Below are 273,967 nucleotides of genomic sequence, written 5' to 3' on the forward strand. Positions count from 1 at the left end.
GAATCAAAACTGATTTTCTCCTAATGAGAGAAATCTAAACCATACCTCTAAAGGAGCTGAGTGTCAGTTCTCATCTCCATAGCTGTGCCCCAGACAAAAACATATATGCTTCTACTGTGGAAATGTAGAGAGTACTGTGGAAACACTCTCTGCAAATGAAGACAGTTGCCCCACTCAGGTTTCCCGTAGCTTTTCTTCTTGTTCCTCTTTCCCCTGCTGAAGTGTTTGTATTTGTTTTTCCAGCTGACTTACTTTGGTTTAATGAAGACATGGCCAGGCCTCCTTCTCAGCATATGCCTGCACTGTCCTCCCTTCCAACACTGAACTCTGGCTACAGTGACCCCTGTGCCCAGTTGGTACCTACTGAACACCAGCTAATAACATGCCACACATCTAAGAAGGGCAGAAAGGAAAAGTGAAAAAAACAGCTGATTTTATTTTTAATGAAATACTTGGTTTCAGTAGTGGAGCCTATGTAAATTTCTGTTAAATATTCGCTTCCCAACTATAGAAAACTTGCTCCTGGAAAATACTCTCTTGGTAGACATGGTTTCTTTCACAATTTTCCCTTCCTTGATCAACAACTGTGAAATAGGGAATAATTGAATAATGTGTGAAGCAAACAAGGGACCACGCTGTGGTCCTCCTCTTGCTTTAACCCCCAGCAACCAGAAAGGCAAGTCCACAGAACCAGTTGGAGGGGTGAAGCCCTGCAGACATCTTTAGAGCCTACTGCCTCAAAATGTTGCCTTCAGAAGGCAAACTATTTGAATGTTGGATAAAAGCATGCTTGCTCTCTTATCCCTGTAGTGAGGCCAAACTCTTATGAGCTAAATTTGACTAGAAAACACATTTGTAAACATTTTCTTTGTTCTTCAAGGACAATGAACCTGCTTTAACTGCAATTAAGGGGTTGGGGGGGGGGGGGCGGTGGAGACCAGTAGGACTAGTTGGCATCTATCGCCACCTTGTGGCAGGACATCCAAATCCTGAGCCTTTCAAAGGCCCTCAGATTGAATAGGGTGATCTTTCTGAAGAGGAGCATGGGTTAAAAATCACGGGAGAAGTTATTTTCTTGGGGAACACAGGCTCTAGCACCTGCATGTAGCTCTTAAGTAAACAGAGCGCTTGTTTAACCCTGGCATCAGCCCTGTGCTGCAGGTAGCAGGATCTCAGCCCTAGAGATGTGAAGACTGGAGCTCCGAGAAGAAGGGTATTAGCATGGGGCAAGTCCTAGAGTTGAACCCGGATGATCATGTTCCAAATAGCACAACATAATTAGTATTATTGTATGTAGTATACATCAAAAGAAATACATAGTACCATATAGTATCATTTGCTATACTTTGTGGTATAATATATATTCTATACCATATTTTGGTATATACCATACCATAGAGCACTGCAGTACTTATGCTATTTTCTATAGTACTGTAAACTCTCCATCTTGCTGGGCTGTGCTTTCCTGGATCCCCTGGGCACCCAACATGCAGAAGACCTGCTCCTCTGTCTTAAGGTACACTGAGGCAGTAGGACTGAAGTCGTTTATTTCATACCCCAATCTACTGGCCCAAACCATGATGGACTATGTCACCTCATTCACTGAACTACAAGTATATTTTACAACCAATATATTTTAAAGTGAGGTCATTGAGGGGTTACCTGGTTCAACGCCAGAGATGCACATGTCATTAGGCCAGCCTTAAATATTCGGAGTGAAAACTTGGCAGCCCTTCCTTGATGGGGCAGTAATTGGGGACTGTCATTGCTCCTGAGGATGGAGACAACTCCAAGCTGTGTCTGGAGGAAACTGTGGGCCTTGTTCACAGGCATCCTCTCAGCCAACCACTGGCAAAGGTAGAGGGGCCGGACTTTTCTCATGGAAGGGTCCTCGTCAGCCTGTCCAGCTCGCTTTAGAGTCACTCCTGTCTCCAGGACACATGGTTAGCTTGGGTCAGCGACTTCTGGCAGGTACATGTCTCAGGACAGTTATCCCTGTCTTATAAGTAAGGAATCTCAGGTTCAAACAGAGTAAGGGGTGAGGCCACAAATGACTTTTTTTATTTTTACGGCTATACCTGTGGCATATGGAAGCTCCCAGGCTAGGGGTAGAATCAGAGCTGCAGCTGCAGGCCTGAACCACAGCCATGACAACACCAGATCTGAGTTACATCTGTGACCTATGCCACAGCTTGCACCAGTGCCAGATCCTTAACCCACCAAGGCCAAGACTCAAACCCGCATCCTCACAGATACTATGTTGGGTTCTTAACCCACTGAACCACAACAGAAACTCCTTTTTTTTAAGGCACAATTGACTTCTGATGACAAACATCCATATTTATACTACTCTGCCACACTGCTCCCTACTTTCTACTTTAGTCCCTTTTGGGGGATGGGAGGCACGCCACAGCATGTGGAAGTTCCGGGAATGGGTGAAAGGACTTCTGAGGAGAGGCATTAAGGAGTGTTCTGGCTGAAGCTGAGGGTAGGACTCACCTACTGGAAGGGGCTTAGAGGAAAGAGTCCTGGACTGGAGATGAGGAGCCTGGTCAAGGCTCTTCCCTAACAAACTGCTCTGGGGCTGGGCTTGCCCCTCACTCAATGAGGCCTGTGAGCCCCACCCCCAAGGGCCACCTTCTTTACAGGTTGTTGCAAAGGACAATACTGTACTAATCCTCATTATTTGCTCTCATCTAGGATAGCCATCTTCCAGCCTTCAAAAGAAGGGGAAACAATACAGAAAACAACAGGGTAGCAAGAAACAGGGGCCCCTCCCAAGCAGTCAGGGAGAGATGGCAGAGTGAGGACCTCCAGTGAACATGCTGAGCCCCACTGCTTGTCCCTCTTCTCTCCAGGAGCTAGGATGGTTTACTCCAATTGTACAGAACAGCTATGACTCTTATCGAGCCCCCTCCCCACTGAGACTGCTCCCCTTCAGATGAGGTGGGGATTGAAGGGCTCTAGCTGGCCATGTATACAGTATGGGCAACACACTCAAGACATATAGTCTCATAAACAGCTTCTGCAAAAAGGGAAACGTAAAGGCTTACAGGATCAACTTTTGTTAGCCGGCCAAAAGAACTCTGACTTTATTTTGGAGTCATTACGTGCAAACGCTTGGGAAGCGGGTCAGCAGACCAATCTAAGGATTTTCCCATATGCCCACCTGGATACCAGCCTATGGCTGTCTTTCTGGCTGCCACCCCCTCATTTCCCAGTGGGGAGCTGAGACAGGTGATGGCCTCCTGCTCCCTTCCTCGGGGCAGTGTGGCTGGGACTGGCCCAATTATAGAAGGTCTCAAGAATGAGGCAGGAAGCCATGAGGTATCCTTGAGATGTAGCAAAAGCGGCGTTCGTGGACACTGGTCTTGAGAAGGCACATAAATGAACTGAGGCACAGGAAAATGGGCAAATATCAGAGACTGGAAAAAGAAGAAAAGAGAACAAGCCTTCAGACTAAAAACACATAGAGATGTGTTATTTTTGTCTGTGTGGCCTCATTTTTCCACAGGATTGTCTGACATGCTGCCTGGAGGCACATACCCCAACTTGCAGGAGTAAAGAAGCTTTCTAAGTGCCGTAGGGCCCTTGTGCTTTCCTTCGTGGAACCTTAAACAACATGGCTAAATCATGCTGTATCATAAAACTTTCCTTCTCAGGCCTTGCAATTTTATTTACATTCCTATAACATAACACAGACTTGATACTTTTCAATATGAATATTACACATACTCATTTTAAAAAGTTAAAATACAAAAATATACAAAAAATAAAACTTTGCTTTTCAAGGGGAGGCACAGATGTCAACCTTGTGAAAGGTCAGGACTCGTGGTCCAGGCCCAGGGTCATGGGAGCTGGGTTCTTGGGAGACTTTCGGAACTTGCTCTGGAGGAAAACCCTCTGCACGCACAGGCCTTCTTTTTTATTCACTGTTGCACGAAACACGTACTCGTTCACCTGTTCTTCGTAACCTGTATCCAGAAAGAGTCGCGCCAGGAATTCTAGAAGGCAAGCAGATGACAGTGCTCGCAGCTTGGACACCACTGCACAACTGTGCAGCAGGGAGGGGCAGGAGGCTGAGCCAGAGCGTCTTTAGTGAAAGGAGAACCTCAAGGCTCCAAGGTAAAGGCTGTTTTTGTTCTGGAAAAATAACACTCCTACTTCTTACTGTCAAAGAGAAACCTCCAATTAAACAATGTAACCAAAAAAGTAAAGAGAAACACAATGCAAACTGGCTATACCACTTCATCCATCTTAACATAAAAGAAAATCTGTGACCAGAGTGGGAAAAAAATTACCTGATGGTGACATACCCTGAGGAGAAGTTAATTTAAACAATACATCACCACATGTTAAGTCAAACAAATAGAACAGCTGTGTAGCAAAGATAAAAGCTCTTAAAGAATGTGCTCTGAAGCACTTTATAGACATAATTGCATCTTAATTATTTATAACTGGTTTAATCAGATTTCATGAATCCAAAACATTAAAACCAACTTATAATTTTTACCTGAGATTTTGATGGTTTTGTAGTTTTCATGGTAATCACTTTTGGGGGGGGGGGGCGGAAGCTTATAGCATGCAGAAGTTCCTGGGCCAGGGATCGAATCTGCACCACAGCTGTAACCAGAGCCACAGCAGTGACAAGGCTGGATCCTTAACCTGCTGAGCCATGAGGGAACTCTAATAATCACTTACTTTTAGTGTTATTTTTAGAATCTAAGAAAAATTTCATTTTAGGAAATAAAAACATTGTTAAAAAAAAAACCCAGGGATTAAGAAGGTAATAATTATTTTATGATCCAGATTACAGGCATACCTCTGAGATATTGTGGGTTTGGTTCCAGACCACCACAATAAAGGCAAATGTTTCAACAGAGTGGGCCACATGAATTTTCTGGTTTCTCAGTGCATATAAAAGTTATGTTTACACATACTACATTTGTACTATAGTTTATTAAGTATGCAATAGCACTGTATTTAAAAAAAATACACACCTTAATTAAAAAAAACTTTATTACTAAAAAAATGCTAACCATCATAAGAGCCTGCAGCAAGTCATAATCTTTTTGCAACAGTAACATCAAAGCTTGCTAACACAGATCACCACAGCAAATATAATAATGATGCCATACTTCATGCAAAATGATGAAATACTGTGAGAATTACCAAAATGTGACACAGAGACATGAAGTGAACAAATACTGTTGGGAAAATGGTGCCAAATAGACTTTCCCAACATAGGGTTGTCGCAGACCTCCCATTTGTAAAAAATGCAGTACCTGCAAAGCTAATAAAACGAGGTCTGCCTGTATCATATACACAAAACTAAAACTCATGTTCAAAATACCTAAAAGACTAAAATAACATTCAGCATTTGGTTTTCTCATCAAAAGTGACCTTTTAAAGATTCCTCTATAGCAAGTCTGTGTTATTTAAAAATAGATACAATCACTTTTATAGAAAAAGGTTTCTCACCTTTGTGAGACTCAGGTAATCTTAAGGTAATCTTAAGGCATCCGAACTCTTTGCCTCATTTCTGAATGAACGAAGTGAAGGTTCTGACTTGCCCTTCCCTGTTTCCAGCATGGATCCTGGCGGGTCATCCACAAAGCATGTCGGAGCCTGTCCACTAACATGGCTCACTAACTGGACACTGTCACCATAGGCGGCTTGTGAGCTCAAGGCTGGTGCAGGTAAGCCGTGTGCATGGACAGGCTTGTTCCAGGACCCTGTGCCTCTGGGTGGAGTACAGCCGACCCACCCAATCGGTACCACAGTGACGATATGCAATCAGAAATAAAGACAGATTCCAGCAATCTTACCATCGGTGAAAAAATATGATCTGGTTCCATCTTGTCTAACATAAAAGTTTTCTGCCAGTTTGCTGCCGGCTTTAAACCTAAGCATGGCATGATCATAAAGCCCATAGTCGCGAAACAAGACACTTTTGCCTGGTTTTAAGACCTGCGAAACAAAAGAGGCTGCACATAACTCTGGGGAACTCAGTCAAATAACCTACTACAGAATAAAATCTAATTAATTTACAGATTAAAATAACTCACATTTGTTAAAGTTATGAAAGAGGCCAGACTGAAATACTCATACTATGAAGGAAAAGGGCCTGCTTGTCAGGGGTGGTAAGACGTGGCATCCCATTCACTGGAGGGGTACTTAGGGGCGCTGAGCACTGAAAGCACTCTGGAAGGTCCAGCGTCATACAATCTAAATGTTAGAGCCATTAAATAAATCAGTCATATCCTTGCTAAAGTGTGTTCTCCCACCATTTTATGAGCCATCTCCCAATCCATGACCTGTAGTCAAACTGCATCTTTAAAAAAATATGATTTTGGAGTTCCCATCGTGGTTCAGCAGGTTAAGAACCCGACTAGTACCCATGAAGACGCTGGTTCAATTCCTGGCCTCAGTCAGCAGATTAAGGATCTGGCATTGCCACAAGCTGCAGCATAGGCTGCAGATGCAGCTCAGATCTAGTGTTCCTGTGGCTGTGGTGTAGGCCAGCAGCTGCAGCTCCGACTTGACCCCAGACGGGGAACTTCCATATGCTGCAGGCGCAGCCTTAAAAACAAAACAAAACAAAAAACGAGATTTCATTTTCCCTTTCCACTGATTCCAGCTAGCTTTCCTCATCCTGAGTCTCGGCTCTGGTCTCGCTGTACTACATTTCTGTACAGCTCAACCACCACACTGACAGGGACAGCACTGTATGGCTTACCAGATGTTTTCTCATGAGTCTTTATACAATTCTGGAAGGAAGTACAGAGTGTGATTATTATTCTTTGTGAGATGAGGAAACTGACAGCAGAAGAGGGAAGCCATCTGTCCATGATCATACAACAATACCAGTAGGGGAGAAAGGACTCGAACTTGGGTCAAAGGGCATCACACTGCAGATCAGGGATGTTTGTTAGCCCTGGGTGGGGGGAGGGGGGGGTTGTTCCAGTTCCATTCACACTACTGATAAGAGAGGCTGTGAGGGAAGGGGTGACTTCAGGTATCCTTCCCAACTGCTGCACCTCTGGATTGGAGGTGGAGTGCATCCTCAGGCCAGTGTTGCAAGCAGAGAAGAGACCTGTGTCAGGCCCCAGTGGGATTCCCTCTCTAAAGACTTTCATAAATAGCCGGCAGAGCAGGCATTTCAAAAACTGGACGGTAAGGTCTGCAAGTTTGATATAACTGCCCCTCTCTTACAAAGCAAACAGCCATATGCTTTTCAGAATGAAAAGAAAGTGGTACTTACCATGACACTTGATTTTTACATGGGAATTTTTTCAAACTGAGTAACATTACCAAGTAAGAGTGAACTTCAAAAGGAGCACTGATTTTATTAAATATATTCAGGGTCATCACATCAACAAGATGATTTTTAAGACAGATGATATAATAATAGATTTTTGATACGGCTTGATGTGTTTCCTCTTCCTGAATAGAATATGAAAGGCTGTCTATATTTCCAAGTATGCTGTAGATTTTCTCTTTTAGAAAATTTATTTATTTATATTTATCTTTTGGCTCTGGAGTTGGGTGGCTTGATGTGAGATCTCAGTTTCCAGACTAGGGATTGAATGAGGTCCCAGTGATAAAAGTGCCAAATCCTAAACACTAGACCACCAGGGAACCCCTTCATTTAGCAAATTCTTATTAACACTAGCATGCATTTAAAATATTGTCAGTAAAGAGCCTCTTGAATAAAAAATTCTTACCTTAGTCAGAAATGCTAAATTTTAAAATGTAAATAAATGAGAAGGAAAAAAATCTGAAAACTTTAGCTTGTATGAGAAAGACTTAATCTTTTTTTCCCCCTGGGCCAGGGATTGAACTGACCCAAGCCACAGCAGTGATAATGCTGGATCCTTAACCTGCTGGACCACAGGAGAACTCTGAGAAAGACTTATTCTTAATTTCAGATGTAAGGAAGGGCTGCATGGGACACTTGCTCAGGAATTAGGAAAGCCCGCTTTTCTGCTGACTGGCTGAATGACCTTGGATAAGTCATTTCATCCCTTTCAACGTGTTTTCTCGTCCATACAATAGCAATTACAGTATTAATGTCTCCTTTGGTGTACTGTCTGCTCACCAGGTTTTCTCTCCCTCCCAATAGCTCTAGGAAGTGCGTGGACGAAGTCGACCAGACCCACTCCGTGGTGAGTGATGTTCAGGATACCTGTGACTCTCCTGGGCTTTCGAGGCAAGTAATGGCATAGGGAGGAACCAAATCTTGTCTTCCAAAAACAAATTTGGTCTATACTTACTTTACTGTCCTATTCCAAAAATGAGGGAATTCTACAGTAGGGCTGCTTTTCAGTTTAAAATTATGCGCTTTTAAAATTTCTCTGGTGTCGGAGTTCCTGTTGTGGCGCAGCAGAAATGAATCTGACTAGCAACCATGAGGTTTCGGATTCGATCCCCGGCCTTGCTCAGTGGGTTGAGGATCCAGCGTTGCCATGAGCTATGGTGTAGGTCGCAGATGAGCCTTGGATCTGGCATTGCTGTGGCTGCAGTGTAGGCTGGTGGCTACAGCTCCAATTTGACCCCTAGCCTGGGAACTGCCATATGCTCTGTGGAGTGGCCCTAAAAAGACCAAAAAAAAAAAAAACAAAAAAAAAAAACCAAAAAAAACTTCTCTGGTGTCAACATCCTAGAATAATTACAGCTACCTGACAACAACTTATTCCTGTGGTTATTCAAGCAAGACTTCAGAGCCGCCCAAAAGGAGGCTGAGAGATTGCTTCTTCTGGTAATTTCCTGATAAAGCACAGGATCTCCAATTAACAAACCAGTCACCACATATGGCAGCATCATACTGTTGCTGTGAACTCATTCCAAATCAGCTGCAAAGAGATTTCTATTGGGGGGAAGGGTTAAAAACAGGAGGACTGCTGAAATGGAATTTGTCGCTGTTAGAAAGGTTACAAGGTGTGGACTGAGTCAGCTCAACAGGTTTCCAGTGCCTTGAAATTTCTACCTCACTAGTCTTTTAAAGCGAGAACCAGGGTTAAAATTTTAATGTACAGCTCTACATACAAAGAGGCCGGTGCCTACTGTCCACTTTCTCAGCTTGGATGCTCCCTGCTCCCTCTGTACACAGATTGCCTAAAGTCATGACTCATTGAGCAGGTGAGGCTCCCAGGCTTTTCTAGACCGTGTGGCCTTGCACTTCAGTGCCTCCCAGGGAGCACGTGCCCAGCAGTTCTTGCGCTTGTTCCCAAAGTCTGCTCATCCTGCTGCACTCAGACTTATAACTGTAAACGAGTTCGTAAACAATTCAATATGGATGTGAACAGAAAGCACTTTTGTTTTCTACGAAAAGTACACTGAATACTTTGGAAAGACCTTTAAACAAGCACTGAAAAAACTGCTATATAATTAGGTGTGAGAAAATCAATTGTGAAAGTCTGGGTAAAAATATAAAAGAATCTGCCCTCATATTACTTTTCAATTGTTCTTAAGTTCTTGTTCTACTTTTCAAGAAACCAAAACCTATTACCTGTGTGATTCATATAAGATAGATGATAAATGGCCCCACACTTAAAGGCCTTAGCTCTACATGAAAAGAATGATAAGTGAGTTTTAACATATTTTAAGTAATGATGAAATGTTTACAGTAAGAATGTGCCATTTTTAATCATTTCTTGGCTTAGCTTATTTTGAATGAATCAACATGGTTCCCCACTGTTTGCATGGCTGAAAGCCTCTACTGTAGTTTACAAAGCACCTCATACCTGATCTTACCTGCATCTCACAATAACCCCATGAGTGAAAGACACTCCATTTTATAGTTAAGAAAACTGAGGCCCAGGGGAGGACAATAAAGTGGTCTGTCTTGAGACACAGGATTGATGAGTGACACTTTACTTCCTGAGGTCTGCAGAGCCTCCTGGAGGCCACGGCAGCTGGGGTTCTCCCCAATCCGTCTCCCCATTCTAACAATTGGAGCAACAACAACAACAACCGCAGCTGACTTTTAAAGAGAACTCACTATTTCTAGGCATTGTGCTAACCACTCGGTACATATCTCATATAATCTCCCCCAAACCCAAAGATATAGGAACTATTATCTCAACATTCTACAGGTAATGACAAGGAGGCTCAGAGAGGAGGAACTTGCCTGTAAGGGAAGTTGGGTTTGACTCTGGGCACCTGCACTCTGGACTGTGTGTTCTTCCCTGAGCCTCGCTTCTTCTCACTTTATGGTAGGGCCCCACAGATCCCAGGGAGCTGCAGAATCATTCCTGCTCCAGGGCTGGCCAAGCTCTCAAGGGCAGCCATGGCCCCTGGGCAAACCAGAATGTAGGGTGGATGTTTAGACCGGAGAACCCCTTTCCACACTTGACCACAAAGCCCACCTAGTGAGAAGAGGGAGGCTCTGAGATCCAGACGGCACAATTGCTTCAGGGAAGGTGAGTGAAAAGCTCAGGACATCTAACCCTCAAGTGCAGGCTCCCAATCACTAACCTTGTAAATGTTTTGTAAGACCAAGTGCATCTTATCAGGATGAACCGCAGAGAGCACAAATATCAATGTGACAACATCCACGGACTCTGGGGGCACATGTTCCAGAAGGTCATCTTTAGTCAGATCACACTGGAATGCCTTGCATCTTTCTGTGTCATACAGAGGATTTTGCTAGAGAGGAAAAAAACACAAAATAATTTTAATGCAACATCTGTGTTGATATATATAGAAAAACACATCAAAAGGAGACCCTACTTCCACACTGTACTGCTGCACAGAAATCAGTGATCACTTTGCTCCTGGGGAAGACTGATTAATGAATCATTTGTACATGAAAGCATGTAACAGTCAATACTGCTGCAAGGGAAAGATTTTATTTTACCAAATCGTTTTTAACTGAGTACATAGTCTATCACACATTCAAAACTGAGCATTTTAGATGCTTGTATCTCCAGAGGAATGCTAATCCAAGACCAGCCTCTGCTTCCTTAACCCTTCTCTGAATCATTCACTATAATCCTAAATCCTACAAAAAGTCCTTCCAACTCCCCTCACTGAGATGCTCCCACAGTTCTTCTAGGTATATCATCCCTTGATGCACCACATTAAATAAACCTAACTTTTTTTTTTTTTTTAAATAAAAGTGTGTCCCTGGTACACTCTGGTTTCAATATATGTAAAAGACTGTTAAGAAAAAGAAATGTTAGGCATTCCTGTCGTGGTGCAGCAGAAGCAAATTCGATTAGGAACCATGAGGTTGCAGGTTTGATCCCTGGCCTCGCTCAGTGGGTTAGGGATCTGGCATTGCCATGAGCTGTGATGCAGGTTGCAGACGTGGCTTGGATCCTGCGTTGTTGTGGCTGTCGTGTAGGCGGGCAGCTATAGCTCTGATTTGACCCCTAGCCTGGGAACATCCACATGCCACGAGTGTGGCCCTAAAAAGCCAAAAAAAAAAAGGAAAAAGAAAAAGAAATGTTAAACTTTAATGTAAATAAAGACCCTAATAAATAGAGAGAGACGCAAAGTTATTAGATAAGAAGATTCAATATTGAAAAGATAGCAATTGTAACTATAACTCATATAAATTCAATGCAATCTCAACTGGTTCCTTACAGATTTCTAGAAACTCAACAAAGTGAATCGTACTTACCTGGAAGTGAAAATCTTTAATAGACAAGTCAATTTTTAAATGAGGAACCAGGGAGGAGGAGGTACACTATTGGACATCAAAACATATTATAGGGGAGTTCCCGTCGTGGCTCAGTGGAAATGAATCTGACTAGCATCCAGAGGACCCACTGATCCTTGATCAGTCGGTTAAGGATCTGGCGGTGCCGTGAGCTGTGGTGTGGGTGGCAGACATGGCTCGGATCCCGCCTTGCTGTGGCTGTGGTGTAGGCAGTCGGTTACAGCTCCTGATTTGACCCCTAGCCTGGGAACCTCCATATGCTGCAGGTGCAGCCCTAAAAAGACAAAACAACAACAACAAAAACCAAAAAAAGAGAACATATTACAAAATGTAGTACTAAAACATGTGGCGACAGATAGATCACTGAGGTAAAAGAGTTTCCCAAACAGACCTAGTAGTGTACAATATAGAAGATGGATGACAAAAATGACAATTAGATTTCAGAAAAGGTAGATTAAAATGGTAACAATGATTAGGAATGGGAAATGAATTTCTCACTCAATTCACTGCTGAAACAGTAGCTGTGTCCACTTGTGTCAGAGGACAAGTTGCCATCGGGAGGAATGAAAAGGCTTCCAGCTCCAGAGCAGAAACAGAGAGGTGGAGAGATGTAGCTCCATCCTTACAGGAAACAAGCTGGACAGACAGCAACTTTGATGTGAACCCATGAAAGAACAGAGGTCACAGAACCACAAGCATTTCCCAAACCAGGAGAGCGACAAGTGCCTTCAGGGAGATGCAGGATCCAAGCATTTGCTTACCTGAGGCAGTAGCCTCCAGCCTGGAAAAGTGACAAACTGCTAGAGACTGTGTGCCTGTTACAGTATGACGCTCCCAAGGGCTGAAGCCATCAGGATGTTCTCACTCTCTGCAGGTGTTTCCACCAGGGACATCCCTAGGCTCTCACAAGGAGAATGGTGCTTTTTCTGGTGCTGGACTTTCCAGCACCAGAAAAACCTTTACTCCCTCCTTTAAGGGAGTAAAGGTTTAATCTGCACAGGAAAAGTCACACAAGGCTTGTAGATTTAGGGCATGGGGCAATACCACTGCCACTAGGGGTGGGTACTACTCCACCCAGACCTGGTTATCATCTGCAGATAGAAAGGCCTCAAGACTACAGACGATGACATGGGTGGATACCACCTATAGCTGGGGAAGAGATGGAGAGAAAAGCTCTGTTTCTGCAGAAGCAGAAATACTTGTGGAGGCCATACCCTTAAGAAACAGGCCCACCATGCAGCTCAAAAACTGAGAATCAGAACATTAGGGGACAACCCTTTTCCCACACCCTACCAACAAGTCTCCAGTCATAACAACAGTGGAATATTGGAAAAGCTGCAAGACACAGCCTCTCCATGGGGAACAGCACAGAGGGAAGACCCAAAGCCAAGAGGAGAGACAAAAACAGTTACCAGAGGAGTTTGAAAGCTCTGGGGCCCATAGCAACAACAAACCTCATAGGTAACTACAGCAATGAGACTTCAAGTACAGCCCAACTCTTGTCTAGATTATTACAAATCCTTATTACCTCAGTACCCATTGCCCTATGTGATATATACAACTTTCAACAAAAAAGTATAAGGCATACCAAAAGGCAGGAAAAAACATGGTCTGAAAAGACAAAGCAATCATGAGACTCAGACTCAAATATAACACAGATGTTGCCACTAAAGGTTCGGACATTTAAAGTAACTATGATTAACATATTACAGGCTCTACTGAAAAAGGTAGATTACATGCGAGATCAAATAGGTAATTTGACAGAGGGATAGAAACTACAAAATGAATCAATTGGAAATGCTAAAAAGAAAAAACATAGTAACAGAAATGAAGAATGCTTTTGAAAGGCTCATTAACAGGAATTTCCACTACCTAAAATGGAATTAGTGGACTTGATGATAGGAAAATAGAAATTATACAAACTGAAAATGCAAAAGGAAAAAAGTTAAAGATAAACAAACACTGGAGTTCCCTGGTGGCTCAGTGGGTTAAGAACCCCAAGTTGGGTCACTGCTGTGGTGTAGGTTCAGTTCCCCTGGCCTTGAACCTTCTTCATGCCACAGGCATGGCCAAGGAAAAAACAACCAAAAAACCAAAAAAAAACCCCAACATAAAACCATCATCCAAGAGTTGTGAGACAATAGTAAATGATAAAAACATACAAATAATTTGAATCCAAGAAGAAGAGAAAACAGAGCTAGAGAAATACGTGAAGAAATAATGGCCAAACTCATTTCAGATTAATTAAAAGCCGTAATAACCAAGATTCTAAAAAGAATAAAAAGTTTCTGCACAGCAAAGGAAACCCTAAACAAAATGAAAAGACAACACACAGAATGGGAGAAAATCTTTGCAAGTGGATCAGCTGACAAGGGATTAATCTCCAAAATTTATAAACACCTTCTGCAGCTCCATACCAAAAAAACGAACAACCCCATTAAAAAATGGGCAGAAGATCTAAACAGACAATTCTTCAAAGAAGACATACAGATGGCCAAAAAAACACATGAAAAGATGTTCAACATCACTAATTATTAGAGAAATGCAAATCAAAACCACTATGAGATACCACCTTACACCAGCCAGAATGGCCATCATCAAAAAGTCTACAAACAAGAAGTGCTGGAGAGGGTGTGAAGAAAAAGGAACCCTGTTACACTGTTGGTGGGGTTGTAAATTGGTGCAACCACTGTGGAAAACAGTATGGAGAGTCCCCGGAAAACTAAAAATAGAACACACATTTCGATCCAGCAATCCCATTCCTGGGCATCTATCCAGATAAAACCACAACTCGCAAAGACACATGTACTCTGATGTTCATTGCAGCACTATGCAATAGCCAAGACATGGAAACAACCTAAATGTCCATTGACAGAGGAGTGGATCAAGAAGAAGTGGTACATACACACAATGGAATATTACTTAGCCATTAAAAGGAACGAAATACCAGCATTTTTAGCAACATGGATGGACCTAGAAATTATGCTAAGTGAAGTCAGCCATACAATGAGACACCAACATTAAATGCTTTCACTGACATGTGGAATCTGAAAAAAGGACAGACGGAACTTCTTTGCAGAACAGATGCTGACTCACAGACATTGAAAAACTTATGGTCTCTGGAGGAGACAGTTTGGGGGGTGGGGGGATGTGCTTGGGTTGTGGAATGGAAATCCTGTGAAATTGGATTGTGATGATCATTATACAACTATAGATGTGATAAATTCATTGAGTAATAAAAAAACAAATAAAAATAAAAAGAATATCAACATGATTATAGAACTCCTAATTAAGACATAAAACATTAGTATCTAAAAAGGAAAAGATTAATAAATTTGACATGACCATTTAAATTGTCATAATACCATAAAACAATGCTAAATAAACTGGAAGAAACATTTGCAACAAATATAACAGAATATCCAGAATATATCCTAAAAATAAGAAAGAAAATGAAAGAAAAATGAGCAAAGGTATGAACAGACGATTCATACTATAAGAACCATGTGGGTGGGGTTTTCATTTGTTTTATTTACTGCTTAATCCCAGTGACTGGCACATGAGGTTCTTAATAAATATATGCGGAATAAAGGAACTCACAAAAGAAAAACTAATGCTTATCTATATAGCACAAAGTCTTAAATCTCACTGGTTATAAGGAATAAACAATTTAAAATGTGGACACATTACTTTTTTGCCCATAAGACTGGGAGATATAAAGAAGACCAATGGCAAACGTTGAAAGCATAGAGGAAAACATTTTTTATCCTATTGGTGAAATTATAAATTGGTATAATTTTCTGGATGGAAACTTGGTATTATCTATTTAAATTTTAACATGTATGCTTTCTCCATGGAGTTCCATTTCTTCTACTGTTCACCACAGAGACAAGTACACATGTGTTTTGGGGTATGTGCTTAATTCTGATTATATTAACCCTACTTATAAAAACAAAAAATTAGAAACAATTTAAACAATTATCAACAAGGCAATAAATAAAGTATGGTATATGCATTCTACGGAAGACTACAACAGGTAAATAAAATGTGGTGACCTACATGCACTAGGATGAAAAACTTGGCAGGGCATTATATAGACCGAAGAAAGCAAGTTACAGGACAATGTGATTCCACTATTTAAAAGGACTAATGGATGCTAAAACTAGGAAAGGTTTTGTTTGTTTGTTTGTTTGTTTGTTTTTTAGGGCTACGCCCATGGCATATGGAAGTTCCCAGGCTAGGGGTCGACTTGGCAACGCCAGAACCTGCATCCTCATGGATGCTAGTCAGATTTGTTCCCACTGAGCCATGATGGAAACTCCCTAAAACTAGGAAAGGTTGATGGAAAACTAGATATCTGCATGTTGCCAAATTATTCCCCACAGTACTTGTTAATGACAGAAAGAAAGTATCTGTGAACAGAGGAACTAGGTAGTTACCACCATAACCCCAGTGACCAAAACTAGCATTTTTTACAGTGAGATTACATTATTGCTTCCTGACAGGATGCAATATAAAAGATACAACATCACCTATTACAGTGTTTTTGCCAAAATATTTTACCAGATTTAAATCTACCTTCTAGTTTATAGGAAATACAGGGGATAAAGGAACAAATTAAACAATGATAAAAAGAAACAGACCAATTTGGCATGTGGGACTTCATTACAGATGACTTGCTCTTCAAAAATGCAATGTCAGAGGGGAAAAGGTCAAGGGGAAGTGTAGGAATGTTTCAGGCTAAGGAGATTTAAGGTACATAATAAAGTGTCAGATGTAGTCCTTAATTAATACAGCTATAAAAGACATCTGGGACTACTGGGGAAAATCTGAATCTGGACTGGGTTTTGTTTTTGTGTTTATTTTGCTTTTTAGGGCGCATATGGTGCAGCATATGGAAGATCCCAGGCTAGGGTTGAATCTGAGCTGCAGCTGCCAGCCTACGCCAGAGCCACAGCAATGCCAGACCCGAGCTGCATCCGAGACCTACACCACAGCTCAAGGCAACACTGGATACTTAACCAACCAAGCAGAGTCAGAGATCGAACTCACATCCTCATGGATACTGGTTTGGTTTGTTACCACTGAGCCACAAGGGGAACTCCCTGGACTGGGTTTTAATGACATCAGGGAATTAATAATTTTCATCAGCTGTGATAGTATATTGTAGTCACGTAAAAAAAAGTCCTAATTTTTTGGGATGATGTAGGCCAACTTATTTAGAACTAAAGTGTGTCCATATTTGTAACTTTAAAAAAGTCTGGAAAAAAAAGTCTATAGTGCAAATGTAGCAAAATATCAACAATTATTAAACCTGGCTATAAGTATATGGACGTTGTTTTGGTATTTCTTTGGTATACTCTTCTGAATAATGCTGTGTTTCTACATGTATTATATATGCATGTAAACAGGAAAACTATATTCATAGGGATCAGAGGTGATTAACTACGGGGAGAGGACTGGAACTGGGCAAGTGGGTGTAGAAGGCAGGTCCAACAAATCTAAGAAAACAGAAATATAACAGAATACATAGATGCTGCACCAACCTTGACATATTCAACTGCTCTTGGAGAAAAATCACAGGCATAGGCAAAGATATTCGGATCTTCTTCTAAAAGTGGGAACAAACAATTGCCAACCCCACAGCCAGCTTCAAGCATAGTCAATTTTTGATCTTCAAACTGAGGAAAGAGAATCCAGATTTACAGTACACTACACCTGCACACTGAAGAAACAAACTAAAAGGTCTAAAACACAGACAAAGTTTCCGTCGTCGTGGAGTCGTGATAAGTGAAAGCTAATACCGATACCTCATTTGTTGTCCAATATTAGGCAGTTTGGTATGGAGAAAACACATTATATTAGTAACAGAACAGGCTCTGAAATTAAACCACCCACACTCAGATCTGGCCTCCTCCCCTTGCCTGGTGTTCTACTGCTGGACAAATCACTTAAATAGCTCTGTGCCTCAAAATCATCAGCAAGAGGGGATAATACTAATAACAAACTTCACAGTGTTATCACCAGCTTTCAATTACAGAACACAGGTAAAGTTCTAGAAAAGGGCTGTGGCAAAATGTTCATCATCATTATTATTTTGAAGCTATCATTGAAACCATTTGGTATGAATTTAATATTTACAACTTTGGGATTAACTTTAAAGAAACAGAAAATGCCCATTAAAGCCCAGGAACTGCTAAAACTCCTTGAGATAAACGGTGTACTTCTTTTTCTTTTTTGTCTTTTTGCCATTTCTTGGGCTGCTCCCGCGGCATATGGAGGTTCCCAGGCTAGGGATCTAATTGGAGCTGTAGCCACCAGCCTACGCCAGAGCCACAGCAACGCAGGATCCGAGCCGCGTCTGCGACCTACACCACAGCTCATGGCAACGCCGGATCGTTAACCCACTGAGCAAGGGCAGGGATCGAACCCGCAACCTCATGGTTCCTAGTCGGATTCGTTAACCACTGCGCCACGACGGGAACTCCAACAGTGTATTTCTAAGGTACAAAAACTTATGAAGCGTTTTGACAGGCTTCATATATTCTCTACCTCACACTGCCCGTAAGAATGCAATAAAACACCCCTCTTCCACACATTCTTAATGAAAGACGGTTCAAATAAGGTGTAATATTAGTTTACCTCTCTACAAGATCTGAGCTCCTCAAACTCTCTGGTGGTCCAGTGTCTATCTTTGAAGAAATTAGTGCTATTTCTTTTGTAAAAAAGATCCCAGTTCTTCTGAGCCTCTTTTTCCAGTTTTTGCTGTTTAAAATCAGACACTAAAGCCTGGTCTCTTTTCAGTTTTTCCTCTTCTTCAGAGCTGAGAACCCTTGCTTGCAGCCCTTTCCTTTGCAAAGAAGCCATCTCCTAAGTTGATGATAATATATTTAACACTGCTGGATATTCTCCCTTCGCGAATAACCCGAGAAATTCAAGCAGATACTACACAGGCAGAGTTTTCTCAGATGCGGCCCCTCTCTTTGGGTTCAGGCCTCAGGCAACGTCGGGTGTTTTGCAGGAAAAAAGAATGAGATTCTGGTTGGGGGTTCTGGAACAGTTTTAAAGATGCTGAGTTAGTGGTTCTAAAACAGTTTTTTCACCAAACAGTTCAATTCACCAAATGTTTACTAGTGGCCGACCCAACACAAAACCCTGCCCCGCTATAAGAAAAGAGGTCATAAAGAAGACCAAGACACTGCCCTTGCCTACAGAGGGCTGACATTCAGCTGCCAGGGCGCTGTCACGCATAGAACTCTAATTCAAACCTGAATAAGTCAACTATTATAATAAATCGCTTTAGTTTAGAAAAGAGTCACTCCCAAGAACTAAGAAACCTTTGGGAGAAGATACTCGTCAATGTTCGGTGCCCGTGCAAGGGGCGACTTAACAGCTGCCCGTGCTGGAGGAGGGTGGTCAATTCACAGACAGAAGTAGTGTCACCGTTTCCAAGGAACACGGAGCTAAGCCTGGGAGGCCTCAGTCTCAGAGTTTCACGAAGCAGAGGGGCGTCGCTTTCCAGGAACTGAGGCCCTCGCGCAATCGTCCGGGCAAAGGGAAGGAAGAGACCCAGGGACGCGTGGTGTGGGGTTCCAGGACACCGGGGATAACCTGGCCGCCCGGCCACGAGCACCTGTGAGCGCTTGTGAGGAGCCCTGTTCACCTAGACCGCCGCGCGCCAGCGCCCAGTCTTCAGTTCCTAGGTTCCCCTGGAGGTTGGCGCCGGGCGCGCTAAGCCCTCACCCAGGCCCAACCGCGTGAGTAGAATTTGGGAGCCACCGCGGTAAAACCCAGCGCCTGGACAAACCAGTCTGCACCACCTCGCATTGGGCTTCTCCCTGCGGAGTCTTTTTGCCATGGCACCGCCCCCGCCACTTCCGCTTCGAGACCGGAAGTCCCTCGCCGGCGCCGGAAGTTCCGCGGCCCCGCTTCCTCACAGTTGTCCCCCGCCCCGACGCGCACGCCAGGACTTATTTCTCGCCGCAGGTGGGCGCCCGCTCGGTTCTCCGCTCGCCCCGGGGTGCTGTCCCGGGAGCGCTGCTCCCCTGAACTCAGGCGCCGGCAGCTCCGGCCGCGGGCGCGCCAGGAGGGCGCCGGGGCGGGCGCGCGGCCCGTGCGGGGCCATGAACGGGACGGCCAACCCTCTTCTGGACCGCGAGGAGCACCGCCTGCGGCTTGGGGAGAGCTTCGAGAATCGGCCGCGGGCCTCCTTCCACACCATCCGCTGTGAGTCCGCATCCCACAGCCGCCACAGGCCGACCTCGATCCCGTAGCCCGGGGAGCCTGCCAGCATCAGTTCCCTTCCTCTCTCCCCGGATCCGCAGGGACATTTTGCTTTTTCCCGGTTCACTCTTCCCAAACAAGACTTTTCGTCCCTCCCTACTGTTCCTCTGCCTCGTGGTCCCAAACACGTCTTCCAAAGACCATTGGCCCCCTTTCCTGCCAGGTCCAGCCCTCCCGCGTGCCGAACCTACCCCTCTTGCTGCCTAAAGGTTGCCGAGCCCACATCAGGGTTCAGCTCGTTTCCCTAGGCCCCCCACTCCACCACGACCCACTAGGGGATCTCCACGATTCAAAGATTTTTCCCGTTTGCTTGGGAGCTGCCTCCACTCTCTCCTATTCCATTTTCTTCTGTTGTCCCCACTTTTCTCGTGTGTTTTGGTTCTGGCCGCCCTAACGCCGCGCTTCATCCCCACTGCAAACATCAGAATCCGCATTCCCCTCTGCGCCGCATCAGTCTTCCTCCTCCATCTCTTCGTGCCAGCTTTTCGTCACCTTTTGAGGTTACTTGGACTACCCCGACTTTTCCTCGGGACCATGTCCCTTGTGGGTGAGGAATAAAATTGGAATTTGTGAGCCAAGAATAAGTTACAGCTTGATCTATGTTTGGAAGCAGAAGCAGCAGACATAAGGAATGTGAAAATAGTCATTATGCTGGGCCTCCTTTTTCTCCTTGATTACAGACTCTGTTGAGGGAGGGCCCTTCTACTCTGTGTCCTGAATAAAGATTTGGCTGACTGAGCATCTCTCTGATTCACAAACTCCTGGTTTCCCATCCTGGTAGCCCTAATGCTGGTTAAGACTTGTTTTTCTGAGAGGAACTCTCAGAGGTGACTCAACACCTTGGAAGAGGGTGTGTTAGATAATGATGTTCTGTCTTCATGTGGTCACTTGCACCGTCATTACTCTTCTTCCTACTGACAGCAGATCATCCCTTTCTGAGGGAGGATATTGAGTATGTGAGGGAGCGTCATTTCCTGAGGAGGTTATTTGTTGGTATTTTAGTAGTGTGAAGGGAAGTGAGGAGCTTAAGAAAGATACTTCAAAGAGGCACCTGGCCTGCAGTTTGAGGCAAATGTGTGTTAAAAGTAAGAGTGCTGTTCATGTTGTGCTTTAACTGCAATCCAGAGACACAGGCAGGATTAACCTTTGGAAATACAGTTCAGCGGTCATCCCCAAACATCTATAGGCGTGTCCTTATTAAAGCTATGGAACTTGAGTGTGGCAAATCCTAATGTTGACAGTTCCTATGCAAAATGAAATCAGCGTATATGATGCTGTAGCTTTTCATTTTTCACATTGGGTTTTACAATCACAGGATTTAAAAACTGTGCTCTGTTTCTTTTGATCCTTGTAATTACCCTAATAAAACATTCATTATGAATAAGGCATTAATTTTCATCTGTCACTTGAGAGAGGGGAATATCTTTGCTTAATAAAATAGTATATACATTCTAGCTTTTTTTTTTTCTTCAAAATAATCCAGTGGAGATGGGAGGAAAAGTATGTGGAGGTATAGCTGAAACAAGATTATCTTGGAGCTGGTAATTATTGAAGCTGGGTGGTGGTACACAGGAGCTCGTTGTATTGTTCTCTCTGCTTTTGTGTATGAGAAGTTTTCCACAATGAAATACTTTTTTAGAAACTCCTAACTGGTTTGTATTTTCCATTTATCTGAGTCATAAAAAATTTCAATTCTTAAGTGAAAATGCCCCAGAAGCCCTTGCTTAGTATTAGTAACCTGGTAGATAAATGTTTTTTTCCCTTTCCCTTTAGATGACTTTAAGCCAGCATCTATAGACACTTCCTGTGAAGGAGAGCTCCAGGTCGGCAAAGGAGATGAAGTCACAATTACGCTGCCGCATATCCCTGTGGGTTTTATTCCATCGTTGTTGTTTCTAATGTGGAATCACAGTGGATCTTCATATTCTACATTATTGCAATTTGATTTTCCTCCTGTTTAAGAATGTGTAGATTCCTAAAATGCCAGTTTGGGGGATGGAGTGGGATGGAATTCACATTTCCCATGTACTTGAGTAAAAATAATTCTTTGCCATTTTCCCCAAGCTCCCTTTTTCTCCATTTATTCCAGATGTCCTATGTGGACAACTAACCCCTCCTTTAGATGTTGTTTAACTGCCCCCCCAACCCCTGCCCTGCCCCCCAGCAGCTATAGAGAGAAAGACCCAGGCACCTAGAGGATGTAAAGTGGCAACAGCTTAGGAGCATGGGGAGGTAGGGCGGGGTCAGCCTGGTTCCTGTATATGGCAAGGGGTAATGTGCATTCTGGTAGCTTTTGGCCAGAACCAGAGGTTCAGAACGTTCAACTTATTTAGGGACAAGAAACCCAGTTAAAAGCTGAAGGGAGAACTTTTGCAGAGAGACTCTTTCGAAGCTTTGCCCAAGGCAGCACTCGAATCACAGAGCCCAAAAGATCAGGCAAAGTACTCTTCATGAATTTGTGTCATTGCATGTCCCAACTCCATTCTGGAACATAATAAGTGCTTGGTAACCAGTGATAGAGTGAAAGGGCCTGGACAGGGAGACCTGGCAAGCTTTGTGCTGAGGAAAGATTGTTGTCTGCCTGTTCAAATCCCTGTCTTATTACCTGTCGCCTTTGGTGAATTACATCATCCCTCTTTGCACCTTAGAGGTTAGATAAATGGTCCCTAAGGTCCTTTCCAACTCTGAATTTTTACGGTATGAATAAGGAGTTAAGGAGCCAGGCAGTTTCTGATTCCATACAGGGAATTAAATGCTATATTTGGCAAATTGATTACCTACTGGGTGCTGACTTATGACTAGGCACTGAGAATACAGTCTTGAACTAAACAAGTAACATTTATTGCCCTTCTGGAGTTTAAGTAAATAGAGGAAAACATTGCCTTTATTTTAGAAAATCAAGGTAAGCCTTCCTAAGGAAGTGACCTTTGAGCAGATTTAAAGGTTGAATAAATGAAAAGAAGGAAGGGGATGGGATGTTGCACGCAGAGGCTTTGTTAAATCCCTCAAGAAAGAGCTTACGGGTCTGAGAGAAGGCCAGTGCCTTCTCTTCCACGGCCTGCAGAGCCCAGGCGAGTGCAGCAGGGTAAGATTTTCTTCTTTGGCCTTAGAGCCATGGGTCAGGGTTGAAGGGCATAGGCAGGTAAGTGACAGGATGTGCTTACTCTGAACCCACCAGGGTAATGAGTTGCCCTTGAAGATGCTCCATAAGTTAACTTGGTGTGTTTCATTAATCATCTCAATGGTACTTTTGTGGTGTCTAGGGATCCACACCACCGATGACTGTATTCAAGGGGAACAAACGACCTTACCAGAAGGACTGTGTGCTTATCATCAACCATGACACTGGTGAATATGTGCTGGAAAAACTCAGCAGCAGCATTCAGGTCAAAAAGACAAGGTATGTGAATAAGCAGGTGCAGATTGGTGGGATGTTTGTATAGCTTTACATCATCTCATTAGTTATTTTATCAGGATGCGAGCATTTGGGTACCTAGTGCCCTGTGGCCATTCTCAGCAACTCCACCTTGGGCAAGTCAGTAAAATGTCTTCTCCTCAAAGGCAATAAAAGGAAATAATGCCTTTAGGATCTGAAACACGGAGGCCATTGGGAAATGGAATATGCTTTATAATTAAGTCAGTTTTGTTAATCTCATGTTTGTTGACATAATACCTCCTAAGGGATAAGATTTAAATTTACACATTTAGAATTATGAAAGAATAATTGAATAATCTTTTTTGAGATGGAAAAGTTTCATATATTCTTTATTAGAATGAAAACATTAATTTTTCACAAGATACATTTGAGATCATTATAAGACCAAAATAAAGCTGTGTCCAATATTTTGGAATAGTGAGCTCTGTTTAGCATTTAATTTAACAGGCACTACACATTTCATATAAAGCCAATTAGATTTTAAAGTCAAAATTCATCCTATAAATAGAAGTAACCCAGTGGTTCTATTGTTATATTTTTTTTCTTTTTCTTTTTTTTTTTTTTGTCTTTTTGCTATTTCTTGGGCCACTCCCACGGCATATGGAGGTTCCCAGGCTAGGGGTCTGATCGGAGCTGTAGCCACCAGCCTACGCCAGAGCCACAGCAACGCAGGATCCGAGCCGCGTCTGCAACCTACACCACAGCTCACGGCAACGCCGGATCGTTAACCCACTGAGCAAGGGCAGGGACCGAACCCGCAACCTCATGGTTCCTAGTCGGATTCGTTAACCACTGCACCACGATGTGAACTCCACTATTGTTATATTTTGATAACAGCAATAATAATTAAATTTTAAGGAGTGTTACAGTCTGATGTTTTTTTCCTTATACTTTCTTGAGCCTTTCTTCTTTACTTATTCCACAAAAAGTAAAAGCAGCTACCATTTATTGAGGGGTTATTACCTGCTGTGCATTATGCTAGGTGGTTTTTTCGTTTGTTTGTTTTGTTCTTTTGCCTTTTTAGGGCTGCAACTACGGCATATGAAAGTTCTCAGGCTAGGGGTTGAATAGGAACTGCAGGCCACAGCCTAAACAACACCAGATCTGAGCTTTGTCTTTGAACTACACCACAGCTTGGCAACGCCAGATCCTTAACCCACTGAGCAAGGCCAAGTCCTCATGGATACCAGTTGGGTTTGTTACCACTGAGCCACAATGGGAACTCCTATGCTAGGTGTTTTACGTGCATTGTTTTACATAATCTTTACAGATAACTTTTAGAAAGGTGGTATTGGGCTTTTAAAAAAAAATTATAATGTGTTTAATGGCATTTAATACACTCAAAATATTGTACACCATCTTTATCTAATTCCAGAACATTTTCAGCCCCCCCAGAAGAAAACCCATACCCATCAAGCAGTCAGTCCTCACTGCTTTCCCTGAAAGGGACTTTCCCTACCTTTTCCTTATTTTTTTTCCCCCAATAAATTTGATTGGAGTATAGTTGGTATACAAAGTTTTGTTAGTTTCAGGTGCACAGCAAAGTAAATCAGTTATACATACACATATATCCATTTCTTTTCAGATTCTTTTCCCGTATAGGTTATTACACAGTATCGAGTAGATTACACTGTGCTATACAGTAGGTAAATGTTATCCTTCTGAAGAGACCAAGGATCAGTGCAGTTGTGAGTTACCCAAGTCCAGGGCCAGAGCTCCATCCCGGGGGACAGTGCACTGTATTGGTCCATTGATCCTCCATGAATCAGGTGGGACACCTCTGAGCGCTGATGGTTGTGTTTCTGTTACTACTCAGTGTCAACTGGAAACTAGCAGTGTTTTATCACTTAGGTGTTTGTTCAAAGTGCAGAATTTCAGGGCCCAGTAAGTCAGCCTGGACTTCAGTGAAATCCCCAGGTGATCTCTGTTCCCAGCAAAGTTTGAAAAGTGCTGAGCTGGCCCAGTAACAAATGGTTAATGAGTAGAATTTCCTTGGCTTGGGGTGGAATGCTCTGCTTGTCTGCCAGCAGGAGCTGGTACGTGACAAAATGAGCAAGCGGTAAATAGATAATAGAAAAATAGTGCAAACAGGCTGGTATTTCAAGAGCAAGTTTCCTTTAACAAGTCACTCATGTGTGACTGTAACTTTATATGGTGTGCACAAGTCACATAGTTCGATTTTCTATTAGTAAAATGGTTTCTCATAGTCACAATATATCCTGCCTGTGTGTCTCATCTGCTGTTTGTAAAACGTGAACTCCTTGGAGGCAGCGAGTCTGTTTTACTCATCTCTGTATCTGGTGCAGGAGGCAGTACTGGAATGCAGTATAAAGAGCCATTCCTGTGATAAAATGACAAATACCAGTATTTGAAGCTGTCTGTATGGAGCCAGGGGTTCTGCAAAGACTCCCATGTGTTTGGTCACCTGGGCACATTTGAGAACCACTATTTTTGCCCCTCCAATTTAATGTCTGTATCTCACTTCAGAGCTGAGGGGAGCAGTAAAATCCAGGCCCGAATGGAACAGCAGCCCCCTCGTCCCCCACAGCCATCACAGCCGCCGCCACCGCCACTGCAGCCGCCACCACCACCACCACCACCACCACCACCTATGCCGTTCAGAGCTCCAACAAAGCCGCCAGCTGGACCCAAAACATCTCCTTTGAAGGACAACCCCTCACCTGAGCCTCAGCTGGATGACATCAAAAGAGGTAGAGAGCATTTTCTAGAGCCATGAAAGCAGCTTGGAGGAGGGTGTTGATGTTTCATGGCGATTATAAGGCTGCCAGTCGTGGTGACATGGGCATTCTCTGCCATTGTCACAGTTTCCGCAGAGCTCAAAATTCTGCACTTTGAGCAAAGGGGCAGGGGCTTTTACCACTTACCTCCCTTAAAACAGTGACTTGAGTTGTGGCTGTCTTTGCAGCTTTCTGTTTAGAGGCCTGGGGTTTAAACAAGCCTGACTACCATCTGAAAGTCCATATGGTGCACCTTTAAGCCTCTGGAAGAAGAAAAGTCCAAGGTGCTGGGGGTGACAACCAAGTGTGCCAGTGTTAGCATACGGTCTAGGTTAAATCCTATAGCTGGCACTTTGTGCTAACACAAGGTGTGTAAGCATGAAAGCACCCTGTGGACCAGTGGGTCTAGACCCTGGCCTAGGAAGACTGAGAGGCCCTCCCCAGTGCAAGCCCAAGACATAGACACTCGCATACCTTGGCTTTCTCCCTCATACAGTACATGGTTTTAATTGTCCAGACTCTTAGGAAATTAGGAGGGTAGGTGTCACATTAGGTTTGTTTTATGAAACAAAATTAAACCCATAATAGTAGTAAACAGGAAAGGATAAAAAGTGGCCCTCGGGAAGTTTGCCTTTTCTACCTTGTGGAAATGCTCTCTTTTAGCAAACACTATCACTCTGCGTGGTGCCAGTTGTTAAGCTCTTGATTTTTTTTTTTTTTTAGGGTTGCACCTGCAGCATGTGGAGGTTCCCAGGCTAGAGGTTGAATCGGAGCCACAGCTGCCGGCTTAAGCCACAGTCATAACAATGCAGGATCCAAGCTGCATCTGCAACCTACAACGGAACTCACAACAATGCCAGATCCTTAACCCACTGAGCAACACCAGGGATTGAACCCTTGTCCTCACGGATGATAGTTGGATTTGTTACTGCTGAGCCACAACAGGAACTCCAAGCCCTGGATTTTTTTGTTCTTCATGGATATTGGAATGCTATGTGTAGAATTTTTCAGTTTAGTTGAACAGGAATTGGACCATGAGTGGTTAGTTGTCACCAGTTATGCTAAAGGAACCATTGTTGTTTGGCCACTGTTATGTTTGAACCAGAAAATCTGGCATCTTCCATGATGTAGCCTATGGTGAATCCTTAATGTGCTTAACAGCATTGAAATGTTAGGGAAAACATGTGTTTCCTTCCCTGCTTTACAGTCATAATAAGGCAGTGCTTGAAGGTGTGGCTGTCAGTTGAATATGTAGAAAGGATGGAGCAGGAATGTTCTCCTACTGTCTTTCTTCAGCTACCATGTCCCCTCCTGCAAGCCTCTGTGTACGTGTGGGATGTGAAAGCCGGGAAGGACCCCAGAGGCTCTGGCCCTTCCTTTTTTTTTTTTTTTTTTTTTTAAATCTTTTTAGGGCTGCACCCACGACATGTGGAAGTTCCCAGCTAGGGGTCAAATTGGAGCTACAGCTGCCAGCCTACACCTCAGCCACAGCAATGTGGGATCTGAGCCGCATCTGTGACCTATACCACAGCTCATGGCAACGTTGGATCCCCAACCCACTGAGCGAGGCCAGGAATCAAGCCCATGTACTAGTTGGGTTCGTTACAGCTGAGGCACTACAGGAACTCCTGGCCCTTCCTTTTTCCAGAGCATTGGAAAATTCATTGCCTTCCACCTAGGTCTCCCTGCTGGTGAAGGTGGATACACAGTAAGGGCTCGGACCTTCCAGTTCCTGGCCAGGTATTTCTCATCCCCTGAGCATGGCATTGCTCTTCTCTTATTTGATGTTTAAATAAAGATTTAATTCACAATCTTTTTTTTTCTTTTTCAAAGTAGATAAAGGCAAAATAAACTTAATTCATTTCTTAGAAGAATCATCCTGAAGCAATTTGACTTTTGGTTATTTGGATGAATTAAATGTTGCCATTGTCTCTCTGGAGACAGGTTAGATGTTTTTGTTTGTTGGTTTGGGTTTTGGTCGTTTTGTTTGTTTGTTTTTTGGCCACGCTCATGGCATGTGGAAATTTCTGGGCTAGGGATCGAACTCATGCCATAGCATTGACAATGCCGGATCCTTAACCTGCTGCACCACCGGGGACTCCATTGTTTGTTTTCAAGGAATTGGGAAACAGGAGTTCATTTTCAGTTATGCCACGTTGCTCTGGGTTTTGCCAATTTACTGTTTATAGAAGGCTTGATGTGCTGACCTTTGTCCTGTCGTTTATTCCAGAGCTGAGGGCTGAGGTGGACATTATCGAGCAGATGAGCAGCAGCAGTGGGAGCAGCTCCTCGGACTCCGAGAGCTCATCAGGAAGTGACGATGACAGCTCCAGCAGTGGCGGTGAGGACAACGGCCCCGCATCCCCTGCTTCACACCATCAGCCGTACAATAGCAGGCCAGCTGTTGCCAATGGAACCGGGAGGCCGCAAGGAAGCACCCAGCTCATGAGCACCCTCAGTAAGTGTGCATCCTTCCTCCAGCTGAAAGCTGGGGTGGGGGCAGGGGCGGGGGTTCAGGAGAGCTATCTGCTCATCTTACACCAGAGTCTGTAAACCTGAAGAGCTTTAAGGCATATGAAAGGACCCTGACAAAGACAGTTTGGAGCAGAAAGGAATAAGTTACCAAACAGTTAAAAAAAAAAAAAGGAGGGGGGAGGCATAGAACTAAAAATCCATTCCTTCGCCTTTCTTTCCCTTATTGGCACAAATCAGGTTTTGTGAATTCTGAAAAGTGCTGAAACACGACCATCTGGGCTCTTCATTTTTGCCTATACCAGGCTTCAGGGCGCTGCCTGTCCCCATCCCATCTCCCGCCTCCAAGGTCTTTTTATAGTCCCAAGAACCCAATGTCATCAGGCTGCGGTGTCCCACAGCCCACAGAGTCGGGAACCTGTGCCATTACGATGTATTTGGAAACCAGTCAGCCTTTAGCAGGAGGGGAAGGAAGGGACATTGTAGTGTCTGGTGGCTTTCAGTGCAGTTGGCAGTAAAGCCAAGCAGAGGAGGATAAGAACAAATGTCTTTGTCTTGGAGATGGAAGAGTGCAGGTTCTCTGCACTGTTCTCTCTCTAGAATCCTGTTGGGTGTTTGCCCTTGGTCTGACTTCTGTGAGGAGGTTGGAGGGTCAGAGGCAGCAGTGGGGAAGCTGACCTAGGTAACCCTGCTCCTGTGGACCAGGCAAAGAGAATTCTTATCCTCAGCACTACAGACATCAGATAAACCTCTGTTGTGGGGGCTGGCCTGCCTTGTAAGATGGTTAAGAGAATCCCTGGTCTCTACCGATAGTTGCTGGAGCACTCCCTGCTTCTCCCCCAGCATGGGATTCCCACAATGTCTCAGGCATTGCCAAATGCCTTCAGGGACTCATCACTGCCCGAGGGGAACCTCTTTGCCAGGCCCTGCCCTGCTACCTGAGTGAGTACAGCACTCCTAGGATGTCAGTTAAGGATATTGTCTGCTATCCTGTTATACATGCCCAGGTTCTGGATATAAGGGTGTGTTTGATGCTCTTCTCAGTTGGCTCAGGGTAGTATGTTTCACTTTGGGAGTTTGGTATTCATAGTGGAAAACTACCAGACAGCTACTGTGGTTTTGACTCAGTTCTTCATTTTGCCTAGTCAGTGCTAAACTATTCCTTCCTCCCAGAAAGCAGGAGCAGAAAATGGCACAGTGGATGTTACCTAATTACCGTGCCTTAAACTCCTTTTAGCTCTTTTTAGCTCCAAGTCCTGGTTTGTAGCTCTTCAAATGGCAAGACCTTAATCTGCATACCTTGTAGTCAATAAACTACTAGAGTTATTTAAATCAGGATCATCAATTGGAACTAACTTAGAAACCCTAAAAATCACAGTAAATAGCACAAATTTGCTAAACCCTAATATAAAAACAAAGTGGTAATAATGTTCATTGTTTTCCTGAATAGTAACCTCTATTATATCTTCTCTCCCAAAAAACAAATAGATCACTTTGAAACTGGGTCAAATTAATTGTCTTAAGAAATGTCGAAACTGGATTTTCAACTCCAGGTACACTGACCCGTTACATGCACAGCACCTTGCTTTGTAAGTGATCATGCTCAGCTTTGCTGATTGATTACCAGCTGTTGCCATGCACATGGTCTTCCCTACTTCTAGAACAGCAGGTATCACCGTTTTTGGTCTCAGACCTCTTTGTGTCATAAATATTATTGAGGACCCCTAAGAGCTTTTATCTGTCAGTAGGTACCATACTAGAATTTAAAACTGAGAAATAGGAGTTGTCGTGGCTCAGCAGAAACAAATCTGACTAGTAACCATGAGGACCCAGGTTTGATCCCTGGCCTCGCTCAGCAGGTTGAGGATCTGGCATTGCCGTGAGCTGTGGTGTAGATTGCAGATGTAGCTTGGATCTCATGTTGCTGTGGCTGTGGTGTAGGCCAGTGGCTACAGCTCAAATTCAACCCCAAGCCTGGGAACCTCCATGTACTGCGGGTGTGGCCCTAAAAAGCAAACAAAAACAAAAACAAAAACAAAAAACCACTGTGAGAAATATTTAAAACATTCAGTAATTTATTTAAAAGTACAATAATAAACCATCACATTTTGACTAAAAATTAATTTTTATAAAAAATAAATTTTCCAAATAAAAAAATATTTAATATTTAATATGAAGAGAAAATTTAAAATTTTGCAAATCTCTTTAATATCTGACTTAGGAGAAAGCTAGCTTCTTTGCTTCTACCTTCAGCCTGTTGCCATAAGCTTTTTAGATTGAAGTATATGAAGGAAGTATGGCCTCACAGAGATAAGTAGTTAGAAAAGGGAGGACCTTGGGAGGGATCCTCTGAAAGGGTCTCAGGGATCTCAGGGTCCTCAGAACAGACTTTGAGGAGAGGTGGCCCGGAGGTTAGCAATCCAGAAGTTCACTTTTATTCTATTCCCAATGGTATCAACTGGGGTTCTGTTCTTGGCTTTCCATTTTATCTAAAATGGAAATACATTCTTCAGTTTGAGGCTTTACAGAGCTCATAAATTCAGATTTGAGGTGTAAAGGTAACAAGAATATCGCAGCCAGAGTGTTGGGGGAGGTAGAGAGTATTATTAGATTAGTATATTACTGGTATAAACAGTATTTAGCTTCTTTAAAGGCAACTTGATATTATTTTCACTTTTACAAAACTAACATGAACAATTTTACTAGATAGTCAGTTACTTACAAATATGTTTTTGCTATTTATTGACACATTTAAAAGCTTTCCAGCCTATTCCTCCCCTGGTCTATCCCCAGTAAACACTATTGCTGTGCTTTGCAGATAGCAGAAATAGCAATTCTTTAAAAATGTCGACTGCACCAGTTTTGTCCCTGAGCCAAATCGATTTTCTTCTGTGATTTAATGGAATTGGCCTGGTTTTACTGTAGAGCAAGAGCCAAGGTAGTTCTCCCAAAGAACTGTGGGGAAGTCATTCTTAGATTGTGTACTTTTGATTTGATTCTGTTTTCTTTTTGTAGGAAATGACTTGCAGTTGAGTGAGTCTGGCAGTGACAGTGATGACTAGAGCCGGATCTTTCGAAATCAACTTTGTGGTGCAGAAATACGGTGCAGGACCAGGCTGCTTTAGCATGGAGGCCACACCGGGAGGAAAATGTTGGGGATCAGTGACTGGAGAAGCTTGAGGCTCTGGAGCGCTCCGATATTCATGTCTTTTAACTTAGTGGTGATGAGTGATTTTCTCGTGTAATTTTTGAACAGTCTCATGTTTTAAAGTTAAGTAGATCTAATAGAAGAACTAACAGAATTATATCTCTATTTGGTTAACACTGTTAACAAAAAACACAAATGTGCCCTGGTCTAGGTGACTCAAAGGCCATTTCTTCACCTGGCCAGTAATTAACGTTTTAAACCTCAGTGGTCACCAGCTTGGCCAAATGGTTTGCACCAGTGAAATGAAAATATAGTCTTTGAGGGTGGGGAGGGAAAGGGAGACCTCAAACTGCAGCATACAAGTGTGTTTAAACCACTTTAAATTATTGACACAAAGTGGCGAGGAAGTTCTGTCGGACCCAGCCTGACAAGCCTGTATGGAAACAGACTTCAGGATGGAGTCCTACAGTGTCAGCTGGAGGGGACCTGGGAGCTCTGCCTTCTCAGCCCCTCATCTGCAGATAAGGATAGGGAAGCACACAGCTGGCTTAGGCCTGTCTCTTGCCTCCAGTCCGGGCTTTTCCCACTGCTCCCTTTCTTGAATCTCACTCTTTGGAACCAGAGATTCTTAGCATGGGCCTTTTGATTGTGCCATGGAGCTTTTATTAGATTCCAGAAGACAAAAGTGTTGGCTACTTCTAGCTCCAATTTCGATCCATACAGTCCCAAAATCCATGAAGCGGGGGGGAGCAGATTAAACCAGCAGCCACTGTGCTAATGCACATGACTTGATTAAATTGAGGCCTTTGGTTCCAAATGGATCCAAGCTGAGTGCTGCTTACACTGGGTTTCAGTGGGGGAGCAGGAGGGCAAGAGCAATGTGGTGAAGAAGCCTTTCTGAGCAGATGAGCCAATAGCCAGTTTCCAAACCAGAATCTGGATAGGAGTTGTGCAGTGTGAAATGAGCACATGTTTTCATAAAGTCTTTCTGTTTATGCTTTTGTACCACTGTTTGTGCCCGACTCCCAGACTGATTTGTATTTTTTATGTGCAACTAGGAGAAAGTCACAAGATTGCCTTCTGCAGTGTGCGGTTCCAGCTGAATCTGCAAGGAAACTGGTCACTAGTAAATGTTCCGTATTCAGCAACTCTGTGATAAATCATCCCTTAATTAGTCTGGAGCAACCCATTTCTGTAATTTGAATGGATATGTCCTGAGAAGTTTCTCTCTGCCTTGGTTCAGTGGATATCAAGAACTTTAAAAGTGATTTTTTCTTGGAGTGGCCTCCCCCTCCCCAGCTAGTGGTGGGAGGCAGTCTAGACCCAGAAGGAAATTAAGATGATCCTTGGTGGGGGCTTTGGTTAGAGTTGAACCTTACACAGTCACCTGTTGCATTTGCACGGTGACCCTGGTGAGCTGGAGGTATGGGCCAGCGGCCCACCCCTGCCCCTTTGCTGGGGTGGGTCAGAGGTACAACTGGGCCCTGTGGTGCATTCTCAGCCCATCATGAAGTGTTAGTGGATTTCATGGCGGATAGGAACTTATTTATGATGAATTGATAATTGCTTTTCAATTACTTGGTAATGAATGCTCAGGGAAGGTGAAGGTCATGGTTGGGAGACTTGTAATTGTTACTGGATGTGGGAATTGTTTCACTGCTCTTGCTCAAGCTGTGGCAGGTTCCAGGAACTTGAACTAAAAACATCTATTTAAGCCTCTGTCTTTTTTTTCCTTCCCAAAGTCTTGCTTATATAGACAAACTGTGGTTTGGGGCATGTTGGCTCAAGATGTTTGTTGCTATAGGAAGTGCTTGCAGGTGACCATGGGTGGGTGAGATAGGCTGGGAGCCTCAGACCCTCTCCCCGTCCATCGTCCCCAGTCCTGCTCGGTAATAGCACCAGCTCGCAGTGCTCCAGCTTTGTTCTCTGCATGGAGCCTTTGGCGTTCCCTCCTGCTTTACCCAAAAGAGTAAGGAATCTTTGAGGAATGAAGAATTTGGCCTCATAAACTCCTTCTCAGGAGTTCCCTCCCCACCGCCAGCCCCACTGGGCTTGTTCTTCCTGCCTTGGTGCCTTCTCAGTCTCCCCTCCCCCAGCCCTCCTGGGGCTCTGTGGTGCCACCTTCATGGATTCCGCCTCTTCTGGCTGCTCCACTGGCCAGAGGGCCGTGAGTGCACACAGCCCTTCCTCTTGCTTGGGCTCTCTCTGGTCGGTGCAAACTTACTCAGAGCAGGCACGTCATCGTCTCTGTCCCTTGGAGTGTGCACAGGAACCGACACGTAGATGCTTTCAGCCTGGTAAGGGTAAGGCAGAGAGCCAGCCTGTGGAGCACAGAGGGTGGGCATGGAGGAAACATTCCCGGCATTTGGAGACAGCTGGAAACTGTCCATGCTGATTGTTGTGGTTCTCAAGCCTCTAACTGAGTTGTGAAAATTGCCTTTTCTTTGCTCTATACAATATCTGCTATACTGTGGGTCATTGGGCGAGGTCTGAAGACCAGGTCCGAAGTGTCTGAGGAGCCGTGGCAAGCAAGCCATACTAAAGATGTGACTTGGGGAGACTTAACAAACTAGAGATTTTTCTTGATGCCACTCATGAGCTGTTTTATTTCTCTAGCAGAATCATTTTTTTTTTTCTATGTGTGGTATTAATATGTATGTGCTTCAGTGATGGGAAAACTTGAAAATTCCAAAATCCTTACTTCCCTATTTGAAAGGCTGGTTAAGTAGGGTGTGTGTGTGGATGTGCACGTGTGCAAGTGATGTATTTATTACATTATTTTGAAGGAGTAACTGTCTGTTATGCAGATATACATTAGGTACAGCCAAATTGAATTGTTTCTGTTTGGCAAGGAAGGTAGGATTCCCGAAACTCAGGCCACAACCAGTAGGTTGGACATGACCAATTGAAGCGTTATGAAATGTCTTTTTGTTGCTCCTGTTATTTCTGTCTTGGATTCATTGTCTCATCCTTTAATGATTATTAAAGTCTGTGCCTGAAAGTTTATTTTGCTTAATTATGAAGTAGACTTGCATGTTTATATTTATGTAAAATATTTGCTATGTAAAGTTTTTTTGGTTTATTCTCTTAAAAGATATTTAAGTAAAAAATGAAGGTCAGCAATACACTTTATGTCTTGTTGCGTTTTATTTTCTTATTAGAAATTGATCTAGGAATCAGTGCAAAATGTAGGGTTTTCTTAAGAATTCTTTGTACTTAAGCCTAATTATCCAAGTTGATTCCCTTTTAATTTGGTGTTTATGATCACTAGGATGTACACTTCAGTTTTAAAAGGTGTGAAGTTCAAAACTAAAAGATGACTTTAGCAAGCCACATGGCATCTGAGGCCATTTTACTTGGTCTGGAAAGGCATGCGTAGCTTTCAGTCTGAGAACCATGCAGGGGTTAAACTGAATCTCTAGACATTTTAGCTCCCACACAAAAGGACACACATATACCTGTAATCCCAGTGGACACTCGCTGGCTGGAAATAATCCTGCCCACTGCTTCCTTCACACCTCTGATACAGCCATGCCCACATCTGCGTGTGGTCTGGGCTCCCAGGTAGGCTATAAACTAGGTAGGAACTGACCGTGTTCCTTTTTAATCCTTTGTGGTGTCTTTGATCTAATGGGTGCTCAGTAAACTTGGATTGAGTGCAATTACATGTTCAGAGCACTAGGCTAGAATCTTCTGCTGCTTATTCTACAGCCAGCTCGAATTTCTCCAGGTGGAAATGGGAGTTAGACCCCAGCCAGGACTCCTAGGGAATCTTGACTATAAAGCACTACAGTGATTCACAACAAACCATCCCAAAGCTTGGTACTTAAAATAATCTGCATTTTTAATTTGTGATTTAGGTCAAGCTTCTTCACATGCCTGGGATTTAACAGGTGTAGCTGATTTAGGATGGCCTCGGTTGTACAACCAGGGCAGCTCAGGCTGATTCCATGTGTCTCATCCTCGAGCAGCCTAAACTGGCATTTTGTCATGGCACAGGCAGAGTGCAGGATGAGAGAGGAAACTGCCTCTGTTACAATTGCTCATGTCTCATTGGCCAAAGCAGCTCACAGGGCCAAGTTCAGAATCAAGGGGTAGGCAAATGCCCTCCCCCAGTCACTGGGAGGAGTGGCAGAGTTCATTGGATCCCAGGAGGGGTGGGAATAAGGGCGATTATCACCATCAGTCTACCACTTCCACCAACACCATGTCTCCACTGTGGTTGAGAGCCCCAGCCACATGATCTCTAAGGCTGCCCCTGCTCTGGTGGTCTGGCCGGTGGAGGAGAACGCGGAGTTGAGACAGATTTCTGTTCATGGTTCCTGCAGAGGGCGCCAAGTCCAAGCCAACAGCTCCAATTGTCCTGTACTTCACTGTTGGATGCTTGTGGTTTGCTGACCTACCCCTTTCCAACCCAGAGCAACCCTCTGATGACCTATGGCTAAATCTCGAACTGCCCCAGAACTTAGGAGCTGAAATCAACAATCATTTTATCTGATGGAATCTTTTGGTTAAGAATTAGGACAGAGCTTGGCTGGGTAATTCCGCTTCCTGTGGCTTCAACTGAGGTCACTCGGAGCAGATAGGCAGACCTGGAGGGTCCAAGCTGACTTCACTCACATGTCTGGCCTGTGGTGGGGGATCCTGGGAGCAGGCTCATTTGGGGCTGTACATGGCTCCTCTGGTGAGGCCATCAGGAAGTCTGACCTCGTACATGATGGCTGCCTCCCCTAGAAAAAGTGTTCTGAGGAGCTGTGTGGCCTTTTATGACCTAGCACATGGCATCACTTCTACAGTGTTCTGTTGGTTAAAGCAGTCAAAAGCTCACCCAGGTGCAAGAGGAAGGGATATAGACCCCACCTCTGTAATGAAAAGAGTATAAAAAAGTCCCTGCCTTTCCTTGTGTTTTTGGCTTTGTCTTCTGCTGTTGTTCTCAGGTGAGACGTCTCTCCAGAGCAGACTCTTAAGTCCCTGGTCTAGTGGCATCAGCATTTCCTGGACCTTGTTAGAAACCCAGATTTTCAGGCTCCACCCCACTCAGACCTGCTGAGTCAGAATAACAGGCCCTTCAGTTCATCCTGATGAACCCTAAAGCTTGAGAACCACTGCCCAGGACACAGCTCCCTTGCTGAGCCTCACATGATGGCCCATGACCACAATAACGGCCTTCAACTTCTTACTCTAGGTGTTGGATGAAGGGGACAGGGTAGGGCACCTGTAGAGTATGGTACTGTTTCTGGGTTGGAACATCACAGACAAAAACCATCATTACCCCTGAAGAAATGTCTGAGGGCAAATTTCATTGTGACATGGGCTCCTTTTCATTCCATGAAGTGGGGTGTAGAGGATGCGGCTCAGGGGAAATAGTTCCTTTGGAGTCTTGTCTAAAAGTCAGTTGCCTAGGGCTGAAAGAAACCCAGATGAACCTCCAGAGAGAAAGTCCCTCTGATGCAGGCAGTGTGAGTTCTCTTCTGCGGTTCCTTGCTGGGGAGTTGGGGGGAGGCGTAACCCTTCACTCTCATGTGATCTGCACCCCCCTCCCAGAATGGTTACAAATGAAGATCCAAGTGGGAGACTAGCCTACCCACCCCCTGGAAACTCTGTGCCCATGGGAGGAACTGGGTTGCTCCAGTGTAATGATCTCCCTGGGGAATTGCCAAGGTCCTCAAGTTGTGAGCTCAGTGTTGCCACACAAATAGAAGAACTGAGTTTCACTGAAAATTTAAATTGGTTCACTCCACTACAAGGGAGGCCGGGGACTGACAACCCAAGGAAAGCCATCATCTGGGTGTAGATTGGCCCATTAATTATAATGAGATTTGGAGAGTCTTAAGTAATTTGACCCAGAGGTGCCCTCCATGCCCCATTAGAGTGACGGATGACCATTGTCTGTCCCAAGATACTTAGCAACTTTGTGCTACCATCTTCCCAAGCACTAGTTACCAAATTTTCTTCAAAGGCCTTGCTTTGCTTACAAATGTGTCATTCAAACACCTTTGTAGGTAGATAGAAAAGTGTCCTGGAGCTATGCCCTGTCCCCATGCATCCATGGTGATGGTAGAAGCTTCTGGGCTGACCTAGAGAATCCCAGTTACAGGTGGACCCTTGGAAATGAGCAGAGCTTGGGCCTCTTGTTTCTGGTGAAAGAGTGAAAACCAGTTCAGACTGGGAGAGTAGAAGATTGCCCTGTGCCCCCCATTCATAGACACCAGAGCAGACACTGGTAACTGCAGAGGTAACAGTAAGCAATCCCTCCTAGGGTTACCACTGCAGCATTAAAGCATCATAATCACTATTGCTTTGACTACTGCTTTCTTTCCAATGACATCTCCAAGCCTTGTTTTGTTTCTCCTGCCATCTGACAAAAATCACTGCAAAAGTGGTTTTTTTTTGGGGGGGTGGGGGCTACTGCTTGATGTGGGATCTCAGTTCTCAGACCAGGAATTGGACCCGAGCCACAACAGTAATAAGCAGTGGGTCCCAACCACTAGGCCACTGGAGAACTCCTAAACTTTGAGACTAAAATCGTGAGCTGTCCAAACTTCGCAGTTCACAAGCCTATCGATAAGTAAGAAGGGAAACCCCACACTTGCCTGGAAGACCTGGGCTGCATGCGTCCCTTTGACACGGAGAAGCAGTTTTAATTTCTGCCCTAGATGGAGAACTGCTGAGAGGAATTTTCAGGAACAACATCCCATGTTTTTCATCTCTTAGAGTTTTCCAAAGAATCAGGAACCCAGGTCCACCTTACAGCCCAGGATCGATGTCAACCCTTTTGTACACAGCCTGCTTTGCTTTGCACCTGTTCCAACCCTGCTTCATTTATATTCTATTTACCTATCCCTCCTCCCAGATCCTGTCATTATCTTGTCTATCGTGGTCAGATGAGATGCCCCCATTGTTCCTCTGGTGTTTGAGCTCCCTACAAGTGGGTAAAGCTGGTTGGCTGACAGGTCCATCCCTGCTGTATTCATTAGGTGAGCTGCATGCAGCAGCGTTTGAGAACCACTGCTCTGTCATGCTTTGCAGTCAAGGCTGTGGTCCAGACTGCTCTTAAAAGTGAACTCATGAGAGTTCCCATTGTGGCCCAGCAGTAACAAGCCCGACTTATATCCATGAGGACTTGGGTTTGATCCCTCGCCTCACTTAGTGGGTTAAGGATTTGGTGTTACCGTGAGCTGTGATGTAGGTCGAAGACGAGGCTTGGGTCTGGCGTTGCTGTGGTTGTGGTGTAGGCTGGCAGCTGTATCTCCAATTTGACCCCTAGCCTGGGAACTTCCAAATGCCACAGGTGCAGTCCTAAAAAAAGACCAAAAAAAAAAAAAAAAGTGAACTCATGTAACCAGCCTCAAAGGGGGAAGAATACTTTGGGTCCCCAAGAGGTGATTGATTCAGCCTAGGCCACCAAACAATAATGACACAGGTGAAATTCAACATGTCCTAAACAGTTTCTAGGTGTTAGAAATTTTAACCACATTATCACTAAAATTCAACACTACCCTGAAATAAGGTATGATTACTCCCAGCACATAGACGCAAAAATAGAGACTCAGAAGTTAAGTGAATTAAGCAAGATAAACAGTGTTTGTGACAGAGCCAGACTTCAAATCTAGATTTGTGAATCCAATCTCTCTGCCTTTTTCAGAAACGACACCACATCTTTAATGACCTGCACCCTATAACAGTCAGCTTCTCTGAGCAGACCCATCAGAATCAATCCAGAGCCTTCAGTGTGGCTGGCCCCAAGTGTTTGCCCCAAGTGGCTCAGCATCTATCCTGCCAAAAGGAAAACCAAAGCCAGAGAGATAGCCACTGTTGATGGCCACTGTATCAACACCAGCTCCCATTTGCCCCATTCCTGGTCACCAATATTTGGTCCAGTAGCCACCCCTTGTTCAAACAGCCTGGGTGCTTTTGGGAATCCCCAAAGACTCATAATCCCCTAAGGACTCATATAATAGGAGAGATGCAAATAGTTAAGAGAAATGGAGTGTGAGCATTGATTGAAACTCTTCACTCCACTACTTGGAACTTTTAAGTTATATGAACTAATACATTCTACCCTGTGGTTTATATCATATTTAAGTTGGATTTTCTGCTACTTGCCAACAATAACATCTGGACTGACACAGCTTCCTTTAGTGATCTTATTCTAAAGGCCCTGTCATATTTTCAGGCACTCCATATGACAGCTTTGAGAGTAGCCAGTGGAATCCATCACCACTCCTAGGGCCCTGTCACAGCTGGTAGGCAGAGTCCACACTCACAAGTGGTTTAGAGTTGGAAGAATATTCAGCCCATCTCAAGACTCTCGGGTGAGGAATTGGGGGCTGTGGGAAGTAGAGAACAGAGTCTGAATCAGGCATGGGGCTCCCTGTTCAGTGGTCTCCCCGCCATGCTGCACACCTCAGCTCCCCTTGGGACCAGCAGATGATTCTACATCTGCCTGGCCTGCTTGCTCCCAGAGAAGCTGCTCACTACGTCGCAGAGTTAGCATTTCAGAGGAGGCCTGGGGCCACCTTCCTGGTCTTTCACCTTTTCCTTTCAGAATGCCAAATGGGTAGAATGACTCTTACTGTATATATTCTTTTTTTTTTTTTTGTCCTTTTAGGGCCACATCCACGGCATATGGAGGTTCCCAGGCTAGGGGTCCAACTGGAGCTGCTGCCGCTGGCCTACATCACAGCCACAGCAACGCCAGATCTGAGCCACGTCCGCAACCTACACCACAGCTCATGGCAACACCGGATCCTTAACCCACTGAGCGAGGCCAGGGGTTGAACCCACAACCTCATGGTTCCTAGTCGGATTTGTTTCTGCTGCGCCATGATGGGAACTCCACGTATATATTCTTAACACATGTGACCTGAGTCCTTTCATTTCCAGAGCCTTGCAGATCCCTCCTTTGAAATAGCTGAAGATGAGCCCACCTCTAACATTGCAGGGTTGGGGGCCCAGAGCCTAGATGGAGGCTCTCACACAAAATGCCTAAGTCTGTACATCATGATCAAACTGACAAACTCTTATGCATTAAATATGTTCAGCTTATGTGACAGACTTTCAAAAAGACCTTGAGAGTTTTGAATTCCTCAAAGTCCTGTGGCAACACAAGAAGAGCTGACCCTCCCCATGAGGAGGCCCCACCTGTATGTCCAAGCTCTGTTTAAAACCCCTGCAAACAGCTTGTCCCTGGCCACCCCTCGTGCTTACAGGTGTGTGTGAACTACACTCAGGAGGATAGACGTGGGGAGAGGGCCATGTGGGCCTGGAAGCAGACTCATGACAGCTTGGATGGGGAGTTAGGTTTTCCTGGTACCCACAGCATGCATGTACAAATGTCACCTTGGCTTTGTGGGGACAGTCATGGCCAGAGGAAGGCAAAAATAGTGTCCTCCAAGGAGAGGGATCCAGGTCAGACCCCTCTTGGCCAGGTACAAGGGCAGTACTGGATCATTCTGTCCTAAACAAGACCCTAAAACCAGGCTTGGGGTGGGGCTGGGTTAGCAAGACTGGGCTTTCTGACCTTGGACAAAGCCGTCCACCTCTCTGGACTCAGTTTCCTCCCTTGTACCTGAGGGAGCAGGACTACTTACCACTGTAGAAACCTCTGCAGAATTTGGGAAGAAGACTTGAAATTCAGACCCCTCATTCCATCTAGTAATTCTGGGACACGAGCCCCAAACCCCCAGGGAAGAGAGAGCCACAGTAGGGAAGTACACTGCCTTTATTTCTCGATTTCCCATCCGGAGATCCCAGGATGAAGGCGGTGGCTTCACATGGACAGATGTGGGCCCTGTTGCATCAGCCCAGGACTTGCGGTAGAGGCTGAGGGAGCCAGGCTGGCCACTGTGCCCACCTCTAAGACACCGCCGATGGGCTGACCCTGCCCCTGAGGGACCACCAGCAGGCCGAGTGCCTGAGAAGCAGGCACATTAAACAGACTTGTCCACAAGCCCAGGAGTATCCCTCCATCTTGTCACCAACGGGCAAGTCCCATTTGAGGTCTGCGGCGGGGGAGATGGCTTTCCCAAACAAAGCTAAGCCCCACTCAGGAAAGCGTGACAAACGGCAGCTCGGAGACACACAGGACTGATACTCCGGTAGAAACGTGGGCTTGTGCACGTGCATGTGGACATGGCCATGCACGTGGAGGCGGGAGGGAGGTCCTGGGGCGCTGGTGGGAGTCAGCAGGCACCCGGGCGCGGGCACTCAGGGTGGATGCCTGCTCTGCCCGGACGGAGCTCGTGCTCAGTCATGGGGCCCAGATGGGAAACCAGATGATGGCCTGGCTGCTAGCGAATGTCCCAAAGGGGAAAGGGACACAGGACAGAGGTCCAAGTGCGCAGAGCCACAAGGTCAGCATGGTGCCGGGGATAGGCAAGCCCCAAGAGCAGTCGCTTGGGGCCACGGCCCCGCTCCTGTCCATAGGGCCAGCACCCCGGTGGGACCTTACCCTCCCGTTCCTCCCAGTCAGGACGCGGGTTTCTCAGTGCTTATTCACAGTTGGGGCTCTTCCTGTGGGAGCCCCATCCACTTGAGGTGGGCTGGGCTGCATCCAGCTTGGGGGTGGGGGTACTTCAGTGGGCCCAGGGCTGGGAGCCACCCCAAAACAGGTCCACTCCCTGCTCTATGGTTCCCCGGGCCCGGGAGCCCTGATGGCCAACTGCCGGGTTGGAACGCCTGCAATTCTGGAAGTCGGGGGGAACTTAGAAGCCAGCACACCTGACGCCCCCTGTGGATATGAGCAGACTCCAGCAGTCTGTGTGTGTCTAACAGTGCGAAGCCAAGTCCATGACATTGGTAAGGGGAGGGCCCTGGAGGCCGACGGTCGCGGTGGGGAGCAGCCCCCAGGCTGGTTGTGTGGAGGAGGGCCGGGGGCTTGGGGAGAAGACAGGATGCAGCGTCTGAAGCTCTTCCAGTTGGACTGAGTGAAAAGCATGTCTTAGCAGCAAGAGTTTGTCCTTGTTTCTGTCGCACAAAGGTGGTGGAAACCGGACCAAGACAGGGCGAGGTCAGTCTGCCCAGGGTGGAGAAGCTGCTGTCAGTTCCGTGGGTGCAGCCGCCGCCTCTTGGTGGCCCTCAGGTGAAGTAGCGGCAGGGCGTGGAGTCGATGTAGCAGTAAGGGGTGCACCGAAGGTCTCCGTAGGACCTAAGGGGGTGGGCAGTGGACCGGAGCCCGGGAGGACAGAGCCACACTCTAAATGGCTGCCTTTCGGGACTCGATCAAACCTCACCAAACAGCTGCCCCTGTGGCCACCTTACTAAGGGCCAGGGCTCCACAGAGGCTGTTCCCATTCTCATTTGGGGTGAGGGGCTTAGGGCAGCTGAGTCCAGGCCTTTGGGGCTGTTTCCCTGGAGTCCAGCTGAGCGATGTGGGGGGAAGGTGTTGGTAGGTAGCCTTGCTCTGAACATAGCATCTTGGAGAGAATCGTCCTTAGGCCCCACCGAAATATTTCTGCATGGTCCAATATGGCAGCCACTGTCCAGATGTGGCAACTGAGCTCACTCTCTATCTCTCTTTTTTTTTTTGGCTGCACCAAGGACACATGACAGTTCCTGTGGCCAGGGACTGAACCTGCCCCACAGCAGTGGGAGGCAGCTTGCTGCAGTGATAATGCTGGATCCTTAACCCACTGTGCCACATCGGGAATTCTGTGATTGAGCTCTTGAAGGAAGGTTAGTGTGACTGAAGAAATGGATTGTTAACTTTATTTAAACCTAAATAGCTGCTGTATTAGAAGCCTCTGTAAGTCCAAGTGCTAATTCCTGGGACTGTGGTATATATTACACCCACGTTCTCAGGGATCTCTTGAGGCTTCTCGGGATTAAGAGTGACCACAGTGAACCAGGGGTAAACCCTGGGCTCCACAAAGTCCTGTACCCCATTTCTGACTGTCTATACTCAGTGGTCTCCACGGGGCCTGTCAGCAGCCCCCACCCCCCACTGCAGGGGGGGCCATGCATGCAGACACGCAGATGCGGTGGGTCCTGGCCTAGTACTTGGAGTTTGGGGGTGGCTGTGGAGTTTGTGGTTCCCCCAGCCTGATTTGGTATGTTGATATGAATTTGGGGGTGGGCATTGAGGTTTTCCCTCCTTGGAGGAGAGAGACAAGCCTGGTATCTGTCCCCTAGCCCTGCTGAGGGCCTGGGTCCCAGCCCACAGAGGAAAGGGGCTTGCAGCAAAGGCTGGGGAAATTGGGTGCCCAAGGGGCCAGAAGTCCACTTGAGTCTAGAAAGGAGCAGAACGCCAGCTAGGGGAGAAGTACTCCCTGCCCCCCTAACTTTCCCTGAAAGTGATCCAACTCTGATCCTGGAAGGCCTGGGGGAAAGGGGGACTGTTTTGCACCTTGAACAGAACCCAGGAGGCCTCATTCTGGGCGTGGAATGATGCCTTACAGGGCAGAGGCCCTCACCTGGCTTGGGTGATGTCCTCGTAGATGCTAGGACCCAAAAATATTTATCCTGAGCCATGCGAATACCCAGAGGGGTCTCAGAAATAACTGCAGGAAGACTACACTCCTGGGGTTTTCCTGGAGGAGCCAGGAGCCAGCAAAATTAGATACTAATGCTGGCGAGACCTCACTTGCACCCACAGGCCTGCCCAGTGGGTCCAGAGGATTCAGGTTACAGATGCTTAGATTCTTTGAAATGCCTAGATATCCTCACCCTCCACTGGGCTCCCCACCCAGGCTACAGCCCAGGAGGCCAGTGTGGTCACAGGAGCCACTGGAGATGGCCATGGTCAGCTCAGAGGCCACTGCTGCCCAGGGCATAGGCTGGAGCTGGGGGCACAGGGCTGCTCTGAGGAGCACATAGGAGTTCAGGGTTTTTTGCTTTGTTTTGTTTTGTTTTTTAGGGCTGAATCCATGGCATATGGAGGTTCCCAGGCTAGGGGTTCAATTGGAGCTGCAGCTGCCAGCCTATGCCACAGCCACAGCAATGCCAGATCTGAGCTGCATCTGTTACCTATACCACAGCTCACTGCAACACCAGATCCCCAACCCACTGAGCAAGGCAAGGGATCGAACCCGCATCCTCATGGATACTAGTCAGATTTGTTTCCACTGAGCCATGACGGGAACTCCCATAGGGGTTCTTTTTTTTATTGCCTGCCCCCCAGTGTGAGCAGGGACCAAGAGTGTGTTCTGTGTCACCATACCTCAGTGTCTAGAAAGCCCCAGGAACATAGGAGCCACTCAGGAATATTTGTGAAGGAAAGAGGAGTAGGCAAGAGGGAGGGAGGTTGGAGTGTGACAACAGCCTTAGAGGCGGTCCCTACCCAGGGAGATAGGTCTCGCAGGTCAGGTGGCCGAAGTCAGAGCCATCACAGTCCTCCACGCCCTTGTGCCGGTGGCCATCTCCGCAGTAGGCCCTGCGACAGCCTGAAAGGACACAAGAAATACAGGCTTGAGAGGGAGTGGGGGGTGAGAGGGGAAAGCCTGGCAGGACCGTGTGGCCTGAAGGACCCCCCAGCCTCCCAGAGCCTGCACCCTCTTGGATGGACCCCCACAAAGCTTCAGTCCCCAATCCCCTGGAAGGAGGCCAGGCCCCACCCAGACCTGTCACCTGTTAGCTGAGAACCTCTCAAAGCTTCCGTGTCCTTGTCCCAAAACTGGGGTGTGGCCACTGCCTCCTGTCATAGGACCACTGCGGGTTCCCGCAAGGCAGGGTCAGGAGATGGCAAGTAGGCACATTGATGGCCTTGGTGGCTCTTGTCTGTCTGCATGGAGCTTCCAGATGAGGACCCTATGTCCCTTGGGAGCCAGACCATCTTGGACAAAATCTCTACTCTCACACCAGGGAGGGGCCTGGAGTATGACCCCACCCTTGGTTTTACAGGACCACAGGACCCCATTAGTTCTTCCTGCTGGATTATCTCCACCAGGGACAGAGGGACTCCAGGCAAAGCCAGCATCCTCAGAGTTACTACACTGAGAACCCTTGTGGGCAGTGAAAACAGCCGCTTCACCCCTGCATTGGCCCCTGTGCACCTGCCATCCTCCCCTAAGCTGCTTGCTGGAAAGGAACCTGCCTTTGCATCTGTACAGCCTCAGCTGTGAGCCAGAGCCTAGCTCCTCACAACAGGGCCTTAAAAATAATTTGGTGAGGAGTTCCCTTCATGGCACAGCGGAAATGAATCCGACTAGTATCCATGGGGATGCAGGTTCAATCCCTGGCCTTGCTCAGTGGGTTGCTGTGAGCTGTGGTGTAGGTCGCAGACATGGCTTGGATCCTGCGTTGCTGTGGCTGGTGGTGTAGGCTGGCAGCTACAGCTCTGATTCGACTCTTAGCCTGGGGACTTCCATATGCTGCTGGTGTGGGCTAAATAGCAAAGAATAATTTGGTGAAGGGACGCTGAGCCCTTACTACACCCAGACAATCCATGTGCATGTCAGCTCACAGAATCTCACAGAATCTAAAGCCTTGAGTAGTCTGTGCTGTCATACCCATTTCCCAATTGGGGAAAGTGAGGCCTTTCATCATCCCACTCACCTCATAGCCTCCTCTCTGAGCCAGGGGGTGATCTGGTGGCTTTCAGAGCCTGCATCCAAACTCTGACTCTAAAGCTCATGCTTTCCAGCTCACCTCCTGCTTTTGTCACTAGATTTTTTTTTTTAAGAAGAAAAGCAGCACTCCCAAGCTATGCTGCCTGTCCTGGTAACATCCACCAGCCTGAAGGCAGCTCTCACTGCCTAATTCATCTAAGCGGGGCTCTGCTACTAGGGCTCTGCCTGCTAAAAGTGAGTCCTGATTCAGAGTCTCAGCTTCCTCTGTTCACCTCTCAGTCCTGCATCACCTTCATCTTTTGGGAAAGAATGAGATCCGAATGTGGGTTGTGCTAAGAAGTAGGATTCAGGGAAAAGGGAAAGCCCAGTGCCTTCTCTGGGGCCAAGATCCTTAACACCAACCCCATAACCATGCTTGGACAGGGTGGATAATTCACATTAGACTGAAGTGGGGAGAGTTGCTCCCCTCCCCCCAGCAGCAGCCCAACTCTGGCTCCAGAATTGTCCAAAACCAGCTGGTGTCCCAGTTCAAGCTTTGGACCCTCTGGGGCCAGGCCCCACTCACGGATGCAGTTGTCACCCACGTCGCTGTTCCCGTCATCACATTCCTCCCCGAGCTGCAGGATCCCATCCCCACAGGAGCCCCGGTGGTCTACAGGGTAGTCCACAGGATAGAAAGGCGTCAGCTGGCCGGAGAAACACAGCACAGTTAGTGGGAACAGCACACCAGGGAGGGCACGGAAGGGCCCTCCTTTCCATCTACCCCAGCTCTGTGGTTGGCAGGAAGGCTGTGTAGGGCTGGAAGCCATCAGGAGTCTTGGTCCAGAGCCGTGGCTTCATGTGGGGGTGAAGGGGGCCCTCAGAGGCAGGCGAGGGAGAGGGCTCAGCCTTCGGCAAGAGAAGACAGCAAAAGCTCTGCATCAGGCCTCTCTGTCCCTTGGAGGTGTGTCCCCTGCCGGCTGGGGCATGTGCGGGGTGCTGGCCTTGGTACCTGGATAGGGAGCCAGCCCAGGCTGTCCTTGAAGTAAAGAGACCTCTGGTCTCTGCGGAAGGCAATGGCATTTTGGGTGTTCAGCCTCTCAAGTTCCTCCTGGTTGTTGACCACAAAAATCTGCCAGAGAACACACTGGTGAGGATTCCAGAAAACACTTCTGCAGGGGGTGGGGAAAGAGCCTGAGGAGGAACAATCTCTGTGTTTGGGCTGGTGTTCAGCGGGAAGGGAGGTCGCATTTATGCTCCCAAGGCTCCCCTGAAGTAGGGACATGTGTCTTGATTCCCACATATTCTTCATCTAGTTTGAAACTCAAATAGCCAAAACAAGGTTGAAAATTTTTGAACCTTTAAAATGTTACCGAGACCTGGAGTTCCCGTCGTGGCTCAATGGTTAAGGAACCTGATTACTATCCATGAGAATGCAGATTTGATCCCTGGCCTTGCTTAGTGGGTTAAGGATCCGGCATTGCTGTGACCTGTGGTGTAGGTCACAGATGAGGCTCCGAACTTGTGTTGCTGTGGCTGTGGCATAGGCTGGCAGCTGTAGCTCCGATTGGACCCCTAGCCTGGGAACCTCCGTATGCCATGAGTGCGGCCCTGAAAAGACCAAAAAAAAAAAAAAAAAGTTACCAAGCCTTAAATAAAAAGGTGATGCCATCTAATCAAGTAATTCTACATCTGGAAATGATTCTTAACAAAATTAATATATACAAAGGTGTCCATGACAGTGTTATTTACACCAGGGGAAAGCCTGGGAGCACCTGATACATATCTGACACTAGGGCTCTGATTAAACAAATCATAGCACAGCCACATGATGGGTGGATTATTATGTATCCATTCAAATGATGAATTGATGTCCAGGGTTTACTTCAAATTAATCCAAGGGAGGGTGGGCTGTCGTAAGTAGGTGTGAAGTGGAATCAAGATTAGCCATGAGTTGATAATTGTTGGACTTGTGTGTAGTCAAGAAGGTTCATCACACTCTTTGTTCTGATATTTTCTATAATTTTTTTTTCTTAAAAAAGACAAAGAATACACTCCAAAATGGACCAACAGCCAGATGGACAATGTGGTTTTCTTCTTATTGATTTCCCCTTATTTTTCCATTTTCTATAACAAGTACACGCCCAGGATAATGGGGTGAACATGTTATATGGAAAGGCTTCTACAAAGCCGGGGTGCATCAGGCGAGAGGTCCTGAGGGATGACCACCCCAGGTTCCCCCCAGAAGAGCCTTACCACAGGAACCCTTGGGGAACTGGGCCCGTACGCGGACTCCCCGTAGGAAGGGTTGTTCATATTCATGGGGGGGCCACAAAGACATCTTCCTGGAGGCCCGGGAAATCCTCTTTCCCCTTTGGGTCCCATTACCAGTTGTCCTAGGAAGCAACAGACTGCTGTGTTACTAGAGCAAAGGAATAGAAAACCAAATAGCCCAGGGAGGTGTTAGAAATCCTCAGGAGAGAAAGACGTTTGAAGTCCACCGTGTTTTAGGGAGGCCTGGAGGAGAGGTCCAGAGAGGCCCTTCTGGGTCCAAGGACTGGGTCCCTTAACCACACCAGGTGTGGCAGGACCTCTCCCGCCCCTCTTCCTCCCTTCCTTCTCTCTATATGCTAGAGATCAGGCACATAGGCATTCTGCTTCCCAGACTCCTTGCCCTAGGAGGTGACTGTGTGCCAATTTTGGCCAATGCAAGCCCAAGGTGGGAAAAGCACGGGGGCACCTGGGAAAGTCTACCCTTTGATAAAGGAGAAGCATAGCTGGTAGGAGACATAGCTTTCTCCTTCTTTCTGCCTAGAAGATAAACAAGACATCTGGTACTGCAGCAGCTGTGATGTAACCATGAAGCAACAAGTATGAGAAGAGAAGCCAGCATGCAGGGAAGACCAGGGCTTTGTGGGGCCTTGGGCTTTGATAGTGATGCTTAGAGGCTAAACCAGCCACTGTTCACCTATGGACTTTGTTGTAAGATGAAAACTATCCCCTCTATGTTTAACAATAGGGATTTCGTGCTGATGAGCACCTTGTTGGCTGATAACATTATTTTTGTTAACTCATTTTATTTTGTTCTTATATATGAGATCTTAACAAAGGGATTTCTGAATGTGGGTTTCTTTGATTTCTTCTAGAAAATGGAATGTTTGAAAATGCTCAGGCTATTTGTTCTTCCCTGATGCTGAGAAGTGTATCCTGAAAAGATATGGTCAGGAAATTTACCCCTACAATGTGGAACACTTGCTAGGGAGACAGTTCTCACATTGGCTTTTTTTTTTTTGGCTGCATCTGTGGCTTATGAAAGTTCCTGGACTGGGGGTGAATCAGAGCTGCAGCTGCCAGCCTATACCACAGCCACAGGATCTGAGCTGCATCTTCGACCTATGCCATAGCTTGGAGCAACACTGGATCCTTCACCCACTGAGCGAGGCCAGGGATTGAACCTGCATCCTCATGAATACTAGTTGGGTTCTTAATCTACTGAGCCACAACGGGAACTTCTCACCTTGGCTTTTAAAGGCCCTGATGCTCAGGCCATGCTCCAGACCAGTTACATCAAGACTTCTGAGCATGAACCCCAGCATTGTGCTTTTCAGAGCTCTCGAATGATTCCCAAAAGCACCAAGCACTGTCTTGGGAAATGCTATTTGCACAAACTAATTGTCCTCCCCTTCACCCTCCATCCTGCCCTCCCCAGGAAGCTCCTAGCTCACTCTTGATCTGGGTTTAAACATCGCTTCCTCAGGAAAGCCTCTCACAATCCTCACACTCCATTTTCTGTTCACATCAGAGTCAGCTTCCTAGCTCCCCATGCCTTTTTTCCCTGGCACTTATCTCTGTAATTCTATACATTGTGAGATTATCCTGTCTAGGTCCATCTCCTCCAGGAGAATTGTCAGCTCACAGTGGCAGGTGAGTGCATGTTTTTATGTGCCAGGGGTTGGCACACAGTAGGAGCACAGTACATGTTTGATGATTGAATGAATGAATGCAGACTAACTGGAAAGAAAAGGTCTTCAGAAAAGACTAGGGGTCTCACACTGATCGGCAGAAAATGCTAGAGCCAGAAACATCCAAAGAGCAAAGAGGAAAAGATGGGCACTGGAAAAGGAAATAAATATCCGCCTCCTGGGAAAAGAAGAGGTGCTAGAAGACCAGCCAGTCATTGGTTTCAGGTTGTATAACTGTATCCAGGGCAGACAGCAACTGGGGACACAGTTTGGAGATCCCACAAGACAGGGGAAAATGAGGCCAGGGGATGGGTCTGGCCAGGACCAGGAGCAAACAGCTGCAGCTGGAGGGGGAGACCCCAGTGGGAATGCTGCCAGTTTGAGGGGAAGGGAGACTTGTCATCATCTTACACCAAGTTATGGTCATTTGTCCTAACAAGAAATGCAAAAGCAATCCTGTGGGGGGAGCACCAGTCTCATGTTCAGAGAGACAGAACCTCCACCAGCCCAGGAATATTCCAGGTAGTTAGGCACCTGGGGACCATGGGAAAACTCTGTAACCAGGGATGTGACTGCAGCATGGAGCCACCTTCCAGCACTGTGTGACCCCCAAGGACCCTTCCAGAACCACAGCGTCAGAGAGACTCAGGAGTCTGGCCTATTATCCAGCTAATTAGTGGGGAGGCTGAGATCTGAATTCATGTTTGACTCGACACTATGCTGCTGTTCAAAAGCCACACGTCCAAGAATATTGATGCTCACAGGAAGCTGGCAATTCCCAGGTACCATGTTGATTCACTTAGACTCTGTCTGGGTGCAGGAAGGACTCAGCCAAATTTGTAATTTGGTTATAGCAAATTACATCCTAAAGGCATTTTGCTGTTGTTCCCTCCCCATCCCCAGCCCCTCTTTCTTGGGTAACTTGGGTAATGAAAACCTCCCGCCACCCTCCACCTCCTCGCACCATCCTGCCCCTCAGGCATGGGGCAGCAAAAGCCGAGGTGGCCTCCGAAAAGGACGACAGGATATGGCAGGGAGCCACATCCCTGCTGCTTCCTCCCAGCTGTCCAAGGGCATCTGTTACCCCTGCCTGCTTCCTGCCACACCGCCCTGAAGGGCACAGCAACTTGAACTGCCCTACCTTGGTCTCTCGGAGCTTGTCCAGGGGGCCCAGCCTCTCCACTGACCCTGGCAGCCAGAGGACCCAGCTCTCCATCTTTGCCCAGGGAGCCTCCCATCTCCACTGGATGCTGCAATGGGAGCAGGTCTGAGAGGGGAATCTGGGAGAAGGCAGAGGAACCACCGAGTCACCTCCACATCACCCCTGAGTCCCACTCTTCCCCTGCAGAAGCTGCATGGCTACATGGGAGGATCCTGAGACTAATAGTTACAGACTGATTCTGGACCAGGAGTGGTCACCTTGGGGACCTCTGTGATTTCTGAGGCTCCAGGGAAGTTTAACCTGGGGTCCAGAGAGCCTGAGGATATCACAAGATGGATCTGGGCAGGGGTTCTAGAACTCTGGGCAGTAGTGTGTGGAGTACTACATGTAGGCAGACACATTTTTTTCCCCCTGGGAGAGGAACTTTATCAGGCTGTCAAAGGTAGCCTCAGAAATGGCTTTGGAGGTCTGTTCCAGTTCCTGATGATGATCCAATTGGTCTTAGACACACAGAGAAGGCCCCTTTTAAACCTCCTTCCCCTTCTTCCCCCCTCCCCCCAAAAAAAACATTTCCAAAGAGCAGCATTATTTCCCCATTTTCTTCAGCCCCCTCACTCTGAGAGGTTCCCCAGAAGGGAAGTGACTCAAAGGAAGGCACAGGGAGGGGAACATCAGTCAAAGAACTGGCCCACATCCTGCTTGGCTGCCGTGCAATAACCCAGGTGGGACAGACTGAGTGCCAAAGTAGCCCAGGCATATGGGCACCTGCAGGAGCCAGGCCTGCCCATCCTACCTGCCAGGTGCCATGGGGATGCCAAACTGACTTGGCTAAGACCCTGCCTCAAGGACCTGCCATCTAGAAGGAAGAGGAAACACATCTGCAGAAAACTGTCACCAGTGAAGGGGCCATAGCAGACATAGCGTGGGACTGGGGCCTTAGGAAGGGCTTATTGAAGAGAGGGCTTTGAAGGAAGGAGAGGAGTTGGCCGGATGGACCAGAGGATGATGGGGACGCTATTTCAGGTCATGTGGACCCAAAGAGACCCTAGGAGTTTTCTCCAGCTCCTGGGAGAGCAGAGTCCACTGGAGGGCCGAGGGCAGTGAGGCTGGGACCTGGCAGAGGATGGGTGGTGGGAGGGGGAGTGAGCATACTAGGCTGGTAGAGAGGTGCTGGAAGAGCAAGAAAGAAAGCAGGATTACACTGGCCTTGCTGCAGGCATAGGACTGCAATCCACCAGAGGCTGACAAGACAAAACAGGGGGCATCTGAGCAAGCTGCTGAGGGTTTTCCTGTCCTGCCCTTCTCACTCACTCCACGGTGCAGGAGGGAACCCAGACTCAAGTCAGACACACACAGTGAGATGAAGACTTAGTTTGCTGAAGACACTCCCCCAACTATTTTCCCCCTGGCTATTTCTCAGTTCTGTGAGCCCCTAAATACCTCAAGGGCCAAGAACATCCCTTCCAAAGGCAAATCCCAGCTTCAGGCTAAGCTCTCAGTCTCTAGGGTTGCCAGCTCATGGTCATGGGGCTCAAGGGGAACCAAGGAGGAAAAGGATTATTTGCAAGAACCTGTATCTGATCATCCAGTCAACACAGAGAAACAGAGTCTGGGCATGAAAATGGAGCCTGGGCTGCATCTCAACCCAGGTCCCCTAACAAATAGAAACAGGTGGGGTGATGGCTTATTGTCATGGTAACTGATGTTCTTCCGTTAATGTTTCCTTTCCTGATTTCAAGGAGGCAGCAAGACTTTGTGCTTTTTTGCCCCTGCTAAGAAACAAATACTACTTGAAGACTTCTGTCTTTCTGCCCTCTTGTTCTCAGAAAAGAAAATCTTATAAGAGGGGCAGCAGTATCTGAGGAGGGTGAGGAGGGAGGGGCTGGAGGTCAGAAGAGGAGGGATGGCCCCAGACACAAGGAGGAGGGGGACCCCGAATCCTAGGGAAGAGACTAGGTCTCAGGAGGAAAGCTATGGGGTGCCCCCGGGGAGGTTGAACCTTGGGGATCAGGATTCTGAGGCTTGGGGATGATCTTGATACCCACAACTGCCACAAAGACGGTGGTCATAGGTCTGACCACGTGGCCTCAGACAATAGGAATTTCAGAGGCAAAGAGGGCAGATCAAAGGCTGGAGGGACTGCCCTGGATGCTTTTCTGCCATAATTCCCCAGGATCTTTGCCCCACTGTTTTTCAGCAGGTAAAGAAGTGGAGAGAACCCCAGTAATGCCTGAGACTGAATTTTCTTCACAACTTGTCAGGTTGGAGTCTTAGAGCCAGTTTTTTCTTTAATTTGTTTGTTTGATTTTGTGTGATTTGGCTTTTTTTTTTTTTTTTTTTTTGGTCATACCTACTGCATGCAGAAGTTCCTGGGCCAGGGGTTGAACTCAAGCCACAGCAGTGACCTGAGCCATAGCAGTGATAACACTGAATCCTTAACCACTGGGCCACCAGGGAACTCCTCCAAGCCAGTTTTGGTTTAAGGGAGCTAACAAAATGACATTTCTTGACCATCTCATGATGGGGTTATAAATATTGGCCCATAAACACAGTGGGGAAAAGTACAATTTGCAATTTCAAAATGCCCTCATTTTCTTAAAAAAAAATTTAGAATTGAAATTCCCATCATGGCACAGTGGAAATAAATCCAACTAGGAACCATGAGGTTGTGGCCTCGCTCCTTGGGTTAAAGGATCTGGCATTGCCATGAGCTGTGGTGTAGGTCGCAGACACCTCTCAGATTTGATGTTGCTGTGGCTGTGGCATAGGCCAGCAGCTGTATCTCCAATTGGACCCCTAGCCTGGGAAACTCCATATGCTGTGGGTATGGCCCTAAAAAAAAAAAAAATTTAGAATAAAAATTTTGATCTCTTTATATAACTGAGGACAAAGAAACAGGCACAGTCAGTAAATAGCATTCTTGGATCTAGAGATACCATGCTATCATAGGCTTTACTTTGAGCTGAAAAACAAAATAAAAGGCTTAGCGCCTGCAAGTAAACAAAATGAAACCAGATAGTAGTGTAGCTATGCCCTCTTCAATGGTAGCCTTTTCATTTCTTTTTAGTGATTTATTTCTATATTTGATACAAATCAGTAAAGACTTTCATAACACTGTGAAAGAGAGAAAAATTAACAATGTCATCTCTACTTCTAGATTTAAGAGAACTGCTCAGAACCTTGAAATGTTTTTCTAGAAAAAGGTGTTAGTTAATTAAATATGTGTCTGTTATTTTTCAAAGTATAAATGACATCACTAATGTAATTTTTCTTCTTTTTCTCTCCTCTATCTGTTCTCCAGAATGTTAAATCTAGGCCAGAATAGTGTTTCTCTCTCTTATGTAAAATTTGATCGAGCCACATTATGGAGAAGTTATGCCTTGGGCTGTTTCTAACTCAGAACACAAGGCAGGCCTCTGCTGACATCTCCTGTGCCCTCCCTGGGAGGCTGGCTGGGAGGGTGACACTGTGTGTTCACGTGAAGCAGTGTTGCTCTTACCTGCAGATGGGGGGCCCGGGGGGCCTGGGGGACCAGGACGACCAGTTTGACCAGAAGGCCCAGGTTTGCCTGGTGGGCCCATCACTCCACTATCTCCCTTCTGCCCCTGACGGAGAGAAAGGCAGAGCCTGTTATAACAGCATGATGTGGCAAACTTCCTTCTCCATTCATCTCTACTAAATTATGGGCCACTTTGCCCTTTGGAGCAAATGCCTTGGGGAGGGTGCAGTTCCAAAGATCCCGGAGGGATCACCAAGCTCCTGAAAAGCTCAGGGCAAGTGACATTTGAGAAAGTGATGGATGCAAGTTTATAGACATGACTTTTTTTTAATTGAAGTATAGTTGATTTATAGTATTATGTTAGTTTCAGACATACATCGTATTGAGTCAGTGGGTTTTTTCTTTTGCAGATTCTTTTCCCTTATAGGTTATTACAAAATATTGAGTATAATTCCTTGTGCTAAAAAGTAAATCCTTGCTGCTTATCTTTTTTTTTCTTCTTTTTTTGGTCTTTTTAGGGCCACACCCATGGCATATGGAGGTTCCCAGGCTAGGGGTCTAATTGGAGCTACAGCTGCCGGCCTATTCCATAGCCACAGCAATGCAGAATCTGAGCCTCGTCTGCAACCTAAACCACAGCTCATGGCAACTCGGGATCCTTAACCCACAGAGCAAGGCCAGGGGTCGAACCAGTGTCCTCATGGATGCTAGTCAGATTCGTTTCTGCTGAGCCACAGCAGGAACTCCTATGTATAGCCATTTGTATCTGTTAATCTCATACCCCTAACTTGCTCCTCCCCCCGGTCATTGTAAGTTTGCTTTCTACAGACATCACTTCTTGCTCTGTCCTAGACACATAGCGCATGATAGTGAACAGGAACCAGTGTAACTCACTCTCCTCAATGGGCAGCAGAGGAAACGGGCTCAGAAAAGAGATTAGGCCATCGTCTGGCATCAGGCCTCTGCCTGCTTGTCAGGACTGTTTCTGTCTCAGCACAAGAGCCATTTCCATCTGATGGCCTCTTGTTGCTCTCAGGATAAGGCCTAGCCCCTAACTTCAGCCTTCACAGCCCTGAAAGCCCAGGCTTTCCAGGATCGTCCTGACTTTTGGCGTTTGGGGTCTTCAACAGCATCCATGCTTTCTACTTCCCTTCTCAAGACTCCTCTCTCTGCCCTAAACGCCTCTCCTCGCCCCTTTGCCTAGGTAACTTCCTCCCAGACTTCAGCTCCCAGCTAAAATACCGTTGTGCAAAGCCTTCCCTAACCTTGCCTGACCCAGCCAGTTCTCCCCATCATAGGCCCTCATCCCCAATCATAACTACCATTGTTTGTGTGCTCATTTCTTTAGTGTCTCTGCATGAGACAGAAGCTCCCAGAATCTGTCTTTTTCACCTCCCTTCCCCAGATCACATAGGGGAGGAAAAGAAGCTGAACACACAAACAGGATATAGTTTGTTGGCTCTAAGCCGAGAGATCTGGGCTTTCATCTTGGCCATGGGACCCTGGGTAAGTCACACCATTACTCTGTGCCTCAGTTTTCTCATATGTAAAATGAGCCAGGCAATATACACACCTGTGTGGGCTTCTTGTGAGGCTGACAAAGATCTCAGAGGTAGAAAAGTGATTTTCACAGAACCAAGGGCTACATGGGGCCCAGCTGATTCTTATAGCCATCAGCTTGGTTTTACCTTTTCCACATGGTTAGAAAAGTCTTGATTTTTTTTTTTTCTTTTTAGGGCCACACCCATGGCATACAGAGGTTCCCAGGCTACAGGTTGAATCAGAGCTACAGCTGCCAGCCTATAGCATAGCTACAGCAATGTGGGATCCAAGCTGCATCTGTGACCTACACCACAGCTCACAGCAACACCGGATCCACTGAGCGAGGCCAGGGATCAAACCTGCATCCTTCTGGTCACTAGTGGGATTCATTTCTGCTGTGCCACAACGGGAACTCCAGAAAAGTCCTGATTCTTAACAAGAGGCACACCTACAGGTATAGGTATCCCACACGGGATGTCCTCTTTGCTGTCTGCTCTGGTAGGGTTGACATCTCCCCCCAGGGCAGCTCTTAGGAATGACCCCAGAAAGTGAGACTGGCTCTCGCTGTAGACCCTTCCCCCAAACCATCTGCTGTCAATTCTTGCCAGGGCCTAACTGGAGTGGTAACAGGTGCCTGATGTCTTGGGCCTGGTCCCTGTCCCTGCACTCTTGTGCCTTGGCAGCCTCGCTCACCTGATGGAATGTAATCTTTCCCATGCTTAGGGAGCAGGCAGGCCAGGCACTTCTTTCAAACATGTGACGTGGGACCTGCCACTTTGTCAACATGGCCCTGGGGGCTCCCTCGGCAATGGGCAAGGAGTTCTTAAACTCAATAAGGGACAGTGAGGTCAGAGTTCGTCTCCAATTCCATCCCCATGGAGGGAATCTTAAGCCTTGCCCAACCCTTAGGATTCCGTGAGGCAACAAAGACAGGTCCCAGAATGGCAAAGGAAGTCACACAGTCTTAATATAGCCATGGTGAAGGCTTGTTTTTCTAGCAGCCATGTCAGCTGGCTCTGAGCACAGGAAGTGCCACAGCTCGAAGGAGCTGGATACACTCCTTGTCCTGACCTCAGTGGTAATGGAATATTCTGCTGATCAATCATCTACTCGGAACAGCCTTGTCTTGAGCAGGACTCACTGGGCAGCACTTTCCAGGAAAAACATTGTCTACTCTTTTATTGCCACAAAGTTTGGAGATTACTGTCAAGGAAGTTGTACTGTCTTCATGACTGAAGATTTGTATGATAAAGGCAAGAGCTACTTTCCTGAAGGCCAGGCCTGACTTGGTGCGATGATGTGCAGGGGGCTGGGGGGAATCTGGTCTCAAGTCTCCAGGTGCTAATGCTGCCTGGAAACTGGTTAGCTGGGGTTCCTGAGTGGTTGTGCTACTGCCCTGGCCCTCGGTTTCATGGTAACTACATGCAAAGAATTGAGTCTATGGTCTCTAAAATCCTTCTGGATATAAGTTCTATTTTTTGTGGTCACACCTGTGGCATGTGGAAGTTCCTGAGCCAGGAACTGAACCTGCTCCACAGCAGCGACCTAAGCCCCTAAGCCACAACAGTGACAACACCAAGTCCTTAACCCACTGAGCCACCAGGGAACTCCTTGATCTGAAGGTCTAATCTCCCAGATCTTCTGGATTTCTGATTCCAGGATTTAAGTTGACTTTACAAGAACCTCCAGAGATTCTTAGCACTACAGCTCAACAAACATTCTGTATGCCTAGCTCCACTAGGCAATGAATTCATGACAAAAAGAGAGTATCATGGTGGGCTTGCAAGGCTGATCATTCAAATCTCAGCTGATTAGACAGGCAGAGGGGGAGGGGCTGGCGTTCAGTCAGCTTGTTTATAGGGTCTCAGAGGAAGATGAGCTCATTTCCCTAACTTCTCTGAGCTCCCAGATATGGTGCTGGCATCGTTTTTAAGACTGCTCCAACAGAATCATTCTCAGCAGTGTCAAGAAATAGCCTTCTTGGGGTGTGCCTGCTGTGGTGCAGTGGAAATGAATCCAACTAGTATCCATCCATGAGGATGCGGGTTTGATCCCTGGCCTCGCTCAGTGGGTTAAGGATCCTCGCTCAGTGGGTTAAGAAAGAAAGAAAGAAATAGCCTCATTGGCTTCAGCTCTGATGAGGACAAGACAAACACTGCCCAAGAAAAGAACTAGATGACGAAACCAACTGGCTTCTTGAACCCCAAGTGTCAAATATGGAATTGCAGCAGTAGGGAAGAAAAAGATTAAAAAGAAAAAAGATTTTTCCTTTTTTCCTTCTTTTTCTGAGCCTAGTTTTTAGGAAATTGGTATCTGTGGCATCACTGTGAAGCCATGGCCATGCTGCCAACTGTAAAGCTTTAAAAATTGAATTGGAATATTGTGATTTCTTTTAATTTTTTTTTTTGGAACATTGTGATTTCAAAAGTCACTGGGGAAGCTGATTTAGCCAGGTGGGAGTCTATGTTTTTCCTAAGTTTACTCTGAAAAGACCAGAATTGGCTTTATAGTGTTATCAAGGTTCTGTGCCCTGGTGCACATGAGAATTACGTGGAGCTTTAAAAACAAGCCATGCCAAAGTCCCAGTTACATCAGCATCTTTGGAAGGTAAGGCCTGGGCATTGGGGACAATGAGGGGCAAGTCTAGAAATACCACCACTGCACGTGGGGCAGTAAATGTGTATTTAATTGGCTCCCAAGACAATTCTGACATAAGCGAGAGTTTGAGGACCACTTAAAGAATGGAAATGTAAGAATGGAAAATGCCTTGTGTCCAAACACATTCACTATTCAGCATTATTATAATTTGGTTAGGCTTCTCTTGCCCAAGCAATCTACTGGTTACTCTTTTACTAAAATCTTGTATTATGTTAAGGCAGGTTCCCTCTATACTCACTTTGGTAAGAGTTTTTATTGTGAATGGATGTTGGACTTTGTCAAATGTTTTTTCTGCATTTATTGAGATAATCATGTGGTATTTGACATTTCTTTGGTTAATGTGGTGTATGACATTGAATGATTTGCATATGTTGAACCATCCTTGTGAATCTGGGATGAATCCCACTTGGCTGTGGTGTATGATCTTTTTTATATGTTGTTGGATTCAGTTGGCTAAAATTTTGTTGAGAATTTTGCGTCTATATTCATCAAAGATATTGGCCTATAATTTTCTTTTTTGGTAGTATCGTCTGTTTTTAAAATTTTTTTAAATTTTTATTTATTTATTTATTTATTTTATCTTTCTGCCTTTTCTAGGGCTGCTACCGCTGCATATGGAGGTTCCCTGGCTAGGGGTCGAATCAGAGATGTAGCCGCTGGCCTACACCAGAACCACAGCAACGCAGGATCCGAGCTGCGTCTGCGACCTACTCCACAGCGCACGGCAACACCGGATCCTTAACCTACTGAGCAAGGCCAGGGATCTGGCCTACACCAGAACCACAGCAATGCAGGATCCAAGCTGCGTCTGCAACCTACTCCACAGCGCACGGCAATGCCGGATCCTTAACCTACTGAGCAAGGGCAGGGATCGAACCCACAACCTCATGGTTCCTAGTCGGATTCGTTAACCTCTGAGCCACGACAGGAACTCCTGTCTGGTTTTGTTATTAGGGTGATGTTGGCTTCATAAATGTCTTTGGGAGTATGCCTTCAACCTTTTGGAAAGGTTTGAGAAGGATGGGTATGAGTTCTTTGTACATTTGGTAGAATTCACCTGTGAAGCCATCTGGCCCTGGACTTTTGTTTGTTGGGAGTGTTTTTACTACATTCAATTTCATTTCTATTGATTAGTCTGTTCAATTAATCAATTTCTTCTAAGTTCAGTTTTAGGCAGGCTGTAAGTCTCTAGAAAGTTGTCCATTTCTTCTAGGTTGTCGAATTTGTTGGCATATAATTGTTCATAGTATTCTCTTATGGTTTTTTGTATTTCTGCAGTAGCTGTTGAGACTTCTCCTTTTTCATTTCTTATTTTGTTTATTTGGTTTTTTTCTCTCCTCTCCTTGTTGAGTCTGGCCAGAGGTTTGTCAATTTTGTTTACCCTTTCAAAGAACCAGCTCTTGGTTTTATTGATTTTTTTCTATTGTTTTTTGAATCTCTATTTTATTGACTTTCTCTCTGATCTTTATGATTTCCTTCCTTCTGAGGACTTTAGGTTTTGTTTGTTCTTTTTCTAATTCTTTCAGGTGGTAGGTTAAGTTGTTGATTTGAGATTTTTCTTCTTTTCTGAAGAAAACCTCTATCTGTATGAACTTCCGCAGCATTCCATAGATTTTGAATGGTCGTGTTTTCATGATCATTTGTCTTGAGGTATTTTTAAATTTCCCTTTTGATTTCCTCAATGACCCATTGTTTTTTAGTAGCATGTTGTTTAGTCTCCATGTAGTCAGTTTTTTCTCATTTCTTTTCCTGTGGTTGACTTTTAGTTTCATGCCATTGTGGTAAGAGAAGACACTTGAAATCATTCCCATACTCTTAAATTTGTTGAGGTTAGCTTCATGCCCCAGTATGTGGTAAATCCCTGAGAATGTTCCACATGTGCTTGAAAAAAATGTATATTCTATTTTTTTTTGGATGTAATGTCCTTAAAATGTCAATTAAGGCTAACTTTGCTATTGTGTCATTTAGGATCTCTGTTGCCTTGTTGATTGTCTGTCTAGAGGCATTGTCCATTGATGTGAGGGGGTGTTAAAGTCTCCTACTATTACTGTATTCCCATCCACTTCTCCTTTATGTCCCTTAGTATTTGTTGTATGTATCTGGGTGCTCCTATATTAGGGGCATATATATTGATGAGTGTCATATCCTCTTCTTGAATGGATCCTTTTATCATTAAATAGTGTCCTTCTTTGTCTTTCTTTATGGGCTTCGTTTTAAAGTCCATATTGTCTGATACAAGTATTGCAACTCCTGCTTTCCTGTCTTTTCCATTTGTATGAAATATCTTTTCCCATCCACTCACTTTCAATTTGTATGTGTCCTTTGCCTAAGGTGAGTCACATGTAGACAGCATATTGTAGGCTCTTGCTTTTTTATCCAGTCTGCCACTCATCTTTTGTGAGCCACACTGTAAGCCCTTGTCTGCCACTCATCTTTTGATTGGAGCATTCAGTCCTTTGACATTTAAGGTAATTATTGATAAATATGTATTTATTGCCATTTTAAACCTTGTTTTCCAGTTAATACTATGTTTCTCCTTTGTTCCTTTCTTTTCTGGTTGGATTATTTCCTTTTATTTTATGCTTGTGTCCTCTTCTTTTAAGTTTTTGTGAATATAATGTTTGGTTTTGATTTGTGGTTGCTCTGTTTTTCAAGTATGTTAACACTTTCCTATATCTGCTTGCTTTAGCCTGGAGAGTCATATTGGCTCAAACACATTTATTAAAAAAGAGTCTAGGTTCTCTTACTTTCCTTCCTCACACTTTATGATTTTGAAGTTCTTTTTTAACATTTTCATGTTTGTCCTTTTGCTGTTCCTTGTGTTTATCGTCACTTTTACAATAGGTTTTTTTTTTCCTTTTAGATCTGTATACTGGCTTATTCAAGTAATTGCTTTCCTATTTCTTCTTACTTCTTTTTTAATTAGAGAAGCCCTTTCAGTATTTCTTTTAGAATGGGTTTAGTATTGCTGTAGTCTTTTAGAATTTGGTTGTTGAAGAAATTCTTTATTTCTCCGTCTAATGATACTCTTGCTGGGCAGAGTATTCTAGGCTGCAAATTTTCCTTTTTTATTTATTTATTTATTTATTTATTTATTTATTTATTTATTGTCTTTTGTCTTTTTAGAGCTGTATGCATGGCATTTGGAGGTTCCCAGGTTAGGGGTCTAATTGGAGCTATTGCTGCCAACCTACATCACAGCCACAGCAATGACAGATCCAAGCTGTGTCTGTGAACTACACCACAGCACATGGCATTGCCAGATCCTTAATCCACTGAGTGAGTCCAGGGAATGAATCCAAAACCTCATGGTTCCTAGTTGGATTTGTTTCCACTGCACCATGACAGGAACTCCCAAATTTTTCCCTTTTAGAACTTTGAGTATATCTTGCCACTCTCTTCTTGCCTGTAGTGTTTCTGTAGAGAAATCAGCTGATAGCCTAATGGGGCTTCCCTTATAATTAACACTTTGTTTTATTTTTATTCTTTCTGAATTTAGAATCCTCTCTTTATCTTTAACTTTTGCCATTTTTATTATAATATGTTTTGCTGTGGCCCTCTTCTGGTTCACCTTCTTTGGGGCCCTCTGTGCTTCCTATATCTTGATATCTGTTTCCTTTAGATTTGGAAAGTTTTCAGACAATATTCTTCAAATATATTTTCAATCCCATTTTCTTTTTCTTCTCCTTCTGGAATCCCTGTTATGCATAGATTAGCCCACTTTATATTATCCCATAGATCTCTTATGTTGTTTTCATGTTTTTTTCATTTGGTTTTCTGTCTGCTGTCCTGATTGGGTGATTTCCATCATTCTATCCTCCAAGTCACGAATTCGTTCCTCTGCATTATTCATTCTGCTATTCAGTGCTCTTAACTCAACTTGTGTCTCTGCAAATTAATTTTCTAATTTTTCTTGTCTCCTCCTTAGATTTTCTAGTTCCTTTCTAAAATAATCTTCATTACTGTTTATATCTACTCTTAATTCCTTCATATTCACCCTTAATTCCTTCAGTATTTTTGCTATTTCCTTTTTGAACTCAGTGTTTTTTAGACTTCAGAGGTCTGTTTTATTGCTGCTTCAGGTGAATTCTCTTGTTCTTTTTCTGGGAATGGCTTTTGAGCATCTTCATTTTGCTTATATTTTTATTATTCTGTGAGTTTAGGGAAACCAAATACTGTAGTCTTGGAGGGCTATTTCTGCAAGAGTGTCCTGTTATATTTGGGGGAGTTACTATTTATTTTTGATGTGGGAATCTGGCTATTTTCTCTTTCCTCAGTGTGAGAAGGCTGTTATCCCCCTAATGGGGTGTTGAGTGTGTTTCCAGGGAGAAGGAGGCAACGGGCAGGGCTAGTAGTCAGTGCCTGGTTGCTGGGCTTTTGACAGTAGCAAGAACCTGCAGGAAGGTGGCGCAGGCTACTCCTAGTTGCATGGCCCTGGGAAGTGGTAATGAGCCTCAGGCAGATTTAGGAGGTGCCTGGAGCATTTCACAGTGCAGCGGCAGGGCATGTGAGTTCCCATGGGAGTAATTTCAACAACAGGTGGTGTTCAGTCACAGTGCCCTCCTCTGTGGTGCCCTCTGAGGTGAATGGTGGTGCCTGTTCATGGATCACTAATGGTGGTGGGCCACAGCCACCTCTGGAGTCAGAGATAACTGGTGGTTTTCTCCCACCACCTGTAAAGCACACAAGAAGCACCCTGTCTCACTTAGCCCATGCAGGAGATACTGCACAGGCTGCTCCCAGTTGCAGGGTCCTGGGAAGTAACAGTAATCAGGCATGTGTGGGCGGTGCCCAGAGCATTTGGCAATGGCAGCCTCAGCGTGGGTGTGTTCCCAGGGAAGTGAGAGCAACAATAGGTGGTGCTTGGTTGCAGTGCCCTATTTTTTGCTGACCTCTGAGGTGACTGGGGCCACAGGTGGAGTCTGTTCACAGACCCCTAGTGGTGTCGGGCCTTTCCTCCCTCTGGTTTCTGAGATGACTGCTGTGGTTTGTCCCCACCACCTGTAGATCACCCAAGATCACGTAAGCATTGTGCTTAGTCCCCTGCTGCCCTTAGCCCACGCAAGGGGTGCCCGGCAACCTGTAGCCTGCACAAGAGGTGCCCAGTCTCCCATAGACCAAGCAAGTGGCCTCTTGCCACCTGTAGCCTGTGCCAGATGTGCTCCACCCTCTGGGAGTCCACACACACGTGTGCAGGGAAAGAGATTCCTATGGTGGTCCACCCCTCCTCCTCTTGCCCTCCCCAGCAATGGTGCCTTGCTTCTCTTGTGGGCCCAGACCTCCTTCTGGGTTCCCTCAGCTTTAGCTTCTGCTCCTCAGTCTGTGGCACACTGCTCCCTAGCCCCTCAGGCTGTCTCCACACAGCCAATCCTAGTCTTCTCCCTGGAACTGACCTCTGGAGCCTGAGTCACAGCACCTAGGCCCTGCATAAGCATCTCAGGCTGTGGTATCAGACGCAGTGGTCTGTGCAGCTCTCACTCTGCTTTGTCCTCCTCAGTCCAGCTGCTGGGCTTTTCTCAGTGACTTTGAGGTCCCTCCATCTCAGCCGATCTCCCTGTTGGTAAGGTGGCTTCCCAGAGTGTGGGTGCCTTTCTTCTTTAACAGCTCCCTCTCAGGAGTGCTGGTCCCATCCTGATACCTTTTCTCTCTCTCTCTCTTTTTCTTTTGTTCTACGTAGTTATGTGGAAGGTTTCTTGCCCCTTTTGGAGGTTTAAGTTCTTCTGGAAAGTTCAGTAGATGTTCTGTACAGATCATTCAACATGTAGATGTTTTTTATTTGATGTGTTTGTGGGAGAAAGTGAGCGTGACGTCTTACTCCTCCGCCATCTTGACCTTCCTTTTACTAAAATCTTATGCAGAGATTTTTTTTTTGGCCACCCTGCAGCATTTGGAGTTCCTAGGCCAGGAATCAGATCTGAGCTGCAGTTGTGACAAAGCAGGATCCTTAACCCACTGTTCTAGACTGGGGATCAAACCTGCATCTTAGCACTCCCAAGACACCACCAATCCCATTGCATCTCAGCATGAACTCCCAGAGATTTTTAAAATATGTTTAAAAATGCTTTTAATTAATTTAGTAACAAGTAAAAATGTGAATATTGTGCTTTTAAAGTTAAACATTTAGGGTACCATAACAATATATTGGCTATAAAAGGAATAAATCACTAGAAAGTCCACAGAAGCAGTAACACTGGGAGGAAGGGTACCATGGCTATGCCTGGGTGTTAGGACTTTAGATGGTTTCTTTCCAAGTATTCTGTTTTCTCTGATGACCATATATTACATTTGTAATGAGAAAAGAGGCAAAAAGCCAATAGACTGGTAACAACAAGAGTAAGGGGCACATGTCTCATTTGAGCAAAGGAGAGAGGTTCTCTGAGGCCCTCAAGACAGCTCATGTCACGTGGTTTGACCCAAGACTCTGCCTTCAAGGGGATTTCAGGACGAAAAATTTCCCTAAACACTGAATAGTGCCAATAAAGGGGTTCAGTTACAAAGGGGAATCCTGGTTAGGGAAAAATCACCCTATTGTTGAGACACAGGAGACCCTTGAACAGTAGGCAAATATTTGGGCTGATCCCAGAACTCCAGCTGTGTCTGGGGCACTGAGGCAGAATGAACAGATCTGGTTTCTGGGCAAATGAACAGATCTGGTTTCTGCCCCCAGCTACTCTGGTTAAGCCAGACCTATTCTTATGAAGCCAAGATCCACTCCTTCCTCTGGCCTTGGACACAGCTGGAAGGTCCTCCCACTCCATCTGCCTCAAACTCTGCCTTTCGTGGAGAGCCAAGATGCACTGGAAGGGGTGCAGCTCTTGCCCACCAGCCTAGAGGGTGCCGGAGACTGTTCCCAGAATGTCCCTGACCCTGCCTGGCCGCCTACCTTTCTACACCCCCAGCCCCACCCCTGATCAGGAGGGTTTGGTGAGCCCTGGGACCCTTACCTGCTTGCCTCGTTTGCCTGGTCTTCCTGTGGGCCCCCGGTGTCCCGCTATCCCAGGCTCACCCTTTGGCCCCATTTCACCCTGGAGAGAAGAGAAGCAACAGAGGAATGAGAGTCTGAAGAATGGGCATGGGCCCAGGTCTATCCAGTCACCAGCCACCCGGGTCATCTCCTCCATCATCCCCAGGATCTTCCAGTGGGCTGCTTGGGAGGGTGGGAGAACACCAAGGCCCTGTGGAAGGGAGAGGTTTTTCATGGAAGACAAAGGGAAGGAGGTTACCCTGGGAAGGGGACTTACTATCTAAGAGAGACAGCTGCCAGGTAGCATGTATTTTGTTGTCCCAAATCCCCATCTGGAATGGCCGAGGCCTGAGGCGACTGCATTTCAGTCACATGTGCCTGGGACACCGTCTGGGGTAAATGCTCTCTCTCTTTTAAAAACTCAGTGAATTTTATTATGTTTATAGTTGTACAACCATCATCACAACCTAATTTTACAACATTTCCATCCCAAATCTCCAGCCCATCCCTCCCCCCAAACCTGTACCCTTCAATAACCATACGTTTTTCAAAGTCTGTGCATCAGTTTCTGTTCTGCAAATAAGATCATTGTATCTAGGAGATCCCGTTGTGGCTCAGTGGTTAACAAATCTGACTAGGAACCATGAGGTTGTGGGTTCTGATCCCTGGCCTCGCTCAGTGGGTTGAGAATCTAGCATTGCCATGAGCAGTGGTGTAGGTCACAGATCCAATTCAACCCCTCACTCGGGAACCTCCATATGCCCTGGGTGAGGCACTAGAAAACACACACACACACGCACGCACACACACAAAAAGATCATTGTATCTTTTTTAGATTCCACATATAAGTGATAGCATATGACATTTTTGTGTGTCTCACTGTCTAACTTCACTTAGCATGATAATTTCTACGTCCATCCATATTGCTGCAAATGCCATTATTTCATTCCTTTTTATGGCTGAGTAATATTCCATTGCATATATGTACCACATCTTCTTTATCGACTCTTCTTTTGATGGACATTTAAGTTGCTTCCATGTCTTGGCTATTGTATATAGCGCTGCAGTGAACATTGGGGTGCATGTATCTTTTTGAGTCATGGATTTTCTCTGGATAGATGCCTGGGAGTGGGATTGTTGGATCAAATAGTAATTCTATTTTTAGGTTTTTGAGGAATCTCCATACTGTTTTCCACAGTGGTTGCACCAATTTACATTCCCACCATCAGTGTAATAGGGTTCTCTTTTCTCCACACCCTCTCCAGCACTTATTGTTTGTAGACTCTTTGATGATGGCCATTCTGGCTGGTGTAAGGTGATGTCTCATAGTAGTTTTGATTTGTATTCATCTAATAATTTGTGATGTTGAACATCTTTTCATGTATTTTTTGGCCATCTGTATGTCTTTTTTAGAGAATTGTCTCTTTAGATTGGCCTGTTTTTTAATGGGGTTGTTTGGGTTTTTTTTTGGTATTGAGCTGCAGGAGGTGTTTATATATTTTGGAGGTTAATCTATTGTCAGTGGCTTCATTTGCAAATATTTTCTCCCAATCTGTGGGTCATCTTTTTGTTTTGTTTAGGGTATTATTGATGTGCAAAACTTCCATCCTTCCATCTATTTGTCTCATCTTTGATTTCTTTCATCAGTGTCTTATAGTTTTCAGAGTACAGGTACTTTGTCTCTGTAGGTAGGTTTATTCCTAGGTATTTTATTCTTTTTTATGCAGTGGTAAATGGGATTATCTCCCTAATTTCTCTCCCTGATTGTTCATTATTAGTATACAGAAACATAGTCAATTTCTTTTTCTTTTTTGGCCTCCCCACAGCATATGGAACTCCTGGGCCAGGGATCAGATCCAAGCAACAATTGTGACCTAAGCTGCAATTGTGGCAATGCTGGATCCTTAACCCACTGTGCCAGGCCAGGGATTTAACCTTTGTCCCAGAGCTCCCAAGATGCTGCTGATCCCCCTGCACAACAGCAGGATTCCTAGAAATGTAGTCAATTTCTGTGTATTAATTCTGTATCCTGCAATTTTACCAAATTCATTGATGAGCTCTAACAGTTTTCTGGTAGCATTTTAAGGATTTTCTAGATATACTACAATGTCATCTGCAAACAGTGATAATTTTATTTCTTCCTTTCCAATTTTGATTCCTTTTATTTCTTTTTCTTCTCTGATTGCTGTCACTAGGACTTCCAAAACTATGTTGAATAGTAGTGGCGAGTGTGGATATCCATGTCTTGTTCCTCAACTTAGTGGGAAATCTTTCAGCTTTTCTCCTTTGAGAATGATGTTAGCTGTGGGTTTGTCATATATGGCCTTTATTATGTTGAGGTAGGTTCCCTCTATGCCCACTTTCTGGAGGGTTTTTATCAGAAATGGGTGTTGGATTTTGTCAAAAGCTTTTTCTGCGTCTATTGAGAGGATCATATGGTTTTTATTCTTCATTTTGTTAATGTGGTGTATCACACTGATTCATATGTGGATATTGAAAAATCTTGCATCCCTGGGATAAATCCCACTTGATCATGGTTTACAACCCTGTTAATATCTTTCTGGCTGAATCAAGAAGAAATAGATCAACTGAACAGACAAATCACTAGAAATGAAATTGAATATGTCATAAAAACACTCCCTACAAATAAAAGTACAGGGCCATATGGCTTCACAGGTGAATTCTACCAAACATACAAAGAGTATCTGGTGTTCATCCTCAAACTTTTTCAAAAGGTTGAAGAAGAAGGAACACTCCCAAAGACATTCTATGAGGCCACCATCACCCTAATTCCAAAACCAGGCAAAGATACCACCAAAAAAGAAAACTATAGGCCAATATCTTTGATGAATAGAGACACAAAAATTCTCAACAAAATTTTAGCCATCCGAATCCAACAACATATAAAAAAGATCATACACCACAACCAGGTGGGATTCATCCCAGGTTCACAAGGATGGTTCAACATATGCAAATCAATCAATGTCATACACCATGTTAACAAAAGAAAAGTCAAAAACCACATGACCATCTCAATAGATGCAGAGAAAGCATTTGACAAAGTCTGACATGCATTCATAATCAAAATTCTTACCACAATGGGTATACAGGGAACATACCTTAACATAATCAAAGCCATTTATGACAAACGCACAGCAAATATAATACACAATGGAGAAAAGCTGAAAGCCTTTCCACTAAAATCTGAAACAAGACAAGGATGTCCACTCTCACCACTGTTATTCAACATAGTACTGGAAGTCCTAGCCACAGCCCAGACAAACAAAAGAAATAACATGTATCCAAATAGGAAGAGAAGAGGTAAAACTGTCACTGTATGCAGATGACATAATACTAGATATAGAACACCCTAAGGACTCAACCCAAAAACTAATTGAACTGATTAACAAATTCAGCAAAGTAGCAGGATGTAAGATTAACATTCAGAAATCAGTCACATTATTGTATACTAAAAATGAAATATTAGAAAAGGAGTGCAAAAATACAATACCTTTTAAAGTTGCACCCCAAAAATCAAATACCTGGGAATACACCTGACCAAGGAGTTGAAAGCCTTATATGCTGAGAACTATAAAACATTAATCAAGGAAATTAAAGAAGATACAAAGAAATGAAAATATATTCCATGCTCCTGGGTTGGAAAAATTAATATTGTAAAAATGGCTATACTACCCAAAGCAATCTACAGATTCATTGCAATTCCTATCAAATTACCCATGACATTTTTTCACAGAACTAGAACAAACAAGCCAAAAATTTATATGGAATCACAAAAGACCCAGAATTGCCAAAGAAATTCTGAGGAACAAAAACCAAGCAGGAGGCCTCTCTCTCCCAGACATCAGGCAATATTACAAAGCCACAGTCATCAAGACAGTGTGGTACTGGTACCAAAACAGACATATAGACCAATGGAAGAGAATAGAGAACCCAGAAAGAAGCACAGACACCTATGGTCAATTAATCTTTGACAAAGGAGGCAAGAACATGGAATGGGAAAAAGACAGTCTTTTCAGCAAGCATTGCTGGGAAACCTGGACAGCTGCCTGCAAATCAATAAAACTAGAACACATCCTCACACCATGCACAAAAATAAACTCAAAATGGCTTAAAGACTTAAATAAAAGATAGGACACCATCAAACTCCTGGAAAAGAATATAGGCAAAACATTCTCTGACATCCACCTTATGAATATTTTCTCAGTCTCCCAAAGCAACCGAAATAAGAGCAAAAATAAACCAATGGGACCTAATCAAACTGACAAGGTTTTGCACAGCAAAGGAAATCAAAAAGAAAACACAAAGACAACTTACAGAATGGGAGAAAATAGTTTCAAATGATGCAACTGACAAGGACCTAATCTCTAGAATATACAAGCAACTTATACAACTCAACAGCAAAAAAGCCAACAACCCAATTGAAAAATGGGCAAAAGACCTGAATAGACATTTTCCCAAGGAAGATGTACAGATGGCCAACAAGCACATGAAAAAAATGCTCAACATCCCTGATTATTAGTGAAATGCAAATCAAAACCACCGTGAGAGGAGTTCCTGTTGTGGCACAGTGGTTAACGAATCTGACTAGGAACCATGAGATTGTGGGTTTGATCCCTGGCCTTGCTCAGTGGGTTAAGGATCCAGTGTTGCCGTGAGCTGTGGTGTAGGTTGCAGATGCTGCTGGGATCCCGCGTTGCTGTGGCTCTAGTGTAGGCCAGTGGCTACAGCTCTGATTTGACCCCTATCCTGGGAACCTCCATATGCCGTGGGAGCAGCCCAAGCAATGGCAAAAAGACAAAAAAAACCCAAAAAAACAAAAAAAAACTACCATGATATACCTCCTCACACCAGTCAGAATGGCCATCATTAATAAGTCCACAAAGAACAAATGCTGGAGGGGGTGTGGAGAAAAGGGAACCCTCCTGCACTGTTGGTGGGAATGTACATTGATACAGTTACTATGGAGATCAATATGGAGGTACCTTAGAAATCTATACATAGAACTACCATATGACTCAGCAACCCAACTCTTGGGCATATATCTGGACAAAACTTTCCTTAAAAAGGATACATGCACCTGCATGTTCATTGCAGCACTATTCACAATAGCCAAGACATGGAAACATCTTAAATGTCAATAGGCAGATGAATGGATTGAGAAGATGTGGTATATATACACGATGGAATACTACTCAGCCGTAAAAAAGAATGAAATAATACCATTTGCAGCAGCATGGATGGAACTAGAGACTTTCATACTGAGTGAAGTAAGTCAGAAAGAGAAAGATAATACCATATGATATCACATATCTGGAATCTAATATAAGGCACAAATGAACCTTTCCACAGAAAAGAAAATCATGGACTTGCAGAATAGACTTGTGGTTGCCAAGGGGGAAGGGGAGGGGGAGGGAGTGGGGTTAATTGGGAGCTTGGAGTTAATAGATACAAACTACTGCTTTTGGAATGGATTAGCAATGAGGTCCTGCTGTGTAGCACTGGGAACTATGCCTAGTCACTTATGATGAAGCTTGATAATATGCGAAAATAGAATGTGTACATGTATGTGTAACTGGGTCACCATGCTGTACAGTAGAAAAAATTGTATTGGGGAAATAACAATTAAAAAATAATAATAATTAATATCTTGCTGGATTTGATTTGCTAGTATTTTGTCAAGGATTTTTGCATCTATGTTTATCAGTGATACTGGCCTGTAATTTTCTCCTTGCGTGTGTGTGATATCAGGGTGATGGTGGCCTCATAGAATGAATTTGAGAGTGCTCCTTCCTCTGAAATGTTTTGGAATAGTTTCAGAAGGATAGGTGTTAGCTCTTAAAATTTTTGATAGGATTCGCCTGTGAATCCATCTAGTCTCAGACGTTTGTATGTTGGAAGTTTTTAAATCAGTTTCAATTTCAGTATTTGTGATTGGTCCACTCATATTTTTTATTTAATTTTGTTTCATTTAGTTTAGGTTTAATCTTGGAAGACTGTACTTTTCTAAGAATTTGTCTGTTTCTTCTGAGGTTGTCCATTTTATTGGCATATAGTTACTTGTAGTAGTCTCTTATGATACTTTGTATTTCTGGGATGTCTGTTGTATAACTTCTCCTTTTTCATTTCTATTTTATTGATTTGAGTCCTCTCTCTTTTTTCCTTGATGGATGGCTAAGGATTTATCAATTTTGTCAATCTTTTCAAAGAACCATCTTTTAGTTTCATTGATCTTTTCTATGGTTCACTTCATTTTTATTTCATTGATTTTTGCTCTGATATTTATGATTTCTTTCCTTCTGCTGACTTTGGGGTTTGTCTGTTCTTCTCTCTCTAGTTGCTTTAGGTGCAAAGTTAGGTTGTTTATTTGAGATTTTTTTGTATTTCCTGAAGTAGGCTTGTGTTGCTATAAACTTCCCTATTAGAACTGCTTTTGCTGCATCCCACAGGTTTTGGATGGTTGTGTCTTTGTTGTCATTTGCTTCTAGGTATTTTTAAATTTCCTCTTTGATTTATTCAGTGATCAATTGTTTGTTTAGTAGCATGTTGTTTAGTCTCCACCTGTTTGTGTTTTTTGCAGTTTTTTCTTGTTGATTTATAGATTCATAGCATTGTGGTCGGAAAAGATGCTTGATTTGATTTCAGTTTTCTTAAATTTATTAAGACTTGATTCATGGCCCAGAATGTGGCCTAGAGAATGTTCAATGTACATTTGAGAAGAATATGTATTCTGCTGCTTTTGGATGAAATGTTCTATAAATATCTATCAAGTCCATCTGGTCTAATGCATCATTTAAGGCTTGTGTTTCTTTGTTGATTTTCTGTCTGGATGATCTGTCCATTGCTATAAGTGGGATGTTAAATTCCCCTGCTATTATTGTGTTATCGTCGATTTCTCCTTTTAAGGATGTTAACAGTTGCCTTATATATTGAGGTGATCCTATGTTGGATGCATATATATTTATAATTGCTATATTTTTTCCTGGGATTTATTTATTTATTTATTCATTTATTTATTTTAGGGCTGCACCAGCAACATATGGAAGTTTCCAGGCTAGGGTTAAATCAGAGCTACAGCTGCTGGCCTACACCACATTCACAGCACAGTGGGATCCATGCCTTGTCTGTGACCTACACCACAGCTCACGGCAATGCCAGGTTCCTGAACTACTGAGCAAGGCCAGGGACTGAACCTGCAACCTCATGGGTACTACTCAGATTCTTTTCTGCTGCGCTATAATGGGAACTCCTTGGATTGATCCTTTGATCATTATGTGATGTCCTTCTTTGTCTCTTAAAATAGTATTTATTTTAAAGTCTATTTTGTCTGATATAAGTATTGCTACTCCAGCTTTCTTTTGATTTCTGTTTGCATGGAATATTTTCTTCCATCCTCTCACTTTAAATTTGTATGTGTCCCTAGAACTGAAGTGGGTCTCTTGAAGACAATATATATATGGGTCTTGTTTTTGTATCCATTCAGCCAGTCTATATCTTTTGGTCAGGGTGTTTAGTCCATTTACATTTAAGGTAATTATTGATACTTATGTTCTTATTGCCATTTTATTAATTGTTTTTGATTTGTTTTTGTTGGTCTTTTTTCTTCCCTTCTTCTCTTGTAGTTTGATGACTAAATTTAATGTTGTATTTGGGTTGTTTTTTCTTATTTGTGTCTGTATCTATTTAGAGTTTTGGTTTGCAGTTACCCTGAAGTTTTGATATAGGAGTCTATACATATACAAGATTGTTTTAAGTCGTTGGCTTCTTAATTGCAAGTGCATGTCCAGTATTCGTACCCTCCTTTTCTCACAGTTTCTGATTTTGGTAGCATATTTGTGTGTGGATGATTTCCTGCCTTTACTGTATGCATGCCTGTACTGGCGAGCCTTGTCATTTGCAGTATTTTTGTTTCTAGTTGTGGCCTTTTCTTTTCCACCTAGAGAAGTTGCTTTAGTATTTGTTGTAAAGCTGGTTTAGTGGTACTGAATTATCTTAGCATTTGCTTGTCTGTAAAGCTTTTGATTTCTCCTTCCTGGGTAGAGTAATCTTGGTTGGAGGTTTTTTCCTTTCATGACATTAAGTATATCATGACACTCCCTTCTGGCCTTCAGAGTTTCTGCTGAAAAATCAGCTAATAACCTTATTGGGGTTTCCTTGTATGTTATGTGTTTCTTTTCTCTAACTGCTTTCAAAATTTTCTCTTTGTCTTTAATTTTGGTCAGTTTGATTAGTATGTGTCTTGGGGTGTTCCTCCTTGGGTTTCTTTTATATGGTATTTGTTGTGCTTCCTGGATTTGAGTGAGTGGTTCCTTTCCCATATTAGGGAAGTTTTCAGCTATTATCTCCTCAAATATTTTCTCTGGCCCTTTCTTTCTTTCTTCTCCTTCTGGCACCCTTATAATATGGATGTTGGCACATTTAATGTTGTCCCAGAGTTCTCTTCGACTGTATTCATTTCTTCTCAATCGTTTTCCTCTTTTCTGTTCCACATCAGTGATTTCCACTAGTCCATCTTCCACCTCATTATTTGTTCTTCTGCCTCCTGTATTCTGCTGTTGGTTCCTTCTAGTGAATTTTTAAAATTTCGGTTATTGTATTTTGCATCTCTGCTTGCTTAAACTTTAAATCTTGTATTTCTTTGCTCCATGTTTGCAGTAATTTGTCAATCTTTGCCTCCAAGTTTATTTCCAAGATTTCAAATCATCTTTACTATCGTTAGTCTAAAGTCTTTTTCATGGAGGTTGGCAATCTCCAGATCACTTACCTGTTTTTGTGTTTGTTTTTTTTTCTTGTTTCCTTATCTTAGTCATAATTTCTGCCTTTTCATTTTGTATAGATTTTTCATGCTGTCTCCTTTTTTGCAGACAATAGAGTTGTAGCCTCTCTTGCTTCTGCCCCCTTTGTGGCTGAAGTTGTTACAGGGGCTTGCTGCAGGCTTCCTGTTGATAAAGACTGGTGCGTGCCCACTGGTAGGTGGAACTGATTCTCACCCCTCTGGTGGGTGGGGCTTTGTTGCAAGGTGTGATCTGAGGCGACTGTGTGCCTGGGAGGTCTTTAGATAGCCTGTTTGCTGATGGGTGGGCCTGTGTTCCAACCTAGTTTGTTGTTTGGCCTGGGGCTTCTCAGCACTTACGGGTGGGGCCAGATTTTTCTAAAACATGGCCACCTCTAGAGGTGATTATTCCAGAGATCTTTGCCTCCAATGTCCTTCCCCCACAAAGATCCACATTTATCCCCTGTTTTCCCGGGAGATTCTCCAAGAACTACAGGCAGGTCTGACCCAAATTCCTATGCAGTCTCTACTTTGCCCTAGGACCCAGTGCACATGAAAGCCTGTGTGTACCTTTCAAGAGTGGAGTCTCTGTTTCCCCAAGTCATGTGGTGCTCCTGCACACAAGCCCAACTGGCCCTCAATGCCAAATGCTCCAGGGGCTCCTCCTCCTGATGCCAGATCCTCAGGCATGAGAACCTATTGTGGGGCTCAGAACACTCACTCCCATGGATGAGCCTCTGCAATATATTTGCTTTCCAGTCTGTGGGCCAACCAACCAGCAGGTATGGGGTTGTTTATATCACATAATCACCTCTCCTACCATCTTAGTGTGGCCTCCTCTTTGTCTTCTGAAGTAGGATATCTTTTTTGATAGTTTGCAGTCTATTTGGTTTAAGGTGTTCAACAGTTGGTTGTAATTTTGTTGCTTTTATAGTTGCTCCAGTCCTTCTACTCCACCATCTTAATCCTGTCTCTCTGCTTTCTCTTTTAGCTGAAATTTTACTTTGTGTTTTGTTTTGAATACAAATTCAAATCTATGGGTTTGGATACAATTTTTGACAACTATCATCTTGGGGAAGCTTCTGCTCATGTTATTTATTTCCCCATGCTTCAGTAAAACACTGGTTTGCGTTCCACCTCATTTCCATTTGATTCAGATAGGAACTTTTTGTGGGAGAAATGTTCCAGACATATATTCAATACTCAACAGAGTTATTGTAAAAGGTGTGGAAAGCAATGCAAGCAATATCCTAATTGAAAAGCTCCTTTTTGTACCATCAGAACCAAATGTATCTACTGCAGAATTCCAGAGTTTGAGGCCAGCCTTTTGTAAAACCCATCTCTCCATTTTGGTTCATCCTCTCCCTCCCCCTGCTCTAGGATTCCAGGCCCGCTTGCAGCTTCTTTGGCTCATGAACCCACATGGCCCCTGGTCATCTCTCCATAGCCCAGAAGTTACCACGACAAGCTAAGTTTAACAATGGCAGCTGTGAGAGTCTCTGTCAGTCACCAGCCAGTGCCCAAGAAAACCTGCCCCAGCCCACTGGAGACAATGATAAACACCCAGACAATTTCTCCCATGGAGGTCAGAGGAGGTACAACACAATGGAAAATTCCAGGGAACACCAACATACAGTAACAAGCAAGCCCAAAGCTTGGAAATTACCTGTCAGCTCAGCCACTGCAATGAATTTGTCAAGCTACCAACATCTGGCCTCACCAAGAACTGTCCTTAAACCTACAGTGTCTTTCCCGTCTGTCCTGTCCTTCAGCCTGCTAGGCAATGAGAGAACATGAGCGGACAGGGTGGATTCTATGGAAATGTTTGCACAATTTTTCTTTGGCTGTTTAGAGAGGGGCTAAGACGTGTCTTGTTTGGCTGGGAGAAAACAGCAGCACAAACAGCCTATTTTTTGGGAAAAGATCCTCTGAAGGAAATGTGGTCCTTTTCTTTACCATCTGGAAGCAGCCAATAATGTCTTGATCTAATTTTTCTCCTAAGACCCAATTATGGTCATCATGTCAGCTCTGTCTTAAACAGGCTGCCATGGGAGGGAAAGAGAACTCTCTACAGCAAATCTAGTAATGGCACAGAGGCCAGGGAAACTGTAATATTTAATTTTACAGGACTGTATTATTCTTTGATGTCCACTACTGCACTGAATGAAAATCTAAACTATTTTAAAATAAAATTATTTTTATCTTTTAATTTTTCATTTGCTTAGATAATGAATCTATTTATTTTCAACCCAACATTCTATGTAGGGTAGCAGAAACAGGTTTTGACAGTTTAAGGCAGTGATAAATTATAATAACATCAGATGATTGAAATTATTTAAAATATCTAGTGACAGGAGAAAGATAAAAATCATTCATTCATGTTTGGAAAATAAAACTTTAAGGTGAACTTGAAAAAAATTTAGAATTCTAAGAAAGCATCCAATTAGTCTATTTGAAGAATATTATGCTCTGAGGCTTAAGCAAAACTAAGTTTCCCATGTCAATATCTTACAATATAAGGATCTACTGCTGTGATGGTGGTTCTGCTAAGTGGCTGTTCATGCACCCTTTCTCTTTACTCTCTGACACTCCTCTCACCCCTCAATTCCTCTTGTCCTAAGAAAGCCTTGTCCCTAGCAAGATATCCATGATATCTCATGAAATATTTAATATTTAAATTAAAAAATTTAGCTATCACATAAAAAAATATTTTAGCTGTTGCCCACTAAAATAACTCTGCATGCTTCTGGCAGTGCCTATGCCCCCTTGAGGGGCACTGGGCAGGGTGCAGTCAGCAGTGGTATTAAACTTTCGCTGGGGCCCTGGACCACTGCAGCTTTGGTCTGAGTCCCTGGGCACAAAGCTATCTGAGAGACAGGACATGCAGGAGAAGGCCTCTCTCCTCTCACATGGGGAATACTTTCTTCCCACTGAGCTGGAGGGAGGTCTCAGCAATGTTTGGCAAATTGCTCCAGTTTCAAACCAGAATCTTCCACAGTGAAATATTCTTTCCCTGCCTGATAGAAGAGGCAGACCTCTTTTTGCTGTGCTTGCAGGATCAAATTTGTTACTAAGGCCTATTTTTACTACTTCTAAGTACTTACTTTCTGCCCCAACATTCCAGGAAATCCTGGGAATCCCTGTGAAGAGAACAACAAACACAGTGACTGCCTCTGAAATAATGCTTGAAAAGGCTGAGGGAGAGCTTGGTCATCCATTTTCAAGATAAAACCGATTCAGCCAGTCAGTCAGTCAGATGGTCTCAGTTAGCCAATCCGCCACTCAGTCAGCCAGTCAGTCAGCCAATCTGTCAGCCAGCCAGCCAGTCAAATAGTCGGATAGTCAGACAGTCAGCCAGCCACAATATTTGGGTGGCCACTTCTATTGTAGTTTATGATTTCTATGAAGTGCCCATTACCTTTTCTCCTTTGGGACCCAAGTCACCTCTTTCACCTCTGGATCCCTAGGTGGAAACCACAGGAGAGAATCAATGAGTTAACTCCATGGGGGAAAACTAGAGCCTTTCAAACTGAAAGCTCCATAGGTCAACGCTCTTACTTCCCAGGCCAAGAAACAGGCTCAGAGGTTAGGAGACTGGGCATGCTTTGTAAAATACCATCTATTTGGACCCTAAAGTCCTCTTACATTAATAAAGGACAACCCCCAGAAATTTCTGGCCAGATTTCCTCTTATCCTCTAGGAAATTTGTCCCCAGTGTCTGGCTGGTTTTTTTTGTTTTGTTTTGTACCATGTTTGGCAGATGACAAGGTTGTATGGTAGAAGCTTGATCTAAGACACACATCTACCATCTTCCTCCAGCACCCCAGGCTAGCTGCATTCATGCTCCACCTGTACAGTCTTCAGTTCTCACTTGCTCCCTTGGGAGCTCCTCCCTAACTTGCTTGCCCTGCCTTGGAGGCCCTTTCTCCCAGCCCACTGATAAAGGACATGCTAGTATCAGTCCAGTCACTGACTAAAGAGACCTGTGGGCCCATCCTTTGCTCATTGCTGACCCCAGGCCCCACGGCCCAGACCAGGCTCTGGGAAGCCATCAGAGACAAGCACCAACCTTCTCCCCTCTGGATCCAGGGTAGCCCTAAAAGAAAGCAGAAGATGCATTGGCAATCAGCCCTTTAGGACCTTTGGCTTTGATGCAAGAATCCCTGGGTATGGTGGTGAGATGTATCCCTACATCAAGCTACAAGTTTTAGGAGGGGCTGCTCAGTAAATACAAAGATGTCCCTGAGGTTGTATTTACACCAGGCTTAAAAAGAACATTGTTTCTCTTCTTCCCCCAAGGGCCTGAATAAAGGTTTCCATCTGCTGTTGCTATCCAGAGGCTTGACCCACACTGCCCAAGAGGACTGCAGGAATGGTGTCCCTCTGCCCCTGCATCCCAGGTCATGATGACCCCCAAAGGGCTGGTAAAGATAAGCATAGTCTGGCACTGGGCTCTCCAACATCTGTGACAATCCCCTGCCTGGGGCAGGCAGCCACCTCATCCCCATCTTTATAGACAGTGGCTGCTCCAGAGCCTTAGTGAGAAGACCTGGGAACACCTATCTGGACCAATACACTGACCTTGGAGCCCATTGGTCCTCTTGACCCTGGCAAGCCCATCATACCCAGGTCACCTTTTTCACCCTGTGGGAATCAGAAGAGAGGAAAAAAAAAAAAGACCTATAGTGACATTTCCTAGAGAAACTGAGCCAGGATAGGCATGGATCAGGATGGAACTGGGGACACTGGGGCTGGTGTGTGAATCTGAGAACACCCAGCGCTTCCTTTCTCACTCCCAGGAGCCCAAGACCGCATACTCCACACTTAATTCTCATATTTGAGATGAAACATAGAATGAAATTGTCCAAGTTTACCAGATCTCCAAACTAAATGCTCACTAACATTGTGAATGAACTGATGTTTGATCTCCTAGAGAGGGTTGGGTAAGGGTGGAGGAGACCTCATGCAGGCTCTGGCATCTCAAAGGACAAGTATTAGCCCCCAAAACTACACCTGCTCTGCTCTTTGCACAGGGAAAGCCTTTCAGATGTTTCCATATATTCTTTTCCTACATTTACAGCCAAGCAGAGTGAACATCAAGCCCCTGTGTACATCCAGAGTGAACTATGGATTCATGGGTGGGATCTGTTACCCCTCAGAGTGGTTTACAGTTGGAACTTTCAGTGTCTCTGTGCTAAAAATCTTTAACCAGCACTAAACAGGAGAAATATAAAGGTGAGCCACATACTTCGTTTTAAATTATTTTACAAGGCACATTAAAAGTAAAACTAAACAGATGGAATTAACTTTAACAACATATGTTATTTACTCTAATTAATTTAATCTATCATTTTAACACTTCGTCAATATAAAAACTATTCATGAGAATTTTACATTCTATTTTTCATAATAAATATTTGAAATCTGTTGTGTAATTTGCATTTAAATCATACCTCAACTCAGATGCTAAATTTTCACCCAAAACATTTGATCTGTATTTAGATTTCATAAAATTTATAGTTAAAAAGTACATTCAGGGAGTTGCCTTGTGGTGCAGCAGGGGGATCCTGTATTGTCACTGCAGTAGCGGGGGTCGCTGCTGTGGTGTGGGTTTAATCCCTAACCCAGAAACTTCCACATGCTGTGGGTGTGGTTAAAAAATAAAAAAAGGAAAAGCTGATTCACATATTCAAGTTGGTCCAAAATACTTATACTGATTTTTCTTTGTTTTTTGTTTTTTTTTGTCTTTTTTTGTCTTTTTAGGGCTGCACCCACAGCATATGGAAGTTCCCAGGCGAGGGGTCTAATCTGAGCTACAGCTGCCGGCCTACACCACAACCACAGCAACACCAGATCCCAGCCCCATCTGCGACCTACATCACAGCTCACGGCAAGGCTGGATCCTCAACCCACTGAGCAAGGCCAGGGATGGAACCCGAAACATCATGGTTCCTAGTCAGAGTCATTTCAGCTGTGCCATGTCGGGAATTCTTGTTTTTGAATAACTGAATTGAGTAAAGGTTTATAAATTCAAATTTAATTAAAATAAAAAAAAATCAGTTCTCCAGTTGCACTAGGCATATTTCAAGGCTCAATAATCATATGTGGTGAATGACTGCCAATTTTTGATGGCTCAGCTCTAAACAGTGGATTTTTAAAGAAATATCCTTAGAACTTTTTCTAAGAGGACTGGGAACGATTGTCTATTCTCTTAATAAATACAGCCAGTAACTGAATCAGAGCAGTGACATTCACCTGCCCACCCTGTATCTTCTACAGGTCAGAGTTCTAAGTCATGGTCTCTGCACCTGATAGGGCATGACCAAAGTGAGAAGAACATAAACAAAGACATGGCTATGGAAGTGTTAGCTTTTATAACCTGTCCGAAAAAGGAGATTTCACCAGCATTTGGCAATCCCTCTCTGAATGTAGGATTTTCATTGTTCTAGCAGCCAACTTTCGTGCCCTCAACCCTCCACCTCCTGCCTGATGAGCAGGACAGGGCAGTTTTCCATATGCAAGCCCCTCTGGGGTCATCTCAGAGGGGCCAAGGAATTGCACGCTAATTCTCAGGATGAAGGAGGACCAGGGCCCCTAGGAAGAGGGTGACAGGCCCTCATTTCTGCCCCCATAAGAGCAGAATTATGGGACTGACCAAGGTCTTGTGGTCCAAGGAAGAAGAAGTGTTTGGGAGCCTCTGGACAGCCCTCCATCTCTTGCTTTCCTCCTCATCTTGAGGAAGTGAGTTTCACTGACTATGTGCCGGGGCCAGGTGAGCCGCCTTCTCCCCTCCAGTTCTGATGCCACATAAGTGAGCCCTGAGAGCAGCCATACTTACCCTAGGGCCTTCAGGGCCAGGCCAGCCAACAGGCCCGGGCATGCCAGGAACCCCTGGGGGGCCAGGTCTGCCCTTCAAAGACAGAGAACAAAAGTCAGGACAGCTGGGTTTGTTTCCCTCCTTTAGAAAACACAGATTTGTCTCTGCAGCCTACAGGAGAGTAGTGGCCTCCAAGCTTGGCCCCAGGACCCTCATCCCACCCTCCAAAGATTGATGGCCCAGAAAGGTGGGCAACCTGGCTATGAGTTAAAGCCCTTGGTATCATATTATTGCCATACCCAAGATTATTCTATTCAAGAAGTGGAAGGTGGTGGGGGAGGGATCTAAATTTCTTGGTTCTTCAAGAATTACCACCTGTACTCACTCACCCCAAATGTCAACTACATTCCAATAGGTTCTCCCCAAGGAGGCAGTGTAAGCTGGAGGGGATTAGGTCTGGGGAGCAGCAGCAGAGGCCACTGGCACTCCCTCAAGGTCTTTCCCACTTGCTCAGCGTGCCCATCTCCCAGGATCTTCCTGCCTATGACAACATTCCTCCCTGCAATCTGCGCCTGGGGAGTTTGCCATGGGGAGCTGAGGCTGCCCAACAATTGATGTGCCTCCCTTCCTGTAGCCACCAGCCCAGCCACCTTACATCAAGGCAAGGCGGGACAAATTCTCTGGGACCATGCACACTCCAGAGCTCCCTTAGGGCTCAGGCTAAAGCTGGATATTATCTGATACCACCTGCCCCATCTGGGCCCCTCTCCCCTAAGTCTCCTCTTGAGAGAACTCCATTAATCATTAATTCACTGGTACATGGCATGAACCATCTCTATCTCTGTGTCTAGGGAACCCAATGTAAGCCAAGGAGCTATGGAAGAATGTGCCCTGCACCTGCAATAGAGCATGGGAGCAGCAACCTGGGTCTGTCTTGATGTCAGCTAGCTAATTCGGCTAATTTCAGCTAGCCCAGCTGGAGGCGTGGCAGGCTCAGTGCCAACTCAGAGATCACAGATGCTGGTATGTGCACTAGTTTCTGTTCCTGCCTCCCTCATCCACAGCAGACATCACTAACCACTCACAGCCCTCATTAGTTCCGAGCATGGAGACCTTGCCAGAATTGTCCTAGCACTGTGCTTCAGATGACTGCTGGGCCTTGCCTGGACTTGCCAGCTGTGCCCTAAAGGGTTGGAACTTTGCCTTATGAAAGTCTGTTTGAGGCTTTTATTGATAGTGAAAGTATTTGAATAAAAGATTAAACTGAGAAAACAGTATTTTATATTTAGAAACTTAGGCATTTTTCTTGGCCAAAGTTTTGCCCCTCCTTCCATATCACTAAGACCTACAAGTTCAGTGCCAGCATCCATTGACCACAGCAAGTGGCGGCTGGTCTACTCCTTCCTGACACTAATGAGAGTCTTAATAACATGTGTTTGGTTCACTCAGAGTCTCTGTGACCTGAAGTTAACTCCCATCTATTTTGGCTGGGCCAAAAAGTAAAGCCATTTGTTTCTGTCCAACACTTTATATTCCAGTTTAATCAAATTGACAGTGAGAGTCATTTTATGCTGCTGGTTGGGGCCTTGGAGGGTTTCTCTGATGGACAGGCAGGATGAGGTGACCTGAGGCTGGGGAGAATCTGGCCAGGCTCGGCAGCCTCTGGCAGAAGTCTGAATGTTTTCCATAGCAGGCTGCAGCTCCTGACTGAAAAATGGTACTGTCATCACCAGGCTGGAAGTGCCGTCATTGGCCACTTGGGTATTGGGGCTGAGGAAGCACAAGGATGGTTCACCGCCTCAGGAATGCACTCACTCACACAGACACAGTTGCCCGCATGATGCTAACAGAACAGCATGAACCATACCTTCCTTCCTGGTCGGCCAAGCTCCCCCTGTGAATGGAGAAGACAGGTGAGCAGAGGCTGCTTTGGAGAAAAAGTTCTGGAAGCAGAGGGCTTAGCAGGGCTGATGAGTGGGCATGCCCAAGTGGCTTTGGTTCCCTGGTGGCCCACAGCACCCCGGCCAGGTCAGGGGGCCCTGCTGAGATACAAAGGTGGGGTCCCACACCTGCAGCAGCCCACCCTCACCACTGAGGTAGGATTAGCATATGCTTGGAAATCTCAACCAGAAGACCCTCAGCAGCTGTCCCAGAAAATGGGCTGGGATGACCAGGGAGAGCTGGGTTGAAAAAAGTGGTGGCTCATACCTTTTCTCCCTTTGGTCCTATCTTGCCAGGAATGCCGGGTGGGCCCTATACAATCAAGAAAAGAAATGCAGCAAGCATACATCAGACATAGGCAGGAGGGGAGAGGAGGGAGGTGGGCCTGGGAGGGCCTCCTGTGCCCTAGCTCCTCAGTGGCCTCCTTCTCTCTGCAGACTCAGGGCTCCAGGCACCGCCAGAAAGCCCCTCTGTACCCTCCATCCCAGGCTCTTCTCACTTCCTCTGAGCTGTTTCCAGTGGCACCATTATGGCAATGCTCACACATTTGCCCTCTGTGATTTTCATTTTCTCCCTGGAATCCTTGGTTTACCTGAAACATCCTGAGTGCTTGGTGAGAGCAACTAAAGAGTTTTTAATAAATACTATTTGCTGGGAGTTCCCGTTGTGGCTCAATGGTTAGCAAATCCAACTAGGAACCATGAGGTTGCAGGTTTGCTCCCTAGCCTTGCTCAGTGGGTTAAGGATCTGGTGTTGCTGTGAGCTATGGTGTAGGTCACAGGCGTGGCTTGGATCCTGCATTGCTGGGCTCTGGCGTAGGCTGGCAGCTGTAACTCCAATTGGACCCCTAGCCTGGGAACCTCCATATGCCACTAGTTCGGCCCTAAAAAAGACAAAAAAAAAAGAAAAAGAAATACTATTTGCTGAAAACAGGATGCTTCACCACTCCTCACATCTTTTCAGCTGCTCTTATGAAGTTTTCCTGGGGCCCTGAGGTAGAAGTTAAGTGTTGCATGGGGCCCTAAAATGGAAGTTAGGTACTGCATGCAGGAGCAGCTGACACAGAAATTCCCGTGGTGGATCTCTGGGTACCAGCTGCCACAAAAGTCTTCTGTTTTAAGATGTTAAGAGTATGGGCAAGTAAAGAGTGTCTTTTTGTTCCATAGCCTGGCCACAGGAGTGGGGCCGAGTCCAGCTCAGGGACTCTAGTGCCGGCCACACTAAAGCCTGGCACACCCATAGCAGGACATAGATGCCTTATGCTCATGCGCCTGTGAAACACTCAGTTGGCCAACGGCTTTCCAAGCTCCCCAGGATGGCAGAGAGGAAATCCATCAACTCCTCAGGCCACCACTTCATCCCCAAGATCTGCAGATGAACACGCCCTACACAAAGCCTGTCTGAAACAGGATTTATGAGACTTATCCAAATGACTTTAGCCAGGGCTTCCCAAGCCCCTCTGCCCATTAGAAGTCCCTGGGAGTATTTTACAATTCCCGAGGGGCTCAGGCATCTCAGGGGATTCTAATGTGGAAAAATGTTTGGGAAACACCATCTTTGGTTTAATTCTTCTTCTGTTTTATGTGTGAGGGGAGGAGGGTTTCAGTTCCTTTTTTTTTTCTTTTTTTTTTCCCAAGCCTCAGTTTTCCCCATTTCTTGAAATGGGCTAGAATTATTTATCAGGCAACTGTGCTTTCCCCAGCTCAAGGCTTCTCTAGCTTTGATGTGGAGGTGATCCCTCTGGGGAGTCTTTTAAAATGCTGATTCTGGAGTTCCCACTGTGGCTCAGCAGTAACAAATCTGACTAGTACCCACGAGGACTCAGGTTCGATCCCTAGTCTGGTTCAGTAGGTTAAGGATCCAGTGTTGCCATGAGCTGTGGTGTAGGTAACAAATGCGGCTCAGATCTGGCGTAGCTATGGCTGTGGCTTAGGCCGGCAGCTACAGCTCTGATTTGACCCCTAGCTTCCTGGGAACTTCCATATGCCCTAGGTGCAGTCCTAAGAAGACAAAATAAATAAATAAATAAATAAATAAATAAATAAATAAATAAGCCAAAAACGCTGCTGTTCCTGATGTGGGGGTTGGAGAGGGGAGGAAGAGATTCTGCATTTCCAGCAAGCTCCCAGGTAAGGACAGTTGTAGCTGGTCCTCAGATCTCCCTCCACGTGGGGACAGTGTTCGCCCTGTGTTCCAGGAGAGCAGCGGTGGCTGTGCGGTCCCCAGAGTCAGCAGCACAGCTCTGAGTGACAAAGGTGGAATTACATGTTTGCCTGATGACAGCTGTAATAACCACGCCCATCTATAGAATAGCAGCTCATGTAGTCCGCCCAGAATCCAGTACTTGGGGGAAGTTATTGTCCCCCTTGTGCAGAGAAGGACATCAAGGCTGGAGGTAGAAGCACCCAGAGAAGAACCAGTGTTCTGTCCCTGTGGCTCTGAGCTAGAACGACCCAGGGCAGGAAAACAAGCCCATGGCAGCTTAAAAGGGATGCCACTGCTCTGAACAGAGGACAGTGGGGGAGGACTGGGGGGGATGCACCTACCTGGGGGCCTGGGGGCCCAGGGGAGCTGAGCGACCCTTGCACACACGGAGGCTGCGTGGTTTCCAGTTCCAGGATGAGATTCTTCACATCTGGAGAGAGAAGCTTCAAGGCAAAGCAACCTAGGTTACAGGGGAGACTTGGGGGACAGAAGATGGGTCACCACTCTGGACACACCACCTATTCCAGAGTCCAGCCCCCTAGGGGGGCAGTCCCCTGACACCCCAGTGGGTATCCCAAGAAGAGGACCTCTGCGCCTCCAGTTTCCATTTTCTCGTGTGCTCTGAGATGAACTGGGCTTGAATGGATTATGGCCAGAGATAATGGCCCCTCTGGATGGAGTTGGGAAGCTCACTTGGAGGCCTTTATCCAATGTCCGGGACAGCACTGTCCGATAGAAACAAAATATGAGCCACCAATATGAGCTACCTATGTAGTTTTAAATTTTCTGGTAGCCACATTAAAAAGGTAGAAGGAAACAAGTGAAATTAATTTCAATAAGTATTTTATTTTGCCCAATATATCCCAAACATTATTATTTCAATGTATAGCCAATGGAAAAAAATTACTAAGATATTCTACATTCTTATAAAATACATGCACTGTGTATTTTATCCTCAGAGCACCTCCCAATTGGAACTGGCCACATTAAAAAAGCTCAGAAACCACATATGGCCAGTGGCTACTGTACAGGACAGGGCAGGTCTAAGTGCTTCTAGAAAGATCTGAGCATCTCTAGTCCCTCGAATGCCCTGACCACTGTCTTCTAGGTCAACTTCCCAAATCCTGCTCTTTCCTCACCTTTCTTCTCTTACCTGATTCTGTTTCCTCTCACAGGACTGTTCCCTGTGTCACTTCATGGATATGATCTAGGTTAGACATTGGCTGTGTAAGGGAATTTCACAAACACTTGGGGAGAAGAAAAAAAGGGGGGAAATTCATGTCTGAGAAGCTAATAGAAGACCACCTCACTGTTTTGGGGAGCATGGGTCACTTTGCCAAGTCCAATTTCCTGCTGAGAAGCATCCCCCTCCATCACTGTTTTAAGACCGTGAGAGAGGTGGCTCCATAGCACAATGGAAAATGCCCTGAACTTCTAAGACTAAAGGAGAATCGACATGCACCAGAAACTGCTCGTGTCCATTCTGGGCTCCACCTGCTGCCTGACGGCCCAAAGCCGCTTCCCTCCGAACAGACTCTGGGGGCACTCCAGCGAGCAGTGGGGGAGCGGATGAGCTGCACAGAGGGGAGGTGTTTCTGCTCTCTCACAAGTCTTAAAGCACTCACCGGACTTCGCCCCCCTCTGAAGAATGGTGGTGGGAAAAGAGGGGGCGGTGGGGGGGTCAGCAGGCAGCATGCTCTGTGGCCACCACGCTTCCTCTGATCCAGACCGGGAAGGGCTGTTCAGAGAAAACCACTGCTGGTTAGTGTGGGGTCAGTGCTTGGGTCTCTTGCTGCCCACCGTGCCTGGGGAGACCACTCCCCCCCACCCCCACCCCCCACCCCCGGCCTGGCGTCCACCTCTGATTTGCAGCCTCTTGGATGTGAGCACACCTCCTGCTTGGACCTGACCTGGCCCTCCCCCTCTTAACTGCATACATGAGCTGATGCTGAGGCCACTGTTGACCATCCTGAGGTCCAGGGCTCCTTCTCCAGATGCTGATGGTCACTTAGGAGATGGGACAGGAAATGCCAAGTTCAAACAGACTGGTGATGGGCCCTCAGCAGTCGGGGAGAAGGCAGTGTCAACAACTCTGATACTGTGCCCAGAAGGAACTCTTCCTGGGGGCTGGTGAGGTGGAGGGGAGCAGGGCTGTAGGGGGTGCTGATCAGCCCCAGAGCCATGATTTCAAACAGGGTTGACTCCAGACCCTGCATACATTTGGTGGCACATGTGCTTACTACTGAGCTACAGTTTAATGTCTCAAGACACAGGTGTGAGACAGCCCTGGATCCTCACAGCATCCCTAACACCTGCCTGTGTTCAGTGTTAGTACACATTCACTGCTACAGCACACCTGGCAGAAAGGACGCAGATCTACTGGGCGTACAGCCCAGTAGATTCCTACAAAGTGGATGTTCCCTAGAAGCCGGCACCAGGGTCAAGACACAGACCTCTCTGGCCTCTAGAAGCCCCTTAAGCTCCTATCCAGTCTGCACTGCTCCCTGTCCTGACTCCTAGACCTGGGGAGTCCTTGTAGCTCTATAGGAACTTTATATACATGAGAAATCCCGTGTTCCTTTTGGGTTCTTCATAGTGGCTCAGCATAGTGTCAGTGAGGGGCTCCTGGTTGTTGTTTGTCATCGTGAGTGTGGCTAAATAGAGTTCTATTGTGTGACTATCCCTCCTGCTGCTGCTAGACATGTGGTTGACACTCCTACACACCCACCAGAATAGCTAAAATGAATAGCCTTGGCAAGGCTATGAAGCAAACAGAACTCTCATACACTGGCTGATGGGAGTAAAAATTGCTTCAAACTTTTTGGAAAACTACTTGGCATTGTCTGCTAAAGCAGAATATAGGCACATACGATATCTCAGCAATTCTCTTGTAGTTGTTAACTGATGGAAAATTGGATACATGTTCATCAAAGCACCGGTGTTAGAACATCCACAACAGTAAGATCCATAATTGCCTAAAGCTGTAATTTTTCAGCTCCCAGCTTTGGCCTTATGGTGGTACCCCCAATGCCACCCCTTCTCCAAACCTCTGACCTCACAGCACATGGGTGGGTTTCCCCCTACATGCCTCTCGGCCCTGAACAGAGTTTTCAGTCTCGTCTCCCAAGGGCCAGTGCTTGCCTTCTCTTTCCACTGTGTCCCAAAAGCTGTCTTAGACATTAGGCAACCAGTGGGTGCTCCCCAGAAGGCACCCAGTGTGGGGCTCCCTGTGTCAGCTCCAGGGCCCAGGGAATTGCCTGCCTGCACAAACCTGCACCCTCACACCTGGCAGAGGAGCATCCCACTGGCTGGGCCAATGGTCCTCAGACCCCTCAGCCCCAGTACCCCTGTTGGTTAAGAAATATTTTTAAAGACCCCTTTGTTATCCTAAAATGAAATTAATCAATAATACACATACCTATGCAACTGAAAAATCAATATAATGCTCTGGATGTAATATAAAAAGAGAGGTCTCAGAAAAGTGATTTATGATATAAAAATTGTGTGGTGTTTTTTTTGTTTGTTTGTTTTTTTGGCTTTTTTGCCTTTTCTAGGGCCACTTCGGCATATGGAGGTTCCCAGGCTAGGGGTCTAATCAGAGCTGTTGCTGCTGGCCACAGCCACAGCCACAGCAACGCGGGATCCGAGCCGTATCTGCAACCTACACCACAGCTCATGGCAACGCTGGATCCTTCACCCACTGAGCAAGGCCAGGGATCGAACTGCAACCTCATGGTTCCCAGTCGGATTTGTTAACCACTGCGCCACGAAGGGAACTCCTAAAAATTGCGTATTTTGACTGTTAGTGGTCAGGCCCAAGCACATCAAAAAAAAAAAAAATGATGATGTTCAACGTTTGTGTGTGAGATTGCAGTGCAGCAGCTGCAAACACAGGTTGCAGTACTGGCAACACAGGTGCTTCAAGGGACGTGTCTGCTGTGAGATATGATTTTCTCAAATGATAAAAAACACGGAGTAAAATCTCATCTAAACCAGACAGTCATTATTCAGAAGTTGTAATCCCAGAAAACGTAGTTTCATATATAGCAGTTCAACAAATGTTGATGCGGAACAGAATTATGTTCAAAGGTGAGATGCTTATAAAAGTTATGTCTCTTCCATGGGACTTTTCAAAGTCATGTGGGACATAGAACCATTCTTTTTTTTTCTTTTTCTTTTTAGGGTTGCACTTGTGGCATATGGAAGTTCTCAGGCTAGGGGTCAAATCAGAGTTGTAGCTGCCAGCCTATACCACAGTCACAGCAATGCTAGATCCAAGCCGAGTCTGCGACCTACACCACAGCTCACGGCAACACCAGATCCTTAACCCACTGAGCAAGGCCAGGGATCAAACTGTAACCTCGTGGTTCCCAGTCAGATTCGTTAACCACTGTGCCACGACAGGAACTCCCTGGAACCTGATGTAGGATCATGTCCCACCCTTTGCATGAAACCTCCTACTCCAGTCATTGTGGCAACTGAAAATGAAATTTTCCCAAGGGGCCCCATGAAACATTCTCTAACATAAATCGTAGCAATGTATTCTTAGACCAGTTTCCCAAGGTAATAGAGATAAAAGCAAAAATAAACAAATGAGACCCAACCAAACTAATCTGCTTTAGCACAGCAAAGGAAACCACCAACAAAATTAAAAAACAATCTATGGGATGGAAGAAGATATTTGCAAATGATGTAATCAACAAAGGCTTACTTTCCAAAATGTACAAACACCTCAATAACAAAAAAACCAAATAATTAAACCGAAAAAATGGGCGGAAGACCTATCAAGACATTTCTCCAAAGAAGTTGTACAGATGGCTAATAGGCACATATAAAGATGCTCATCATCGCTAATTATTAGAGAAAATGCAAATCAAAACTACAGTAAGGTACCACCTCACATGGGTCAGAATGGCCATCATTAAAAAGTTTACAAATAACAAATGCTGGAGAGGATGTAAAAGGGAAACTTTTACATTGGTGGTAGGAATGTAAATTGGTGCAGCCACTATGGAAAACAGCATAGAGTTCCTTAAAAAACTAAAAATAAAGTTGCCAGCAATCCTACCCCTGGGTGTATATATCCAAAGAAAATTCTAATAAAAAAAATGCATGTACCTTAATGTTCATAGAAGCACTATGAATATTTTTTGTAAATACAAAAGCCAAGACATGGAAATAATCTAAATGTCCATCGACAGAGGAATAAAGAAGATGTGTTGTATACACACACACACACACACACACACACACACACACACAATGGAACATTACTCAGCCATAAAAAAAGAATAAAATAATGCCATTTGCAACAACATGGATGGACCTAGTGATGATCATATTAAGTGAAATAAATCAAAGATAAATATCATATGATATCACTTATATGTGGAATCTAAAAAAATTATACAAATGAACTAATTTACAAAACAGAAGCAGATGCACAGACATAGGAAAGAAATATAGTTACCAAAGGAGAAAGGGGAGATAAATTAGGAGTATGGGATTAGCATATACAAACTACTGTATCTAAAATAAACAAAAAGGTCCTACTGTATAGCACAGGGAATTATATTCAATATCTTGTAACAACTTTTAAAGGAAAAGAATCTGAAAAAGAATATGTGTGTGTATAACTGAGTCCTTTGCTGTACACCTGAATCTAACACAACATTGTAAATCAACTATACTTTGATAAAAATAAGAAATAAACTAAAAACAAAGGGAAAAAACCAGCGACCTCATTAGAAGCTGTTGGCTAATTCCGCACTTGGAGACTGGCTTGGCCGTGAACAGTCCACAGAATCTGGTTCCCACACCCGAGCCAGCATCTTCCCAGGCCAGTTAAGTTAAGGAACTGAGGGCATTCAAAGAAGCAAGGAAGAGGTGACAATCAGCTGGGAGGGATATGGGGGGTTTTCTGGAGAAGGTGGCATTCATGCTAGTTCTAGAAGGTCAGGGAAGATTCAGAAAGGAAGGCTTCCAGACTCAGGAAGTGTCTGGGGCATTCATAGGCACTGGAGCTAGGCCTTGAAGGTCTGGGGGGTGTGGGGAGCCATGGCATGTGGCAGTGGTGATGGAAGGAGGAAGGCTCCCCATGGGGAGGGAGGAACTGCAGGGAGAGACAACTTCTGTTCAGGCCACTTTGATGGCAAGAAGTAGAAGTCCACTCACACCAGCTTAGGTGGGAGAAAAGGGAGGTTTCTTGTAAAGCTGATGACTGCTAGGAAGAGCAGGAAGGAAGACATCAATGGGTGGGGCATGATACTCCTGGTATACCTCTCCCTCCCTCTCTGCTCCTCTCTCCCCTTCTATGCTCTCTTCTGTGCATCTGTCCTTTTCTTTTGCATCTTCACTCACCCTTTTACCCCACGATGGGTGACCCAGTCTCACCTCAAAATTTTCACTTCTAGCATTTCTTTTGGCTGGACCATCCCTCTGTGGCTTTTGTTTCAAATACTTAAGATGGGGACTCAGACTGCCCTGGATGTCTTCCCCTGGAGTGACAGGTCAGTGGGACAGCATGTAGCCCCATCCAGCCATCAGCAGAATCTGTGTGCTGCCAGCTCTAATGAGGCTGCAGGAGCTGGCAGTTTCTCTGGATGCAGGCAAGGGCAGGCAGGCCCTCCAAAGAAGTTAAATAGAGCAGAGAAGCCATGAGTTTCAAGGTGTCGGTGTAATGGGAGCAAAGACTCTGGAAAGGAATAGAAGTCATGAAGCCTGAAAGGTTAGTTTGGGGTTAGATTGTGCAGTTTTGGATGGCCCACCAAGGTTTTGGGCTTTATTCAAAATGTAGTAGAGGAGTTCCCGTTGTGGCACGCAGAAACAAATCCAACTAGTATCCATGAGGACGCGGGTTTGATCCCTGGCCTCACTCAATGGGTGAGGGATCCAGTGTTGCCATGAACTGTGGTGTAAGGTCGCAGACGTGGCTCAGATCCCGAGTTGCTGTGGCTGTGGCATAGGCCAGTGGCTACAGCTCTGATTCAACCCCTATGGAAATTTCCATGAACTGCAAGTGTGGCCCTGAAAAGCAGGGAAACAAACAAACAAACAACAACAACATAAAAAGTAGTAGGGAGCTACAGAAGGTGCTGAGTGAAGGTGTATTAGGATCGACATGGTGCCGGAAAAGATGGTGTAGGGGAAAGGTGGGCGGGGAGCATGTGGGTGGCCTGTCGGGGCCTGCACTATTGTGGAAAAAGGGGGGTGGGTCACGCAAACACCCTGAAGAGAAAGAAACTGGGAGCCAGGGGACTGCAGGAGTGAAAGAGGAAGCAGTCTCAGGACAATTTTGATATATATCCAGGAGACCAGGGCAGCAGTGGCCAGAGCTTAAGATAGAGTAGCCAGAGAAGGTCCTGGACTGCAGGGCCAAATTTAATGTTAGACCTTTGTTCATTTGAGCTTGTGTTTTGCCAGGCACTGGGCTAGGCCCTGTGAGGGCAGAGAGATGCCTCAAACATGCCTCTGCCAGTAGTTGGCACAGCCTGTGGAACCCAAGTGGTTTCCATGCCTGCCCTCTGCTCACAGCCCACTCTGCGCTCCCACACCCAGCTCTGTCATAGAGACTTTTCCTCTACAGCAAGAACTGCTTGGGGTTGCTTCCACCAAAAAGCTTTTCTTGATTGATTCCCAGACCATGTTTGAGGGGTCCAGCAATGTTTTCTCTGGGTTTACTCCATGTTACCTCTTACCCACAGGGTGAAACTGTTTGCTTGTATTTGTCTGACTCAGCTGTGCTTCCCAGGAGGGCAGGAGTTCATTTTTAATCCCTAGGGTCTAGCACAGCTTATGGCATACACTAGATATCCTACAAATGTTTGCTGAATTCACTGAAAAAATTCACTACATGCCAGGCACCATATAAGTGTTTCACACATACAAATTCACCTGATCCTCAGAGCAACCCTGAGAGCCACATCCTATTACCACTATTATTATCATCATCCCCATTCTACAGATCAGTGACCTGAGGCAAAGAGGTGAAGCAATTTGCCCAAGGTCATACAACTTGTAAGTGACAGAGCCAGCATTAAAAGCCAGCAGTCTGGTTCCAGAGTCCCTCCTGTTGATCTGGATGCTATGACTGCATGTGTGCAGAAACAAAGGTCAGGTGCTACGAAGGCGAGGGATATAAAATATCGATGTGCTCCAACCAAGATACACCTGCAGCTGAACACAGATGGCTCTGCTTCCTTGTTGTGATGAAGCAGGACACACACCAGGGGCACTGTGGGCCTCAGTAAGAGAAGCTGAAAAAGGCTTTATTCCTTTTTCAGGACTTGGGCTTTTTCTATGTGAGGGTGAAGGGGGGACCAGGGGGAAGCCAAGTCTGGCCCTGCTCTGGACTAGCGAGGGCTAGTCTATGACTGCATCTTCGTTCTCATCTAGAAGAGAAGACAGGAGGGAGGCCCTGTGGGCTGCCGTTCTGTGAGACTTTGGACCGACAGGAGGAGCCACAGCTGGGGCCCCAGCAGAGAGCAAGGGTGGACTGGTAGTTTCACGTGTGGCCTCTCCCAGGCAGAAGAACCCGGAGGGTGCAGGTTCACCAGCGAAGGGACATTGCTCGCCATTTCTGTTTCCAGGCCATACACGGCCCCAGTGCCTCCTGCAGCCGTCACCCAATGCATCCTCCACTGATTAAAGACCCTGCCTCATTTAGAGCCACGCTTTCCCTGCCTGCCTCCTGAAGACTGGAGATCTCTTGGCGAACACACACTATCAGCTGCCCTTGCCACTGAGGCTTCGGAGTTGTTCACCCCTCCCCACCCCTTCATCCCTCCCCCTTGGCCAACTTCATTTTCAGCAGGTGAAGACCATCTATTTCTGCCCCCCACCCCCAGCTCCCTGGAGAGGTTTGTTTTTAGCACTGGCTAGTAGTTTATTTCCAGCTCATTCCAGCTCAGAATATTTCCATCAGGTGGACATGTTTGGGAACAGCTCCCCCCCCTGCCCCTTCCTCCCAGGCACTAAGACAGGACTTCACAAGTCTATTTTGGTGTCATCCGAGTGGCCTGCAAGTCTATGGACTGGGCTGCCTCTGTGGAATCGTGTCTGAGCTTGGGTCTAGCCTGGAAAAGCCCCAGAGGCTCTGTTGTAATGGAAATTGTGTGTGTGTGTGTGTGTGTGTGTGTGTGTGTGTGTGTACAGGGCCTGCAGAAACCTGGGTGCCCTATGTGGCTCAGGTCGAGGCTTGGAAATGCCAACCTCCATGGAATTTTGGGAATGGGTGCCCCAACTTACAGACACCAAAGTCATTTGCACATGGCCACAGCAGTGCCACATCATGGGTAGAAAAAACGCTGAGTCTAATGCAGGCTTTTGGCAAATGTTTGGTGGGTTTTGTTGGTTTATTTGTTTGCTCTTGATGCTGTCTTTGCCTTTTTGGACAAAACACCCACTTGACTCTTGGGCATATCCTTGGAATGTGAAAAGACTCTTGGAACATAAGGACTTGGATTAAAGAGTGTGAGTCCAGGTGAAAGTGACCATGGGCCTCGGCACCACTACTTTCAACCTGAGGCTCAGTTTCCCCATCTGCACCACAAGGCATTTGACCTGAACCATCTTCAAAGTCCTGTTTTACACATATGACCCCAGGATCACCACTGCATCCATCTGGATCTCTCACTTGCTAGACTAGTCCATCAGAAGAGCCCTAGTAACAGCCTTTTCTGTCTCTGCCTCCTCTTTTTTTTTTAAAGATTTTTTTTTCTGTTATACTTGATTTCCAATTTCTGCTGCATAGCAAAGTGACCCAGTCATATATATACATACATTCTTTCTCTCACATTATCCTCCATCAAGTTCCATCATAAGTGATCAGATATAGTTCCCTATGCTATACAGCAAAATCTCATTGCTTACCCACTCCGAATGTAATAGTTTGCATCTATTAACCCCAAACTCCCAGTCCATCCCACTCTCTCTCCATTCCTCTTGGCGACCACACATCTGTTCTCCAAGTCCATGGAGAACTTGTTTCTTTTGTTTCTTTTCTGTAGGTAGTTTCATTTGTGCCATATATTAGATTCCAGATATAAGTGATATCATATGGTATTTGTCTTTCTCTCTCTGACTTACTTCACTTAGTGTGAGACTCTCTAGTTCCACCCATGTTACAGCAAATTCTGACTCCTCTTTTGGCATCAAGTAGTACACTGTCAAGTCAAGCGAATGTGTCATGAGGAGGCACCAAAGGAAAGAAGTGACATCAATATCCTGCCTTCTCAGGAACAGTCATACTAAGGACCCTGCAACTGCTCGTGCTCAACGTCTTACTTCCTCCTTCTCTGCTTTGGGTCACCCCTGCCTGTTGGAACTTGTGCTAGAAGTAGCCCAAGGAGAGCTGAGATGATAGGCACATGCTCAATGCATCACTAAGGGTTCTGACTGTGAGTCAGATGGTTCAGCTACAGCCAAGTTCTCACCTTAACTGGCTACAGTTTGCCCCATTTTTCCTAATTCACATATTTCAGGGAAGGAAGGCTGTACCCCAAACTTTCTTTCAACCCCACTCACACCACACATACCTTGATAAACAAATTCTTTTTTTTTTTTTTTTGCAAATAGCCCTGTATTTATTAAAGAATTCAATTTGTTATCAGAAGTTTCCTTCGAAACTCCAGACCCTGGAATTCCCATCGTGGTGCAGCGGAAAAGAATTGGACTAGGAACCATGAGGTGGGTTCGATCCCTGGCCTCACTCAGTGGGTTAAGGATACGTCATTGCCATGATCTGTGGTGTAGCTTGCAGACACGAGGCTTGATTTTGGCATTGCTGTGGCTCTGGCATAGGCTGACAGCCGTAGCTCTCATTAGACCCCTAGTCTGGGAAACTCCATATGCCTCAGGTGCGGCCCTAAAAAACAAAAAGAAAAAAAAAACAAAAAAAAAAAAAACAAAAAAAACTCCAGACCCAGATGATTTCACTGGTTAATTCTATGAAATGTTTTAAAAAAATAACACCAATCTTAAACAAACTCTTTGGAAAATAGAGGAGAAAGGAATACCTCCTAACATACTTTATGAGAAGAGCATTTACTCTGATACCAAAACTTGATAACAATATTATGAAACAAATAAAAATTACAACTAATTACTAGTATCCCTTATACTTGGAGATACAGAATCTAAGCAACATAGAAAAAAGGATAGTACATCATGACTAAAAAGAGATTATCCCAGGAGTGCAACATTGGTTTAACATTTGAAAATCAACAAATTCTGATCTTAAAGCTTGAAGGTATTTAAACTTCTCTGAAAGACGATGCTAGCAGTTTGCTGTCTTGTGATTTGACTGAGCAGGCCTGAGGGGGCAGGTGAGGACACAGCCTGCAAAGAAGACATTTGCCCCCGCAACTTGGAGCCGCATGACCCCAGCCAGCCACCCTGGAACGTGATGGAGAACGTCTCATCCCCCCGTTGCCAGCAGGGGCCCTAGACCACGGAAACCATGCCGCTTCATGAGCCATGGGAGCAGCAGCTGCCAGCCTGCCACCCCCAAGTGAAGGTCACAAGAGGAGCACACACACACACAGACAGAGGAGCATATGTGCCAAGACCCCCACCAACTCCACCACTGCAATTCCAATACCGGTCAAGATGTAAAGGTTGCTGAAAGCTTCCAGAATGCGTCTGCTTCCCAAGAGATTTTTTTTTCCGCATTCATGTACACACACACACACACACACACACACACACACACAATTATACAACTCACCCAAGCAGCAAGCTGAGTAACAGAGCAGTCCTGAAATGATAAACAGATGAGTGAGGCTGAAGGATGGGCCTGTCATCGTGTGCAAAGCCCAGGCTGACTGGCCCTGGGACACTGGCAGGAGGCAGGCTGAGATCCGTCACACCCCCAGCACTCCCAGCACCTGGCCCGCTGGGCATCTGGGGAGGGGGAGTTGGCCAATCCCTGCTTTGGTGTTGCTTCTGTCCCAGATGCCAGGGGTCCAGAGGCCAGTCCTGAGCTCCCAGGAGCAGGAGCAGAGAGGCGGCACTCTGGCCTCTCAGGAGGATGCACTGGGGGGCATCCTGGGAGTGCCCAGAGGAGGAGATGAGATTGGGACCTGATTGCCCCTGTTGCAGAAAGGGAACAGAGGATAATCATCAACCAGGCTTCTTTTCCTTCTGGCAAACTTCACAGTCAACCCACTGTGATGGAGGTGGGGTGGGGGGAGTCTGCTGGCCTCTGCTCCAGGGAAGGTCTTTGTTGCTTCACCATGTCTGAGCCAAAGTGCTGGCAACAAAGCTAAACTTGATTTAAAAATATATATATATATAATTATAGAAATGTATATATATATATAATTATAGAAATGTACATATGTATACACATTATAACTTATATAGGCATATAACATATGTATTTCTGAAGGGCCCATGGGGCAAACATTTTTAGATGAAGCTTCCCTGTCAGCTGATTAAATCATATATATATCAGATACACATGGAAATCTGTCAGACACTTTATAGGCACCCAATGCACAAGCATTTGCACAAACACACAATATTCCTGGTCATAAAAACAGTAAGCATTGTTGTTTTAACTAATTTAGCAAAGACCACAAGCAAGAGTCATTTATATGAGTAAACCACTTGGCTCTACTTGGTTTCATTATTGTCAAAACGAAGGCAACTGACCGGACGGAGGAGGCTGAGGTCCTGTCCAATACTTCAGGTGTCTGCATCTCTTCTCTGAACCTAATGCCTCATGCTCAGCAGGGTCTCTTTCCATCTCTCTCCTTCTGCTATTCTCATTCCTGCCTCAGTCCCATCATCTGTCTCTCTGTCTCCCTAATGCTAACTTTGTCTCACTCTCCATCTCTGTTTCTCCAAGCACTAACAGTTGAATTTCCCTAAGTCAAATACCTGGCTGGGTGCTCACTCCTTGACGGCCCCTGCAGCCAGGTGTGCCAGCCTGGAATTAGGAATCCTGGTCTCCAGTGCTGGTGTGGCTAGTAACCTCTGTGACCTTGGACAACTCACTTCTGCTCTGGCCCTCAGTTTTCCCAAAGGTGAAATGGGAGCATTGGACCAGATGCACTCTAAGCCCTTTCTAGCTGTGGCTTCTCCCGGGGGCAGTGACTCCTGAGACACAAACTGTCCATCACGAGGACCCTGGACAAGGATAGAGGACCACTCTCCCCTTTTCCCTCTGGAGAGCAGTCCTTGTTCCTGAGGCAGCCAGTCTGCTGAAGTGCCTTTCCTTGGCCCAAGCATCAGTTCACCCAGCAGAGCTGCCTGCAAAATCTAATCCCTAATAAAAGTTTCTGGGGCCTTCCCGCAGATGTCAGCAGGTGTCACATTCACAGGATTTGGTTTTAATTGCAGCTCTGGGATTTATCACCCAGGCCAGGAGACCACTTCTGGAATTCTGCCTCCCTGGGAGCTGGGCCAGCACACATGTCCCCACTGTTGCCACATGCAGGCCTGTTCCCTGCTGAGCCCACCCAAGCTGGGTCTGCTTGGCATCTTCCCCTGCCTGCCTCCAACCTGCTCCTGCCCAGAGAGACTATGTGGCCTGGGGAGCTCAGCACCTGTGGCTCCCTGTGTGAGACAAAGACACCTGCATGTTTTGGGGCAGAGCCCAGGTCCCAGGAGCCCGGGGGCACTTCCAAGCTGCTATCCCAACTCCAAACCGGGGCGGGTGGAGAACTAGGCTGGAGGAGCCGGGTTCTGTCTTTTCAACACCAGACACTCTCTTCTGGACCAAATGTTGGTCAGTTTCTCCACAAGGCCTTGACCTTGTCAGCCTTGCTGAATCCAGTTTTAGCAAGAATCCTACTAGGTCAGTTTAGAAAGAATCCCCACCCTTGATATCTGATCAAATTCTTCACCCCCTACCCTTGATATCTGATCACCTGGCCTGCCCTCAGCAAGAATCCTGTTAAGTGGCTTTTCAGGGTGCCCCCCAACCCTCGATGTCTCCTCTGGATGATTTTCCATCACCAAGCCCCTGAACCTGCTCCTTGACTATAAATCTCCACTTATTCCTATTTAATTCAGATCTGAGCCCAGTCTCTCTCCCCTCTTGAGATAGTCTTGCTGTCTGTGGCAACAGGGTCAAGGTCATTCTTACCCTCTCGACCAGTTAAGAGAATGACTTTTTCTTTGACACAAACCCAACATTTTGCACACAGGAGAGCCCTGCAACAGATTCTATTTTTCTTTTAGTCTTTCTTTTTCTTTTTTTTTTTTAGTCTTCTTAGGGCCACACCCATGGCATATGGAGGTTCCCAGACTAGGGGGTCGAATTGGAGCTGTAGGCACCAGCCTACACCACAGCCACAGCATCACAGGATCTGAGCCATGTCTGCGACCTACACCACAGCTCACGGCAATGATGGATCCTTAAACCCACTGAAGGAGGCCAGGGATCAAACCTGTGTCCTCAGCAGTCAGATTCGTTTCTGAAGTTCCCCGTCGAGGCCCAGCAGTAGCAAACCCAGCTTGTATCTATTAGGACAAGGTTCAATCCCTGGCCTTGCTCAGTGGGTTAAGGATCTGGTGATGCTGTGGCTGTGGTGTAGGTCAGCAGCTGTAGCTCTAATTGACCCCTGGCCTAGGAACTTCCATATGTTGCAGTACAGCCCTAACAAGAAAAAAAAATCCTCATCATGAAACACTGACAACACTGGACTCAGCTCTTCCCCCAAATTATCACATTACTATTGATATATCATTGAGTGTTCAGCATAATTGTCCTCGATTTACAGAAAAGAAGCCAGGTCACTTGGTCTGGGCCATGCAGCTAGAACAGAACCCGGGCCAGAGTTCAACAGGATCCCTGTGCAACCCTGGGAGAAGGTGGATTTGGTGGTGGCTTCCCCAGCCCTGGAGGCAGCTCACATCAAACTGCCCTTCCCCCTCCTGCTCTTCTCACTGCTCTTGTGCATCAGGCTTTCCTCCAACCTGGCCCTTCCCTGGTGGTAGGCTCTCTCCACTCCTAACCCCAGCCCCAGGACCTCCTCAGAGATGACGCTGTACGGAGAAGGCTGGCATGCCCCCCAGATGTATCTTCCACAGGCCAGAGCTGACCCTGAGAAGCAACAGTGCTGCCCAGCTCCCCCCTCACCCCACCCCCCGCCATGGCGAGAGCAGCTGGGGGCACTAGGCTCTATGACTCTTCTCGCCAATGGCTCTGCCCGGATGCAGAGGACTCCAGCCCTAGGTGATGCTGGAGCCAGGATGGAAAGGGCCTGCTTCCCTGGACACCAGCAAGGAGGCCAGCCACACCCAGCAAGGGCACTGAACTCATGGGTGAGCAGGAAATAAATTTTGATTAAACAAAGTTGCTTGTTTGTCACAACAAATAGCATTACCCCAACCCAAGATGAGGTGCCAACCAATCATGGGACAATTGGTGAGCATTTGATACCCTTCTTTGGTTCCCACAACCACATAGTGTGTATCAGCATCATCAGCCTCTTCGGTGATTGAGGGCCAGTAGGTGGTTGGCCAGATGTCTTGAATTGAAGACATCAGTTGAATCCAGATGTCGGACCCTGGAGCCTTCTGGAGATTCAGTGACTCACACAAAGTGGTGACCTTTCCCCCATCCCACCCCCACTGATTGGCAAGGAGGAGCAGAGGATCCCAGAAAAATGGCAGATGTGTCCCAGCCATTGGGGCTTGGAGCATTCCCCACATCCAGCCCCTTGCCTCTAATCAAACCTCACCGTCATTCATCTTTGGGTCTCACTTTCCTGGTTGGTAAACCCACACGAGTAGGGTTGCCGCTCTCCTGGCCACAGAGAGGGTGGGTGTGGTTACCTTCTCTTTTGAAGAGTTTACTCTTCAAAGTGGGCAGGGAATGTGCAAGTCATTTTGAAATCCATCCCCCAAATAAGATGGATACATAGACAGAGGACAGAGTAACTATAGACAAATGATAACAAGTTGCAGAATCTATGTGCTGGGTGTATTTGCTAAGACTGCCATAACAAAACATCTGGGCGGCTGAGACAACAGAAATTCATTTTTCCCCGTTTGGGAAGCTAGACATCCAAAATGAAGTTGTCAGAAGATTTAGTTTCTTCCAAGGCTTCTCTCCTTGGCTTGTCGATGGCTCCCTTCTCTCCTCTTTACGTGCGTTTCCTCCTTTCAAAATCCCTGGTGTCTCTTGTGTGTCCAAATCTCTTCTTATAAGGACACCAGTCAGATCAGACCAGAGCCGCCCATATGTCCTGACATAAGCTTCCTCACATCTTTAAAGGCCTGTCTCCAAATACAGTCACATGCTGAGGTCATGGGAGTTGGGACTTTAACACAGGCATTTTGGGGGTGGGGGCAGGGGAGATGCAAGTTAGCCCATAACACTGGGCACATTGGTATTCCCTGGAAAATTCTCTCCACTTTTTTGCTATTATTATTACTTTTTTTTTGTCTTTTTAGGGCCACACACGTGGCATATGGATGTTTCCAGGCTAGGGGTTCCACTTTTTTGAATGTTTGGGATTTTTCTGTAATAAAAAAGAAGGCAACAGAAAACCAGAAGATAAACTTCCCAGAGTTGGGATTGGGGGTGGGTCACCCAGTGCCCTTGCTGGCAAGTATCTGGGAGCTCGGCAGCTGCACAGAGCTAGGACATCAACACCAGTGTGGCCTGGAAGAGCCTGTAGCCATTCATCAGGAGACCTTAGGCAAGTAATTGAATCCCCAGGAAGGACACAAGATGGACCTTCTCTACTGCAGCACTCCCCCCACCCCACCCCCGCCAGTAAGGATGCCATGAGGAAGAAAAGGCTGCCCCAAGCTACAAGGATGGAGGAAAATCACCTCAAATGGGTCATTATTTTGTAGTAAGTCATATATCAGAAGTGACTGCTTTGATGGTGCATAGATTTGGGGAGACAAACCCTACCCCATTTCCTCCCACAAAGGAATTTTTTGGATCTTATCTAAAGGAAGGCATCTGCTTTTCTGAGTTCAGGTTCTAATTTGACCAAATGGCATATGGTAAATAGAGTGGAAGGAGGAGGCAATGTTATTAGGAGCCAAGGGAACATCAAGAAACCTCCCCAAGGCTGGCTGTGCCTTGGCTCTGAATTTGATTACAGCAGCAAGGATAAATCAGCGAGTCCTATTAAATCTTCTGCTTCAGCTTGAGGGAGGAGGCCAAGTGTCTAGAGTTATTCAGGAGATCTGGCCACAGGTTAGAGATGAAATCCTCCAGCTGCATCAGGCCCACAGGGTGGGTGTTTCCAACCTGCGCTGACAACTGGGGTTGAGTGGAAAGTCCCTGTGTCTCCACCAGCTATATGTTTCCATGCTTTCATGTATCCATGATGACATTTTTAGCTCTATAGACACTTGTGATTCAAAACCACGTGGCTCATCTAGCCCTTTCTCTGGAGCCCCTCCCTGACCCACTGCCTCCAGTGATTGTTATCCAAGGGGCCACAGCAGGTAAGGAGGAGGGAAACAGGGTCCCTGGGAGCCCCTGGCTGCCCACTGGCACAGCCAACACTTTTGCCCTTTGGTCTCACAAGTCCCTGAAATCCCTGGATTCCAGAAAGAAGGGGGGGGGGTGTCTCGGATTGACCTTATTGAACTCAGCTGAGCAACAGAGCAATAGACTGAACAAGTTGACAAGAGGAACTATAATTATAAATACTATAGCAGTACTATAATTATAAATATAGGAGTTCCCATCGTGGCTCAGTTTAACGAACCCAACTAGTATCCATGAAGACACGGGTTTGATCCCTGGCCTTGCTCAGTGGGTTAAGGATCTGGTGTTGCCTTGAGTTGTGGTGTAGGTCACAGACACATCTCAGATCTGCATTGTTGTGGCTGTGCCATAGGCCGGAAGCTACAGCTCCAATTCAACCCTTAGCCTGGAAACCTCCATATGCCACAGGTATGGCCCTAAAAAGACAAAAGACAAAATAATAATAATAATATAATTATTCTACCACTGGAATAATTTTTCTACTGTTATATATGATTATTTTACCACTCTGGAAATTCTCTGAGATCTCCATCCCATTTGTTAATTTGGGTCTAAGAGACAGAAGAATCCCATCCTGTGCTCCAGGTGAGAGATTCTGTCTTATATGTGTATATGAGATTTTGTTTAATTGTTTGAATAGGTAATACATTCATGTGATTTGAAATTCAAAGTATAAACAGGTATACTTGAAAACTCTCCTACCTCCTCCCAGTTCCAATTGTTTATTATCAATTATTCTCCTGTGGATACTTCCATGAACAGTTTAGGCATACAGAAGCAAATATGTGTAATATAATACTATGCTTGTGCCATGATACTTTCTTGGTTTCTTCACATAATTTCCAAGTTTATTTGGTATTACTACATAAAATGCATCTACATTCCTCTCAATGGCTATATGATATTCCTTCATTTGGGAGAAACGTAATTCATTCACCCTGCCCCCAACTGATGTGCATTTGGGTGATATACAAACATTTGTTGATATAAACAATGATACAACAAAATAACATTCTACATGCATCTTTGTGTATGTAGATAAGCTTGTCCATTGGATGAATTCCTATTGTAGGATTGCTGGGTCTAAGAGTGTGTGCATTTATAGTTTTCACACATGTTGCCTAACCCATCTCCACAAAGTCTCCATCAACCCACACTTTGTCCGCAAGCAGAAGATGAGGTATTTGTTTCCACATACCCTCAACTGCACACGCAATGTCAGACCTTTTGAATTTCTCCCATCCGATGGATGAAAAATGGGACTTCAGTGTGGTTTTAATTTGCGTTTCTCTTATGAAGAATGAGGCTGGGGATATTTTCACACATTTTAGAGCCATATGTATTTTTTCCATTTTTCCATTAGGTTGTTGGTCTTTTTTTTTTTTTTTTTTTCTTTTTGGGGCCACACCCTCGGCCTATGGAGGTTCCCAGGGTAAGAGTCGAATTGGAGCTGCAGCTGGTGATCTATACCACAGCTCACAGCAATGCCGGATCCTTAACCCACTGAGCGAGGCCAGGGATTGAACCCACATCCTGATGGATACTAGCCAGGTTTGTTAACCGCTGAGCCACAACAGGAACTCCTATTGGTCTTCTTTTACAATTTTTTTAATATATAAAAAAGTAGCACTTCATGATATGACTTGCAGATATTTTCCCCAGTTTGTTTTGGTCTTTTGATGTTGTTCCCCCAACCCCCACACAAATTTTTTTTTCTTTTTAGGTAGTAGAGTTGATTGTAGAAGCCTTTTTTATGGCTTCTAAATTTTTCCCCCACACTAAAGTTACCCCCTAAATCTCTCAAGGTTTCTTCTAATAATGATTTCATATCTTATGTTTAAATCTTAATTCATTTATGATTTATTCTGTGATTTATTCTTCTCTATGATTTATTCTTATATTTATGATATAAATCCATTTGTTTCCTTGTTTTCCAGGACATTTTATCTGTCACCTCAAAGCAAGAAACAAAATCATTCTTTAAAATATGTAGCCTACAAACATCAACTCTCACAAGACTTGGTAATATGCACTGACTGGGCCAGGACTTGAACCCGGATCAGCTGTGTCCTTATCCTGATTTGTTCACTCAAAGGCCAACCACCTGTACACTATAGACACCACCACGGTCACCTGTTTCACTTATTATTTCATGGTGTTATTTTGATGTCTCAGACTATGGGCTCCTTGTGTTAGTTTGTCTTGTGAGTCTTCTTGTTAACACAATAGTTAAGTATACTGTAGGAGGTGTGATAAAAATTAGTCATTTGATTGATAGGAAGTATATCAAAAGCTATATATATATATATCAAGTAATAGTCATAATTTAGAGACAGAGACAGATTTAAACATGCTGATGATGATGATGATCTGAATCCATTCAAATGGATTTTACTGCCTCATGTAGGAAAGAAAAATCAAACAAAACACAAAGTGGCAGCAGATGCGTGAGTGGCCAGAAAATGATCGTCTTTGTCCAGTCAGCCATTTGCTGGCCTTCTGTTTGAAACATTCATGTGTAGTAACCTGCCTCTGATTTCCTGGGCGGACCCACGCTGGCAGGCCTGTTGACCTGGCGTCACTGTCCATTCTGAAGGGGGCAAGACTGTCATTCCACACAAGGCAGATGCCATGTGGACAGAAGCCTCATTCTCCCGACTCGGATGAATTGGATATGGAAGTGGCTTGTCCACCAGTTGGCTTCGCACAGGGTTGGCTGCATAATTTTCACGCTCAGGCCTGAGTGCCATGGGGGCTCCTGGTGAGCTCAGCCTGTCTGGGGAGATGAGAGCTTTCTCCCTTACAGCCCAGAGAGGAGCCTGTGGGTGGACTTTGCCCATGAGCTGAGGACTCAGTAGCTACAGCATCACCCTCAGTGTGAGTCCTGAGCGCATACTCTACCAGCTCAGAGCCAGGCCCTCCCTTGCTTTCTCCTGTCCTCTTCACCACAACCCCTCCCACTACCCTCTATTATGCCCCCCTTTTCTGGGAGAGGAAAACTAAGGCTCTGACAGTCAAGGTCCTAGGGAGCTGGGCTTTGGAGTCCAGACCTCAGATTCTGAAGCCCATGCACTGTGATGGACTCCTCTCAGCCAGGGATTTCAATGGAGACTGAATTCTTTTTTTTTTTTTTTCTTTTTGGCTGCCCTGCAGCATATGGAGTTTCTGGGCCAGGGATCAGATCTAAGCTGCAACTTATGCTGAAGCTGTGTGGCAATGCCAGATCCTTTAACTCACTTCCAGGCTGGGACTTGAACCTGTGTCCTGGCTCTGCGGAGACGCTGCCAATCCCATTGCACCACAGCAGGAATCCCGATGGAGACTGAATTCTGAGGCTGGACCCTTCAGCACCAGGAGCAAACCTCTCCAGCCACCAAATAAGAGCAGGGGGGATTATAGTAGAAACAAAGCATCTCAGGAGGAGGCAAGCCTGGGTTCCAATACTTTCACTGCCATTTGGAATAATGGTCGCAACCAGAAACTGAGATTAACTACATTCCAGGTACAGTGCAAAGTTCTCTACCTACTACAATGCCATCTGATGATGCGGATACTCTTTTTTGTTTTTTCGCTGCGCCCATGGCATGCAGAAGTTCCCAGGCCAGGGATCAAACCTGCACCACAGCAGCAATAATGCCAGATCCTTAACCCACTAAACCCATCAGGGAACTCTGAGGCAGGTACTCTTATCCGCATTTTACAGAGTTGGAAACTGAGGTGCTGAGAAACCAAGGCCACTTGGCCAAGATCACTCAGCTAGTGGGTCACAGAGATGTCACTTGAGTCCAGAGCTGTCTAAACCTGTGAAGCCCACACCTTTTCTCCCCACATCATGAGTTCTCCAGGTGCCAATGCACCAAAGAGAAACACAGGCTGAGACCCTGTCATGTGGAGGAGCTAATTCTGTAGGTTAGCAAGCAAGCTTTAGCCACAAAGTCAGAGACAGTCTATGCCTAAAAGGATCTTTGGAATCTGGTCCATCCCTTCATTTTACAGAGGAGGAAACGGGGCCTCACAGAGAGCAAAGGGCTTGTCCAACAGCACATGCATGCCCCAGAGTCAGCGGTGGGTCAGAGGGGTAACTCAGGTTTCCCGAGTTCCACCTCATGCCTTAACCCCACGCCACGGCCCCTCTCAGGGAACAAGAGTAAACAGGCACGTGGTCAGCCCCACTGACTAACTGTCCCCATGCCACCTTCTAGTTGGACCTGGACAAGATAAGCTGAGCGGCAAGGCCCATGCCTGTCAGGCAGGTGTCCTCTGGCTTTCAGGGCTGCCCAGCAGAGGAGGTGCAGGCCGGGCAGTTGACTCAAATAATTGAAGAAAAAAAAGAAAAGAAACCATTTACTCAGATAATTTGGGGAAAGCACTTCTAGGGCCTGAATTATCCAGACAGCCCCTCGGCCTCCCAGTGCTCACACTTCATGGGCGGACACGGAGTGTGGAGGAGCGCCCACCACCCAGACCCATGGTTTTCCCTCAGGATGTTCTTCCCTATCATTAACTTTCCCACCACGACCTGCCCAACACAGCTCTCAGGAAGATGGACAGGACAAAAATGGCTGTCCTTACTTGGAGCCCCTCTACATCCTGAACATTAATCTCAACAATGGAGATCTTGATTTCTGGATGACCACAGAGAATTTGGAGGTCTTGTGGCAGGCGGGCAGGGTAGGGGGGCACTCTGTGAGGTCCACTCCCAATACAGATGATCTGAGAAACCAAGCCAGTTTGGTTGGGCACAAAGGGCAGCCTGGTTTCAACTCTCTCTCTCTCTCTTTTTTTTTTTGCCTTTTCTAGGGCTGCACCCGCAGCATATGGAGGTTCCCAGGCCAGGGGTCTAATCAGAGCTATAGCCACTGGCCTACGCCACAGCCACAGCAATGTGGGACCTGAGCCGCGTCTGTGACCTACATCACAGCTCATGGCAACACCGGATCCTTAACCCACTGAGGGAGGCCAGGGATCCAACCTGCAACTTCGTGGTTCCTAGTCGGATTCGTTAACCACTGGGCCACAATGGGAACTCCTCAACTCTCAATAATGACCCACCTGGCAGGCCCCTCAAATAGGGGACAAGTTCAAACACTTGAACAAACCCTGAGTTGCAGTAAAGTAAGAAAGCCCTGTCTGGCAGGTAGGCCGGCCATTGTCAACCCATCCCCTATCCTCCTGGGTCCCTGAGATCCCCATGCCAGGTCTGAGACCTTCAGAAGGTCCTTCCTGGAGCATGTGTCCCAAGAGGGAACTACCAGCCGCAGCAGGAAAGCTCCAGGGCTTTCTCCAGACTTCTCGGAAAGATACCAAGAAGGCCAGGTGAGCGGCAGCAGGATTCGTGGGGGTGGGGAGGCGGGTAGGAATGGGGAGACCCTATCCAACTCTCATTCAAGTTTCCTTTTTCTCCTCTCTTTTTTCAGACCTCAGCTGGTTCACGGTGCAAAGCCCTGGGCAGCCATCAGGCATCCCCTTCAGCTGTCGCAGCTCCCAGCACGTGCCTCTTGCTTATGCTTATGTTGCCATGGAGACCTAAGTGCGGGCTTGAATGGAGCTGACTGCTCTGGGCTGGGAGATGGAATAGGGCCAGGTGTATTTTTAAAGCCATCTGGGAAAACCAGTCACCATGAGAGAAGAGCCTCTTTCCCTGGTCAACGGGTCCCTGCTTTAGGGATCGGTTCGCAAATGGAAAACAGATAAAAGCTGAGCCCCTCTTATGGCCTTAACCCACTGGAAACTTTAAACAAAAAATTATTGTTTGGATTGTATTTGGGACTTTGGCCTTTCAACATAGAGGCACCTTAGGGGAGATCATGACCTCTCAGCATATGTAGAGATACTGGGGTTCTGGAAATAATGAGAAAAAAGGTACATACATCACACACCAGGCACTTTTTAAAGTTCTATTCGTAATTAGCTGACTTAATCTTCACAACTGCTCTGTGAGTGAAATCTTACTTTGAGCCCCATTTTACAGAAAGGGGAACTGAAGTAGACAGGGCAATTTGCATGCCCAATGTCCCAAAGCTAAGAGAAATACAAGATTTGAACTCAGGCAGCATGGCACCAGATGTCCTACTCCTAACCAATAGTCTATTCTGCCTTCGCAATAATTTGGGGCTCAGAACGTTCCGATTTTGAAATTTAGCCCTGGCACTCTGCGACCTCAGGAGAGTGACTGCACCTCCCTGAATGTTAGTTCCCTCTTTGGTAAAGCTGGGGTTACTAATGTCTTGTGAAACTGTTACAAAGATTAGGAGTCAGGTCACATAAAGAGTCTAGCTAGTAAGCAGTGCTCTCTGCAAGGCAGTGTTATTAGTGTTAACGGGGTTCCCTTAGTAACTGGACCCCAGATCCAGTATCAGAGAAGGAAGGGTGCTGAACTGTAATTGCCACTGCCCAGAGGGGGCGGGTGGGCAAGCGACTGTATAAGAGCCATCCGGACCACACCTTCTCTTTTAACACATCCCTGCCATATTCCCAGTACTCACCAGACCCTATGGCTTCCAGCTCCTGACACAAGCACCTGTGGCTATGCAGAGGGCTTCTCCAGCTGCGGAGTTGCCTGGGGCAAGCATATCCCCAGGAGCTGGCGGATCAATAGCTCAGCCCCCTGTCTCTCTGAGGTCCCAGCAGATCTGAGCCCCAGCTGCCCACAGCAGGAATCTGTCCTGAAAGCCTCCAGGACTGATGGACTGCCTTCCCTTCCCTGTCTCTGTTTCCCAAATCCCTACTGGGGTCACCTTCCAAACACACCACTTGTACCCAAATCTTGTCTCATGGTCTGCTCTGGGAAGGGATCCAAGCGATGACATTATACATACCCTGATGTCACTTAGAGAAAGCCCTCAGGGACACTTGACCCAGTGGAAAAGGCGACTGTGGGAGGTTGAATAATGGCCCCCAAAGAGGTCCAGAGCCTGATTCTTGGAACCCGTAAAAGTTACCTTATAGGACAAAAGGAACTTTGCGGTGTGATGGGCCCTTAAGGTAATCACAAGTGTCCTTATAAGAGAGGCAGAGGAAGATTGACACAGAAGAAAGAGGCAATGGGAGAGTGGGCAGCCACAGGAAACTAATACAGGACATAAGAGGCAAACTGAGCAGTGGCCCTCAACCTGTGGCTGGTAGACCAGCAGCATCAGCAGCATCTGGGATCTTACTAGAACTGCAAAGTTCACACCTCCTGAATCGGTTTGTTGGGTGCGCCCAGCAGTGTGTGTTTTAACAAACCTTCCAGTTGATTCTGATGCTGGCTGTGATAGTTAACCACAGCTAGACATTAGAATCACCTGGAGAGCTTTAAACCCTCTCAGTGCCCCCTCCCTGGCCTCAGAGTCAGATGTAATTGGTCTGTCCAGCCTGGATACTGGGCTCGTTGTAAATCATCCCACATGATCCCTATGTCTCTCTGGGCCTGAGAACAAGTGCTGTAGTTTGAGAACTACTGATCTAGAATATTAACTTTCAAAGTGAGCTTTGCAGAGCTTGGGAATTCTAGAAACATGCCCGAGACTGCTAAAGGAGGCAGAGTCCAAAGCAGCAGAGCCACTGGCCAGGCAGGTGACAAGGTGTGAGATGGGTGGTGTGGTGGGGACTTGGAGCTGCTCTGTTCCAAAGTTATTGTGGCACTGAGATGTGGGCCAGGACTGCCAGGTTGCCCTGCTCTCCAAGAGGTCTGGTGTGTTTGCCTGTTTTGTTTTTTAAACTTTATTTTTGGCTATAATCATGGCATGTGGAAGTTCCCAGGCCAGGGATCGAACCTGCGACAGCGACCCAAGCTGCTGTTTTAACAGCACCAGATCCTTAACCCGCTGCACCACAAGGGAATTTCTGAGGCCTGATTCATAGAAATGTTAAATCATTTGATGCTTAAATGTTAGCAACTAAAGCAATTAAAAAAAAATTTCTCTTTCTCTTCGTAGTATTTCCATGTGAAGGCTGAGCATAGCACCACATGAAGACTGATTTGGTCCATGGTTAGCTGGTTTGTGAGCTCCAGCTCTGCTCTAGGGGTCTTTTGTTTACCCTTTGGGCCAACTGGACTAGTCTTCTCAAGGTGATGATGGAGGAACTCCGTGTGTAGGGGATGCTTCTGTCTGCTCACAGCTGCATCTCAGTTCCAGGTCCAGGGCTAGGACTTATTAAGTGTTTGTTGAATGAATAAATGCTCATAGCAATCCTGTGAGACAATTATACCCCTTTTACAGGTGAACTGGGACCCACTGCAACTATGGTGTGAGTGTCCCATGATCACACAGTCAGGATTCAAACCCAAGACCCCCCCACCAACAGTAGGGCCAACTATGAAGAGAAAATACACCATAGCTGTGGAAAAGCCTGGCAAAGTAAGGACTTTGGGGGCACTTGGTATCAATTACAAGAGCAATACAAGCAGTTGTTACAATGTGAACTGCATTTCAAAATGGGACACCAGCCTACTTGGTGATTCATCAAAGTCAGAAGGGTTTCTGTTCCTTCTGGAGCTGTGTTGTTTTTGTATGGTTGTGGGTCTGAGGAAAGCAGGGTTGGGTGGGGTGGGTGACGGTGTCAAGACTTGGCCCATATATCTGGTGAGAAAGCTCTCTCACACCCATCTCTCTCTGAGCCAGAGAGGAGTCCATTGCATCATTAAGAGCCTTGGATGGGGTAAAGTGGGCAAGCTGGGACCCTTGGAGGGCCTTCTAATTTAAGAACCCTCTCTGATCATATTATCCACAGGAAATATGGGGAGCTAAATCGGAGGAGATAGCTGGGAAGTGCATTACAGAACATTAAACAATAGCCAACCAGCATCAGACACAAATAAATGGCCCATAATCTACTGCCAAGAACATGATTGGTTCCCAAGTGGGAGCCTGGCTGGCTTCCAGTCAGGGGAATGCAGAACTGGACACCAGGTTCAACAGGCCACAAAATGCCTGCCCTGGTCATATCCCAGCACCCACAGAAGAAGGTTCCAGCACTCAGACAGAACGCACAAGTTTCCAGGACTGGATGTGGGTCTTCTCTTCATCTGGCCCTGAGACCTGGACTCACACATTGTCTGAAGAGTGCCTGCTTGCCTGAGAAAGCCTGTGTTGGAGAAGGGAAGGCAGTGTGTCTGTGGTCATAGAGTTACTTGGCTCCAACCCTAAAGAGAATGTCTGTGAAATGGTCTTCCCTGACTCGAGGAAGCCTCAGTGCCCCCGCCCCCAATGCCCTGGTTGAAGCCCATCTTCCTAGAGCATGCTTTAGCTTAGATCTTTAAATCCTGTTACAATACAAATACCTTCAAAGAGAGATAAACTGAGAACCCGGAAAGACACGCACACTTGAGTATGAAGTCATCTTCTCAATCATTTGCTAAGAGCTTTAGGCACTGATGTCCTGAGTAAAAGGCAAGAGAGAACAGAGAATAAAGACCTAGAGCTGGGTTTTTGGAGGCTGGGATGAGGGATTTTAAAAGCTAGTATCACGGATTCTCCATGGCTATAGCAGATTTGGTCTACACTGGTAAGAGCCCTGGACTTAGCGTCAGAGGGCAAAGTTACAGTCTCCAGCTCTCCCCATACCACCTATGCAGTCTTAGGCAAATCACTACCTCTCTGAACCTTCATTTTTCCATCTGAGGAGTGAGTGGGAGGCCACATCCTTCCCGGGTACTGTGAGAGTTACACAGATTGAAGTGTGTGGATGGCCTGCCCCTCTATAAATACCACTGTCCTCAGGTTTGTGCCACCACATTCTGAAAACCATACAACAATGGAGCCACATCAGTGGATAGACCCTGGAACTGAGTCAGTTCACAGACCACAGTGAGCCTCGCAGGGCCTGCCAAACCCAGGCCAGATTAGTTGACCCTTAGCTGACTCACAAACACATAAACTTCAATAATAAACAACTGTTGTTGAGCCATTGAGTGCTAGCATAGTTTATCACCCAGCCACAGTACACCAAAGCTGGGGCTCCTGTCCCTCTACATTTTAGGGCCACATTCTGCAGAAACAACCATACCTGATACTTCTCTGCCTTCTCAGACAAAACGAAGTGAACACAATTCTGCCTTTACTAGCTCATTCATGCTCAGCACAGTGCAAACCAGTCAATAAGCTGTAAGTCGTGTCTTCAGGGGCTATGTACAGAATGGAGGCTCTAGAAATAATCCCATCCACTATCCTTTTTGACCTCAGAACCATTCTCTGATCCTTCACCACTTTCCTTGTAATTCGTTTTATCAGCTATCTCTGTTGTTCTTGCTGTCATTGTGTCAGTCTTAAACAGCAGCCCACCCCACCCCTGGCCCCAATCTAATGTGCCATAGCTGACTCACCCCCACCCCGAGAAGCCTGCTCTCTCACCCTGTGAGGGTGGCGTCCCGGTAAAAGTTCCCAGGCGTGGACTGAGGGCCTGGGCTGGTTTTCTGTGCATCTAATAATGCAGGTGCTTTAGTGCTGGGGGTTTCTGCCATCATGTTTGGCCTTTTTGAGGCATTTTGCACCCTTCCTGGTCCTCTCAGGGACTCAGCAATGGAAGCTGCCAGGTAATGAACATTGGATCCAGAGAACTATGCTGTTTCTGGCATGGTTGTACTCCAGTCCTTCCTGATGAGAGTTAAGGAAGGAACCAGCCCACAGGCCTGCAAGGGATTTTCCTCTGTCATGGCCTGTCCAGGGGGGGTGGGGGGTGGGCCCCCAGTGCATGCGGTCCATGGTCCCCTAGGACAGAGCCACATCCTGCCTGTCCCCATGTCCCTTGCACACTCAGCCCAGTGCCAGGAGCACAGTGGGCACTCAGTAAGCTCTGGTGGGTAGAATGAAAATTCCCTGGTGGCACTTTTCACTATGTGCCCAGGGCTTGTCTCTTCAGAAGAATAAGAACCTATGAGCTTCAGAACATAGACTATTTCACATCAGATTGCAGGAAACTATTTTCAAAAGATTAGCGTTCTCCTGTCTTAAGGAACAGTTCCCATTTCAACACATAGTTTCATTTCCAATCTGTGTTATCAGGAAGCCCTGACAAGATGAAGGGGACAAAGCGGTGACTCCACAGGAGAAAGCAGATGTGTTGTGCTCTACTGAGCTGACCCCTCAGTGATTCCCCCTAAATCTACCCCACTGTTTTTTCCAGATGTCTAAAGACTGCATTCCCAGCCAGGAGATCTGGATTTAGCAATTCCCTAGGAACAGCCCGTGGACAGGTGGGCTAACAATTCTAAGTTCCCACCCCTATGAATCCTTCAAGGTTGGGTTTGGCCCATGGGAAGCACTGTTAAGAGGTGGCCAGATTGGAGAAGAGAGCAGTCAGGGTATTTCTTCTGCACTTTCTCTGTTTTGGCCCCTCCTCCAAGGTCCCAGGGATCCTCCTCTTGCCTCCTTTGGCACAGGGTGGGGTGGGGAGATGGGGGTGGTGATAAAAGCTTCCTAACGGTTGCTAACTTCTCAATCTTTCTTTTTTTTTCTTTTTCTTTTGTCTTTTTCGGGCCACACCCACTGCATATGGAAGTTCCAGGGCTAGGGGTCTAATCAGAGCTGTAGCTGCTGGCCTACGCCAGAGCCACAGCAACACCAATTTGGAGCCACGACTGAGACCTACACCACAGCCCATGGTAACACCAGATCCTCAACCCACTGAGCGAGGCCAGGGATCAAACCCAAAACTAATGGTTCCTAGTCAGATTCATTTCCGGTGCACCACAACAGGAACTCCTCAACCTTTCTTTTCTTTTCTTTCTTTTTCTTTTCACTTTTGGTCACCCTGTGGCATATGGAGGTCCTGGGCCAGGGATCAGATCTGAGCTGAAGTCATGACCCAAGCTGCAACATCAGTAGCACTGGATCTTTAAGCCACTGTGCCGGGCCAGGGATTAAACCCGTGTCCCAGTACTCCCAAGACGCCACTGATCCCATTGCACCACAGCAGGAACTCCTCTTTTTATTTTATTTTTTTCAATTATACTTGATTTATAGTGTTGTATCAATTTCTGCTGTACAGCATAGTGACACAGTCATACATATATACATTCTTTTTCTCATATTCCATCATGCTCTATCCCAAGAGACTGGATATAGTTCCCTAGGCTATTAATTTAGATACAGCCAAAATGGCTAATGAATTCTGAAAGCTGGAGAGAAGAGAACCTCCTCTGACATTCAACCTTCCTTCTTGGCTCCCTCAACGCCACCCACACCTCTGAAGGGGATCCACTCATTCCAGTCTTTTCTCAAACCATCTGAGTTACCTCTTCTTCCTGCTGTTACCTTGTCTGGAACAATCTGTACCAAATCTTACGTAAGAGATGGCTAAGCTATGCTGGGCCTCTCTCCAGGGCAAGGAGTTCAAAGAAAATCAGAGGTTCTCATCTTCTCTCTCAGAACTCATTAGCCATTCTGGCCGTATCTAAATTAAGTGGTACAAAATAATGGCAAACTCCCGTCTATAAATGAGAAAAGTTTTCATTCCTTCATTCACTTGTCCATTCGCCAGATATTTCCTGGGCATCTACCCAATATTTCCCTGGGGAAATAGTGGTAATGAACAAGACAGACACAGTCCCCATCCACGTGCTGCTTACAGTCTAACGTCAACTACCTCCCAGCAGCCGGAAAGCCCCCTGGAGGCAGGGCTAGAACCAGAAGACTTGAGTTTCTTTGAGTCTTGAGCAGATTCTAAAGGAATCTATGACCTAAACAAGGTTAAGAACCACCAAGTTAGACCAAATTAACTATCAAGCTTCCCCCTTGAAAAAGGGAATAGTGACCCACTCATTCCCCAAAGCCTGGAAGTCTTGGCTTAAACTGGGGGAGGGGCATGCTGGGACACACCGTGATGGCACAACCACCCCCAATATTCTCCATGAATTCCTGTCCTCTCCTCCAGTTTCTCACACTTTTATAATTAGCCCCGTGCCCTTCTCTGAGTCCTTCCCTCAGGGCCCACACACGTTGGCAGCACAACATGTCAATGAGCAGTTTTATGAATGGAGAGTGTTGGGAACTGGATTCAGAGCTGCACCCTCCCTCCCGTGAGCCTGTTTCTAGCAAAGGCGGTGAGAGTGAAATTCCTGCCTGCAGCAAAGTATTTCTGAGATTCATGTTGGAGGGACTGACTGAAACAGTTTTTCTGGGGAGAGCCGGGGGTGACCGAGGTGAAGTAAGAGGGCTGTGAGGAGGCAGACTGCAAAGCCTGGGGTCTGTCTGCCCCACTCAAGCCCTCTGGAAACTGTCTGAGTTTCTTCAGAAAGGTTTAAACAGGCCCATGCTGGTAACCTAATACTTCCTCTGCCCAGGGTCGGACAGGACAAGGGCAACAGCCTGGTGCTCTCGAAGAGGTTTCCAGGCTGGGGCAGAAAGAGGCCCCCTCCCCACACTCAGTCTTGTGCCCAGCTCAGCAGCCCCCTCCGCCTCACCCCTCCTCCCCTGAGGCTGAAGAGAAGCCCACCCCAGGGAGGAAGCACAGGAGGGCAGCAGCCAGGGCTGCAGGGGATCTTGCCCCCAGGAGAAAGAGGGGGACTCTCTCCCATTCAGCTGGCTGCAAAGCATGCCCTGTGAGGCAAGTCCCCTGGGTGCCAGGGGAGGGGGTCAGGGGTGTATTTATGGAAACGTCTGGACTCACTCCACTTGCATTCCTCTCTGTCTCTGATAAGCTCCCCACAATTCCCAACCAAAAATGCAAGCTGGCCAAAATGCAGCAAGTGAGGAGAAGAAACAATCTGTCTAAGGGTCTCTGGTTCTGAGAAGCCAGGCAGGGCACAAGGACAGAAGGGGTGTCCCGACGCTGACCGGAGGCCACTGGGGGCCGGCTCCCTCCCAACCTCCCTCTGCCCAGAGTGGAAAGGGAAAAACATCAGGAGGGGCTGCAGAGAGAGCGGAGTTGTGGTCCTGCTTTACCTGCTGAAATTGGGAGCACGCTGTTGAGGAAAGTGGGCTGAGACACGATGAAGCGGAAGAAAAGCTGAAGGTAAATTCCCAGAGTCACTGGATGCAGGACAACCATGCTGGCTGCAGTCTGCAAAGTGTCAAGTTCACAAGGCAGGGCTGCGAGGAGCCTCCTTATCTCTGCTTTGTCTTCCTCACGCTGTTTGCCTCTCTCCTCTCTCTCCCTCTCTTCCCCCCACCTCCCTCCCTCCCTTCCTTCCTCTCTCTCTCCTCTCTCTCTCTCCTTCCCCCATGCCTTTCCCAAGAAAGAATGCCAATCATTTCCCACTAAACCTTCTCCTTACTACACAGGGTTATATTTATCTTAAGCACTGGATCAGATGCCCACATTAAAATTACAATGTCTGAATTTTCTTCTTTGGAGACTTGAGGTAAGTGGCCATTGGAGAGGTGATGAAAAAGGCAGGCACATCTTGCATGTCCACTAGAAGCTGTCCTCAAGGGCAGACGGATTTCCTAATTGATTATTCACAGCACCTACCCCCTCACAACCAAGGTGCCCTGTAGCATCACAGAATCAAATCGATTCAAACTCTCTGGATTCAAACTGAATTTCCATGGAGACAAGTCTTTCTGCTGTCAGTCTATGACTTTTTCACTGCACTGGGGGAAAAATGAAAAGGTGACCCTGAATTTTTTTTTCTTTAATAGACCAATAAAAAGTGGGAGCAGGAGTGGGAAGACTTTATATTTTCCAAAACAGCTTTCTCCATAAAAAAGTATTTATCCTCTCTCCAAAAGCTGTGGCCATGCAAAGCAAAATAAATAGAAAGAGTCAATAGACTATGGAGTGATTGATTATTGATCAAACTGCATTCAGGAAATAACATCATTGAACTGACCTTTGACTAAAGAAAATTCTTCAAATGAAAAGTGTCACATACTTCAATGAATCCTCTTATGAGTTTATAAAGCCTGTTATAGAGATCCTTAGATTACTAAAATAAACTAAAATAATAATCCACAGAGTTGTCTATTTTGCTTTTTTTCTTTTTCGGCCACACCTGAGGCATGCAAAAGTTCCTAGGCCAGGGGTTGAACCTATGCCACAGGAGTGACTGGAGCCACAACAACAACAATGCTGGATCCTTAACCACTAGGCCACCAGGGAACTCCCTGTCCATTTTGCTTTAACCTACATAACACTCTCCCAGTGCCTTGTGGGCATTAATTCAGAAGCAGTGTGGTTGTTCCTGACTCTAGGGTCCAGTAGCTGAGCCCCACTCTGGGGGAAGGTGGGGCTGGGTAAGAGCGCAGGAGGAGGCAATACCCCACAGCTCCAGCACCAGAGGAGCTCAACTTCAGCTCTGCTGTGACCATGGACAAACTGACCTTTCTAAGTCTCGGTTTTCTCATACAATGAAGGCATTTCCTTTTAAAGCTGTGTTGGAAAGGTTAAATGAGGTAACATGCATGATGACTCATATACAAATTAAAATTTGTGTATCAAGTTAGCAAAAATGAAACCTGGGGAGCCATGGTAGATGAGCTGCAGAGATGGCAACCGAAAATCTCTTCCACCCCTGTACGTGCATGCCACTCTTCCCAACAAAAGGTGGGTCTCTTTCCCCTCCTGTCAGGTCTGAGCTGCCCTTGTGACCAGCTTTGACAAACAGAATGTGGCTGAAGTGACACTGTGCAACTTCCAGATATAGCTTGTAAACCTCCAGCCCTAGCAGTGGGCTTTGGGTGGCTTGGAGAAGGTGTAGGCTACATAGGGGGAGAGTAACTTTGAGTAACATGATGCCAGAATCTGAACTTTCGCCATCCAGCCCTGATTCCTCCTCTGAAAAGCCAGGGGGATTTCTCTTTCTCTCAGCACACAGATTCCATCACTGACCTTGCACTTGGCACAGATTTTGTCACTACATCCTGCCTGTGACACCTGCTGGCATTGGTTTTGAACTGCTTCTAAACTACTGTGTGTTGCTATTTAACCTGTGTTAACATCCCTGAGGATGGAAGGCTGTTCCAGAGTTCTGTACACCCCCACAGCCCCAGGACAGTCCTTGTCATCTAAAAATCCTCAACAATGTCAGTTAATGTGACTCAATCACACCATTGTAGGAGGAAAGGAAAGTAGGAAAAGTTATGCTTCAGCCGTAAGCAACTGGCACTTCCCTGCAGCCCCATGCTTTGCACCTGCAGCTGTGGACCAGGGCCTGGTCCAGGGCAGGCTGGGGTCGGGGTGGAGAATGTGGACAACAGCCTGTATCCAGGAGGCTTAAAGTACATGCAGGCCATGGGGGGTGGGATGGGGGGTGGGGGTGGTGTTGGGGAATAAGTCACTGCCGATGCAAATTTATTACAGGAACCTCTACCCTCTAGGGAGGCCTCAGCACAGAGGTATTCACAAGCCCTCCATACTTATTAAACCATGTTTTGTAAATTTCCATTTCCCGTGGACCACATATTTTATGAGCCTATTTCATATGAGGTTACCCTAAGTGACTGAGGCAGAAATTATCATCTCTCTTCAAATCCTCCTGGAAGGGCTCTAAATCTTTCAGAATCTAATAACACAGACTATTAGATTTTTCCAGAAGGAAATTATCTGAGATTTGTGAAAGGCCTACACCAATAAAACCAATCAAAGTTAAAGCCTCCCCGCCAGACCCTGCAGGTAGGGGTGTATACTGAGAAAAAAATCTGGGAGTACCTATCGACACTTAACATGTACATGCCATTTCACCCAGAGAATCTGTAGAACTAAATACTCATTTAATTGTCCAGGGATTTAGATGCAAAGATATTTTTCATAGCCTCAGATTTCAAATAGCCTAAATTTCAATGAAACATTATACAGTCATTACAAAGAATAAAGTAGTTAAAGTAGTCTCTGCAGTGAATGATGGTGGGAAACTGGTCATCCATATGCAAAACAAACAAAAATGAACCATGACGCATACATTGCCCCAAACATAGAAATTAGCTCAAAGGAGATCATAGACCTTAATGTGAGGGCTACAGTTAGTAAACTTTTAGAAGAAAACAGGAGAAAATCTTAGTGACCTTGGATTAGGTGATATTTTCTCTTTTTAAGTTCAAGAATTTAATAAAAATTTATAATTTAAGGTATACAACATGATTTTTTGATGTACATATATATTGTGAAATGATTAGTACAGCCAAGCTAATTAACATATTCATTACCTCATATGGTTGTTTTTTTCCTAGTGAGAACACTTAAAAAGCACTTTCAGAAAATTTCAAGTATAAAAAAAAAAGGAAAAAAAAGAGAGAAAATTTCAAGTATGCAATGTAGTATTAACTATAGTCCACCATGCTGTACTTTAGATCTCTAGAACTTATTCATCTTACATAATTCAAATTTTCTACCCTTTGATCAACATCTTCTTGTTCTCCACCACCTCTAGTAACTATCATTTTATTCCCTACTTCTATGAAAAAAAAAAAGCTTTTTTTTTTTTTTGGTCTTTTTGCCTTTTTCTGGGGCTGTGCCCTCAGCATGTGGAGGTTCCCAGCCACAGCAAAGCCAGATCTGAGCCGCATCTTCGAGGTACACCACAGCTCACGGCGATGCTGGATCCTTAACCCATTGAGCAAGGCCAGGGATCAAACCTGCAACCTTATGGTTCCTAGCCAGATTCATTTCCGCTGGACCAAGATGGGAACTCCAAAAAAAGGCCTTTTTAAATAGGACACAAAGAGCATAAACAATGAAAAAAAATTTTTTTTCACTGGAATTATCAAAATCTGAAAACTGCTTTTCAAAAGACAATGTTAAATTGAAAAGACAAGCCAAAGACTAGAAGAAAATACTTGCAAAACACATATATGATAGGGGGCTGGTATTCAAGATATATAAAGAAATTTTGTAACTCAATAATAATGAGTTGTATACCGGAGACCTAATTAAATAAATGGGCAAAAGGTATGAATGGATGCTTTACCAAAGAAGATACAGAAATGGCAAACAAGCACATGAAAATATACTCAACAGCATTGGTTATTAGGAAAATGGAAATCAAAACAATAGTGAAATACCACTACATACTATTAGACTGGCTAAAATTAAAAACACTGACTCTGGAGTTGCTGTCATGGCTCAGCAAGTTACTAACACGACTAGTATCCATTAGGATGTAGGTTCAATCCCTGGCCTTTCTCAGTGGGTTAAGGATCTGGCATTGCTGTGGCTGTGGTGTAGGCCAACAGCTGCAGCTCCTGTTCAGCCCCTAGCCTGGGAATTTCCATACGCCACTGTAGGTATGGCCGTACAAAGAACAACAACAACAAAAAGACTGACACTTCTATGTGTTAGGGAGGATATGGAGCAACTACAACTCTCATACGATGCTAGTGGGAATGCAAAATGGTACAACCCCTTTGGAAAACAGTTTGGCAATTTCTTATAAAGTTAAATATACACTTTCTACACTACCCAACAATTGTTCTCTTTGGTATTTATCTGAAAAAACAAAAAAAGAAACATAATTCTACCCAAAGACTTGTATGTGAATGTTCATAACCACCTTATTTGTAATAACCCAAAGCTAGAAACAACCCAAAGGGCCATTAACTGGTGACTAGATAAACTGCGTACAAGGCAGCAGTACTCAGTAACATATGATGAACTGCTGGGTCAGTTTTACGTTATGTACAATTTCCCTCAATAAACTTGACTTTAAAGACATTAGAAAAAGTTCCCACTTATGCACTGACAGGGAAGTTTGTCCAGGGAATATTGCTATGTGAAATGGGAAAGTTGCAGTATATCTGACCAAACAAGCAAAATCTACTTATCAATTATGTGTGCAAAGAGAAAGATCTAGAATAATGTACATGGCACAATTGGGATGGAAGCATGTGGGCTGAGGAAAGCAAAAAGGAAATTTTCTTTTTCTATTACTTATGCAAATAATACCTCCTTAACCTTCTTAAACATTTTATACATTTTTATACTTCTTAAGTCTTACACAAATAAGATTTGTATAAGTGGAAATTTTTATAGTTAGTATTATTTAATTTGTAATTTAGAAATAAAAGGATTTTTTTCCCCCAAATCAAATTCCCAGCCATCTTGGAAGGACAAAAGAAAGAAGAAAGGAAAAAAGCATCTTTCCTGCACATCCAAGGCATCTTTCCTGCACATCCAACAAGTCCCTACCGATGTGCTGAGCAGAGCAGACAGACCACTGTTGATTGGTCCTGGCAGAGAACAGAGCTCTAAGCCTGGACTTTCTGGCCCAGGAGGAAGGCTGATTCAGTTACACGAGGCCCTAGCCACTTCCGCTGGCAGCTGTGTCAGCAGGCGGAAAACAAAGCAGGGCAGCTGTGAAGCCTGGGAGAGCCCTTCTTCACAGCTACTGTCCCCACAACTCAGGCTAAAGTTAGAGCCAGAATCACAGTGCAGTGAGAAGCTGGCTTGAGAACCAGAAGAACTAATAAGTCTAAGGACCCTAATCAGAGTCCCGAAGGCCTTGAACCTGCTGATCCTTCTCCAGAGCAGGAGATGGCAGTCCTCTCTTTCAGGGAAGAGATTTGCACTGGTCTGGCCTTGAGCCACCTGGAGTGCCGTCACAATAGTGACAATGATCTAACAGAGCCTTTGTTTAGATCTGTTTAGACCAAAAGGTGCACCCATTCTAAACATACTTGGTTTTAAAAAGCAGAGAAGTTCACATAAATTGAGAAATGTGGCCCACTGTACACTCCTCTTGAAAACATGCTCTATATTTTAGCATATCAAGCCTCTGGGAAGATTTTTTTTCCTGCTTTTTAGGGCCACACCTGCGGCATATGGAGGTGCCCAGGCTAGGGGTCAAATGGGAGCTGCAGCTGCCAGCCTACACCACAGCCATAGCAACTCCAGATCCCTCCAGATCTGAGTCGCATCTGAGACCTATACCACAGCTCACAACAATGCCAGATCCCTAACCCACTGAGCGAGGCCAGGGATCAAACCTGCATCCTCATTTCCGCAGAGCCACTCCCCCATGGGAAGATAGGCAGTAAAGAAAGTCATTTGCCTTACCGTTTCTCCTAAAAAGTATTTGGCTTAAAACCCATTTTCATTTCATTCCTATTATTATCCAACCCTTCCCCCCCACCCTTTTTCTGAACTATGTTTCATACAAAAGCATGTTACTGGTGTGCTAGATAAATAATTATTATGAAGGGCTTTACTTTTTATAAAATCCTCTTTAACATTTCATTTGATGTTCACAAGGGAGGCAGGAGGACTGGATTTAACAATTCCCATTTTACAGATGAGAAAACTGAGGTGACGTGAGGCTGCAGGGACAGCAACAGAGATTCAAGTCCCTATCTGGTAGATGGATCGATCACTGGCAAGACTGGCCCTGAACCCCTCATGCTGACACTCCAGCCGGATGCTACCAGTGCTCCCAGGCCTTAGACCAAATGTGCTCCCCAAAGGAGTATCAGCCAACCTCGTCTCTACCTGACATCAGACTAAGAAATGCTGAGCCCAAGAAGCATTCAGCTATGAAGAGGGAAAACCACATTCTTGGCAGGGAAACAGGAAAGTCACAGCTTTCAAACAGAAAGTCAGGGAGGGCTGGAGATGTCAGAGGAATCCCCAAAATGGTTTGTGACAACCAAGGAGCCGTGGTTCTTGAAGTGATCCTCACAGGCAGGGAAAGCGTCCTGTGTCCTGAGCAAAGCCAGCTTCCTGATGTTAGGTATTTCAAGAATCATAGAAACAAAAGAGCTCAAAATAACTCTTAAGCCACCAAAGGGCACAACAGACCTCGGTCCACTCTCGCAGGTGGGGTGGTGGGTCTGCCCCAGGTTTCCCCAAGAATGCACCTCAGAAAACATGGTCGACATTCACTTGCTTCTCTTCTAGCCAAGCAAATACATGTTCCTTGTTTACAGCCTGTACTTACCACATGTTCATTATATACGTAGGAAGGATGTTACCACCTTCAACCCCATCACCTGCTCCTACCTCCCCCGATGGCAAAACTCATCACCACCACCATCCTACCTTGGATCCCAAAAGACTGGATGGGATGGGGAGGAGGGGCCACCTCACAGCGTGATATGGGCCCAAGGTAAAAGCAAAGGGTCAGTCTCAAAGCTTGGAGCTAGTACAGCTGAAGGTGGTGGTCGAGGGCCTGGGGCCATGGTGTTTGCTGAGGCCCTGGAACAGGACTGCACCGAACACAACACTAGGCCAGGGCTGGCCAGGTATCCAAAGGGTGGGAAAGGGGCCCCTGCTTCATATAATCACACACACGCCACTCTTGTTATGGGAAAGGAGATCTTAACCAGTGGGAACAATATTGGGAGCTGCCGAGGGGTGTTTCAGAACTATAGACTTTTAAGTAACCAAAGTGAAGGAGAACACAAAGAGCACGGCAGCCCCATGCTACAGTGGAGTCTGCACTTAATGAGGCCCCATGGCTCCTGCAACCAGGAGGCGCCCTCGTGCTGCAGGCTGTACAGGAACAGACTTCAAATTGAGGTCTCTGTATTTGCAGTATTTAAGCCGGTCTGTAAAGTCTTAAAGTGCTTTTAAAATGCTCAATCCCCAGGAAAGGGCTACCTGCACAGTCAGGGTTAAGAGGAATCAGTGATTTTTTTTTTTTTTTTTTAAGCACTAGAAAGATAAAAAAAATGTTCCATGGTAATGAGATCCTGCTGTATAGTACAGGGAACTATGTCTAGTCACTTATAATGGAACATGATGGAGGATAATGTGAGAAAAAGAATGTGTATATATGTGTGACTGGGTCACTTTGCTGTCCAGTAGAAATTGACAGAACACTGTAAACCAACTATAATGGAAAACATAAAAATAAAATACAAAAAAAATGTTCTGTGAAGTGACCATGGATTATGTAATAACTTGTTTCCTTATATACAAAGTTCCCAAATGTTTTGCAGACATATGTGTGTCCTTAGGAAGTAGATGCATAAGGTTAAACTGGAAAAGGAATGACTCAGGAAGGTAAGAGAGAGGTCAGAGGATTCATTCATTCAGTCAACGAATAATTATATTGTGTCCCATGCAAAGATCTAAGAGTTAGGGATTTAGTGTGAACTGAATATACAAAATTCCTTGCTCTCCGGAAATTGCATTCTAGTGAAGGTATAAACACAGAAAAGAAGTAGCCCAGGCAGAGCCCAAGCATGCAGTGTGATACAGAATGGAGAGATATAATTAGTCAGGGAGTGCCTCCCTGAGGAGGTAACATCTTGGCAGAGACCTGAGGGGAAGTGGTGTGTTTCAGGAGCAGAAAGGAGCCCCCTGTAGCTGGAGTAGAAAGCAGGGCTGGTGAGGAAGACTGGGTGGGAGAAGCCACTGGGGCCAGGTCATGTAGAGTCCAGGCTTAGTTTTAAGATGGAAGCCAGTGGAGAACACTGAACAGAGGAGAGGAAAGCTCAGACTCATATTGCAGAGAAATGGCAAGAAATGGACTTAGAGAAGTGGACTGTGGGGGAAAAAAGAAAGAAAGAAAAGAGAGTTTCCATTGTGGCTCATTGGGTCAAGAATTCAACTAGGATCCATGAGGATGCAGGTTTGATCCCTGGCCTCTCTCAGTGGGTTAAGGATCTAGTGTTGCCATGAGCTGTGGTGTAGGCCGGCAGCTGCAGCTCCAATTCAGCCCCTAGTCTGGGAACTTCCATACTCTCTCTTTTCCTAAAAAGAAAAAAAGAAAGAAAAGAAAGAAAGAAGTGGACTGTGGGCGGATGATGGAGCCCCATTAAGATGATCCTGAAGGTGGAAATGATGGAGGTGGAGAATCACCACCAGAGTAGGTGTATTTCTTTTTTTTCTTTCTTTCTTTTTTTTCTTGTTTTATTATTTTAATTTTTTTCTGCTGTACAGCATGGGGACCAAGTTCCTCTTAGATGTATACATTTTTTCCCCCACCCTTTGTTCTGTTGCAATATAAGTATCAAGACATAGTTCTCCATGCTACTCAGCAGGATCTCCTTGTAAATCCATTCCAAGTTGTATCCAATAACCCCAAGCTCCCAATCCCTCCCACTCCCTCCCTCTTCCCCGGGGCAGCCACAAGTCTATTCTCCAAGTCCATGATTTTCTTTTCTGTGGAAAGGTTCACTTGTGTTATATATTAGATTCCAGTTACAAGTGATATCATATAGTATTTGTCTTTGCCTTTCTGACTAATTTCACTTAGTATGAGAGTCTCTAGTTCCATCCATGTTGCTGCAAATGGCATTATGTCATTCTTTTTTATGGCTGAGTAGTATTCCATTGTGTATATATACCACCTCTTCCGAATCCAATCATCTGTCGATGGACATTTGCATTGTTTCCTTGTCTTGGCTATTGTGAATAGTGCTGCAATGAACATGTGGGTGCATGTGTCTCTTTTAAGTAGAGTTTTGTCTGGATATATGCCCAAGAGTGAGATAGCAGGGTTATATGGAAGTTCTATGTATAGATTTCTAAGGTATCTCCAAACTGTTCTCCATAGCGGCTGTACCAGCTTACATTCCCACCAACACTGCAGGAGGGTTCCCTTTTCTCCACAGCCCCTCCAGCACTTGTTATTTGTGGACTTATTAAAGATGACCATTCTGACTGGTGTGAGGTGGTATCTCATGGTAGTTTTGATTTGCATTTCTCTTATAATCAGCGATGTTAAGCATTTTTTCATGTGCTTGTTGGCCATCTGTATATCTTCCTTGGAGCAATGTCTATTCAGGTCTTTTGCCCACTTTTCCATTGGGTGATTGGCTTTTTTGCTGTTGAGTTGTATAAATTGCTTATGTATTCTAGAGATTAAGCCCTTGTCTATTGCATCACTTGAAAGTATTTTCTCCCATTCTGTAAGTTGTCTTTTTTTTTTTTTTTTTTGGTTTCCTTTGCTGTGCAAAAGCTTTTCAGTTTGATTAGGTCCCACTGGTTTATTTTTGCTCTTATTTCTGTAGCTTTGAGAGAACGACTTGAGAAAGTATTCATGATGTTGATGTCAGAGAGTCTTTTGCCTATGTTCTCTTCAAGGAGTTCGATGGTGTCTTGTCTTATATTTAAGTTTTTCAGCCATTTTGAGTTTATTTTTGTGCATGATGTGAGGGTGTGTTCTAGTTTCATTGATTTGCAAGCAGCTGTCCAGGTTTCCCAGCAATGCTTGCTGAATACACTTTCTTTTTCCCATTTTATGTTCTTGCCTCCCTTGTCAAAGATTAATTGACCATAGGTGTCAGGGTTTATTTCTGAGTTCTCTATTCTGTTCCATTGGTCTGTCTGTCTGTTTTCATACCAGTACCACACTGATTTGATGACTATGGCTTTGTAACATTGCTTGAGGTCTGGGAGGATTATGCCCCCTGCTTGGTTTTTGTTTCTCAGAACTGCTTTGGCAATTCTGGGTCTTTTGTGGTTCCATATAAATTTTTGGATTGTTTATTCTCTTTCTGTGAAAAATGTCATGGGTAATTTGATAGGGATTGCATTGAATCTGTAGATTGCCTTGAGTAGCATGGCCATTTTTACAATATTGATTTTTCAGATTGGATGTATTTCTTTCTTTTTTTTTTTTTTTTGTCTTTTTGCCATTTCTTGGGCCGCTCCCACGGCATATGGAGGTTCCCAGGCTAGGGGTCGAATCGGAGCTGTAGCTGTCGGCCTATGCCAGAGCCACAGCAACGCGGGATCCGAGCCGTGTCTGCAACCTACACCACAGCTCATGGCAACACCGGATCGTTAACCCACTAAGCAAGGGCAGGGACTGAACCCGCAACCTCATGGTTCCTAGTCGGATTTGTTAACCACTGCGCCACGACGGGAACTCCTGTTTCTTAAACGTTCTTATACTGCTACTCTTTACTTCTATTTAAAATTTTTATTTATTTATTTATCTATATGTCTATTTATTTATTTTTAAATTTTGTCCACACTGTCGGCATGTGGAAGTTCCTGGGCCAGGAATCAAACCCACGCCACAGCAGTGACCTGAGCCATAGTAGTGACAATGTTGAATGCTTAACCCACTGCACCAGAAGAAATTTGCTAAGAGGTAAATTTTAACTGTAGTTCTCAGGAAGGGATTCATGGAAGAGTCTGAGGCCTTTCTGACCTCAAGGGAGAAAAACACCAACACCAACCACTGGTCATCAAACACCCATTGTACTTACATGCATGTTATTTTTGGAAAGCCTCACAGCACCTCTGGGAAGTGGCCATCACTCTCTCCATGTTACAGATGCAGAAACAGAGGCCAATGAAGGCAGCTTAGGTAACCTGACCTGGGCCAGACAGCTAGGACACAAATACCCCAAAGCCTGTGTACTCTACAGCACCAGCCCGTCCAGGCACTGCAGGGACTAGGGAGGCATATGAAGGTATCTGCCCAGACACAGGGTGGGTGGTCATGGCTCTTCAGGGCCCAGTGGCAGGACCTCGCGGCCAGAGAGTCCTCATAGGAAAGAGAATGAGCTGAGATGGAGGACGCAGGCAGATCCTGGTGGCCTGGAACACAGAAGGTCAAGGGGAAGATTTTACTCACCTACAGGGCACCTCAGCTCCTGCTCCTGCATTGAGTTGCCAGTGGGGAAGGTTGGCCTTGTGTTTTCCTCCTATTCTAGAATCCCCGTTATTCCCTTCCCCAGGAAAGCCTCACCCTCCCCCTCAGATCCCAGCTCTCCCAGGTCTCCCCTGTGGAAATGTTCTCTCCTCCGGGAAGACCCTGCCAGGAGGGATGTGTTTGCTCCTGGGAACTTCCCCAGGGGTCTCCATGACCTTCATTCTTGCACTTGGAGGGCAGTGTGTGGGACGGCAAGAGCTCTATGGTTTCAAGTTGGAATCTGGGTCAGCCACTCACCAGCTGAGGAACTCCTCAGAGTTTAATGGAGATAACATCCCTTTGAGGCAGCTGGAGTCTCCCTAGACTAGGAACAGCCGGATCTCAGGACTCACTTCTCCCCAGCCAGAACCTTGGGGGCTCCATGCAAGCCTCACACCCAAGTGGGAAATGGGGACACTTTACTTATTGTGGTAACAATCAAGACAGATTCTGGCAAAGGCTAAGCTGGGGTATGTGGGTCAGACCAGGAAGCCACAGAAGGTTGCTGCTTTCTCCCCAAAGAATGGAAACTAGCCCTTCTTTGGGCTTCTGCTAGCTTTCTGAAACTCCAGGACAAGAATGAGGGTAGGGTTGGGGACTAAAACTAGACCTGGGTGAGTGGCCCCTAGGAATTCTCAGGAGGCCACAGAGCTGATTTTTAAGGCAGAGTGACCCCACCCATGAGCCGCATGGCCCTATCAATGTTCCAGGTTCTTATTCATCAGACCCATGACTCCTTTTTTTGGAAGGCATGGGTACATGGCCTTAGAAGGGGTGGCACAGGGTGTAAATGTGAAGAGAGGGATCTCCTCTTCTATTCCATGGATTCAATATACCACATCTAAATGCCTTTTACAATGCCTTACCACCAGATAGGAACCATCTAAACTATTCAAAAAGAATACTTATGTTTGGGTATTTGTTAATATACACTGATTTTTTTTTTCTTTTTATGGCCACACTTGTGGCATATGGAAGTTCCCGGGCTGGGGCTGAATCAGAGCTGCAGCTGCTAGCATACACCACAGCCATAGCAACACTGGATTTAAGCTGCATATGCAATTTATGAGGCAGCTTGTAGCAATGCCGGATGCTTAACCCACTGAGGGCCAGAGATCAAACCTATATCCTCATGGATATTAGTCAGGTGTTTGGTGTTTTGTTTTTTGTTTGTTTTTTTTTTTTTAATTTTTTTAGGGCCACACCTGAGGCATATGGAGGTTCCCAGGCTAGGGGTCAAATTGGAGCTGTAACTGCCAGCCTACACCACAGCCACAGCAATGCCAGATCCCAGCTGCGCCTGTGATGTCCACCATAGCTCACAGCTGGATCTTTAACCCACTGAGCAAGGCCAGGGATTGAACGTGTATCCTCATGGACACTAGTTGGTTTCATTACCACTGAGCCACAATGGGGACTCCATGTTTGTGTATGTATACACATGCTAATGTAAATGGAGCTCTTGTCTGAGCTTTCAGCCTCACAATATAGTTATTCTGGTATATGTCTTATTTCTCTTAGCAAATCACTATTTCCTTGAGCACAAGGCCCATGGCTGTTCTTTCTCTTTATCCCTTCAAGTGTCAAGTCTGATGCACAGGAGACCTTCAGTAAGTGTTCAGTGAATTAATGAGTGGATTTCCACAGTACATTCAAGATAGATAAACTACATTGTCATATATACATGACCCTGCAAGTAATTCAGCCTGGGTTAAGAGTCCCTTTGCAAAGTCTCAGAACAAAGTTGCCTTTTGTCAAAGGAAATGTAAGTTTTCAGCTGTGGAGGCCTTAGCTGAAAATGACATGACACATGTAGGGCACCTTTGACACAGTCTGCCCTATAATGTTAGGTTCCAGAGTCCCCCGTGTAAGGTGGGGCTGGGTGAGGGCCTTCACACCCACCTCCCCTCCCCTCCCTCCCCCAGGCGCTCTCCACCATGTGTAGGGCACCTCCCACATCAGGCATGCACCTGGTCTGGAACAAAACAACTAGCTCTGCCCAGCTCTGGCTTCCATGCCTCAATGCAATGTCAACTAGCCCAGAGAAACAGTCTTCAGAGGTGAAGATATCCTCATTTACAGTATGTGATTCTCCACATGCTCTCTGGACAATGTTTTAATCCAGTATACTCATTTGCTAGAGCTGCCACGACCAAAATACCACACATTGGTATTAAACAACAAAGTATACTCATTTGCTAGAGCTGCCATGACCAAAATACCACACATTGGTTTAAACAACAAATGTATTTTCTCAGAGTTCTTGAAGCTGGAAGTCCAAGATCAAGATGTCTGCAGGTTTGGTGACTTGCATATATGTAGTTGACACCTGATCTGTTGTCTGTGTGTCCAAATTTCTTCATCTTATAAGGACACCAGTCAGATTGAATTAGGGCCCACCCATAAGGCCTCATTTAAACTTAATCACCTCTTTAAAGGTCCTATCTCCAAATGCAGTTACAGTTTGGGTGTAAGTACTGGGTGTTAGAGCTTCAGGATGTAAATTTGGGGGTGGATACAATTCAGAGAACTGGACTCAAGATCATTTCCTGGCTGTGTATTCACGGGTAGGCTCCAAATGAGCTTTCGCTTCCTCACTTGGAAACCAGGCTCCTGGGTTTTGTGATAATCAAAGGAATTACCACGTGGAGAGTGCCTGGCACACAGTGGGTGCTTATGGAAGGCTGGCTTCCCCCTCAACCTGGAGGTGGGAGTGTTTAGACTCTTGGATACTAACGGGCTTACAGACTTGATGGGTGAGAGGAGAGGACTGCTCACAGCTTCTTTTAGCCCTGAGCTAACCAAGGAGAAAGAAGGCTTCTATGGAGTGGATGCATTAAGGATGTTTCTCAGACTTCCATGCAGACTGAAGGTAGGGGCTGCACAGGAAACAGATCAGGTGTCAACTACATATATGGAGTATACAGGGAGTGTCAGTCCCTCTCTTTTGGTGTTGGCACCTAACACCCCTTGGTATTTGAACCAGATATGAGGCTGAAGTTTTAGTATAGATTGAGCTGGACTTTCCTTTTTTTTTCATTTTTGTCTTTATAGGGCTGTACCTATTGCACATGGAAGTTCCCAGGCTAGGCATTGAATAGGAGCTGCAGATGCTGGCCTATACCACAGCCATGGCAACGTGGGGTCTGAACCATGGCTGCAACCTACACCACAGTTCATGGCAACACTGGATCCTTAATCCACTGAGTGAGGCCAGGGATTGAACCCACGTCCTCATGGATACTAGTTGGGTTCATTACTGCTGAGCCACGATGGGAACACCTGAGCTGGACTTACTAAAGCCTGAAAATGAGAGTTGGTTTATACCTGAAACTGACAGCAAAAGCTATGACTCCTATTTGAACTACTGCCTGAGATCTATGAAAGGGGAATGTGATAGAGCTTTAAGAACCTAAAACTTTGAATTAACTGGTTATTAGATTTATTATTTCTTGTCTCTTTGTTGAATTATATCACTTAATATTCCTCAAAGCACAAAAAAATTTAGATCTTTCAACTTTTCCAGCAATACAAGGGTCAATTCAAAGCCTTCTCGTAATGAAATAATGCCATTTGCAGCTACATGGATGGACCTAGAGACTATCATACCAAGTTAAGTAAGTCAAAAGGAGAAAGACAAATATCATATGATATCACTTATATGTGGAATCTAAAATATGGCATAAACGAATTTATCCACAAAACAGTCAAGGGGAAGAGGGAGTGTGAGAGGGAAGGATTGGGAGATTGGGGTTAGCAGATGAAAACATAAATAGAATGGACAAACAACAAGGCCCTATGGTGTAGCACAGGGAACTATATTCAATATCCTGTGATAAACCATAATGGAAGAGAATATGAAAAAGAATGTATATACATGTGTAATTGAATCACTTTGCTGTAACAGCAGAAATTGATACAACATTGTAAGTCAACTGTACTTCAATAAAATAAAAATTTTAAAAAGCATTCTTTTTTTAAAATTTTTATGGCTGCATCTACAGCATATGGAAGTCTCCAGACTAGGGGTCAAATCAGAGCTGCAGCTGCCAGCCTACACCATAGCCACAGCAACACCAGATCCAAGCCGCATCTGTGACTTTAGATATAACCACAAAAAGCACAGGTAACAAAAACAAAGATAGTGAAATGAGATTGCATTAAACTAAAAAGCTTCTGGAGTTCCCGTCGTGGCGCAGTGGTTAACGAATCCGACTAGGAACCATGAGGTTGCGGGTTCGATCCCTGCCCTTGCTCAGTGGGTTAACGATCCGGCGTTGCCATGAGCTGTGGTGTAGGTTGCAGACGCGGCTCGGATCCCGCGTTGCTGTGGCTCAGGCATAGGCCAGTGGCTACAGCTCCGATTCAACCCCTAGCCTGGGAACCTCCATATGCCGAGGGAGCGGCCCAAGAAATAGCAACAACAACAACAATAACAACAACAACAAAAGACAAAAATAAATAAATAAATAAAATAAAAAGCTTCTGTACAACAAAGGAAATAAGAAACAATGAAGAAACAATCTATATAATGGGGAAAATATCTGCAAACCATACATACGATAAATATCTGCAAACCATACATATGATAAAAGGATTAATATTCAAAATATACAAGGAACTCAAACAACTCAAGCAATAATACAAATAAATTGATTTTAAAATGGGCAAGAACCAAAGTTCCCGTTATGGCACAGCAGAAATGAATCTGACTAGGAACCATCAGGTTTTGGTTTCGATCCCCGGCCTTGCTCAATGAATTAAGGATCTGGCATTGCTGTGAGCTGTGGTGTAGGTCACAGAGGCATCTCGGATCCTGCATTGCTGTGGCTGTGGTGTAAGCCGACAGCCGTAGCTTTGATTTGACCCCTAGCCTGGGAACCTCCATATGCCACAGGTATGGCCCTAAAAAGCAAAAAAAGGAAAAAATGGGCAAAACCTGAATAGATATTTTTCCAAAGATACCCAAATGGTCAACAGGTATGTGAAAAAATGCTCAACATTACTAATCATGATGGAAATGCAAATCAAAACCACAATGATATATCACCTCACACCTGTCAGAATGGTTATCATCAAAATAATAAAAGATGAAGTATTGGCAGAAGAGGGAACCCCTGTGTGCTGTTGGTGGGAATATAAATTGGTACAGCCATTATGGAAAATAACAATTAAAATTACTTCCTCAAAAAATGAAAAATAGAACTACTATATAGTTAAGGAATGCCACTTCTGGACACATCCAAAGGAAATGAGATTACTGCCTCAAAGAGCTATCTGCACTCCCATATTTACCACAGAAATATTCACAATAGCCAAAGTATGGAAGTTACCTAAGTGTCTGAAAACAAATGAATAAAGAAAAAATATTTTTTTTCAAATATGAAAAAATGAAACATCATTCAATTTTTAAAAAGAAGGAAATCCTGCCATTTGTGACAGTACGGATGTCGTAGCTCAGCCTGCTCTAACAATGTACCACAGACCGGGCAGCTTATAAAAAACATAAATTTATTTCTCACAGTTCCAGAGGCTGCAAGTCCAAGGTCGGGTGCCTGCATGGTCAGGTTCTGGTGAGAATCTTCTCCCAGGGTGAGGACTGCTGACTGCTTGTTGTGTCCTCACATGGAGGAAAGGGTAAGCAAGCTCTCTGGGGTCTCCTTTATAAGGTCACTAAACCCATTCATGAGGGCTCCTCCCTCTTGACCAAATCACCTGCCAAAGGGACCTTCTAATACCATCACCTTGGAGGATAGAATTTTGGCATGTGACTTGGAGGTTGGGGGAAGCAGAGAAGGCAAATATTCAGATCACAGAAGAACCTGGAGGACATTATGCTAAGTGAAATAAAATGAGCTAGGCACAGGAAGACAAACGCTACATGACCTCACTTATATGTGGAACCTAAAAAAGTCAATTTCAGGGAGCTCCCGTGGTGGCTGAGCGGTAACAAACCCAACCAGTATCTATGAGGATGAGGGTTCAATCCCTGGTCTTGCCCAGTGGGTTAAGGATTCAGCATTGCCATGAGCTGTGGTGTAGGTCGAAGAAGCGGCTTGGATCCTGAGTTGCCGTGAGCTGTGGTGTAGGCTGGTGGCTACAGCTCCCATTCGACTCCTGGCCTGGGAACCTCCATATGCTGCAAGTACAGCCCTAAAAAAAAAAGGAAGGAAGGAAGGAAGGAAGGAAGGAAGGGAAGAAAATAGTTCAGCCCCTCTGTGGGGTGTTCAGGCCCTCTATGCCCTCCCAGTCTCAGAAAGAACTCCTGTTTAAGTCTATATTCAAGTAGCTCTAACGTGTTCATCCTGAGGCATCTTCACACAGGACTGGAGACGTGGTGCTCCTGCTCACCACTGCTCTGCCAGCTCTGAGTACTGGCATTTTGGGGGCCACAGTGCCAGGCAGCAGGGAGAGGTCCCCTGTTGTATCCACCTGTGTATCTACTCCCACTGCTCCTCCCTCTGTTCCTGCAGGGCTTGGCTGAAGGCTAAAGAAGAGATATGCACAGAGCCCAGCAATTTGAGATCCTCCTCTTCTGAGGGCATGAATGCAAGTGTGGTTGATGGGAGGGGTAGAGGGCAGAGCCAGGGCCACTAGGGGGTTGCAGGGCCCAGTCTCTGCAGTCATCTGCAGGCGTGGCTGGGGCTGGAGGCTCTTCAGAGACCTCAGTTTCTTGCTGCACAGACTTCTTCATAGGGCTTCGTGAGTGTCTTCATGATGCGGTCACCAGGCTTCCCAAGAGCAAGTGATCCAAGAGTAAGAAAAGGGAAAGGGCCACAATGCCTTTTGTGACCTAGTCCTGGAAGTGACACACTCTTACTGGAACCAAGTCACTGAGTGCACACCACAAACAAAAGGAAGGAGAACTGAGCTCCACCTCTTGAAGGGAGGAGCACTAAAAAAATCTGTGGCCATTCTTTCACTTGTCTGCTTCTTCTTCTTCTTTTTTTTTTTTGTCTTTTTAGGGCCACACCTGCGGCGTATGGAGGTTCTCAGGCTAGGGGTCGAATCAGAGTTGTAGCCTCTGGCCTAAGCCACAGCCACAGCAATGCCAGAAACGAGCCAAGTCTGTGACCTACACCACAGCTCACGGCAACACTGGATTCTTAACCCATTGAGTGAGGCCAGGGATCGAACCTGCATCCTCACAGATGCTAGTCAGATTTGTTTCCTCTGAGCCACGATAGGAACTCCTTGTCTGCTCTTCTTGAGTCAGTACTGTGCATTCCAGCCTGCTCTCTCCTTCTCAGAAGGCTTCTTGGTTCCTTTTGCATCCTTGCCAGCTCTTTACCCTGCATCTGCAGTGGGCCTGTAGCTGGTCCTCCTCTTGAGCCTAGCACTCTTTCTCCAACTAGGTGACATTGTGGCCCAGAACCAATTCACACCTGACACCCACTTTCCTCTCCAGACACCCTGTGCTTTGGAAATGAGACGTACCTGGACAGGAGAAAAATGGGCCAAGTTTCCTCTCTTAGATGCCTGGAACTAAAAACTTATGAATCTGGGGTAAAGAAGTTTAACTCGAACGTGTATCAGATAACCCAGAGGGCTCGTTAAAACATGGATTTCCTAGTTTCTGACTCAGAAGTCTTGGAAGTTGGTTAGGGATTTGCACATCTTATGTTTCCAGGTGCTGCTGCTGCTGCTGGTCCACAGACCACAATTTGAGAACCAACAGTCTAAGGGTTAAGTAACCAAAATGAGTTTATCTTCAGTGATTGAATTATTGGGGCATCTTGTTCAGATGAGTGTTTTCCACAGGGAAATCTGGACAAACTTACAACTTCCCTGGAAAATTCTGCTTTGTGGCGGTGTTTTCCTTATGTATTCCCCTCCCTTTAAATATCACATAACTCTAAAAGGATATATAACCATATTTTAAGATTTCTGTTTGTAACTATATTTCACTTTATTGGTGCACAAATTCTCAGAATTGAGGCACACTGGAAGAGGCCTGTGGCTTGCAAATTCAAAAACATTTTTTTTCTTTTTCTTTTCTTCTTAGGGCAGCACCTGCAGCACAAGGAAGTTCCCAGGCTAGTGGTCCAATAGGAGGTGCAGTTGCCGGCCTACATCACAGCCATAGCAATGCAGGATATGAGCTGTGGCTGCAACCTACATGACAGCTCACCGCAAAGCGGGATCTTTAACCCACTGATCTAGGCCAGGGATCGAACCTGCATCCTCATGGATACCAGGCGGGTTCGTAAACCTGCTGAGCCACAATGTGAACTCCCCAAAACATTTTTGTATTTGTTTCTTCCTTCCTTCCTCCTTCTTTCTCTCTCTCTCTCTCTCTCTTTCTTTCTTTCTTTCTTTCCTTCTCTCTCTCTCTCTCTTTCTTCCTTTCTTGTCTTTTCTAGGGCTGCACCCGCAGCATATGGAGGTTCCCAGGCTGGGGGTCTAATCGGAGCTGTAGCCACTGGCCTACACCAGAGCCACAGCAACACCAGATCCAAGCCATGTCTGCGACCTACACCACAGCTCATGGCAACGCCAGATCCTTAACCCACTGAGCGAGGCCAAGAATGGCACCCGCAACCTCATGGTTCCTAGTCGGATTCATTAACCACTGAGCCACGATGGGAACTCCTCAAAAACATTTTTTTGAATTGAGGTCAATTTAAAATATGTCTCATGACTGAAAGAGACACCATAAATCACTTATACGTGGAGTCTAAGATATGGCACAAATGAACCTATCTACAAAACAGAAACAGACTTACAGATATAAAGAACAGAGTTGTACTTGCCAAGGGGTGGGGGAGGGAGTGGGACAGATGGGAATTTGGGGTTAGTAGGTGCAAACTATTACTTTTAGAATGGATAAGCAATATGGTCCTACTGTACAGAACAAGGAACTATATCTAATCTCTTGGGCTAGAACATGATGGAAGATAATATGAGAGAAGGATGTATATATGTATGACTGAGTAACTTTACTGCACAGCAGAAATTGGCACAGATTGTAAATCAATTACACTTTAATAAAAAAAGTAAAAAATATATATCATCACTATTTTTTTGCTTTCTTACCTGCCCCAAATTTCTTTGACAACCCCTCCCTTATATATGTTTGCATCCTCTTTATAAAAATGAACAGTTCTTGAATTAGGACCTTCACAAACTCAAGGCAACTGATAAGTGGTAGCAGCATCTAATATTCAAATGACACACTAAAGTAATTTTCCATTTCTATTCCTGTTCTATTTCAGTCAGTCTGGGAGATTCCTGGAAAGAACATGTGCTAAAAGCATTTCCATTTCCATTAGTAGTTGGCTCCATAAATAGCCAATTTGTTTTATTTTTTTGGAGGGGGGTCATGCTTAACCCTATCGGTCCAAGCTAAGTCACACTGTCGAAGAAAGCTAAAATGGTTTATATTCAAACAGCTCAAACTTGTTTGCCTTGGTGTACAATTATAAACACTTTTAGAGAAAAAGGAAAAAGAAGCAACACTAACATATACCATTTTTCTGTCACTGATTTCTTCCTCTCTCCAGTCTCTTTTTATTTAAAATGAAGTCTCGATTTTAAAAAATCATGTTGGGGAGTTCCCGTCGTGGCACAGTGGTTAACGAATCCAACTAGGAACCATGAGGTTGCGGGTTCGATCCCTGGCCTTGCTCAGTGAGTTAAGGATCCGGCGTTGCCGTGAGCTGTGGTGTAAGTCACAGATGCAGCTCAGATCTGGCATTGCTGTGGCTGTGGCATAGGCTGGCAGCAACAGCTCTGATCAAACCCCTAGCCTGGGAACCTCCATATGCCACCGGTGCAGCCCTAAAAAGACAAAAAAGACAAAAAAAAAAAAAAGAAAAGTAATTTTCAAAGTTAAGACCCCAAAGCCAAGTCTTTGGGGAGCCCTTCCTCTCCCACATCCATGGGTCTTGTGAACACCATCTCCTGTTCTGTTAAGTTCCTTCAGCCAGGAATTTGAGGAGCAGCCTCAGTCATACACACTCAAGCACCTGCCACATGTGATTATTGCTGAGAAGCTAGATTTATTCTTAGGTGGCTGTCATTTAGCACCGGGAATCCTACATTTGTCATTCAGCACCAGGAATCCTACATGCCTACAGCCAGCTCCCTCATGCTCTCCTATAATTTGAGAAATATCACTTTGCCTGCATCCTCTTTGTTACCAATCGCATGGAGTCAAAGCTCAGCCCAGAATTGGCCAGGTGGCCCCATTTGCTAATCTTGAATCTTTTTTCAGATGAGGAATCCAGAGGTTCACGTCCTCCATACCCAAGATTAGCAAAGTGAATGGACACGGTAGGGATTCAGTAAATGTTGAATTAAGCAGGAACTGTATGATCTACTTCTTTCTCATTTTATCACTATTGTTCTTCATACTTTGCTACTGTTGTTCATTAGCTAAACCTGAGTTCCCACCCCCCGCCCCAAATTTTAAGCTCAGTGTTTTGCAAGATAATCAAAACAGAAAAATCCAAAAGTTCTCATTTAAAATCACAGGCCCATTTATTCTCTCTCAAATCTTTCTCTTTTAAAATTGTCCCTTCAATATAAAACCATGCAATATGCGAACTTGGAAAAGTCCCTCAATTTCCCAGAGCCTGAAACATGGGGATAATATTAATCCCGGCTTTCAAAAGGTTGCCATGAAGATGAAATAGAATTATGTGTATGAAAGCCTTGAGAGTGATATAAACTTGATGATCATTATCATTACCGCAAATTCAGATCAGAATAATACAGATAATTGACGTTAAGAGCTACCTACACCAGAACAGCCCTCACTGTTGGGCTTTCCTAGAAAAGTTATACTAAAATATTTAGATTTTAGCCATTTTCTCTTCCACATTTGCTTCTTGTTTTCCCAAAGCCCTCTAATGCTTTAGTCAGTGGTATTTGCTACCTCAGATGAGGGGTAGGTCAGCCTGGTTTGGGGAATCCCCAGCACAAGGGGCCTGACTCCCCAGAGTGTGGACCCCAAGGAGAAGCCACATGCAACATGGCACCTGGTGGGAGCATTATAGTATCTGAGGGAAAAGCCCAGTTGGGCCCAAGCCTCCCAGCACAGTGCGGGAATGCGGCCAGAAACCCCCCCATGTCCTCGGAGGGAAGTGGAAGGATGGAGCAGATGGCAAACCGCAAGAGCTCTGGCTGTTTGCAAAGAGTGGATGCCATCTGCAGATCAGCAGGGTCTGAGGCTGCAACCCAAGACAGAAGAAGTCTCAGGAGGGGATGCCATGAGGAGAGAGGACAGTGGTGGTAGCTGCCCTCCAAAGATGGGCCCTCATGAACCTCCTGACAATCTCTTCCTGTGCAGTCCCCTCCCACGCTAAATCCTGGCTGGCCTATTCCTCACATTAACCAACAGAATGCAGCAGCGGTATCACTATGACAGCTCCAGGCCCAAGCCTTAAGGAAAGCCTGGCAGGTTTTACTTTAGTCTTTTCGGCAGTCAGGTGTCATGTGAGAAGCCCAGGTGACTGTCTGGAGAAAGCAGCCCCCAGAGAGGCCCCCTAAGGGGAAGATACAGATACACTAGTAGAGAGAGACCACGTGGAGGAATGCCAAGGCACCAGGGCTGTCCTCCACCAACCAGCTTACGACGTTAGGAACAAACCATAGCCTGACATGGTCAGGTATCCTGGGCCGTTGCAGACAGACCACAAGGCAGAGGAACTATGGTGCATCTCACCAAACAAAGGTGAGACATTCCAGTTCTCTCCATGCCTATCATTTTTTTTTAAATTGAGATGCCATATTTCACAGGCCATAATTCACATACCATAAAATTCACCATTTGAGAGAGCACAATTCAGTGATTTTAATATGGAATCAAAGGTTTGATAGGCTCAAAGCAAAGCAGGCTTTGCATAAAGCATTCCACATCTGCTCAGGACCACAAAGTGGACTTCAAGGTCATGTTTCCTCAGGTACTATAGCATTAGGATCTGTAGAAAATGCCATGTCCAGAAACTCTGCCCCTGAGGAGGTGCAACTGAGTTTTGCCCAGAAACCAACCAAGGCTGTTTCTCTGTGTCCAAGTGACTCAGCTCCTCTGGGTAAAATTAGGGCATGTCATTCTTACTGATGAAAGTTTCTCACAGTCTTATGATTTTAGAAAACAAAGCTACTCAGGAATGAAAATATGGTTGTTAGGCATTTCTCCTTGCAGGGAGTCCTTAGATGGAATATTTCCTTTTGTCAGCTTTGCATATGGCTCGATCTATGTCTCATACTCTAGCCTAATGAATGGTTTGGCAGATTTTTACATTGTGAGCCTGAGTTGATTTTCACTTTCTCAGGAAAAGAAGGCAACTCAGACCACCCAGCCTATTGGGGCCTCCAAAGGACCAGGCTCCAGCTGCCACCTAACTGCAGCTGTGCGAGACCTCAGATGACGTAAGAAGAATACTCTGAGGCCCATCAACCAACCAAACTGAGAGAGGGCGTCTTGTATTTACCCACTACGTGTGGGCTGGTTTGTGACACCTAGATGAGTGAACAACCATGTCTGAAGCAGACCTCTCTCCTGATGGGGTGAGACTTAGCTCATCCTCAGGGAAGAAGGAAACAGGGGAGAGGTGTGAACCTCAATCAGAGGAAGCATTTAGTCAAAGGACACTGAGTGCTACCCTCTGGTGACAGAAGTCAGAGAGTGGTTACCCCCGGGGGATGCAAGATTGAGTGGAAAGGGCAACAGGGAGCCCTCTGGGAGTTCCCATTGTGGCTCAGCAGTAATGAAGCCGACTAGTATCCATGAGGACGCGGGTTTGACCCCTGAGCTCACTCAGTGAGGTAAGGATCTGCATTGCTGTTACTGTGGCAGAGGCCGGCAGCTACAGCTCCAATTCAACCCCTAGCCTGGAAACTTCTATATGCCACAGGTGTGACCCATAAAAGACAAAAAAAAAAAAAAAAAAGAGGGAGCCCTCTGGATTACTGGAAGTGTTTTATATCTCCATCTGGGAGATGGTTACATGGACACACACTGCGTAAGAATTCACTCAGCTGTACAGGTAAGGCAGCAAGCAGAACTGGGGCTCAGGAGCTAACTTCTATTAGAGCAGCAAAGAAAACTCAACCAATTTTATAAAATGTATACCTGCCACAAACAGGCTACATAAGTGAAAACAATATATGGATGCACAAAGTAAATAAAATATTTATGTGGTGACATTATGAGTCTAAATACGAGTGACCAAGACACCAAAGAGGAACATGAGCAGGGAGTTTAAGAAAAAAAAAAATTACAAAATTGCTAGAATATTCACTCACACAACTCCTATCTTACAAATTAGATTAGAAGTAGGCTGTTCCCTCTTCAAGGTCATTGTCCCTGGAATAAGGGATGAGAGAAGCTTTGAAATTGTTTTTTACAGGTTCTCAAACTGGGCTGCACACCAGAATCAGCAGGGGTGCTTTATTTAAAAGACACTAGTCGGAGTTCATGTTGTGGTGCAGAGGAAACGAATCCAACTAGGAACCATGAGGTTGTGGGTTCGGTCACTGGCCTCGCTCAGTGAATTAAGGATCTGTCATTGCTGTGGCTGTGGGGTAGGCCGGCAGCTGTAGCTCCAATTCGACCCCTAGCCTGGGAATCTCCATAGACTATGAGTGCAGCCCTAAAAAGACAAAAATAAGACACTAGTGCCTGTGTCCCCCACCCCCAACCCCACCCTAGAGATTCTGATGTAATTGGGCCAGGGTCTGGTCTGAGAACCAGTATTTCTAAAAGCCCCCCAGGTAATGGCAGGACCCTACAGGGTTGAGAACCAGTGGTCAATTTCAGTCACAACACAAAAGAATACACAGAGGCCCAGTACAGACAAATGGCTGCGAAATATCCATTAATTGGCTGCAGCCAATTTTCTCTGATGTGCCCTAATAGGCGGGAGCTGTGGCATGGAAAATGCCGAAGAGTGAATAATTTAAACATTATTTCTATTTGGTTTGGGAAAGCAGCACGTGACTTCCCGGCCGCCGACTGGCCTGGCTAATTCAGTTTGGCTCAAATGAATGTGTCTTTTCCTGGTTTTTCACTGACAGCCCAGCCCTGTGCTGAGGTGTCAGTACAGGAAGGCGGCCAAATTAAATGCTGGCCATGGCCATGGGCAACAGACAGACTTATCTTACGTCTTATGGACGACTTATCTTACCACTGTGAAACATAGACATACCCTGTGACTCTGTGAGGACTGGGGACCAGAGGCAGAAGAGGGTGAGAAGGGAGAGGGGCCAAAGGTAATCGAAGCACTCTTTTGTGCCAGATTTTGTGCTAAGCATTTCTGTAAACAGCATGTGCTGATGAGGAAATTGAGGCTCAGAGAGGTAGAACCGCCAAAGCAGAGCAGGATGGAAAACTCAGGCTTATCACACTTTGCCCAAGAGGGCAGTCTAGGCCCCACACTAAAAAACAAGCTGCAGATGGACTAGGGTCAGATCCTTGGATTTTAAGTCCTGCGCAATGAACTCCCCCACAACCATGATAACCAAGAAAACTATGCAGAGAGAATGATGTAGGCAGGGTGGTAGGGGGAGGGGACAGCCGGAGTGGCAGGCAAAGGAGGGCAGGAAGCAGGAATGGCACTAAATTATGGAACACAATTAAGAGTGTAGCGGGTATAAATTTCAGTCCACAGCCATTTATTTCTGATAACTCTACTTTTGACCTCCATTGTCCCAAGGTGTAAACTTGGCCCAGTTCTGTCAGGGCCTTGTGGCCCCAACCCCACCCCCACCCCCATAGAGCTCTGAGGACAATGGGGCTTGTCTTCGGTGACCATCCTTGGTGGCTCACCTATCCACCCTGCTCCTTCATTAGAGATATCTGCTATAGCTCTTGTGAGATAAACCCTTCCTGGGTCGCCACCCCCTCAAGAAAATGTCATGATGTTTGTATCGCTATATGATGTATGGGGAGCCCACAGAGGAGTTTGCCAAACTGAGCGAGAGGACCCAGGGCCTAGAAGGGGAGGGGTGGGTGACATCTGGATTCACAGGCACTCAGATGAGGTGGGAAGGGAGATGGAAATTCACTTCACCATGAATACGTGGAGTAGTGAAGGAGGTACACACAGCGTGCTGAAGGAGCACCAGGAGAGAGGCAGCTTCGTGGAGGAGGTGACACTGGAGCTGGACTTAAAGGATATGGCTGATTCCAGAACACATGGCAAAAAGGAGGGTGGGGGTGGGAGTATCATGCAGAGCACTGCAATGGAAATGGCCTGGCAGAGCTCAGGCTAAGGTGGTATCCTAAGCCCTGGGTGGGCTGAGGAGGCTATTCCTGGTAACATGCTGGGAGCAGGGAGTGAGTATTGCGATGAACCATCAAGCTCCACAGAGCTGGCTCCAGTGACCCCTGGAAAGGAGACCACGGATGATGCCATCTCTGGATGGTTCCAGGCCTGAGTCAAAATTTACAGTGTTCCCTTTAACCTTTGAAACTGGAGACCCAGGGTTTCTAGCTGTGCCTTTTCTCTGCTCCCTAAGTGGAAGGAAGGGTAACCACACAACCCAGATTTACCATGGGTTGACTGACCAGTTTAGCTCCTGGAAGGAAAGGCCTTGGAGGGGAGGGAAGATTCAAGATAATTCCGTGAAAACCAGAGGTATAGGCAGCCCTCCCTTTCAGATCTAACCAAGGTGTACTTTAATCTACACCTTATCTTTGGGAGGATTTCATAGGATCTTCAATTTCCTTATCCACATTATTCAGATTAGCAGCAGCAAATGCGACCAGAAAACATCAGACAACTCAAACTTCCTCTGTTTCACTCTTTTTCTTTTTTTTTTCTTTCTTTCTCTCTCTCTCTTTTTTTTTTTTGTCTTTTTGTCTTATTAGGGCTGCACACGAGGCATATGGAGGTTCCCAGGCTAGGGGTCTAATCGGAGCTGTAGCCACCAGCCTACGCCACAGCCACAGCAACGCCAGATCCAAGCCACATCTGCAACCTACACCACAGCTCACGGCAACGCTGGATCCTTAACCCACTGAGCGAGGCCAGGGATCAAACCCGAAACCTCATGGTTCCTCATAGTATTTGTTTCCGCTGTGCCACAACAGGAACTCCTGTTTCACTCCTGTTTCATAGCTGTCAACAAAGTCAGTTTTATCAAGGTCGCTCAGTCATAATTCCCATTTGGAACTTAACTGGTTTCCAACTTTCTTAATACATTCATATGAAATTCCATCCTAGTCACTCTCAGTCTGAACTGACTTTAGTCACGTGCCACTTCTTTACTGCAGTGCACTGCGTCCCCACTGCCTAGAGAAGTTTCTTAAAAATAGTCAAGGAGGGAGTTCCCGTTGTGGTTTGGTGGTAACGAACCTGATTAGTATCCATGAGGATGTGGCCTCGCTCAGTGGGTTAAATATCCAGCATTGCCATGAGCTGTGGTATAGGCCTGCAACTGCAGCTCTGATTTGACCTCTAGCCTGGGAACTTCCATATGCCGCACATGAGGCCCTTCCAAAAAGCAAAACAAACAAAACAGTCAAGGAAATTTGTGTGGCCATTATGGAAAACAGTGTAGAGATTCCTCAAAAAAATAAAAATAGAATTACCATACAATCTAGCGATTCCACTTTTGGGTATTTATCCAAAGAAAATAAAAACATTAATTCAAAAAGATATATGCATCCTTACCTTCATTGCAGCATTATATACATTAGCCAAGATAGGGAACAACCTCTATGTCAATCCATAGATGACTGGATAAAGAAGATGTGGTATAAATATATACGATATAATACTAGTCAGACATACAAAGAATGAAATCTTGCCCTTTGCAGCAACATGGGTAGGCCTGAAGGGTGTATGCTAAGTGAAGTAACTCAAACAGAGAAAAACAAAGATCATGTGATTTTACTTACATGTGGAACCTAAAAAACAAAACAAATGAACAAGGAAGAGTGACTTATTGATAGAGAACAAAACTCGTGGCTGCCAGAGGGAAGTGGGTGGAAGGATAGATGAAATAGGGAACAGGGATTAAGAAGTACAGATTTCCAACTATAAAATAAATAAGTCGAGTGCCCATCGTGGGGCAGCAGAAACGAATCCAACTAGGAACCATGAGGTTGAGGGTTCCATCCCTGGCCTCACTCGGTGGGTTAAGGATCCAGCATTGCTGTGAGCTGTGGTGTAGGGCGCAGACGTGGCTTGGATCTGGCGTTGCTGTGGCTGTGACATAGGCTGGTGGCTACAGCTCTGATTAGACCCCTAGCCTGGGAACCTCCATATGCTGCAGGTGCGGCCCTAAAAGGATAAATAAATAAATAAATAAATAAATAAATAAAATAGAATAAAATAAAAGTCATGGGGATATAAGGTATGGAGAGGGAATGTAGTCAATAATATTGTAACAACTTTGGTGAAAAATGGTCTTATATGGTGACCATTTCATAACGTATAAAAGTACTGAATCACTAAGTAACACAGCTGAAATTAGTATAATATTGCATATTTATTTTTTCATATTTTAGTTTTATTGAAGTATAGTTGATTTACAATGTTGTGATAATTTCTGCTGTACAACAGTGATTCAGTTATACATGTACACATATATTCTCTTTCAGATTCTTTTCCCACATAGATTATCACAGAATACTGGGTAGAGTTCTCTGTGCTATACAGCAGGCATATGTTACTTTATAATTCAATTAAAAATAGTTTTAAAAAAGCCAATATATTTTTGGATGCAACGTTATTTTCATTTTCCTTTAGTGTTCAAAATCCTGTTATTTCTCTATAACAGATTTGAGATTTTTTTTCCCTACAATATACTCAAGTCACATAATAAGCTGAGCCTCTTCAAAGGCTCATATGTGAAATAACCACAGAAAATATCCACAGAGCTATTTCCAACCATCATGAATTCTCATTCAACTATTATCCAGTGACAATAGTTTATACAGCTGAATAAGGAAATAAAAATACACAGCCCCTGTTTTCCAGGAAATGACTCATCTCCTTGGGAAATAAGATCCACTTACTCGAAAAGTGAAACCACGCTGCTAAATAGGACAATTCCAGCCAGTGTTCTCCTCTTCTCTAAAATTCCACTTCCTAAAACACAATGGCATTTATTGAGTGCCTTCTATATGCCAGGCACTGGGCTGGGGGCTTCTTGGATAACTTTTTAACTCCCTAGATAGCCCCATGAAATAATGAAAGGTTTTGGAAAGAATATTAGTAAAGGAACTAACCTGAGAAGTGATTTCTGAGCCTGGATTCTTAGTTTTCCTAAATCAAGAAAACAACCATAATCTTTCAAAGTTCAGTTTTTATGAGGCACTGGAGTATTCAACATACTAGGCTCATACAAGAATGTTCATTATTAAATTAAGGGATACAAAATGTTTTACCAAGTAAACTTGGACTATCAACCAGCAGATTCATTTTACAGGGGCTTATTCGACATCTTACCCTTCTAAGGAAATATTCCGATGAAGAGACAAATCTCAAGATCCCATTTAGAAAACAGGCAGTCAGTGTTCCAGGACCAATCTGATCTTTATTTATTGTTCAGACTGACCCCTGCTGGGTAGTCTATTAACCTGCCAACCTTTTTTCTCTCTTGAGATAACATGGCTAGAGAAGGAGTCTTTTCCCCAAATTACATCTAATATCCAGATTTATACAGTTCGACATACAAATATTCATCAAGTCCTCCGCACTACCTTTCGGCAAAATGCTGTACTGCACTTGGTTGCTATGGGCAGAGTAAGACACTGAGGAGATGACATGAACCATCCACTCTCATCTCCTTGCATATTCCCTAATGCTCTTCCACAGCCCAGCCCAGTCCCTCGAGTGTGTACCTTCAGGACTCTGCAAGAGGACTTGCCAGCTGGGCCAGATTTCTGTGGCCTCCAGGTAAAGCCACAGCTCCCTGCGAGTATCTCCTGGGTTCACACCTCAGAGTTAGAGTCAATCATTCTGTGGAGGTCACTTAGGCCCTTAACTAAGGACACAGGTCTGATGTGTATGGTACAGTCGAACTAGGTGAACTCAGATATAAAGTCCTATACCCCAATTCATATAAAATTGCAGATAATAAATAAGAATGACCCTGAAAGTAAGTGACACCTTTGCATTTCTCATAGTCTCTTAAAACCATGTCTGTTTCTGGTAACACTATCATCTAATTATCTTTATTTTAAAATTTTGTAAAAGGAAAAAAATAAGAGGATATAAAAAATGCTTATAATCCCATCACCAGGTTACATTAAAATTTTGGCTTATTTTCTATCCACCTTTTTTCTCTATGTATGTGTCTAGGTATGAGTAAAGATGACCTGAACCTATGCATTTTTGTAGCTTGCCTCTTTCATATAGTATTACAATGTAATTATTTCTCCATTAACAAATATTAACACAATTTTTATTTTATGATATTGACAGGTTATAATTTACATAACTGATGTCTTCTTAAACCCTGGCATTATTTCTAAATAAAACTATGCTGAATGGCCTTATATATAAATATTTGAACAAATATTTTGTTTTTTTTTTTTAATACATTCTCAAAATAGGCCTGCTGGTTAAAAAAAAAAGCTAATTTGCTTTGGGACTATCTAAGCACTGTTGATGATATGCAGTGTTTCTCAAAGTCATGTGCCTATAGATTTTATCGGAGTTCCCTGGTGGCTCAGTGGATTAAGGATCCAGCATTGTCACTGCTGTGGCTTAGGTCACTGCTGTGACACAGGTTTGATCCCTGGCCCATGAACTTACATATGCCATTGCTGTGGCCAAAAAAAAAAAAAAAAAAGAGAGAGAGAAGAAACAGGCCTACTGGGTCAAAAGTTATATGGTGTGAACATTTTATGATTACAAACACAAGCACTGCTAGAATCACTCCACAGAATGCCCTACCAATTTCATTTTCTGCCACAACGTATCAGTCCCCCGCTTCACTCCATCCTTACCTAATACTGAAAATTATAATTTAAAAACTGCTTTGCTGGAGGTCCCATCATGGTTCAGTGGTAACGAACACGCCTAGTATTCATAAGGATGCGGGTTTGATCCCTGGCCTCACTCAGTGGGTAAAAGGATCCGGCCTTGCTGTGAGATACAGTGTAGGTAATAGATGTGGCTCAGATCCTGTGTTGCTGTGGCTGTGGCATAGGCCAGCAGCTCTAGCTTTGATTGAAAACCTAGCCAGGGAATTTCTATATGCTGCAGATACGGCCCTACAAAGCAAAAAGCAAAAAACAAACAAAAAAACCTGCTTTGCCAAGTGGCTACGGTAAAAAAAATTTTTTCAGTTTAACTTACTCATATGTATTCATACTCTTACTTTTATTGATCACTTGTGTTTTTCTGTTTCCATGCCCTTTGCCCATTTTTCTATTAGTGCATTTTTTCTTATTTATAAGAGTTCCTTATATAGTAAGGCTGTTGATTGTGTTGATCTCAATGTGGTACATACAAACTAAGGCTGCTAATCCAAATATACCCTGAAATTATTAGTTTGGGTATGGTGTGACTTCTCCTTTGGTTTGATAAGTTCTTTCCAGAAAAACGAAACAAAATGAAAAGGCAACTCATAAAGTATAGAACAAGCCCCATTCAATACTAGGTAGACTCAGGTAGTAAACAGTCAATGGATAAACTATGAAGTAAGTCTAAGTACTCCAACTTAATGAACATGCCTCTACATTACATAGTCCTTGAAGTTCTTTCCTTTGGAGAATGCTTTGAGAAGATATGCGACTTTAAGAGTGGATTTACTTAAAAAATACTGATGTGTAACTCAGCCGTTAGGTGACTACAATGCCATTTAATAAAGCCCATCTTTCCTGTGTATATGGTTATTTCTGTGGTAGAATACTGGTAACTTTTTATGTTTTTAATCAATTCCTGCACTATAAAATGTTGTTTAGAATTTTTTATTTTTCTTTGTACATCATTATAGTAATTTTGCTATGGAAAATAAAATTCCATCTCGCAGGAAAGAGAAAATTCTTCAAGTCACTCATTGGCATCTTTATTCATATTTTAGAGCGGGTCAGCCAGTGAAAATCCTGGAAAAAGACAAGACAACAAACATTCAGTCAACAGAAATAACTATACTGTGTTTTGCTTGCTCTAAAATCTAAAAGTCCCATTATAATCACACTAGCCACAGTGGTGGTAAATGAAGTTTGTCTTTGGTCTAGCTTCTCCCAGAAAGAGCTAAAAATCCTTTCGTGAACCCTGTTGTCTTGTCCTACAAAACCACCTAAAATCACTTTCTGGATATTCTCCTATTAATAGAAATCAAGGCACCAAAAAACTCAAGAGTCTGAAAAAACCAGAATCACATGCAAAAAAAGAAAGAAGAGGGAAGCCTAAAGAGGGCCAAGTTCCCATGTCTAAGAAGGACCTGGGTAGAAAGACTAGTACATGGAAATCTTGTCCAGGACGAAAACCATCCTACACATGGGGCCTGGACACAAGCAACTGTGGAGATTAACTCCACAATGAATTATAGCAGAAAGCAGCTAGCTATACCACAAATCAATGACAAATAGTAACCATTAGTTTGTTCTCTATATGTGACTCTATTTCTCTTTTGTTACATTCATTCATTTTATTTTTTAGATTCCACATCTAAGTGATAATACAGGGTATTTTTCTTTTTCTGTCTGACTTCACTAAGCATCATATCCCTAGGTCATCCATGTTGTTGCAGGTGGCAGAATTTCATTTTTTTTATTGCTGAGTAGTATTCCATTGTATAAATGCACCAAATCTTCTTTTCCCATTCATCTGCTGATGGACACTTAGGTTGCTTCCATATCTTGGCTATTGTAAATTATGCTGCTATGAATGCTGAAGCATGTATGTTTTCAGATTTAGAGCTATAGAGAACTAGTGGTTACCAGTGGGGAGAGGGACAGGAGGAGGAGCAAGATAGAGGTATGAGATTAAGAGACACAAATTATTGCGTATAAAAGAAATAAGCTACAAGGATATACTGTACAGTGCAGGGAATATAGGCAATATTTTTATAACTTTAAATGGAGTATAATCTATAAAAATATTGAATCACTATATTGTATACCCAAAACTAACATACTGCAAATCAACTATACTTCAATTTTTAAAAAATGACAAATGGGGAGTTCCCGTCGTGGCGCAGTGGTTAACGAATCCGACTAGGAACCATGAGGTTGCGGGTTCGGTCCCTGCCCTTGCTCAGTGGGTTAACGATCCGGCGTTGCCGTGGGCTGTGGTGTAGGCTGCAGACGCGGCTCGGATCCCGCGTTGCTGTGGCTCAGGCGTAGGCCGGTGGCTACAGCTCCGATTCAACCCCTAGCCTGGGAACCTCCATATGCCGCGGGAGCGGCCCAAGAAATAGCAACAACAACAACAACAACAACAACAAAAGACAAAAAAAAATGACAAATGGCAAAGGACAATCAATGAAAATCAATAGCTTAGAAACTACAATAGGTGTGAAATTCAAAATAAGAATAACATTGAAGTGGAAGATGCAAAAAAACGTATGGATAATCCTCACAGAATTATAAAAGAGGAAATAAGAACTTATATTTTTCCAGCAGTACTCTCCAAATTCATAAGGACTCAGAGAACAGACCATTAGAAGCAGATCCTTTAGAAAGATGAATGCATTTGCAAAGGGACAATCCATTAGAGCCCTCTGTGACTAATACAGTCTTAGAACACAGACTGCCTATTCTGTTTGTGTTCTGAATGTTTACCAAGCCTCCTATGACTTTAGTTTTTCTAGTATTCTGATGCCCTGATGCCAGGAGGAATGTATTCCAGCCATTGCAAAGTATGTACTCAGCTATGGATAAAATGACATGAGATTTTAAAACCTATCTATTGGATATCTAGCTAGCAGAAATCATTTCAATATTTTTAAGATTTTTTTTAAGACAATCAATAAACCTACAAAGGTAGAGTAGATTCTAAAAGTTGCTAATCCTACTTAAAACAGTCTTCCCGCTTGCTCCACATAAATTCCTGCAGATGCCACCTGCACCATCACCTACTGGCCTACTTTTTCTGTGCTCACTACCCCTATCACCATGCTTCCTAAGTATCTCTTCTCTCTGCTATGAGAGGAGCCTATGAAAGGCCGAAGTGCCTCTCTCTCTCTTTCAATTGAAGTATAATTGACATAAAACATTATATTCATTTCAGGTGTACAATATAATGATTCAATATTTATATATATTAAGAAATGATCACTACAATAAATCTAGTTAACATTTATCACTATATATAGCCACAAAAAATTCTGTGATGAGAACTTTTTTTTTTTTTTTTTCTTTTTAGGGCCACATTTGCAGCATATGAAGGTTCCCAGGCTAGGGGACTAATTGGAGCTATGCTGCCAGCCTATGCCACAGCCATAGCAACACCACTTCTGAGCGGCGTCTGTGACCTACACCACAGCTCACAGCAACACTGGATCCTTAACCCACTGAGCGAGGCCAAGGATCAAACCCACAACCTCATGGTTTCCTAGGCGAATTCATTTCCACTGTGCCATGAGGGGAACTCAGATGAGAAATCTTTTTTTTTTTTTTTTTTTTTTTGTCTTTTGAGGACCACACCTGAGGCATATGGAGATTCCCAGGCTAGGGGTCTAACCTGAGCTGCAGCTGCCGGCCTATGCCAGAGCCACAGCAACAGCAGATCCAAGCCTCGTCTGCTAACTATACCACAGCTCACAGCAACACCAGATCCTTAACCCACTGAACAAGGCCAGGGATCGAACCCTCAACCTCATGGTTCCTAGTTGGATTCGTTTCCGCTGGGCCGTGATGGGAACTCCCAGATGAAAACTCTTAGTATCTATTCTCTTAGCAACATTTAAATATGCAACAAAGTATTACTAACTACAGTCACAATGCTGTGTGTTACATTTCCAATGACTTATATTTATCATTTAACTGGAAGTTTGTACCTTTTGACCTGTATTTCTCATTTTACCCGCCCCCCAACTATAGAAACCACCTATCTGTTCTCTGTATCTATGAACTTAGTTTTTTTGTTTGTCTTAGATTCCATAAGTGAGATCATACAATTCTTGTCTAAGTCACTTAGCATAATGCCCTCAAGGCCCAATGAGGCCTTGTTGCCATGTTGTTGCAATGCTAAAATTTCATTTTTTTACAGCTGAATAATAATCCACTGTGTAGACATACCACAATTTCTTTATCCAGTCATCCATCATAGGTTGTTTCATATCTTGACTTGCAAATAATGTGCAATGAACAAGGAAGTGGGTGTGTCTTTTAGTGTTGTCATTTTCTTCAAATAAATACCCAGAAGTGGAATTGCTGGATCACATGATAGTTCTGCATTTAAGTTTTTGAGGAAACTCTATAGTGTTTTTCATAATGGCTACACCAATTTACATTGCCACCAACAGGGCACAAGGCTTCCTTTTTCTCCACATACTTGCCATCACTTATTTCTTGGCTTTTTGATAACAGCCATTCTAACATCTATGTAGTGATAGCCCACTGAGATTTTACTTTGCATTTCCTTGATGATTAGTGATGCTGAGTATCTTTTCTTTTATCTGTTGACCAACTACATGTCTTCTTTAGAAAAATGTCTATTCATATTTTCTGCCCATTTTTAATTGGACTGTTTTTTGCTATTGACTGAATGAGTTCTATTTCTTGGATATTAATCCATTAGCATATTGTATAATTTACAAATTTTTTCCAACTCAATAGGTTCTCTTTTTTGTTTTATTAAGGATTTCCTTTACTGTGCAGAAGCTTTTTAGTTTGATGTAGTTCCACTTGCTTATTTTTGCTTTTGGTGTCAGATTCAAAAAATTACCTCCAAGACCAATGTAAAGGAGCTTACTGTCAGTTTTCCTCCAGGAATCTTACATTTTCAGTTCTTATGTTCAAGCCTTTAATCTATTGTGAGTTAATTTTTGCGTATGGTGTGACACTGTGGTCCAGTTTCATTCTTTTGCATGTGGTGCCTAGTTTTCCCAACAGCATTTATTAAAGTGACTGTCCTTTTCCCATTGTATATTCTTTCCACCTTTCTGCCAAGTAAAGCCTGTACATGCACTGGTTTATTTCTGGGTTCTCTATTCTTTTCCATTGATCTATGCATTTTTGTTTTAATGCCAGTACCATACTGTATTGATTACTAAAGCTTTGTAATATATTTTGAAATCAGGTAATTTAATGCCACTAGCTTTGTTCTTTCTCAAGATTGGTTTGGCTATTTGAGGTTTTTGTGGTTCCAAACAAATGTTAGGATTGTTTGTTCCATTTCTGTGAAAAATGACATTAAAATTCTGATAGAGATTACACTGAATCTGTAGATTGCTTCAGGTAGCCTGGACATCTTAACAACATGAATTCTTTCAATTCATGAGCACAGAGTATCTTTCCATTTCTTTGTGCCCTCTTCAATTGTTCTCACTAATGTCTTATAGTTTTCAGTGTGCAGATCTTTCATCTCTTTGGTTATATTTATTCCAAGATATTTTATTCTTTTTGATGCAATTTTAAATGAGACTGTTTTCTTAATTTCTCTGATAGTTTGATGTTGCTTTATAGAAACACCAATTCTCCAACACCCATTTTGATATAAACCCTTCTGTGCTTCCAAACAAACTTTAAAATATTTCGTTCGAGTTCTATGAAACATGTCCTTGGTAATTTGATAGGAATTGCATTGAATCTGTATATTGCCTTAGGTAGTATAGTCATTTTGATAATATTGACTCTTCCAATCCAAGAGCATGGTATGTCTTTCCATCTGTTTGTGTCCTCTTTGATTTCTTTCATCAGTGGCTTATAGTTTTCAGAGTACAGGTCTTTTGTCTCTTTTGGTAGGTTTACTCCTAGGCATTTTATTCTTTTGGATGTGATGGTAAACGGGATTGCTTCCCTAATTTCTCTTTCTGATCTTTCATTGCTAGTGTATAGAAATGCCATTGATTTCTGTGTATTAATTTTGTATCCTAAGACTTTGCCAAATTCATGGATGAGATCTAACATTTTCCTGGTAGAGTCTTTAGGGTTCTCTAGGTATAGTATCATGTCATCTGCAAATAGTGATAGTTTTACTTCTTCCTTTCTAATTTGGATTCCTTTTATCTCTTTCATTTCTCTGATTGCTGTGGCTAGGACTTCCAGAACTATGCTGAAGAGTAGTTGCAAGGCATCCTTGTCTTGTTCCTGATCTCAGTGGGAATTCTTTCGGCTTTTCCCCACTGAGAATGATGTTTGCTGTGGGTTTGTCACATATGGCCTTTATTATGTTGAGGTAGCTTCTCTCTATGCCCACTTTCCAAAGAGTTTTTATCAGAAATGAATGTTGGATTTTGTTGAAGGCTTTTTCTGCATCTATTGAGAAGATCACATGGTTTTTATCCTTCAGTTTGTTAATGTGGTGTATCACACTGATGGATTTGAGGATACTGAAAAACGCTTGCAAATCCCTGGGATTGTCATGATGTACAATCCTTTTAATGTATTGTTGGATGCGGTCTGCTAGTGTTTTGTTGAGGATTTTTATGTCTACGTTCACCAGTGAAATTGGCCTGCAGTTTTCTTTTTTTGTGGTATCTTTGCCTGGTTTGGGTATCAGGGTGATGGTGGCTTCACAGAATGAGTTTGGGAGTATCCCTTCCTCCGCAATTTTTTGAAATAGTTTCAGGAGAGGTGTTAGCTCTTCGCCTGTGAAGCCATATGGTCCTGGACTTTTGTTTGTTGGAAGTTTTTAAATCACAGTTTCAATTTCAGTTCTTGTGATTGGTCCATTCACCTTTTCTATTTCATCTTGGTTTAGTCTTGGAAGATTGTACTTTTCTAAGAATTTGTCCATTTCTTCTAGGTTTTCTGTTTTATTGGCATATAGTTGCATATAGTAGTCTCTTATGAGCCTTTGTATTTCTGTGATGTCCGTTGTTACTTCTCCTTTTTCATTTCTAATTTTATTGATCAGAGTCTTCTTTTTTTCTTGATAAGTCTGGCTAAAGGCTTATCAATTTTGTTGATCTTTTCAAAGAACCAGCTTTTCATTTCATTGATCATTTCTGTGGTTTTCTTTGTTTCTAGTTCATTGATTTCTGCTCTGATCTTTATCTTTCCTTCTACTAACTTTAGGTCTTGTCTGTTCTCTCTTGAGCTCCTTTAGATGTAAAGTTAGTTTGTTTATTTGAGCATTTTCTTGTTTCCTGAGGTGGGCTTGTATTGCTATAAACTTTCCACTTAGAATGGCTTTTGCTGCATCCCATAGGTTTTGGAGTGTCGTATCTTTGTTGTCACTTGCTTCTAGGTATTTTTTAATTTCCTCTTTGATTTTTTCAGTGATCCATTGGTTGTTTAGTAGCATGTTGTTTAGTCTCCATGTGTTTGTGTTTTTTGCATTTTTTTTTCTTGTTCTGGATTTCCAGTCATATAGCATTGTGGTCGGAAAAGATGCTTGATATGATTTCAATTTTCTTAAAGTTGCCGAGGTTGGATTTGTAGCCCAGGATGTGATCAATCTTAGAGAATGTTCCATGTGCACTTGACAAGAATGTATATTCTGTTGCTTTGGGATGGAATGTCCTATAAATATCTATTAAGTCCATCTGGTTTAATGCTTCATTCAGGGCTTGTGTTTCCTTAATTGATTTTCTGTCTGGATGATCTGTCCATTGCTGTAAGTGGGGTGTTAAAGTCCTCCACTATGATTGTGTTACTGTCAATTTGTCCTTTTAAGGTTGTTAGCAGTCGCATTATATATTGTTCCTGCATAGATATTTAAAATTGTTGTATCTTCTTATTGGATTGATCCTTTGATCATTAGGTCACTTCCTTGTCCCTTAAAATATTCATTTTAAAGTCTATTTTGTCTGATATGAGTATTGCCATTCCAGCTTTCTTTTGATTCCCGTTCGCATGGAATATTTTCTTCCATCCTCTCAGTTTCAATTTGTATGTGTCCCTAGAAGTGAAGTGGGTCTCTTGAAGACAGCATATATATATATATACATGGGTCTTGTTTTTGTGTCCATTCAGCCAGTTTATGTCTTTTGGTTGGAGCTTTTAGTCCATTAACATTTAAGGTCATTCTATTGATACGTATGTTCTTATTGCCATTTTATTAATTGCTTTGCACTTGTTTTTGTTGCTCTTTTTTCTTACCTTCTTCTCTCCTCTTCTGGTTTGATGACTATCTTTAGTGTTGTATTTGAGTTGATTTTTCTTATTTGTTACAGATTTTTGGTTTGCAGTTATTCTGAAGTTTTGATATAAGAATCTGTATGTATATGAGATTAAGTTGTTGTTCTCTTCATTGCAAGTTCATCTCCAGTGTCCTGCATTTGTACCCACCTCTTCTCATGATTTCTGATTTTGATGGCATAATTGTGCATGGATGATTTCGTATTTTTACTGTATATATACCTTTACTGGTGAGCCTTGTCATTTGTGGAATTTTTGTTTCATGTTGCTGTCTTGTCTTTTCTTTTCTGCCTAGAGAAGTTCCTTCAGTATTTATTGTAAGGCTGGTTTAGTGTTGCTGAATTCTCTCAGCTTTTGCTTATCTGTGAAGGTTTTGATTTCTCCTTCAAATCTGAATGAGAGCCTTGCTGGGTAAAGTAATCTTGGTTGAAGGTGTCTTCCTTTCATCACCTTAAGTATATCATGCCACTCCCTTCTGGCCTGCAGAGTTTCTGCTGAAAAATTTGCCAATAACCTTATTGGGGTTCCCTTGTATGTTATTTGTTTCTCTTCCCTAGCTGCTTTCAAGATTTTCTCTTTGTCTTTAATTTTGGTTATTTTGATTAATATGTGTATTTGTGTATTCCTCCTTGGGTTTATTTCATATGGTACTCATTGTGCTTCCTGGATTTGAGTGAGTGGTTCCTTTGCCATGTTAGGGAAGTTTTCGGTTATTATCTCTTGGAATATTTTTCTGTCCCCTTCTCTCTCTCTCTTCTCCTTTTGGCACCCCTATAATACGGATGTTGGTGCATTTAACGTTGTCCCAGAGTTCTCTGAGACTCTCTTCATTTGTTTTCAATCTTTTTTCTCTTTTCTAGTTCACATCCATAATTTCTACTAACTAATCTGTCCTCCACCTCGCTTATTTGTTCTTCTGCCTCCTATATTCTGCTGTTAGCTGCTTCTAGTGAATTTTTTATTTGTTATTGTATTTTGCATCTCTTCTTGCTTAAGAATCTTGTATCTCTTTGCTCAGTGTTTCCTGTAAGTTATCCATCTTTGCCTCCAGTTTATTTCCAATGTCTTGCATCATCTTCAGCATCAACAGTCTAAAGTCTTTTTCCTGGAGGCTGAGAATCTCATTGCTTAGCTGATTTTCAGGAATTTTTTTCTTTCTCCCTCATCTGAGTTATAGTTTTCTGTCTTTTCATTTTTATAGGTTTTTGGTGTGGTGACCTTTTTACAGATAATAGAGTTGTAGCCTCTCTTACTTCTGGTGTCTGCTCCCCTTGTGGCTGAAGTCTGCATGGGGGCTTGCTGTAGGCTTCCTGATGGGAGGGACTGATGCCTGCCCACTGGTAGGTGGAGCTGATTCCTATCCCTCTGGTGGGTGAGGCTTTGTCTTTAGATGAGATTAGAGGTGGTTGTGTGCCTGGTGGGGGGAGGGTCTTTAGGCAGCCTGTTTACTGAGAGGAGGGGCTGTGATCCCACCTGGATTGCTATTTGCCCTGAGGCTTCTCAGCACTGATGGGTAGGGCCAGGTTTTCCCAAAATGGCCACCTCCAGAGAAAGGCAGGCTGCTAAATATTCCTGAGAACTTTGCTTCCAATGTCCTTCCATCACAACAAGCCATATTCACCCCTGTTTTCCCAGGAGGTCCCCCAAGAACTGCAGTCAGGTTTGATCCAGATTCCTATGGAGACTTTGCTTTACCCTGAGACCCAGTGCATGTGAAAGTCTGTGTGTGCCTTTTAAGAATGGGGTCTCCGTTTCCCCCAGTCCCAGGATGCTCCTGCACACAAGCCCCACTGGCCTTCAATACCAGATGCTATGGGGGCTCTTTCTCCCAGTGCCAGATCCCCAGAGCCAGATGTGGGGCTCAGAACTCTCACTCCTGTAGGTGAGTCTCTGTGAACCAGTTACTTTCCAGTCTGTGGGGCTTCCCACCTGGGAGGTATGGCGTTGCTCACATCACCTAATCACCCCTCCTTCCTCTTGATGTGGCCTCCTCTTTGTCTTCCAGAGTAGGATATCTTTTTGGTTTCCGGTCCATTTGGTTGAAGATTGCTCAGCCTTTAGCTGTGAATTTTGTTGTTTTTAGGAGAGAAGTTGAGCTTCAGTCCTTCTATTCTGCCATCTTAATCCCATCTCAACCCACTGGTTTTTTAGTAGCATGTTGTTTAGTCTCCACGTAGTAAGTTTTTTCTCATTTCTTTTCCTGTGGTTGATTTCTAGTTTCATGCCATTGCGGTCAGAGAAGATACTTGAAACAATTTCTATACTCTAAAATTTGTTGAGGTTAGTTTTGTGCCCCAGTATGTGGTCAGTCCTTGAGAATGTTTCAGGTGCACCTGAAAAAAATGTATATCCTGATTTTTTTGGATATAATGTCCTGAAAATGTCGATTAAGTCTAACTTTGCTATTGTGTCATTTAGGATCTCTGTTGCCTTACTGATTTTCTGTCTAGAGGATCTGTCCATTGATGTGAATGGGGTGTTAAAACCTCCTACTATTATTGTATTCCCATCAACTTCTTCTTTTATGTCTGTTAGTATCTGCTGTAGGTATCTGGGTGCTCCAACATTAGGGGCATATATATTGACAATTGTAATATCCTTTTCTTGAATGGATCCTTTAACCATTAAATAGTGCCCTTCTTTGTCTTTCTTTATGGCCTTCATTTTAAAGTCTATTTTGTCTGATATGAGTATTGCAACTCCTGCTTTACTCTCTGGTCCATTGGCATGAATTATCTTTCCCCATCCCCTCCCTTTCAATCTATATGTGTCCTTTGCCTTAAGGTGAGTCTCTTGTAGACAATCTTCAACTCTGTGTCTTTTGATTGGAGCATTTGGTCCATTGACATTTAAGGTGATTATTGATAGATATGTATTTAGTGCCATTTTAAACTTTGTTTTCCAGTTGATTCTGTTTCTCTTTTCTTTCTTTTTTTGGTTGGATAGTTTCCATTTATTTTATGCTTGAGTACTTTTCAGTTCTTGTGAATGTAATATTTGGTTTTAATTTGTGGTTGCCCTGTTTTGCTTTTTTTTTTTTTTTTGCTTTTTAGGGCCACACCCGCAGCATATGGAGGTTCCCAGGCTAGGGGTCTAATCAGAGCTGCAGCTGCCAATCTACACCACAGCCACAGCAACACCAGATCCAAGCCACGTCTTTGACCTACACCACAGTTCACAGCAACACTGGACCGTTAACCCACTGAACAAGGCCAGGGATCAAACCCACACTTCACAGTTCCTAGTCGGATTTGTTTCTGCTGCACCACGATGGAAACTCTGATTGCCCTGTTTTTTAAGTATGTTTATCCCTTCCTATATCTGCTTGCTTTAGCCTGATAGTCATATAGGTTCAAACACATCATTAAAATAAAAAAAAAATCTATATTTTCTGACTTTCCTTCCCCAGGTTGTATGATTTTGATGTCTTTTTTTTTTGTTTGTTTTTAACATGTTCATTTTTAGATCTGTATGCTGGCTTATTTAAGTGATTGCTTTCCAATTGAAGAAAAGAAAAAAAAAGAATTTTCCTCCATCCCAATTCTTCTTTTTTTTTTTCCCCCCAAGAAGCCCTTACAGTATTTCTTTTAGAATGGGTTTATTATTGCTGTACTCTTTTATCCTTTGCTTGTTGGAGAAATTCTTTATTTCCCCTTCTATTTTAAATGATATTCTTCCTGGATAGAGTATTATAGGTTGCAAATTTTTTCCTTTCAGCATTTTAAATATATCTTGCCACTCCCTTCTGGCCTATAGTGTTTCTGTAGAGAAATCAGCTGATAGCCATATGGGGGTTCCCTTATAATTAATGCTTTGCTTTTCTCTTGCTGCCTTTAGGATCCTCTCTTTAACTTTTGCCATTTTTATTATAATATGCCTTGGTGTGGGCCTGTTTGGGTTCAACTTGTTTGGGGCCCTCTGTGCTTCCTGTCACTTATTTTATTCTTATAATCTACACTGTTCTACTTTTGCTTTAGAGGTCAAAATAACTAACTTTGAATGAATTTTATCAATCACCCTATTATAATATCCAATTGTGCTTCTTCTATTGTCTTCCAGCCACTTTGGCCTTCTTTCAATTCCTTGGACTTGCTGTGCTCCCTCCTGTCACAGAGCCTTTGTACATCTCTTCCTTCACTTCTTTGTTGGTTTTGTTCCTACTTAACCTTCATCTCTCAGTTTAAACATCACTTCTTTTGAGAAGCCTTCCCTGTGACCCTATATTAATCAGATTCCTATGGGTTTTTTAAATTTATTGAAGTACAGTTGATATACAATGTTGTGTTAACTTCTGTTCTATAGCAAAATGATTCAGTATATTCAGCAAATTCATATGTATTTGCTTTGTCACATTGTTTTCCATTATGGTTTATCAGAGAATGCTGAATAGGTTCCATAGGACACTGTTGTTTATCCATTCCATATATGATAGTTTGCATCCACTGATCCCAAACTCCAAATCCATCCCTCCCCTATCCCCCCACTTTGACAACCACAAGTCTGTTTTCTTTTTTTCTTTTCTCTTTTTTTAGGGCTGCATCCATGGCACATGGAAGTTCCCTGCTAGGGGCTGAATCGGAACTGTAGCTGCTGGAATACACCACCACATCCACAGCAATGCAGGATCCAAGCCGTGTCTACAACCCACCCTGCAGCTCATGGCAATGTCAGATCCTCAACCCACTGAGCAAGGATCAAACCTGCATCGTCATGGATATTAGTTGGGTTTGTTATCACTGAGCCATGACAGGAACTCCCCACAAGTCTGTTTTCTACGTCTATGAGTCTGTTTCTGTTTCATAGACAAGTTCATTTAGATTCATATTTTAGATTCCACATATAAATGTTACTATACAGTATTTGTCTTTCTCTTTCTGACTTCACTTTGTATAAAAATCTCTAGTTGCATCCATGTTGCTGTAAATGGTATTATTTCATTATTTTTTTATGGCTGAGTGGTAGTATATATATGTGTCACATCCTCTTTTCTTTTTTTGTCTTTTAGGGCCATACCTGCAGCATATGGAAGTTCCCAGCTAGGGACTGAATTGGAGCTGCAACTGCCAGCCTAAACTACGGCCACAGAAACACCATATCCAAGCTGCATCTGCAACCTATGCTGCAGTATGCGGCAACACCAAATCCTTAACCCATTGAGCAAGGCCAAGGATCAAACCTGCACCTTCATGGATACTAATTGGGCTTTTAACCTGGTGAGTCACATGGGAACTCCTGTATCACATCTTCTTAACCCACTCATCTGTCAATAGACATTTAGGCTGTTTCCATGTCTTGGCTATTGCAAACAGTGCTGCTATGAACACAGGGGTGCATGTATCTTTTTGGATTGTAGTTCTGTCAGATACATGCCTAGGAGTAGGATTGCTGTGTCATACCATAGTTCTACATTCAGTTTTCTGAGGAACCTCCATAGTGATTGCAGAAATTTACATTCTCACCAACAGTGTAGGAGGGCTCCTTTTTCTCCACATTCTCTTGAATTCTTTTGTTTTATGTTCATTCAGAACTGGGTTGAGAGGCGACTATTTCTCCCCTACTGGACAGTAAACTCCACGAGGTAAGGTCTGAATATCGTTTAGCTCGCTATGCCATTCTCAGCACCTGACACAGCATACCTAACACACATCTTAACAAATATTCATTGAACAAACAAATGAGAGTGCTAAGCTCAGAAATGTTTAGAGAGAATGCTATAAATAATAAGGTGTTCTACTTGATAGATACTTTTGGGGTTGAGATAGAAGATGCATTTCTGCTTTCTGCTTAACAATCGCTTTTACCTGGGCCTTTCGCATGGCTTGAGGATCAATCATGATGTTGATAAGAGAGGGTTTAGTCATGTCTGCCAGACTCTGCCTCAAGGATTTCTGGAGTTCTTCTGATGTTTGTACAAAATACCCTTTGCCTCCAAATGCAGTCATGACATGCTCGTAATGTGAGTGTGGCAAAAGACACACTGGAGGGGCCCTGAAAATAAGGTCAAAAGCCAACAGGAAAAAGTCATTCTCTGAAATAATTTGTAGAAAAATTTCAGCAGAAATGAAAGGTGTACTTTTAGGTAAACTGAGGTGTCAGTACATTAAACTTTCTATATATTTTGTATTGTTTATATAGCAACTTTCTGTGACGATGGAAATTTTTATATGTCCTGCCAACATAGAGGCCACTAGTGACCTGTCATGGCAAGCACTTGAAATGTGACTAGTTAAAAAGAAGGAAGTGAGTTTTTAGTTTAACTTAAACAGCCACATGTGGCTAGTGGCTACTAGAGCAGTGCAGGCTACATTGTCAATTATTATCCAAAAAAAAAAGAGGAAAAAAAATGGTTACTATCAAACAGCAAATAACACAAAAGAAATGAAGTTAGCAATGCATAAGCAAACATATCCCACACTCTGTTACCTAGTGGCCAACTCAGATTCACATCTCTCACACCCCATAGGCAGCCACTATACTGTCTCAATTTGGCTCTGCCAATATGATCAAGATTTTGCTAAGTGGTAACAGGAAGGAAGATTTCTATATCATAAATAATATGTAAATATCCATATTCCTACCTACATGGTGTAGTAGGAACAGTAGGACTGAAAGCATTTTGCAATAAGCCTTTTCATGAATAAAGCTTAGACATCAACTCATTCACTCGAGTTTTCAGTAGCTCCCTGATCATAAAACTATTTTTTGAAGTGCCAATCAAGGATGACTGTGCAAAAAGGAACCATGCAGACAGGGTTCCTGCCCTTAAGGGAGGCTGACATGAAAACAAGCAATACTTACACGATGGAAGCACATTCCAGCACAGCAGACTTTTAAAGAGATATTAAAATAGATAAGAAAAAGTAAATATACACTGTTCTGATTACTCACACTGTGGTAGCATCTCCAAATTTTAACATATCCTTCCAAGTATCTATATCAAATCCTTGGTAAATTCCATTATTATTCACCACCAAAAGTACGATTGGCAAGTTGTACCTAAAATTGAGAGCAAAATATAAAGGAAATCATATTTCATTCTAAAGCAATTTCTTTTCAGTGGACTGAAATTTTAACTTGAAAATAGTTTTACATAAGCATTTTTGTGATATTAGGGTGAAACTAAAAATTAAGCGTTTGGAATTCCCGTCATGGCGCAGTGGAAATGAATCTGACTAGGAACGATGAGGTTGTGGGTTTGATCCCTGGCCTTGCCCAGTGGGTTAGGGATCTAGCATTGCCATGAGCTGTGGTGTAGGTTGCAGACACAGCTGGGATCCCGAGTTGGTGTGGCTGAGGCATAGGCCAGCAGCTGTAGCTCTGATTCAACCTCTAGCCTGGGAAGCTCCACAAGCTGCTAGTGCGACCCTAAAAAGCAAAAAAAATAAAAATAAAAATAAAAATAAAAAATTAAGCATTTGTTATCCAAATAAAGACTATCAAATTATTAACAGAGGCCTCACTCAGTGGGTTAAGGATCTGATGTTGCTGCAAGCTGCAGTGTAGGCCAAAGATGTGGATGGAATCTGGTGTTGCCATGGTTGTGGCATAGGCCTGAGGCTGCAGCTCCCATTCAACACCTAGCCTGGGAACTTCCATATGCCACAAGTGAGGCCATGAAAAGAAAAAAAAATTATTAGCAGAAATACCATGGAGAAGTAGAAAGAATGCAAGATTAGTGGTTGGCAGACCTGGTCCCACCACTATGGAGCTGTGGACCATGGGTAAACCACTGAGCTTTTTTGAAACCTTGGTTTTCACATATCCGAGTGTTAGTAATGACACTTTTTTTTTTTTTTAATCTTTTTAGGCCACATCTGTGGCATTTGGAAATTCTCAGGCTAGGGGTCTAACTGGAGCTGCAGCCCAAGCTGTGTCTGCGACTTATACCACAGCTCACGGCAATGCCAGATCTTTAACCCACAGAGGAAAGCCAGGGATCAAACCCACGTCGTCATGTATACTAGTTGGGTTCATTACCACTGAGCCATGACAGAGCTCTAGTAATGACACTTTCTATACTTAATTCCCTCAGAAGTACCTAGATTACCTCATGTGCTCCTCACAACTGTCCTCTAAGGCAGGAACTAGTAAAATTCTTATCCCTACTTTAGAGAAGACTGACGCTTCATTAAGAAACTTAACCTGAGTCACTTGGGTCTGACATGGTCAAGTCATATTTAAATCCAGGCCATCTGACCCAGAGGCTGTGCTCTTAACCACGAAGCTCTGCTATTTCCCTGCAGAAAACAAGCTTTTCTCGGACCAGAACTTTTTTTCAATAACCTCGAAACTACTCCCTGTTTTTTAGGTTCTTGGTTCATGGTAAAGAGGTCATGAACACTCTGTCCTGGATGAGAAAGACCCCAGGGTAAATTATACTAGTGATCGCAGGATATAGCACAGTGCTGTGCACAAAGCACCGGGCACATGGTGAATGTTTGGTATGTATTTGTTAGGCAAGTGGGTCTTAGGCATAATTTTTTATATTTTGGAGAAAGAAATACCCTGATTCAGGATGGTGTTTTACCTGCAGATGGTTTCCACTTCCATGCCAGAGAACCCAAATGCACTGTCTCCTTCCACACAAATGACCCGCTGCCCTGGGTTTCTATCTTTTGCAACTACAGCAGCTGCAATGGCAAATCCCAAACCGACTCCCATTGTTCCAAAGGTACCAGCATCAAGCCTGTTGGGGAGCAAAGCTAAAATGAAACCCTTTGGGGCATGTCACAGATGGTAAGGTTGGCAGAAATCTAGTCATATTCACATGACTTGTGGAAAAATAAAGAACAATTAAAAATTCTCTTTAATATAAAGTTTTTATACTGTGAGGAACTAATTTGTGAAGGACAAGCAGAATGAATGGGAAAAATCACTCATGAATGCTTGGTAGACTGTAAAATGTATCCTTAGAACACTGAGTAAACAAATTATCACCTGATCTCAAGACATACCACACATAAAGACACTACGAAACCTCACTTAAGAATACTTTTTGGACTTACAATGGAGCATGATAATGGGAGAAAAAAGTATGTATATATGTATGTGTAACTGGGTCCCCATTCTGTACAGTGAAAAAAAAATTGTGTTGGGGAAATAACAATAAAAATAAATAAATAAATAAAGTTTCATTCAAAGACCAAAAAAAAAAAAAAACCATTAACTGGAAAAAGCTGGGAGAAAAAGGATCAGTTTTGCACATCTATGTATACCTATATGTGTATACATATATATTTTTTGCCTGTATAAAGAGTGGGATTTATATATTTAAGGGTTGGGATTGTGGATAATTTAAATTTTCTTTTTGCTTTTATTGTGTTTTCCCAATTTGCTATAAATTAACGTATTTTTCCTGTGTAATCAGAAAAACTCACCATTAAAAGAAGTAATTTCAGAGAGAGAATAAATAAATAAAATAAAGAATACTTTTTTGAAATACATCCTTATATATTAGACATGTAAATTCTCAAATGTTTTATTAATTTATCTTGAATTCAAATTTAACACATTATAATTCCTTTTTGGGAAGCCTTACCTGTGGCGAGGAAGGTAGTTCTGAAGCACAGTGCGCCCAATATCCATAGTATTTGCTCCTTCACTCACCACAAAACAATCTCTGGGTAGCTGTTCTTGAACATGGTAGAATACTGTGTAATAATTCATTGGCAGGGATTTTTGGGAAGCTAATTCCTAAAACATTAGTGGGAAATATAATCAAATTAGATTAAGATACAGTCAAAATAAGCAATGGCAATAAGCCACTTTCAAACTTATTTGGAAACAGGCAACAAATACAAACCACAAAATTCCCAAGGGGCCAACAGATGATCATTCTTAGAAGCTAACTGACCTCTAAACAGTCCTGTGGGACATGCTAAGAAAAACGGGTCCCACAATCCCAGTTTGGGACATAATCAAATAAGCCAAGAAATATCCCTCTTCTTGAAGATGCACAATGCACACTAGCATATTAAAGACCAAAAGTAAAGATATCTGACAATGGTAAAGAAGTCTGTTAAACAAGTCTAAACAGTCTTATGTGAGCCCTTCTATGAAAACACCACCTTAGAAAAAGTGAGATTTTTACTCTAGAATATTTTCACCTAAAACACAGCCCTATACTTAAAATTTTAGATTTCAGAAAATCTGAAAATCTGGTTCTTCTCCACATGCACTGGATAGTAAAGGGGACATGCTTTACCCATAACTCTGGAGGTTTCTGAATGGAGGGAAAACCAGAAAGATAATGCCCTTGTCTAGCCACATGCCTTTCAGAGCTTCAGCAGCAAAGGCCCATCTGGTCCCAACACTGCCTCTTCACCTGTGCTATTTTGGTTCACTGAAGATTATACCCAGGATGGATGAGGGACCCTCCTATACTCCTGTGCCAGAGAAGAGAAGCAGGATATTTCCATCTTAAACTAAGGTGATGCCTATGGATAAGAAGATACCAATCAGGAAAGAGAATTGAGACTGGCTCTTGATAAGAGAAACAGTGAGTGATTAAAATTCCAATGAAAGGATTAAGGATCTGGTGCTATCACTGCTGTGGCCCCATGCGCCCCCCCGCCCAAAAAAAGGAATGCCTGTCATGGCTCAGCAGAAACAAACCCAACTAATATCCATGAGGCTGTGGATTCAATCCCTGGCCCCACTCAGTGGGTTAAGGATCCAGCATTGCCATGAGCTGTGGTGTAGGTCGCAGATGTGGCTCAGATCTGGCGTTGCTGTGGCTGTGGTATAGGCCAGTGGCTGCAGCTTGATTCAATCCCTGGCCTGGGAACCTCCACATGCGGCAAGTGTGGCCCTAAAAAGCAAAAAATATAAAAATAAAAACAAAATTTCAATGAAAGAATCATGTATAATCAACTCTACTTATTTTGCAAATATTTATTCAAAGACATTAGGGATATATTAGGGAACAGTGAGTTTAACTGTAATTTCGTATTTGCTTATTATACATGATTCTGTGAGTTAGAAATACTTCATGAGCACAGAAATCTGCACCCAGCTGAACCAAGATGTATAGGAATATACAAAACAGTGAAGAAAATCAGGAACAACCTTCCTCATGATCAAAGACAAAACACTACCACATAGAAAAACTTCGAACAGAAATTGCCAAATCTTGCAGAAGTTCATTTTAGGGAGTTCCCATCATGGCTCAGCGGTAAAAAACCCAACTAGTATCCATGAGGATGTAGGTTCAATCCCTCATGTTTCCATGAGCTGTGGTGTATGTCACAGACATGGCTCTGATTCCACGCTGCTGTGGCTGTGGCATAGGCCAGTAGCTGTATCTCCAATTCGACCCCTAGCCTGGGAATTTCCGTATGCTGCAGGTGCGGCCCTAAAAGGAAGTGGTTCATTTTACTGCCAACAGTGGATGGTTTGGTAGTTTCACAAATTACTACAATTCCCAAAGCTTATGTAAGTTCCTAGGTTAGGGACTGAATTGGAGCTGCAGTTGCCGGCCTACACTACCGCCACAGCAATGCCAGATCCGAGCCACATCTGTGACCTATGCTGAAGCTTGCTGCACACCGGATTCTTTAACCCACTGAGGATCCAGGGATCAAACCATCATCCTCATGGATACTAGTTGGGTTCTTAACCCACTGAGTCACAATAAGAACTCCTGGAGAGAATTCTTTCACAGTGTGCATGTATTCAAGGCACCATGATGTATCTTTAATTATCTTACAATTTTATGTCAATTATACCTCAATAAAGCAGAAATTTTTTTAAAAAAAGAAAAAGGCAGCTTGAAGTTCCCGTCATGGCTCAGTGGAAACAAATCTGACTAGGATCCATGAGGACACAGGTTCGATCCCTGGCCTTGCTCAGTGGGTTAAGGATCCAGTGTTGCCGTGAGCTGTGGTGTAAGTTGCAGACATGGCTCAGATCTGACCTTGTTGTGGCTGTGGTGTAGGCCAGCAGCTACAGTTTCAATTCGACCTCTAGCCTGGGAGCTTCCATATGCCTTGGGTGCAGCCCTAAAAAAAGACAAAAAAAAAGAAGAAGAAGAACAAAAGAAAAAGGTAGCTATACATTAGACCATGTTTTCAATTTTGAAGATATACCTGTCCATTATAAATGTATGCCTTAAAGGACTTACATCTTAAAAGAAGAAAACATGTCCCAACATGCCCCAGGATTTAAGATTCCAAATGATGTCTTGTGATTTGGTGCCCTGCTCAAATTAACAACAATAAACCACATCCATCCACATCAGCTCTCACAATTCAATGTCCAATGTCAACAAACATATATCTTACCCATGGTGCTATTAGGGATGCCTATGTCATTCTATGACAGAACTCACCAAGAACCTGAAGCATTTTTGAGTTTTAGTGGGTCCCATATTACCTTGGATGCAGCTTCATTGCTCTTCATTTTTTCTCTCAGAATTTTCCACCACTTGCTTTCAGGAGGATACTGCCATGGTATTTTATCAAATTGTTCCAAAAGCTAAAAAAACCACAAACTTTTTCTTTCCTTTTTGAAAATAAACTTAAATCATATTACCATAAAAATTTCATCCTAAGATAAAACGATCCTGCACTTGACATCACACACACTCTGTTTTTCCTCTAGGCAGCAAACAACTGATAGAAGATAAGTAGGAACCATGGAAAGCTTCTGCTTGGTTCAGTGTATATGTCTGCCAGATGTTGGCATCCCATAAGACAAGGCAGAAGTGCTATTCCCTCCATATCTCACAGGCAGGAGGGCTCATAAACCCCCTTCTCTCTTTGACTCTATAAGGAAAATCACCTTGCCATTGAACTCTTGAGAGAAAGCTCATTGCCCCAGTATCTAGGGATTCCCATGATACATACCAAATGCGCCAGAGGGTTTTAATATGTGACTGGGAATTACATACTAATTTTGTGTAATCCTGATAATGACACCAATTTGTATACAAAGCCAAGGGATAAATGTGTATTTCATCTACTGTCACAGTTAAATGTACAAATTATATGTGAATAATAAGAATCCAGATAAGTCACTGATTGCAGTTTGAAGAATAAAAAAATCTCTTTACTGCCCAAGGAAATACTAAGATATTTTTCCAGTAAATATAAATGGCTTTATATTTATTGGCTGCAAGTTTAGCTCCTCTAGAAGATGTACTACAATCTTTTAGATACCTGGATCAGTTTGCAGACCAAACGCCTTTAAATTTTCAATCACCTTCCAAAAATGCTTAACTTACTCACATACAATGATCTAAGAATAAGGAGAGGAATTTACCAAGTTCCGTAGTTATATTTAACAATAGTTTTCTGGAGTTCCCATTGTGGCACAGTGGAAACGAATCCAACTAGGGACCATGAGGTTGACGGTTCGCTCCCTGGCCTCGCTCAGTGGGTTAAGAATCCATTGTTGCTGTGAGCTATGGTGTAGGTCGCAGACTTGGCTTGGATCTGGCATTGCTGTGGCTGTGGTGTAGGCCGGCAGTTACAGCTCCAATTAGATCCCTAGCCTGGGAATCTTCAAAAGCACTTTTTAGGTGCAGCCCTAAAAAGACAAAAGACAAAAAAAAAAAAAAAAGAATAGCTTTCCATCATAAATTTTGTCTAAAACAGATACTAAAGACCTATCACCAAGTGAATCAAGATTGAAACATTTTCAAGAACTGACTGACTTCCCCAAAGACCAATCCACATAAACTAAAATCCAGGCAAAAGCTCTCACCTGTTGAGTGACAGCATTTATGTCTCCAAGCAAGGCCACAGCAGGCCTTACATTATTCCCTAACTCTTCTGCACAGATATCAACCTAAAAAAGAGACAAGGCTAAAGAGCAAGCTATATTTATTCTTTAAAAATCTTTAAGAATTAAGGCAATAGATAAACTGTGTATATTACACATAAGCATATGATTAAGATTTGATATTCAAAAAGTTCCTTAATAAAAGTAAAAATCCATGGAACTATATGAGTAGTAGGACTAGAACAGAAACCTTACCCTCTTCCCTCATTTTAAAATGTACCCTGTTGGGAGTTCCCATCATGGCGCAGTGGTTAACGAATCCGACTAGGAACCATGAGGTTGCGGGTTCGATCCGTGGCCTCGCTCAGTGGGTTAAGGATCTAGCACTGCTGTGGCTGTGGCATAGGCCGATGGCTACAGCTCCAATTAGACCCCTATCCTGGGAACCTCCATATGCCACGCAAGGGGCCCTAGGAAAAAAGGCAAAAAGACAAAAATAAATAAATAAATAAATAAAATGTACTCTGCTGAATTCTGGTATTGTTCCAGAAGAACAATGCCTTTGACTTGATCAGTTATAATTTTGAATGTAATCAATAATCAGGTTCTACTTACACTGGAATTTCTATTCAGAGCAGGATTTCTCAAATTTGAGCATACATCAGAATCACCCAGTAGGCTTGTTAAACCATAGATTACAAGAGTCCACCTCAGGGTTTCTGAGCTCAGTAAGTCTGGGGTAGGGCTCAAAAATGTGCATTTTTAGTAGGATTCTCAAGTGGTTCTGACACTGCTGGTTGAGGAACCACATTTTGAGAACTGCTCCCAGGCCATGGCATGATTACCTACTATTTACCCAGAAGCTCCATTTTTGGATGGTCATGGGTAAGTGAAAAGAGCTTCTTTGAGAAACAGTAATTTAGGCACCCCAAAGGGGATGCACTTGATTCTGTAATCAAGACGGGCAATCAAGAGATGGCAGCAGGGAGTTCCCATCGTGGCGCAGTGGAAACATATGCTACTAGAAACCATGAGGTTGCAGGTTTGATCCCTGGCCTTGCTCAGTGGGTTAAGGAGCCATCGTTGCTGTGAGCTGTGGTGTAGGTTGCAGATGTGCCTTGGATCTGGTGTTTCTGTGGCTGTGGCTGGCAGCTGTAGCTCTGATTAGACTCCTAGCCTGGGAACCTCCATGTGCCTCAGGCGTGGCCCTAAAAAGCCAAAAAAAAAAAAAGAAGAAGTGGCAGCAGCTTCCAGTGTACCCCAGGCCTTGCTTGAGGTTTTAGTTCTCAATGGCCCCAAGGGGAAAGGGACTATTAAATGACTGCTTAAGAAGTGGAAGGTAAACAGGGAAAAGAGAGGAACTGTTAACAAGGTCATTAAATACCTTTGCACAAAATTGGTGTGGGGCAAACAAGTTTGCAAGCCACTATGTAGGCAACACTTTCCACACTAGTAAGGAAACTGGTTTATAAAGAGGGTCATAAAAATACAAGAGCTTATTCCAAACACTGTTCAATGACATAGGTAAAAGCAGCATTGTTTATAGAGATTTCCCAAACAAAGACGTTCAAAAGTTTTGGAATCTAAAAGGATAACCTAATCCCTAACAATGCTGAATGTTTTGTTCTAATCTACCATCCCACTTGAACCTCTTTTGTCTACTTTTACACTTGAACTATGAAGAAGGGGCAAATTATGCTCTTCAAACTATTTAAAACTTGATTTTCACAGGTTTCTCTGTTTAGAAGCAAAGTGGTACATTATCTTTCATAGGCTTGAAAAGGCAGCTTACATTGGTACCTGTAATTATGCTAGACGATTTATAAAATTCTAATTCTGTAAAAAGAAAAATGGTTCTTTACGAAAGCTAAGAAGAAAGCTGAGAGGAGAACAATAAACAACACATAGCTCTGATTTTAAATCTCTCCTCTTTGAGTACCTGGATAAACTTCACATCTGGCTGGTATCTTGGAGGCAGTCCAAAATGCAAAATCCAATTTAATCTGGCACCAAATAACACAATTACATCAGCAAGTTGCAAAGCCCTATGAAAAAGAAAAATCTGATATAATACAAAAAATATATCTACAATCTTATTTGAATTCTTCTAAAATTAATTTTCCAGGCATTTGGAAAAGTCTAATTTGGAGCTTACATGAGTCTTCAGAATTGGCTATATGGTAAATTTTGTTTTAGTAATCTAAAAGATGAAGTAAGTAGAAAAATATTACTGTAAGACTTTATCTATACTCTTTATTACTTTTTTATCATTAGAAAAATTAATACAAGTTTATTGTAGGTAATCTGGAAAAAGAAAAGTACAAAGAAAAACCCCAAATCACCCAATAATATTATCAACTTATAAACTATTAGAAACTATCCTGGCATATTTTCATCAAGTTTTTTTTTTTGTCTTTTTTTAGGGCCACACCCTCAGCCTATGGAGGTTCCCAGGGTCAAATTGGAACCTATGCCACAGCCACAGCAACATGAGATCTGAACCTCATCTGCAAGTTACACCACAACTCACAGCAACATCAGATCCTTAACCCACTGAGTGAGGCCAGGGATGGAACCTGCATTGTCATGGATGCTAGCAAGATTCATCTCCGCTGAGCCACGATGGGAACCCCTCATCTAGTCTTACATAGCTGAGCTTATATACTAAATATTGTCTGATGCACTTTTGCTTATTATAAATATTTTCCTTGGAGTTCCTGTCATGGTACAGAGGAAACAAATCCGAATAGGAACCATGAGGTTGCGGGTTTGATCCCTGGCCTCGCTCAGTGGGTTAAGGATCCAGTGTTGCTGTGAGCTATGGTGTGGGTTGCAGATGCGGCTCAGATCTGGCATTGCTGTGGCTGTGGCATAGGCCAGCAGCTGTGCAGCTCTGATTAGACCCTTAGCCTGGGAACCTCCACATGCCATGGGTGTGGCCCTAAAAAGACAAAAGACTAAAAAAAAAAAAAAAAAACCACATAAATATTTTCCTTTGTCATTAAGCTCTTTTTAAATACAAATGTTAAAGGCTACACATTTTGCTGAGCACCTAATATTTTCCTTCTTTTCTTAATTGATGGATATTTTGTTATTAATAGTGCTGGGTTGCACTTTTTTGTCTTTTAGGGCCGCACCTGCAGCATGTATAAGTTCCCAGGCTAGGGGTTGAATCAGAGCTATAGCTGCCAGCCTATGCCAAATCTGGGCCAAGTCTTCAACCTACACCACAGCTCATGGCAATGCCAGATCCTTAACCCATGGAGCAAGGCCAGGAATCGAACCCAAGTCCTCATGGTTACTATCTGGGTTCATTACCACTAAGCCATGATGGGAACTCCTGTGTTGCACATCTTTATTTGAATCTCTTTTTTTTTTTTCTCTTTTTAGGGCCCCATCCACAGCATATGGAGGTTCCTGGGCTAGGAGTCAAATCAGAGCTGTAGCCACTGGCCTATGCCACAGCAACACCAGATCCAAGCCACATCTGCAAATTACACCACAGCTCACGGCAACACCAGAACCTTAACCTACTGAGCTAGGCCAGGGATTGAACATGCTTCCTCATGGATAGCTAGTCAGATTTGCTTCCTGTGTTGCATGTCTTTATTGGAATCTTAATACATACTTCATATTCATTTCTAGAAGCAGGTTTTTTGATTGTTTTTGTTTTTTGCCTTTTTAGGGCTGCACCCACAGTATATGGAGGTTCCCATGTTAGGGGTCCAGTTGGAGCTGTGGCCACCGGCCTACACCAGAGACACATCAGCACAGGATCTGAGCTGCATCTTTGACCTATGGCAACACCAGATCCTTAACCCACTGAGCAAGGCCAAGGATCAAATCCACATCCTCATGAATACTAGTCAGGTTCATTAACTGCTGAGGCACGACGGGAACCACCCTAGAAGCAGGTATTTTTAAGATGATTGATTCATTTTCCTGAACTGCTTTCAAAAAATATTGCTTCAAGTATATTTCTAGTAGTTTTATATAACTTAATATTTTTGTCAATATAACTTCAATTTTTTTATTTCTACTTTGGTATTGTATCCACTCTGATATTAACGTAGAGTGGATATCAGATAACATAGAGTGGATTAACTCGTGCTTTCTTTTTGCTTACCTCATCTTTGCTTATTTTTAAGCTATATCACTTTGTTTCAGATATGGCTCTAAAGATGAATATAACTGTCATTATTATTGATCTAATCTAAATGTTTCTACCTTTTTCCAGGACAATTTATTATTATAATTACTGTGGTTTTTGTTTTTCTACTGCTTGGCTGTTTCACGTTTTTCTTATCTTTTGCCTAAAGAGGATCTGCTTTTTGTTCTTGTCTTTTGCAGTAGCTTATGCTATTTTTCACAGAAATTTAGTTACCATTTAAAATACATAGTCAAAAAAGCTATTCTCATATACTGTACTGGTCCTGTGGGACCCAATTTAACAAACAGATAAAACAGATAAAATTGGAAGTGGAAGGATAGATTTGCTTATAGATACTTCAAAACTCTTGATAAACTGTTGATTCAATTATTTATATCCCTTTGTAATCTTTTTTACATTATTAATGTCATTAATATTATCTTCTTAAGTTCAGCTGAAATAAAGATAAAATTCAGTCCAACCCAAGTATATGAAAAAAAGCATAATTAACTTGAATACTATACAATGTACACTAATATAAAAAAAGTAAAGGCAAGCTATTAAAATAGCATTAAATGAGCAACATTAAAGATTGAACAGTGGGAGTTTCTGCTGTGGCACAGTGGGTTAAGGATCCAGCATTGCCACAGCTGTGGCATAGGTCACAGCTGCAGCTCAGCTTCAATCCCTGGCCCAGGAACTTTGATATGTTGTGGGTGTGGCTATAATAAAAAAAGACAGAGCAGCAAACATTACATTTTAAATACCTTCAAAATTAATTTAGTGCCTGCATGACAATATGCAAACTACCAAATGCAGAGCAGTGGTGAACTGTAGAAAGGGAGGGACGAAATGAGATTAGGAAAGATATTCAGGGACTACAAATGAATCTGTAATGTTTTGCTTCTAAAAATAAAAAAAAAGCCCAGGAGTTCCCTTGGGGCACAGCAGGTTAAGGATCTGGTGTTGTCACCATAGCAGCTCAGGTTACAGCTGTGATGCAGATTCAGTCTCCAGCCCACAAACTGCCACATGCCCAGGCACGACCAAAAAAAAAAAAAAAAAAACCCACAAAACAAAAAAACCCTTAAAGCAACAACATACTACTTAACATTATATTTTATAAAGTTGAGTTGTGGTTACGTTAAGTATTTATTAAACTATTTTCTTGTTTTGTTTGTATATTTATGGTATTTTATAATAAAGAAATTAAAAGAAAAATGCATGGTTTGGGAGTTCCCATTGTGGCTCAGCAGATTAAGGATCTAACATAGTCTCCATGAAGATGCAGATTCAATCCCTTGCCTCATTCAGTGGGTTAAGGATCCAATGTTGCCTCAAGCTGTGGCATAGGTCACAGGTACAGCTCCAATCCAGTATTGCTATGGCTGTGGCATAGGCCTGCAGCTGGAGCTCCAATTTGACCCCTGGCCTGAGAACTTCCATATGCTGTGGGTACAGCTGTAAAAAGAGAAAAAAAAAAAAGATTCATGGTTTATCAGAAAGTGTGTTTTAAAGATGAAACTTCCAGTGCCAGCCGGGATTGGGTAAGCCCATTCCAGCTGAGCTCTCCCATTGATTACAGCAAAAAACTCTGAACAAACTACAAAAAGCAATTACCCAAGGCTTCTGAGAACTAAACAAGAGCAGGAGGATCTGGAGGGGATCAAAGAAGTGACCACACAGGCAGTGAATTTCTGAGGTTTTCCCCCCTTTTATCTGTTGGTTCTGACCCAGAGAAGTCCTAGTTGTAGAACTAAAGGGCAGCAAACACTTGGGGAGAAACGCTATCTTTTGGCCAGAAAATCAGGAAAAGGAACCCTGTATGCCAGAGAACATAGGAGGTAAGCTACAAATTTTTCTTTTTTCTCTATTTCTTTCAGCTGAGGAGAAGCAGAGTGCCATTGTGGTAGGTCCCAAGAAGCTAAAATCCCAAGGGAAAATTCATTTTTCAGGCAAGAGAAACTGGGAAAAGGGGCCCTTGTGGTCTGAAGAGTATGGGGGCATCCCCTTATTTTTCATCTTTCTTTTTTTTTCCTACCACTCTGCCTCAAAGGTAGCCCCTGTTGTGCAGTACTATAATATAGTAGCAAGGGCCAGGAAAAGGAACTATGGTAACTGGGGGTAAGAGTGGGCTGCATCTTAAGACAGAAGAGAAATCCCTAGTTCAGGATATGAACAAGAACATGTCTGGGGCTCATTGCTGTTCTGGACATGTGTAGACAGACCCAAAGGAGCACAGCAAAAGCTTTGGAAATGAACTGACCCTGGAACTATGCCCACAGTAAATAAGACAGAACCAGCAGTCTGAGGCTAACTCCTTGCTAAAACAAACAAAAATCAACATTCTACATAGGATTTCAATATGACCTAGAATCTCACAACACAATATTCAAAATTCTAGGCTATAATCCAAAACTACTCAATATACAGATGATGAGAAAAATGAAACCAATTTCAAAAGAAAATATAATGAATAGATGCCAATTCTACTGATGACCCAGATTTTAGCATTAGTAAACAAATACCTTTTTATTTTTTTTTTTCTTTTTAGGGCCACACCCGCAGCATATGGAAGTTGCCAGACTAGGGGCCGAATCCAAGTTGCAACTGCCAGCCTATGCCATAGCCACAGCAATGCCGGATCTGAGCTGCCTCTGAGACCTACACCACAGCTCACGGCAACGCCAGATCCTTAACTCACTGAACAAGGCCAAGGATTGAACCTGCACCCTCATGGATATGAGTCAGATTTGCTTCCGCTGAGCCACGACAGGAAATCCTATGAACGAATACTTTAAAGTAGCTATTATAACTGTGTTCCATAGGAAAACAAAAATACTCTTTAAAAAAGTAAGAAGATAAAAGTTCTCAGCAGAGGAGTTCCCGTTGTAGCTCAGCAGTAACAAATCCAACTAGTATCCATGAGGACTCGAGTTCGATCCCTGGCTTCGCTCAGTGGCTTAAGGATCCGGTGTTGCCATGAGCTGTGGTGCAGGTTGCAGACGTGGCTTGAGTCTGGCATTGCTGTGGCTGTGACATAGGCTGACAGACACAGCTCTGATTTGCCCCCTAGTCTGGGAACTTCCATATGCCATGGGTGTGGCCCCAAAAAGAAAAAAAAAGGTTCTCAGTAGAGAAATAAAAAAAGTAAAAAAGACAAAGGGGGAGCTCCCTGATGGCTCAGCATAAGATCTGGCATTGTCACTGTTGTGACTCAGGTTGCTGCTGTGGCATGGGTTGGATCCCTGGCCTAGGAACCTCCACATGCCATGGATATAGCCAAAAAAAAAAAAAAAGACAATGGGATTGAAAAGAATTAAACAGTTATTCAGGGACCTATGGGACAATATCAACATGCCTAATTTTTTTGTTACTCCAGAACAGAGAAAGAGACCAGCGCAGAAAAATATTTTTTAAGAAATAACAGCCAAGGAGGAGTTCCAGTCATGGCTTAGTGCTTAACAAACCCAACTAGTAACCATGAGGTTGCAGGTTCAATCCCTGGCCTCGCTCTGTGGGTTAAGGATCCGGTGTTGCTGTGAGCTGTGGTGTGGATCGCAGATGTGACTCCAATCCCACGTTGCTGTGGCTGTGGTGTAGGCTGGCAGCTACAGCTCCGATTCGACCCCTAGCCTGGGAACTTCCATATGCCTCGGGTGCAGCCCTAAAAAGACAAAAAAAAAAAAAAAAAGAAGAAGAAAGAAAGAAATAACGGCCAAAAACTTTCCAAATTCGGTGAAAGACATCAATGTACAGATTCAAGAAGATTAGAGAACCCCAAACAGGATAAACTAAAATAAAACCATGTCCAGACACATCATAATCAAAATGCTGAGAATGAAAAATTTTAAAAATCCTGAAAGGAGTCACAGAAAAACAACATGTGACATACAGGAGAGCAGAGAGTAAAATGACTATGGCTTTCTCATCTGAAACCATGAGGGTCAGAAGATAGAGGACAACATCTCTAAGTACTGAAAAGTCTAAAAGGAAATAGGTTTGCTTAAAATTACATGATTCTTTCAGAACTTCTCCTAGATTCATTAAAGTCACAAAACAATTTAAATTAGCCTAAAATCTGCCAAGCTATTGTATTTAAAATTTGGAGCACCACGTACCTGGATCTGGCAGCACCTACACAGTTTGGATGGTTGTCAGGGATAACACCCTTTCCCATGGGGGTGGGCAAAAATGGTAATTTGCATTGCTCCACCAGTTTTCTGATACTGTGCTCTGCATGGGCATAAGCAGCACCTACAAGAAATCCAAATGTATTAGACAAGTCAGTTAAGCTCCAGACACTGTGACCCTTCAGTTCATGTGATATTGCTTTTAGAACTTCTCAAAAATTCTCCTACTTATACAGGGCTTAAATTCAAAACAAATTATGACCACGGTTTTATCTTTGGGTATTATTTGGGGGGGTATCTCCACAGCATGCAGAAATTCCCAGGCCAGGGATCAAACCCAAACCACAGCAGTGACAATACTGAACCTTTAAATGCTAGGCCACCAGGGGGCGCTATCTTTGGTATTTAAAAATGTTTAAGAAGGCAATAGGCCTAATTTTCCCCTAAAATAATGTTATCTGTCATTCTGAAGGCTGTCTATCCCCAAACAAAAGTTGCACCTCCCATCTGCTTCTCTCTCTTTTTTTTTTTTTTTTTTTGCTTTTTATTTAGGGCCACACTTGTGGCATATGGAGGTTCCCAGGCCAGGGGTCCAATCAGAACTATGGCTGCTGGCCTACACCACAGCTACAGCAACGTGGGATCCGAGCCTGTGTGCCACCAACACCACAGCTCATAGCAATGCCAGATCCTTAACCCAGTTAGCGAGGCCAGGGATCAAACCCACAACATCATGGTTCAATCAGATTTGTTTCCACTTCACCTCAACAGAAGCTCTGGCTGCTCTTAATTGCCAGTTCTATGCTATATTCCTGTTGAATCACTACTCACAATTCCCTGAACATACTATCTACTGACAAGTGCAGGTGAGAAGGAAGGACTTTGTTCCAACAGGGAAAGCTCTCTCTGACCTCACACATTGCTCCCCACCACCAGCTAACCTGGACTGCACTGTCATCTAGTCTATGTGTGGAAATTCTAACAAGGGGCATAGTTTCTAAAGCAGTGTAGATGGCTTCACAGGCTCTATACTTCTGTGACTGCAATAGGACTAATCCAAGTGAGTCAAATCATTTGTTTTTACAGCTGTGTGCCTGCAAAATAACTATATGCATTATGCTCTCAGTGACACTGGAAACAACTCACTGTTTCAATATAGAAATGATTTCATTTCTAACATCATCAAGGCCATCATTTTAGCTATTTAACTTTATGCTTTCTCAGGGTTAGTGGAATATTACTCCATATCCAGAACTTACATTCTCTACTGAATTCCAATAAATAGTACAGTACATTTACATTTAATCTAATGGTCCCTTCTATAAAACTATCTTAGGAGTTCCCGTTGGGGCGCAGTGGTTAACGAATCCGACTAGGAACCATGAGGTCACGGGTTTGATCCCTGGCCTTGTTCAGTGGGTTAAGAATCCGGCGTTGCCGTGAGCTGTAGTGTAGGTCGCAGACGTGGCTCCGATCCTGTGTTGCTGTGGCTCTGGCTGGTGGCTACAGCTCCAATTCAACCCCTAGCCTGGGAACCTCCATATGCCACGAGAGAGGCCCAAGAAATGGCAAAAAGATGAAAAAAAACAAAAACAAAAACCAAAAAACTATCTTAGTATCTTTTCTCATACGTCCTCTTAAAAAAAAAAAAAAGAACGAAACACCAAAAAGTTTCCTTGTATTCTCTTTCTTGCCTCCAAATCTTTGTCCATTCAGTTGTTTCTTCTTGGACTGCCTGGATTCTCTGTGCCAACTCAGTGAACTGTCACCTATTTTTTCAAGGGGTGGCCACAGAGTTATCTCTTCTGAACAGTCTTTCCACACTACCTACACAAGAACATTGTTGCTGCTTCCCCTGAGATGCCCCCTCAGCTCTCCACATACCACTTAAGACTATATCACACTTATTTGTGACCACGTCTGTCTGTCTATAAGTAGGAACCATTCTTTCTCTATATATCTCAGAAATGTTTTCTATGATCCCTGCCTTACCATAAGCACTCATCAAATGCTGGTTAAAGGAAGGACGAAAACTAGCATCACTGAGCTCATTCTATTTATTTTGTTGTTTAATAATAGTAATACTGTTGAGGTGGCTAATCTCTATATTACAAGTGAGGTAACTGAGACTCAAAGCATTTTTTCCAAGGTTAGAGTGAATATACCATATAGTTATATTCAACTCATCTCTGACTTCAAATTTTGTCTGTTCCCCACCCTTTTTATTAAAATTATTTTTAGTTTCTACGTAGTTAGTTCCTAAGTAGTTGATAACTGACTAGCATGTTCATAAGTGATTCATAACCCCCTCAGTATTAGAACCTATAATGGATACTATAGTAAATTGCTGACAGGAGTATAATTGGTTCAACATCTGAGGAGAAAGCAATTTCACAATATGTACCAACAGCCTTAAAATATAAATACTTTCTAACTTAGTTACTTTTCTTTCTGGGAATTTATCCTATATCTTAAATATTAAAATAGCATTAAGTATAAACATGTTTTTCATAAATATACTAAACAAACAAAAACTGGCAAATATTTAAATATTTGCCAGTAAAGTATTAGTATACACTGGAACAGACATTAAAAATTTTATTTAGGAATGGAGTTCCCATCAAACAAATCTGACTAGGAATAATAAGGTTGCAGGTTCGATCTCTGGCCTCACTCTGTAGGTTAAGGATCCGACATTGCCATGAGCTGTGGTATAGCTCGCAGATGCAGCTCAGATGTGACATTGCTATGGCTGTGGCATAGGCCAGCAGCTGTAGCTCCAATTAGACTCCCTAGCCTGGGAATATGCCGCAGGTGTGGCCCTGAAAAGCACGCGCATACACACACACACACACACACACACACACACAAAGAAATTATTTAGGAAAAAAAATTAAGACCAGAAAAAAATATTATGTTAACTGAATTAAAACTCTAATAGAGTGGCCATTTGACCCAGCAATCATACTCCTAGATACATACCCAAGAGAACTAAAAACATACATCCACATAAAAACTTGTACACAAATGTTCAGAGCAACATCATTCACAGTAGTCTAAAAGTGAAAACATCCCAAATGTTCATCAACAATGAATGGATTAAATGTGGTATATCCATACAATGGAATAATAAGTATAATTATTATTAATTATATTTATTACTATATTATATATGACATAATTATATAACTATAATGGATATGATATTATTATTAGTATTGAGCAATAAAAAGAAACAACATACTGATATATCATATGGATGAACCTGCAAAACATTATGCTAAATCGGAAAGCCCAATTACAAAGAACCATACATTATATGATTCTATTTAAATGAAGTATCCAAACAGGCAAATCTAGAGAGACATAAAATAGATTCATGGTTGCTTGGGGCTGAGGAGGCTGGGGTGACAGCTAAGGGATGAGGAGTTTGAGGAAGGTAACGATGATATTCTAAAACTGATTGTGGCAATGGATGCACAACTCTATAAATACACTAAAAGATATCTGATTATACACTTAAAAGCTGTTTACATAGTATGATCACAATATATAAAATATACATGCAGAAAGGAACAGAAAAGTACTACATGTTAAAATAGTTTTCTTTGGATGAAGGGATTTCCTCTTTCTAATCTTCTGGATTTTCCAATTTTTTTATAATACTCATGTGTAATTTTCAAAATTACAAAAAACACATTTTACTCATAAGGCCAAAGAAGGGGGAAGGATCAAGATGGCAGAGGAGTAAGACATCAAGCTCACCTTCTCCCAAAAACACATTAAAAAAAAAAAAAGATCTACATGTAGAACGATTTGCACAGAACATCAACTGAATGCTGATAAAAGATCTTAAACCTTGAAAAAGGGCAAGAAACCCTCCACATAACTGGGTTAGAACAAAAGAAAAGAGAGAGGGAGAGAAAAGGAATCAGGACTGGACCAGCAATCCTGAGAAGGAGCTGTTAAAGAGGAAAGGAACCCACACACTGGTGGCTGTGAGATGTGAACCCACACCTAACCAACAGGGAGGTCAGCCGAGATGGAGGGACCTCAAAGTCACCAAGAAAAGCGCAGCAGCTAGACTGAGGACAGCAAAGCAGAGTGAGAGCCACACAGATCATTTGTACCACCTCCCTGGACACCACAGCCTAACATGCTTGGGCAGGGGCTGGGCGCTGAGACTCAGGCTCCAGAGGTCAGTTCCAGGGAGAGGACTGGGATTGGCTGTGTGGAGACAGCCTGAGGGGCTAGGGAGCAGTGTGCCATGGACTGGGGAGCAGAACGCCATATCCAAGGGAACTCAGGAGAAGGTCTGGGCCCATAGAAGAAGTAAGATGCCACTGTTGGGAAGGGAGGGACCACTACAGAAATATCTTTCCCTGTGCACGTGCAGACTCTCAGAGGGCAAGGCACCTCTGGTGCAGCCTATGGGAGACCAGGTGCCCCTTGTGCAGGCTACAGGTGGCCAGGAACCTCTTGTGTGGGCTAGGGCAGCAGGGGGCTAATCATGACATGGCACCTTTTGCATAATCTACAGGTGGTGGGGGCAAACCACAGCAATCATCTCAGAAACCAGAGGGAGGTGTGGCCCACCACAACTAGGGGTCTGTGAACAGGCTCCATCTGCAGCCCCAGTCACCTCAGAGAAAGAGGGCACTACAACAAAGCACCACCTATTGTTGCTCTTGCTTCCCTGGGAACATACCTGCCCTGCTGCCGTCATTGCCAAACATTCCAGGCACCGCCTACATGTGCCTGATCATTGTCACTTCCCAGGACCCAGCAACTGGGAGCAGCCTGTGCAACTAACTCCTGTGTGGGCTAAGTGGGATGGGGTGCATCTTGCATGGTCTACAGGTGGCAGGGGGAAACGACCACAGTTATCTCTGACTCCAGATGTGGGCATGGTCCACCACCAACTAGGGGTTGGTGAACAGGCACCACTTGTGGCCCCATTCATCTCAGCGGGCACCACAGAGGAGGGCACTGTGACTGAACACCACCCATTGTTGCTCTCAATCCCATGGGAACTCACATACCCTGCTGCTGCCACTGCCAAATGCTCCGGGCACCTCCTAAATTTGCCTGAGGCTCATTACCACTTCCCAGGGCCATGCAACTAGGAGTAGCCCGCGCCACCTTCCTGCAGTTCCTTGCTACTGTCAAGAGCCCAGCAACCAGGCACTGACTACTAGCCCCGCCCACTGCCGCCTTCTCCCTGGAAACATGCTCAGCACCCTGTCAAGGGGATAACAGCCTGCTCACACTGAGGAAAGAGACAGCAAATATCCAAACTCCCACATCAAAAATAAATAGTAATCTCCCACAAAATACTAAGGGGCACTTTACATAGAAATATCCCTCCAAGACTACACAAGTTGGTTTCCATAAACTCACAGAATAAGAAAAATATAAGCAAAATGAAGAAACTCAGAAGCCATTCCCAGTTAAAAGAACAAGAGAATTCACCTAAAGCAGCAAACAATGAAACAGACCTCTGTAGTCTAATAGACACTGAGTTTAAAAAGGAGTTAGTGAAAATACTGAAGGAATTAAGGGTGAATATGAAGGAATTAAGAGTGGATATGAACAGTAATGCAGATTATTTTAGAAAGGAACTAGAAAATCTAAGGAGGAGACAAGAAAGATTAGAAAATTCATTTGCAGAGACACAAGCTGAGTTAAGGGCACTGAAGAGCAGAGCGAATTCGTGACTTGGAGGATAGAATAATGGAAATCACCCAATCAGGACAGCAGACAGAAAACCAAATGAAAAAAACATGAAAACAACATAAGAGATCTATGGGATAATATAAAGCAGGCCAATCTACCCATAATAGGGATTCCAGAAGGAGAAGAAAAAGAAAATGGGACTGAAAATATATTTGAAGAAATTATGCCTGAAAACTTTCCAAATCTAAAGGAAACAGATATCAAGATACAGGAATCACAGAGGGCCCCAAATAAAGTGAACCAGAACAGGGCCACACCAAAACATATTACGACAAAAATGGCAAAAGTGAAAGAGAGAATTCTAAAGGCAGCAAGAGTAAAACAAAGCGTTAATTACAAGGGAACCCCCATTGGGCTATCAGCTGATTTTTCCGTAGAAACACTACAGGCCAGAGAAAGTGGCAAGATATACTCAAAGTTCTAAAATGGAAAAGGCAGCCTAGAATACTCTACCCAGCTAGAATATCATTTAAAACTGAATGAGAAATAAAGAATTTCTCCAACAACCAAAAACTAAAAGACTACAGCAATACTAAACCCATTCTAAAAGAAATACCAAAAGGGCTTCTCTAAATAAAAAAGAAGAAGAAATAGGATGGAGGAAATCATAACTGGAAAGCAATCACTTAAATAAGCCAGTATTTAAAAATTTAAAAGAAAAAAAAAACCTACTGTAAAAGTGATGATAAACACAAGGAACAGCAAAAGGACAAATATGAAGATGTTAAAAAAGAACTTCAAAATCATAAAGTGTGGGGAAAGTAAGTTAAGAAAATCTAGACTCTTTTTTTAAAAAATGTGTTTGAGCCTATATGACTATCAGGCTAAAGCAAGCAGATATAGGAAGGGGTTAACATACTTGAAAAACAGGGCAACCACAAATCAAAACCAAACATTACATTCATGGGAGTTCCCGTTGTGACGCAGTAAAAATGAATCCGACTAGGAACCATGAGGTTGTGGGGTTGATTCCTGGCCTCACTCAGTGTGTTAAGGATCTGGCATTACCGTGAGCTGTGGTGTGAGTTGCAGACATGGCTCAGATCCCGCGTTGCTGTGGCTCTGGCGTAGGCTGGCAGCAACAGCTCCAATTCACCCCTAGCCTGGGAACCTCCATATGCTGCAGATGCGGCCCTAAAAAGACAAAAAGACAAAAAGACAAAAAAATTACATTCACGAAAACTAAAGAGGACACAAGCATAAAATTAAAGGAAATAATCCAACCAAAAGAAAGAAAGGAACAAAGGAGAAACATAGTATCAACCGGAAAACAAGGTTTAAAATGGCAATAAATATATCTTTATCAATAATTACATTAAATGTCAATGGACTGAATGCTCTAATTAAAAGACACAGAGTGGCAGATTAGATTAAAAAGCAAGATCCTACAAATATGCTGCTGACAAGAGACCCATCTTAGGGCAAAGGACACACATAAATTGAAAGTGAGGGGATGGGAAAGATATTTCATGCCAATGGACAAGACAGGAAAGCAGGAGTTGCAATACTCATATCAGACAAAATAGACTTTAAAAGAAGACCATAAAGAAAGAAAAGAGGACACTATTTAATGACAAAAGGATCCATTCAAGAAAAGGATATTACAATCATCAATATACATGCCCCTAATATAGGAGCACCCTGATACATACAACAAATACTAACAGACATAAAGGAGAAAATCAATAAGGCAACAGAGATCCTAAATGACACAATAGCAAAGTTAGACTTAATCGACATTTTCAGGACATTATATCCAAAAAAATCAGAATATACATTTTTTTCAGGTGCACCTGAAACATTCTCAAGGACTGACCACATACTGGGGCACAAAACTAACCTCAACAAATTTTAGAGTATAGAAATTGTTTCAAGTATCTTCTCTGACCACAATTGCATGAAACTAGAAATCAACCACAGGAAAAGAAATGAGAAAAAACTTACTACGTGGAGACTAAACAACACGTTACTAAAAAACCAGTGGGTCAATGAGGAAGTCAAAAGGGAAATTAAAGGATACCCTGAAACAAATGATCATGAAAACACAACCATTCAAAATTTATGGGATGCTGCAAAAGAAGGGCTTAGATAGAAGTTCATAGCAATACAGGCCTTCCTCAGAAAAGAAGAAAAATCTCTAATCAACAACTTAACCTACCACCTATAAGAATTCAAAAGAAGAAGAAACAAAACCCAAAGTCAGAAGAAGGAAGGAAACATAAAGATCAGAGAGGAAATCAACAAGAGATTCAAGAAACAATAGAAAAAAATCAATAAAACCAAGAGCTGGTTCTTTGAAAGGGTAAACAAAATTGACAAATCTCTGGCCAGACTCACCAAGAAGAAGAGAGAAAGAACTCAAATAAAATAAGAAATGAAAAGGAGAAATCTCAACGGATACTGCAGAAATACAAAAAGAGAGAGAGAGAGAGAGAGAATACCAAAAGCAATTACATGCCAACAAATTTGACAACCTAGAAGAAATGGACAACTTTCTATAGATAATACAGCCCACCAAAACTGAATCAAGAAGAAAGACATCAATTGAATAGAACAATCACTAGAAATAAAATTGAGTACGTAATAAAAACACTCCCTACAAACAAAAGTCCAGGACCAGATGACTTCAGAGGTGAATTTTACCAAACATACAGAGAAGAACTCATACCCATTCTTCTTAAACTTTTCCAAAAGGTTGAAGAAGGAACATTCCCAAAGACATTTTATGAAGCCACCATCACCCTAATACCAAAATCAAAAAAGAAAATTATAGGCCAATTTCTCTGATGAATATAGACGCAAAAATTCTCAACAAAATTTTAGCCATCCAAACCAACAACATATAAAAAAGATCATACACCATGACCAGGTGGGATTCATCCCAGGTTCACAAGGATGGTTCAACATATGCAAATCAATCAACATCATACACCACATTAACAAAAAAAAGTCAAAAACGACACAATCATCTCGATAGATGCAGAAAAAGCATTTGAGAAGGTCCAACATTCATTCATGATAAAAACTCTTACCAAAGTGGGTTTAGAGGGAACATACCTTAACATAATCAAAGCCATTTATGACAAACCCACAGAAAATATAATACTCAATGGAGAAAAGCTGAAAACCTTCCCACTAAAATCTGGAAAAAGACAAAGATGTACACTCTCACCACTGTTATTCAACATAGTATTGGAAGTCCTAGACACAGCAATCAGACAAACAAAAGAAATAAAAGGTATACAAATTGGAGGTGAAGAGGTAAAATTGTCACTCTATGCAGATGACTTGATGCTATATATAGAAAACCCTAGGCTATACCCAAAAACTACTCAACCTGATGAATGTATTCAGCAAAGTAGCAGTATACAAGATTAACATTCAGAAATTGGTTGCATTTCTTTATACTAATAATGAAGTATTAGAAAAGAAGTATAAAAATACCTTTTAAAATTGCACCCCAAGGAGGGAGTTCCCGTCATGGCTCAGTGGTTAACGAATCCGACTAAGAACCATATGGTTGTGGGTTCAATCCCTGGCCTTGCTCAGTGGGTTAAGGATCCGGCGTTGCCATGAGCTGTGGTGTAGATTACAGATGCGGCTTGGATCCTGCGTTGCTGTGGTTGTGGTGTAGGCCAGTGGCTACAGCTCCAATTCAACCCCTAGCCTGGGAACCTCCATGTGCTGTGGGAGCGGCCCAAAAAATGGCAAAAAGACAAAAAAAAATTGCACCCCAAAAAATCAAATACCTAGGAATAAACCTGACCAAGGAGTGAAAGATTATATGCTGAGAACTATAACATTAATCAAGGAAATTAAAGAAGATTCGAAGAAATGGAAAGATATTCCATCCTTCTGGGTTGGAAGAATTAATATAGTAAAAATGGTCATACTACCTAAAGCAATCTACTGATTCAATGCAATCCCTATCAAACTACCCATTACATTTTTCACAGAACTACAACAAACAATGAAAAAAATTATATGGAACCACAAAAGACCCAGAATTGCCCAAGCAATCCTGAGGAACAAAAACCAAGCAGGAGGCATAACTCTTTCAGACTGCAGACAATATTACAAAGGTACGATAACCAAGACAGTGTGGTACTGATTCCAAGACAGACAGACCGACCGGTGGAAAACCAGACACCTGTGGTCAATTAATCTTCGACAAAGGAGGCAAGAATACAAAATGGGAAAAAGACAGTCTTTTCAGCAAGCAGTGCTGGGAAAACTGGACAGCTGCATGCAAATCAATGAAACTGGAACACACCCTACACCATGCACAAAAATAAACTCAAAATGGCTTAAATAATTAAATGTAAGACAGGACACCATCAAACTCCAAGAAGAGAACATAGGCAAAACATTCTCTGACATCAACCATACAAATGCTTTCTCAGGTCAGTCTTCCAAGGCAAGAGAAATAAAACCAAAAATAAACCAATGGGACCTAATCAAACTGACAAGCTTATGCACAGCAAAGTAAACCATAAAAAAAAAAAAGATAACCTACGGAATGGGAGAAAATAGTTTCAAATGAAGGAACTGACAAGGGCTTAATTGCTCAAATATACAAACAACTCATGGAACTCAACAGCAAAAAACCAACAACCCAATTGAAAATGGGCAAAAGACCTGAATAGACATTTCTCCAAAGATATAAAGATGGCCAAGAAGCACATGAAAAAATGCTGAACATCACTGATTATTAGAGAAATACAAATCAAAACTACAATGAGGTACCACCTCACACTAGTCAGAATGGCCACCATTAATAAGTTAACAAATAACAAACGCTGGAAAGGGTGTGGAGAAAAGGGAACCCTCCTACACTGTTGGTGGGAATGTAAATTGGTACAACCACTATGGAAAACAGTAATGGAGGTACCTCAGAAAACTAAATATAGAACTACCATATGACCCAGGAATCCCACTCTTGGTCATATATCCAGACAAAACTTTCACTGAAAAAGAGACATGTACCTATATGTTCATTGCGGCACTATTCACAACAGCCAAGATATGGAAACAATCTAAATGTCCATTGACAGGTGAATGGATTAAAGAGATATGGTACATATACACAATGGAATACTCTTCAGACCTTTAAAAAGAACAAAATAATGTCATTTGCAGTAACATGGATGGAACTAGAGACTCTCATACTAAGTAAAGGAAGTCAGAGAGAGAAAGACAAATACCATATGATATCACTTATATCTGGAATCTTATATATGACATAAATGAATCTTTCCACAGAAAAGAAACCCATGGACTTGGAGAACAGACTTGTTCTCCAAAGGAGAGGGGGAGGGAGTGGGATGGACCGGGAATTTGGGGTTAATAGATGCAAACCATTGCATTTGGAGTGGATAAGCAATGAGATCCTGCTGTATAGCACAGGGAACTATATCTATTCACTTGTGATGGAACATGATGGAGGATAATCTGAGAAAAAGAATATATATACGACTGGGTCACTTTGTTGTACAGTAGAAATTGACAGAACACTGTAAATCAACTATAATGGAAAAAATTAAAATCTTTTAAAAAACAAAAGTCAAAGAAAAGCACTAGGTGATATTCCAGACACTCTAGAATAATTCTATGATTTTGAAATTAATAAATTATGCTAAATGGATAAAGAGAATTCTTATTTCAATCTCAAACATTAGTGCAGATGTTCATAAATAATGAAGACAATTTCTAGACAGAATTAGCATTCTTTTGAAAGCCTAGAGCAAGCTTTTTAGAGTTCCATTCACTGCTACCTTTCCCAATGATAAGAAGGGGTTGTTTGGCATTCATAAGAAGAGATGCTGCCACATATACTGCGGAGGTTTCTGCCATACATATAGGAGGAGGCAAGCAGCACTCCATATACCTGGAAATAAAGATCTCTGTTAATTAAAAGAAGTCAATATACACATATACACAAACATGCATATACATTTCTTCCCAAACCATTTTAAAGATTACAGGCAGCAAGACTTAAAACCTCCCCATTCAGCTCTAAAAGATAAAGATTTTCTCCTATATAACCACAATATCCTTATCACATCTGATAAATTAATAGTTATTCACTAAGAGCATCTAAGTGCCAAATGAGCAATTCACTGACTGGAATCTGAAGTCAACAGCCTTGCACTGTAGTAGTGGCAGTTTCAGTAATAATAAAAAATATACTAAAAGTTAATATTTAATACCCACTAAGTGCCATTTATTCTCTCATTTAATTTTCTTTTTGTTAATTTTTAACTATTTCTTTAAGAGTCATTTCCCCAATACAATTTTTTTCTACTGTACAGCATGGTGACCCAGTTACACATACACGTACACATTCTATTTTCGCACATTATCATGCTCCATCATAAGTGACTAGACATAGTTCCTAGTGCTATACAGTAGGATCTCATTGCTAATCCATTCCAAAGGCAATAGTTTGCATTTATTAACCCCAAGCTCTCCAACCACCCCACTCCCTCCCCCTCCCCCCTGGCAACCACAAGTCTGTTCTGCAAGTCCACGATTTTCTTTTCTGTGGAAAGGTTCACTTGTGCCTTATATTAGATTCCAGATATAAGTGATAACATATGGTATTGTCTTTCTCTTTCTGACTTATTTCACTCAGTATGAGAGTCTCTAGTTCCATCCATGTTACTGCAAATGGCATTATTTTGTTCTTTTTTTATGGCTGAGGAATATTCCATTGTGTATACATCTTCCTAATCCAATCATCTGTCAACGGACATTGGGGTTGTTTCCACGTCTTGGCTATTGTGAATAGTGCTGCAATGAAGATGCGGGTGCATGTGTCTCTTTTAAGTAGAGTTTTGTCCGGATAGATGCCCAAGAGTGGGATTGCGGGGTCATATGGAAGTTCTATGTATAGATTTCTAAGGTATCTCCAAACTGTTCTCCATAGTGGCTGTACCAGTTTACATTCCCACCAACAGTGCAGGAGGGTTCCCTTTTCTCCACAGCCCCTCCAGCACTTGTTATTTGTGGATTTATTAAAGATGGCCATTCTGACTGGTGTGAGGTGGTATCTCATGGTAGTTTTGATTTGCATTTCTCTATTAGGTATTACCATTATCTCCATTTCACCACTGTGGGAAAAGGAAAACTGAGAAAGTAGGTAATTTGCCCAGGGTCTCCAAAAGGCATGTGGCAAAGACTGGATTGAAGTAGGTTGTTCTGTCTCTGAAGTCCATACTTTTAACTACCTCACCATATTTCCACTTACTACTTTAGTACCACAATATGCACTTGTAAAAGAAATATTAGAACGGTTATAGTTAAGTATTTATAGACATCAAGTCCTCAGTGTTTAATTTATCCTAATTTATAAATACCACACTATATAAAACTTGGGCACATAATATCAAAAAAAGGACATTCAAGTATTTTTTTTCTTTTTAGGGCCACACATGCAGCATGTGGAAGTTCCCAGGCTACGAGTGGAATCAGAGCTGCAGTTGCCAGCCTACACTACAGCCACAGCAATGCAGAATCCAAGCCACATCTGTGACCTATGCCGCAGCTTGTGGCAACACCAGATCCTTAACCCACGGACCTTGGCCTGGGATCAAATCTGTATCCTCAGGTATACTATGTTGGGTTCTTAACCCAAGCCACAACAGGAATTCCCAAGACATTCAGATATTTACCAAAATTTTAAGGAAGGCTTACAGAGTTAACTTCCTTGAGGCACATTTCCACCAACCCCCACCCCAACAATAATGACCATCATGTTCAGGTATTACATAGAATAGATGTCCTTTCTGTCTCACTCTCCCAAATAGAAACCACTCCTTAGTATCCTGAGTATACAGAAATGCTCACTGTCTCTCAGTGGCCACTAGAGAACCACTTAGTCCACAGCAGCAGGAATGTGCTAAATGGTCCTCAGGGTGATGCATTAACCCAAGTTAATCCTGGCCAGGGTGACTTAGATACCAGTTTGTTGTACTTACTGTTCATTCAGTGTTTACTTATGAAATAAGGGAACCTGGAAAATCATAGTAACACCTGGTGTTGGAATATTTTTAAATCACAGAGAAAGATAAGATTAAAAAATTTTATGCTGAGTTCTAATACTTTTTCAAAAGTTACCTCATCTCTTGGTTTATACTGTAAAGACTCTAAATAACCATAGCAGGAGTTCCCATCGTGGCGCAGTGGTTAATGAATCCGACTAGGAACCATGAGGTTGCGGGTTCGATCCCTGACTCGCTCAGTGGGTTGAGGATCCGGCGTTGCCGTGGGCCATGGTGTAGGTTGCAGGCGGGGCTTGGATCTTCTGTTGCTGTGGCTCTGGTGTAGGCCGGTGGCTACGGCTCCGACTGGAACCCTAGTCTGGGAACCTCCGTGTGCCGTGGGTGCAGCCCTAGAAAAGAACAAAAAAAAAAAAAAGACCAAAAAAAGAAAGAACTCTAGTTAACTATTACTCACTTTATAGAATTCACATTCACCTGGAGGTTCACAAAGTCTGCAGGTATGTCAACATAGCAAGCACCTGGACGACCATAAATACTGCTTCTCACTGCCTAAGTTCATTACAAATGGAAGAAAATATTTTAAAAACTCAATCCTATTATCACATTCCACATAAGGATAATTTAAAATTTTGAAATGAACATTATTTCAATTTTTTTGACATCCTTAGCTGATGCAACATTCTTAGAAAGAAACAATTTTAATTAAAGTTGAAATGCCCTCTATTGATTCTATACATTTTAAGATATTTTTGTTCAAAGGGGGAGAGATAAGAAAGAAAATACTCTCTTAGGGCTTTAAAATTCATGTTACACTTTAGTCCTAGAAATTATCTACTGGGTTCTACCTATCAAGTCTTTACTTTATAACATGTACTTTGACCTGCTTCCTAATCCTAATGATTTAGCAAAGGTTTCAGAAACTGTGATATTATAACATGCGTCAAATGGTTTTTGAAACAGCTCAAATATAACTTTAAATATAAAATTAATTTAAAATATGCTATTTAGTCAACTAAGAGGTAGGCTTAGAAGCATTAGCACTAATTTTCAAAAATAATCTTGCACGAGCATGAGAAAGGGCACTCAGTGTTTCTTATATCCTTCTTTCTACTTTTCCATATTTCAAAAAAAATTTTTAAGTATAGGAGAAAATGCCCCCCGCCAAATTTACTTTATCTCTGTTTCTAGAATTAAGCTAATGACAGTGAACATTAAAATGTTCAAATAGCTATTGTTAAATAGCTATTTAACAATATCATTAACTACCCGAATATATTCCAAATTGTTACTCCTTTTTTTTTTTTTTTAAATGTTATGGCCACACCTGTGGTATATGGAAGTTCCTGGGCCAGAGATCAAATCTGAGCTGACTTACACCATAGCTATGGCAATGTCAGATACTTTAACCCACTGTGACAGGCCAGGGAGCAAACCTACACCTCTGCAGCAACCTGAGCCCCTGCAGAGTCTCTCTCTTTTTTTTCCTTTTTATGGCTATACCTGTGGCATATGGAAGTTCCTCGGCTAGGGGTCAAATCAGAGCTGCAGCTGCCAGCCACAGCCACAGCCACAGACATAGTAATGCAGGATCTGAGCCACATCTGCAACTTATTCCGCAGCTTGCAGCAACACCAGATCCTTAACCCACTGAATGAGGCCAGGATTTGAACCCATATCTTCATGGACACTATGCTGGGTTCTTAACTAGCTGAGCCACAATGGGAACTGCTACAGTCAGATTCTTAACCCACTGGGCTACATTGGGAATGCCCCAAATTGTTACTCATTCTATTGGAAATAAAAATAATGCAAGTATTCATTGTACAACTATAAATGTAATAAATTCATTGAGTAATAATAATAATTAAAAAATAATAAACATATAAGCAACTGAACAAAACTAATTGTCTTAGAGGGCTTGTAATTAAATACTGTACCTTTTCAATAACAGAGGGAATAGCTTCTATGCTATCTGGCCGGGCAGAGAACTTGCTATATAATCTACAAGCTTCAACCTATAAATAAAAACAAAATCACTTAAAATTCAGTTCTCATATCATATTACTCCTCTGAAAGAAGGCAAAATATTAAGTCATTACTTTCTATTATCTTTAGAGGCAAGATGGAGAAAAATGAATTACCTGGATTGTTTCTTAAAAGCCTATGCAAAGTACAACCAAATCTCTGCCTTGGTATGATTCAAGAAGAAAATCAAAACAAGACACCATTTTCGTTTCTTAGATTGGCAAAAATAAGAGTTAGATAATAACCAGCATCTACTATAATACAGGAAATCAGACAGTCTCATAAACTGTGGTGAGACTATAAATGGGAAGAGAAGATGACAACATCCCCTAAAAATTTAAATAAGTATGTCCTTGGAACCAGAAATTATACAGCCAGGAATATACAACTTCATCTGTTATATCTCACTATAATAATTATCTATTTTTACATTTCTGATGATTTTCCTGTTATATATTTTGCTGCTATGCTGTTTGGTGTAAATTCAGTAGTATTAATTTTTCACTGTTTAATATACTTTGAAGCAATATATAGAAGCTGTTTCTCTTGACACTTTTTGGTATGAAATCTATGGAACAGCTGGCATTCTTAGTCCCACAGGCATGAAAGAATTAAGATTACCCCCCAACTTAGTCTGTTCATGGTCATGTCATTTATAAAGTAATTCCACAAGAAATACATTCGGATTTTAAATCAAATCAGTGAATTTCTCCTCAAATTTTTAATTTCATCTAATAAACATTATTTTCCTTTTCAGGAAAAAAATATTTGTAATGGACATTATCCTCTGCTTTCTTTTTTCTTCTATTAAATTTCTGTAGTAACTTCAAATTTGCTTTTAAGTAACTTATCTGCTCTACTTATTTTTCATATATATCAGCATCTTCTAAATAACAACTATATCCTCCACCATTAAGTAAAACTTCAATTCCCTTTTAAGAGTATAAAAATGTAACTCTTCATTAACCTATACCAAGGTCTATTATCCTCTATTAGTTTAAATCACAAACAAAATTCTTTTTTTTTTTTACCATTTCTTGGGCCGCTGCCACGGCATACGGAGGTTCCCAGGCTAGGGGTCGAATCGGAGCCATAGCCACCGGCCTACACCAGAGCCACAGCAACATGGGATCCGAGCCTTGTCTATGATCTACACCACAGCTCACGGCAACACTGGATCCTTAACCCACAGAGCAAGGCCAGGGATTGAACCCGCAACCTCATGGTTCCTAGTCGGATTTGTTAACCACTGAGCTACGATGGTTAACTCCACAAAATCCTATTTTTATATCCTGAAGTTTCTCACAATGATTCCTGATTTACCAACAGAATTTGCCTAATGGTTTTAACATTATTCATGATGTTCTGCTATAAATGCTCAAATACATTCACATAAGTGTTAATCATTCACTCTCACCTACTTGTTTTCTACAACTATACTTAAAACCGTAGCACTTTGTTGACAAATTCTTTCAAGTTTTTAACTTTCCTTCATTTTTCTAAAGTAAAAAGGCTTCTACTTTAATTGTTTACTTTGTGGACAAGAGTTTTAATCTCTTCTCCATAAATCTTAATGGAGTATAATTATGCTACTAAATGCTAGAGGAAGGATCTTAGCATTGGGTACCTGAGGAAACTCCTGGAAGGCTCCCATTGTTTCCTGACTTCTTTCAGAGGAACCACCAATCACAATCAAGGGCCTGAAATATTTGTTTTTTAGAAAAGAATTACCTCAACATTTAAAATACTCAGCAGAGTGCCCAATGAATAATAAACAATGAATGTTTAGAAAAAGAGAAAGAGAATTGTATTTTCCCTTAAAAACGGTCAATTTAAAAATATTTAGGAAACAATTTGGTGTGAGAGAAATCTTCCTCAATTTCTGAAAAACCTGAAATTTATAGTAAATATTTTTCCTCCATGCCCATCTCACCCCTGCTACTTTAGGATGCTTATGCTAAACCTCTGGGTGTGGGAATTGATATAAACTAAATTGTTATGCCCTCCCTATTACTCTTGGGACTAAGAGAAGGAAAACACTTTCCTAAGTGAGCCTATTTGAAAATGGCAGAATGAGAGAAATTCTTCAGCAGTAAAATTCTTATCCTTTGGGAAGGAAAAAAAGACAGAATAAAGCTAAAGTTACTCAAAAAGTATCAGACACTAAAGTAGATAAGAAGACAAAAGTCTATGAGGGAAGAAAGAAAAAAAGGAACTGAAAGAAACATAACAAGAAAGAGAACAATGTCTTTCCCGTAGGAAGATTAAATATTTTATGAATTATTAAAACATAGCCCCCTTTAACATGAGAGTAAAGACTGGTAAAGAATCAGAGACGGGGTTAAGGGAAAGATCAACTACTTGCCTATTCGATAAATGTCAGATTTCAATCGTCCTGCTAGTTATACAACACAAGATGAGAAATTAAATAAATTCCTGCATACTGAGGTGGGATCTTCACTTACAGAAATTTACACACATATTCACATATAGATGTGGAATATATATAAAATTATTCCAAACTATTAATAGTGATATTTCTAGGTAGAAGAATTACTGATGGTTGTTTATTTTCTTCCTAACACTCTTAAGTTTTCTTTTATTATATTTTTTTGTCTTTTGTCTTTTTAAGGCTGCACCTGCAGCACATGGAGTCCCCATTGGCTAGGGGTCCAGTTGGAGCCATAGCTGCTGGCCTACACCATAGTAACTCAGGATACTAGCTGCGTCTGCGACCCACACCACAGCTCATGGCAATGCTGCATCCTTAACCCACTGAGCAAGGCCAGGGATCAAACCTGCATCCTCATGGATGCTAGTCAGATTCATTTTCACTGAGCCACAACGAGAACTCCCACACTCTTCTTAATTTTTCACTAAGCCACTTCCTCAAGGACTTGACTCCCAGTCTTCCCACCACAGATCAGTGGTTGCTTCACTATGTAAAAGCACGCATTGAGATTTTTTATGAAAATGTTTTCAATAATAACAATATAATTACCAACAGTTCATGTTTGCATTTGCCATACCACCCAAGGCATGGATGAGACCTGGACCAGAAACGACAAGGCAAACTCCTGGCCTAAAAGCAAAACAGAATTAATTTTATTAAAAGCAGGTCAGATGAAATACTTATCACTTATTAATATATCACTTTACGGTGAAACATAACCTTCTTGGACTTCGAAGGAAGGACATATAGGTCTTTACTACAATTGATAGAACAATTACTAGAATATTTTTCCAATTAGAAAAAAAAGATTGTATCAATCTTGCTGTAAAAAATAAGGTACCTATCATCCTTACACTGTATCTCACTAACCTCTTTATATTTTGCTCCTATTATATTAGAGCTAAATCAAGTTGACTGCATACAGAAGCAAATTTTTCACTGCTGAGTACATTTCTGCATGAAAAAGAGTGTTCTTAAAAAATTTCTTGGACTTCTCCTATGGCTCACATCATAAACTCCTCAGCGATAGCTCTGAGTGGCTCTGTTTCAAACCGGGTCTGGGGGCCTCCATATGCCACAGGTATGACAACATCTTAAAAAAATTCTTAACAAATAAATATATAATGTTAATTAGTCTCTGACGGAAAGTAATTCTGAAATGAGTGCTATGCCCCCCCCCCCGTTTTTTAGTAAAAGCAGAGGGTTTATTATAAATCTTGATATGAGTTTCAAAGACTAGAGTAGCAGGAAAATGCCCAACTGTCAGAGAAATTCATTAGCCAAATCTTAGAAAACTGGTTGGGTTTGCTCCCCCAACTTTTTAAATTGAACTTTAATGCTTTACCCTAAATGAATTTCTAAGCTTAAAGCAGTGAATAAAAAGGTATCTCCATAAAATTCAGCTTGCCATTTTCAATTTATAAAGTAATTTAAGAATATTTATTTAAGATAGCCATTAAATTGAGGCAGGCACTATAAAAAAACAGTCTGGAGGTTTCTCAAAAAACTATACTACACAATCCAACAATTCCACTCTAGGTATTTATCTGAAGAAAACAAAACACTAAATTCAAAAAGATATATGCATCCCTATGTTCATGTAGCACTATTTGCAACAGCCAAGATATGGAAGCAACCTCAGTTTCCATCCATAAATGAACAGATAAAGCAGATGTAGTATACATATACAATGAAATATCAGTCATAAAAAAGAACAAAATCTTGCTATTTGTGGCAACATGGGTAGACCTGGAGGACATTATGCTTAGGGAAATGAATCAGAGAAAAACAAATACCATATGATCTCACTAACACGTGGAATCTAAACCAAAAAACAAATGAACAAACAGAAACAGACTCATAGATACAGAGAACAAACTTATGGTTGCCAGAGGTGAGGTAGGTGGAGAATGGATGAAAAAGGTGAAGAGGATTACAAGGTATAAACTGTCAGCTCTAAAATAAATATCATAGGGACAAAATGCACAGCATAAGGAACATAGTCAATAATATAACAACTTTGTATGATAACAGAAGGTAACTGGTCTTATTGTGGTGACTATTTCATAATTTATAAATATATCAAATGGCGACATTGTACACCTAAAACTAATATAATAGTGTATTTCATTATAACTCAATTTTTAAAAAAGAAACAAAAAAAACACAGACTTTAGTTTACCTGCCTGTCAGATATCCAACTGCAGAGGCAGCATAGCAAGCCTGCAAAGAAAAAACACTGAGATTTAAGCATTTTGGGATCCTTATAACATTAAAAAGTATTAGTAATAAGTTTTGAGTATTATATATGTATTAAGTACGTATATAATAATTTACTCTTAAGAAACTAGAACTTGGGAGTCCCTATTGTGGCTCAGCAGTAACGAACACAACTAGTATCCATGGGGATGAAGGTTTGATCCCTGGCCTTGTTCAGTGGGTTGCGGATTCGGCATTGCTGTGAGCTGTGGTGTAGGCTAGCAGCTGCATCTGCGATTTGACCCCTACCCTGGGAACTTTCATATGGCACAGGTGCAGCCCTAAAAAGACAAAAAAAAAAAAAAAGGAAAGAAAGAAAAAGAAACTAGAACTTAATCATTAAGGTGGATTTAGAATACTTTTCATTTTATGTATTTATGTATTTATTTATTTATTTTTATTTTTAGGGTTGTACCCGAGGCATGTGGAAGTTCCCAGGCTAGGGGTCAAATTGGAGCTACTGCTGCTGGCCTGCACCACAGCAATGCGGGATCCGAGCTGTGTCTATGACCTACGCCACAGCTCACAGCAACACCAGATCCTTAACCCACTGAGCGAGGCCAGGGATCAAACCCAAATCCTCAGTCAGATTCATTTCTGCTGCACCACAACAGGAACTTCCAGAACACTTTTCATTTTAATAATGTTCTACTTGAAAATTTCAAATAATGGTTTAAATATCTAATCCTAATCCTAATTTTTAGGTTTTCAAGGAGTTTGTCCATATCACCTGGTTTATTTATAACAACATCTTACAATTGCTTAAACATCTGCAGGACCAATAGAAATGTCTTTTTTATTCCTAACATTCATAATTTGTGTTTTTTCTATCAATTATTGACATTGCTAGGGACTTACCAAATATATTAATCTTTCCAAAGAACCAATTTTTGGCTTTGTAGATTTTTCTCTATTGTTCCATTGTTTTCTGTTCCATTGACTTCTACTATTGTATTTATTACATTACTCCATCCAGTTTGGGTTTACTCTGGTTTTCTTTTTTTTTTTAATTAAAGCATAGTTGATTTATAATGTTGTGCCTATTTTCACTGTACAGTGGTTTTCTTTTTCTAGCATCTTAAAATGTAAGCTTAGAGCATTGGTTTTTGACCTTCTTTACTGATAGATTCAATTCGAAACTATTTCTTCTAAGAACTGCTTTAGCTATAACTTAACATATTTCAGATCTCATCTTTTCATTGTCACTCAATTAAAAATGTTTTCTGGAGATTCCATAGTGGCTCAGTTGAAACGAATCTGACTAGCATCCACAGGATGCGGATTCCATCCCTGGCCTTGCTCAGTGGGTTAAGGAGCTGTGGTGCCATGAGCTGTGGTGTACGTTGCAGACACCGCTCCAATCTGGCATTGCTGTGGCTGTGGCATAGGCCAGCCGCTGCAGCTCTGATTAGATCACTAGTCTGGGAACCTCCAAATGCCACAGCTGCAGCCCTAAAAAGACAATTAAATAAATAAATAAATAAATAAGTAAAATAAAGTTTTTCATATCCTGTTGGATTTAACACCCTATTGGTTAGTTAGGGTCCATGGTGACATCTCCTTTTTCATCCCTGACATTGGTAATTTGTATTTTTCTCTTTTATTTTTAATTGTCTACCATTAAGTTTATTGATTTTACTAATCTTTTCAAATATTTACAAAGAATCAAATGTGTTACTGAATTTTCAAATGTTTGGAGATTTTCTGTTAACTGAATTCCACTTTATCTCCACATGGTAAAGTTACTTATACTGTATGTTTTCAATCCTTGGAGATTTGTTGAAATTTCCTTTATGGACTTCAAATGGTTAGTTTTTATTTTTAAAATGCACTTCAGCTCATTACAGGAAGAGAAGGAAGGGGCTAAATTAAATAGAAGATGATCCAGAAAACTGCTAAATGCTCTTAGGAAGAAAAAGAAATGAGACTGGTTTGACAAAATGTCCTATCTTCCTTTCTTTTTTCTTTGTCTCTTTAGGGTTGCACCCACGGCATATGGAGGTTTTCAGGCTAGAGATCCAATTGGAACCACAGCCACGACAACTCAGGATCCCAGCCACATCTGCAACTTACACCACAGCTCAGGGCAATGCAGGATGCTTAACCCACTCAGTGAGGCCAGGGATCGAACACTCAGCTTCATGGATACTAGTCAGATTCATCTCCACTGAGCCACAATGGGAACTCCCTATCTTCCTTGCTTGTGCTTCCAAATAAGCCTCTAAGAAGGGAGGCAATGCGATGAGGTGGAATGAATACTGGGCAGGAATTCAGGACACCTCTGGAGTCCAAGCATGGCTTTACCATTTGTGTTGTCACCTTGCAGAGCCGGCTACTATATAACATGAGTCATGGCCTCACCTACTAATGTTGCAGGTACTATCTGAGCACCTATCATGTGTAGGCACCACATACAGACAGCGGACACAGATGTGTCAGGAAGAAATAATATCCACGACCCCCTGGAGCTCACAGCCTAATAGGGAAGCCAGATCAGACAAATAATACACAGAAATGACACATAATAGGTAGTTATGAGACTGAAGAACAGGGAGGCGGCCAAGATTCAGACCAGGTAACTGTCCGTTCCAATTGTGACACTCTAGACTTGGCAGGGTACAATACCGTATAGTGTTAAAAAGAGTGTGGACTCCATGGGAGTTCCCGTCCTGGCCTGGCCCAGTGGTTAACGATTCCAACTAGGAACCATGAGGTTGCGGGTTTGATCCCTGGCCTTGTTCAGTGGGTTAAGGATCTGGCATTGCAGTGAGCTGTGGTGTAGGTTGCAGACGCGGCTCTGATCCTGCCTTGCTGTGACTCTGGCGTACGCCGGCGGCTACAGCTCAGGTTCAATTGGACTCTTAGCCTGGGAACCTCCATATGCCGGCGGGAGCGGCCCAAGAAATGGCAAAAAGACCAAAAAAAAAAAAAAAAAGTGTGGACTCCAGATCCATAATACCTAGGTCCAAATGTGGTCCTGCCAATACCAGAGGTCTCCTTGGGCAAATTTCTTAACCTCTCTGGGTCTCACTTTTCTCATCCGCAACTAAGATTAACAACGGTCCTAGCCTCCTAGGATCATTGTGACTGATACGTGTAAAATATTACTGTAGTGATAAGCGCCGACTCTCTGCAATGAATATTTGCCATTATTATCATTACTCATCCTCAATCTTGCATTCATCTCTCAAGGTCCATACTTACAGCCTGCTCATTCCTCATCCCGACGTATCTGATGCCCAGTTTCTGGGTGGCAAGGGCAATTTCAGTCACTGGAATGCCTACGATGCCAAACATGTACTTCACGTCCTGGGGGCCAAGAACAGAGGAATAAGGCCAGAGCTCCCAGCCCCACAGCTCCCTTCTGCGACGGTAAAAGGAAAACCTCCCGCAAACCTCTCTCCTGCCAGCCCCCACCGTTTCCCCCGTTTCTAAAACAACGACTCGGCCCCGCCGGCTTCCGTAGGAGCGTTCCTAACACCTGTGTTTTCAGGGACTGGGCGATGACTTCCGCACCAGACATCTGCGCCCCGCTTGGGTTGCTGCCCTCTGCCAAGTTACTTCCGGACATCTTCCACCTTAAAGTTCGAGGCCCTACCGCAGTCGACAGCAGGCTGAAGCGGAGTTACCAAGCCAAACCAGGCTCGAAAACACCAACCGTGGAACCGCCCCTCTGAGGAGGAGGCGACCCGCCCTTCGAAGAGCGGAGGGGAGGAGGCGGGGCGGAAGCCAGCAAGCTCGTGGGGAGGTGAGAGGTAAACCCACTCTCTCCAATCACAACGGGGCCTTTTCCTGGACCGTCCATTCGTGGGGGGATGGGAGCAAAGTGCCAGGAGAAGGCGGGACTAGCTGGAGGCGGCGGCCTAAGCCTAGAGAGTGAGAGGCCGATCAGCGGGCGCTAGTTACCATACTCTACAACCCATTTTGGGACCGTGGAGGGCGAGTAGCGCATGCGCAAAGCCGGGGTGGAAGGGGGCGGAGCGCAGGCGCACTCGCGGCTTCGCCTTGGGGCCTGCGCACAAGTTTCGAAAAGGCTGCTGGGTTGTAATGGGAAGGTTCTGAGGGCTAGGCAAAGTCTTCTTTGGGTTGCGTAGTCGTTATTCCGCGTCTCCTGTGTTCTGAGCTTTGACCTAAATGCTTTTTGGTTTATGAGTTCACAGCTTCATGGGTTTACAACCCGAGAAGGTAGTATTTCATTAAACCCGCAAGCGGGAGATCCATATTTGGCTTAAGGATCCGGTATGTCGCTTCTGTGGCTTGGATTCGATACCTGGGACTCGGGGACTTACATTTGCCTGGAGTGCTTAAAAAAAAAAAAAAGAAAAATCCATAATCAAATGTGTACTTCTTATCCCGTGTCATATATAAGGACGCCAAATCTCCAAGCAGGACGAGGCAAGTTGCTAAAAGCCGTTGGACCCAGGGCAGTCTTGTGCTCTATTCATTGTTCAGCCCTTTGGCCACAGGAGATAAGAAGGGCCTCTTAAGCCTATTCTTGACCATTTTATTCTCTAACCCTTGCTGCTAACCCTCCACTCTTTACAAAGTCAGGAAATGGGGATATTTGTGATTAATTAGCGTGGGTAACCACAAGGAGCTCTGCAGTGAAGCATCTTTTAAAACACATTAAAAAAAAAAAAACCAACACATTTTTGAATGAAAAATGTGCTTACAGTGTGCAATTTATGAAGCTAAATCCTCAGGATCTGCTCAGTAGCAACCAAAATCTCCAATCCTAATGAAGAGTGGAACTTTAAATTTGGGGGGATTCGAAGTGTTTTAAAGTGCAAAGAACCCAGTAATATGTGGAAAGTGAAGAAACAAGAAGAGAGGGCAGTGGGTCATGAGTAGTGAAATGGATGAAAAGCATTGGAAATGAAAGAATTTCTGAACCCTGTGGGTCCTTCCGAAAAGGGTTCTCTGGGAATTTGAAACTCTGACTTTCACCCAAAGCAGAGGAGAATAAAATAGTTGCTTCTTTGGATATGGGGGCCTGGACTAGTGTAGTCCACCTAAGAGGGAGATTTCTTTGAAGTCTCAGAGTTCGTCTAAAAAAAATAATAAATGCAGATCTTCGGTTGTATTCCAGAATCTGTATTTTAATTGAGGTAAAATAAATATAAATGTACACATCTTAAATGAGTTTTGACAATTGTATATACCTCCGGAACCACCACCCAGAATAAAAATGACATGTTAAACTACTTATCTGTCAAGGAAAATTGAGATTCCAGAAAGATACAGAATGTTTTTTGTGTGGCTTTGAATGGTCCTTGGCACATTATCTCCTGTCCCTGTTTGAGAAGCATAGACTGCACACCTCTCTATCATGTGGGATTGATTATATCAGTACCTGTGTGACAGTCTCTACCCCCAAGCATCAGACTCACTTGGAAAGCTATTTATTTATTTATTTGCTTTTTGGGGCCACACATGTGATGTATGGAAGTTCCCAGGCTAGGGGTCGATTCGGAGCTGCAGCTGCCAACCTACACTACAGCCACTGCAACTCGGGATCCAAGCCCTGTCTGTGACCTACACCACAGCTCATGGCAATGCCGGATCCTTAACCCACTGAAGGAGGCCAGGGCTCGAACCCGTGTCCTCGTGGATACTATTCAGGTTCATTACTGCTGAGCCCTGACAGGAACTCCTGGAAAGCTTTTTAAACATATAGTAACTTGGGCCCTACCCCACATCTTCTGTATCAATATCTCAGGACAAATCAGGTGCCTGTATTTTTTCAGAGCTGCTGCCTAAATTTGATTTGCAGCCCAACCAGAGAACCACTAGCTCTGTATTCATGCTAGAGGCATGAGTTACTAATTAAATTTTCAATTGCCTATTACCAAATGCTATTGCTTAATTTGGATTTATGGGTTCAAGGCTGGTTTGACCTTGGCAGCTCCAACTTGTATAGATGATAGTTCATTGAAACTTGTGTCCACCACTGTCCCAAATGAATCACAGATGGAGTCACTCCATATAAAGTGTGGTGAAAAGTGAACTATGAATTGGTATAAATCCCCTGAATTCAGATGAACTGGTTGGACCAAAGGATAAATTATCAACTGACTGGACTCTTGTCCTTTAGCCCTTTTAGCAGAAGGAGAGGTTGGTAAGAATGTTGAAACTTGCTTCACCTTTATATCCTTGAATTCAGGGCACAACGTTCCGTGATTCACTTGGGTCTGATGATTCAGCAGAAGTGCTGAGAGTCTCTGCCCAGAACTGGCAGCCACTTGGAGCAACTGCTTTCAAGGCAATGGCAGTGACAGGATTCCAAGATTTTTTTGTGACTCATCCAAGGCCCTTTGTGCAGACGTTGCAAGCATTAATGACATTCTTTATTACTTTTATTGGTGGTAGGTATGGAATATGTTGTTTGGTTTTGTTTGTTTATTCATGGAAGAATGTTAAATGAGAAGTAAGTCTAGTTTGTTTGTTTGTTTGTTTTGCAAAGAAAAGGTAATGAAAACCTGTTCTCCTGAGAGCAGAGTCAGTCATTTGTTACTTTGTCATGAAGTGTCACTTCACATTGGTTACTCTTTGATGAAGTAACCAGTCTTCATACTAGTTACTCTACTTGTGGCTTCTGATGTTATTTGGCAGCTCTTACATCTGGGTGAAGAGAATATCCGGGCAAACAGATGATTTCTTTTTTTTTTGTTGTTGTTGTTGTTGTTGTTGCTATTTCTTGGGCCGCTCCTGCGGCATATGGAGGTTCCCAGGCTAGGGGTTGAATCGGAGCTATAGCCACCGGCCTACGCCAGAGCCACAGCAACGCGGGATACGAGCCTCGTCTGCAGCCTACACCACAGCTCACGGCAACGCCGGATCGTTAACCCACTGAGCAAGGGCAGGGACCGAACCCGCAACCTCATGGTTCCTAGTTGGATTCGTTAACCGCTGTGCCACGACGGGAACTCCTGATTTCTTAAGAGTTGCAGAATAATACCTGGAGAAGATATGCTCACCAAAGATTTAAAACAGGCAGCTCTACAGGTATGTAATATAGCATGTTTTAATTTCAATAAACAAGGACACTAAAAATCCTTGTGATTATTTAAAAGCATAACACTAAATGAACCTGTAAGAAATGTTTTCATAGGCATGTTTTATCAAAAAGTGAAGTGTTTGGTTATTGAATGAGGAAATAGAGGGTTTTTTAAAGTTTTTTCCTTTTGGGGAGGCTGTACCTGAGGTGTATGGAAGTTTCTGGACCTAGGGATTGAATCAGAGCTCCAGCTGCCAGCCTACACCACAGCCACAGCAATGCTAGATCCAAGCCTCATCTGGGACCTACAGCTTGCTGCAATGCTGGATCCTTACCCACTGAGCCACAATGGGAACTCCAAATTAGAGTTATTTGTGATGCATTATGAAATGGCTGAGCATAAAATAAAATTGGCTGAAATAGAAGAGAAAACTGAAACTGCTTATCTTAAATACAAACAGAAACAAGCTACAATAACCCAAAAGGAGGTCTATGTAGAAAACTATTTTTAAAGCCAGCGTTGGACTTCCCGTTGTGGCTCAGTGGAAATGAACCGAACATGAGGTTTCAGGTTCGATTCCTGGCCTTGGTCAGTGGGTTAAGGATCCAGTATTGCCGTGAGCTGTGGTGTAGGTCACAGACCCAGCTCGGATCTGGTGTTGCTGTGGCTCTTGCGTAGGCTGGCAGCTGTAGCTTGGATTAGACCCCTTGCCTGGGAACCTTCATATGACACAGATGCGGCCCCTGGAAAAAAAAAAAAAAGATAAAACCAACATTGAAAAATGTCCAGTAGGAAGTGTGCTATTGGAAATTTATCAATATAGAGTGAAGTGGTTCTTTGAATAAAACAGATAGGTGGAATATTCATTGGGGCTGGAGGGGCTGGAGGGTTGTATTCCCTGATTTTCACTCTAACTCCACCTTCTTGAAAAGAGGTGGGATTTTTGTCGTTATTTAGCTTTGATTGGAAGTGTCCTGCCTTTGGTGCATGATAGGAACTTCTTATCTGCAAGGCTAACTTTATTGTAATGAGAGCATAATGAGCAAAAGGTTACATTTGGACCCTGGAGATTCCCACCTTTCTTTGTCCACCTCCAGGACACTTGTCACCCCAAAATATGTAGTTTCCTGTCAGTCTGAAAGTTCCTGCTTGTCTGCACAAGGACCCCCACTATTTACAAATTGCATGGTTTTATAGCCCATGCCCCCTTTTCTTTGCTCATATCTATCTGCCTGCTTTTAAGATTCCCCCCTCAATGAGTCCGGACTTTTAAAGTCTTTTAAGGGGCAAGGGTTAATGGTCCATCTTCTGAAACTTCTTCAGGCTGAGCACGGGCGTTGTCCCCACCAGTGGGTCCAGATTTCCTTGCTGTCTGTCAGAGATAGAGGTCTTGGGGTTGTTTGTAGTGGTAGAGGTGGAGATAGGGAGTGGAGAGTAGGAGGAGGCAGCAGCCTTGTCTAGCCCATGTTGATGGTCTCCATCTTCAGGTGAGATAAGTTGAATCCCTGATGCATTATCATTTAAGGTTGGAGTTTTTTGAAGCTCTGGAGTTTTTTCCCTTATGACTTAAGCTTTTGATACAGCTGCTATAATAAGGAGAAATTTGGAGTGTATCTGAGTATAATTATTGGTTATATTAGACATTAGGCCAGAATGTTGTCTGATCCCTCTGTTGGCCTTTTCTTTTGTATTGTTAACTATTATTATATTTTGGTTGTGTTTTAGTTTTAGTTTCTAGTGACTAGGTTCTTCCTCTGAAGAATGACATTCCCCACATGTTGGATATTAGCAGTCTGGGTGGTGTCTGTCACACAGCTGTGATCACTAACAATTAGAGTGTGATTATAGTATGTTTTACTGAGCCATCTTAATTTTTGTCCCCTGATGCTAAGACCAGTAAACAAAGGCCAGATTTGTCTAAAAGCTGGAATACCCTTTCTTCTGATTTAGAAGAGGGTGTCTTTTCTAGAGAGTTTCGCCTCCAGTTGGTTCCTGCCCCAGTCCTTCCTTCCTTACTGTACTGCGTGGTAAAGGAGAACCCAGCAAATTTTTCTGTTAGCAAAAACTAGGTGAGGAGTCCTAGCAGGCGTGGGTCCTCTGGGGAGGCGCAGCTGGCAGGGGAAGATTCATCAGTCAGATGACTTAGTGACTTTGGGAGTGGCATTCATGGGGTCAGATAGTGGGGGAGTGGCATTCATGGGGTCAGATAGTGGGGGAGTGGCATTCATGGGGTCAGATAGTGGATGTTTGTAAGCTAGTGGACAAGGAGGACCATTAGGATGGGTGTGGTTAAAGGAGACATGACTTCATGAGAAGCAAAAGAGAAGAGAAAAGGAGCGTTTACTAGAAAGGGGGGTTATTGATGCCTGGAAGGGAAATTATTAGCCTCCTTTAAGGTGATTTTTATAGCAGTGACTTTTTCCCTGAGAGTCCCTGATCCCAGACCTGTAGATCTATAAATTTTTTAAATTTATGGGTAACATTTTGGGCTGAACTGCCTGTGTCCTGTAGACCAGCCAAAAATATTCCTTGGTTTTGGTTTTCAGGGAGAGTAATAGTCACCCCCAAGGCTAAGAGAAAATCCCTTCCCTGAATGGGCTGGGGCATTCAGGCAGGGCAAGAAACTTGTGAGTTATGAGTCACAAAAAAAAAAAAAACAAAAACAAAAAAACAAAAACAAACAAACAAAAAACACCTCTTTTCAAAGAATTTTTTTTTTACTGTACCTGTGACAAGTGGAAGTTCCCAGGCCAGAGATCGAATCCGTGCCACGGCAGTGACCCCTAGCCATAACAGTGACAATGCCAGATCCCTAACCCTCTTCACCACCAGAGAACTCAAGTTAGGACATCTTTCAATGTTTGGTTATAAAGAAGCTCTCAGAAACTATTACAGTAATGTCAAGCGTACTAAAAGCCAACTTCAAGAGGCTACAACTGGCCAAGGATGAGTTTCAGTGATGATAATAATTGCAATAGAAAGAAGCTCATGAAGTATGTTTAAATCCATGAGTTCATAGTATTTTGAAAAAATCGACCACCTTCAGAAAATAGTAGATAACCAGTTCCTTATCTTAAAAACTGATTTAATAAAGAATGGGAGATTTATCCTGCCTTTCCTTTAGGAACTGTACCATTAGATAACCAAATATTTAAAATAAAATGTCTCTTTATAAAAAATGCTCCATGGAGTTCCTTTTGTGGCTTAGCGGGTTAAGAACCCAACAGTCTCCATGAGGATGTGGGTTCAATCCCTGGCTTCGCTGAGTGGGTTAAGTATCCAGTGTTGCTGCAAGCTGCAGGGTAAATCACAGTTGCGGCTTGGATCCTACGTTGCTGTGGCTGTGGCGTAGGCTGGCAGCTGCAGCTCTGATTTGACCCCTAGCCTGGGAACTTCCATATGCTGCAAGTGTGGCCCTAAAAAGAAAAGAAAAGAAAGTTCCAATTAATAAATAAGAATGAAATGATAGAATACCAGAATTTTGCAATCCCCAATGAGTAGAAAACATTAAGGGTCAATGTTTCATGCCAAGGTCATGTTGAAAGAACATACTATCACTCAGTCCTGCCAAAGGGATGGAACCTGTGTCCAATCCAGTCTCTGGATCCAGCTGTCAATTTGCAAGGAAAGAGGAAAGATTTGAATCTCACTATGCAAGTGCAAGCAAAATCCATTCTGTTGGAAAATCTACAGGTCAAATGATCAGGCTTCTTCAACAGGCTGAAGTCCGGGTAATGGTTACTTGGTCGCTTATGGGAAGAGTTACCAGATTTAGAAAAAGAAACAGATGAAAACAGGACACTCTGTACTGTCAGTTAAATTTGCATTTCAGGTAAACAGTAATTTTTTGACATATGTTCCAACATACTTGTTTAGCCAAAACCCAAGCTTAAATGGGCCTCCTTTATTTCACCTGGAAAATTTTAATTTTATTCAAGGGAGTTCCCATTGTGGTTCAGCAGAAATAAATCTGACTAGTATCCATGAGGACGCAAGTTCGATCCCTGGCCTTGCTCAGGGGGTTAAAGATCCGCTGTTGCTATGAGCTGTGGTGTAGGTCGCAGACATGGCTTGTATCTGGCATTGCTATGCCTATGGCGTAGGCCAGTGGCTACAGCTCTGATTCAACCCCTAGCCTGGAAACCTCCATGTGCCACATGTACGGCCCTAAAAAAAGACAAATAATAATAATTTTATTCAAGATGGTAATGCAGCTTACTCCCCAGCCTTCCTTGTAGTTAGGAGTGGGTATAAGCCACATCATTGGCCAAAGCAGTTTAAATGGAGTAGGAACAGGGCTTTGGGGAAAGCTGATTCAACTAGCAGATGCCTCCAATTCCTCTTCCATGTGGCATGGTGTGGACTCAGAGAGTCCTCTTGGCTCTCTGGATCAAGGTGATCCTGAAGATGGTAGCTTTGAGCTGAAGACAAAGAGGCTGTAGAACTCCTACCTTTGTTAGGTTTTGTTATCAGAAGTTCATCACTTCCTTAGAAACACTTTTATTCTTTTACTCGGTCTTAGAATTCTTCTAGAACACTGAGTAGCATTGGGATTCTCTACTCCCCCTTTATAGTTAGGAAGACTTCCTCTGGAAACTATCTGGGCCTGTTTTGAGAGTAGAGGATGGGAAAGGAATAGTTGTTGATAACTTTTTATTTATTCTGGGATTGTTGGCTTGGTTTACTTTTTTCTTTTATCTGGAATAAGTACAGGTAAGATACACTTTCCTAGGAAATTATCCATTTTATCTAAAATTTCAAGTTTATCAGCATAGAATTGCGAGAGGAGATTCTTCATTATTCTTTTAATTTCCCCTGCATTTGTAGATACTTCCTTCTTATTATTACCCATTTTGTATATGTATTTTTTTTAATATTTTTTTTATTTCCCCACTGTACAGCAAGGGGGTCAGGTTATCCTTACATGTATACATTACAATTACATTTTTTCCCCCACCCTTTGTTCTGCTGCAACATGAGTATCTAGACAAAATTCTCAATGCTATTCAGCAGGATCTCCTTGTAAATCTATTCTAAGTTGTGTCTGATAAGCCCAAGCTCCCGATCCCTCCCCCTCCCATCAGGCAGCCACAAGTCTCTTCTCCAAGTCCATGATTTTCTTTTCTGAGGAGATGTTCATTTGTGCTGGATATTAGATTCCAGTTATAAGTGATATCTCATTTCACTCAGGATGAGATTCTCTAGTTCCATCCATGTTGCTGCGAATGGCATTATGTCATTCTTTTTTATGGCTGAGTAGTATTCCATTGTGTATATATACCACCTCTTCCGAATCCAATCATCTGTCGATGGACATTTGGGTTGTTTCCATGTCCTGGCTATTGTGAATAGTGCTGCAATGAACATGCGGGTGCATGTGTCTCTTTTAAGTAGAGTTTTGTCCGGATAGATGCCCAAGAGTGGGATTGTGGGGTCATATGGAAGTTCTATGGATAGATTTCTAAGGTCTCTCCAAACTGTTCTCCATAGTGGCTGTACCAGTTTACATTCCCACCAACAGTGCAGGAGGGTTCCCTTTTCTCCACAGCCCCTCCAGCACTTGTTATTTGTGGATTTATGAATGATGGCCATTCTGACTGGTGTGAGGTGGTATCTCATGGTAGTTTTGATTTGCATTTCTCTTATAATCAGCGATGTTGGGCATTTTTTCATGTGTTTGTTGGCCATCTGTATATCTTCTTTGGAGAACAGTCTATTCAGGTCTTTTGCCCATTTTTCCATTGATTGATTGGCTTTTTTGCTGTTGGGTTGTATAAGTTGTTTCTATATTCTAGAGATTAAGCCCTTAGTTGCATCATTTGAAACGATTTTCTCCCATTCTGTAAGTTGTCTTTTTGTTTTCTTTTGGGTTTCCTTTGCTGTGCAAAAGCTTTTCAGTTTGATGAGGTCCCATGGGTTTATTTTTGCTCTGATTTCTATTGCTTTGGGAGACTGACCTGAGAAAATATTCATGATGTTGATGTCAGAGAGTGTTTTGCCTATGTTTTCTTCTAGGAGTTTGATGGTGTCCTGTCGTATATTTAAGTCTTTCAGCCATTTTGAGTTTATTTTTGTGCATGGTGTGAGGGTGTGTTCTAGTTTCATTGCTTTGCATGCAGCTGTCCAGGTTTCCCAGCAATGCTTGCTGAATAGACTTTCTTTTTCCCATTGTATGTTCTTGCCTCCCTTGTCAAAGATGAATTGACCCTAGGTGTCAGGGTTTATTTCCGGGTTCTCTATTCTGTTCCATTGGTCTGTCTGTCTGTTTTGATACCAGTACCACACTGTCTTGATGACTGTGGCTTTGTAGTATTTCTTGAAGTCTGGGAGAGTGATGCCTCCTGCTTGGTTTTTGTTTCTCAGGATTGCTTTGGCGATTCTGGGTCTTCTGTGGTTCCATATAAATGTTTGGATTGTTTGTTCTACTTCTGTGAAAAATGTCATGGGTCATTTGATAGGGATTGCATTGACTCTGTAGATTGCTTTGGGTAGTATGGCCATTTTTACAATATTGATTTTCCCAATCCAGGAACATGGAATATCTTTCCATTTCTTTACATCTTCTTTGATTTCTTTGATTGAAGTTTTATAGTTCTCTGCATATAGGTCCCTTACCTCCTTGGTCAGGTGTATTCTGAGGTATTTGATTTTGTGAGGTGCAATTTTAAAAGGCATCGTATTTTTGTATTCCTTTTCGAATATTTCATTGCTGGTATACAGAAATGCAACTGACTTCTGAATGTTAATCTTATATCCTGCTACTTTGCTGAATTTATTAATCAGTTCAAGGAGTTTTGGGGTTGAGTCCTTAGGGTTTTCTACGTATAGTATCATGTCATCTGCATACAGTGAGAGTTTTCTCTTCTCTTCCTATATAGATGCCTTTTATTTCTTTTGTTTGTCTAATTGCTGTGGCTAGGACTTCCAAAACTATGTTGAAGAGCAGTGGTGAGAGTGGGCATCCCTGTCTTGTTCCAGGGATTTTCTTGGCTCCTCCTTATATTTTCTAGTTCCTTTCTGAGGGTATCTGCATTACTGTTCATATCTTCTCTTAATTCCTTCAGTATTTTCACTATTTCTCTTTTGAACTCCAGGTCTGTCAGACTGCAGAGATCTGTTTCATTGTTGACTGTTTTAGGTGAGTTCTCCTGTTGGTTTGACTGGGGGTGGTTTCTCAGCTTCTTCATCTTACTTGTTGTTTTCTTTCTCCTGAGGGAGTTGTACTCTCCGTGATCGGGCAGTGTTTGCCTTGTCACTGCCTTGGAATATTTCCTGAGGGCTGTCGTTGTTGGTCAATCTTTTTTGAGGCAGTGTGGCTTTTCTGGAGTGTTGATGGGGCTAACAGTGTTTCTTTGAAGCAAAGGAGGGCTTCCTGAGGGCAGACAGGACTGGGAGGTCCACACCACGATGGTAGGAGATTTCACTTGGTCATGCAGAGCTTGGTCTGGTGTTTTTAGGCTGTGGGGTTCTTGCAGGGGGTTGGCGGTGTTGGGCAGCTGTTCCTCAGGAGTGCAGCACCCCCTGGGGGCTGGAGCAGCTATCTGGGTCACTGAGAACCTAAGAGGCTCTTCCCTAGGGCAGCCCAACTCAGAAGGACAGCCTGAGAATGTAGGCGGATCTTTTCACAGTCTGGCCAAGCTTGTTGCAGCTTTTCTGGGCTGCAGGGGCTCTTCCAGGGGGCTGGTGGTGCTGAGCAGCTATTCTGTGGGAGTGGGGCACCCCCTGAGGGCTTGGGTGGCTAGCAGGGCCGCTGGAAACCCAAGAGGCTCCTCCCCAGGGCAGCCCAACTCAGAAAGACCATCTGAGATCTTTTCCCGGCTTGGCCAACCTTGTTGCAGCTTTTCTGGGCTGCAGGGGGTCCTGCCTGGAGCTGGCAGTCCTATGCAGCTGATCCGCTAGGGCTTGGCACCCCCTGGGGGCTTGGGCGGGTAGCTGGGCCGCTGAAAACCCAAGAGGCTCCCCCCCCCCAGGGCAACCCGACTCAGAAAGACCATCTGAGTTCTTTTCTCGGCTCAGCCAGGCTTGTTGCAGCTTTTCTGGGCTGCAGGGGGTCCTGCCTGGAGCTGGCAGTCATATGCAGCTGATCTGCTAGGGCTTGGCACCCCCTGGGGGCTTGGGCGGGTAGCAGGGCTGCTGAAAACCCAAGAGGCTCCTCCCCAGGGCAGCCTGACTCAGAAAAACTATCTGAGAATTAGGCAGATCTTTTCACGGCCTGGCTAGGCTTGTTCTAGCTTTTCTGGGTTGCAGGCCTTTTCTCAGGGGCTGGTGGTGTTTGGTGCTGCTCTGCAGAAGTGTAGCCCCTCCAAAGGGCAAGCAGGCCTGTGCAGGGACAGCCCCTGCGGTGGTAGGCTTCAGGCAATTGTTGAGGCCAGCCCTCCTGGATGGCAGGCAGCCCCAGGTATGGTGAGAGCGTAGGGGGTGGTGGGGGTGGGGGGAGGGGATGCACTGGGAAGCTCAGCTTTCAGCTAGCTAGCGGGCCTGTAAGCTTGCTGTGGTGTGGGGAGTATTCTATGGGGACCCACCCCTTCTTCTCTCCCCTCCCCAGCACCAGTGCAGACCAGGCTCTTCTCCCAGGTTCCCTCTGATGTGGCTTTCCACTTCCCCGCCCCTAGAATATTGCTCCCTTCCTCTGTGACAGCTTTGTTTTCTAGTCTCCCAGGCAGTCTCTGCCCCGTCAAACTTGACAGACCAGTTTCTAGACCTCCCAAGCAGTCTCTGCTCCGCCCCCCCCCAGCCCTTTCCTGGGTACTAACCTCTGGAGCCGAGGATTCGGTGTCCAGCCCCCACCCAGGCGTCTCAATTTTTGGTGACTGTGCCTGTAGTTCAGATGGTCCGTTCGGTTCTTGATCGGCTTTTCCGTACTCCAACTTACTGCTACACTCTTCTCTGCATCTGGAGATTCCTCCGGTTCGTTTGATCTTTCCCCCGTGTAGGTGACTTTCCAGGGTGCAGGATCCCTTTCTCCTCCTCAGTTCCCTTTCGGGAGCACCTGTCCCACTCAGATTCACCTTCTCTCACTCTCCTCTTTTCTCTTGTTTTGCCTAGTAATGTCACAAACTTCTTGCCGTTATTGGAGTTTAGGTTCTTCTGCCAGTGATTGGTTGCTGTTCTGTGTGAGTCATTTATTCTGTAGATGTGCTTTTTTTGTTGTGTTTGTGGGAGAGGGCGAGCGTGTCCCCCTACTCTTCCGCCATCTTGTCTCCTCCCCTGCCTTTCTCTTTCTGACTTCACTTGGTATGATAATCTTTAGGTAATCCATGTTGCTACAAATGACATTATTTCATTCTTTTTTACCGCTGAATGGTGTTCCATTATATATTTGTGTGTGTGTCAAATATATATATATATATATACCACATCTGCTTTATCCAGTTCTCTGTTGATGTCTTAGATTGTTTCCATGTCTTATTGCAAATAGTGTAGCTATGAACTTTGGAATGCATGTATCTTTTCAAATTATAGTTTTGTCCAGATATATGCCCAGGAGTGGACTGCTGGATCTTATGGCAACTCTATTTTTAGTTTTTTTCTGAAACCTCTGTACTATTTTCCGTAGTGGCCACACCAGCTTATCTTCCCCACCAACAGTGTAGGAGGGTTCCCTTTTCTCCAGGCCCTCTCCAGCATTTGCTATTTGTAGAGTTTTTAATGATGGCCATTCTGACAGGTGTGAAGTGGTACCTCATTGTAGTTTTGATTTGTGTTTCTCTAATAATTAGCAGTGTTCAGGATCTTTTCATGTGCCTATTGGCCACCTGTATGTCTTTTTTGGAGAAATATCTATTTAGGTCTTCTGCCCATTTTTCGATTGGGTTGTTTGGGTTTTTTGTTACTGAGCTGTATGAGCTGTTTGCATATTTTGGAAATTAAACCCTTGTCAGTGGCATCATTTGCAAATATTTTCTCCCCGTATGTAGGCTGTCTTCATTTTCTTTATGGTTTCATTTGCTGTGCAAATGTTTATAAATTTGATTATGTTCCATTTGTTTATTTTTGCTTTTATTTCCATTGCCTTCTGAGACTGACCTAGAAAAAACATTGGTACAGTTTATGCCAGAGAATGCTTTGCCTGTGTTCTCTTCTAGGAGTTTTATGGTGTCATGTTTTGCATTTAAGTCCTTAAACCATTTTGAATTTATTTTTGTGTATGATGTGAGGGTGTTCTAACTTCATTGATTTACATGAGGCTGTCTGGCTTTTCCAGCACTGCTTGCTGAATGGACTGTCTTTTCTCCATTGTGTATTCCTGCCTCCTTTGTTGAAGATTAATTGACCATAGGTGCATGATTTTATTTCTGGGCACAGAGCAGAAGTTTTCCATTTTAATAAAGTCCAGCTTGTCAGTTATTATCCAAAGGCATGGATTGTGCCTTTGGTGTTGTATCAAAGAAGTCATCACTATTCCCAATGTCATATAGGTTTTTTCCTATGTTGTCTTCTAGGAGTTTTATAGGTTTACACCTTACATTTAGGTCTGTGATGTATTTTGAGTTAATTTTTGTGAAGGGTGTTTGTGATGAGTTTTATAATAACAAATATATATTTAGTCTTCATCCCCATTTCTAGCACAGAGCTCCTAAAATCCTTGGAACTTCCTTAGTGATAAAGGCAATAAATGAGTCTTAATATTCATAACAAGCTCCCTTAAAACAAGCCTGAGGTTATGTGAATGAGATAACTTTCTGAAAACTCCTCAAGAGGGAGTTTGTTTGCCAGGAGAATCAACTGTGTGAGTAAAGTTTTGTAATTTGGGCCCCTCACTCCCACCCTTGACCTCCTGGGAGGGGACAGGGGCTGGAGTTTGAGTTCAGTCACCAGTGGCCAGTGATTTAATCAATAATGCCCAAAAGATGAGGTTTAGAGGTTCAGAGAGCTTCTGGGCTGGTGAATACGTTGAGATGCAGAGGGCTTCTCTTCCCATATACCTCTCCATCTGTTGTCTTTTATCACATCTTTTATATAAGTAACTGGTAATGGAAGTAAGTATTTCTGAGTTCTGTGAGTTGCTCTAGCACATTAATCAAACAGGAGGAGAGGGTTGTGGGAATCTCCAGTTTAAAGCCAGTCAGTCAGAAGCAATAGCTAACACCCTGGATTTGCCATTGTCAGTCAAACTGGGGAGGACTGAGCCCTGAAGGTGTAGGCTCCGATATGTACTAGCTTCAAGTAGGTAGTGTCAGAACTGAGTTAATGGTTTGGTGCTGTTGGACAAAACACACAGAGGGTAAGATCTGTGTTTAGACTGATTTTCTGGCATGTGGATGTTTGTTTACTTGTTCCAGCACTATTTGTTGAAAAGACTGCCTTTGCTCCTCTGTCAGAGATCAGGTGACCATATTTATGTGGGTCTATTTCTGTGCTATTTTGTTTTTTCACTGATGTATTTGTCTGTTCTATTTTGTTTTTTCACTGATGTATTTGTCTGTTCTTTTGCCAATACCACACTGACTTGATTACTGTAGTTCTATAGCAAGTCTTGAAGTCAGATAGTGTTAGTTCTCAGAATTTGTTCTTCTTCAGTGTTGTATTGGCGATTTGGGGTCTTTTGGCCTTTCCATATAAACTTCCAAGTCACTGTAGATATCTACCACAGAACTTGCTGGGATTTTAATTGAATTTATATTCAATCTGTACATCAAGTAGAGAAGAACTGACATCTTAACAATGTTGAGTTTCCTCTCCACGAATTTGGAATATCACTCTAGGAGGCGGAGCAAGATGGCAGAGGAGTAAGAGGTCATGCTCACCTTCTCCCACAAACACATCAAAAAAACAAAACAAAACAAAACAAAACAAAAAACCACATCTACATGCAAAACTGCTAGTATAGAACATCAACTGAATGCTGGCAGAAAAACTTAAACCTCCAAAAACGGCAAGAAACTCTTGACATAACTGGGTAGAACAAAAGAAAAAAAGAGAGAAAAGGAATCAGGATGGGACTAGCATTCCTGATAGGAAGCTGTGAAGGAGAAAGAGAACCCACGCCCTGGGAAGCCACCTAACTGAAGGAAAGATCAGCCGAGTTGGCGGGACCTCAAAGTCACCGGGAAAAGTGCAGCAGCTCGACTGAGGACAGCACAGCAGAGTGAGAGCCATACAGATCATCTGAACCACCGGCCTGGACACCACAGCCTGAGACATTTGGGCCGGGGCTGGGCGCTGAAACTCAGGCTACGGAGATCAGCCCCAGGGAGAGGACTGGGGATGGCATGAGGGGCTAAGGAGCAGTACAACACTGGCTGAGGAGGAGAATGCCACATTAGCGGGAACCGGGGAGAAGGTCCGGACCCACAGGAGAGGCAAGGCACCATTGTTGGGGAGGGTGAAAGGAGGAGGGGCGGACCACCATAGGAAACTCCCTGAATTGGAGTGTGCGCATGCCCAAGGGCTTAGAGGGCAGGGCAGCTCTGCACAGGCTAAGGGTGACTAGAAGCCTCTTGCTTGTTTAGGAGAGATTGGGCGCTTCTTGTGCAGGCTGCTGGTGGCCAGGCACCTCTTGTGTGGGCTAAGGGCATCAGGGGGCTAAGTGCGATGTGGTGCCTCTTGTATGATCTACAGGTGGCAGGGACAGACTGTAGCAGTCCTCTCAGAGGCCAGAGGGAGGCGTGGCTTGCCACCACTGGGGGCCTGTGAGTGGGCTCCACCTGCAGCCCCAGTCACCTCAGGGGTTGTCAAAAAAAAAAAGAGGGCACTGCAGCCAAGCACCATATGCTGTTGCTCTCACTCCCCTAGGAACACACCTGCCCTGCAGCTGCCACTGCCAAATGCTCTGGGCGGCACCCAGACACATGGTCACTGTCCTTTCCCAAGACTCTACAACTAGGAGCATCTGGTGCAGCACCTTCATGGGCTAAGCAGGACAGGGTGCTTCTTGCATGGTCTGCAGGTGGCAGGGACAAACCGCCACAGTTATCTCTGATTCCAGGGGTGGGCGTGGCCCACCACCACTGGGGATACCTGAACAAAAATCACTTGCAGCCCCCATTCACCAAAAGGGCACCACAGAGGAGGGCATTGTGACCACATACCACCTGTTGGTGCCAGACATTCTGGGCGGTACCCACATGCCTGATCTCTGTCACTTCCCAGGATACTGCAACTAGGAGCAGCCTGTATAGCACCTCCTGTGTGGGCTAAGTGAGACAGGTTGCTTCATGGAAGCACCTCTTATGTGGGCTAAGTAAGACGTTTGCTTCATGCATGGACTACAGGTGGCAGGGGTAAACTACCACAGTTATCACTGACTCTAGAGATGGTCATGGCCCACTCCCATGGCCCCTGAACAGGCACCACCTGAGGTTCCAGTCACCTCAGAGGAGGGCATTGCACTCAAACACAAGCTGTTGTTGCTGTCACTCCCCTGGGAACTACTGCTGCTGCTGCTGCTGCTGCTACTGCCAAATGCTCTGGTCACCTTGAAGATCTGCCTAGAGCTTATTACCACTTCCCAGGGCACTGCAACTAGGAGTAGCCTGTGCCACTTTCCTGCAGGTCCTTGCTGCTGTTGAGAGCCCAGCAACCAGGCACTGACTGCTGGCCCTACCCATTGCTTCCTTCTCCCTGAAAACACACTGAGCATCCTGGGAGTAACAGCCTGCTCACACTGAAGAAAGAGACAGCAAATATTCACACTCCCACCCCCAAAATAAATAATAACCCCCCCAAATACAAAGGGGTATTATTGTATAGAAGTAGCCTTTTAAGAGTATAGTTTGGCTTCCCCAAACTCACAGAAAAAGAAAAACACAAGCAAGATGAAGAAGCTCAGAAACCATTCCCAGTTAAAGGAATAAGAGAATTCACCTAAAGCAGTCAACAATGAGACAGACCCCCTGCAGTCTGACAGACATCAAATTCAAAAGGGAGATAGTGAAAATACTGAAGAAATTAAGAGAGGATATGAACAGTAATGGAATATTTCTCCATTTATTTAATCCTTTTTTTCATTAATAAGAGTTTTGTTGTTTCTCATATATATCTTGTACATAATTTATACCTAAGTATTTCATTTTTGGGGTGCTAATGTAAATGGTATTGTGTCCTTCATTTTTATTTATTTATTTATTTATTTATTTTTGCTTTTTAGGGCCGCACTCATAACATATAGGGGGTTCCCAGGCTAGGATCTAATCTGAGCTACAACTGCTGGTCTACACCACAGCCACAGCAATGCAGAATCCTTAAGCCATTGAGCAAGGCCAGGGATTGAACCCACGTCCTCATGGATCCTAGTTGGGTTTATTACCACTGACCCATGACAGGAACTCTGGTATTGTGTTTTTTTATTTTTTATTTTATTTTTATTTTTATTTTTTTCTATTTCTTGGGCCGCTCCCGCGGCATATGGAGGTTCCCAGGCTAGGGGTTGAATCGGAGTTGCAGCTGCTGGCCTACGCCAGAGCCACAGCAACGCTGGATCCAAGCCACGTCTGCAACCTACACCACAGCTCACGGCAACGCCGGATCGTTAACCCACTGGGCAAGGGCAGGGACCGAACCCACAACCTCATGGTTCCTAGTTGGATTCATTAACGACTGTGCCACGACGGGAACTCCTGGTACTGTGTTTTTAATTTCAAATTCCATTTGTTAATTGCTGGTATATAGGAAAGTAATTGACTTTTGTATATTAACCTTTTATCCTGCAACTTTGTTATAATCACTTATTAGTTCCAGGAGGGTTTAAAAAATTTTTTTTTGTCAATTCTTTCAGATTTTTCACATAGGTAATCATGTCATTTTCAAAAAAAAACTTTATATCTTCTTTCTCAATCTCTGTACCTTATATTTCCTTTCTCTTATTGCATTAGCTATAGCTTCTAGCACAGTATTGAAAAGGAGTGGGCAGAGGGGGCATCCTTGTTTTATACTTGGTCTTACAGGGCTCTCCAGTAAGTATGTTAACTGTGGGGTTTTTCTGTAGATGTTCTTGGTCACCTTGGGGAAGTTTGCCCCTCTACTTCTAGTTTACTGAGAGTTTTTATCATAAAGAGTGTTTTTGTTGTTGTTGTTGCTTTTTTTAAGGGCCACACTTGCAGCATATGGAAGTTCCCAGGCTAGGGGTCAAATTGGAGCTGCAGTTGCCAGCCTTCACTACAGCCACAGCAGTGCCAGATTCAAGCCGTGTCTACAATCTACACCACAGCTCATGGCAATGCTGGATCCATAACCCACTGAGCAAGGCCAGGGATTGAACCCACATCTTCACAGATAGTAGTTGGATTTGTTTCTGCTGAGCCACAATGGGAATTCCCAGGAGTGTTGGATTTTGTCATCTATTTTGTCCATATCAGTTTTTTCTTTTTCAGTCCATTGATATTGATAGGGATTGAATAGGATAGTTACATGGGTAGTTGTAGGAGTCCCAGTAAGGCATAGAGGGGGAAACCTAGGGAACTTTGGGAGGTCACTGTAAGTTAATAATTGCTCAAGAAAGCCATCACACAAAAGACTCAGAATACCTAAAGCCATCCTGAGAAAGAAAAATGGAGCTGGAGGAATCAGGCTCCCTGACTTCAGACTATGCTACAAATCTCCAGTCATCAAAACCATATGACACTGGCACAAAGACAGAAATATAGATCAGTGGAATAGGATAGAAAGCCCAGAATTAAACCCATGCACCTACAGTCAACTCATCTATGACAAAGGAGGCAAGAATATACAATGGAGAAAAAATAGCCCCTTCAATAAGTGGTGCTGGGAAAACTGGACAGCCACATGTAAATGAATGAAATTAGAACACTTCCTAACACCATACACAAAAATAAACTCAAAATGGATTAAAGACCTAAATATAAGACCAGATGCTGCAAAACTCTTAGAGGAAAACATAGGACAAACACCCTCCTACATAAACCACAGCAACATCTCCCAAGATCCACCTCCTAGAGTAATGACAATAAAAACAAAAATAAACAAATGGGACTTAATTAAAATTAAAAGTTTCTGCATAGCAAAGGAAACCCTAAGCAAAACAAAAAGACAACCCACAGAATGGGAGAAGATATTTGCAAATGAGTGGACTGACAAGGGATTAACCTCCAAAATCTATAAACACCTTCTGCAGCTCAATACCAAAAATACAAACAACCCCATCAAAAAATGGGCAGAAGATCTAAACAGACAATTCTCCAAAGAAGACATACAGATGGCCAAAAAATACATGAAAAGCTGTGCAACATCATTCATCATTAGAGAAATGCAAATCAAAACCACTATGAGGTACTACCTTTCTGGGCCAGAATGGCCATCATCAAAACGTCTACAAACAATAAGCACTGGAGAGAGTGTGGAGAAAAGGAACCCTATTACACTGTTGGTGGGATTGTAAATTGGTGCAACCACTATGGAAAACAGTATGGAGCTTCCTCAGAAAACTAAAAATAGAACTGCCATTGGATCCAGCAATCCCACTCCTGGGCATCTATCCAGAGAAAACCATGACTCGAAAAGTTACGTGTACCCCAGTGTTCATTGCAGCACTATATACAAATAGCCAAGACATGGAAACAACCTAAATGGCCACTGACAGAGAAGTGGATAAAGAAGTTGTGGTACATACACACAATGGAATATTACTCAGCCATTAAAAGGAAAGAAATAACGGCATTTGCAGCAACATGGATGGACCTAGAAATTATCATGCTAAGTGAAGTCAGTCAGACAGTGAGACACATCAAATGCTATCACTTACATGTGGAATCTGAAAAAAGGACACAGGAGTTCCCATCACGGCTCAGTGGTTAACAAATCTGACTAGGAACCATGAGGTTGTGGGTTTGATCCCTGGCCTTGCTCAGTGGGTTAAGGATCTGGTGTTGCCATGAGCTGTGGTGTGTAGGTTGCAGACGCAGCTCGGATCCTGCGTTGCTGTGGCTCTGGTGTAGGCTGGCAGCTACAGCTCCAATTAGACCCCTAGCCTGGGAACCTCCACATGCCGCGGGTGTGGCCGTAAAATGACAAAAGACAAAAATAAATATATAAATAAAAAATTTAAAAGGACACAATGAAATCCTTTGCAGAACAGATACTGACTCACAGACTTTGAGAAACTTAGGGTTTCCAAATGAGACAGGTTGGGGGGTTTGGGATGGAAACGCTATAAAATTTAGTTGTGATGATCATTATACAACTATAAATGTAACTGATTAATTAAAAAATACTATTTAAAAAGCCATCAGAAGGAGGCAGGCTTGCTTAACTAGTGGAGGCACAAGATATGCTTCAGGTCATTGGGTGGGGGCTGGGGTGAGGCCTGCATTCAGGTTCAGACCAAGGGGAGGAGTTTAAGGACCACCTTCTGCTGATTTGATTAAGCACCATGAAGGTCCTAGTTTGACCTTGTAGGGTGCAATATACTCTCTTACTGGATTTCAAGGAGGATTTTTGAATATAGAGGAAGAAGTGGTCTTTTCCTGCCCCCACTCTCCTTGGATGATAAAAGTGTAGCCTACCTAATTCTCAGTACAGAGCCTCCTTGCCTGCCGGCTTGCATCTCTTACAAATGTCCTATCTTAATAAATCTTTTTCTTGCCTATCACTGTCTCTTGCTGAATTCCTTCTGTGCCGAGGCACAAAAAACCTGAACCTCAGTAAGTCCAGATGCAAGATGGACTTAAATTAGAATAATTTAAAAACTGTGGGTTCAAGTCCCAATCTGAGTTTAGGCCAGTTTCAAGTCCTGGCACTAGATTCAAGTCATAAGTGTTGTCAGTTTCAGAATGACAGATTACATGAGTTGATTTTCAAATGTTGAACCAGCCTTGCATGCCTGACTTGCATGCTCTCACTTGGTCATGGTGTATAATCCTTGTTATAAATTATTAGGTTTGACTTGCTAGTATTTTGTTGAAGATTTTCACATCTATGTTCATGATAGATATTCGTCTGTAGTTTTATTTTCTTGTACTGTCTTTGTCTAGTTTTGATACTAGGGTAATCGTGGCTTTGTAAAATGAGTTAGGAAGTACAGTTAACTCTTAACATGAGTTTAAACTGTGTAGGTCTACTTATACTTTTTTTTCCTTTTCTTTTAAAAAAATTATTAAAGTATAGTTGATTTACAATTTTTCTTCAAGTTCTGTTGTACAGCAAAGTGACCGAATTACACACATTTCTTTATGCTGTACAGTTGGGCCCCATTGCCCATCCATCCCAGATATAACAGTTTGCATCCCCAAAAACCACCAAAATGCCCTTCCCTCCCACTCCCTCTCCTTTTCCTCCTGGGAACCCCAAGTCTGCTCTTCTTGGCCATGATCTGTTTCTGTTTTGTTTTTGTTAAGATGGGATCATCTGTTCCATATTTTAGATTCCACAAATAAGTGATATCGGATGGTATTTGACTTCTCACATTCTTTTCCAGTTTTTGTTTACATACATACATACATGGGTGGAGGTTTTTTTGGGGGGGTGATGGGGGTTGGCTGCTGGGTGCAGCGACTTGATGTGGGATCTCAGTTCCCAAACCAGGGATTGAACCTAGGCCTCAGTGAAAGCACTAAATCCTAACCACTAGACCACCAGAGAACTCTGGAATATATGTTTAACTTAGCTATTATCATTGTAAATGCAGAAAAGTTTTCATTATATGTTTGTTTAGCATAACTATCTTTAAAATTTTTGCTTAATATTCCCCCTGGTTTGTATACATTTTCCTAGCTTCATATTGGATATTATTCGTTTGCAGCTTTCATCTATTGGAACATATTCTTCAATTTTAGCTAGTGTCCACTTATCAAACACTAGGCACTTTAAATTGGATATTTTCATGTCCTGCTTGTAGATGAAGTTGAAACTTAGTTGTGATAAATAATTTTTCCAAGGTTATATAAGGAGTAATTAGCAGAGCCAGGATTTCAAATCAGGTATTTTATTTTTGGCCATGCTCACAGCATGTGGAAGTTCCCAGGCCAGGGATTAAACCTGAGCCATAGCAGAGACAGAATGCCAAGTCTGATATTTTAACACTCAAAGGTCCACACCTAGGAGTTCCCGTTGTGGCTCAGTGGTAATGAACCCAACTAGTATCCATGAGGACGTGGGTTTGATCCCTGGCTTCTCTCAGTGGGTTAAAGATCCAGCACTGCCATGAGCTGTGGTGTAGGTCACAGACGCGGCTCACATCTGGCACTGCTGTGGCTGTGGTGTAGGCCAGCAGTTACAGCTCAGATTGGACCCCTGTCCTGAGAACTTTCAGCTCTTAAAAAAAAAAAAAAAACAAAAACTCCATATCCTTTTCTATAGATGCTGTTGTTTCAACTGACTTTATTCTTCTTTCAAATGACTTCCTAAAGTACCAGAAGTGTACTGTTTGTGATTCATAATAGGAATTGTCAAACTTTTTTCCCAATGAGAAGTGAATATTTATTATCACTTTACTAGTTTTTTTTTCCAAATTTAATATTTAAAATATTACCAGTTAGTCTCTTTTGTAAGTTCAAAGTCTTTCCAAGTGTATTTTTATAATCTGTTTTCTTGTTTAAATCTATTCTTGTTTATTGCCTATTTAAAAGTGTTGTCTTGATGTTTATATTTTGCATGTAAATTTTAACTTATCAATCTGTTTCTTCCATTATTTTAACTGCTTCAAATTTTAGAAAGTTTTTTCATCATATATGATATCCAACTATGATTTTTTTCTAGTTTTTCTAACATTCAGTAATTAACTCCTGATTTTGAGTTTGCTTTTGTATATGGTGTAAGGTGTTCAAGCTTATATCCAAATTATTATTCAGTCACCCCAATTTCACTTATTCAATCAAACTCTTCCTCTTGTTGTTCTGAGTACGGTGGCATAAAAAGAATGTAGGCTTTTTGACAAAATTAATTTGGGTTAAATCCTGGTTCTGGATTTTGGTCTCCTTCAAGTTTAGGAGTGACTTCTTTCCAAAAAAGAGCTAGACTTGCTTCCTCTGCTTTGCCCCAAGTGCTGAAGACTGTGGCACCGACCACTACTAATCTGAAGCTTCCCTTACCCAGCCCCACCTGCCATCCACCCCTGGAGCCCCAAGCTTGGAGGACATGGCCTTTGAGCTGGGTAACCCTAGTTACCTGTGTTAGTAACCAGGGTACAGCCATGGTTGAGCTGCACACAAGTAACTACCAGTCTGGAAGTTCCCGTCGTGGCTCAGTAGTTAATGAATCCATGACTAGGAACCACGAGGTTGCCGGTTCGATCCCTGGCCTTGCTCAGTGGGTTAAGGATCCAGCATTGCTGTGAGCTGTGGTGTGGTTGCAGACGTGGCTTGGATCCCGAGTTGCTGTGGCTCTGGTGTAGACCAGTGGCTACAGCTCCGATTAGATCCCTAGCCTGGGAACCTCTATATGCCGCAGGAGCAGCCCAAGAAATGGCAAAAAGACAAAAAATAAAAAATAAACACAGAGGAAAACAGAATTGCTCTGTGCCTCCAGGAAGAGAGGAGAAAGCAAGGATACTAAGCATGTCTCTGCCCATCCTCCAACCATGCATAGAGAGGATGGCCACGTTTGTGAATAGGTCTGAGAAGGTCATTGTCATTCTTTTTTTTCTTTTTTTAATGGCCGCACCCGTGGCTTATGGAAGTTCCCAGGCTGGAGTCGAATCAGAGCTAAAGCTGCCAGCCTACACCACAGCCATAGCAACACCAGATCCAAGCCACCTCTGTGACTACACTGCAGCCCACAGCAACACCAGATCCTTAACCAACTGAATAAAGCCAGGGATGGAACCCACATCCTCATAGATCCCAGCTGGGTTCCTTAATTGCTGAGCCATTAAGGGAACTGTCGTTCTTGACGGTGTGCTGCCCTCTCACGGTGCTGTGGGTCATCTGCATCTCCCCACCATGTTCGTGAGCATCCTCCACCAGACCTCAAAACTGACAGAAGCTGGACCTGTTTGCTTGCTTTTTACATTTTCTGTCTTGCTGAACTTGACTCTGCTTGTCCCTGGTGTATACTTCCTGTACCCTTCGTAGGAGAAGGGGCCTTTGGCATGTTTTTTCTAGTGCTCTGTTCTACTTTACTGTAGCCTTTTTCGTTGTCTCTTTTACTCTTCCTACTGTCATCCATTCAGTGTTTCCAGAGCATCCTATTAGGGAGTGACTTGGGAACCACGGTTCCTTGGCTTTATTGCCCATTCCATTGTTCTCCACTGTCTGCATGCAGGGTGTCCTGCAGGTCTGTGATCTGGGTGTTTCAGTCCTGAGCCGCTGGCAGAGAAGAGCACAGGTGTGATGGGACTTGACATAGTGGTATCTGTCCCACCAGACCCTTAGGGGTGTTGTATCCACCATATGCTTAATGTTCACGAGAACCTTTACATTGCCCCCATTTCTGAGCATGTGGTTCTAGGGCATCATATGTCTCAAGTGCTGGTTGTGTTTCGTCACGTCCAGCCTCCAGGTCCTCGTTCCCTACAAGGTGGTTCTTCAGATGACTCTAATTGAAGGTGGTCCAACTAGGAAACGCAGGAGAAATTTCCCGAGGGCTTTGATAGACAGTTCTTTGCTGACTCCCACTGAGGCTTATTTCAGAGACATTGATGATAGTCCTGGAGGACTGAGAAGGTGAAACCCAGGCAGAAGTCAAAGACGTTCCAGAAGAGCAGGGCAACCACCAGTGCCTGCACCGCCCTTCTGTCCCGAGACTGATGGACAGTAAGGAAGCTTCTCTCTTTTTTTCCCTGCCCCCCATGGTACAGGTCTCTGAGCCACAGTTTAAGACTTACTTCCTCAGCAATTCATTTTGGCCCTCGAAGATTTCAGATAAGCTTTTGAGAAGAAATCTGATACATTTTGCAGAATATAATTGGAAGGCTTTTTCAGATTACCTATTTATAAATGTATAATTATATTATAAATAATTACATTATTTTCAAATTAAAAACTTTTTTGTCTTTTTTTTTTTTTAGGGCCACACCCACTGCATATGGAAGTTCCCAGGCTAGGGGTTGAATTGGAGCTGCAGCTGCTGTCCTACACCACACCACAGCAATATAGTACCAAGTAGCGTCTGTGACCTACACCACAGCTCACGGCAACGCCAGATCCTTAACCCACTGAGTGAGGCCAGGGATCCAACCTGCATCCTCATGGATGCTAGTTGGGTTCGTTATCACTGCACTACCACAGGAACTCCAAAACATTTTTTTGTTTGTTTGTTTGTTTTGGCCATGGTGGGCAGCAGCTTGATATGGGATCTCAGTTCCTAGCCAGGTCTTGAACTTGAGCTGCAGTGGTGAAAGCATGGAGTTGTAACCACTGGACCGCTAAAGAACTCCCCTAAATTAAAACATATTAATTAAAAATGTATTTAAATTTTAAACATTATTTATTTTCCCATATTTATTCATCTCGTGTAATTGCCTAATGGAATATCTATTTTGGGAGCTCCCGTCGTGGCGCAGTAGTTAACGAATCCAACTAGGAACCATGAGGTTGCGGGTTCGGTCCCTGCCCTCGCTCAGTGGGTTAACGATCCAGCGTTGCCGTGAGCTGTGGTGTAGGTTGCAGACGCGGCTCGGATCCCGCGTTGCTGTGGCTCTGGCATAGGCCGGTGGCTACAGCTCCGATTCAACCCCTAGCCTGGGAACCTCCATATGCCGCGGGAGCGGCCCAAGAAATAGCAACAGCAACAACAATAACAAAAAAAAAAAAGACAAAAGAATATCTATTTTGTATCCATTTTATTTTTAAAATGAGAACTTTTATTTCAGAAAATGAAAACCAGTAACAACCTGTTTCCACAGTGATGCTCCTGTTGAGGCAAAGACGGGCACTGAATCTTTTAACTGACCTGGATCGGATTCTTTTGGAAGAGGTTCCCCATTCCCCACCTCAAGTTTGAGTGTTTAAATACTTTGCTGCTCATTTTCACTAAATATAGTGGAAACACTTTGAAAACTGCACACATTCTATCAGCCTTGTTCGACAGGCACCTGGGAAATAAAGGTAATGGTTCTGACACATGCCTTTATTTGATGTGAAGGAAAGATAGAGTCAGAATGTACCTGCCTTAATCCTCTAGTCCAGTGGTTCTCCAGGTGACCCCAGACCAGAAACATCAACACCGGTATCACCTGGGAACTTGTTCAAAATGCATGTTCTAGGGCCCCACCCCACACCTGCTGAATAAAAACTGGGTATGGGGAAGTCCAGAGAGCAGCAGCTCCAGCCCTCTAGGTGACTCTGTCACCCCCACTTTTGAGAGGCCCTGCTCTGCTCAGACCACCCAGAATCTTCCCTTGGGAGGCCTCTTTGAATTTCTGTTGAATTCTGTTGCAGCTGCATTGAAGATGCCAGTGGTCTTTGAAGGTCTGACTGACAAATTACCCTCATCTTCAGAGGCTAGACCAGGAGCCAGGAGACCTGCTTTCCAGGCCTTTCTACCTGCTAACTAGTCCTAGAGGATTCTTTAACCATGAAAATGGAATTTTACTGTCTGCTTTCACTGCTTTATGTGACAGGAAGATGAAATAAAACAGTGGATGTTAAAGTGGTTTGAAAACAACATGTAACAAAGTGCAATGCAGCATCTGGAAGCTCCTGTTGTGGCTTGACAATTAGTGAACCCAACTAGCATGCATGAGGACACAGGTTCAATCCCTGGCTTTGCTCAGTGGGTTAAGGATCTGGCGTTGCTGTGAGCTGTGGTGTAGGTTGCAGACACAGCTCAGATCCCACCTTGCTGTTGCTCTGGTGTATGCTGGCGGCTTCAGCTCTAATTGGACCCCTAGTCTGGGAACCACTATATGACACGAGTGCGGCCCTAAAAAGACAAAAGCCAAAAGCCAAAAGCCAAAAAAAAAAAAAAAAGGCAGTGTGTCATCTGTATAAAAATTTGTCCCTATAGATCCTTCACCTGAGCCAGATTTCTTCATGCATGGTGCTCTCTGTCGATGTGGATGGGCGGCATCACTTTACACTCCCAGTCACATCTATGTAAGAAATCACAACAAATTTAGAACCAATGAATCTAGACAATGCAGTAAGTCCTGGGTGCATGGTGAATAAAAAGTAGCTTTCGTGAGATCCAATCTTGGAAAATCAAATGTTTCCTGGGTTTTTTCACTGTCAAAGAGATAGGGAAAGTGTTAGGAATGAAAGGGGGAAGAAAAAGAGGAAAAACATCCATTTTCTTAAGAATGACCAACTTTTGCAGCTCTTCAGAGCAAATCCCCACGTGGGTTCATGGTACTCAGATTGACCACAGGGTGGCAGTAGCGAGCCTGAAGGCTCAGTCTTGGGCTCTTTTTCTCTGCACAGCAAAGTGAAGAAAAGAGCCTTCCATTAAACACCTGGACGTTTCAGGGAGAGGTTTGGTCTTAAATATGAAGACAGTTCCCATTTGAGGAGAAGAAAGATGACTTATTTAAAGTTGAAGTGTCACGATTCTTTCATTGCTCGTGCGGTATTCTAAGTGAATTACTCCAGTCAACAAAAAATGGGCCCCAGTCAACAAAAAATGGGCCCCAGTCAAAGGCCTGGGCCCCAGTTACACTTGTTTTGATTTATTTTTTCCATTTTTTAAAGTATAGCTGACTGACAGAATTGCACCAAGTTACACTTCTGTATATCACTCTCTTTTTTTGGAAATAATAGCTGGAATGTTTTTAAAGGAGAAATCGCAAGATACCATTTCAGCCCAAAGTTCCTAATAATTTACCCACTGCTCCACATGAATTCAGCCTTGTACCTTGGCATCACCCTCAGGTGCCACCTGACACGGCCCCCTGAGTCAAGGTGGAAGACGCCTTGCTTGGAGCTTTTTGAGCTCCAGCATTGTGGGGCTTTCCACTGTTCCAGGGCCAGTCATGGACAGACTCAACTTCTAGCCTCAGCAAGGGCAGAGGCAGAGAACAAGAAGCTTTCTGGGAAATCATGGTCTCTTTGGGGTTTCTTTAAATTCAGATTATGTACTTTTTTTTTTTTTTTTTTGGCTGTGGAAGTTCCCAGGCCAGGGATCAAAGCTTCGCCACAGCAGTAACCCAAGCTGCTGCAATGACAATACTGGCTGCACCACAAGGGAACTCCCAGATTATGTAAATTAGACGGAGATGGGGTTATTTCTCCCCTTATATAAAAAGGATTATGTATTAAATAAGGAAATCACAAAATTCATGAGTATAGGTTTAAAGCTATTTGGAACTTAGCCTCCTGTCAGAAACACATAGAGGCACACATGGTGCTCGCTCCTTATGACTTAGGCCCCTCAGATTTGTTCCACAGGATGTGACATTTCCTCTGCCCACTTTTCCTGCCTCTTTCCCAGTCATGGGACTCTTATTCTCCCTGACAAGTAAAGAGTGACAAGATCTTTTTTAAAAAAGATCAGTAGGTCTAAATATAAAATTTTAAATGTATATACCTGCCTCTGAAATTATCTTATTAAGGATACCTTCATAATAATCCTTTCATTTCATTGCAAAAGAAACTATTGTAATAGCATGGCTAGGAAGGAAACACAGCTAATTATCAAGATGAATCATTTGGCAAGAAGGAAAAAGTTCCCTATGTGTAAAAATATCTAGTGATTGACATGTTATCAAATTTCCACAAAGTGGATTTCCATGCCATTTAGACCTTGATTTCTTTTCCCCATAGATCACAAGAACCTTCCTGACCAGGATTCATGTCAGATAAATAACATGTTCCCTTATGAATGAAAAGCAGAGGCTTCTGTAGGGCAGTTAAAAGACCAAGATGCTAGGAGTTCCCTGGTGACTCAGCAGGTTAAGCATAGGACTTGTCACTGCTGTGGCTCAGGCCATTGCTGTGGGGTGGTTTGATCCCTGGCCTGAGAACTTCCACGTGCCTCAGGCATGCCCCACCTCCTCCAAAAAAAGATCAGCAGTGCTCTCCCCACCCCACCGCTGATTTCAGCATCATTCCTGTCAGTTCCCTCACTCTGCAGGCCCTGGGGAGTCACTGGGTGATTCTGAGCAGGGGAGCATCTGGATTGACTCAGGCTTTCACCAGATCTCAAAGGCTGCTCCAAAGAGATGGGACTGGAGGGTGGGGCCGTTCTTTCCCTCTGACTTCGGATTTCTGCAGCCTTTCCTGGTCCCTGGGCTCCAGCGCACTGCTGTCCTTGCTGTTTCTTGAATCCCCGAAAGCTCTCACTTGGGCCTTTTGACCGAGCAGTCCTCTGCCCGGAACCCTCATCCCTCAGGTATCCAGGGCCTCCTCACAGATGCCTGCACCCTCCCCCATCTCTATCTCTTCCTAGTACTTACTGCCATCTGACATACCAGGTACAGAACTTCCTGAGTTCATGATGGGGTTAATATCCCAACAAACCCACCATACGTTGGAAATACCGTAGTTCAAAATGCATTTACTACACCGAGGCTACCAAACATCCCAGTTCAGCCAGGCCCACCTTACATGGCCTCAGAACATTCCCATCAGCCTGCAGTGAGTGGGCAGAACCCTCTAACACAAGGCCTGTTTTGCAACAAGGGTTGAGGAGTTCCCTGGTGGCTCAATGGGTTAAGGACCTAGTGTTGTCACTGCCGTGGCATAGGTTCGGTCTCTGGTCCAGGAACTTCCACATGCTTCAGGCATGCCAAAAAAAGATCCCCTCTCCCCCCAAAACCCCACAAAGGGTTGACTACCTCATGGAATTTCTGGAGGTCTGTACTTACAGGGGAAAAGAGGATGGGATGTGGGTCCAAATGGTGGTCAGTGTGTTGGTTGTTCACCCTTGTGTCTGGAGGCCATGGCTGCCCTGCCCAGCATCAGAGATGGGGTTGCACTGCACGTCGCTCACCCGAGAAAGGTCCATATACTAAATTCTGGGTACGGTTTCTACTGAATGCATGTGGCTTCTGAGCCATCATGAAGTCAAAGCATCCTAAGCAGGGGGCTGTTTGTGTTTGACTGTGTCAGTCTCCCCATACATGGGGGAGGGGTCCTCTGGGAAGGGCTGGGTGCCTTCCCGGCTGGGTCCCTAACACCCACACCAGGTGGAGCCCTGGCACGTGTCACATGCATGTCCCAGTGAGCGCCTCCCAGCCCCCGTCTTGGTGGAGGGCATGAAGCAAAGTGTGGAAGCACACTGTCACCTCAGTGGGGCCTTCCTGGAGTTTAGCCTTGTGTCAGATGCCCTGTGATGGAAGGATGTTCGTAGCCACGTTTTCCAGGCTGCGCACACACCTCCAGCCACCATTCTGTTTATGGGCCAGGCCCTGGCCAGCGCTGCAGGTGGATCAGTTGCTGGATCCCCAAAACCCTCATGACTTCCAGGGCCATTATTCCTGGGGAGCCCCCCAACCCCCCTTGCACTTGGTCCCGAGCCGGCACCAGGCCACTTTCCAGCCTGCGCCCAGGCCCCTCTAAGCCCCTGGCCTTGCTCGGTCCTTCCTGAGGCTGCTGCGTGGTGCCACATAAAGAGGGAAGACCAGAGTTTGCAATTTGGTTAAAACGTCTGCGGTTTCACCACTCTTCAGCGAGGGCACACTCCTGTGCCTATTTTCATCATCATGACTCATTCTCTCCTCCCTTACCAGGCTGGCTTCTCTCTCGCGTGAATACCTGGCAAGAATCTGCATGGCCTTTTCTTCCTGACCTGCCTCTGTTCAGGCAGAAATGATTGCCACTCACAGCTCTCCTACCAGGCTCCTTTTGTAAATAATCTAAACGTATTTTCTCAAAGTAGAAAGAAAGGTGCTATATTGCTGGTCCCACAATTTCCTTGTTTTGCTGGATTGCAAGACCCTGAGATTTAAACAAATGTTCTCTGTCCCCAAATCGGTACCGTGCAGCTCTGAGCTGAAAAGGGAGGACAGTGTCAATGCCATTCCTGGCTCCAGGACCCCTGACCCCCCCCCCAACCGTGCCCTTGTTCGTGGGCTCCCTCTACCCCCACCCCCTCCATCCCTTAATGAGGCCACAGCCTTATGCTTTAGAAATACTGTGAATATGACTGAAGATAAAAGTTTCCCCCCCTCATACCACTCCCCATTATCATTATTCTGAAACCAGAGATGGAATGGAAAACAGATTTTGAGACTTTAAAAATTATTCCTTGCTGTTCTTCAGAGGCAAAATTCAGATAAGAAAGCTTATCAATTCTACTTTTGTTTCTACTCAAAATCTCATGACTGCTCACTCAAAGGCCCCTTGTTTTCATCTTCAAACACTGTTCACAGTGTCCTGGATGGATGGCAGCCTGTCCTGGGCTCTGGTATTTGGATGGTACATTTATTCCCTGGGGGAGGAAGTAACAGTTTGAGATGGGGCAGGGCTGGGGTGCCGGGGCACGCTGATCATGCTGAGAAGTCTGAGTTTGCCGGAATTCTGATGGAGCACTCCGGGTCCGTGGTCTGTTGCTGAAAATAATTATGGTTGCTTTTGTTCCTGGAACTTTTGAGAGAAAAAGCAATGTGCAGTGGCTTGGAGAGTCTAGTTTTCAAATGCAAACATGGGTTCTGAGTAGACTTGGCCAGGGTGTCATTTTCTCTTTAAAGAGAAAATGGTTCCTCAATTTGTCTCTGTTGTCTTGATGTTTGTTTGGATTCCCAGGGCGGCTAGTCAGCCTGGGCGCTTGGCCTCAGAGCATGGGGCCTGACCGTGGCACACCACCTGGGAAGTCTGTGTGCCAGGGGAGGGGCTTCAGCCAGGAGGCCAGGCTGATTTTCAAGGCAGAACTGGACTCTTCACTCTAAAACACCTAGTACACAGAACTATTAGAAATTAAAATTCCTATTCTGGGGGGGAGGTGGAAAAAGGCACACAGAAGTGTCACTGTCAGAGATATGATTTGCTTCAAATCTCTTATGGTAGGAGCTACAAAGCTGAGTTTACTTTCTAGAAGATTGCATTTGGTTACTGAAAAAGGATTTTTATTTTATTTTGCTTTTTAGTGCCAAAACCTGTGGCAGATGGAAGTTCCCAGGATAGGAGTCAAATCCGAGCTATAGCTGCTGGGCTGTGCCACAGCCATAGCAATGCCAGATCCTTAATCGACTGAGTGAGGGCAGAGATCGAACCCGCATCTTCATGGATACCTGTCAGATTCTTAACCTGCTGAGCCACAACAGGATCCTGCAAGAGGATTTTATTTCCTAACTAGTATGCTTGTTTTTCCCAAGAGTCTTGGAGTCCAAGAGATGGAGATTGAGACAGTGATACCATGCAATGGCCATTCTTGAGTTCAAGGAGTAGGGAAAAGTCATGTTTTAATGGGAAGACTTCTTTTGACTGTCCATAAACTGGCATTTAAGTAGAGGTCAGCAGTTTCTCTGCACCACATTAAAGAATGTTGGAATAACCTGGTGGCTCAGTGGGTTAAGGACACAACGTTATCACTGCTGTGGTGCAGGTTCAATCCCTGGCTGGGAAACTTCCACATGCCGTGGGCATGCTCCCCCGACTCCCCAAAAAGAATGTCGTGCTGTGTAAAGGGAGGTTTGCCCTTTATATTCATTACTAACCAAAGGCTAGTGATCCATCGCTGAGCTGTATTGTTATCACAGCTATCATAGCTGTGGATTGTTTGTGCGTATGGAGGGCAGGTGGTGGGCTGTGGACTATGTCACCGAATTATGTAAAATAAAGAGAATAGTTACTTTTGCCCAAATCCAAGGCGCACAGCTAGAAGAGTGACTGCCATCCTGCTGGGGAAGAACATTGTGGCAAACACCGGGTCTGTTTTGAAATGTTCTAAAACCAGACCATTAACACAGTGAGGCATTTTAAAAGCTAACTCGCTACGTGTTTGGAGAGAAACACATAGCCTCTTATTAGGAACATGAAACAAACCTTTGAGCATCACAGCGGGTGAGTTTAATTGCCGGGATTAATAAATCACAGCTGTGAAAGTTGAAATCTTGGCAGGACCTGTGACTCAGCTGTCTTCTCCTTGCCTCGTTACATTCTAGATTCCTGATCATGTCCGGAGCCAGTCATCAGCTCGCCCTCTTCCTGTGTGTCTGCAGCGTTGCAGCCTTGGGGGTCCAGGCTGAAGATGCCCAGTATGTGGCTGCTGTGTATGAGCACCGGTCCATCCTCAGTCTGGACCCGCTGTCCCTCATCAGCCGCACACAGGCCTTGGAGCTCATGAACCAGAACCTTGACATCTATGAACAGCAAGTGATGATCGCAGCTCAAAAGGCAAGCTGTGCTCCTGGGGCCTCGTGTCCACTGCTCATCAGCCCTTGGCCGGTGGGCCCTACAGCTCCCTGGGAAATGGGCTCCAGGGGTAAAGCTGAGTTGAATGAGTCCCATTTGCTAGAGTCCCGCCACTAGAGGGAGGTCCAAGGTCCATTAGCATTAGCAGCCCCTCCCAACCCTGGACCTGCTGAGTCAGAATCTACATTTTAGCAGGATCTCCAGGTGATGCTTCTCCTCCAGTCTGGGAAGCCCAGGGCCAGACCTTGGGTTCTCACACATGGCTGGGCCAAGGGATTGCTTAGCTGCCTGTAAACAAAAGTGGGTGCCCAGCTCCTAGGCCGGCATAGTCAGCTGGGGTACAGGCTGGATTTTTTTAAGACTCCCCAGTGCATTCAAAGGGGCAGAAAATTTGAAGGCCACCAGGCACAATGGCCTCTCAAGCTCTCCAAGTGGTAAATGGTCCCAGGGTGGCTGGTGGCTGCCTCCCAATTCCGTGGGGCTCTTTTGGTCCTTGTGCCTGAACAGCCTGAGAACTCAGTCCAGACAGAACCAAGCCCAGTGGACAGAGGGCCAAGGCATAGCCTTTACAAAGGCTTCCTGCGTGGCCACATCCCTACTCCTGCCAGGAATGGTGGGGAGGTGTGGGCACCAGAATTTACTGTAGGAAAATGGTCTGTGGGAGGGACCTCTGGCCTTTAACCCTAGGGGTGGGGGCAGCCCTGCGCTGCTTAAGGAAGCCATGCCTCTCCTGCACAGGAGGCAGACTTTGTACAAGCAGAAGAGCCCCACATATGTGAGTTCAGAGAGCAGACTGGTCATGCTAAGAGGTCCTGCCAACATTCTGTCTCCAATCAAGGTGGCCAGAACTGCCTGGACAGCCATGTCCACCGTACACTTAAAATCTAGCCTGTAGTATATGTATATGTAACACAATTATCAGAAGGGCCCTCGAAGGCCTGGTCCAACTTCTGATGGGGGATGCTCCTCTTTTATTCTCTGGACACCTCCAGTGACCTAGGAGTCACTGTCCACTTGAGGACAGTGGGAACTTCTGGAAAGGACTTCCTTTCCATGAGCAGCAATCAGCCTCCCTGTAACTGCCACCCATTGTCCTATCCTCCCCAAGTGGAACAGAACAGACCGAATCCCTTAGATCCGTGCTATCTTCCCGAATCTGAGGATGGCTGTCATGGCCCCAGAGCTCTTCCGGACTGCATCTCCTGGGAGAGGGACACGGCTCCAGCCCTGCCCCCTAAGACTTTCTGGGTCATGGCCAAGCCCTGAGCTGCTCACAGTTCCAGGGAGAGCAGGGCGGAGGAGACCTGCCACCATTTTCATTCCAGGTGTTGTCCCCCCAAAGCAAGCTCTTGGCAGCCACATCTCACTGTGGATTCATAAGGCACTTGCTGTCAACCAAAGTTTCTGACCCCTCTTCACATGAACACACAATGCTGCCATGGCTGGCCTGTACTTGTAAGGTCAATTAATTTAACCCAAGAGCAAAGTTTCACCTTTATGCTGTGAAATTTCATCATTCCAGCCTGCTGGGCTATTTGGGGCTCTTAACTGACATCACACGATCAGTTATCTTTCCGCCATCCACACCTCCCATACACACCTCATTTGTGTCTGCACTGATGTCAGTGTAAAAACATCCCTGGCCATGTCCACGGACATCCTCCTGTCAAAGATCCCTTCTCTCTGCAGAGGCGTTTGCTTGGACGGTGCTGAAATGTCACCCCCTCTTCTTCCCCATCCTGTCCCTAAGACCATGTTGACACACTTGGAAGTTGCCATACTGCAGCCCAGAGATTTACTGCAGTACACCCTTGCATTTTCATCACTTGCTCCAGGTGAAACAGATGTTTTTCTTGAACCCAAGCTGGCTGCAGGCATCATTCCTTCTCTGTTTGTGGTCCAGGAGCAGGGATGAAGCTGTTGATCTGATCATTTTTAGGGTTCCCTTATGTGGCTATGTGTTAAATCAACCTCTAAGACAGGTTGATGCCAAGCATGTGTCAGTTTTTTTTTATCAAACTTGCTCTAAAAGGCAGAGATTCCTAAGCAGGCCAATTAAAGCGATTCTCTCTCTCTCTCTTTCTTTTTCTTTCTTTCTTTTTTTTTTTTTTTTTTGCTTCTTAGGGCCACACGTGCGGCATATGGAATTTCCCAGGCTAGGGGTTGAATCGGAGCTGTGGCTTAGGGCCTATGCACCAGCCATAGCAACTCAGGATCTGAACCATGTCTGCAGCCTACACCACAGCTCACAGCAATGCCAGATCCCCGACCCACTAAGGGAGGCCAGGGGTCGAACCCTAATCTTCATGGATACTAGTTGGATTCGTTTCCACCGAGCCACAGTGGGAACTCCAAAACAATTCTCTTTTGATAGAGGCATTTACAGGGAAGAAAAGGAGTCAGGCTTAGAGATGTTAGGCTGGGCGATCACCTGGGTTGGCAGCCCTAATTCCCCAGGAATTTTTTACCTCACTAAGGTCTATCTGAAAATTGTTCAAGCCTTGTATCAGGGATACAAATGACTTCCTAGAACACACGGGTAATCACATCAGACCCAAGTTCTGCCCCAGCTCAAGTTTGATTCCTCATTCCTGGGAGATATTTGGGAAATGCAATTTAATATTAATATTAATCTAATTATGAATAACAGTTATTGTTCCTAAGAAACCATCCACTGCTCTCAGAGTTTTGTTTTTCATAAATGAAAATATTTGTCCAAATATAACTTTCAAAAAGTTAAAAATGTGACTCACACAAGTAGAGAATGTGCATGTGAAAGCTTTTATTTAACTTATTAATTAATGAAGGAACCAGTAAGATGGTAGAGCTGGTTCAAAGAGAATTTGAGGGAGTTCCCATCGTGGCTCAGCAGAAAGGAATCTGACTAGTATCCACGAGGATGAAGGTTCGATCCCTGGCTGCACTCAGTGGGTTAAGGATCCGGCGTTACCATGTGCTGTGGTGCAGGTCGCAGACGTGGCGCAGATCCGGCACTGCTGTGGCTGTGGTGTAGGCCAGCAGCTACAGCTCTGATTAGACCACTAGCCTAGGAACCTCCATATGCCGTGGGCGTGGCCATTAAAAAAAAAGCAAAAAAAAGCAAAAGAGAACTTAAGGAACAGATATTATCTGAGTGTATCCATCAGTCAAATAAATGTTGAAATGAATCTGTTAGTAGATAAAAAACTAGCTAATGTCCTACAGGGAGATAAAACCGTCATCTTTAGAGTGATCTCTTTTTAAATAGGAAGTCAAACAGTAGATTCATAACCTTCACTAGATACATAACCCTCAAGTGAGCTTGTCAATCAATAAGTACACTGGTACATCATGGAAAGGTAGACAAAGAATGTATCCATTCTTTGTCTTGCTTTATATCCAATTTGTGATAATTTTTGTCAATAATGCACAGTAAAATGACCAACCTCATATTCTGCCAGAAGAAGTATACGTGGCTGTCAGCTCTCTGGAAAGGTATTTGACAACGTATATTAAGAAGTTAAAATTTTTTCATAACATTGACCTAGTATTTTCACTTATAAGGCTTTATTCTAAAGAAATAATCCAAGCTCATTAATATTAATCTCAGTGCTCATTCAGGAAGTGTTCTGAGCACCATGTACACAGATGGTCATCACAGTTTTCCCTTTATTACAGAAGGTTGGGAATAATGCAAATGTCCTATAATAGAGGATAAATAGCAGTGTCCTCTTAAATATAACTCAGCGTATAATACAAGTGATCTATCTGAAGGTATCTTTGTAGTCTTGATATTCCATAGTGAGAGAATCAAGATGGAAAACCATATGTTCTATTGTTATTATTATTATTGCCTTTTTAGGGCCATACCCGCAACATATGGAGGTTCTCAGGCTAGGGGTCAAATTGGAGCTGTAGTTGCTGGCCTACACCACAGCCACAGCCACGCTGGATCTTTAACCCACTGAGGGACGCAAAAAAAAGGGATTGAACCCGCGTCCTCATGGATACTAGTCGGATTCGTTACCACTGAGTCACAATGGGAACTCCCATGTATTTATTATTATCTCAGTTTTACATACACACATATGCAGAGAGAGAGGGAAATGAAAATAGCCAAGGTGTTAACAATGAGTGTCTTCATGTTACAGGATTATGAATTCTTTATATTTCCAAATTTTCTGCAATTGGACTTTCAAAGGTTTTATAACTAAGAAAACAACTGATAGTTTGGAGTGCATTCCGGAAATAAGTGACGCAAACTGCCTGTTATTTTAGATTCTTCTTGGCTGAGCTGCCTTCCTCCTCCACCTTTCATGGTGGGGCGGTGCTCCAGGCTTGCCACTCTCAGCCACGTAAGCTGAGCAGGCAGCACAGCAGATGCTGGCGGGCAGGGAGCTGAGGGCTGCCGTGTTTGTTGGGTTTCCTTAGGTTGCTGTCACAGGGAGCCCCAGTTGTCTCCAGATGCAAGAGAGGGCCTGTGGGGTGGTCAGGATTCGGAGGAAACCTCCTAACTCCAGTGAGTCCACCCTTGACAGCACCTTAGAATCACGTGGGGTCCTTCAAACAAACACTGTTGCCAGGACCCCACCCATCATCCGTTGAAGCAGACAGACTTTAGGGGTGGATTCCAGCATCCTCCCTAAATGAAGAGTGTTTTTTTCAGAAGTTCCCCATCTGATTTAGATGCACAGTGAAGGTTGAAAACCACCTGACGAGAGAGAGCACATGTGTTGAGCCCAATATTCAAGGCCACTTAAAGTCGTGCTCCTGTCTCCACATCCACCATCAGCTCCAAACCCCTCCAAAGCCCCATCCCTTCAACCAGGCTCACCTGTAACCTTCCCTGATGAGGCCCAGAGAGTCAGTGCTTGTTGCCGGAGGACTTTTGTTCCCTCAGAGCAAGGGGACAGCTCCCCCCTGGGCCGAGATCCCTGCAGGTCCAGCCACCATCTCTCGACCCCAGGTTCCTGGTCCAGAGCAACAGTTGGATGGCTGTTGGATGAAAGGGGCACTTTCCACGATCTGATAACGGACTGTACTCTGATGTCGTGATTTACAGGGTGTACAGATTATAGTGTTTCCAGAAGATGGCATCCATGGGTTCAACTTTACAAGAATATCCATTTACCCATTTCTGGACCTCATGCCGTCTCTCCACTTGGACAAGTGGAACCCGTGCCTAGAACCCCAGCGATTCAACGACACAGAGGTATGTGAGGGGACCAGCCTTCTCAGCAGGCGGAAGGCTCCCAGAGATGAACCAAACAAACCCAGGGCAAAACCTGGGACCTGCTGAATGAGACTGACCAGAGACCTTAGGATCCTGACAACCAACACCAAGCTCCATGTGCCCCACATTCAGTTAAGGAGTGTCTGGTACCAAGAGGCCTTTACCCATCTGCGGATCATTCTATTTGGTTTTGTTGTTGTTGTTTGGTGTGGTTTGTTTTGGTTTTCATTTTTGATTTTTAGGGATGCACCTATGGCACATGAAAGTTCCCAAACTAGGGAACTGCAGCTGCCGGCCTACCCCACACAGCCACAGCAATGTCAGATCCAAGCCACGTCTGCAACCTACACCACAGCTCACGGCAACACCAGATCCTTAATCCACTGAGCAAAGCCATGGATGGAACCATTTGTCCACATGGATCTTAGTCAGGATCATAATCTGCTGAGCCACAATGGAAACTCCAAAGAGATGATGGGTTTTTTTTTTCCCTTTTTTGACCACCCTGTCCCAGCTCTCCAGAGATGCTGCCAATCCTGTTGTGCCACAGTGAGAACTCCGAAAAAAACTTTTAACACAACTTACAATGTTGTGTTAATTTCTGCTGTATAGCAAAATGATTCATATATATATGAATATAGGGTTAGGATATTGAATATAGTTACCTGTGCTATATAGTAGGACCTTGTTGTTTATCCCTTCTATATATGTTTGCCTCTGCTAATCCCAAATTCCCAATACCTCCCTCCCCCCACCCCTCCCTTGGCAACCACAAATCTGTTCTCTATATCCGTGAATCTTTTTTTTGTTTTATAGATATGTTGGTTTGTGTCATATTTTAGATTCCCCATATAAGCGATATCATGTAGTACTTGTCTTCTTCTCTTTAACTTACTTCATATGGTAATCTCTAGGTCTGTCCATGCAGCTGTGAATGGCATTATTTCTTTTTTATGGCTGAGTAGTATTCCATTGCATATATGTACCACATCTTCTTTATACATTCATCTGTTGGTGGACATTTAGGTTGTTTCCATGTCTTGGCTATTGTGAACAGTGTTGCTATGAACGTAAGTGTGCATGTATATTTAAATTATAGTTTTATCTGGGTATATGCCCAGGAGTGGGATTGCTGGATCACATGGCAACTCTGGTTTTTTGAGGAACCTCCATATTGTTTTCCATAGTGGCTGTACCAACTTACCTTCCTACCAACAATGTAGGAGTGTTCCCTTTTCTCCACACCTTCTCCAGCATTTATTTTATCTCTCCAATATTCTGTTGGTGAGAGTGGGCATCCTTGCCTTGTTCCGTATTTTAGTGGGTAGGCTTTCAGCTTTTCACCACTGAGTTATTTTTTTGTTTTTAAAGATGACCATCTGATCAGTGTGAGGTGGTACCTTATTGTAGTTTTGATTTGCATTTCTCTGATGATTAGTAATGTTGAGCCTCTTTTCACGTACCTATTGGCCACCTGTGTGTCTTCTTTGGAGAAAAGTCTATTTAGATCTTCTGCCCACTTTTTTTTTCCTTTTTTTTTTCCTGCTCTGCCCATTTTTTGATTGGATTATTTGTTTTGTTCTTGTTGAGTTGTAGGAGCTGTTTTTATATTTTGGAAATTAAACCCTTGTTGGTCACATCATTTGCAAATATTTTCTCCCTCTTTGTGGGTTGTCTTTTCTTTTTTTTTTTTTTTTGGTTCCTTTGCTGTACAAAGGTTGTAAGTTTATAGGTCCCATTTGTTTATTTTTGCTTTTATTTGTATTGCCTTGGGAGATTGACCTAAGAAAACATTGGTACAATTTATGTAAGAGAATGTTTTACTTATATTCTCTTCCAGGAATTTTATGGTGTCATCTCTTATGTTTAAGTCTTTAAGCCATTCTGAATTTATTTTTCTGTATGTTATAAAGGTATGTTCAAATTTAATTGATTTGCATGCAGCTGTCCAATTTTTCCAATATCACTTGCTGAAAAGACTGTCTTTTTGACTTTTTTTCATTATATATTCTTGCCTCCTTTGTCAAAGATTAATTGCCTGTAGGTGTGTAGGTTTATTTCTGGGCTCTCTATTCTGTTACATTGACACATATATGTCTGTTTTTGTGCTGATATCATGCTGTTTTGATTACTGTAGCTTTCTAGCATTTTCTGAAGTCTGGGAGCATTATGTCTCCTGGTTTGTTCTTCTTCTGGATTGCTTTGGAAATTCTAGGTCTTTGATGGTTCCATATAAATTTTAGGATTACTTGTTCTAGTTCTGTGAAAAATGTCACAGGTAATTTGATAGAGATTGCATTAAATCTGTAGATGGCTTTGGGTAGTATGACCATTTTAACAATATTAATTTTTCCAGTCCAAGAGCATGGGATATATTTCCATTTCTTTAAATCATCTTCAATTTCCTCTATTAATTTTTTATAGTTCTCAGCATATGTCTTTCACCTCCTTGGTCATGTATATTCCTAAGTATTTTATTTTATTTTATAGTAAAATTTTGAAAGGGACTTTTTTTTAACATTCCATTTCTGATATCGTTAGTGTAAAGAAATGCAACCGATTTCTGTATGTTAGTCTTGTGTCCTGCTTCTTTGCTGAAATTGCCTATTCTAATAGTTTTTGTGTGGAGTCTTCAGAGTTTTCTGTATATAATATCATGTCATCAATGTATTATGACTATTTTACCTCTTTCCTTCCAATTTGGATACCTTTTATTTCTTTTTCTTGTCTGATTGCTGTGGCTAGGACATCCAATATTCTGTTGGTGAGAGTGGGCGTCCTTGCCTTGTTCCATATTTTAGTGGGTAGGCTTTCAGCTTTTCACCACTGAGTTATTTTTCGTTTTTTGTCTTTTTAGGCCTATACCCATGGCATATGGAAGTTCCCAGGCTACAAATCCAATTAGAACTGTAGCTGCCAGCCTACACCACAGCCATAGCAATGTGGGATCTGAGCTATGCCTGTAACCTACACCACAGCTCACCACAATGCTAGATCCTTAACCCACTGAGCAAGGCCAGGTATCAAACCTATGTCCTCATGGATACTAGTTGGGTTTGTTACCACTGAACCACAATGGGAACTCCTTCAATACCGAGTATTATATTGACTGTGGGTTTGTCATAAATAACTTTTTTTTTTTTGGTCTTTTCTAGGTCCACACCTATGGCATATGGAGGTTCCCAGGCTAGGGGTCCAATTGGAGCTGTAGCCACTGGCCTACACCAGAGCCACAGCAATGCAAGATTAGAGCCATGTCTGTGACCTACACCACAGCTCACGGCAACACGGGATCCTTAACCCACTGAGCAAGGCCAGGGATCGAACCCACAGCCTCATGGTTCCTAGTCGGATTTGTTTCTGCTGTGCCACGAAGGGAACTCCATAAATAACTTTTATTAGGTTGAGATATGTTCCCTCTGTACTCACTTTGGTGAGAGTTTTTATCGTGAAAGGATGTTGAATTTTATCAAATGCTTTTTCTGCATCTATTGAGATGATCATGTTGTTTTTGTCTTTCATTGATGTGGTATTGATTGATTTGCATATGTTGAACCACCCTTGTGACCCTAGGGTGACTCCAATTTGGTCATGGTGTGTATTCTTTTATATGTGTTGTTGGATTTGGTTTGCTAATATTTTGTTGAGAACTTTTGCATCTATATTCATCAAAGATATTGGCCTGTAATTTTCTCTCTTTTCTCTTTTCTCTCTTTCCCTTCCTTCCTTCCTTCCTCTCTTTCTCTTTCTTTCTTTGTAGTGACTTTCTCTGGTTTGTTACCAAAGTAATAATGGCTTCATAGAGTGTCTTTGGGAGTGTTCCCTCCTCTTCAGTCTTTTGGAAGAGTTTCTTCCAAGTTCTTCCTTGTATATGTGATAGAATTTGCCTGGGAGGTCTAGTCCTGGACTTTCTTAGGGAGGTTTTTTTTTTTTCTTTTTTCTTTTTTCTTTTTAGGGCCACACATGTGGCATGTGGAGGTTCCCAGACTAGGGGTCAAATTGGAACTACAGCTGCTGACCTATGCCACAGCCCAGCAATGAGAGATCCAAGCCACATCTGGGACTTACACCACAGCTCATGGCAATGCTGGATCCTTAACCCACTGAGTGAGGCCAGGGATCAAACCTGCATCCTCATGGATGCTAGTCAGATTGGTTTCCTCTGAGCCATGACAAGAACCCCAGGGAGTTTTGTTTTTTTTTTTTTAATTATTATTATTATGGATTCTATTTCACCTCTAGTGATCTGTCTGTTCAAGTTATTTATTTATTTGTCTATTTATTTTTTCCTTTTTAGGGCCAAATCCATGGCACATGGAGCTTCCCAGGCTAGGGGTCTAATCGGAGCTATAGCTGCCGGCCTACACCAAAACCACAGCAATGTCAGATCCAAGCCATGTCTGTGACCTACACCACAGCTCATGGAAATGCTGGATCCTCAACCCACTGAGCAAGGCCAGGGATAAATCCGCAACCTCATGGTTCCTAGTTGGATTCGTTTCCACTGCACCATGACAGGAACTCCCCTCTATTTATTCTTGATTCAATTTTGGTGAGCTGTATGTTTCCAGAAACTTGAAACTAGAAACTTCTAGGTTGTCAAATTTGTTGCCATATAATTGTTTGTAGTATTCTCTTTTTTATTTTTATTTATTTGGTGTTGGTTGTTATGTTTCCTTTTTGATTTCTTATTTTATTTGGGTTTTCTCTGTTTTCTTCTTTGTGAGCCTGGCCAGAGGCTTGTCAATTTTGTTTACCTTTTCAAAGCACCAGCTCTTGGTTTAATTGATTTTTTCTATTGTCTTTTGATCTCTCTTTTATATATTTCCTCTCTGATCCTTACTATTTCCTTCCTTCTGCTGATTTTAGGTTAAGATTGTTCTTTTTTTTTTTTCCTAACTTTTTAGATGGTAGGTTAGATTGAGGTTTTTCTTGTTTTTTGAAGAAGGCCTGTGTTTCTGTGAACTTCCATCTAAAAACTGCTTTTGCAGCATCTCATAGATATTTTTTTTTGTATGGTTGTGTTTTCATTGTCATTTGCCTCAAGATATTTTTCGATTTTTTCTTTGATTTCATCATTGACCCATTGATTTTTTTTAGTAGCATGTTGTTCAGTCTCCATAATCATTTTTTTCTCATTTCTTTTTCTGTGGTTTATTTCTAGCCTCATTCCATTGTGATCAGAAAATACACTTGAGGAGTTCCCTTTATGGCTTAGTGGTTATTGAACCTGACTAGGATCCATGAGCATGCGGATTCAATCCTTGGCCTTGCTCAGTGGGTTAAGGATCCTGCATTGCTGTGAGCTGTGGTGTAGGTTGCAGATGTGGCTTGGATCCCATGTTGCTGTGGCTGTGGTGGAAGCTGGCAGCTGTATGTATATGTGTGTGTGTGCGTGTAAGCTTGAAATAATTTCTATTTTTTTAATTTGTTGAGGTTTGTTTTGTGCCCTAGTGTGTGGTCAGTCCTAGAAACTGTATCATGTGCACTTGAAAACAATATATATTCTGCCTTTTTTTTTTTGATGTAATATCCTGAACATAATCAGTGAAGTGTAACTGTCCTGTTGTATCATTTAGGATTTCTGTGGCCTTACTGATTTCCTGTTCACTGATGTGAGTGGGGTGTTAAAGTCTCCTACTATTATTGTATTCCCATCAGTTTCTCCTTTATATCTGTTAGTATTTGTTTTATGTATTATTTAGGTACTCCTATATTGGGTGCATATCTGTTGACAGGTGTAATATCCTCTTCTTGTCTTATTGATCCTCTTCTCATTATATAGTATCCTTTTTTCTTATTTTTTAATGGTCTTTGTTTTTAAAATCTATTTTGTCTAAGTATTATGATCCCCACTTACTTGTCATTTCCATTTGAATGAAATATCTTTTTTCATCCCCTCATTTTCAATCTCTGTGTGTCCTTTACTCTAAAGTGGGTCTCTTGAAAGCAGCGTATTGTAGCCTCTTTCTTTTTTATTCAATCTGTGACTTTGTGTCTTTTGATTGGAGCATTTAGTCCATTGACATTTAAGACAATCATCGATAGATATGTTTTTATTACCATTTTAGACATTGTTTACCATTTGGCTTTTGTATTTCTTCTGTGTTCCTTTCTTTTTATTTTCATTTTTTCTTTTGAGGTTTGATTATTTTCTTTTTTATAATGCTTGTGTTCTCTTCTTTTTGTTTTTTGTGAATCTGTTGTATATTTTTGATTTGTGGCTCCCCTGTTTTAAGTATGTTAACATCTTTCTATACTTGCTTTAGACAGTCATATAAGCTCAAATACATACTTTTTAAAAATTACATTTTCCTACTCTCCTCCCCCACAGTTTATGATTTTGATGTCTTCTTTTACATCTTCATGTTTATCCTTTTGCTGTTCCTTGTGGTTACCATTGCTTTCACAAAAATTTTTTTTTTTAATTCATATACCACTTATTTAAGTGGTTTACTTTTCAATTGTGATTTTCTCTTATAGATTCTTGCTTCTCTTTTATTTAGAGATGACATTTAAATATTTCTCTTATAATAGATTTAGATTGCTATATTCTTTTAGTTTTTGCTTGTCAGAGAAATATTTTATCTCTCCTTCTATTATAAATGATAATCTTGCTGGGTAGAGTATTCTGGATTCCAGAAGTTTCCCTTTCAAGACTTTGACTAGGAGTTCCCATAGTGGCAGAGAAGAAACAAATCTCACTAGGAACCATGAGGTTGCAAGTTCGATCCCTGGCATCACTCAGTGGGTTAAGGATCTGGCGTTGCTGTGAGTTATGGTGTAGGTTGCAGACACAGCATGCATCTGGCATTGCTATGACTCTGGCATAGGCCAGCAGCTGTAGTTCTGATGACCCCAAGCCTGGGAACCTCCATATGCCGTGGGTGCAAACTAAACAGACAAAAAGACCAAAAAAAAAAAAAAAAAGATCTGACTATATCTTGCCACTACCTTCTGACCTGCAATGTTTCTGTATAGAAATCAGCTGTTAGCCTTATAGGGGGGTTCATTAAAATTAACATCGTTTTTCTCTTGCTGCTTTTATTATTTTATTACTCAATGAATTTTATTACCTTTATAGTTGTACAATGATCATCACAACCAAATTTTATAGCATTTCCATCCCAAACCCACAGTGCATCCCCCCACTCCCCAACCTGTCCCTCTTTTGGAAACCATAAGTTTTTCAAAGACTGTGAGTCAGTATCTGTTCTGCAAAGGAGTTCATTGTGTCTTTTTTTTAGATTCCACATGTAAGTGATAGCATTTGATGTTGGTGTCTCACTATCTGACTGACTTCACTTAGCATGATAATTTCTAGGTCCATCCATGTTGCTGCAAATGCTGTTATTTCTTTCCTTTTAATGGCTGAGTAATATTCCATTGTGTGTATGTACCACAACTTCTTTATCCACTTCTCTGTCAGTGGCCATTTAGGTTGTTTCCATGTCTTGGCTATTTGTATATAGTGCTGCAATGAACACTGGGGTACACGTAACTTTTCGAGTCATGGTTTTCTCTGGATAGATGCCCAGGAGTGGGATTGCTGGATCCAATGGCAGTTCTATTTTTAGTTTTCTGAGGAAGCTCCATACTGTTTTCCATAGTGGTTGCACCAATTTACAATCCCACCAACAGTGTAATAGGGTTCCTTTTCTCCACACTCTCTCCAGTGCTTATTGTTTGTAGACGTTTTGATGATGGCCATTCTGGCCCAGAAAGGTAGTACCTCATAGTGGTTTTGATTTGCATTTCTTTAATGATGAGTGATGTTGCACAGCTTTTCATGTATTTTTTTGGCCATCTGTATGTCTTCTTTGTCTTTTTTGATGGGGTTGTTTGTATTTTTGGTATTGAGCTGCAGAAGGTGTTTATAGATTTTGGAGGTTAATCCCTTGTCAGTCCACTCATTTGCAAATATCTTCTCCCATTCTGTGGGTTGTCTTTTTGTTTTGCTTAGGGTTTCCTTTGCTATGCAGGAACTTTTAATTTTAATTAAGTCCCATTTGTTTATTTTTGTTTTTATTGTCATTACTCTAGGAGGTGGATCTTGGGAGATGTTGCTGTGGTTTATGTAGGAGGGTGTTTGTCCTATGTTTTCCTCTAAGAGTTTTGCAGCATCTGGTCTTATATTTAGGTCTTTAATCCATTTTGAGTTTATTTTTGTGTATGGTGTTAGGAAGTGTTCTAATTTCATTCATTTACACGTGGCTGTCCAGTTTTCCCAGCACCACTTATTGAAGGGGCTATTTTTTCTCCATTGTATATTCTTGCCTCCTTTGTCATAGATGAGTTGACTGTAGGTGCATGGGTTTAATTCTGGGCTTTCTATCCTGTTCCACTGATCTATATTTCTGTCTTTGTGCCAGTGTCATATGGTTTTGATGACTGGAGATTTGTAGTATAGTCTGAAGTCAGGGAGCCTGATTCCTCCAGCTCCATTTTTCTTTCTCAGGATGGCTTTGGATATTCTGGGTCTTCTGTGCTTCCAAACAAACTTTAAAATATTTTGTTCTAGTTCTGTGAATCTTGCTGCCTTTAGAATCCTGTCTTTATCTTTAACCTTTGCCATTTTTATTATAATATGTCTTAGTGTAAGTGTGTTTTGGTTCACCTTGTTTGGGACCCTTTGTGGTTCCTGTAACTGGATATCTGTTTCCTTCTTTAGGTTAGGGAAGTTTTCAGCCAGAATTTCTTCAAATATACTTTCCATCCCTTTGTCTCTTTCTTCTCCTTCTGGGATCCATATTATGTGTAGATTGGCATACTTTATATTATCCCATAAGTCTCTTAGATTGCTTTCATTTTTTTATTTGGCTTTCTGTCTGCTGTTTGGATTGGGCAATTTCCTTTATCTTCCAGATCACATGTTTGTCCATCAGCATTTTCATTGTCTGCTATTCATTGCCTTTAGCTCAGCTTTCATCTTGGCAAATTAGTTTTTCTAATTTTTCTTGGCCCTTCTTTATAGGTTCTAGTTCCTTTCTATAGTAATCTGCATTTCTGTCAATACCCTTTCTTAAGTCCTTTAGTATTTTTTTTTAATGGCTGCACCTGCAGGATATGGAAGTTCCTGGGCTAGGGGTCAAATCATAGCTGCAGCTGCAGGCCTTATGCCACAGGCACAGCAACACCATGGCTGGGCAACATCTGTGACCTACACTTCAGCTTGGGGCAATGTCAGATCCTTAACCCACTGAGAAAGGCCAGAGATCAAACCCACATCCTCATGGACACTATGTTGGCTTTTTAACCCACTGAGCCACAACAGGAACTCCCTAGTATTTTCATTATCTCCTTTTTGAACTTGATATCTACTAGACTGTTTCATTGTTTGTTCAGGGGAATTCTCTTGATCTTTTAATTCAGAGTAGTTTCTCTGTTTCTCCATTTACTTATATATTTCTGACTCTATGAGTTTAGGATAAACAGTTATCTACTGTGGTCTTAGAGGGCTATTTTATGTGGGAGCATCCCTGTGTAGCTTACATGGATTTAATATTTTTTGTGAATGCTGTTTTTAGTATGGATGCTTGCTGCTTCTTTCCTTAGTGTCTGCTGGCTGTTATTCCTTTAGTAGCAATCATAGTTGTCGTGACCAGAGTCTGCACTGGATGTTGAGTTGGGCCCTCCTCTGCTCCAAGGTTGTCATTGCACAGCAAAGCCCCTTCAGGCTGTCTCTGCACAGCTGACCCCTATCCTCTCCCTGGGTGTGTCCTCTGAAGCCTGAGTTTCAACACACAGCCTCCAGATGTACCAGCAAGCATGCATCTTGTGCCGAGGAGCACAGGGGCGGTGGGCTGAGCCATCTGTGCCAGTCTCCATCTGTTCTGCCTTCTGCCAACCACTGTTGTGTTCTCCTCCAAGCCTCTGAAGCTCCCTTTCTGTCCCAGCTTATCTCCCCACCAATGAAGAGGCTTTCCAGGGTATAGGAACCTTTCCTCTTTCACAGCTCCATCCCAGGGAAGCATGTCCCATTCAGCTTTCTTTCATTTTTTTCTCTTTCATCCTACCCAGTTACATGGAAATCTTGTGATTTTTGGTGGTTAAGATATTCTGTGAGAATTCAGTAGATATTCTGTGAGAATTGTTCTACATTTTTTTTTTTTTTTTTTTGGCCATACCTGTGGCATGTGGAAGTTCCTGGGCCAGGGATCAAACCTGCACCACAGCAGCAACCTGAGCCACAGCAATGATAACACTGGATCCTTAACCCACTGAGCCACCAGGGAAGTCCAGATGTATTTTTGATGTATCTTTGGAAGGAGGTGAGTTCTACATCCTACTATTCTACCATCTTTGCTGGAGCCCTCCAGGATGATAAGCACTTTAAAAATTATTATTATTATTTGCTTTTTAGGGCCACACTTGCCGCATATGGAGGTTCCCAGGCAAGGGGTCGAATCAGAGGTGTAGCTGCCGGCCTACCCCACAGCCACAGCATCACGGTTTTCAAGCCGTATCTGTGACCTACATCACAGCTCACGGTAATGCCAGATGCTTAACCCATGGAGCAAGGCCAGGGATGGAACCTGCGTTCTCATGGACACCAGTCAGACTCATTAACTGCTGAGCCCTGACATGAACTCCCTAAAATTGTTTTTTAAGAGCACCAAATTTTCCCTTTAAAAGATTTTAATTTCACTTTACATACCCAGTAATAGTGCACTAGTGCCTGTTTGCCCATCCTTTGGTCAATGCAAGATAGAATGGTTTTTTAAATTTTTCTAAATCTTATGCAGATGAAAAATCATACCTTATTATAATTTTAATTTGTGTCTCATGACTAATGAGATCAGGCATCTTCTCAGATGTTTGTTAGCCATTTGTATTTGTTCTTCTCTGAACCACCTGTTCATATCTGTTGCACACTTTCAGTAATGGTTACTTTTTTCTTATTGATTCATGATAGCTGTTTATATATTTTGCATACAGTACAGGTGCTTTTCTCTTTTGAAATTATGAAAGGCAGTATTTAAAAATTCCATTTATTTATACCTTTTCTTTCCTCTAGGTCCTCCAGCGCCTGAGTTGTATGGCTATCAAGGGACAAATGTTCCTGGTGGCCAACCTTGGAACAAAGGAGCCTTGTCATAGTAGTGACCCAGGGTGCCCAGATGATGGAAGATACCAGTTTAACACGAATGTCGTGTTCAGCAGTAATGGAACCCTGGTCAGTCGCTACCGCAAACACAACCTCTACTTTGAGGCAGCATTCGATACCCCTCTGGAAGTGGATCACAGCATCTTTGACACCCCCTTTGCTGGCAAGTTTGGCACCTTCACTTGCTTTGATATATTGTTCTTCGAGCCTGCTGTCAGCATCCTCAGAGACCCTGAGGTGAAGCACATTGTATATCCAACTGCCTGGATGAACCAGCTTCCGCTCTTGGCAGCCATTCAGATTCAGAGAGGTTTTTCCATTGCCTTTGGCATCAACTTTCTGGCTGCAAACATCCACCACCCATCCCTAGGGATGACCGGAAGTGGCATTCACACTCCTCTGAAGTCCTTTTGGCACCACGACATGGAAAGCCCTGAAGGTCGCCTCATAATTGCCCAAATAGCCAAAAATCCACCAGGTCTCATTAGCACAGGGAACACCACATCGAAGATGGACATATCCCATAGCAAGTTTTTAAAAATCCTGGCAGGGGATCTATACTCTGAGAAGGATGCTCAGGACATCCATTGTGATGGAGCCCCTGAAGGGAACATGAGTGCTCCCCCCACATTTAACTCTGAAATGATGTATGACAATTTCACCCTGGTCCCTGTGTGGGGAAAGGAAGGTTACCTCCAAGTCTGTGCAGATGGCCTTTGCTGTCATTTACATTACCTGAGGCCCACCCTGTCCAACGAGTTGTATTCCCTGGGGGTCTTTGATGGCCTTCACACCGTGCATGGCACTTACTATGTTCAAGCCTGTGCCCTGGTCAAGTGTGGGGGTCTTGGCTTTGACACCTGTGGACAGGAGATCACAGAGACCACAGGGATATTTGATTTTCACCTATGGGGGAACTTCAGTACTTCCTATATCTTTCCAATGCTTCTGACCTCAGGGATGACCCTGGAAACCCCTGACCAGGTGGGCTGGGAGAATGGTCACTATTTCCTGAGGAAGAGTGGACTGTCCTCCGGCCTGGTGACAGCAGCTCTCTATGGGCGGGTGTATGAGAGGGACTAGGGATGTTGGGGTGGGCTCAGGCTGACATGTGGGCCCTGCACAGGCCAAAGCTCACAGCCCCAGGACCACCTCTCCCCCCCAGAACCCATCCTGGGAGCTGTGGGGGAAGCCAGGGAGACTGATTCCACTAGTGTCTCTTCTTCTTAAGTGCAAGTTAGTGAGATGTTTTCTGGTATTTTCTAATCATATATTTTTTCAAGTCACATCTTTCTCCAGCAGATCTTTCAGAACAGTTTTTGGGGTTTTTTTGTTTGCTTGTTTGTTTGTTTTTGGTCTTTTGTCTTTTTAGGGCCGCACTTGCAGCATATGGAGGTTCCCAGGCGAGGGTCTAATTGGAGCTGTTGCTGCCGGCCTACACCAGAGCCACAGCAGCGCCAGATCTGAGCTGCGTCTGCAACCTAGACCACAGCTCACGGATCCTTAACCCACTGAGCGAGGCCAGGGATTGAACCTGCAAACTCTTGGTTCCTAGTTGGATTTGTTAACCACTGCACCACGATGGGAACTCCAGAACACATTGTTTTAAGAGCACAAACAAAAGTAAATGTAGTTTATACATGTCCACAAAATAGCAGGTTGTGTGTTTCTTGTTTTTGTTGTTGATCAGGTGACACCCAGGACATAAAACTTCACAACCTCAGATGTTTTCTAGGGTAAGAAACAAACTCAAAGCAAAAGCCATACACGATATGGTTGCCACAGGGACTTTTCCATTCCGTTTGGCCAGAATTCATGCACATGGACGGATGGTGCCAGTGCCACCAGCGGCATCAGCACTGTAGATCCCGAGGAGCTTTTAAAAATAGAAGGGAAGGTTTTTCTCACATCTGCCTCCCTGTCAGGAATAGGAATGTGTCAGGCAGGATGCAGAATGACTGGAAGAAAAGGGTGCAGTGCCCCAGAGAGAGAGGATGGAAAAAAGTGCAGAAGAGAGGGCCGCAAAGGGAACAGATGAGTAATAGGATTCCTGCGAATAGCGAGTCTCATCCAGGGATTCCAGACACCTTAATAAATCACACTAGCTCTGGGCAAGGGCCTTCTAGCTGCCCCACTGCGTGGGATGGAATGAGGCTGTGAATTCCTTCCCAGCCCGCCTGCTCTTTGCAACAGATTGAAGAATGGCTGTGGAGGTTGGTCCACGTTAGTCTTTCATTTATTCAGTCACTCAACAGGTGTCCTTGGAGAGCCCACCAGGGACGGAGCAAGGACCTCCCAGAATATGAACTGCAGATGCAGAATCAGATTCAGTGTGTAGACATGTTTTAGGCCACTGATTTCTGTATTGTTTGTATCCAACATTTCAAAATCATTTTGACTCTATGCATGGTAACTGTTTCAGATCATTTTTAAAGTGATTTTTGAAGAATGGACAGTTAGCTTTCTGTGATTTGTCTCTTCAATGTGTGGCTATTTAGTTTTATCTCCTTTATAAGTTAGGTTTTTAAAAACACTATGTGCACATATCTATACAAAATGAAAAATGAACTTTCCCCATCCCACCACCCCCACCCCAGTGTGGCCTTCCAGATCCTTTTCTGGCTTTTAGGATAATAAAGAGCGTAAATCCTAGAGTCAGACTGACCAGCTTTACTTTCTCGGCCTCCTTGTTCACTTTTCACTGCATAGATCTCGACTATTTGACCTTGTTATGCCTGGTTTTCTTACTCCTGGAATGTGTGTTGAATCAGATGGTTGAATTGTGGGAAAGAAGCAAAGACCCACTGACTCACTGCCCGCTTGGAAAAGCCTGGAATGAGTCAAGCCTTCAGGGAATTTGCAGGAACAGCTCAGAATTCCTGAGGAAGCCCTGGAAGGTCCCCCTGGAATAGGACGGGGACCTCTCCCTCCAGATGCCGTGCTGACCGAGCTGGCTGAGCCATGGGCTCCGGATGTGGCTGCCCTGCCCCACCCTCCCCAATGCTGCGTCCTTGCCCTCAACCCCAGGGAGACAGAAATTATCTCAGAAATGCATATTCTTCCTTCCTGCCAAGATGATTCAAGTCAGACAGACAGAGGACAGCCCTAAATCCAGACTTAGTGGAGCTGCTTCACCCAATAAACATTTATGAAGCACCTGCTGGATGCACATTCTGCCCTTCTGAGCAGAGCACCGAGAACTTCCCCCTAAGTTACTTTCTGCTGACAATTTACAATGAACGGCTCATGAAGTAGAAATGAGGCGGACAAGAAATGATGATTTTTACAATAAAAAGAAGTAGTTGCCAGATGGCAGAACAAAGTGGAGACCAGAGGGAAATGAGTAAAATAAATCATTTTCAGGAAAAAAAAAATACCTATGACTCACAGTTGTGATATGCTTTTGTCGGCTTGTAGTCCTGAAACTCAGGAAGCAAGTGGCTATCTTGACCATAACATAGAGGCAGGAAATCAAATGTATTTTTGGTGGACTCAGGCTTGGTTGGGGAAGTGGCTGGTCTGTGTGGTTTCTCATGAAGGTGCAGATGTGCCTATTTGCGGTTTTCCTCACGGAGGAGGTGGCAGGCACTGTGAGCCTAAAATGTCCCCTTCTTGGTGAAGGTGAAGCCATGCTCAAAGCCTGTCGGTCCCAGCACCACACCCGGTCCTGAGGTGAGGGCCTGCCCACCACCCTGGGCCAGTGCTGACCCACAGGCCACTGTGTGTAGTATCTTGTGACCCCATGGCCACGGCACATGGGACTGAGAGTCAGCATCAGACCCAGGCCCAGCCAGTCAGAGAGCTGTCCAGTAGCCAGAGGTGGCCACACAGAAGCCCTGCCCAGAAAGGAACTGTGACATTCAGAACTGCTCCAAACCAATCACACACTAAACGAACAAATGATTTCTCCACAAAGTGGATTTATATAGGCAAGACTTTTTTAAGGTCCATATTAATTAATTAATTAATTGTCTTTCGTCTTTTTTTTTAAGGGCCACACCCGTGGCATATGGAAGTTCCCAGGCTAGGGGTCGAATTGGAGATGTAGCTGCTGGCCTACACCACAGCCACAGCCATGCCAGATCCGAGCCACATCTGCAACCTACACCACAGTTCACGGCAATGCCAGATCCTTAACCCACTGAGTGAGGCCAGCGATCGCACCCGCAACCCCATGGTTCCTAATTGGATTCATTTCCGCTGCACCATGAAGAGAACTCCAAAGGCCCATATTTAAAACAAAGGCTGGGAGTTCCCTGGTGGCCTTAAACCTCTAGGGTTAAGGATCCAGTGTTGTCACTGCTGTGGCTTGGGTCACTGCTGTGATGTGGGTTCGATCCCTTGTCTGGGAACTTTTGCATGGTGCGGGCACAATCAGAAAAAATAAAGGCTGATGTGACATCAAGCTCTGTGAGCAGGACCACTGTGGAGGCTTCAGTCTTTTGTTGCCAATCCTCCCTCCTTTATTAATCACCTGTACCCATGTAACAAATTGTCCCCAAACTCAGTGGCGTCAAACAATCAGAGTTGCTGTGGGTCAGGGTCTGGGAACAGCAGAGCTGTGTGGTTCTGGCCCAGGGTCAGGCAGGGCTGGGTTGGGGCCGTCACACAGGGTGCCATTGGTGGGGGTGGGAGCCGGGAAATGACAGGCTCAGAGCCTGCCAATGGGGTTTCCCGAAGCCCCATCACCAGCCATGAGGACTGGGGTGTCAGGGATAGAGTAAAGGACAAAGTAGGTAATTAAATAGTTAATCCCACTAGAGAATCATAGATTGGGAACTCTGGGAGATCCCATAAGCTGATTACTCAAGAAAGCGGGCTTGGGAGTTCCTGTCATGGCTCAGGGGAAACTAATCTGACTAGCATCCATGAGGACGCAGGTTCAATCCTTGGCCTTGCTCAGTGGGTTAAGGATCCAGCGTTGCCCTGAGCTATGGTGTAGGTTGCAGATATGGCTCAGATCTGGTGTTGCTGTAGCTGTGGTGTAGGCTGGCAGCTACAGCTCCGATTCGACCCCTAGCCGGGGGACCTGTGGCCCTAAAAATCCAAAAAAAAAGGAAGAAAGTGGGCTTGCTTAACAAAACCACGCAATAAAAGCATGGGACACACCCTCAGACAAGAAAACAATGGTGGAATGAGACCTACATTCTGCCCATTCTCGTCAGCAAGTCAATGATACTTGAGAAGGGGCTTTCTCTGTAGTAACAGCAGAAATACAGGGGAAAGCTGACCTTATACTCAAACCTGAGATGATTTACCGTATTTTATACATGTTATCACCTCTTCACTCATTCCCACAGCACTGTGACAGTCCTGGTTGGGGCATATAGGGTCAGAAACTCCCTCAACTGACATGCAGGAGGAATTAATGACGGAAGACTGAGGAGTGAGGAAGGTGATCTCCCACCCCCACTATTCCTTTGATTATAAAGCTGTAGCTCACTAAGTTCTCTGGACGGCACTCTCCTGCCTGCCCCCTTGTCTCTTTCACAAGCTCCTCTACTAATAAATCACTTCTTGCCTATCTCTTGGCCTCTCCCTGAATTCTCTCTGCACCAAGATGAGAACCTGCATCAAGCCCCGAGATATGTCCTGTGGTTTCTGATGGCAGGTGTGTGGTTTCAGCTGGGAGGATGTGGGTTCAAGTCCCATCCCAGAATGCAGTTTCAAAGGAACTGTGATAAACAGCAATTTAAACAACAAAAACAGTTTTTAAAAAAATTGAAATAAAACAGCAATTTAAAAGGGAAAAAGCAGAAAGTTCCCTTGTAGCACAGCTGGTTAAGGATGTGGTGATGCCGCAGGCCACAACTGTGGCTCTCATTCAGTCCTTGGCCCAGGCACTTCCACATGCTTTGGGCACAGCCAAAAGTAATAATAATAAAAATAAATAAAAAATAAACTTTCCAAAAAAATAAAGGGAAAAAGCAGTAAATCTTTGGGATTATCCATTTTGAGCATAACATTTTCTTTCTTTCTTTTGCTTTTTAGGGCTGCACCCACGGTATATGGAAGTTCCCAGGCTAGGGGTCGAATCAGAGCTACAGCTGCCAGCCTACACCAGCAATGTGGGATCTGAGCTGCGTCTGCAATCTACACCACAGCTCACAGCAACACTGGATCCTTAACCCATTGAGTGAGGCCAAGGATCGAACCCACATCCTCATGGATACTCAGTCAGATTCGTTTCCACTGAGCCAGGATGGGAAATCCTGAGCATAACATTTTCTAATACACTCTTGCATCAATTTTTAAAAGACTATTAGATACATCAAAAGAAGGGAAAATCCTTACATTCACAGATAACAGAAAGGCATTTGTTTTCAGGGGAAAAAAAAAACAAAAACACATCTTCCAAGAATGGTGGCAATCCAAATTTCAGCAACCATCAAAAAAATACATAAAAACAAAAAACAAAAAACAAAGAAGGCTGTGTTGTCTGAGTTGTAATGCACATGTCATTCAAACTGCTGGGTATTGGGGGTGGGTCAGACTTAGGAGTGTGATGTCTGTCAGGATAATTACTGTGTTGAAGGGATAGAGAGACAAAGATGTAATAAGATCATTGGCATTATCAATGGTTCTGAAAAGGATAAATGATTTCATTATTTTGCTGTTAATACACCCCAATTTGGCCCCTGTAAGGGTCTATTTCAGACCCTTCCTAAGGGTTGGCAATATATGTAAAATGGACATATGTTACAAGACAGATTTGTTCCTGCAAAGTGGTACAACAGCGAAAAAATAAAATAAGAAATTAAATAGTATTTTTAAAGCACAGGTTTGAGAGTGCTGAGACCAGGCCCAGCCTCCTCCTCTCTGGCTGTGTGACCTTGGGCAAGTTCCTTTACCACTCCAGGCCTAAGCTTCTTTCTCTACAAAAGAGTGGGTTAAACTAGAAGGTTTTCAGCTCAAACACCCTTTCTTTCTTCTCTGTTGTTTCTAATAGTAAATTAGGAAATCAATAACATCCACCATGACGGCCTCGAAGCTCCTATAGCAAAGCTCCTGTTATGGAACACTTTGTCAAATAAACAGAAACAAAGACTTAATTTGTAACATGAATCTTCTCTCCCTTAGGCTGGAGGAGGAAACTCTTCCCATTTCATTTGCTACATATGCTTAGATTTTCATGTTATTGTGATGATCTATTGCTATGGAGCGGAACTACTGGCTTGAAATAAGCACTTTAATTTGCTCATGGATCTGCAGGCAGGAACCATGTGGAAAGGCTGGCTGTGCACCTCTCTTCCCAGCTGGAGTGGCAGCTGGCAGGCTTTGCTGGGCCTTTACCATGTCCTGCTACATGGTGGTCTCAGGAGAGATGGGGCCCAGAGAGACAGGTAGGGAAAGCTGCCCCTTTCTGAAGGCACCTCTGCCACATCTGAATGGCAAAGCTTCGATAGAGTCCACCTACATTCTAGGGGAGGAAACAGACCGTCCCTTGGTGGGAAGAGTGCAAAACAATCTGTAGCTATTTTAAATATATCTCAGAGTAGCCTGCTTTATTGATATCAGTTTTTATTTATTGAGTCTTCCTATTAGGAAACTGAGACACAGAGATGATAATCAGTGGGCCCAAGGCCACTCAAATGTAGGTAAGCCTGGTTTTGAATCCAGGCAGTATGTGTGTCGTAAAGTAATGAATGAGGAGTTCCTGTCGTGGCATCAGAAATGAATCTGACTAGGAACCATGGGGTTGAGGGTTTGATCTCTGGCCTCGCTCAGTGGATTAAGGGTCCAGTGTTGCCATGAGCTGTGGTGTAGGTCGCAGACGCGGCTCGGATCTGGTGTTGCTGTGGCTGTGGTGTAGGCTGGCGGCTACAGCTTTGATTGGACCCCTAGCCTGGGAACCTCCATATGCTATGGGTGTGGCCCTAAAAAGACAAAAAAAATTAAAAAAATAAAGTAATGAATGAGCTAGGCTGTTCTTATCATAATTTTATGTATTTATTAACAGCAGTGATAAAGCATGAACCACTATGCAAGAGTGTGGCCTTTCCATATCTTGGGCAAACACCCTTCTCAAGTGTAGATAATCACAGCTGCCTTTTTGCTGCGAGTCTGTGGGCCCAGAGAATGATGCCTGTGGGTGCATGAGGGGGCTGCTCAAAGGCAACTTACCAGGAATCTTTGTTTTTCTAGGCATGAATCTTGCAAACAAGGTAAAAGTCTTCAACTAGCATTTTTTCTTTTTTTAAAGACTACTGGAGAAAAAAAGGGGGGAGCTCCCCTGTGGCACAGTGGGTTAAAGATGTGGTATTGTCACTGTAGTGGGTTGGGTTGCCACTTGCCTGCAGTGGCCTGGAAACTTCCACATACCAAGGTTAAAAAAAAAATGAGTATCAGGAAACCAGGATATAACATGGGTACAACAGAAAATAATTCAGAAAGAGTAGAAATTACACTGGCACACATATGCACAGTCTCCTGTGGACACCCATCAGATGGAGAATGAACAAAGCCCTGGTCTACACAGAACATGTGCTTCAGACCCTGTATTTATTTATTTATTTATTTATTGTCTCTTCTAGGGTCGCACATGTGGCGTATGGAGGTTCCCAGGCTAGGGGTCGAATTGGAGATGTAGCTTCCAGCCTATGCCACAGCCACATGGGATCTGAGCCACGTTTTTGATCTACACCACAGCTCACGGCAATGCCGGATCCTTAACCCACTGAGTGAGGCCAGGGATCGAACCCACAACCTCATGGTTCCTAGTGTATTTGTTAACCACTGAGCCACAACGTGTGCTTCAGACCCTGGACAGCAATTACCTGGTTAATGAAAGTAGTGTCTCCCTCTGCATCCTGTCACCTAAGTGATGCCAGGCTGCTCCACTGGGGTGGACAATGGGAGGTCTTGGTGCCATAGCGATTGGCACCAAGGCAGCCTTGCAGTCACTCAGGCCTGGTCCGTTTTTCTTTCATCCACACCCCAGCAAGCATCACCTGCAAGTCTGTGAAAGCCACACATCTTTGATCCAGTGTCTCCAAACCAAACTCGAAGGCAGGCTGGCCTTCCCACTTGCGAGACTGCAGTCCAAGAGCCACTTAGCCCACCCGGGCAAGGCCTGCCTTCAGTCCCTCTGGTTTCTCTGTCCCTTCAGGGAAAATGAACAATCATTTCTCTTGGGTAGCTTATTCAGCACTTACTCTGTGTCATTCCCTTTCCTCTAAATATTAGATACTCACCCTGACCCGAGACCATGGAGCTCCCCACCATATCTGACACAGTGAACGAGAGTTTAAGAGAGGTTATGTAACTTACCAGAAGTCACCTAGGTTGACTTTGCAAGTCCAGGAATTTGACCACATGGCCCTGCTGCCTTCCCCTAAACACAAGGGCTTGGGTTTTTCCCCATGTCTACTTGCTCATTGGTGGATGGCATGGAGCCTGATTTATCATGCATAATGCTTGCTGGTTCTAAGCAACTGTCTCGACACTTAGTACATTCTCAATAAATGCCTGAACCAAGTGTATGGAGGTCAAGGTCATTTCTGGGGCTGCACAGGCCTAAGAACCTGAACGCAGAGTTGAGTTGCTATCTCTTGCACACTCCCTACTCTAGGAAGCAAAGTGACTGAGGGCTTCAGCTGCTCACCTTGAAATCTATCTCTGTGCTGGCTGGGAACCAGGCCTCCACAGACTGAGGGCCATTCCTGAGGAAGGCACAACCTCAGGTTGGCCCACTTTGGCTCCAGGACTCCCCAAATATTCTGTCAAATCTTCACTACAGGACAATCTGGCAGTCGAGGGGCTCCCACTCAATTCTGGAAGCTGCCCTCCTCTACTGGGATTAGACTTGCGCTATGCTAAAGCCTCGCAGCCACTCCAGCTCCATCCCTATTTCGTGCCCAAGCCTCTCTCCTGGCCCTTGCACAGTAAAGCTGGAGGACCCAGAGTAGCAGTGACTATATAACCTTAGCTATTTCCTTCCCCTCTATGATTTGGGAAAGAACCAGAGCTTTCTTCTTTGTGCTGCCTTCCCACACTCGAGCCCCCTACCCCTGCACTAACCCTGGGAGATCTGTAGGACTGTGAATTCCATTTCTCAGATGGGACTTCAGAGGTCTAGGGAGGTAGTTACTCGCTCAAAGATCAGCCAGCCAGGAAGTGGTAGAGTTGAGCTTCTAGGCTGTTGGTGATGGCACTGAAGTCTTCCCACAAGCCCATGGAATACACAGGCAGTAATGAGGAAACTAATACCCTGCAGGCTTATTATGTGCCAAGCGCCTTCCATATCTTTTCTCATTTAATTTCCACCACAACTCCATGAGGGATGTACAATTGCTATCCTCATTTTACAGCTGAGAAAAGTGGGGCAGGGAGAAACTAAGTGGTTCACCCAGCCATGAGGTGGCAGAGCCAGAATTCCTACCAGGGCAGCCTGGAGCCTCGTTCTTCCCGGGTCACCTCCTCCTCATGGCAGTGATGTCCCAGCCGTGCAGAAAGGGGCCACCAGCCACTGCTGTCCACAGGGTCTGATTCTACCCACATCCTCATGAAGGATACACTGACCTTGCCCACCTCAGCTCCCAGGCCAGAGGAGACGTATTCTTGCTTCTAAACACTGCTCCCTTTGCTTTTCCACAATTTGAATCTACATAAGACATGACAGTTGATATATCTGTGATGGTGAATTTTATGTGTCCACTTGCCTGGTGAAACATTATCTCTGCACAGAAACAGACTCACAGACAGAGAACAGACTTGTGGTTGCCAAGGGTGTGGGGGAGGGAGGGGAGGGACTGGGGATTTGGGGTTAGTAGATGCAAACTATTACATTTAGCATGGATAAGCAATGAGGTCTTGCTGTACAGCACAGGGAACTCTACCCAATATCTTGGGATAGAACATGATGGAAGATAGTATGAGAAAAAGAATATATATGATTGGGTCACTGCTGTACAGCAGAAATTGACACAAGAGTATAAATCAACTATACTTTAAAAAGAAAATAAAAAAAGAAAAAACCCAAAAAAGCATTGTCTAGATGTGTCTGTGAGGGTGTCTCTGGGGAAGATTAGCAGTTAAAATCAATGCACTGAGTAAGAGAACCACACTCACCAGTGTGAGAGGCATCGTCCAGTCTGCTGAGGGCCCAGGTGAGGACACAGAGGTGGAAGAAGGATGAACCTGCTCTTTCTGTTCAGGCCCAGACACTACCTTCTCCAGCCCTCAGACCCTCCTGTTGCTGGGTCTCCAACTTGCTCAGGGCACAGGCTGGGATGTCTTGTCTCTAACCACAAGCCAGTTCCTATGAGAAACCTCCTATATAATTTTGTCTCATTTCATTTTGCTTTTTAGGGCCACACCTGCAGCATACAGGTTTCCCAGGTAAGGGGTTGAATTGGAACTGCAGCTGCCGGCCTATATCACAACTCACAGCAACGCTGGATCCTTAACCCACTGAGCAAGCCTAGGGATCAAACCCACATCCTCAAGGATACTAATCGGGTTCCTTACTGCTAAGCCACAATAGGAACCCCTATATTGTAAAAATATGGCTTGTATTCAGTTTTAGGTTTGGTAAAACTACCTTTAGTGCTTCTTATGATCTCTTACTTGTAAGATAATGGGTGGTTTTTGTTTTCTCCTCTTTGCTCATCTTTCTCCATTTTCTACTATACTATACATTTTCTACTATACATTACTTTGTATATGACAAATGTACATATATTTGATGTGAAATTGACACCTGCTTTCTTCAGTTGATAGTAAATCTTATCAAATACAGTTCTATAAGTGGAACTTTGATGTTTAAACAAAACTGAGTTTTTTCACAGACCTCCCTTGGAACAAAACACCTACTGTGGTAAATATCTAATATGTTTACATCTACTTTTTTATTCTCTTGTTCTTTGCAAACATCTACATTTGGAGGCAAATCTAAACTAGTTTCTATTTAACATTTTGTGAGGAGGGAAACAAAAGAGGTACAGATACAGAAGGATGTTGAACAGGTATATGTGGAAAGAGCTGCTTAAAATTTTAGAGCCAATTAACATTTACCATTTTGAAACATCTTTCTGTATGACTATTGAATTTTTAGAAAACCATTTTAGCCACTGTTCCGTGCATATATTTTTCCTTTTTAAGAACCACAATTACAAAACACCCTCTCATCTAGAGGACCAGAACTCAGCATAGCATAAACTTTCAAGATATTTACCAAATATCTCCATTTTGCCATTATTTCTTTAGCTTTGTCCCTCTCCTTTACAAAGATTGGCTTTGTGAGATGCCAAGCCAGATGGCATTCGTGGGTCTATGTTACTAATGAAGTGAAAAACAAGTCACAGATTTCTGGGAAAGCTTGGTTACTTTTCATTGTCATCAGCATGAGTGACATTTAAATCAGCCTTGGATGTGAAGGCTTATATTATCTGAAGCAAATTCCAAATATCATTATCATTTCATTTATAAATATTTCAGTGTTTTTAAAAGATAAGGATTCCTTTTAAGGCATAATCACATTGTCACTATCACACCTAGAAGAAATTTACTATACTTCCTTAAGGTTAATTATTCATTACCTATAGTCTTAAATGTCAAAACTGCTTTTCTACTTTAAAAAAATTTTGTTTTTGGCTATGGCGTGCAGTGGCTTGATATGGGATCTCACTTCCTATGCTAGGGACTGAACCTAGGCCACAGTGGTGAAAGTGCTGAGTCCTAACCACTAGACCATCAGGGAATTCCACTTTTTTGTATAAAATTTACATGCCATAACATTCACCATTTTAAAGTATACAAATCAATAGATTATCTACTTTTAGAACATTTTATTACCCCCTATAGAAACCCTGGACTGATGAGCTGTCACATCCATCCCGCTCTTCATCAACGGCAACTACTAACATCCTTTCTATCTCTGGATTTGCCCACCCTGAACATATTATGTAAATGGAATCACACATTATGTAGTTTTGTTTTGTTTTGTTTTGTTTTGTTTTTTGTCTTTTTGCCATTTCTTGGGCCGCTCCTGCGGCATATGGAGGTTCCCAGGCTAGGGGTTGAATTGGAGCTGTAGCTGCCAGCCTACACCACAGCCACAGTAACGCAGGATCCGAGCCTTGCCTGCGACCTACACCACAGCTCTCGGCAACGCTGGATCCTTAACCCACTGAGCAAGGCCAGGGATTAAACCCGCAACCTCAAGGTTCCTAGTCGGATTCATTAACCACTGTGCCACGACGGGAACTCCAATATGTAGTCTTTTGTTCCTAGCTTCTTTCACTTAGTGTAATGTTTTCAAGGTTTATCCTTGTGTAGCATGTGTAAGTTCTCCTTTCCTTTTTTACAGTTGAATAATATTTTATCATATGGATATATCACATTGTTTATCCATTCATAAGTGAGTGGACATTGGGTCCTTTCCATTTTTTGGCTGCTAGGAATAATGCTGCTATGAACATTCATGTACAAGTTTATGTGTGAACATACATGTGTTTTCGACTCCTTGGCTACAGGAGTTTAATTGCTGAGTCATATGGTAAATCTGTCTAATTATTTGAGGACTGTTTTCCAAAGGGGCTGTATCATTTTACATCCCTATTAGCAATGTTAGGAGGATTTAAATTTCCCCATATCTTTGCCAATGCTTGTTAAAATGACAGCCAGCTCAGTGGCTGTGGTTTCTCACTGTGGTTGTGCTTTTCATTTCCTTAGTGGCTAAATGATGTTGACTATATTTTCAAGTGCCTATTGGCCAACCGCGTTATCTTCTCTGGAGAAACTATTAAAACATTGAGCCCATTTAAAAAATTGTATTTTCATTATTTAGTTGTAGGAGTCCTTTGTATACTTTGGATATTAGACCCTTATCAGATAAATGATTTTTGCAAATATTTTCCCCATTTGTTGGTTGTCTTTTCACTTTCTGATATTGCCTTTTGGTACGCAAAACTTTCAATTTTGACGAGGTCTAATTTCTGTTTTTTTCTTTTGGTTGCTTATGTTTACCCAATTCAAGGTCCCAGACTTACGGTTACACTTTCTTCTAAGAATTTTATGGATTTAGTTCTAACACTTAGATCTATGATGCATTAAAGTTAATTTCTGTAGATGTTGTGAGACAGGGGTCTAAATTATTCTTTTGCATGTGGACATCTAGCTGTCCCAGAACCATGTGTTGAAAAAGATTATTCTTTCCCCATTGTATTACCTTGGTTCCCATACTGGAATCTAATGACTTTAAGTATATAGGCTTATTTCTAGACTCTCATTTCTTCCACTGGTCTGTATGTCTGTCCTTAAGCAAGTGTTACACTTGTCCTTATACAGTTGTATATGCTTGTCCTTGTCCTTATACTTCGTAGCTTTGTAGTAAGTTTTGAAATTGGGGAGTGTCAGTCCTCTTTGTTCTTTATCAAAATTGTTTCCGGAGTTCCTGTCGTGGTGCAGTGGAAATGAATCTGACTAGGAACCATGAGGTTGTGAGTTCGATCCCAGACCTCACTCAGTGGGTTAAGGATCCTGTGTTGCTGTGAGCTGCAGTGTTGGGCACAGATGCTGCTTGGATCTGGTATTGCTGTGGCTGTGGTGTAGGCCAGAAGCTGCAGCTCCGATTCAACCCCTAGCCTGGGAAATTCCATATGCCATGGGTATGGCCCTAAAACAAACAAACCTAAAACAACAACGACAACAAAAAATTGTTTTTTATATTGATCTTGTATCCAGCAACTTTGCCGAACTTATCAGCATTAATAATTTTTTGTTGTATTTTTCAGGATTTTCTATATATAAGAACATGTCATCTACAAATAGATTATTTAACTTCTTCTTTTAGTAAGGATGCCTTTTCTTTTTTTTCCTGACTAATTGTTCTGGCCTCAACCTCTAGTACAATGTTGGATAGATGTGGTCAGAATAGACATCCTTGTCTTGGTTTCTGATCTTAGAGGGAAAGACTTCAGTTGTTCATCATTAAGTATGATGTTAGCTGTGGGCTTTTCACAGATGAGGAATTTTCCTTTTACTCCTAGTGTTCAGTATTTTTATCACGAGAGGGTGTTAAATTCTTTTCCTCCATCAACAGCAATAACCAAGTGTTCACCTATTCTATTGTACTGTTAGTATATTACATTGATTCACTTTTATATGCTGAAAATATATTCCTAGGATAAATCCCATTTGGTCGTGCTATATAATACTTTTAAAGTATTAATCAATTTGATTTGATAGTACTTTTTTGACAATTTTTGCAGCTGTATTCATAAGATACATTCATGGTGAACAATACTTTCTAGATGGCAATGACTTGGTCCAGTATTATTTTGTTGATAACTTCTACGTCTATATTCATAAAGAATATTGATCTGTAGTGTGCCTTTCTTGAAATGCCTTTGTTTGGTTTCGGTATCAGGTTAATACAGAGTGAGTTGGGAAATGTTCTTTCCTCTTCTATTCTTTAAAAGTTCACAAAAGATTGGTATTAATTCCTTGACCATTCTGTAGAATTCACCTGTGAAGTCACCTAGTTCAGTCCTATTTACAGGCTCCATTTCCTTTTTTTTTTTTTTTTTTTTTACTTTTTTGCTTTTTAGGGCCACATACACAGCATATAGAAGTCCCAGGCTAGGGGTCTAATTGGAGCTGTAACTGCTGGCCTACACCACAGCCAAGTGGGATCTAAGCCAAGTCTATGACTTACACCATAGCTCTCAGCAACGCTGGATCCCTAACCCACTGAGCAAGGCCAGGAATCAAACCTGCATCCTCATAGATCCTAGTCTGATTGTTAACTGCTGAGCCATGAAGGGAACTCTGAGGCTCCACTTCTAATTTGAGTTCTCTTGCTATTTCCACCATATCTAGTTACTTCCTCTACTGAAGTCTTGAACCCCTTCCAAATCATCCATGAGTGTTGGAATCAACTTCTTCTAATCTGCTGTAATGCTGATATTTTGACCTCAACCCATGAACCATGAGTCTTCTTCATGGCATCTATGAATGGTGAATCCTTTCCAGACAGTCTTCAATTGACTTTCCCCAGATCCATCAGAGGAATAACTATCCAAGGCAGCTACAGCTTTGCAAAATATATTTCTTAAATAATAAGGTTTAGAAGTTGACATTATTCTTTGGTCCATGGGCTGCATAATGCATGTTATGTTCGCAGGCATGAAAACAGCATGGATCTTGTACATTTCCATCAGAGCTCTTGGGTGACCAGGAGGTAGGGAAATAACCAGTTGGTGGAGCAGTCAGAACACACACATTTATTGAATTCATCATCTTACAAGGTTGTGGTTCGCGGTGCCCCCAAATGGTTATTATAGTAACATCAAAGATCACTAATCACAGGTCATCATCATAACAAATATAATTAAGAATTTTTTTTTTTTTGGTCTTTTGAGGGCCACACCTGTGGCATATGGAGGTTCCCAGGCTAGGGGTCTAATCAGAGCCATTGCTGCCAGCCTACACCACAGCCACAGCAATGCCAGATCGGAGCTGAGCCTGTGAACTATACCACAGCTCATGGCAATGCTGGATCCTTAACCCACTTAGCAAGGTCAGGGATCGAACCCACAACCTCATGGTAATGCCGGATCCTTAACCCACTTAGCAAGGTCAGGGATCGAACCCACAACCTCATGGTCCCTAGTCGGATTCGTTTCTGCTGCGCCACGATGGGAATTCCAAGAATAAAATTTGAAATATTGTGACAAATACCAAAATGTGACAGAGATATGAAAAGAGCATACATTCTTGGAAAAATGATGCCTGTAGACTTACCAATTCAGAGTCAACACAAATCTTCAATTTGTAAAAAACACAGTATCTGTGAAGTGCAATAAAGCAAAGTCCAATAAACAAGGTATGCCTGTATTGTACAAAACCTTTTTGTCCTATTAGCTCCATTTCCCCCCTTTGTGATGTTATTGTCAGAATTTATATTTTTATACATTGTGTGCCCAAGAACACAATTTGTAATTATAGCTTTATGTAGTTGACTTTTTAAAATGAAAATGAAAATTTTTTTGCTGCACTTGTGGCATGTGGAAATTCCCGGGCCAGGGACTGAATCTGCATCACAGCAGAGACCTGAGCCACTGCAGTGACAATGCTAGATCCTTAACCCTCTGTGCCACAAGACAACTCCTGTAGTTGACTTTTACTTCTTCTTCTTCTTTTTCTTTTTTTTTGGTCTTTTTAGGTCCACACCCATGGCATACAGAACTTTCCAGGCAAGGGGTCAATTTGGAGCTGTAGCCACTGGCCTACAGCAATGCCGGATCCAAGTGGCACCTGCAACCTACACGACAGCTCACAGCAATGCCCTAATCCATTGAGCAAGGCCAGGGATCAAATCCACACCCTCATGGATACTAGTCAGATTCATTTCTGCTGATCCACAATGAGAACTCCTGTAGTTGACTTTTAAATCAGATAGGAGAAATAACGGTTTACAAAAAATAGATTTATATTGTCTTTCAAACTTATTTGCCTGTTATCTTTACTGTTATTCTTTATATCTTCATGAGAATTTGAGTCTATAATGTCTATACTGTTCTTTCAGCCTGAAGGACTCCTTTTAGGGCAGATTTGCTAGTGATAAGTTTTATATTTTGTTTATCTTAAAAGCAAATAGATAATAATAAATAGAATGTCTTAATTTTCCCTTCACATTTGAAAGTTATATTCAAGCTCACTGATTCTTCTGCTTACTCAAATCTAACACTGACATCCTCTATAATTTACTGTAATTTCCGAATACAGAATTTACATTTGCTTTTAAAAATATAATTCTTAGGAGTTCCCACTATGGCACAGTGGGTTAAAGAATCCGGTGTTGTTGCAGCTGCAGTGTAGATCACAGCTTTGGCTCAGATTCAGTCTTTAGTCCAGGAACTTCCATATGCCACAGGTGCAGCCATAAATAAATATATATACACACACACACACATATATACACATATAATTTCTATATATTTATCAACATTTTCTATTTAGAGAGCCATTTTTTAATACTGTAATTTTTTTTTCCATAAGCCACATCTGCAGCATATGGAAATTCCTGGGATGGGGTCAAATAGGAGCTACAGCTGCAGTCCTACACCACAACCACAGCAAAACTGGATCCCAGCCGCATCTATGATCTATATCACAGTTTGCAGCAATGCCAGATCCTTAAGCCACCGAGTGAGGGCAGGGATTGAAACACATCCTCACAGACACTATGTCAGATTCTTAACCCATTGATTCACAACAGGGACTCCAGTACTTTAATTCTTTAGACATGGTTTCCTTCAGCCACCTTAAACATATTTAAAATAAAAGATTTAAATGCTTTATCTAGTGAATCCAATGTTTCAGCTTCTTCATGGGTAGTTTATACTGATTGTTTTTCCTACGTATGGGTCATACATTATTTCTCGGCGTATCTCAACCTTCTGTTGAAAAGTGGACTTTTATAATATAGCACATGGGCATCTATCCAGAGAAAACCATGACTCAAAAAGACAAATGCACTCCAATGTTCACTGCAGCACTATTTGCAATAGCCAAGACATGGAAACAACGTAAGAGTCCATTGACAGAGTAGATAAAGAAGATGTGGTACATATACACAATGGAATATTACTCAGCCATTAAAAGGAAAGAAATAAAAGGCATTTGCAGCAACATGAATGGACTTTGAAATTATCACACTAAGTGAAGTCAGTCAGACAATGAGACACCAACATCAAATGCTATCACTTACATGTGGAATCTCAAAAAGGGACACAATGAACTTCTTTGCAGAACAGATACTAACAGACTTTGAAAAACTTAATGGTTTTCAAAAGAGAGACAGGTTTGGGGGTGGGGGGATGCACTGAGGGTTTTGGGATGAAGATACTATAAAATTTGGTTGTGATGATTGTTGTACAACTATAAATGTAATAAAATTCATTAAGTAATTAAAAAATAAAAAAATCCATGCTATTATACAGCAAATAATAATAGTAATAATAATAATAAAGCATGGCAACTCTGGAAATCAGATTAATCTCTTTCTTCAGGTGTTAAAAAAGGCTGCTTATTTTAGTGACCTTTTTTTTTTTTTGTCTTTTTAGGGCCGCACCTGCAGCGCATAGGGAAGTTCCCAGGCCAGGGGTCAAATTGGAGATGTAGCTGCTGGCTTACACCACAGCCACAGCAACATGGGATCTGAGCCTCGCCTGCAAACTACACCACAGCTCATGGCAACACCGGATCCTTAACCCACTGAGCAAGGTCAGGAATTGAACTTGTGTCCTTATGGGTACTAGTCTGATTTGTTTCCACTGAGCCACGACGGGAACACTGTTTGGTGACTTTTTACAAGTTTTGTAAAGTCTGTATTTTTTTTGTCATGTGTGGCCAGTGAAATCTCTATTCAGTTAGCTTATCAGTCAGCTAATATCTGGACAGAGATTTCCTTAACCATCTGTAACCACAAGAACTTCCTATTCTTTGCCAAGGGGCTGTGTATGTAAAGGCATATCTTCTAAATTGTCTGGCAGTTGAAAACTAGCTCTCACTTCCTGTTTGTGCAAGCCTCAAAACTAGACACAGGTGAGAATTTAGAACAGCCTCAGATATTCCACAAGTACACATACAGCTCAGTGTATGTGTGTGGCATTCTAGGTTCCTAGAACTATGTCAGAGTTTTTCAAAGCTGCCATGGCTATCCATTTCCCTAGCCTTTCCTTTCAAGCTTTTCAGCTGTTTTTTGCTTGCCTCAGCTCTTCTCCATCTCCTAAAGCAAGTGCAACATTAAAACTCTTGCCTATAATTGTTTTCAACAAACATTACTCTAGGGAGAATAACTTTCACATTGGGTCAACTTTGAGTTAGCTCGACTACAACTTGAGGGAGTTCCCGTTGTGGCTCAGTGGTAATGAACCCGACCAGTATCCATGAGGATGTGGGTTTGATCCCTGGCCTCACATTAGATCTGGCTTGCTGTGAGCTGTGGTGTTTTGGTTGCAGATGCGGCTTGGATTCCCATGTTGCTGTGGCTGTGGTATAGGCTGGCAGCTACAGTTCTGATTCAACCCCTGACCTAGGAAAAAACAAAAACAAAAATAACCCCACAACAAAAACAACCCCCCACCCCAAACAAAACAAAACAAACTACAAGTTGAGCTCTCCTAGGTAAGTGGTATCTCCCATGGAACTATCAGACAGGCCAAAAAATGGCAAACCTTGCAAATGAAGCTTTCAAAGACCTCTAGCTTTGTTTTGCACATTCTAGTGATTGCTTGGCTGCATCGAGAATGTGGGCTCTTAGTTGTCAAGTCTACTGCAGAGTTGGAGTAAATAAAGCAAGTTGAAACACCACAAAGCTTACTTTGTTCTTATCAAGATTCAGAGATCCTTCCTCTGCCATTTTCACTGACATCACTTGGCAAAAGCTATTTGACCAATTGCAATGTCTTAGTTCCTATTCCTATTAGTCACCTAACTGCAGGCAACCAATGGCCTTCTTTTCCTTGCCCCTACACACCTACCGGCACCTAGATGTGAGAAGACAAAGTTCTTCTCCAGAAGCCCCTTTTCCTTGAATACTCTTCATTCACAGTCTCTTTGATTTTGGCATTTCTTACCATGAATATCAGAACAAGTAACTTTTCTCCCATGTACACTGGGTACCACCATCTTTGTGTCAGGCATGAGGGTTTAAACCAGGTTACACAAAAAAGATGTCAACATAAAGTATGCATTTTGATTGTTTCCATTAGGTCTGAGGCAATATTACTCACAGTACTTGCTGTTACTCTGAGTACCAGAAATAAACTAACTTCCCTTTTTTGGGGGGTGGGGTGGGTGGCCAACATTACTATAGAGCCCAAGTTTAAGCGCTGAGTACTAACATGGTCAAGCATGGTGCCAGGTTCATTTCTAGCTGAAGGTGAAGTAAGTTACACATCATGAATTAGAGATGGAACTAATAGGCATCTAAGAAATATTTTCAACCAACCTGAATCCCCTTGCTATTCAAATGACAATTGATGCTTAAACTAATCTATGATACACTTTGAGATTAGTTTCGCCTCAACAGAAACTTCAGGTTTGCTTTTGGGGATTAGGTCACCATCTCTTTCTACCCTTTTCCTGCCTTTATTAGTTACTTCAACATTCTTTCATATTTTCTCAGCAAAATCTTATGGTTTCTCACATCAAAAATTGTGTAATCCCCTAGTGCACAAATCAGCATTTTAAAAATCAAG

The 273,967-nt window shown here is 43.5% G+C and overlaps 5 protein-coding genes across 16 annotated transcripts; 2 read left to right on the top strand and 3 right to left on the bottom strand.

Annotated features, from left to right (window-relative positions):
* Nucleotides 1–3,650: 3,650 nt before the first annotated feature.
* On the bottom strand, nt 3,651–19,549 carry METTL6 (methyltransferase 6, methylcytidine). Of its 7 annotated transcripts, XM_047768553.1 has the most exons (6): nt 19,489–19,549; nt 18,311–18,719; nt 17,215–17,349; nt 10,480–10,650; nt 5,829–5,970; nt 3,651–4,170 (listed from the first exon to the last, which is right to left on the bottom strand). In XM_047768553.1, the coding sequence occupies exons 2-6, from the start codon at nt 18,533–18,535 to the stop codon at nt 3,926–3,928; spliced, it is 918 nt and encodes a 305-aa protein (XP_047624509.1). In that variant the 5' UTR covers nt 18,536–18,719; nt 19,489–19,549; the 3' UTR covers nt 3,651–3,925. The 7 variants fall into 7 exon arrangements, 6 of the variants coding, with proteins under 6 accessions (XP_047624509.1, XP_047624518.1, XP_047624500.1 ...); XM_047768562.1 differs by having other exon boundaries at nt 3,651–4,004; nt 18,311–19,544; XM_047768544.1 differs by having other exon boundaries at nt 18,311–19,544.
* EAF1 (ELL associated factor 1) lies at nt 19,510–34,872 on the top strand. Its single transcript, XM_047768530.1, has 6 exons — nt 19,510–19,894; nt 21,725–21,819; nt 23,215–23,351; nt 25,875–26,098; nt 28,356–28,583; nt 31,613–34,872. Exons 1-6 carry the CDS (start codon nt 19,525–19,527, stop codon nt 31,657–31,659), a joined length of 1,101 nt encoding a protein of 366 aa, XP_047624486.1. The 5' UTR covers nt 19,510–19,524; the 3' UTR covers nt 31,660–34,872.
* Nucleotides 34,873–41,451: 6,579 nt separating this feature from the next.
* COLQ (collagen like tail subunit of asymmetric acetylcholinesterase) lies at nt 41,452–117,298 on the bottom strand. The gene is made up of 17 exons (XM_047768608.1): nt 117,105–117,298; nt 87,398–87,510; nt 86,114–86,215; nt 83,835–83,879; nt 83,494–83,520; nt 81,648–81,719; nt 79,391–79,453; nt 78,879–78,905; nt 78,228–78,272; nt 77,914–77,949; nt 65,999–66,079; nt 54,855–54,960; nt 48,488–48,627; nt 47,244–47,363; nt 46,818–46,938; nt 45,025–45,127; nt 41,452–42,894 (listed from the first exon to the last, which is right to left on the bottom strand). The coding sequence occupies exons 1-17, from the start codon at nt 117,208–117,210 to the stop codon at nt 42,825–42,827; spliced, it is 1,377 nt and encodes a 458-aa protein (XP_047624564.1). The 5' UTR covers nt 117,211–117,298; the 3' UTR covers nt 41,452–42,824.
* A 32,235-nt stretch (nt 117,299–149,533) lies between these two features.
* Nucleotides 149,534–202,940, bottom strand: HACL1 (2-hydroxyacyl-CoA lyase 1). Of its 2 annotated transcripts, none has more exons than XM_047768622.1 (17): nt 202,804–202,940; nt 202,527–202,631; nt 199,246–199,286; nt 197,613–197,693; nt 196,239–196,311; nt 194,524–194,601; nt 193,041–193,135; nt 190,358–190,470; nt 178,836–178,971; nt 172,504–172,609; nt 170,547–170,630; nt 169,215–169,316; nt 166,381–166,535; nt 165,370–165,528; nt 163,731–163,838; nt 162,644–162,830; nt 149,534–149,693 (listed from the first exon to the last, which is right to left on the bottom strand). In XM_047768622.1, the coding sequence occupies exons 1-17, from the start codon at nt 202,891–202,893 to the stop codon at nt 149,661–149,663; spliced, it is 1,746 nt and encodes a 581-aa protein (XP_047624578.1). In that variant the 5' UTR covers nt 202,894–202,940; the 3' UTR covers nt 149,534–149,660. The 2 variants fall into 2 exon arrangements, with proteins under 2 accessions (XP_047624578.1, XP_047624588.1); XM_047768632.1 differs by lacking the exon at nt 202,804–202,940 and adding an exon at nt 202,740–202,759.
* On the top strand, nt 202,938–254,146 carry BTD (biotinidase). Of its 5 annotated transcripts, none has more exons than XM_047768681.1 (6): nt 203,008–203,070; nt 205,486–205,687; nt 229,056–229,257; nt 236,190–236,421; nt 241,481–241,630; nt 252,669–254,146. In XM_047768681.1, exons 4-6 carry the CDS (start codon nt 236,200–236,202, stop codon nt 253,839–253,841), a joined length of 1,545 nt encoding a protein of 514 aa, XP_047624637.1. In that variant the 5' UTR covers nt 203,008–203,070; nt 205,486–205,687; nt 229,056–229,257; nt 236,190–236,199; the 3' UTR covers nt 253,842–254,146. The 5 variants fall into 5 exon arrangements, with proteins under 5 accessions (XP_047624608.1, XP_047624601.1, XP_047624637.1 ...); XM_047768670.1 differs by having other exon boundaries at nt 203,016–203,077; XM_047768660.1 differs by lacking the exon at nt 229,056–229,257 and having other exon boundaries at nt 203,016–203,077.
* Nucleotides 254,147–273,967: the final 19,821 nt, after the last annotated feature.

This window comes from Phacochoerus africanus, chromosome 1 (genome assembly GCF_016906955.1).
Source record: "Phacochoerus africanus isolate WHEZ1 chromosome 1, ROS_Pafr_v1, whole genome shotgun sequence".
Taxonomy (NCBI): Eukaryota; Metazoa; Chordata; class Mammalia; order Artiodactyla; family Suidae; genus Phacochoerus; species Phacochoerus africanus.

Bases quoted from the DNA above. Each gene is read 5' to 3' on its own strand.
- METTL6 (XM_047768553.1), bottom strand. From the start codon at position 18,535: ATGGCTTCTTTGCAAAGGAAAGGGCTGCAAGCAAGGGTTCTCAGCTCT. The intron at 17,350-18,310 runs GTAAACTAATAT...CTCTTTCCTCAG, and splicing joins AGCTCAGATCTTGTAGAGAG to TTTGAAGATCAAAAATTGAC. The intron at 5,971-10,479 runs GTTAGTGATTGG...TTTGTTTCGCAG, and splicing joins TCTTACAAAACATTTACAAG to GTCTTAAAACCAGGCAAAAG.
- EAF1 (XM_047768530.1), top strand. From the start codon at position 19,525: ATGGCACCGCCCCCGCCACTTCCGCTTCGAGACCGGAAGTCCCTCGCC. The intron at 19,895-21,724 runs GTGAGTCCGCAT...CTTTCCCTTTAG, and splicing joins CTCCTTCCACACCATCCGCT to ATGACTTTAAGCCAGCATCT. The intron at 21,820-23,214 runs GTGGGTTTTATT...TGTGGTGTCTAG, and splicing joins TTACGCTGCCGCATATCCCT to GGATCCACACCACCGATGAC.
- COLQ (XM_047768608.1), bottom strand. From the start codon at position 117,210: ATGGTTGTCCTGCATCCAGTGACTCTGGGAATTTACCTTCAGCTTTTC. The intron at 83,880-86,113 runs GTAGGTGCATCC...TTGATTGTATAG, and splicing joins CTGGGCCCCCAGGCCCCCAG to GGCCCACCCGGCATTCCTGG. The intron at 78,906-79,390 runs GTCAGTGTATTG...GCTTTCTTTTAG, and splicing joins GAGGACCAATGGGCTCCAAG to GGCTACCCTGGATCCAGAGG.
- HACL1 (XM_047768622.1), bottom strand. From the start codon at position 202,893: ATGTCCGGAAGTAACTTGGCAGAGGGCAGCAACCCAAGCGGGGCGCAG. The intron at 197,694-199,245 runs GTAAACTAAAGT...TTTTGCTTTTAG, and splicing joins GTTGGATATCTGACAGGCAG to GCCAGGAGTTTGCCTTGTCG. The intron at 172,610-178,835 runs GTACGTGGTGCT...TCTTTTTCATAG, and splicing joins GTAGGTGCTGCCAGATCCAG to GGCTTTGCAACTTGCTGATG.
- BTD (XM_047768652.1), top strand. From the start codon at position 236,200: ATGTCCGGAGCCAGTCATCAGCTCGCCCTCTTCCTGTGTGTCTGCAGC. The intron at 236,422-241,480 runs GCAAGCTGTGCT...CGTGATTTACAG, and splicing joins TGATGATCGCAGCTCAAAAG to GGTGTACAGATTATAGTGTT. The intron at 241,631-252,668 runs GTATGTGAGGGG...TCTTTCCTCTAG, and splicing joins AGCGATTCAACGACACAGAG to GTCCTCCAGCGCCTGAGTTG.